The 288,358-nt window shown below is 38.5% G+C and overlaps 1 protein-coding gene and 2 long non-coding RNA genes across 4 annotated transcripts; all 3 read left to right on the forward strand.

The window, feature by feature from the left end:
- Positions 1-7,553: 7,553 nt before the first annotated feature.
- On the forward strand, positions 7,554-171,056 carry LOC131668998 (NADH dehydrogenase [ubiquinone] 1 alpha subcomplex subunit 8). The gene is made up of 3 exons (XM_058943531.1): positions 7,554-7,783; positions 75,624-75,799; positions 169,890-171,056. Exons 1-3 carry the CDS (start codon positions 7,655-7,657, stop codon positions 170,107-170,109), a joined length of 525 nt encoding a protein of 174 aa, XP_058799514.1. The 5' UTR covers positions 7,554-7,654; the 3' UTR covers positions 170,110-171,056.
- On the forward strand, positions 59,487-61,003 carry LOC131669009 (uncharacterized). Of its 2 annotated transcripts, none has more exons than XR_009302334.1 (3): positions 59,487-59,673; positions 59,770-60,030; positions 60,109-61,003. It is a non-coding gene; the product is annotated as an uncharacterized LOC131669009 (long non-coding RNA). The 2 variants fall into 2 exon arrangements; XR_009302333.1 differs by having other exon boundaries at positions 59,782-60,030.
- LOC131669010 (uncharacterized) lies at positions 109,329-110,597 on the forward strand. Its single transcript, XR_009302335.1, has 3 exons — positions 109,329-109,469; positions 110,131-110,245; positions 110,496-110,597. It is a non-coding gene; the product is annotated as an uncharacterized LOC131669010 (long non-coding RNA).
- Positions 171,057-288,358: the final 117,302 nt, after the last annotated feature.

The raw sequence follows: 288,358 nt of genomic DNA on the forward strand, positions 1-288,358 counted from the left end.
ACACATATTTTGAAGGCTTATGGGACAATAGTTGATTGTAATGCTCTCCTACCCACATTCTTTTATTTCAATGATGACTGGTATAAGTTCTTACCAAGAGTAGTAGAAGCAAAACCTCCCACCACTCTTAGGCCTTTTTCTGGATTAACCTGGAAGTACCAGAATATTCCCTCACTAGCCACCAGCGGAATATATACAGAAAAGGATCTACAAGATTTAATGAACAGAATCCTGTTCCCCTTGGAGCAACCTGCAGTAATAAATGATGTAACCCGAGAAATTCGTGGACACACTATAAAAGACAGTAACGGAATAATTGGAAGGTTAATGAACGAGAATGTAATGGAGCAGTTAATAGTCAATACCTGGAACAAAATGTGGATGAAATTTATGAACTTTGCTACTTACAGTGCCGGTATACTTGCAATTATACTAATTGTCCAAACTACAAAAAAATTAATAGAAGTCCTCATCAATGGAATAACTCTACATAGCATTTATGGATGGTCTTTTCATCTGATTGGGGCCATATGGAACAGTTTAACTACGTTTCTAATACATTTAGCACCAAAACCCACAGAAGCGAAAAGGGATGTAGAATCATCAGCAAATATTGCCACCGCTTCTGGACAGGAGTTATATCCGACTCTACATACAACAGAAAATGAAATAACACAACACAACCAGATTAATTCGATTCCAGCATCACAATCTCAAGCAGTTAAACCATCGTTTGGGTTCCTCCCATGTTAGGGCAAGATCTTCGAGATTAATAAAATAATGAAAATAATGATAAAACCTTGATTACTGCATGATACGACAAGATCCTTATAATTAGAATAAAAATTTCGATTGCTCTTCCTCGTTGCACTCCTCTAGCAATCGTTTAAGTGTGGGGGTGTGACGGCCAGCCGTAACTTAGTTTTTTTTTCCTCTATTAATTTAATTATTAAATATGACGAACGGAGTGGGAACCTTCCTGATTTCCCACGATGAAAACGCATTCGAAATATAAACTTTGATAGTGGCCCGAGCCTGCGTACTCAAGCTTACAATCAACGCTCTATCCTGCTTTGTCCCACACGCATGTGTTGACAGGGGCCTACGATCATCGCGTATACATCGTGAAGTGTTATCACGCTGATAATGGAAGGGGACCATAAAAATGCAATCTATCTTTTTTTCCCACCGATTTTTAAGAAAATATCTGTAATATTGAATAGATTTTCATCAATTTTGTAAGCTATTATAATGCGCATCTTTTTGTCACCGAATAACCAATAAATAGAACAGTAATGTATTTTATAATAAATCGTAAAAGGTTTGGATTTTTCTGAATGTTTATAATAATCACTATGTATCGTTATAATTAATTAAGTTTATTTCAATTATGTATAAGCAATTATAAACTGTAGCGTTACTCTTGCTCTTAAAAGTGGCACTCCGAGAGCCGTCTCTGGAGAAAAGGGCCCAAGTTAAAAAGGGACCGCCCTTTCTCTCTCTAAAAATTCACGCCCACAGACCATTAAAGAAATTCTGTATATGATTAGAAAATTTCCCACCAATACAAAATTTGGCCGTTATCGCTTCATGGGTCTGAGGAAAGGGATTTCCACCCAACCACCCACGGCTTATAAAAAGCTCTGTACAAGACTGGAAGAGTTAATTGGAAGTAGAGTGAGCACCAGGAAGTCCCTAACAAGAAGTGTTTACCAGTGAGTGAGTCCCGGAGGAAGCATCAAAGAAGAAAAGTGAGCCAAAATTCAATTAAGAAGTCACCCAAGTATATTCAGAGTATATAGAGAGAGAAAGAGGCCAAAGAGCAGAGAGAACGCAACTTTAATAATAAGTGATTTGATAAAATAAAAGTAAGTAAAATCTTATATCTGGCTATCCTTTTCTTTCTTTAAGTAATCCGCCTTTCTTTTGGAAATTCATTAAGCGTGAGTCTGGTGAATTTCCATTAAAGTCCCTTAAGAACACATTAAGCGTGAGTCTGGTGTGTTCGTAATAACATTTGGTTATTACATTCCGCGCTAACAAACAGTTTTCTCAACGCAACAATATTGCTCGTCCCGGCTTATGTGTTACACGATAGCCAAATCAGAGCAACCCTGAGTTTACGCTTACTCCAAGCGTACCTGAAAGTGACCCCGACGTCACATAGAAAAACATGCTATTTTGATAGAAAATATGATTTTTTAATTTTTCTCGACAAATTTTTCAGTGCTTTTTTCGAAAAAAGTCGCTATATTTTTTTTCTTGAAGTCCAATCATCATTTTGACTTTAGAATCTTGTAGAGAGACCCCAAAAACATAAAGTAAGTCATTTTTAGACATATTCTTGATGTTTTAGTACTTTAAAAATAAACGCGAAGTAACGTTAAGATTTTTGGCTTTTTCGGCGTTAATGGGTTAAGAGCTTTTTGTTACCCAAAAATCCATTCACAACTTTTTTGAAACTTACTCAGGCTTCTTTTCCTTTTACACTCATCATCTTTTCGAAATCTGTTGTTTTCATCAAATCACGAATCTGAGACCCTACAAATAACCTTCTTTCATCTTTTCATCACTCAGGTTAAGATATTTTTCAATGAGATACTTGAAACAAGCATTATTTTTATTAAGAGCTTTCATAAATTTCTTCAACAGTCCCAATTCGATATATAGCGACGGTAGTAGTAATTTTTTGGATCAACCAATGGATTTTTAAATATATAGGATCGGCTTTTTTAATGGAAGAACGAGTTTGCCAATCCTTTTCAACATAGTGCTGCTCCCTTTTTCTGCTATCCCATAAACATATGAAACATGGGTGCTTTGTAAACCCTGACTATTGTCCAAGAAGCATACCAGCCATTTTCAAATCTCCATATACATCCGATTTGTGATTTTCATATTGAAAAGCTTGGAGAATAATATCTGCATTTTTATATTACTCTTTCAAGTGAGTAAAATGAGCAATAAGCAAAGGAGCATATTTATTAAAGTTATGTAACAAAACTCATTTCAAACTCCTTTTAGAGGAGTCTATAAACAACCTCTAATCAGCAGGATCATATGTCAGTCCACATTTTTGCATTAAACCATGAAATAAATATAAATAAATATAAATAAATATACAATAAACATAATTCTCACATTGGCAAAAAAAACGGAGTAAATGACTTTTCTCGATGTCTGTACCAAGAAAATGTAGTTTCAGGTGCAAGAATATTTCTTTCTTTTAGCCGTGAACTCAGTAGTTCAGATTTGTCTTTAGGCAAGCCTAAGTCTCGGACTAACAATAAGTCATTTAGTGCAGCTTGATCAAAACGAATTGGTAGAGATTTAGAATCTTTACAATCATAAGAATCACAATCTGCAGACTCTTGGAGATCTTTTTTCTCACCACCTATATTAGTATCAGCATTTTTCTTTCAACTTGGAGGGGGTTAGGAGGGATATCGTCAGGTCTCTACATCATAGGTTTCGTGACATTTGATATATTTGGAGATGAGAAGTTTTAGAATTGAAGCCAGTAGTTTTAGTTAAACAAAAATAGCAGTCATCGTGACTAAAAGGCTCCCGCCATAACATTGATGTTTTGAAAGACATGGATGTAACTGTGACTGTGGTATTATTCCAACGTCTTAAAGTTTCAACACAGGATTTACAAACTTTGTGTGGAACCCAAGGTTTTTCTGGACTTGAAATCGATATATTGAAATATCTCATAAAACTGTTTAACACTTTCATTGATGTCAATTTTTTTGCTTCGAAAACATAAAACGACTGCGGTTGTAACAAAAATTATTTAGGTCATTTGAACACCTATGAACGTCTATTATAAGTAAGTATAAAGAAAACGAAAATGTAAAAACGGCTGATAGAATATACACAATTTAAGGTAGTTATGAGAACGTCTGATAAAGACTCCAAAAAAGAACTCACCAAGAGCAGAGTCGTGAAAACGACTTGAAAACTGGTCATCGATAAATCCTGCCATGAAAGGTAGCTGTGAAAACGGCTAATTCGAAAGTCTAAAGAAGAACTCACCAAGAGCAGAGTCGTGAAAACGACTGATGAAAACTTCTCATCGAAAAATCCTCTCTGGAAAGATAGCCGTGAAAATGGTATTTGGAAACCGTTTTGAAAAAACTCTCCGTGAATAACGTCACAAAAATAAAAGCGGCTTACCAGATAATTTTATCGCGTTTACGAAGTTATGATACTAACCCAATAAGTATCGCAGGTTATAGGACTTGAGCATTAAGAAAATTAAAGTTCAATGGTCTGGGGTTATAGCGACGTATGTTAAAGGGATCGAGGGTTAAAGCAATTAGGGTATAAGGGTTTGGGGTTATAGCGTTGTAAGTTACAGGGCTCTAAGTTTAAGGTAATAGGAATTTAAGGGTCTACGGTTATAGCGTCGCAGGTTAAAGAGTTCGAGGGTTAAGGAAATAGGGATTTAAGTGTCTGAGGCTATGGCGTCGTAGTTTACAGTGCTCGGGGATTATGGAAGTTAGAATATAAAGACGTGAGGTTATAGCCTTGCATATGCCGTATGTGCGCATCCGGGAAAATAGCAGTATCGGGGCTGCTAAAATACTTGATTCGAATCAACGATATCTTGATGAAAAAAAGAGATCTCAAATCTTCAATATAGGTTTTAAAGGATGTATACCTTTCATATGGTTTCCCCCGTTTTCAGAAAAAAAAAATTGTTCAGAGTTGTTATGGAACCTCAAATATATCAAAAAATTGCTTTTTTTGCCCTTTTAGGTTAGGATATCTAAAAAACCTGGACACATTCTGACTCCAGATTTGAATTTTACGCAAAAAACTACTTCGGAAATAACCTTCAGTTGACCAACAAGAATCCCAACCCCTCATTTTGCAGATCTATGTTATTATTAATCAATGAAGTAGAGAAGCGAGGGAGAGGGCTTCGTCAATGGTAATTATATATGATGTTTTTTTCTTAAATGAAATATTTTATTGTTAAAAAATAAATTTTATTCTACACGACATTTATTAAAAGAATACTTATAGAAATCCTTCAATAATTTTATTGCTTTCTTTCCAATCTATGCAGCAACAATTTATATAAAACTTTTTCATAAGTTTGACGTTTTGATGTGCGCACGTATTTACCGTTATGGTTAGGACACACAGTAACTGATTTCATATTTTCAAAAGGTGAATAGCCTCAATCATTCAAGTCAAAAACTTTGAGGCCATATCTTTCTGACCACTCTTTTTTCAGATCTCCGGAAACGAACATTTTTGTGGCATTTTCAAGCGTGTCTGTGGTGATGAATTTATGCTCTTCATACGTGAAATCACCAGAGTCCCATTCTAATCTATGGTAATAGATTTCCATCCAAAGATTATAACGCTTACATTTTTCTGTTAGTCTTCGCCATGGAAACGGAGGTTTGAATAATCGTACGAGTGGTCCTTCGTCGCATTTAAGTGGAAGTATCGTTAGCTCCTCAAAGGCATACGTTTTGCCAGGCATCCATTACGTATTCCATTTTGGCTATTACTGAGCTGCTTGAGGGAAAAGTCATCTCTTTAATACAACGATCTGCACTCCCCAAATAAGTTTCTTCACAACCTCACTTATTGGATTATATAGAATAATGCGATAATGTAAAATGAGACAATACACTGAAGTTCCTTCAGGAATATTTTCTCTTGTTTTTAATTCGAAACACATATCCATTGTAGTGTTCTTCAATATCTCCTTTTGTTTAGAGCAATCAATAACAATGAGTGGTACTTGATTCATGAAGGTAGATTTTTTTAGCATCGGTTCAGAGTCTTTGCAATAGTATGCCTTTTGGAAATTGGCATACATGTCGTACAACATTGCAAACTGATGCTTATTATTATGTCAATATTAAGCTTACCATACGGATAACACTGAGAGTTAAGGAAAAGTTTCACGTTATTAATGTTGCAATGATCGAATACGCTAGCATTAACTGTTGGAATATTTTTTCGTTTAGTTTGAAAAGCTATGATAAAAACGTGGTTTTTTCAATTGATTTGCAGTTTTGACTGTGCATATATGACTTGTGTTCATAGATAGCACTGGAGAACTCATATAATTACCAATTACGAAAACTCATCGAAATGTTTCTTTCCCTTTTCAAAAAATCAAGGAGTATTCGATGCAGTAACATACAGCATAAGCCATTCGATGCTGATGATTGTTTCTAGTTCACTACTGTAGCCACTACTGTTTAAATTGTAAACGATTTCCATCAGGTACTTTTCAGGTGTAATCTAATTGTTCTCACTTCATTTCGAAAGTTTATTAAATTTCCGTCTTGATCAACGATGCGTGATTGAAAATTATCTATATACTTTACGGTAACGGGGAGATAAATCACATTTGAAGAAACTTCGATAACTTTATATCCAGGTGGTACCGCAGGAAAAAATCAATGAATATTGTGAACCTTACTTTCATTTATATATGCACCTGAGGTAATATTATACTCGACTCTTAGAGCATTTACTTTGAGAATTTTTGCTGAAATATCTGAGTGGTGAGAGTTGTTTTTTTTTCTAGTTTTCGTAGTGCAAATCCCAGTACTCGACCAATGGAATTTTGTGTAAATCTTGTATCACAATCAGAAATTAAGTCAATATATACAACTTTGAGTTTAGTACAAAAGGCTACGCGCCGTTCGTCAGAGCCGAGGCAGAAAAGTATTGATACGGAATTGACTTTAGAGCAAATATTAACTAGGTACGAATTTCTGGAATTAACTTGCGCGTGCGACCTAATTTTGACCTGTAGGCAACCGGAGGCAGAGAGAGAGAGTTTAGAACTATTTTCTCGGCAGTTCGCACAATAGTTAGCTTTCTTCCGTGTGGCTGGCGGTACTGACTTGTGGCGCCCCCTAGCACTGGGTCAAACTGTTGAGGAGCGACCGCTATAAGTTTACCGACACTCATGAAGTTAGCTAACAGTTCAATCCAAGTATACAGGTATTATCTATTCAAAATTTCCGTTTGAAGTTGTTAGTACAATACAATATATTTTAGTTTTTAATTGATTTTGTAAATTAAATGAGGAATAGTTTAATTTTCAGGTCAAAAATAGATAGTGCTGTACAATAATATTACTTTTTATTTAATAGATATTTATTTATTATAAAATTGTAATCGTTTGTAGATTTAAAAATGTAACATGCTGTGCGATCCAGCCTTCATTGTTACGCATGCGCCGTATGTATGTAATCAAAAACATGAAATATTGACACCGTGATTATTAATAATTGTTTTTAGGAAAATTATTCAACATTGTTTATAAATATTGATTAATGAAAGAGCCAGGAGAATGTTTGATGTCTCTAGTAATGGTAATCCTTGGTATTAATTTTTTAATTTTTTTATGAAAAAGGTGTAACTAGGCTAATAAATTTGATACGATGTTTCAACTGAACAAATTAAAATCTATCAAATATATTTTATTTTAATTTTTCATAAATTTTACAGGTTTAAATGAGGCATGTGTCTCTGAATCTGTGTATAGCGCATTATTCAGTTACTCATACTGATTCCTTGTATCACGTATAGTAAATACAAAAAAATTATAGATTTCAACACTTTCTGCTATTATTAGGACAGAAACATCAATTCAACTGTATTTAATATGGTACTCACAGAAGATATTAAACTACCTGAAAATCATGAATTGGATGTTCAAGAAATAAATTTAACATTTCCTGTGCTACAAGCAGCTGCATTTCATTTAGGCAAATTTTGTGAAGACAAAAATAATGTAACGTATTATTCATAAGATTATATTTTCTTACATAATGAATGTTATGGCATTAAATCAGAGTATGAATTAAGATTTTTTTGCCATTGCAATCCAAATTACCAAATTTTTTTTAAATTTCTTTATAAAAATTCATTAACAATTAATTATTGTAATACAATATTAGGAAAAGTTATTTAGTATTAAAGTTTTCTTTAAAACTTGAGGATAGCTTATGTATGAATATATATAACAAATAGGCAAACCTCAGAGCACTGTTTATTTCTATATGAATTAATTTCATTTACTTAATACATGAAATATACTTCATACATAAATTTTGTAAGTTATTTATACAGTCATACAGTCAGTAAATAAATTTTAGATTCAAAGTCATGATACTTTTAATATAAAAATGTCATCTTTGTTACAATATTATATGTTTATTTTCATAAAAATAAATAAAAATGAAAGTAAACGTATAATATGATAAAGGTAACATTTTATGTTGAAAATATTAAGACTTTGAAACTTAAATTTATTTACTGATCTTACGATGACTGTTTAAAGTACTTAACAAATTTATTTATTAAGTATATTTATTTGTTGGCTTGTAACTGAGCTTGATAGATCCTATAAAAAACATATATATGATTTGAGTTATATCGTGTTAATACCTGCGATGAAATCAGAATTGAACTTAAAACAATGTTGGATAAAAATTTGTTCACTGTAGAAATCATTGTAAGTCAATAATTTATAGTTTACATGTAATAGCACAGGTATCTATCCTTTACATTAAAACACAGGGACAATAATATAATTCTTTATTATCACAGCACACACACGCACACACACACACACACACCACGCATATAGCAGTGAGCAAGAATAAATATCATAGAATAAATATCATAGCTGTTTCTATGATATTTATTTAGGAACCTAAACTTTGTAAATTCTAATCATTTATGTTCATTTAATATTTACCATTGATCAATTATAGAAGTTGTCCACCCTGAAAAATAATGTAAAGAATGAGGGGAAATTATTGTATTGAATGAAACCTCCAAATTGATAAATTATGATAGATTTTATGAATTTTATTGTCTAGAAAAACTGTGAACCTAATTTAATGTTCTTCAAACTAATTTACTTAAAAGAATTCTGAAATTTATTTGAAATAAGTGTCTTGAAGTATAACTTTAAATACTCCCAATAAAATTTTCAATTTTCATAGGCTACAGTGTAATACGATATCCTCTAAATAATATGTTTATAATTTATGCAAACCAGGTTAAATTATAATTTTCTTTATATTTTACCTTTAAAACTGCATGATTTGTGTTTATATAATCCATCTTCCACGTAAAGCATAAAGAATCTTTGTAGTTTCTTTAGCTAATTGGAAAAATATGAAACAATTATTTTGAAGACCATACTTACTTAACTTGAAATATATATATAGTTATATATATATATATATACTATAACTTATAGTTGCATATTGCAGTTAATATTTAAAATTATTCATAGCTGGTTGAATAATAAAATTTATTAGTTTTGTAGAATAAAAATTAAAAGATAATCTTTACAGAAATTTTTTATGAATATGTAGAATTCCATCTACTGACTATATTAAGTCCCTGTTGAAAAAATTCACCTGGTGTTTTGACCCATTTACAACACCTGGTTATATAAGGTGTTCTTTTCAGTTAATTTTACCGATGTTTACAACGGGTGCTTGAGAAAGCAGTTATTAATCACTAGAACCCTCGCACTCGTTATGTGATATCCATAAGGTCGAAGAGTTAGTCTTAGTAAGTTGCTTGGGGCTATTATGCCTCGCTTCCTATCGGTCCCTGTCTGTTTCTAACAAGTATTTACCACGAGTGATCAAAACAGGTACTTGCCACTATTATTCAGAACAGGAATTTTTACGGGTGACCGATACGGGTACTTACAGGGGTGTTCAAAACGTGTATATGGGTTATTTTTGGTTATTTCGATTGACTTATAACCCTTAAGTTACGGATTTTTTTTTAATTTGGCACAATTCTTGTACACATGAAAGTGAGATTTTTCCCAAATTTTGATGACAATACATTTATTATATCAAAAGTTATTAACAATTAAAGAAAAATGATAAAAAATTTTCAAACGGCTACATTTTAAAAACTAATAAAGATACCGAAGTCGGATTTTTTCCAAAATACTTATAATACCTTAAACTTTTGAAATAATTACAACAATAAACAATAAAAATTTGTTTTCGAAAGTTATTAACTTTTTTTTAAACAATTGCTAATATCTCAAAAAGTATATTTTGTTTTTGAAAAATTCTTGCTCCTGCGTGTTTTTGAAGATTTTTGCTATCGAAATCAGTCATAAAATTCAAGGGCTCGACATATTGGAAGGCGTAGCCCTAATTAGAAGAAAACGCCTCAGCGTAAGACCGTGAAGACGTCCCACTGTCGTTGTGATGTACACCGAGGCATCTTCTTTTGATTAGGGCTACGCTTTCTGATATGTTGGGCCCTTGAATTTTACGATTGATTTCGATAGCAAAAATCCTTAGGAACACGCAGGAGTAAGAATTAAAAAAATATACGAGTATATATACTTTTTGAGATATTAGCAATTGTTTAAACAAAAAGTTAATAACTTTCGAACAAAAATTTTTATTGTTTATTGTTGTAACTATTTCGAAAGTTCAAGGTATTATAAGTATTTTGGAAAAAATCTGACTTCGATATCTTTATTAGTTTTTAAAATATAGCCGTTTGAAAATTTTTTATCGTTTTTCTTTAATTGTTATTAACTTTTGATATAATTAATGTATCGTCATCAAAATTTGGGAAAAATCTCACTTTCATATGTACAAGAATTGTCCCAAATTAAAAAAAATCCGTAAACTAAGGGTTATAAGTTAATCGAAATAGCCAAGAATAACCCATATACTACGGATGATCAGAACCGGTATTTTTATAGGTGATGAAAATGGGTATTTATTACGTGGTATCAGAATGGGTTGTTACAACTGTTTGGAACAAGTATATTTACGAGTGTTCAAAATGAGATTTTATATGAATTGATTTCAAGGGATGTTCAATACAAGTAATTATTTAATGATTTTTAAAGATAGAAATGGAAAATTGAATTTTGGAAGGGGCATCACTTTATAATTACAAAATAATTCATATAACAATATAATTTTACAAACAAGTATAAACATATAAATCGGAATTAAAATTAACAGAAATATTATAAAAGAGTGAGCGTATTAGCTCACTCGCGGAGACGCGACAATGAAGTGTAACTTAAGCGAAGAGAACGTGAGCGAATTCGCTCAGTGCCCTCGATGTAAACAGAAGAAATCACAATTGCACGAGCTGGTGCAGAGGAAAATTAAATGCTCTGGAGAACGACTCACCAGGTTCCATTGTACTTCGCTCGCAGGTGCCAGTCCGAAGGCGGTGGAAGCGTAGTCCAACTGGCAGAGGCGCTTGAGGGATGACAATACCGGCACCGCTGTTCAGCTTCGAGGATTAATTGAGGAGGATTCTGCCAGAACTTCTTGGCTGCCTTTGCCTTGACGGAGATGACGATCTGCCGGATTCGTATCCTGGTATTTTTTTGGCGTACTGCTCCTTCAGAGAGTATGCTGAGTAGATCGGCTTCACAAATTTTCTCCAGCCTTTCTCTACCCTCTCTTCGAATTCTCTCTCTCTCTCTCTCTCTCTCTCTCTCTCTCTCTCTCTCTCTCTCTCGCTCTCTCTCTCTCTCGCTCTCTCTCTCTCGCTCTCTCTCTCTCTCTCTCTCTCTATCTCTCTCTCTCTCTCTCTCTCTCTGGCTCCTCTTCGGACTTTTTCTCTGGCTTTTCTCCTGATTCTCGCGAATTCTGGAACAAACCAAGCGTGAATGCCATGTTGCCATAACCACGCTTAGTCGCTGCGTCCGTGCGAGGAGAGTGCCACACACAGGGCCAGTGATTGTCGCTGTTCGCCCTGTCACATATGTTTCAGGACAAATTTGTCCCTAAGAACTAAGTCCTATGCATATTTGTATGTTTTAGGACAGATTTATCCCTAGGAATTAGAGATCCTAGTCCTCTCATTCTGATAGTTTTCGATCAGTAGAATGAATTAATTTATGGACAGATTGATTTCATATAAATTATTATTTTTATTCTTCAATTGAACAATGAATATAGGAAGAACACTTCGTTACGTATTTGGCTAAGCTACTAATTTTCAAAAACTGAACGGACGCGTCGGAGGAATCGAACCCGCGTTCTCTGGGTCTATAGGCTAGTGCTGTACCATTGGAGCCACTGCGACGCGTACCTTGTATAGTTCTTAGTATGTATATATACTAGCTCTTGCTGGTTCTGATTTAGCATCGTTTGGTAGCACGCGGTGATAGGGAGCGCGTTTTAACTCTTTTTCGTTCTGATTCAGCATGGGTTGGTAGCACACCATCTGATCTGATGGTGGAGAGCGCGTGCTAGCTGTCATTCTCATTCTGATTCAGGTATATTAGCTATGCATCTGAGAGCTCAGATAGTATAGCATGAAGATACTTATAGTGCGTAGTATACCGGGTCCTATAAAGCTAGTGTGCAGTTATAGTAGATAGCTTGAAGATAGAAAGGAGACGTTATACTCTCTCTCTCTCTCTCTCTCTCTCTCTCTCTCTCTCTCTCTCTCTCTCTCTCTCTCTCTCTCTCTCTCACTCTCTCTCTCTCTCTCTCTCTCTCTCTCTCACAGAGGGCTTACAGTTTTCTGGGCGTAAAAAAAAATTTAAAGCCAATGTTTTTAAGGCGCCACTGTTAGCTGAGAACTGGAGTCTGCTAGCTCAGTATCTGGACTCCACCCATCTTGAGATACCAAAGCCGTTATGAGAGTTCATGTATAACTTTATTTTATATAAAGTCCATACCTTACCACTATTCTAAAGTAGAGGGCATCGCGCCGAAATCGCTGCCAACAGCGCTTATTTACATAATTCCAACGCATTACGTATAATATTATCTTTCATACTAGCATTTCGAGTAAGCCTCTTCACGCTTCTCCTGATTCCTAGATTTAAACATTTTTCTCATGAAAAAATTCATGACAGTTCATGAAAAAATACCACTTGACTTTTATTTTGTAATCGCTATAATGATTATTTGAATTAATAAAATCAAATTAATTTTTGTATTGTTTCGTAGCTCCATCTGACACGTATATTATTTTTCGCACAGTATTTTTCTATTTTTTATTTAAATATTCTACAGTTTTTCTTAAAAAGAAGAGAAGCACTTTTTTCATGTTTTGAACATTCCGAAATAATTACTGTTATCCTGTTTAATTTCGCTATTCATCATTTTATAATTTGAAAACGGATGGACAGTTATTTGATCGTTGTAATAATAGATTCCATATTTTTCCGAAAAGTTAAGATTTGCCATCACTTCATTATCTTTTGAATTTGATTTGCGACTTTTTACAAATACATTCTGGCTGGTTTCAACATAGTCGTATATTCCAAATGAACCCATAAACAGTACTTCTAATAGTTATACTAAGCAATTTTTTTTATTTACAATCTTATTTACAATCTGTTTGTCGACAATAAGTAAATGATGTAAAACAATACTATTTTTTTATTACAAAAACTACGTTACATAAAGATACTTCACCATTGATTCGTACCAATATCGTTATTTTACAGAACTAAATTTTATAACTGTAAATGGTGACTTATATTTCTTAAATTTCGATATTCCTGGTGTTATGTGATTTAAATTCTTCGCTAAATAATTAGAATGTTCTGTAAGTCGTATAGTGTATCTTTTACAAGCAATTTTTAATTCTTCTTTAACCTTTAGAGTGTGGGAAAAGCACTATAGTGGCTCAAAATAATTTCTCGAGTTAGTCTGTAAAATAGATTAATTCTGGGGTTTTTTAGCATATTGATTACGAATTTTATGTCATAAGTCAAAAATAACGAAACAATCATAAACCAACCCAATCCTAAAATAAGGGTAAACTATTCTTTTATTCGCGAAAATAAACTTTCTATAGTACGGGAGTGTGAATATAGTTTTCTGAGGTATTTTTCAACGCTGAATCGAATTCCAAGGTCAAAATTACGAAAAAACCATAAATCACCCCCAAAATAAGGGTACGCTACCTTTTTAGTTGCAAAAATAAACTTTATATAGTAAGGCATTGTGAATATGAGAGTTGCTATTTATATTTTGAGCCTAATAATGAAAAGACAGTAATTTATTATTGAAAATGGCTTTACTGTTTTTCGAAGTATTCTCCATGATGATCAATACACTTTTGCATGCGCTCAAACCAATTTTCGTAAGACTTTTTCCACTCCGATGAAGGTACCTCCAAAACATGATTTTTGAATGCATCAATGGCTTCTTCAGGCGCCGAAAAATGTTTCCAAATCAGGGCTGTACGGCAGATAATCTATTAATTTGACGTTTTGGCCAGTCAAATAGATGGTTGTTTTAATAACAGCCGATATATGAGAGCTTGCATTGTCATGGTGGAGAATGATCCTTCATTGCCGGTTGTTCTTTCATATTTTACCAAGCACTACTGGCAAACAAATGATTGTGTATCATTCAGAATTCATTGTTCTACGTTGCTCTAACTGTACGACTGCCACATGTCTAGTTATTCCGAAGAAACAAGCGATCATTTGGTTCGAGGTGCTCCGCGCACTTTTGTCTGATTAAGCTCGTCTTTTTAACGGTCCTATCTATGAGTCCCGCTAACTCGTCAATCTACTTACATCAGTTAGTATATTAAATGGCGCCACCTTACATATTACCATATATGATTGTATTAGTGACCATATAAGAAGCGTAACGTCACTCTACTTATAGATATAGATATAATAATTTTTATTTTTCAATTAAAATGCGTTAATTAAGAGTAATTTCAATATAACAAAGCATTTTCTATATCGATTTTAGGGCACAGATTAAGATTATAATCATTTCAATTACTTTTAACTACTAAATATTAAATTTTAATGTGCAAATTTAATTTGTTTATTATGTTGTAAATGTTAATTATTATAATAAAGCGGATACTCTAAACTAAAAATGACTATCTATAAGAAATATGAGTAAGAATTCGTTTCATTGATAACAACTTAGTTATTACTGTTATCAATAAATAAACAATTAATAATTTATTTAAACAAATAATTGTATATGAATCGAAAGCGTTAATATTGTACATAACAACGACATCTTTATAATTTATTAATTTTAATTAACTGATTTATTATTTGCATTATAAGATTTTGCAAAAATACGAAAACTGATTATAATTCAAATGTTATTAACTAATTTAAGTAGTTCTTTTTTGGAATTACTTCCACATGTAATAAACTATTGATATATGTAAAATTTTATCATTATTTTATTGTAAATATTGCGCTATTATGTTAACCCATTTACGCCGAAAAAGCCAAAAATCTTAACTTTACTTTGCGTTTATTTTTGAAGTACTTAAACATCAAGAATATGTATAAAAATGACTTACTTTATGTTTTTGGGGGTTATTGGTCAGATAAACCTTAAATTCGGGTTCATTGAATGCATTTTTTGGATTTTAGCTTGACCTAACCTTGACTTTGAGCCGACCAGGTCAAACACACCCCAGATTCGAATTCAGCTCAAAAACCTATAAAAACCTGGACCAAGATTAATGGGATAATCTTGATTTGACCTTGATCTAACTTTGACCTCTGAGCTAATCGGGTCAAATGAATCGTGGATTCGGATTCAGCGACTCCAAAAACTTATATGTAATGGTATTACCTTTTGCACTTTTGTTCACATATGACCTTTTTTCGTGGGGCTGTCATATTTGTATTGTTGGTACTGTTGTTATAAAATCGTTAAAGTGGTGAACTGCATTCGATGATATCTCCGCGAAAAAAAAGATTTGTTAAATTTGGAAAATGCGTTGGAAAGGGCAGAAGCGGTACTTTGAGATCGTTTAATTCGTTTTTAGAAAAAAAAAATGTTTTGCGGTGTAATAGAGCTTCTAAAACAGCGAAAATACGCGTTTTTCGCACTTTTAAGTTAGAATATCTTAAAAACGTGACGTGATAGAGCATTTCTGATGCCTGATTCGTGTTCAGCGCATCAAAAACCTTCGGAATATGTTGCTCATGTTCGTGTGATATAAATCATGTTGACCTGTGTAATTGAAACAATCCGGGTGACCGACAGGAGTAGGGACCAGCGACGAAGTCAATGTTCAATTTTACTTTTATTTATTTGATTACAAATGCAATCCGCGTCACTCCAAAGACTTCATACAAACTCAAGAAGGGAGTGGATGTGGTTTGTTCCTTCTCCGGAATGGTTGTCGCTCTTGTATTCGTTCGGCGGGCCAAGCCGGAGGCCGGTCCTTCTAATGGCAACTCGACGTTAGCTCACCAGAGAATCGAATGACGGACTAACTCTCGCGCTACCCGCGCTCGAACCTTTATACCCTCAGAAGCGACTCCAAAATGGCCGAGTACCGCTATGTCACGTGACCAAGGATGGGATTTCATCGCCAAAAGTCGAAGTAAGATGATCGATGCACTCTTGTCTTGATAAGCCACGTCGAAAGTCGTAACAAATCATCGCACGAAAATGTTCACGAGTTAATTCCATTTATAACAGCGATTTAAAAATTTTGTTTTAGTGATTTTGTTCTAGGTAACACGAGTTATACTTAAATAACAAAATAATCTGATGAAGGTTATGATTAAAAAGGTCAAACTTTTAATTGGAAACATCAGATGGCGCCTGCAAACATTTGGTATGCCAAGGCTCAAAATATAAATAGCATCCCTCGTATATGTGGCAATGTGAAATTCAAAAAATATAAAATGGCGAATCCAATATAACGAAGTAAAAATTCATTCATATCGATGAAAGAACTATGCTTTTTTAAAAAAGTTGACTATACTTTGTAACAGGCTGCCGCCTAGCCGCAAATCCCGGGTGATTGTAATCCTCAATACAGCCAGACGGTGCACTGTTAGCTGTATGCTTCTAGCACACTTACTCACCTCGATCCGGTGTACGCATGCGCCGTGTCCACTCAGTGATCTAACTTGGGTGCGCGATCTCTCCGCGACGTGGCGCTGGCGCGCTAGCCTACTAGCGCTCCGTCGGACACTGTAAGCACCTCGGTCGACGAACAGCTCCTACTATGCTTTCGCGCGATCCGTGCTAGATTACCGGCGCATTCGAATCGAATGTCAACAATAACACCGACACCGGACAAAGGGAAGACTAAATAATAAGGTCGTTTCTCGTTGGTCTCTAACCACTTTATTTAGTCAACACTAAACCAATATGAGGGAGGGATTTGCCGAGAGACTTACGCACGCTGTTTCGACACAATGATTCGAATGGGGAGAGAGAGAGAGTAAATCTCGCGGACGTCGCGGACTATTCGCACGCACGCTATCAATAAATTCGCCGCGCACGCTGCGCAGGATCGCACGCAAAACGCTATTAGGAAGTGCTGTGCACCTACCGCTAAATCGACGGGGATACGGTGGCCAATCGTATCCGATTATACTAAGCATAGGGGAACTGCCTCTGCGACTGCTTCTCCGCTGCTGTTGTTGCGATGCTGTGGGTGCTGTCGTTAAGCTCGCTGCTGCTGAAGCTGCTAAGGTAGAGCTCGCTGCTGCCGAGGCCGCACACGTTAAGCAGTGTGCGCACTTGACACTCCACTCCGAACTCCGTCATCACTGTTGGTGCACACGTTCCGCAGTGTGCACTCCCGCCTCGCCACTCACTTATTATCTATGCCAACTCCCTGGATCTCACTCGGAAGGAAAAGTCACGACGTTACTCTCAACACAATTATCTGCGATGCAGGCATACCGAAGGACACGGTCATACTGGCTCGCTAGCTCTCCCCTCCCGATCATTGCCCCTAACGCGCCCTCTCTCTCCCTCTAACCCAAACCGATCGCGGCTATTACGCTCAGCCACGCTTAGTAGTTCACGCGAGTCCAAACGATTTTCGGCAATCGTTGCAACTTGAAACTGAGTACAGCAATTCACTTTTGAGATCAGTAATTGCAAATACTCTCCTTTGGGATTACTCAGAATTAACGATGTGAACGTAGAGAGCGTGTAGTTTCTTTTTCTTTGTATTTTTGAATTGTTATATTTTTATGCTTTTTAGTTTTTTCATATTTTTATTTTTTATTTTTTTGTTTCTTTTTTATTTTTTATTTTTTTGTTTCTTTTTTATTTTTTGTATATATTTTTTTCATTTTAAAAATTGTTTATTTATTTTTTGTGCAGTTTTCTTTTATTAGTATTCTTTATTTCTTCAACCAGTTATTTCTATTATCATTTTTGTACTTATACTCACAATATGAAAATATTGAGCTTGCAAAGGTATTTTATACTACTTATGGTAAATTACGTTTAGTATGATATATTTCAAAGCAAGGAATTACATATTATGCTATTGAACATAGATTGCATTTATACGCAGATCTTCTTCTGATCTTATTCATATTGCATAATTTATAATTACGGGCTAATACTGACATTTTTTCTCGGAAAATGACGTCCTTGCAGTCTATCTATTAAACATTGGCGCGTAGAAAGTTGTTGAGAATTTATGTCTAAAAAGGACTTCACTACTTTCAAACGAAAATCTGAAAAGGGTATTTTTTCTTGTTTTTATTTAATATAGAACATGAGCATTAGTTAGCATCAAGTCAATAAGATGAAAGGATAATTTTTATAACATTTCATGGATTTTCTGACAGATTTAATTAGGGATAGTTACCTATTGATATTATCGATAGCTCCCATGTTTTTGTTGTATTCATGGTTGTAAAGTGGTTTTATGATATCTTCATTTGTTCGGAAATCTTTTTTACCAATTGCACAATACTCAACTTCATGGACTGCCATTATCATAAAAACCTCTTTTTTGTTCATCCATTTATGAGCTACTTTAATTTCACCTTTAAGTGAAATTATAGTAGATGATATTTATAGTACTTTATTTTCACCTTATCAAGTTTATTCTTCAGTTCTAGCATAGCTTTACAGAGTTTTCTTTAAAGTACCACACATTCCAGTATCACGATCATGCAAGCATTCAGCGAGAACCGGAGATGAGTATCAGTTATCTATATGCACAACATGACCCTTATACAAATAAGGTTTCATAAAATACGCAATATCTCCTGAAACTCCTAAGAAATACTTTTCATAATCTGTGTCAGTACCTGTGTATATAATGAATGCAACAATAAATCCGCTTTCGCAATCAACTAACTCGAAAAGTTTTATGCCAAAACGATTACGCTTCAATGGTAAGTACTGCTTGAATTTGAGTCTTCCTTTCTATAGTCATAAACTCTCATCTATACAGAGATTTTTCCCAAGAGATATAGTGTTGGTGAACTTACTTTGTAAATTATTGATTACAGGTTTGATTTTTTCTAAAGGATCAGTAGTTATTTCTTCATTATTATGAAAGTGAAGAGATCGCAATATCTGAATATATCTATCTCTGGTCATAACATGGTTGAATATCGGAGTTGATAATCGAAAATCAGTTAACCAATAATGTTTTATATTGCCTTTTTGGACATGTCCTATATTTATGGAGAGTCCTATAAATTTTTGAAGTTCACTTTAAGTAATGGGCTCCCAAAATTTCATCTTTACATATTCTCGGAAAGAGTTTTGTTCTCGATAGTGATTCGTTTCAGTTACTATAATATTTACAAAAGATTGAACAAAAAATGACTCAAAATAATCACTCGGGTTATTACTATTGACAAAAAAAATTTCGAGAAAAGATAGTTGGCCGGAAAAGTTTTTTATAGAGGAAAAAAAATAATTATCATAAATTAATAGATCACCAGATGGTTCTATGGATTTTTCGTCTTCACTATGTTCGATTACAGTATGAGATGCATTAGTTATGTCGTCGTCTACATTTTCGTCAGATTCAGATTCGTCACTACTCCAAACTGGATTTCGGGTTCTCATTTTTACAAAACTCCCTTTGAATCATTAATCAAAACACAATCTTTTGGTAGAAAATGAACAAAATTAGGAGAAACTTATTTCAACGTTAGGATATTGATTCTAAAAAAGTGCGATACTCTTGTACAATGTATGAAACTTGACTTGATGAACTTGATGATGAGAGCGTGGTTTTCTATCAGTTAGTTTCGTTATAATCTCTCCTCCCCCCGTTTCTGTTTGCAACCTACGCTGGCAATCATTGTTAAGCATGGGCTATAATTAATATGCTCATGCCCGGCATTGGTTTTCTTTCGAAATTTGGCCAGCAACGGTAGAAAGGACGGAGGACGACGACGGCGGTGTGAATATTGCTGAGAACGCAGGAAAGGAGGAGGGAGAGAGAGATAGAGAGAGAGAAAGAGAGGGAGAGCAACCGCGGAGATGTTTAGAGAAGTTAGTGTCGCTGATCGACATCAAAGCGTGCCATGAATGAGATGTAAGGGGCGTGGCGTAAACAGGGAACTCAGACAGTAAAGCGTGGTTTCTCTCAGAAGTCATTGGCGAAAGGAAAAGTAAGGGCTAACGCAAGGCCCTTGCTGATCAACAGCAACCAACGACGACCAGCAACACTGTCCCTATTGAGGCTCAGTAACAGCTACCTGAGTGTCGGGCACCCGTGGCTTCTGAAGTTCCAATGGACAGCAAGTGTTCAGATCAGTCCATTTGCTCTGTTTCTCTCAATCTCGTGCGAATGTCACCGGCAGGCCGCGTCGTGAATAGGAGTGTTCGGCATTTATTTGCCTGAGTACCTTTCAGAACCGGACAATTCCTTCTCTCTAGCCCCTTTTTTCGTTTACCCTGGAGGAGTTCCGGCGTTCATCGGCCAAATCTTCGCACCCCAACGCGGACGCGATTAAGATAAGATAAAGTTTGTAATGGCGGCCCGTTGCCACGGTTAATACCTTTGTATATTGTTTTTGTAATAAAGTGAGTTCAGCGAACCCGTGACTTGTCTTTGTGAAGCCTTCACACCTCTTTTCATGTGCCGGATGCGATTGTAGAGTAGCCCGCTTTGTGTTTGCTGAAATAATTTGCCTTCCGAACTTTCCTTTGTAAATAAATTGTTCGCAGATTCCTGAGGCAAACCATTCTAATTAGAGAATCGCGTGACAAAGCAGTAACAAAAGCTCATAAACCACTTTTATGTAACTTCTTTATTAGTAGATAAACTGAAAATGCAGAAAGCCACTGGATCAGAGGGGTACATAATAACTCAGTGATTCTGTGTGCTAGATCAATAGTGTGGGATCCCGCGTGCGAGATCATAGTGTAGTGTCTATACTGATGTCCACTGGAAGAAGAATGGGGATTTAAGGCGCGAAATCCCATCGAATGAGTCTTCAAGATATAAAAATTTTTATTCTTGTTATTTTTTCCAATTATATTTTAACGTTATATCATAATTATTAATTTATATACAAATAATTTTATAAATCGACGGCTCCATTTTTTGAAGTAACAGAATTTTTGCTGCTTGATATCACTGCGACGATATCAGCACAATGTTTGGCGTATCCCGGGTACGTGCAGCTGCGTGGAGATTTGATTTTCCAATGTTCATGACGCCATCACAAACAATTTTCCTGATAATGAATTTGTATATTATCTGTGATCTCTATTGGAGATGAGTCAGGTAATGCAGATGAATCAGCAGCGAAGAGAACTTTGCGGCAATTAACAATGGGCCGCTGACCACAATCTTCTCCCTCCCCCTCATGTACAATACTCTAAGCATGTAGGCTCGGTTGGGACAGGACTGTCGTCGAAGGATTTTGAAGATTCCAACTTGCAAATATAAATCAAATTAATCAAATTGTTTTACATATATATTTTCATACGTGTGTTACTTATACGGACGTCTTGAACTTCCCAAATTCATTGAACATGAAGCTGTTGTTGCTGCTGTTCATTGGTAGTGACCATCTGTATTTCAAATTTGCATCGGTTTAATAAATAAATGAGTTGATAAACGGTATTTAATTTTTTACGTAACAAAATAAATATGTAGAATGTAATGTGCGTATAATGTTAACTTCGAATAAATTTATATTTTTAGTTCGTACATCGAAATTTAAAAACTTATAAAATAATGAAGTAGATTGAGAGAGAACTACGCATTAAGCGATAAAAAGACAATAAGAGAGTGAGAAAGAGAGAAAGAGAGCGTACATGAAAGGTGAAATAAACTTAAAGTCAAGAAAGTGAGAGAGAGAAAAATTAAATGAAATAAAAAACGAAAATTTGTAGGAAAAATATTGATTGAAAATATAGAGCGACAGGAAGGGATGCAAACAATACAGACAAAAATCGTGAACAAAGACCTAAAAGTTTATGGCGTGATAATAAAAGAGATAGAGAGAGAGAGAGATAGACAGATAGAGATAATAGTAATTAATAACGCGAAAATTAAAATAGTCTTAATATATATTTAAAAATGAATAAAAAGGAACCATAACAACTACTTATAATGGTGGTGGAGGCAATATGTTGTTCTCTTTGATAAATATTAATGCCACGGTAGCTTCTGTCGCTGGTGTAAATGGAGACATGGAAATTTATGCAGTCATGGCCTTATCTCGTCCTGGGTTCTTCAATAATTTGGTGATGATGTTGCTTGCTGATAGAAATAACTATATACTGTGTCACCATTGATTTTGTTTGCAACATTTGCCGTTATACTGCACAATGCAGTAACCTGAGATTCACACTTCATGATATGTAAGTAGATATCTTTTCGATGATTGGTTAAAATATTTTGATGGAAGAGACTATATTCATTTGACTGTATTCATTCAAATAATATAAACTGATAAATGGGGGACTGCGCTTTGTTAAAGATTATTTAATCGATCCCGCTTTTTTTTTAGCAGTTGACATTTGGCTGCACCAGTGGTATCGTTTTTCTTAGTTAAGGTTTAAATGTATTAACTTAGTAGATTTAGATAAAAACTTTTCCTTAAGAAATCATTCCTTTGTTAGAAACTTAGAGCTCATGTTAAATAAACTATATATGAATTATATGTATATATATTTTTTCATTAAACTGGTCCTAATCAGAGTCATATGCTTGCTATAAAAACAGATCTTTTAAAAACTAAAAGAAAACATACAAACTATGTATTTTCATAAAAATCTGTCGTTATCAGGATAAATTTAAAACGTATGTTAAACAATCTATAATTTAATTAAAAAATGTCTTTTATTAAGTTTTAACAGATTTACCGTGCTGTTACCTTTTTTTAAAGGGGAAAGGCAAGAGAGGCACTTTTTCTTTGTATGCAATCCGTGAGAAGGCGAAGAAACAGTCAAACAAACAGTCGATAATTTAAATTAAACACAAGTATTATTAGACATATTTATAGACAGATGTGCGCGTTTAATCTAACAACACAAACAAGCTATCTTACAGACTAAATAATGAACGACGCCAAGGTAGCCGGCGAGTGAACACCTTCCTACCCGAACTTAACCAAAATAACGCGTTATTTTCTGGCAATTTTCTGCGAGTGTCGACGGAGGTCTAGGCAGAAAGCGCTCCGGACGATAAAAGCCATCTCGGAGGAGCACATGAAACCTCGGAGTTAGTTGACCAGGTACCACGGTTGTTGGCTCTAGTCTCTTCTTTCTTGCCTCTCTTTGACGGTGGCTGATGTCGAAGATGAGACGCAGGTTGTATCGTGGGCACTCTCGAGATGGCACGGATAAACCAAGCAGCAAATGAAGGCCAGCGTAAGATGAACAACGTGCTTAGTCAAGCAAGGTAGAATGTTGAATGTGATATCATGCTGCCAGTGACCGCGCTCTCACCAAGCTTTCTCTACTTACTTTATTTATTAGGCGGAGTGCGACAAAAAACGCTACTTGGTTGCGCGATGCATGTCTACTTAAATCTGCATAGTGCATACATACTCACACTTTCTCTCTCTCTTTGTTTTTACATTTCAACCTCCCTTGTCCGCTTTCGGCGATGTTCGATAGCTGAAAAAGAGGTACAGTATTAGACGCATTCATATAATGCGCCCAATTCGGATCACTGTCCCTTTCCAAGAGTAGAGGGGTGAGGGAGAAGGGCAAGCGAGAAACAGGCTAGTGTCTGCTCTCATGACAAACTCGGTCCATATTAGGGCCACGCAGCGTATGAACCTACTAAAATTTACCTTTTTTTTATGAATTCTTACGGATATCAAACTAAGCCATTAGAACTCATTAGTGCTACTATTTATTATAACGCATACAAACAATTTATTTGCCTTAAAAGTAAATATTATTTGATTGTTCTATTTCTCTTTCCCATTCTTTGTATAAATTCAGATAATGTTAGCTACCGATATACTACCTATTGAATTTAAAAGTTATTATTTTTCAAGTAATTGAGACCTATTTCTTTCATAAGACTTAAAACTTATCATCTATTACAATTTATCAGCTTCAAGGTGACAAGGTTCAAGGTTACTTAGTTTTACAAGTCAATAACAGTTATATAGGGTGAAGAAAAAGTATAGAAACCCCGGAAAATACGGAAAACCGCATGAGGTTAGTCATGAAACAAAGGTCATGCCATATGTAACTTTCAACGAGGAACCCAACGGTGACCTCTGATTCGACCTTGAAACTCATTTTCAAGGTTAGTTCAAGGTCAACCTCATTTTTTCATATGGGAACCCCTATTTTTTATACTGGAATCAAAAAGAGCGATAAATTTTACGGGTGGAAACGATTCAAAGATAGCGTAACCCCTAATCCTCTTTAAAACCATGTATTTTCAAAATCATCACACCTTAACGTCTGGATAGCTGAAACAATCTGATTTCACAAAAGTTACAGCGTTTATTAGAAATACAAAATTATTTTGAAGGCATTTGAAAGAAGTGAAAATTTAAAAATAAATTAGAAGTGCTTTTACAAATAATAATTAAAAAATTGTTATCATTTAAATTTAAAAATCTTATTTGTTCTTGACTTTTACTAATTGGAAGTTGAAACTATATTTTGTTGTTTTCATAGTAAATAGGCTCTAGAAAAAAAATACTTGACCAATAAAAAAAAAACAAATTCGAAAAATTCGTCAAATATTTCATAGTTTTTTTTTGTTACAATAACAATATTATATTTTTGTTTTTTTTTTTCAAACTTTTAAAATGTTTCGTTTATCCGAAAGAGAACGAACTCTCTTCTAATGATTTGGGGTTGGGGTGACTAGCAAAGGTCGTATACTAATGTTGTTAATCTCTTTAATAGAACGTTTCGAAACGGTGATGGCGAAACTCCTTTGTCTAAATCCACAGTTTTAAAAACCTTAAGACGTTTTCAAGAAACGAGGTCTAATAAAAATCGTTCTCTTACTGGAAGACCACGAACAGTAACAAATGAAGAAAAATCTTTAGATGTTTTACTGTCTTTTGTGGAAAATTCACATGAATTATCTCGATCAGAAGCTTTACAATAGGAAATCGATCAAAAATCTGTTCTTAAAATATTAAAGGTTGTAACGGAGAATCTCGGCTAGGCCGATTTCGTCTGTTTGGTTCTCGCAAATGTTCGTGTGCCGCGCCAAGCTGAGAATGTGTGCGTATAGTACACACACTCATGCTTGGTTTTTGTTTACGAGGTGCTGAACATGGGTTGAGCTGACGACTGGTGCGATGGAGATGGCGCAGAAGAAAGGAGAGAAAGAGAGAGAGAGAGCGCGCCTTCGAATCGCGGATAATCGCGGAAAATTCGGGAGAGTCTGCTAGGCAGTAAGCAGAGGAAGTCGCGCGCGCGGATCAAACCGACGGTCACGGTTTTCCGAAGTTGGCCCCGCGATCTCGTCGACGTTTGTTCGTTTTCGGAGACACGCCCAGTGCACGAACGAATATTAGGGCGTGAGGCTGGGTCGCGCTCAGCCGTATCCCGAAGGATACCCGGCACCGGTGCGTGTGGGTAACCAGCGAGGAGCGCGGGTGCGCGCGCGAATAGTTTTCGACGTTACTGCAGTAACGAGCAAGAGGACGAGTAAGAAGACAAACAGCTACGACAACAAACACAAACAACAAACAGCGAGACGGTCAGCGAGAAGCCCACCAGTGACGTTACACTGCAGAGCACCCTAGCCGTTGGAGAGGCTGGAGGTCGAGGTCGGTGTCGTGTTTTCCTATTGTTTCTCTCTCTCTTGCATGTTTGGGCGCCAGCTTATGGGTGGTAGCACGGCAGACCTGCTGGCTACCCGTTGATAGTTTAACGACGGAAAGTGTTTGTCGGGCATTTGTTGTAATATTTAGTTTTAACAAGGGAATCGGCAGGTTGACCAGCCACCGTTTCACTTTCGCGTTCGCGTTTGTTATTGTGCCGCTCGTAGTGTATAAGCGCGAGATCGCTGTCTGGTAACCTATTGTTGACGATTAAAGGATTAGTGTGTTAATCCGGTGTTGTGTTTCTTCGCCGCTGTATTACTCCTTATCCCGATTTCGAATTTGTGCGTTTAACGTGTTTATGCTCGACGCGTTATTCAGTCGTGGGAACGTCTTTTGCTTCCCGAATCCCCGAATAAATAATTTGTGCGGACGGCCGCGAGCAACCCAGACGGGAACGGTCGCTAATTCTCCGTTACAAGGTAAACAAGATTCATCCTTATAAAAAGAAACTTGTGCGGCAATTGAATAAGGATAATCCTGATCATCGGGTAGAAATTTTTGAGACAAAGATGCAAATGATTACTGAAAATTCAATATTTTTACAAAATATAGTTTTTTCAGACGAAGCGACATTTCAATTAAATGGCGAAGTCAATCATCATAACTTTAGATATTGGTGCAACACAAATCCTCATTGGATGAGAGAAAGTCACACTCAATATCCTGAAAAATTAAACGTGTGGGCAGGAATAGTAGGCGATACAATAATAGGTCCCTTTTTTATCGAAGGAAATTTGAACGCTGTAAGTTATAAATAACTTTTGCGAAATAAAATTGTTCCAGCTATCCAGGTCTCAGAAGGTGATGATTTTTAAAATACATGGTTTCGGCAAGATGGTGCTCCAGCTCATTATTACGGTGTAAATGTCAGACGATACCTCAATAAAACATTTTTTGATAGATTGATAGATAGAAGAGGTACAGTAGAGAAGGCTCCAAGATCTTCAGATTTAAGCCCTTTGGACTATTTTTTGTGGGGGTATTTAAAAGTTCTGGTATACAGAGAAGTAAGCCACAAAATCTTGAAGAATTAAGACGTAGAATAGTTCAAGAGATTAATGCCATTCCACGGCAGATGATCCAAAATGCAACTCAAGCATTCTACAATAGGATTGGTTACTGTCAAGAAGCGAATGGAGAACAATTTGAACATCTGTTGTAAATTCCTTTACGTGAAAGGCAAGGGGAACTCACTATTAAAAAGCACCCCGAAGTGAGAGTCAAGGAGAACTCACTATTAAAAATCACCACTATTAAACCATTCCAGACGTCAGGTCCCAATATCGATCCCTATGCCACTTCAGCGGTGACCTGTCTCGTTACTTGTCCTTCGATCGTCTCGTACGTTATCCGTCTGTTTTTCGGGTAATTTTGCACAACCCGAAACAGGTATGTTGGGATCTTGAAGTTGCTTTTCAGCGCCTCTAAGATATCCCCTCACCTGGCCGAGTTAAAAGTATTTTTAATGTCGAGCGTCGTCAGCAATACTATAGATCACGCCGCGTGGCAGTGTCTGTCTAGTTCCAGGAAAGAGTCGACCACCTTTTAGATCGCTTCAATCATCGATCGACCCCTTCTGAAACCGAACTGTAAGTCTGAGAAACCCCCTCCGATCTGTATCGCGTCCATCAGTCTCGGTCTCAGTAGTTGTTCAAAGAGTTTACCAGTCGTGTTAAGTAAACTCAACGGTTGGTAGGCCGAAGGCGTGCCAGGATCGCTCCTACCTTTTGGGGTAAAGACGAGCCTTGCCACTTTCCACCGGTCGCTGAACGTTCCTGTCGTAAAGCACGTGTTGTACAGGTCGAGGAGTATCTCCGGCTGTAGACGAGCTGGGAGCCAGAGGATCTCAGCCGGTACTCCGTCTGGTCCAGGCGCCTTGCCCGTCTTCATCGCGTTCGTTGCTCTAGTGAGCTTCTCATCGGCAAAGGCGGGGAGCACCAGTGCGCCCATGTCGTCTGTCACGTTCGTTCTAATCGGATGCGTCGGAAACAATCCGTCAACAATCCGCCTGCTATTTCGGCATCTTTAAGTTCCGGTGGGACTTGGGCCCCTAGTTTGCCGGTCACGATCTCGTACCCGGTTCCCCGGGGATCCTCGTTTACCTCCTTTCAGAGCTCCCTCCAGCATCGCGTTTTCTAAGCAAAAAGTGACATTGTTGCGAGCTTGCAAAGAAGATACAAGTGCTTTTCTTGAAAATGCGGAGGCTAAAATAAACGAGTTGATAGAGAAAAAAAAACAAAACGAAATGCCGCGTAGATTGATTATTTCGTGCAACAGGTAGGAATTCATATTTATTCAAAAAATATTTTACGTTTGGCGAATGCGTTTTTGGGCTCCGAATAATAATATCTTACTCGTTTATTTTGCTACTTCGTCGCGGGAAAAAAATATAACTGACGTTTTCTTCGAATCTTTTTTTCAGCTATTTACAAATCGCGTATTCTATAAATACATTCATCACGTATTAATCTTTCAGATTCGCAATAAATTTGTGATAGATATGTGCATTTTTTTCGTATTCTAACGCTTGAAAACATACGACTGTATTATATTTTTTAAGAAGTCTTTAGAATTCTCTACAAACAATTGGACATCATGGAACCTTTCATCGGTTATTAACAATAAAGCTACATTATTGTCGATATCACAGGCTAGTATTAATTGTAAATCGAAGAATCTAGCTAGCGAATCGGGTACTAAAGAATTTACACAAAAATCATCAATTGCAGAACCAAGTATTTTACGAATATTTATTTAATCAAACTATGAATAAAAAAATGCAGGATGATGTTACTATTGATGATAATAATATATTTATTTATAGAACATTCGCAAACGTTTTTTTTTATAATAAAATTGAGAGAAAGTAGAGGGAAAAATGCTGACATTAGTCTATTGACCACTAATCGTCAATATATCATACCTGCTCAAGACGCTCTCTAGTCAGAAATAAGTTTTTTAGAAAAAAATTGTGATGTTTCGAATTGAAAGACGGAATTTTGGTGGACTACCTGAGTCCGATAAGAGAGTCGTTAATTTAAGAAAGAATCTTGAAAATAAAAAGAAACTTTTCAATCGTTCGGCTACTAATAACGGCAGCCGTTCCATCAATTCATTCGAATCATCCTAGTACACATAATCTGTGTTCGTATTATTTCTTGCTACTTTAAATTAGGTCGATAAAGATTTTCCTATTTTCACAAACTTTTCTGAAAATAAAACTACGTTACTATTATAGGGATGAAATTAAAGCCATTGTTATGAGGACGTACAGGTAGAGTTGATAATATTTTTATTTATATATGCTAGATACTGCAAATGTTTTTCTTATAATTCTTCAAATCAATTGAATTATATACAGTGTTATCAGGTTACTTTGGGATGAGTAACTACATTAATTCTTCCGTTTTGGATAGCTTACACAATCGATTGTGATTTGATTTCTATCAAATTGCACCTTAGAATTACCAATTGAAAAAGTATTATCTTTTTTTTTGTGCACAGCGTACATCATGTCCAAATAACTAGATTTTTCTTTTCTTAACGCTTCCATATAGGTATCGCTTCAGGATTCGTCGCTCTGTTCAGAAAAACTGTTATTAAACGCTGTAGTATTATGCGTAACAATTCAATCAGTATTTTTGTCGCTAGACTGCTCAAACTTTTCATGAGGTTGTGACAGAGTTACATCGAGTTCGCTGGCCCTGAGCGCGGCACTCACCCTGAGCGTGGAGATCAGTCATCCAAGGTGATTGACGTAACAAGTCCATACACGAGACAGTGAACTTATCAGCGTATTGAAGGGCTGGAGAATGCGGTGTTCTTTTTTATGGTAGTGAAGATCGGGATCGGTTCATCAAGTATGACCAAAACGTCGCTCCAAAAATCGGGTCTTGCCTTTGCCGTCCGAAAACCAGTGGTGGTGCTACCTCGGCATTCATTACCAGCAGGAATTAATTTTCGGCCGTGCTCTCTCTTCTCCTGTGAGCTGCGGGTATCCGGTGCTCGCTCATCTACGACCGTCTTTTCCTTTTTGTTTAATATTATCATACATCGATATTCAGCAAATTCGCTTGTGGCTTCCATTATTGTTGCGATAGAGTTTGAGCGAGTGCGCTCACTGACGCTTTTATATATAGCCATTGTAATGCGGTATATTACAAGGCTTTGCCTGAGAGTGTTGCATTATTTGCAATACCTCAGGAAAGCCATCCCCGTAACCAGTCGAATAATTATAACCTACGTGCGCCCTAATCCGGACACTAATTTCTTTTCATATCCGCCTACCCATATCCGAGAAAACGACGTAATAATTTGAAGAACGCGATCCGAGGGATGATTGAAAAACGGAGTGCACGACGAAAAAGAAACGCACGCACACATACACTTCCGACCACGTGTTGCCGCCTGGAAAGAAAAATACCAAAACTTGACTGGGAAGTGTATTGGAAATGCATGATAGCGGTATATGCAGATCCGTTACACTCTCAGACACTGACACAAGCACTCTGGAGCGACCACAAAATCGTCGATGAAGCGGTAGCCAGCAATCAGCTGTGTCAGGCTGTTGCGCACCATCAGCGACATCACTCTTGCATCACACGACCAAAGAGGAGCGCTCCAGGAGGTGCTTCGGAAACCGGTAACAGAGCACGAGGTTGACACGCGGGAGTGAAGGTGGTCATCTTGAAGAGCGATACAGACTAAACAAGAGCAAGCGAGATAGACTAAACAAGAGCGAGCAAGATAGACTAAGTGAGAGCGAGCGAGACAGACCATATAAAGCGAGCGAACTAGAATAAATACTAGACAGATTCAAATACAAATACGATGATGAGGGCGCTACCAAAATAACACTGACATACAATTATTTTATCATTACAAATAATTTAGCAATGCAATTTACACATGGAACATATTAAAATATAAAATTAGAAATACTTGAAGGCGGCCGCTATACATAATCCCTTAAATATATTAATAAGCGACAATCTGACGAATTAAATTGATAAATTGATGGATGAAATTCGAAACTCTAACGAAACTCGCTGGTGACGTTTCGACCAATAAGCGAATTAGAATAAAATTTGATTTCCGTCCGCATGGAAAAATAAATAGGAGTAGGGCAGGATCTTTTTCATCAATCAATGCTGGCCGACTTAGTGAGAGGGTAAATAGCGACGAAAGTAGGAGATAAAATGAGGGCACTGTACTTTCTAATTTATATATTGACCTATGATAAAATATTCGGTGGGCGTTACCGATATCCGAATTAGCATATTGGCCAATAATAGGATTTCTTCTCGGAAAGAGGAGAGGAAAAATGATCTTTGACCGCGAAAAGCCGTTTCTCGTCCATTTATGCTGCTGGATAGTCGAGAAGACAGTTCCGAAGCCGATCCCCCTTGGACTTGTCGTGTGTGTGACCTTCATTTTGGAAATCAACCGCAGTTAATTCCAAGTAGTGAAAGTGCCGCTTGTCATTGCGTCGGGGTTCAGAAGTTGTTTTAAATTTGAAAGCATTGGAACAACTTTGCTGTCTTTGCGCAGTCGCACGGCGGGCAAACCTACTGATGATTTCGGTTTTAGACTCGACTTCCCAATGATCATCTTAGGCTGGAGCGGTGATCTGGCGCTCTTCTAAAATAATCGAGAAACCGAGTCTAACGAGCATTTGTGGTTGTGATTTCGCTGGTGAGGCTTACGTCCCCCGAAATCCCCTTTCACACCATAAGATACGTGTTTCGTTTAGCGTAATAAAGTTGGGATCGCATTTTGTAACTTGAATCACGACTTATTTCTTTCAAAATACCCTTAGCCATTTCGGATAATTTTACTTGTGGAAGTTAGCGTTGGGTTTCTTGATCGAAGCTGAACCCACGTAAAAAAAATTAGCAGAGATTGGCACTTAGCGTACGGTGACCAAGATCTCTTATAAAGTTTTTTCAAAAACTTTGGCTTCTTGTCTGGTTGGTGTTGCTGCTGACCCTATTTCTCGCTCACTAACAGCTTAACATCGCCTTTTAAAATTTTGAACAGATCTACGATAGGTTCGAATGTTTAATTCAAAACTTTATCAGCTTGTTTTCGACCATGCTTCAATAAAGTATACTTTTGTCTGATTAAATCTTATGCTTTTATGAGTTGGGAAAGTAAGCATTTTTCATGTTGATGATTGTCCATGTAGACACTTCAACGATAGACAATAGAGTGTGTACTTCGCTGATTTACTATGCGATATTTATAACAAAATGATCGAGACACTTTTTATATCTACCAGTGTTAATAGGTTTATCCTTATCAATTACCAAAAAATTGTGTTTATCATCATTGCAACACGAAACGATTTACCAAAATCTGTATCACATTATCGCGAATCAGCTATAATCAATCTCGATAATTCAATGAAGAAGCACGTAATAAAATTATATACGAAGTATAAAAGAGTAATAATAATAGTTATTATTTTTTAAACGTAAAGTTAATTCGTAATAAAGAAAAATAACAAGTAATAACAGTTAAAAATTATTAATTTCAAAGTGGAAGTTTAATATAGTTATTATTTCTTTTTTAATCATTTACAATTTGTCAATGAGAAAAGAAATTATAACAAATAATTAATTATATTAATAGTTATAAATAGTTGTTATAGTCTCAATTACTATACTTATAAACTGTTTACTTTTTTCAATTTTCACTTGTGGTTTAGTTTACTTTTTGTTGGTACTTTACTTTGCTGTATACATTATCTTATTTACAATTTTGTCTTATCAATGGCTCGAAGAAGATAAGTTATATCAACTCTATGCCCCTTACGATAATAAGACATCCGATATATATTTCATTATTCATAGGCCAATTCCATCTCAGATCATGCAGAGCTCCCCACACACCTGTCACCAAGCTACTCCAAAGTATTTTTTTATTGTTCTAGGTCAAAAATAAGAGGACCCGTATTTTTCTTTTTTCTCTCAGATGCATAGTTCCGTCAATAATGCAATCGGAAAATGCACTGCTGAAAAGGGAAAATTGAGAAAATTTTTCCAATTAAATTTGGTTTCCTCAATATTTTTTTTATTTTTCGATACAATTAAATAATTTTTATGTCATCTATAGTAGAAACGAAGTTCTTCAAGTCTAATTTATCAAAAATATGAATGTATGCATTTTTCGGGAGAAAATGCATGTTTTCGAAAAAGTGCATCTTGGAGAAAAAATTGTGTATCTCAAAAAGGCCATAATTTTTTGCGCTCAAATTTTTTTTATATATTCTTAGTACCAATACCTTCAAATCCATTCGATCAAAATTTGCTGTTTTTTCGTTATATCGCTTAAAAAAATTTAAAAAAAAAGTTTTACATTTTCAAGTCAAACGCGATAAATACATTCAGGAATTCATGTTAGCGACTATGTAGGTTAATAACTGAACTACAATAACATGTAACTCAAAGAAAAAGCTCACTTTTATTCAATCATGTCTGCAAGAAATGTAAAATTACACGATCGTTTTTTTCTGTTTGAGTTGATTACTTTTACAACTCTCTTCACTTTTTTAGATACAACTTTCACTTTCTTGCCCTTGTTTACATTTTCGTTTTTCTTCTTATGAGTACTTTTCTTTTTTTTTTCATCTTTTTTCACTTCAATCCATGGATGCGCAGCCGTTCGAGCTATAAAACATTCGCTCCTCCCTTCCGAGACAACAGATTTCCACATGTGGCAACGTTGAATACCCTGATATTTCTGGCATTTGTGTCTTTGCTCCATTTGACTACTACGAAAATTGTTTATCTCTGCAGTTTCCATCAAAATCAGCTCTATAGAAGTTGTGTATTTTGATACATTTTCAACAAAACTTTTAGCAGTTTGAATAGCATCAGATTCAGTACTGCGTAAATTATGCACTGTTGCATAATGCTTTACCAAACCACCTATACCATCTACAGCACCCTTACCATGACCAGTAGCAGAGAATATCCATTTTTTACTCATACTTGCATTTAAAAATTCATTTAACTGGAATCTATTTTTGAAATGACTTGCAGCGCCATCAGATACTAAAGTTATAGAATCAATCGAATTTCCATACGTTTCTTGTGTGTATCTAGTTATATGTTCAAGAATTATTTGTATTGCTGCCAATGCATGAGAATAATCATGTTTTAAGTCTTCACTAATTACAGTATAACTCTTTGTAATTCCGCCTATGTAGCAAACAGCAGTGAAAATTGAAATCTGTTTATTCACCCAATGATTCCCTTGAACTGGATTATTCAAAATTACAGACCAATTCTCAGCAAAATCTATATGCATCAGCAAATGTTGATAATTTGACGTCACCCTTTCTTTCTCAGCTTTGATTTCCATTCGCTGTACCTCTTTGATACGTAAATGAGAAGTTATTGTGATTGTATGATTGGCTAACTCTTCCATGAATGTGGTCATAGATACTGAACGAGTTTCTAAATTGCCGTTATTCCACACAGCGAAAGTTATATTTTTTTCAATGTTTAATTCATCAAGCCCCTGTAATTCAAAATTCACACCCTTAACACCAGGACATGAATCACATTCTTTAAAATAACAAAACTCTGTGGTTGATGAACATATAACAGAAGATAGGACTTTAGAGCGCAAAGTTGAAAGCTCGACACTACTTTGACCGATGAAATTTTTCAAAGCGATTAGGAGAAGTTCAAAATTAGCACAATATATACATAAGCACACATCATTCAATGGATTTATCAAAACATACTTCGGACGCATGGAATAAAATTTCGATTTACTGATTTTTATTCCAGGATTCTCTTTTTTCAATAGAACATAAACTTCTTTCATGCTTCGTGTCAAGAAGCGCTTTACTTTTTTTACTTTTTCACCATTTTCCATCACCGTGATAACATCTGATTTATTTGGACTTTGTCTTGAACAATTAAAGTCGTCATTTAAAAAATATTCCATAACTATGTCTTTCGTTTTTGTATCTATTGGATGCCCGTTGTATTTGTCTGGCTCACAATAAATTCCTAGAAATAGATTATAAAATAAAGCTCTCACGTGAATGAAACAGAATTAATTATTGAATGACTAAAAAGTTATGCACTGTATAGCGATTTATTAATTGTTACCTCGGTTCGAAGCAAGCTTTCTTGTTTTATCTATCATGTAGACAGTTACTTGTGGAAACATCGTTATAATTTGAAACTTTGATAATACAGGTACTATAATTGTTAGAAGTCTTATCTTTTCAGAGATAGACGAACAGTGATCAAAAGCTTTTGAAAAATTATCTTGTAATTCAGCAGAAAAATTATTTGATTCATTTGTTGACTCTTCAACTTGCACATCGTATATTTTTTGTAATTTTTGACATGTGGCTTCAGAAAAAGATGAGACAAGTTCCCTCTTTTTTTTTAAAACATATCTTGCAACATTTGTATTTTTGAGATTACGTTTGCTACGTAAAGGTGATACTGGATATTCTAACTGACAGATTATTTCATTGTTGAATTCGTCAACACAGACTGAGGTATCTGGTACAAAATCATTATCTGGGCTTTCAACTTGCATTTCTTCGGGTTCATCTATTTCTTGTTTATTGTAGTTATCCAATTCTGTTATTTTGTAGTCATTGACTATAAGTTTATAACAATTGCTACACACACGATCAGTTGCATCAATATTAGTATTTTTGAACTTTATTTGCAAATAGTCAGCATAATCACCAATTTTTTGAAAAATCACATTTCGACACTGATATACACTCTTTTTGTGAACATTGAAATAATCTGGGCACTTCACTCTCTTTACAGAATAAATAGCTGACATGCTGACAAGGAGACAGTCAAGCATACACTAACGCTGAATTCTAAATAAAAGCGGTGAAATTTTACATATTTCACGGTCTCTATTCGGTTATATATTCGATCGTCTGTGTTTATGAACTACGTACGTAAACACAGATGACCGAATGAAACAATGTTTTATTGATAAAGTACATACTTATACAGAAATATTTGCTTCTCAATTCACTTAAATAGTCGCTAACATGAATTCCTGAATGTATTTATCGCGTTTGACTTGAAAATGTAAAACTTTTTTTTTAAATTTTTTTAAGCGATATAACGAAAAAACAGCAAATTTTGATCGAATGGATTTGAAGGTATTGGTACTAAGAATATATAAAAAAAATTTGAGCGCAAAAAATTATGGCCTTTTTGAGATACACAATTTTTTCTCCAAGATGCACTTTTTCGAAAACATGCATTTTCTCCCGAAAAATGCATACATTCATATTTTTGATAAATTAGACTTGAAGAACTTCGTTTCTACTATAGATGACATAAAAATTATTTAATTGTATCGAAAAATAAAAAAAATATTGAGGAAACCAAATTTAATTGGAAAAATTTTCTCAATTTTCCCTTTTCAGCAGTGCATTTTCCGATTGCATTATTGACGGAACTATGCATCTGAGAGAAAAAAGAAAAATACGGGTCCTCTTATTTTTGACCTAGAACAATAAAAAAATACTTTGGAGTAGCTTGGTGACAGGTGTGTGGGGAGCTCTGCATGATCTGAGATGGAATTGGCCCATAGTAGTTGAAGAAAAGTCAAGTATTTGAAAAGTTAAAGTTTTTTTATAGTGCTGGATTTATAAATAAACTTATTTCTATATTTACATACAAATTTCACGAACATGAAAATATAGTACATAACAAGAAGAAAAGTTTTTATCTGCTACGTAAGTATTTATGTCACTTATCATGTATAATTTTATTCAAATATTTTGATTTGTAAACATGTGAAATATAACTGTTAAAAACGTATGATCGAATTCTATCTATAGACTAGGTTTTCTTTTGTCTTTTGTAAAATTATTCAACTGCAAAAAAGAGTATTTATATCTTGATTTTGTTTTAGATTAAAACATGAAGATCATAGAAGCACGTAATAACTTTTATGCATCGGGTAGCATATAAAAAAATTGAAATCGACGCATGTATTTTGATATTTTCGGTGTTTTCAGATCTCCAAATTATTATTAAATAATTCCAAATTATCTTAAAATTTCAAAATCTCATGATATATCTCGGCATCACCACAATTAAATACAATTTAACTAAATTTCAGGACTTCGATACTTACATATGTGTTTATCTTTGTTTAAAGTTTCTATGTGGAGCTATATAAGTAAAGGCAGTATAAAAACATTATATCCCTATGTGAATAGTCTTGGAGGAATAATTAATTTTCACTCCATCGGGTACTTCTGTGTGTTAGAAGCGCAATATTTTCCACCAATTAAACTCTCATCAGAGAAAAATTACGTTTCGGGCTTAATCGAATTTTAAGATTGAACTCAGTTTCTAAATCGACGCACATAATAACAAATTTATAGTAGGTGAACAAACTATCTACTTGTCTGTCGGTAGTTACGAAATAAAAGACAACGATAACTTTATTCACAAGGCTTTGAAACATACTGAAATCATTATGTATCTGAAGCCAAATAACATGTTGCGCAGTACAATCAAAAGTTCTCATTCTATTGATTTTCGCTCCTACAATTCCATTGGTCGCCTATTGAGCTTTACATGGTAAAAGATTTTTAATGACGATATTTAAGGGTAAACTTTAGGTGAGATTTTCACCCCTTTAATCAGTATTAGTAGCTAAAAGACACGTATTTAATATTTTTCGATAATCTGATAATCAAGATAATCGGAGAAGGACACCTCTCTGCCTCCCCTTGTAAGAGTCATGTGTGATGTATAGTATCTTGCATTTTCTTTTGTTACTTTCAAAAAAATCATTGCAGACGCTCTAGATATTCAGTAATCCTTCGTAATTTTGTTCTTTTTGATGGAAATCTTGATGAAAAACCATTTCTTCGGTGTATGCTCCTACATATTCTGGTAAATAGTCCAAATACGAATTCGGAAAATGTAGTTTCATACTCATCAAGCATTTAATTTTTTCAAAATTTACAACATTCTAGACACTATAGTTTATACTTTGAATCACGACTGCTCCCTAGAAATTTCTCGATGATCTCTTTAAAACTTACCCAAGTTTCCTTCCCAACAGGTATCATAACTTGGATAAAGTAAGGATCTTCCAGAAACTTTCTTATGCCTGGCTCAAAAAAAAATACCTTCCTTTATTTTCGCATTGCTTATACGATGAATTTTCTTTCTTTCCTTCTCCTCATTTTCCTTTGGTATCCAAAGCTTTTACACTTCATTAAACCTAGTTTACTGTAAAGCGTTGTTAGTAAAATGCCCTTTCTATCTACAAGATTTTCATAGGCTATGTTATGTTGGTTAACTTTCCATTCCAATCTTTTAGACCAGTTTTTTCTTATTTAATGATCATTTCTTGCACGGCTATCCCAAAGGCAAAAAAACAGTGGTATTCTGTGTATTTTCTATTTCCCGATTGTAAATATAATATCAAATTTGTCATCTTGAAGTCACCACAAATAATTCAATTATGAATACTATAGCTTAACTCTATGAGAAAAAATCAGAAATTATCATAAGATTTTTTAAGTAACGTTGAATGTCCTACAGTAAGAATAGCGTATTGATTGCCGTTATCTAAAAATTGCTTTAAGATCCCTGCCTGTGTTAGAGTTTAGGAGCTCCAAGTCCCCCAAGGTGCCTTAGAGGGCTACCGCCATCTAGTGGTAACAGCCGGCACGTCGAGTTATCGACGCGTGCTTACGCATGGTAACTGGTCGGCGTTATCGCCGATACAGTAGTACCCACAAGAGATTGAAACACAAGTTCTAAAACCCAAGTTCCCTGTACTCTGCAAATTTATAACGCCATGAGGGATCGGGCCAAACTCCAAACGCCGAGAACGCAATATTCTACGAGTTTATAACGTCAAAAGGGATCGGGCCTGCAACCCATGTTTTATGATATTAAATCCTAGAAGAATGTTACTTCTTACACAATGACGGAGATTACTTAGTTTCTCAACCTCACCTCACGAAGGTTATATCAAGGTCAATTTAGGAACCTTTTAATTGACTTTCAAATCTCTTTTAAAATTAAACATTAAAAAATTTTGATAACAATTAATCGGTATTGGATAAATTGCGATGATAAGACCTAGTTAAAAAACAATTCATTGGAATAGATTACAATTATTAAATTAAATTTAATGTGTTGAATAGTCCAAACATAGTACGATATAAAGTATATTTACATTTATTACTTAATGCGCTATTGAGTAGAATATATTCTATAAAAAGTATTGCAAAAAATTAAAAAATATTAGATTTGTCATAAATATTCCTTACTGTATTAAAATTTATCAATCAATGTTACATAACATTCAATTAATTGTTATTGAAGTTAACGTACTAAGCATTTATGAAAATAAATTTATAATGATTAGATTGAATGAGATTAAAAATTACATTGTATTAAAAAATATTGAAAAATATTAGAAAATATTCCATTAAATGTGATTAAATATTATGTTCGATTAGAAAATATTTAAAAGTATTAAAGGTACTTTGGGGGATTTAGGCTGGAGAATTCTTATACACTGTGCTTTGTCTCCTGTATGTAGTCTTCATGTTCCAACTAATCCCCTAGATGAAATGGGTTTAAAATTTAACCGGTGATAGATCCGTTAAACTAATAGGAAACGAAATAACGTAATGCGGCGAATAAAATTAATATCGTTTATAACTAGAAAATTACAGTCTTTGATGGGCCGAAAGATTAACGTACGCGAACAAGATTTACAATGATTAACAATAATACGGGAAGAGAGAGTCTCGAAACGTCGAAACACTGTGCAAAAACTAATTGGCGGTACTCTTAAAGTATCAGCTGAGGCTTAACTGAAACTTTGAACTCTCGCGCGCCCCCTCTCTCTCTTAGACGTTCGCTCTAGCATCGCGAATGCTACCGAATCGTGAACGGATCGACTGATCGAATCGGCTACCGTTGCAGTTTATTTACATTCCGTCATTTTTATATTCTAATAAATTTTTTTGTTTTAAATTTTTTCAAATATTATTTTGGTATAAGTGATACTATAACGGACGATCATCACTCGTTAGATTAATTGACTCTGCTACGTAACTCACAAATTACTCGGGATTGCAACATACCATCGTACCAATGACCTTGCATGCCATTTCAGTACTTGATTAACAAAGAAAGTTATAATCTCTTGGCAGTCGCTTACGCTTTTTTCTTGATCTGCACGTGTAATCATGCACGATGTTGCTCAGGCTATATAACGTCACCCTTGAGTACCGTCCATCGCACTAGGTACTCAACCATATTTTTTGTTTCAGATTCTTAAATCTTTGGATCAAAAATAAATTGTGGAATGAATTTAACGGTATTTCGTAGTTGAATAGCTGTAGATTACAGGTAAATTACGGAGTTTACATTGATTAATTGATCCTGTAACTTTGAAAAACAAAGTCAAATTTTTCGTCTTTCTTCTTAAATCAAGGTTCCGTACTAAAAAAGAAAATGATGTAGAGTGAAGCCTCTATTGATTCTGATTGGTCAGTTTGATCTCTAACATAAAAATATGGCGCTAGATTTTAAATCTTTAATTGTAAACAAAAATAATATGTTATTGTCTTATTTGAATCATTATATTAGACACATACGTGAAGCCGTTATTGATTTGTTATTCATTTGAGATTTACGGGGTGAAGATTTTTTATGATAATTTAATTATTTGCGATAAAGGATAGAGATTGGAGATCAACAACAAAAGTGCCGTATGCATGTAGCGCCACTTCTATAAATGTTTAGCTGAGAAAAAAGTAACGTATGCATGTAGTGCCACTTCTTGTCATTGGCCTAGATGGCCAGTCTGACAGTCAGCATTGGGTATTTGCCATTCGATTGAAGTTGAAAAACGTGTGTATTGGTTCATGTACTGAGCTGCTCCTCGCTGCCTTCCTAATAATATATTGTCTTTAAAACCTCGGTAAGTACTTTAATTTTGTAACATAATGTAGAGATAATGTAATATAAAGATAAAGTCAACACGTCTGTGGTCCATGAGTGTTCTGTCGAAACCACCATTTCATGTTGCATCATTTTTGTGCAAAATCCTTCATTTATGTAGCATCATTTTTATTGTTGAGCAATTCTACTTCTGCTGTTGCAGTAATTTTATTTCTTTATATTTGTAGTCAAAATTAATTTTTTTTAAGTAATATGTTAAAATAATAGTGAAAATAACGTAATTATCAAGATGTAGTTGAACACGTGAGTGTTCTGTGATTGATCTATCAAAGTCGATGTCTTATTTTTTCTTTTTTTTTATCGTTTGACGTTTGATGATAATTATACTACTGGTATCGCAATATTTTGAATATATATATTTTTTTGTGTATTGCATACTTAAGCGGTGATTGTTAAAGGTGATTACACATTTGACACATATTTTTTTTACCAAATTGTTTTTACAGGTGTTACTTTAGGCTTTCAAAAATGGTTAATATACCAAACCAAATGATTGATGACCAAGTGAAATTTACTGGCCTAGACAAGGAAGCTGATTACACTACAAATGAAGAAGTTGGTTACTTGATGAAGGCTGAGTCAGTCGATTATGTATTTTTTTAGGTAAATTTGAATATTACCAATTTATAACTTTTTAAATATTATATTCTTACAGGAAGTATATTGGACATCTATGCGAAGCGTTTGGCGTTAAGAAAGTTGGAAATAACGACAAAGAGCTTTTCAAAGCTATAATCAGTAATGGTACAAAAAATTTCGACTTGATCTGGGACAAAAATGTAGTGCAAAAGCTCCGAAAGTATCTCATACCAGGAAAAGTACGCAGTGCCATAATTTTTGTGACTTCATTAAATATTTTATTTTTATTTGTATCTTTTTTCAGGTACTGTCTCTGGATGGAGCACAAGGACAGGTCGTTCAACAGAGGAAGTTTTAGAGAGAGTTTGATGAGTAGATAAGCAATGTATGTTCAGGGACACAAAGGAGCCGACAAAGGATGCCGCCAATGTATAAGGATACGTGTATGTTCTGGGACATAAAGGAGCCGCCCGATGAAGGTGTGAAGGTAGTGACACCTTTTAATTAATGGTCAGACCCCATGGTGAGTGCCTAAAAGGGATTTGATGTACCTTTGACACCTTCCGCGTGCCAGTGGGCCCCATGCTGAGTGTTAAGGGGCATTTGATGTTGGTTTGACACCTCGCGCGCGCCGCCAATGTATAAGGATACGTGTATGTTCTGGGACAGAAAGGAGTCGCCCGATGAAGGTGTGAAGGTAGTGACACCTTTTAATCGCGATAAGGTGAGACCCCATGCCGAGTGTTGCATTTGATGTTCGTTCGACACCTCCCGCGTGCCAGTGGGCCCTTCGAGGGGGCCAGTCCCCCCCCCTCGATAGTAGGACGCTTCACCCACCCACCCACCCACCCACCAACCCACCCACAGAGGTTGTTAAGGTAGGATGCTGTAGAAGTCGGTAGGGTGTTTGGTAAACTATATGCTTATGCTGGCTGAGTGAAGGACCCTCGGAGAGGGGGTAGCGTCTCTAGCTTGCTAGACGCGTACGCCGTATAGTGAGGATGCTGTTTTCACTCTCTCTCTCTCTCTCTCTCTCGCTCTATCCCTCTCTCTCGCTCTTCTTCAATAGTAGGGCGCTTCACCCACCCGCCCACCCACCCACAGAGGTTGTTAAGGTAGGATGCTGTAGAAGTCGGTAGGGTGTTTGGTAAACTATATGCTTATGCTGGCTGAGTGAAGGACCCTCGGAGAGGGGGTAGCGTCTCTAGCTTGCTAGGCGCGTACGCCGTATAGTGAGGATGCTGTTTTCTCTCTCTCTCTCTCTCTCTCTCTCTCTCTCTCTCTCTCTCTCTCTCTCTTATCCCTCTCTCTCACTCTCCTTCGATAGTAGGGCGCTATGGGGCCCCTTCGACAGAGTGAGACCCCATGCTGAGTGTCTAAAAGGCATTTGATGTACCTTTGACTTCACCCACTCTCCCACCCACCTACAGAGGTTGTTAAGGTAGGTTGCTGTAGAAGTCGTTACTAAGAGTCTAAAGCATAACCGATGTTCCTTTTCGTCTAAAGCGAAATCAATGTTCTTCTTCCTTTAAAGATTTTTATCAATTTGACTAGAGTTTCTTTTGGAGAGTAGGAATCATCCTGATTTTTCCGAAAATCTTTTCCGGAGTCAATCGTTCGGTAGTGCTCAAGAAGTATACATCGACGAAGCATTTAATATTTTTAGTAACTATTCTTTGCTTTTTATAAAAAATTAAAATGGATAGTGTACAAATAATAAGTACAATAAATGCCATGATTATTTTCATGGTTAATGTAAGTATTTTTATCTATATATTCTATTAATTATTTAAGACAGTTTTTATAATAAATTTTTTATTTTTTCAGACTCCTCCAATCCTGCTAGCTAGTTTACCAACTAGCATATTTTATTGCTTAATTATTGCCATTTTAAGAGTGGTAAGTATTTTTTATATAATATTAAATATATTTATTTTTAATCTTTTTATTTTTGCTTTTCAGCTAAATATAATCGTGACGGAGCCGTCGCATAGGCGACATATTCAACAGATATTAACAGTAGTCATAAAGGTATGTATAATTATAATTAAATAAGTATTTTTAAATAAGTATATATATATATATATATATATTGTTTTCTTAGTTACAGAGCGATGTTCAGAGAATAGAAAGGGCTGCAGTCGAGAGAGCTGTGGCTGAAAGAGCTGCGGCCGAAAGAGCTGCAGCCGAAAAAGCTGCAGCCGAAAAAGCTGCAGCCGAAAAAGGTGCAACTGAAAGGGCCGCAAGCGAGAGGGCCGCTGAGCTCGAAAGGGCCGCGGCTGAAAGAACAGCAAAGGCTGCAAAATATGCAGCTGAAAGGGCTGAAAGGGCTGCTAAAGCTGCGGCTGAGAAGACGGCGAGGGCTGCACAGTCTGCAGCCGAAAAGGCTGCGAGGGCTGCGAATGAAACGACAGCCGTAAAAGCAGCCAAGAAAAGATGTCTAAACGCTGTTCCGTTAGCAGCGTTTACATCTCTTCCGCCAAAGAAGAAATTTCTTAAGGTAAGATTATTTATTATAGATAAATACATTTTTTTATTTAATAACTAAATTTTTTTTAAAATAAATATTATTTTTTAGATGAATGTTGCTACTGATGCTGTGGATCGAAATGAACCATCGAGATGCCCCATGAGTAGCATCGAAAATGCCCTTCCACCGGCAGTCATCGCTACCAGCAGTAGCAGCAGCAGCAGCAGCAGCAGCAGCAGCAACAGTATAATTTTACCTACCACGAGCAAGCAGAAAGTGGTGCCAAAGGTAAAATGTATTAAAATAATCGAGGACCCTAGTGTATTTTCCTGTTTTAGCAGGAAACCAACACGACCTACCAAACCATGTGGTAGGAAAAATAATTGAAAATTAAAAAATTTTTGTAATCTAATTAAATTTAATGTAATGTAATAAAATTAAATAAATTGATTTAAATTAAAAAAAAAATATCTCTCTCTCTCTCTCTCTCTCTCCCTTCCTCTCTCACTCTCCTTCAACGGTAAACATGCTGACTAGATGCATGTCCTAGGAGAGGGGGTAGCATCTCTAGCTGCTTGCTAGCAGCGTACCCCGTATAGCCCTTGAAGAGGGGGTAGCGTCTCTAGCTGCTTGCTAGGAGCGTGCTCCGTATAGCCCTTGAAGAGGGGGATAGCGTCTCTAGCTTGCTAGACGCATACGCTGTATAGTGTAGATGCTGCTCTCTCTCTCTCTCTCGCTCTCCTTTAATAGTAGGGTATTTGGGCCCTTGGAGAGAGGGTAGCATATAGCTTGGTAAGCTATATGCTGCTCTCTCTTTCTCTAAGCAAGCGCTATAGTATTTTCATTAGATTTCGGGAACTTTTCAACCTCGATTATTATTTTATTCGAATATTAATTAATAAAACTTATAGAATTTTCGTTTAATTATTAATTTATTGTTCATTCAACTATACATTGAATATAATACAGTCTGTCTATAATCTTTATTTTCAGTAGTTGACATCGCTATATTGAAATATTGAATTGAATTTTTATAGGTAATATTGTCCACTTCATCAATACCTTCCATTTCAGATTGCTTCAGTCTAGCTTTCATCCATGAAAACAATCTTTGTGCATTTGTAACGGCACATACAAAGTTAGCTGGTTTATTATAATGATATGTACATATTGTTTCTAATGGGTAAGGTAATGCGCTCATTGGCGGACATCTCATCTCGCTTTCAAGTTCTAAAATTTTTCTAAAAAAGGAAAAAAATTTTTAATTAATAATGATTTTAATTTCTAACAAAAAAATAAATAAATAAAAATACTTACTTTTCAGGTAAAATTTTTTGTAACCATTGTTTCTTTGTTAATCCTTTTACATAAATATTTCTAGAATTATTTAAATGATTGTTTAGTACACGTGCTAAATTTTTATATGGAATAAGACCGGATCTCCATAATAAACCATGATGACACGTTTCTAAGAAATGATTCACTTTTCGATACTTGATAGGAAGTTGAAACCAATGATATGGCGGTTCGAAGAAAAACACAGTTGGAACAGTATCTATATCTAATGGTAGATATGCTAGTTCTTTACAAATAAAAGTCTCGTTTAATCTTTGAAAGCCTTGAAAATCTATTACGAAATCCATTTGAAAAGATGCTGAAGTTAATGTGAACTCTACTAGTTCCTAAAACCGTTATGAGAGTAGAGGCACGTGTTTGTTCTATATAAAGCCTATACCTTACTATTCGAAAGTAGAGGGCGCCATAGTCAGCATACCTCACCAATCGAAAGTATAGGGCGTCATAGACACTATATAGTATGGTTATAGGTAGTTTTTATTAAATTCCAACAATATATATAATTTATTTTCTTTTTTATTGAAAAGCATCGTATACATTGATTACATAATGTCTTGTTAATTTCAAACTAATTTTTTAACATCACCACTAATCGGGTTATATTGTACAATACGATCGTGTAATATTAAGCAGTAGGCTGCAGTATCTTCAGGAAAATCAGTCCGAGTTTCAAATTCTAGGCGAACATCGACTGGCGCGCTTTTTAATGTTTCATTTTGTTTGGAGCAGTCTATAACTATTAGCGGCACTTTATTAATGAAATCTTTTTTATTGAGTAACGGCTCGTTTTCTTTACCATAATAAGCGTTTTGAAAATTAGTATACATATCGTAGAGAACAGCATACTGATTTTGATTGATATTCAAATTGAGATTTCCATACGGATAGCATTGTGAATTGAGGAATAGCTTCACATTACTAATATTACAATGATCAAAATTACTAGAATTAGCACTCGCCGAACTTTTACGTTTAGTTTGAAAAGCTAAAATAACAAAGCGAGGCTTTTCCAATTGATTGGAAGTCTTAACACTCCAAACATGCTTTGATGTACGTGGTAATTTTGGATACTCATACATTTCCCAAGTACGATAACTCATTGTAATTGCACGATCTCGTCCGATCTGATTGAGTAATTTGATTTTTTCTTTGTCTGCAACCATCACATATGGCATCAGCCATTCAACCTTAGTTAAAGTAATTTTTGTTTTTTCTGAAGCAGCAGGATTCCCAATTGGAGCAGACAAAATAGCATTCAAATCATCTCTTGATCTTGTGAGAATAAGTTCATGCTTGACATTGACTACAATTTTCCGATAATCTTCAGCAAAGCCCATCAACATACTGAGAGGTATAGTCACATCAAAAAAACCTTGAGCGTTACATATTAAAACTTCATTGTTATCACCATTCCATCCGGCATTTTCAGCGATAGAGCTCTGACATGGATTGAGTGAAAGCCAATTTTTCATGAGAGTTGTTAAGCCTACATTTTTCACTTTATCAATTTCAATAGCATTTATTTCATATCGTATTTCCTCGAACAAATGACAGAGGGCGTTGTTGACTAATAAAGTGTTCTCCACTGACGTAGTACCGTCCGGCTTGGTTAACCTACCACAAATATGAATCATACTGCGCGATGGAAGCAGAGATAAATCTTGATGTTGAATTGCTATATGAATTTCATCGCTATTATTGAAATATGATAATGAATAAGGCTGATGCGCATGAACTTCATAATGAGCTATAGACTCATCGAAAGTGACAGCTGAATGAATGTCTAGAATTCCCTCCATATTGTTGTTGTTGTTGTTGTTTTATACAACACACTAATATGCACAATATTTTCTTCCACGATTTTCGACGACTTCTAGTCTCAAGCTTTTCAGGAATTGAATGTTCTGAGGTGTGAGCGGTCTGATAGCTCGCTGTTGACTGGTTGCTGTTCGACATTTTTGTCTTTTAATATAGCCTCGGCCGCTCTTTATATTATAAATGATACCCATTACTAAGATATGGTCTTTATATGCACTCGCACTGTGATGACTTCTCCTCGAAAGTTAACTAGGTTTCCGTCTTGATCAACTATACGAATTTGAAAATGATCAATGCTCCTCACAGCGACTGGAAGGTAAATGACGTGAGAGGGAACTTCTATAATCTTATATCCAGGTGGGACTGCTGGGAAAAATTCATGTATAGTATGTACTTTGCGATCGTTTATGTAAGAGCCTGTAGTAATATTACACTCTACACGTAAAGCATTGACTTTGAGTATAGTGACGGGTAAGTCAGAACTATGTGTTTCGTTTTCAACGAGCGTGCGTTTAGTGAAGCCTAAAATTGATCCAATAGAATCTTCTGGTTCAAAATGTATTTTTTGACTGCACCGAATGACACTACGTAAAGTATTATTATTTGGTTTTAGGCTAAACGATATACCTTTAGGTGCTAATTCGTCTATGAGAAAGCTTTCAATATCTTCTATTTCGTAGATACCAGTCGGTAAAGTGATAGCTTCTTGACCTTCAATGTAAAATTTATTACAACCAACGTCAATGTTTGGTATTGAATTAAACTAGATTAAGAACGTATTTTTTGTTTGCTATCAATTCGATCGGTGGAAAATAATATGATTCGAGTACGGATGATGTTCCCGAGAGACTCAATGTTAGTGTATTTTCCATGACAGATTCATATCAAATGACAGTCATTCTTTGAATGAGTATTTTATATACTAGTCGTCTTTTCTATAGTTTGTTTAAAAGAAATTTGAGACAAAGATGGCCGCAATTATATGTATTAAAATCTTGATATCTAATATAATTATACATGATTCTATTAACTTTGAGATAAAGCAATAGATCTATAGGCGGCTGTAGATTACCAAAACTATCAAAATACATAACCTCATCGCCTTTCTTTTTATATGCTACCCAATGAGTACCTGGCCCCCGTTTATTATCCAAATTTACAATAGCTGTCTCTTGATATCGAGGCCCATCGGTCGGTAGAGCATCACGCATAAAAACACCTCGAAAATTTGCAATTTTTAGTATTTTATCATATTTTCTTATATCATGATCTGTCAGTGCTCGATTAGGTAAAGTTATTTCGAGCTTTTTTTTTTAAACCTTTTCCACTTGAATATGGTTTCAGATGAAGACCATAACCTTTACGATGTGGTTTCAAATAAAGTCCTTTACCAATAGCAATAGCTTCCATAGTTTTATTGTGTCTATGAGCCTCTTTCAATTCATTTTGAGCGGCCTTAGCACTGTTAACGGCTTTTACTATTGAAGCAGCTCCTCCAGCTAAAGCTCCAGTGGCACTCAAAGCGGCAAATAATGGAATTAAAAAAGGAAGAGCTCCACCCACTTTACTAGGAATTGGTAGAATACGAGGAATATTTATTTTTCTTCTTCCTCCAGCCTTCTTCACAGCTTCTTTAGCGCCTTTTATAGCCGAACAAATGACAAAGAGTGATTTATTACTAGGTACAACACTTCTCGAGGCAGCGTTAATAATTTTTTTCAATGCAATTGATAGATTTTTACTTTTTACATGTGTCTTTCGTCGCTGTCGTCGTTGTTGGTGATTTTTTAATCCCTTACCTCGTTTCTTTCCTCGTTTTAAAATTTTAACACCCATACCAAGTTTACTTTTAACTTTCATTATGTTGGCTACAGCAAATGCAGCAACTTTCTCACCAAAACTACTATCTTTCGCTTGCACTCTATCCCAGGCTTGTTTAGCTAGAATTTTGTCGGCTTCGTTTCTCGCCTCAATGTTCTATCGATTTTGAGAATAAGCAATATCGTGATCTTTACAAGCAGCGTCTAGCGGATTTTTTCCAGGATCACCACAAGCAAGTCGTTTTTTCAATTTAGTTCCCGGTCCGCAATACTGATAACCAGGCAAATGAGCTTCGAATGGTAAGTTATTAATGATCTTATTCACTAAGCCAGCACCACCAGTCTTTCTTTTGTAACAAATGATCATACCTCATCAGAAGACAAAGTCTTAATGAAACTAAAAATATATAAACAGTCTTTTTATAGTTAGTAGTCTCATTCGTCCTTCGATCGGTGATTAGAAAACAATATGGACTTCAAAGAGCAACCACTTAAGTTGCAAGTCATAAATTTTGATAATGTGGTTGAGACGGAAAAACGAGAAAAAAGACATGGTGACCTACTGCCTGACAGTATACGAGCAGTTTTCTGTGGTCCTAGTAACTGCGGGAAAACTAACTGTTTGCTAACACTAATCACACATCCTAATGGACTTAGATTTGAAAACATTTATGTTTATTCAAAGTCTCTCAATCAACCAAAGTATAAGTTTTTAAAAGATTTATTGGAACCGATTGATGGTATACAGTATTATGCATTCAGCGAGCATGAGGCAGTTGTTTCACCGGATAAAGCTAATCCAAATTCCATCATGATTTTTGACGATATAGCCACTGAAAAGCAGGACAATCTGAGAGCATTCTTCTGTATGGGAAGACATAAAAAGGTAGATAGTTTCTATCTCTGTCAATCATACGCTCACATACCGAAGCATCTCATTCGAGATAATGTGAATTTACTAGTTTTGTTTCGACAAGATGACGTGAATATTAAACATATTTATAACGATCATGTTAACTCAGATATGACTTTTGAGAAGTTTAAAGCAATTTGTTCAAAATGTTGGAGAGACGATAATCATGGATTTATAGTTATTGATAGATATAGACCAATCAATCATGGACGGTATAGAAAAGGATTCGATTCTTTTGCTATAAATAAAACGGAGTGAACGAATGAAGATTATTTAACTTTAGAAATTGCAAGCGTCAACATGGCTAATTTTGAAAAAGAAAAGAAGATGCTCGAGCAATTATCTGAGGCTCGTGATGCCATCAAACGTAAGTATCAACTAATAAAACGTGACAAAGCTGATTTAGAAAATACATTGAATGAAACTTTTAAACCTATGGTTGATCCATTGAAGAAATTTGTGGAGGTAGCTATTGATAAAACTAACGATAATACTGATCAGGAAACGAACAAGGAGAAGAAAATTACGTTCGATAAAGTTTTCAAGTCAAAAACAACAGCTGACACTCCCTATAAATCTCGATATTTCAATAGTACTGTTAATGACTTAAATTCAACATTACATCCGCTTGATTCTACATTTGAATCCGCTATGTCTATTACTGATGATGGTGATGAAGACGAATTTAGTAAGACTAGTGAATCAACACTTGATAGAACCGCAATAAATTTAGACAATGTTAGTTCAAAACAACAAAAACAGCTATTGGATGACTCGATTGTAGGAAACTATATTCGACTATTGCATGAACCGCAACAGAAAAGTAATTTAGACAAGACATTTGGCGTTCGCTTGCATGAAAATACATATGTCATAGGCAATTCTCCAATTTCTTTCCAAAACGATAATGTGACTGTGAACGATAAAGCATTCAGCAAGACGCCTGGATTAATGGAACTTCTCTTTCTTAAAGAACCTAATTCTAAATTAATCAGTTCATCAGATATTGAAAATTATATAAAAATTCTTGAAATCACTAACGCTCATCGTAAGAGATATGAAACAAATGGAGAATATCGCAATAAGTATGTAAATAAATTCAAAAAGTATATTGGTCCAAATTTATCTTTAAGTGGTAGTGCTAAGAAGCGAAAATTGACTATTGATGGAAGAGGTCTTTTTCCTAACTATAAAATAGCAAGAAAAGGAACATTATTTGATTATGTATATTGGGATGATCCAAACGAGCTCGTTGATCGATTGAGATTGCTTATCGCCGAACAAACCGCTGGTAATCCTAGTCATATTAATGAAATTCATTCAATCATTGAAGAATTACGTGAAGCTGGCTGTATATATTAAGACAATTGTAAATATTCCTCAGTAATAAAATGAGTGTTGATGTGTTTGGACGTACATTGAAAAAAAAGGAGGGTAATCAAGGTCCTCCTGGTATAGGGTATAATATCACTAAAGACGGACAATACGATGCAAATGACAAAAGAATTTGTTATATAGCCGATCCTCAGGAGAGTAACGATGCTGTAAACTTACGAACGTTACAAAAAACTATTATAGCTAACGTTACTACGCTGACGAGTATGATAAATGATCTCTCAAAATCATTGGATACAATAAGATTAGAATTAGTAAAGCATCAAGTAATTATTGCTAAGTTAGAAAAAGATAATATTAGTAATCATAAAGAGAAAGAGAAAGAGAAAGTGATAGAAAAAACGATTGGACCGTTAGACATTTTTACAAATATTGGACCGTTTGAAATTTAAAAAAAAAAACTTTAAAATGAAACATCAAAGAGTGGTGGATGAGTTACACAAACCAGCACGTCGAAACTATCCTCGTCGAAAAGTCGATATACGCGGAATAGATGAGACGTGGCAAGCTGATCTTGTTGAGATGCAAAACTATTCTACAGAGAATAAAGGTTTTCGCTATCTGTTAACTATTATAGATACGTTCTCTAAATATGCTTGGGGAGTTCCAGTAAAACAGAAAACTGCTACAGATGTCACTAACGCAATGGAGTCTGTATTAAAAAAGGGACGCATTCCTAAAAATCTCCAAGTGGATAGAGGCAAAGAGTTCTACAATACAAATTTTCAAAGTTTAATGGAAAAATATAAAATAAACCTTTATTCTACTTATAGCAATCTTAAAGCATCAATTTGTGAACGTTTCAATCGAACACTAAAAAATATTATGTGGAAAAAATTCAGTTTAATAGGAAATTATAAGTGGATTGACTTTCTCCCCAGTTTAATAGAATCTTATAATAATCAAAAACACCGTACAATAAATATGAAGCCTAAAGACGTGACTAAAGAAAATGAAATGCAGGTCTTGACACGATTCTCTTACGATCAAAGTCTTTTCAAAAAACCGAAATTCCAGGTAGGAGATAAAGTGCGAGTAAGCAAGTCTAAACACGTTTTTGAAAAAGGATATACGCCTAATTGGTCTACAGAAATTTTTACTATTCATCGTATTTCGAGAACTAAACCTGTAACATATGACCTACTAGATTATCAAGAAAATCCCATTGTTGGAGGTTTTTATGAGCAAGAACTACAGAAAGCTATGTATCCTGATATTTATCTTGTAGAATAAATTCTCAGAAGACGGGGTAATGAAGTCTATGTAAAATGGCTTGGCTTTGATAATACTCACAATTCTTGGATAAATAAGGAGACTATACAACAATGAATTACAAATATAAATTTATATGTATCTAGCTTGTATTTAAATAAATAATTGTTTTCATTTATAAATATTACATTGTTTTTTTTTTATTTTAAGGATAAGTGCCCCAACCTTCGCTCTTACCTGTGAGGTACTTCCATTTTTTATATTCGACACTAGTGAGTCCATTAAGACAAGTCGAAACCTGCTTTAATAGAAACACTAATGACTCATTTACCTCTCCAGAAAATAAATTTATATAATACAATTTTTAATGAGAACTAATAAGATATACAAATACATTTACTTAATATTAAATTGAAATCGATCACATCCATAATATTGAATAAATAATGCATATTTTTGTACTCTATCAGAAAGATAAATAAAAAGATCCAAATGATGAATTATCGCTCTTGACATTCGATCCGGTAGAACAATTTCGAACTCACAATCGAGTTCAAGAATAATTCGAGATTCATCTTGTCTCATGAATGTTATTAGATAATTCTCATCTTCATGCAATTCATAATGACTTTTTTCAGGAAGTATATCGAAAAGCTTCATTCCAATGTTATTCAACATTTCAAAATTCATCTTGCTGTAGGTAAAGAAATCTAGAATGTTACGTATTCTTCTTCTAATACTACTTCTACTACTACTTCTACTACTACTGCTCTCACTGCTGTTTGTACTGTTACTGCTGCTGCTGCTGCTACTGCTGCTGCTGCTGCTGCTGCTGCTGCTACTGCTGCTGCTGCTGCTGCTGCTACTACTGCTGCTACTACTGCTACTACTGCTACTACTCGATTCTTGAGGCAGAATGAAGTTCTTCGAGGCTCACAGCTCTTTTAAAACCTTTCCCCACTACTTTGGCTTTCGAGCCGCCACAACCGCCTCCCTCTACTTTAAATTAGATTTCCATTTTATTTAACATATATATAGTGTGATGATTTTCTAATATAGGACCAAGCATTCTATTCATCATCAATATCCGTTTCTTGAGTAATACTCGTGATATAACTTTATTCAATTCAGCAATACGTCTTTGGAAACGTTCGTGATCTCGTGCTATTTGCTCCCAAATACCTTTTCTAGAGTCTTTTTCTTCGTATGGAAGATGATGTATTTTAACATTCTTCGCAAACCATACATGCTTAGAAGAGGAGTGAGATCTCCTGTTGTCTCTTATAGCTGGCATGGCTAAGCTTCTACTATTACTACTACTTCTTCTTCTTACCAATGCTTCGAACAGAATGGTATTCCTATTAACATCTTATCGATATTTTAGAATATAACCCCACTACTTCGCTTTTCGAGCCGCCGAAATCCCCCCCCCCCCTCTTTCTTATTTTTTTATTAGGGAATGGTGAGAGCCCCAACCATCGCTCTCACCTGTGAGGTGCTTCCACTACTAACATTGCTTATGAGACCTTTACACTAAGTCGAAACTCAGCAGAAAGAACGCATAAGGAATTACTTCAACCTCTCCAAAAAAAGGATTTGAAGGAATAATTAAATTTGGATTAAAGAGATAATTAAAATTTTAAATATAAATTTATTTACTATTTATACATTTACATATTATGCTAGATTAATTTTTAAATTCAAAATTCGAGCCTTCTCGATGGTAAATAAACAACTCCTTTCTTTCCACGGTCTCGAATAATTTTTTCAGCATATCTTCATCTTTTTCTAATGCTAAGCTTACTCGCTTAGGTAAAAATACTTCAAATTCATCGTCTACTGTTATCACTACACTAAATCCATAACGAGTATTAAGCCATCTTAATCTCGTTATCATGTAGGTACAGTTATTCTCTAATTGTGTCATTTTTTTTCTTGGTAAAAATGATGATTTGGCTATTCTATTAATTGATGAAAAGTCCATTATACAATAACAAAAAATCAATCAATAATTAATACTACTAGGATATATAGTTAGAGAGCTACTAGTATACAAGAAACTTACTTTTAAGAGAAAATCTAGAAGTCTTATAGGAGAACTAGGAAGAGAGACTACTGCTGTTGCTTCAACCTACTGCTGAATAACTGCGACGGACTGAGGTGTGTTCTCCGTTTTGTACCATGCGTCCCCTCTCGGAGAACTCGAGCCGCCGTAATTTCCCTCTCTTTTCGCCTTATCCCCACTTGAGTAATTTCTCATATGATTCCATTGCCCATACTCCTCAGACTTCAGTCGCCATGTTTGCCGTTGTCCCCCACTCTACCGTTGTCCCCACTCTCTCACTATTCTATCCTTAGTCTTTTCCTAACTGAGCCTTCTTCCTCCCCACTATTACTACTCTGTTCTGAGCGACTTCTGTCGGAGGTTGGAAGAAGCTTACAACTTTCTTTCATACTACTCTGTTCTGAGAGACTTCTGTCCGAAGTTAGAGGAAGCTTACAACTTTCTTGAGGATTTTCTTCCATTTCTATGATCTTTCTTTTCCTGCGTTCTTCCGCACTCTTGATTTTAAGCTTTGACGTTTCAATAGTTTTGTAATGACCCCATGGAAGTGTATCAGGATTTTTATCGAATATACATCGTTTATCATCATATGGACTTAGTGCTACTTTCTGCACTCTTTCTGTTCTTACTTGATGTAATACACTTCCTATATTACATTGCTCACGCCTAATAATTTCTAAATCCAATAAACAGTTTCGAAAATCTTCATGATCTATTGTTTTTATGACAGTATGTGTTTTTACGCCTTTTGCTTTCTTTATTGCTTGATGGTTTTCTATTAGTATACTATACATTTTACTTCGAAGTCCAATGAATTCTCTCATAATATTACCATTGCATTCATCTTTCATAATACCGAGAACCTTTTTATTAACTAACGGCATATTAAACTGATTATTTTCTGAGTAATCTGATGTATCAAGTTTATTGATATCTTCTTTCATTATTTCATATATATCAACATCTTTAAATTCATATACGAGGCTATCTGTATCAGTATAAAGTAATTTTGCTTTATGAGGTAGTCTTTCTTTTATGTAGCCTTTAACAATTTTTGTACACTTTAACATAGCATCCCATATTAATCCAGGAGTAGTATAATAGTGTGCCGGGTCGAGTTGATACGCGTCCATACACGTTTTACGAAAATTTTCAAAAATATCGGCCAAGAGTAATACGTCAGTTTTTAAATATAAATCAGAATACTGTCCTAAATCAATGATGTCAAATGCATTCCACACTTTTTGAGCATGCTCATAGTCAGCTTCAGAGATGTTGCTATCTATCAATTGACTATGAAAATCTTCGATAGGTGGTAATTGAGTCTGTTTTAATCTTTCAAAACTGTTAACATACTCATATGGAAAAACGCCTTTTCTCTTCAATAATTCTATTTGTGTTTTTGTATATTTATCTATCTTGAATTCATGCTCTACGATATTTAGTTTGGTTAAGTATAAAGACAGTTTTTCGAGAGATGATGGCATAAAACGAAACGAATCAATAAATCGAAAATTTATAGTACTACCGTCCACATGTTTTGTGAAAGCTATATATCTTTCCTTGTTTTCAGCTAAAACAGTCACATTTCCCTCAAGATCAGAGCAAGTAGCTATTTCTTTTATTATAAAATGAGAATCATATCCAGTAAGGTTATGGAAGACAACTGGTATAAAATAAGGATTCTTATAATTTAAATTACAGGATGCGTGAGCAGCACCTCTAAATCGACCCGTCAAATGACAATGATCTCTGACTCTTGTTTCATCAGGTTGAAAATATTTTCTACAAATATGACACATTTGCTCATCTTGAAATCCATTTGATTACGCCATGAAAGATTCATTTCTATTGCATTCTTATATATTTGATTCATTTCATCTAACAAAATCTGAAATTGTTTGATAATCCATTGTGCGGGTGATTGTTCTTCATTCAGTTTTTTTCTATACATCTTAAAGACTGATTTGGAATCATCATAACTACATTTTATATAAAGCCCCACACTAAAGGCTTCATGGTCTTGGAAGGATCGTCCGTTATTTACTGGTTTCAATAAGCACTCTAAATCAGCATAGATAATAAACGGAACCATTTCTTTTCGATCATAATGATTAAATTACAGAAGAGGAAAATTAGGTAGATTAACTCTATATTTATTTAATTTTGAACAATCAGTCTCATGAATATTCAATTTTTCTTTATTATTAAAATAGTGGAGACAGCGTTCACAGAGATAAATTTGTGCAGTATGTTTCGTTACTTGACTTCTAACAAGAGCAGATAAGTTTTTAATCCATACATAGTGGAATTTTAATTTGAAATTATCACTGTTATTTGATCTATTAGATTTTTCTGTTTCATTCTCATCAATATAATCGCTTTGTAGTAACAAAAGATTTACATGCTTATCTTGTTTTAAAGTTGATATATAATATGGTGAGACTTCGAATTTCAAACCGTATTTTTTTAGTATGTATAGATTTATTGAAATACTATTTAATTTTTCAAATTTAGGAATATTCTTTACCTCAACAGGAAAGTTTATATCATCGAATTTCAATTCATTCGCAAAGGGCATATAATTTTGAACTCTTTCGCTATGAAATCTAGCTGGATGAAGACAGGCAAGCACAGCCCATTTAAAACATTCATTATCTGTATTTTGAACGTTGATAATTGCTTTTTTATCTGCTATTTGTTTTGGTAGTTGAATATATGAGCCAGGTTTGAAAGGATTAAATTTATTTATATTAACAGTAATACCGATGATAGTTTTTAATGTCCAACCGGACTCTTTTTCTTGAAATTCTTCTAAATTTTTAAGTATAACATCTTCAATATTTTCTGTAAACCATAATTTAAGATCTGTCGTTTTATAAATAGAAACATTTTCGGTGTTGAAATACTTTACTTGAATGTCCTCTACATTATCTTTTATTACGGTAAATTGGGCTGACATTTCTATATTTATTTTTAGAGCATTATGAATTGAAAGATATTTTGGTATTTGTAGTTGTAATAATTTATTTGCTGCTTTTAAGAATGACTTTATATCTCTATGTTCTTGATTGGCTATGAATGCAGTAATGATACGTTTTTCAAATGCTGAATTTATTTCACGCCAAATAACTCCATCCCCTTCAATTTGGTTTGGAATGACTCGTAATGAATTAACCTTTCCTCCGACTTTTATGGAATTATTTAAATTAATTTCGATTGAATTTAAATGAGTAGCGCATGTTTGACATCTCTGTCGTATTGCTCTACTTAAGTTAGGCCGTAACATATATTCTTCAAGAGAATGAAAAGCGGTAATTATTATATTTTTCCATCTAATAAAATCATCCTTATTAGCGTCTGAGTTGTAATAGGCTTTCCATAAATCGCGTACTGTATTTTCAAAATAAGCAATAGAAGCCATTGTAATGAAAATGCACGTAGGTCAACTAGTAATACTACTACTACTACTAGTACTACTACTACTACTACTACTACTACTACTACTACTGCTTGTCACTGCTAAGAAAGCTAGTGAAGCGGGCTGTCTTGAAAGACCGCGCTCTTTTCCCATCGAGCACGGCTTTTAAGCACTATGATGGCGCTGAAAGCAGCGGTTTCGGCGCTGTAGGTTGAAGAGGGAGTAGTCAGACAAAAGGTAGGAGGTGGGTGGGTGAGTGGTGGCTGCGCCTAGCAAGCTAGAGGCGCTACCCCCTCTCCGAGGGCCCACACTCAGCTAGTATAAGCTTACTAAGCGCCCTACTATCGAAGGAGAGCGAGAGAGAGAGAGAGAGAGAGAGAACGGCATCCACACTATACGACGTACGCGTCTAGCAAGCTAGAGACGCTACCCCCTCTCCGAGGGCCCACACTCAGCCAGCATAAGCGCCCTACTATCGAAGGAGAGTGAGAGAGAGGGATAGAGAGAGAGAGAGAGAGAACAGCATCCTCACTATACGGCGTACGCGCCTAGCAAGCTAGAGACGCTACCCCCTCTCCGAGGGTCCTTCACTCAGCCAGCATAAGCATATAGTTTACCAAACACCCTACCGACTTCTACAGCATCCTACCTTAACAACCTCTGTGGGTGGGTGAAGCGTCCTACTATCGAGGGGGGGGGGGGGGGGGGGACTGGCCCCCTCGAAGGGCCCACTGGCACGCGGGAGATGTCAAACGAACATCAAATGCAACACTCGGCATGGGATCTCACCTTATCGCGATTAAAAGGTGTCACTACCTTCACACCTTCATCGGGCGGCTCCTTTCTGTCCCAGAACATACACGTATCCTTATACATTGGCGGTGCGCGCGAGGTGTCAAACCAACATCAAATGCCCCTTAACACTCAGCATGGGGCCCACTGGCACGCGGAAGGTGTCAAAGGTACATCAAATCCCTTTTAGGCACTCACCATGGGGTCTGACCATTAATTAAAAGGTGTCACTACCTTCACACCTTCATCGGACGGCTCCTTTGTGTCCCAGAACATACACGTATCCTTATACATTGGCGGCATCCTTTGTCGGCTCCTTTGTGTCCCAGAACATACATTGCTTATCTACTTTGATGTGCTGAATTATGAACTCATATAATCCAGAAAAAGACAAAAGTAAAATTTTATCATGATCTAAAAACTGAGAAAAAATCCGAAGCATTAGTGAATACAATTGAATTCCTTAAGCTCGCTAATGCTGAAGAAGAGATATATGAGTAGTATTTGTAGTTTTGACATTTATTCTTTTTCTATTCTTTGTATCATGGTATCAAAATAAAATTGTTTTTGTCTTTTTACAGTAATTAAAGCACATATAAAAACTGTTCCTGCTGCTGCTTTTAATAAATCTGGAACGATGAATTTCGACTCAGGTCCTGTAACAGAAGGTGTTCATAAAATTGATCTGCAAATTTCTTCGTTCGTAGATACTGATGCTAACAACTTTACAAAGGGCATTTGTTTTTTTCATTAGATGCCATTTGAGTAACATAGGTATGCTTCAACTTATACATAAATATGTATATTGTATTACTATTAACTTCATGCTTATACTAATTATCTATACCTAAATGGCATAATTATGTTCAGGATTATTTACAGGATTGCATCTAAAAATGATTTCATATTTGAAAGTGATCGTGCATAATACTATTGATCAAATTATTTTCAATTACATTTTAGACATGATCTTATGCATAATTCTATGCATAATCGACACAATATTTTACGTCTAAAAATCTCCTTCTACATAATGAAAATCTTGAAATATTATTGATAATGTATACTGAGATATAACAGCCTTCTTAAAATTTTCAATTTTATACATAGTCCTAGATATAATTTTTCAACGTGGGTAATTGTTATATATATTAGTTGATTATTTTGTTCAATTTAACGTAAGAAATAAATTTACTTTTGTATTTTTAGGTTCGAAAGTAGTTATTGTTTGTCAACATGTCTCTTTTATCCAAAAGTTTGGACATAGAGGATCCTTTGACAATAAAAGTGGTTATGAAGGAAAACAAACCTTTGTTGAAACGCACTGCTACAGAGCAGGAAAATGAAGATCCAACAAAGAAAAAGAAATCTCACGATGACGGAGCAACCGGACAGTTGGTTGGAGGAAACACTACACAAGCATGGAAACCGCTGTGTAAAAAATACTTTACGAACATATTTGCCCTTCATAGTTTATTTCAATCATTTTTTATTTTTTAAATAATGTATCCACTTTCATATTTCTCTTATTTGAAAAACGCTTCTCACTTAAATTGTTTTGCTACAATTTTCTTAATGAATGCTATTTTTTCGAAATTGTTAAATGAAAGCCTGTTATTTATTGAAGTTTAAGTTTAAGGTTAAAGCTGATAGGTAAAAGTTTTAGACTTTTTCAAAGGTAGTGAACGAATAGATTATAAACTAATTTAATTAGTTTATGTAGTAGTATATAATGATTATGTTACGTTAATTATATATAGATTCAATAATTTAATGTAAAACTAAACCAGATAGCCTTCGAGTAATTTATATGAAAATATGACTGATATATTTAAAAGATATATTGTCTATTTATTTGAGTATTTATTATGTGCTTAAATATTTGAAAGTAACATTTGATATTATATTTAAAAAAAACAATATAGTATTTTTCTACGTGAGACTCATTATGTGTACATAATATTACTTTGCAGTATTCATAAATATTTCTATATTGATTGTGGAAATATTTTTTATTTAACGTCGTTGTGATCTCCCGTAAGGGATTCTAATTAACGGATGTTCGCATTTGATGTTAAGGTACATTTGAAATATATTATTTAAAACTGCGCGGATATGTACAAATAGCGGTCTTCAGATCTTACTTAAATTAAAATATCACATAATGTGATTATTGATTTATGGTTTAAAATAATATATAGCCTTTAAAAAATACCTTATGAAAAAATAATAAAGTGCTTTCGTCATCTTCATTGTAATATTGTCAACATAAATTATTCATCATGTCTTATCCTCTTATTCCCATCTCAAATTTTGTTGCATACTCAATTTTTTTTAAATGGAACAAACATAATAAAATAATAGGAGAGGTTAGATTTTACTTGAGGGGAGTGTGGACGTGTCTTGGATGTGAGCGCGAGTTTTGGTGAGAAAGTCAAAGAGGAAAAGTGTTTGAGGAGAGAAATAGAGGTGAAAAGAGCGTGGAGGTGGAGGAGGAGTGGAGAAGAGAGAGAGAGAGGCCTGGAGAAGAGCAGGAAAAAGCAGAGAGAAAGGAATAAAGAAAAAAAGTAAAAGTTGAGGTTAAGAGAGAAAATTAGAAAGCGGGAAAAGCAGGCAGAGAGGAGGGGCGGTAAGAAGTAAAGGCAGAGACAGAAAAGGTAAGACAAGGAATAGAGGTGGGATCACGGGTAGTTATAGAGAGTCGAATTAAGGCGTACGGGATAGGATGGAAAGATTTGTGACAACAGAAAAATTAAGAGATAAAGGTGGAAGTGACTTCCACGTATGCGTTAGATATTGCAAAGAAAGTATTGCAAGATATTATGTAAAATAATTTATCATTTAGGGGAAAAGTTATGATTCTAGATGGGGACTTCAAACAATTATTGCCAATTAAAGTGAGAGGAACAAGAAATATAACATTGAATCTTTCTATAAAATATAGCCTATTATGGAAACATTTCACTAAATATATATTAACGACTAATATAAGAGTGCTACCAAATGAAATGGAATTTTCTAATTTTTTGTTGAATTTTGGAAATTGTTCACTAAATGATAAAGATGATTACATACATGTTCCTGATCATTGTATATTCCTAGAATTCGAGACAAAAAATTTGATGAAATGAGTGATTATGCAATTTTATCTGCTCGAAATGAAGACGTAGATAACATTAATAGACAAATAACGAATTTATTAAATAACAGATCAATGTTTATTTACTGCTGTTGATTCTGTCATAAACAATAATAATGGTGAATTCGATGTTGTTGTTATGCCTGAACATTTAAATGCTTCCAACCGACTATGTTTACCCCCTTAAGTTACATTTAAGAAAAATTGTATCGTAATGAAGGCCTATGAAATGGTACAAGGTTGCAAGTAATAGATTTATCAAATCATTTATTAAAATGCAAAATTTTAACAGGTAATAAAAAGGGACAAGTAGTTTTCTTGGACCGAATTACTTTATACTATGAAAACGAATATCCATTTGCTTTTAAAAGAAGACAGTTTCCAGTTAAATTAGCATTTACTATGACTATTAATAAAGTTTAAGGGTAAATTTTAAACCAGTTGTAGACTGATTTACGAAAAGATGTTTTTAGTCATGGGCAATTGTATGTAGCCTTCTCTCGTGTTAGATCATGGAATTCTATAAAAATCTATTTTGGATAGCAAATGCATTCAAATAGAATACAAAATTATGTTTACAAAGAATTATTTAAAGATTGATTGCGTTAGTAAAAATAAATATTTTCAATTATTTTGTTTATATGGCGTTAATATGGCGTTAATCATTTGTAATTTATTCTATGATTTCATGAATACTTGACTTCTAGTATTATATAATTAACTTGTATTCATTTCTTATACTTTTTGGAACAAAGAATTTTAAACTGTCATTAGAAATTTAGAACCTTTTTTCGGTGAAATGTAATGCAAGTTCAAGCCGCTGACGAAAATCGAATACTTGAAACTTATGCATGTAAATGTGAGTGGTAATTGAAGAAATCATTCAAAAATATATCTACAGTGTAGTAGGAGTACTATAAAATTTTTATTTAACATTATCATATCGCTTTCAAAATAGAATATCAATTTTTTTTCCATAAGAAAAAAACATAACATTACATTCAATCATTGAATTGAACACAAGGAATAAGTAAAGTAAGCACATACACATACACACACACAGACATGCACATACAGTGTGAATCATTTTAATCTATGGACCTGAATATCTTCCAAACTACAGTATCTACAAAAAATGGTTCAGAAAAAATTTAACCAGAACTTCATGTAATTGTACCATTAGTTTGACCTTGAGGTCAATTTCGTAAGTTATTTTAAGGTTACAATAGTTGTTTTAAATATAATACGCTACTTTTTATGCAAATTTCGAAAGAGCGCAAAATTTTACATAAACCTTCTTATAAAAAAATTGTTTTTGCGACCTTGGAATGATTAAAAAAGAGGATCAAATGCCAGAAAAAGGATTTTATGTAGTTTTCTCGAAATTACGTGGTTTTTTAAATAACAAAAATGTGTATAATACTAGAAAAAAGTCAATGAATTGTAAAAATGCAAATCACTTTGATTAGCTTAACCTTCAGGTCAATTTTAAAGGTTGTCTGAAGGTCATATTAAGATCACAAGTACTTTCATGTTACTTTGAGTGTTATCCAAAAACAGCGACGTGAACGTAGAACGTTCTATTACCTTTGTGGTGCTTATTTAACATGAGTCACCTTACCTCTCACCGACACTTTATTTTAAATGAATTTTCGACGGAGTAATTGTTCAAAATAAAAAAGGAAAAGTTCAAATATTTTATCCTCCCCCCCTTTATCCTCATTAAATTTAACTTAATTATAACTTTATAAATTCCAAGGCGTGTAAAACCTTCTACTTTAAATCAATCAAGTCAAATTCATTGCGATAAAATCTACAATGTTAAGGTCAACAACATAAACTACAATTAAAAATTCGTTAAGTCTAACCATGAAACTCGTAAACGTAATTCCACCATCTGAAAATCAATTAGTTCTATGAATTTTTGTTCGATTATTTAGTGTTTACTAAAAGTTCGTTCATCCTACTTTACTTGATATTATAATTTTTACAGATAATTTTTTCATCATCATTATCACCAGGGTGATAAAAATTGATGTAAATTTGTTGTCAATAACTTTTTTTTAAATACATATTATTTAAATATACGTACTGGATATTTCACATTTATTATCAAAAGAGATTTAATGAAAATCTTGAAATTACAGCATAAAAAATATTAATTTGAATACGTAAGTATTTATTCTTAAAATGTTTCAAATATATCTCCATAAACATGTTGCATGTTATAAATGTTAATGAAGTTTATTATCATTTGCAATGGTAGTCGATTTAATTAATCGAACCGTTCGCGATTCTGCTTCTCGCGCGTTAGTTCTAACAGCTAAGAGAGAGAGAGAGGGGGCGCGCGATCTTTTGAATAAGCAGTTACGCCTCAGCTGTGAACGTGAATTTACCGCCGATTTGTATTGCACTTTGTTTTCACCAAATAATTAGTTTTTTGGAACAATTTCGTGTGTGAGTGCAACGGTATTTTCGAGATAACCAGTAGCAGCGCAGAAGCAGCAGCTTTGTAGCTAATTTGAGGCAGATCGAGGCAGCGCAGCTGATAATAGAGAGGCAGCGGCAATTGAAATTTTTGCAACAACAATTACGGCTGATCACCGTGATTGCACCGCATGGTAGGTGCACCTTCCGTCATATTAAGCGAAACAAAATACATTCGGTATTTTGTCTATTCGTGATAGCGTTATATTTTTTGTATTCGCGTCGAGAGTTAGTTCGCGGTAGAATTCAAATCTACTCTCTCTCTCTTTCTCACCGAACATATATAAATTATAAAATCCTATTTTCGTGCGTCAGTTTTTCGGCCCAACGAAGACTGTACTGATTTTTTATTAATTAAAGTCTGTTAAATTTATTCGCCGTTTTCGTCATTTGATTTTCCTGGTAGCTTAAGTATTTGAAACAGGCTTAGGTTTTAATCCAATTACATCTAGGGGATTAAGAAGATTAGGAGTAAAGTCGCTCATACTTAAAACTCATTAAGTGTAACAAGACACGTGACTTAAGGTAAGTTCAACTCCGATCGATAGAAGACAACTAGGATAAATCATCTGACGTTAAGGCGAATACACGTATTATTATACGTGTTTAACGGAGCGGCGGTTTGCTCTGTATCGTGGGAGTTTGTTCTTAAATAAGTTTCCCATTTTCAGATTTATCTCCCCCGTTACATGGCGCCCAACTGGTATTAAGACCCGTTTCGTGCGAATAGGATTGTGCGTCGAAGGTAATCGACGCACGAGAGAGAGAGAGAGAGAGAGAGAGAGAGAGAGAGAGAGAGAGAGAGAGAGACGATTGCGCGAGCGCTTAGGAAGGTTTGAGCGGGTGGTAGCGCGAGGTCGTGAGCGGTACGCCCTCTGCCGGGGAAAAAACGAAACCACTTCGAACCTTTTGATTAAAATTGTTAAGTTGATTGTAAAAAGGGCCGAAAGCGATAATTATAAGTAGGTCGAAGTGATTTCAGGTCGTTCGGAGTAATCAGGTGTTAACCTATTTTAGACATAGTTTGGTGGATAAAGGGGAGTTGGAAGCACCTGATCGACGATAAAAACAGAGAGCGCGACCCAAGCGCGCAGTCTAAAAATATTAGCCAGGCAGAGCAAGCAAACAGCAGGCTCCGGCCTTAGGTAGGATATATTTATAATATTTATAGATAGTTTGCGGAGATTGCGCGCGCTCATAATCTCGCGAGTTTGTGCCTTATAAAAAGGAGGCATTAAGGGTAGTTACACTAAATAGTGTATACCCCGCTCATACCTTGGGTGATAGGAAGCGTAGTGGTCGATTAGGCCGATAATTTCAAACCTCGACCGCATCCTACACCCGTGCGGAGGCAAGATGGCTCTGTTGTCAGCTCAGATCGACAATTGGGCATTAGAGCTGACCTCTGCACAGCGCGAACGCTACTTGGCGGATTTAGAGCTGCGCAAGGATGGAAGTGTCATCCAGCAGGCGGCTAAGGCTTGGGAGATGGTTGCTAGGAGAGTACACCGTCACAGATTTCAAGGAGACCACACGCAGCAAAGAGGTGGTGGGGCGTAGGAGGCGCACCCGACAAGCGTGGCTCGACACAGTCTGTGACGAGTTGGAAAACCACAGCGCAGATGAAAACAGCGACCATCCCCTCAGAATCATCAATAGGGGGGGAATATCCTTGACAGATATATCGAGGACATTCGTCAGCCCAGATGAGAGTTCTGAAAGTGAAGCCAGCCGCCAGGAAGAGGACGAACTCATCCGCAAGGCCCTCCACACTCAAGAGCAGAAGGGGGAGAGGAGACGGAGCAATCCGGATCTCAGGTCGCAGGAATCCTGCACCCGGAAGGAACCTCAGGAAGAATTATCCTTGAGTGAATACTTCCGGGAAATAGAGTACCTGAAGGAGGGAGTCGACCGTAACCGCAAGCTGGTAGGTCGAATCCTAGAAACCCTTCAGACTCTGCTAGGAATATAGGTGTGTGCGGAGCGCGAGGCACAGGACATGCGCCTACGAATACGAGAGCTGGAAGACGCAATGCATGAGATGGCCAATGCTAGCCGTTCTTCTCAGCGCGACTCGGTTCAACGGCTCTCCGGACGTAATGTGGACTTTCAGGACACATTCACCTGTCACTACGATTCTGGGATTCCGGGAAGCACACCGGCTCCTCCAAGACCACTATCCAGAAGAAGGGACGTCACTCCACCGGAAGCCCTCCGAAGAAGAGAAGGTGAAGAGGATCCGGAAGAATATGGGAGACCCGCACCTGTTCGACAGAGGAGTCGAAGCGGATCGTCTGGCACCGGTCCTCAACAATCCTCAGGGCTCTCCACAACCTAAGATGTTGGAAAAATTGTCCGCGGATAGAAATTGAGGTTTGCGGGCAGTAGGGTACAGAGCGTAGATACGTTTCTGTCAAGGTTGAAAGATCTGCGCGTGGGCGCAGGGCTAACTGATGACGAAGTGCTTTGTTCCATATCAGAGATCCTCGAAGGTAACGCGAGGACCTGGTACGATAACAACAAGTACCAGTGGCTTAGTTATGCAGAGTTCGTCGCTGACGCCCGGGATTGGTTCGGCACTAGTACGCAACAGCAACAAAGGTCGTTGCAGGAAGCCCAGAACCGGTTCCAGGGTGAGAACGAACTAGTGCGAGACTACGTATCTAACCTGGTGGCTCTCGTCAATAGACTGGAACCACCAATGCCCTTCGAGAGGTTATTAGTCCTACTCCATGCAAACCTCCTTCCAAACATCCAAATTCAGCTGCGTCGAAGCGAGATGAAATCGATATGCGAATTCAACAGGAGGGCGACCGAGGTACAGAACACCTTATCTTACGGTCGTCGTCCACGTGTGTTCGCCGACCCCAACTCGACGATCTTTCCTCAGCACGCCTACCAGTCGAGCAAAAGAAGGGCTGGTAATAAATCCCAAACCGCTGCGATGGCCAGCGAAGGGAAGGCGCGTGCGAAGAAGGAGGGAGATCCGCAGCGCGGACAGGGCGTGGAGAACCCTGCCAGGAGGCCTACCGAACAAGCATCGGTATCGGCTACGCAAGCTTCCACTTCTGATAAGAAGATGGAAGAGCGTCTGGAGGGCATCGAGTGGATGTTGCGCAAGTTGGCCAATGAGAAGCAAGGTAGCCCTCCAGAACAGCGTAAGAGCCGATGGCGTGGGGGAAGGAAAAATTCTCCTTCTCCCAGGTCACCTGGCGAGCGGCGAGAAGGACAGAGGTGGAAGATCGCATTCACCAATCCTTTCCAGTGTTCCGCTTGTGGCAAACTGGGATTTAGTCGTAAATTCTGCTCAGATTGCAACAAGGGAATCGGCAAGGAGAGCGAAGAGAAGAGGTCATCTTCGCGCCTCCAGTACATTCGACCTCTCGCTACGGGTCGCCGATGGGAACCAGCAAGTTGTCGGCGACCTAGGGATTCAAACAGGTCCTGGAAGGGCATCAAGAGAACCCGAGGCCTAGCGGTATATTGGAGCAGAAGGTGATCGAACCTGATGCCAGTCCTCGGCAGAATTGAGGAGTGGTCATTCTGGAGGGACCAGATGGCCACATACAAATTATGGAGGAGGGGGAAGACTCCAGGGAGAGCCTCTCCACACAAAAAGCTCCTCTGCCGATAGGATCCACGAGTAGAAGCAAGCCCTCCGTCGTCGCAGCAGCGGAAGGGAAAAAGCCGCTGAAAAGCACGACGATGGGAGGCAAAGATGTGACTCGTGGATATGACCCTGAGGATGAGACCAGGTGGTGGTTGCGGGTAGACATAGGTGACTTTAAAATTAGAGCACACTATTTAAGTACCTCATCCACGGTCATGGGTCAATTAGGACTGAGATTGGCATCGGAGATCGGACTCGGATTGAATGTGACCAGAGCGGGCGATGCAAGGCTCGCTGATGGGCGACTATGCCCTATAATTGGTCACGTGATGTTCCCCTTTAAAGTAGCAGGAATCACGAAGGAAATCAGAGTCGCCATTACGCCATTGCTCACAGACGACTGCTACGTAGGCGCGAACTTTATAAGAGAGTTCCGCGCAGTTTTGGATCCCGACGAGGATGCGTTATGGCTTAAGGACGCCCAAGTGAAAGTACTAATGGAAGTGGCTGGAATTGATGATACGGCATTTCTCGCACCGGTAGGACGATGTGGGAGGCCACGGAGACACAACTGGAGGAAATAGAAGACCTCGTTAGAAGATTGATTCCTGCCGGAGGTCAGGTTTTAGGCTGTGCCGTGGTGGTTGAACACGAAATAGACGTTGAAAATGCTCGACCCATCAAATAGAAATACTACCCAGTCTCCGATAGAGTGCGAGAGGAAATGTACGCGCTGGTCAAAGGTATGCTGGAAAAAGATGTAATTGAACCAGCGACCAGCGGATGGTCAAGTCCAATAGTAATGGTAAAGAAGGCTGATGGAAAATATAGGTTTTGCGTGAATTACCAAAAGGTAAATGCGATTATCAAACCTGATGCCTACCCTTTACCATATATGAACGACATCCTAAGACGGATAAGGGATGCAAAGTTCATATCTACTCTGGACTTGAGCAGTGCGTACCATCAAATTCCCCTAAAGGAAGAATCGTGTCCGATATCAGCGTTTACAGTACCTGGATTAGGGCACTTTCAATTCAAGAGAATGCCCTTCATGGGTTCCTGCACCTGAGACGCTTCATGAGCCGCTAGGGTGCAGAAGAACTACTCGGGGAGTGGGCAGAGATGGCTCAGCGTCAGAGGACCTACGGAGAGGCCCTGCTGCGGGTAGACAAAGGACAAGAGTTCCCCGCAGCGCTCCCGGCGCCGGCTCAGGAGAAGAGAGCCCTGGGAGTTACTGACGCTGGACCAATACTCACGGTCCATGTGGACGGGCGTATAGCTCCAGATACCACAATCGTGGTCAGGTTCCAAGATGGTCGTGCGACCGCCACGGTGGGAGGCGTTACTATAACCGCCTCCCAAGGAGCCAACGTCCAGCAGTCCCCTCCTACTGCTGAGCAGCCTACACAATATCGGGAGGCTGCTCAATCTCGATCGCAGTTGAGGGGCTGCTACATTTGTGGGGAGCCTGGGGTGACCAACTCCCAGCGGTGCCCGAAGAAGGCTACACACTGACGCTACCCGAAACATCAAGCGCCAGGTGTAGCCAAACGATGATGTAGGCCCTGGAGGGCAATAAACTTAGTCAAAATAAAGAAGGGAGTTTGTTATTTGGTCCCTTTCCTTCTTTATTTTTTTTCAGGTTCCTGATGGCAAAGAATCGCGGGTATTCGTCCTGCCCGGGTAGTCAGGACTTGGAGGGGGCTGCAACGGTAGTCGATTTAATTAATCGAACCGTTCGTAATTCTGCTTCTCGCGCGTTAGTTCTAACAGCTAAGAGAGAGAGGGGGGGCTCGCGATCTTTTGAATAAGTAGTTACGCCTCAGCTGTGAACGTGAATTTACCGCCGATTTGTATTGCACTTAGTTTTCGCCGAATAATTAGTTTTTTGGGACAATTTCGTGCGTGAGTGCAACGGTATTTTCGAGATAACCAGTAACAGTGCAGAAGCAGCAGCTTTGTAGCTAATTTGAGGCAGATCAAGGCAGCGCAGCTGATAATAGAGGGGCAGCGGTAATTGAAATTTTTGCAACAACAACTACGGCTGATCACCGTAATTGCACCGCATGTTAGGTGCACCTTCCGTAATATTAAGCGAAACAAAATACATTCAGCATTTTGTCTATTCGTGATAACGTTATATTTTTTGTATTCGCGTCGTGCGTTAGTTCGCGGTAGAATTCAAATATACTCTCTCTCTCTTTCTTTCTCACCGAACATAATTAAATTGTAAAATCCTATTTTCGTGCGTCAGTTTTTCGGCCCAACGAAGACTGTACTGATTTTTTATTAATTAAAGTCTGTTAAATTTATTCGCCGTTTTCGTCATTTGATTTTCCTGGTAGCTTAAGTATTTGAAACAGGCTTAGGTTTTAATCCAATTACATCTAGGGGATTAAGAAGATTAGGAGTAAAGTCGCTCACACTTAAAACTCATTAAGTGTAACAAGACACGTGACTTAAGGTGAGTTCAACTCCGATGGATAGAAGACATTTAGGATAAATCATCTGACGTTAATGCGAATACACGTATTATCATACGTTTTTAACGGAGCGGCGGTTTGCTCTGCATCGTGTGAGATTGTTCTTAAATAAATTTCCCATTTTCAGATTTATCTCCCCCGTTACACATTAGAAAATTGTTAAAAGTTTATTGAATTTTTTTACACATTGAATATAATTTGAAAATTCTCGTGTGAATTATATCACAGAGTAGATATAACTTGAAAATTCTTATATGCAGTTTGCTAATAATTAACAATTGCAAAAAACTAAACGATTGCGTTTGATTCAAGTTTTATAACTATTGTTATAATAAAATTTTGTTCCTTGTTTTTATTATTGTTACTTTTCTAGAATGACTGTGTATAGTTCTAATCAGATTGTTGATATATTAGTTTTACGGTATTATAGCCGGAAGTATCATAGCAATTACGATGCAGCAGAAAGATTTTATACTTATCCTTTGCTTGAAAAGGGACATCCAATTAATATGACAGTACGTAGTTTATTCCAAAGAGCTCACAATGGATATTTTATTCGTCAACATCAACGTCATAAATATGATGAAAAAAATGAGCGAACTGTAACTATTTTAGCCAAAGTCCATTATAATTCTTATGATAGTACTTGCCAGATTGAAAAGAAATTAGGTATACTACAAAGACTGATTATTAGAATTTTAAGAGCTCTAAATTATCAGTTTTATATTTTACTTTCATCTTTCACCTTTCCGAGGTCGGAAAAAATATTTGTCCATAAGACAAGTTGATGTAAAATTTTCCGCTTTTTCGAAATTCTTAGTCAAAAATAGTATGTCCTTTTTAAAAGATAACTATCGATATCTTGAAATAACCTTCAAAAATTGACCTTCACGTCAAAACAAATAATACAATTAATGACCCTTTCTGTTCTGGTTAATTTTTATCTGACTTATTTTTTTTTGTAGATACTGTAGTTTGAAATATATTCAGGTCTATAGATTACAATGACTCATCCGTATATTGAAAAATATAAAGACTAACCTGTTAATAGGGTATTGATGTATTAGTATGATGGTGGAAAATTAAATTCGTTTGTTTCAATATTTTTCTGCATTCAATAATTTTACAAATATTGAGTCGTGCATATATTTAGGCAATATAATGTATTAATTATTTTATAACAATATTATACTTCGAATTGTTTTGAATTATTATTTCAGATTCTAAAATGAATAATTGAAAATCTATCTGAAAAGTAGCGAAAACTGTGAGAATTACAGTAATTTTGAATTTGAAATGCGTTTTTTTCATAGGCCAATGACTTTTACCTAATTTCAAATACCAGATTTAGATTTCTTGTTCCAAATGCTACAAGAAAATACATTATAAAAACTCAAAGCATACTTCGACAAGAAGTAAATTTAATGAAAAGACATTTTTTGCTAAAATTCACGACTTTGACTTTCATTTTAGTATTCTGACGATTAGATAATCATAACTGTAGTATTTTTTTTTAAGTGCACTTATTTATCTTTTCAATGTTGTTTGGATCATTCTCTATCTTTTTCTGTTCGAAAGATCTGTGATTTTGATAAAAAAATCAACAAATAGTATACTTGTTGCTTGCTATGCAACTATGCACTGACTATGCGACGGCTAAATTAATTCTTTTGCGTATCAATCCGATATCTCCTTTCGAATAAACATGGTTGTCTATGGTAAGTAGCAGCGCATCGAGTTTTTAACTGATTTCGTATGCTGAAGATCAATGACGTATTTAATAAGATGTGTCCACGCTAGGGATTCCTTTGGTACCATTTTTTTTCAATAAAGCTTCTATTCGTTACCATTCTTGATCTTGCAGGACTGATAGTCCCGCCATCTCTGCCACTAGCTTTACCACCCAGTAGTCTGATCCGGCAGGTAAGATGACTCGATTGCTCTTCTTTTACGTGAATGTGTGCCAATCGGCCCGCTTTTCGTTCCGTTATCGGCTGTTCACGGCATTTGTACTTCTCCTGAATGAAGCGCAAATAAAATATTGGCCAAGCAACACGTTGTACTTCAGGGCGCGATCGCAGCCGTACGCCTGTATGTTTCGTACTACTGTATCAATTTCGATTGACAACCGCAGTAGCCTTACAATATGCTAGCCTAGAATCCTTGCACATTTGCTAACGCTTCCTAAATTTTATACCTAAACTCGTGTGATACAGCGACTCAATTGATATAAAGTTTGGCGCTGAAATCGACAATGATTCTTGACTACCGTACACCGATCTTCGCATGCCACCGTCCCACACCTTGCATTCTTGGAATTCACGGAAATATTAGCACAAACTGACTCGTTTCCTAACTGTAATTGAGAGGATTGCAACTTAATCCCTATTCACTTATTGCTGGTTAGAGAGTTTGTTGCGGCTTTGGACGTATCACGGTCTCTTGCCAACATAGAAACAGACGGTAATAAACCACTCGCAAATTCCAAGCTGCTCGATAGATCCCTTGAACTTGTGGGTGTCGTTACTCGGTGATCCATCGCATCTCTTAGCTGAGCGCCCTTCTGATTACTCGTAACAAGCTGGTATCCTTAGTCACATGCACCCCAACTCAATGCCGGTACCACCTCTCGATGCCACTCTTGAATTTTGTTCTTCCCGTCGCAAGGTCGGCCTTGCTATTTCTTCACTTTGAGTCTCGGTTAGGGCCAGCTCTATTTTTCGTTACTTCTAATATTTCCAATTTGATCCACGTATCGCACCAAACCCCATCAACGCTCTCGCTTTTAGTCGACAATGTCAAAGTTTTATCATCACGTCCAGGATTTCTTTCCGCTGCAGTGTTTGCCTTTGCTGGCTCTAAGAGGAGTTCAGTTATGGGATATGCTGATCCTGGCAACCCCGTTTTCTGTCACCACGCAAATCAGCTCATAATTTAAGCACGTTTTGAACATGCAGTTCGGCGCATTCCAGTTTCGTTACTGTACGTTACCATTGAACTGCTGGCAATCATTCGCACAGTGATCCAGCTGCTGAGAACGGTAACACATGCCGACGTTATTAATCGTTATTAACTGCATGCATTCAGCTGGGACAACAGCCTTCCAGTATCGATATTATTTTCCTTGACAGTTTTCGCTATTCTGGTTACCATCTGTTTGTGCATTGTTATTCGCGTACTATTGTTGGTTATTTATCGCTGACATCTACCACGATAACCGATGTCACAGCGAGCGCATTTGTCACAACGCGCTGGACTGGGGAGGCAGCGCGTTTAACGATGGTACCGAAACGTTCATTACGCTTATAACTGATTCCTCTTCGAATTCCGATAAATCGTAACTGCCGATTTCTTTCAATCGCTGTCGACATCTAACCCCAATGTGCGTCTTTACATAACAACGTGTTCTTCAATATAGGATACGTTTGTAAATGTAATTGTTTGTCTTTTTTTACTTTATTCCCTAGTACGCGGCGTTCTGGATGAGTATGTTCTCCAAGTAGTGATAGAGGTCATTTATAGTCTTGGTGTTGACGACGTTCAAAATTTATCCTCATAATACCGCAGATTACGCACTATTTTGACATCAAAGCGATTCCGGTTCGAAAGATGCAAGCCGAGCATCAGCAGCTTCAATTATTTCGTTACTGATGATTGCGGGCATATTCAGTAAATAAAGCACTGGAACGTCATGATGTAGTTGACGATCGACTGTCTTTGATCTGGGTGCGTCGGCGCAGTTCATCGTACAAATCTTTATAATAGGCGGGAGAATGTTGCCGGAAATTGTCTTCAATGTCCGTGAAGTCCCACTCTCCATCATTGTTGATAAGCCATACCTCCACACGGTCGGTGAACACCAATATCTTGAATACTTCTCTTGGAAATTATAGAAGTGCACGTACTTCTGTAACTTTTCAAGAAATTACCGAGCGACAGACCCTGCTGCTCTTAAGAACTTCCCCATAGCCCAAAACACCTCAACTGCATTCACTGGCTTTCCATTCAGCCGATTTCAAGTAGCTATAGCTAGTTGTTCGGTGGCTCGGTTCGAAAGCATCTGACAATGAGTTCAATGAATTGAACTTGTTGTCTTACTCCTCAGATTCCCAACCCAGTTTCACATATGCCTTCGTCGTGTACATAGTGTTTTCCTCAACGTCGCTCGATCCAGTCAGATGATAGTACACGTAATCATTGAGTGATAACCTACAGAGGGAAAATCATGAATAAAGCGATCATTTATGTCACAGATTGATCATATTTTACTAGCTGCAGCGTAATCATCTCTTCTAAGCCTGAAGTGAGTCAGAGACACTTTCGTTAGTTCCAAAATGACGGACATTTTAAGAAATTGATTTAATAAAGCATATAAGTTAATTGAAAGTCATTTATTTTGTTTCCTTTTTCAAATATAAAAATATTTCTATTACCAGTCATTAGAGTTTAGATCGAATAGATCGCTATACAACACTTTCAAACAATTCTACCTTTCGTGAAGTTAACTTCTTAGACGATTGTATATTTTCAACATTTTTATAATGCTTTCTGATTTAATTTGGAAAAAAATTGAATGTAAGAATATGCTTGATATCTTCGTAAGTTTATTCTACTTGAACCAGATTTAGTCTTATGACTGGAAGCTACAAATAAATTATAGGAATACACTAACTTACTGTAAAATATTCAAAGTACAGTGATTTTTATTTTACGATTGAAGCAATAGAAAAAAGTTAGAAAAGAAATATGAAAGCAAATCATTTTTTTTGCAGTTAATTGTAAATAGTATATGTTCTGACCTGCTTTCGAGGTTAACATTTTTTTTCGTGTTATCTATAAGATATACAACGAATATCCAAGTTTTTATGTTAATACATTTTCAAGTTTATAGAATAGAATAAAATTCAGTTTGAGTAATATTATATAAATGCATAATTTTATTATAACATTTATGACGTTGTATTGATCATGAATATATTAACTAATCTCGTCTTTTTTTTAGGAATTTATGTTGTGTAAAACTGAGGAAGATGATCCACGCCAATGTCTTACTGAGGGAAAACAAGTTACAGCATGTGCTCTTGAGTTTTTCAAAAAAATAAAAACCAAGTGCTATGAAGAGTTCAAACAATATTATAACTGTATTGATAAATCCAGTGGAAATAATTCATTCTCACCGTAAGTAGTATTACTTTTATGCTGATAAATTTTTTACGTATATAAAAGCAATCACTAAGGTAACTTTCTGTTCATGTCCAAATCAAGATATAAAAGAAAAGCTTTTTAACGACTATAAATAAAACTTCCCGTTTAAAATTACACCTAAATTTTTTCTTCTTTAAGAAAATAGAAAAAATTATCAGTAATGACGCTTTTTCGGCTAATATATTTTTTCTTAACACGAAATAAGTAATGCACAGCTGAATTTTAAAGAAACTGAGATTTTGCAAAGCGACAAACTGTCTCGCATTAAGAACTTTTTTTTACAATTTTAACCTAGAGACAGGATTATTTTGCTAGTAATATATTGCGTTCTTCTAATTTATTAATCGTGGGACCGGATTTAGTACATTGATACTATTGAAGAGAGTTACATGATTATATAGATAAATATCATATCTGTTGCAAATGCGCACTAAATCATTATAAAAGTTAGAGCTTTTAATATATTTAATGAGTAAACGAATGAGTAACTATTCTGAAGCTTGCTAAGTTTGTGATGAGTTTTATTGAAAATCCTCAAGGTATTTTTATAAGCAATAAGTTCAGAGTTAGGCAATACTTTATTGATATAGTTTTCATACAGAAAGATGACGCGTTTTTCCATGAATAATAGCTTAGATTCCGATAATAGAATGTTAGTAGGAGTTACTGTGTCTGTAAGTAAACTAGAAAGGCCACAGATCAGGGGGCTTCAGATCAGGGGCGTGCTCAGATCAGTGATTTCAAGTGCATGAGCTATCAGATCAGCACTCTTAGAACACGCGCGAGAGCCCTCGTCCCTCCCCCCAATTCGCCCAATCTAAAATGCGTTTTAATTAATTAATTTTTTTATTTAATCTAATTGAATTGAAATTATTTATATAATATAATTTATTTATGTATGTGTATGTATGATAAAATTTATTTATATATATAATATAATGCAAATTTAGCTGAACCAATTTAAAAAAAAATGAACAGATACTACGGGGAATCGAACTTGTGTCCTATGAATTCACAGATCGGAGTTCTACCAACTGAACCACGGCTGATCTTGTCTCTTGATAGTTCTTACTGTCTATATTAGCTACACAGGCAAAGCGTTTTAATCTAAGACTTGATCTAAAATCACATATTATCGATAATTAAATTAAATAAACGGTGGGGGAGGTATTACTTAGTATATATTATAACGGGGTTGCTTACCGTTTAATTATTTTTATTAAGCCGATCGCGTAAACGTACTCGCAATCACCTATGTCAAATAAGAAAGTCGGAGAGCAAGAGGGAATAGGTGTCAGTCAACCAACTATCTACGGGAGTGAAGAGAACGCTCTGAAAGTACTTGTTAATATCGTGTACGAACACTCTTTATTATCTTTCAATGCTACATTAGAGTCGGCCCGCGTGTTTATGTTTACATCGGCGCTCGATCGACAACAACATGCAGTGTCGGGACGCTCGCTGCTCTTTGTCCGTAGAGCTATTACATGCACGCTTCGAGCGCGGAAAATCAATTATTACGCATGCAATCGCGATCGCGAGATTAAGGTAGCCAGCTTACCTTTATTCGGCAGACGCACGAAGATGACGGTGACAAGTCGCACTGCATGAAAGCGGTCTGTTTGTTTATTCGTGTCGCCGGTCGCGAACTCGCGCGCACGTGGTTTCGCCCTCGATGGCGAAACCTCACACACACTTTCGAAGTCACGGGACACAACGCTTTTCTGCTAGCTCCGGTCTGCACTCCTGGTAGCTGCACGGCACCTCGGTAACAGCGGTCGCTCAAAATCAGCTCTGGTACGGTCGCTCTGCTTGCGGAATTCAATTCTCGCGACTCGTGTGGCGGTAGCTAGTGTCGTATTCACGGGCGAGCGTAATGATGGTTAAACCCTCACTGGTTCATTTTCAATCGCGCGCGTTCCGTCTGCTCTCGTGCCGAATTCCTTCGTTACATTTCTCGTCTCCCCGGTAGGTGCTGCCCCCGCAGGCAGCAATTAAGTTAGATTATTAGCGCTAATTTGACGTTTACCGTCACAATATATTGTATTTTAATTGAAATTTTTTTTATTGATAAAAAATAAATCTTATTCTACAAGTATTAAAGTTATTTATTAACAATTCAACTGTTTATTAAAATTTTTTTATAATTAAATAATTAAAAAATTAAACTACTAATTACAAACTAATACTATATTCAATCTTCTTCGTTGAACAGCATCACCGTTGTCTCGTTGAACTCTTATAAAATTTTCTTTATCTTGATGAAAACGAGCAGCGGCGATGTACTCCCGTTGCTTCTTTTCTGTGGGCTGCAATCGCTGACGTTGTTAAATAGCCGCCTTACTATACCTGCTAGAAAAAGACATTGAAATTAATTACAATCAATAAACAAAATAAAAGAATTATTTATTATTACATATCTATTAAAAGATGTTCCCGCTTTATGCAGTATCTTGTTCGACTACCGGCACACGTGGGTAATTCGGCCCAATGCGGTCGGTTATTGGGGTCAGGAGGTGGAGCTTCATTTTCATACATGCGATGTGGTGATGTGTTCAGATGTGACAGGGTCGATACACAATACTTGAGACGTTACCAGATCAATATTTATGATGCGCCTCGGTGCGTGTACCTCGCATACAATTTCAATGTTAGATCTGTAAAAGTAGAAAAGTATAAAAATGCTTGATATATGTAAAAGTAAAAAAGTATAAAAATGCTTGATATATGTAAAAGTAAAAAAGTATAAAAATGCTTGATATATGTAAAAGTTAAATTGATAATGAATACTTATACGAGGTGTGATCAAAAAGTAAGGTGAATTTTTATTTTTCTCAAAAAATATTTATTTATTCATCAATTTTTTTTTATCTCCTTCAAAGTAATCCTCCTCGGATATAATGCACTTGTGCCAACGCTTTTTCCAATCCTCAAAGCATTTCAAAAAATCATTTTTTGTGATCTTGTTTAGTTCACCCTTCGATGCCGTCTTTATCTCTTCAATCGTGGCAAAACGCCGTCCTTTCATGGGCCTCTTCAGTTTTGGGAACAAGAAGAAGTCACAGGGGGCCAGATCTGGGGAATACGATGCCTGTGGCATCGTTACTGTGTTGGTTTTAGCCAAAAATTCGCGCACAAGCAACGATGTGTGAGCAGGGGCGTTATCATGGTGCAAAAGCCAATTTTTATTTTTCCACAAATTCGGACGTTTCTGGTGGATTGCTTCGCGCAAATTGCGCATAACTTGCAGGTAATATTCCTTATTTACTGTTCTACCATGTGGCAAGAACTCATGATGCACCACGTCCCTGCAGTCAAAGAAAACTGTAAGCAAAACCTTTATATTTGATCGAACTTGGCGTGCTTTTTTTGGTCTTGGTGATCCAGAATGCCTCCACTGGGACGATTGAGTCTTAGTCTCGACGTCATAACCGTATACCCATGTTTCGTCACCTGTTATAACCCTGTTGAGTAAATCTGGATCATCGTTGATGTCATTCAGTAGCTCTTGGGCGATGCTCATGCGACGTTTCTTTTGGTCGAAATTGAGCAATTTCGGAACAAACTTCGCTGACACACGTCTCATGTCTAAAACACTCGTCAAAATTGATTGGCACGAACCAAATGAGATGCCAATATCATCAGCAATTTCTCTAATGGTAATTCGACGATTTCCCAACACTATTTTCTTCACTTCTTCAACATTCTCATCAGTTGTTGATGTGCTGGGGCGTCCAGAACGAGGTTCGTCGTCGGTGTCTTCTCGGCCTTCTTGGAAGAGTTTATACCACTTGTAAACATTTTTTTGGCTTAAAGTAGACTCACCGTATGCCACTTTCAGCATTTCAAGTGTTTTGGAACATTTGATTCCATTTTTCACACAAAATTTAATGCAAACTCTTTGATCCATGTTTTTAGACAGCAGCAAATCGTGGAGCACGCAAAACACTTCTAACCTTGATGCCTCTCACAAACAAACCAAACATACTACAAAGCTGAAATTTGGAACGTATGTTCTAGACGAGTGTACCGACATAACCAAATAAAAAAGTCGAAGATCGAACGGACGTAGCCCGCTAAATTTCAAAATTCACCTTACTTTTTGATCACACCTCGTATATTTCGTGATAATTCCATATGTGTCGATTCAGTTGATGATAGAAGCGATGCTAGAAGCGGACGGTTGTAAATAAAAAAAATATGTGTCGTTATTTCCATATAATATTTTCTAGAAATCGAAAGAAAATCATATATTGCTTTTTCGTTCCTTTCGAAATCGAATAAAACCTTTCAATTTCTTTTTTCAGTCTCAGCGCGACCGTCCCCACATTACTCACTTTTGTTTTGAATAGCGTATATCCGGTACTATATTCTATCATAGTCATTAACCGTTTTTTCCATTTATTTCTTACTCTTTCTCCTGCATTATGTTTTTACTACGAATTTTACAATGTTCTAGTTTATTAAATAATAATTTTTTTGAATCAAGCGTTTTTTCTTTAATTTACTTATCTCTCCCTTGCACAATTATTTACCAAAAATTTTGTATTGTTTTATTAAATAATAATAGTTATTAAGTAATAATTGAAATATTAAAAACAATAATTATTTATGCAACGGTGATCGAATGTAAATATCGATACGTTTGCGATTTTGCGGCACTCGAGGTGCGAAAGCGAACAATTGGGAGAGAGAGGGCGCGCGCGAGGGTTTTGAATAGGAAAAGCGCGCGTTTAGTTTGATCTGATCCGTCAACTAGTGAGGCTGTGTCTTTCGAAAAAAATGATTATGTAGTGAGTGAGCTAAAATAGTGGTGCTAACGACTAGTGCAATACCAGTGTCATATATTTGTTATAACCATAGTGGGCAGCTGGATTGATGCTGCAGCAGCAACATCAACGATGCTATCCGTCAGCAGCAGCATCTGCAAAGGTAACTGCAGCAGTAAGACCAGCATAGGTCAGGAGTGACAAGCAGCTCAAATCGGCACACACGGTTACGGTTGATCACCGTCATCGCAACCCAGGGTAGGTGCACCTATCAACATCCGCGACATTCGTATTAACAAGTACCGCGTGATAATTTAATGCATGAGCCATAACCTTTTAGATAGTCGCGCCAAGCGTTAGTCTGCGTGAAAGTTTATACTTTCTCTCTCTCTCTCTCTCTCTTTCTCTCTCTCTCTCTCTCTCTCTCTCTCTTTCCGGATTATATTGTAAACCTATATACGAGCGAAAGTCTTTCGGCCAGCATAAATACTGTATAGTTTAATCCAATTTAAAGTATTTAGATTATGTTTTTTCGCTCCCTGTTCAATGACATTCCAGAATTTGAACCGATTTGGTCTAGAGGATTGTGAGAGGAAAATATCGGTCTCTACATAAAATACGGAAGACACAAATCACTAGTCGGGTGACTTAAGGTGAGTTCAACTTAAGGAATTACTAGAAGTTGGAGTGAAGTGATAAACCTAAAGGCAAACACACGCATTTTTATATGTACTTAACATAGTGGCTGTTAGCTCTGCTTTTTGCACTATTAGGTTCTCGGTTTGTACTATTTACCCCCCTCTCCCTGCTACATTTTATGCCTTAAAGTTCTGCGAAAGAGAAGAGACTAAGGCATTCGACATACTGTTGTCATTATTATTGTGACATGTCGCGGCATGATATCCGCCTGCCATAGAGTCCGCAAATTATAACGCGATCATGCCGACATACTGAACCGCACAACAGAGAGAGAAAGAGAAAGAAAGAGAGACATTCAAACAATAAGAGAAAAGGCAAAAGAGTTGACCAACTAAGTATCCGTTCTTCTCCGAAGAAGCTATAGATCTGTAGAGTTGAAGTTACTTAGCTGGAAATGAGATCAAGTTAAAGGTGACGCACTATGGACTATTTTTTTTTTTTGAGTGTGAAAAAATCAAATATCTCGGCTCAGAATGAAGCCAAAAATATGAGGCAGGAAGCAAATGAAACCGAGACTGATGTACAATTCGAGAAAAATACTATAGATAGTTCTATTATATGACCTTCAAATGACTTTTGAAACTTGATGCAACCAAATATTTACGAATTTTTTCTACTTTTACTAGTCTTAACCGTTTAAATATTAATTTCAAAGTACAGTATTTTATACAATTCGCTACTATAAATCCAAATACTATAAATCTGGAATCAAAAATTGTCTAACATTTTTCTAACGCCGAAAAAACGCTTACAATTATATGCAAAAATAATTATGTGCACAATTGTCAGCTTGTCTTTCATCATTTTTATTTAATTAAATATGTATTTTCTCCTTTGTTTATCTCTCTCTTACACTGTGAATTTTTTAATATTTTATTTTACATAATTTAATAAAACATTACAAAATTCGTAATGCAAGAGAGAAGTAAATAAATGAAAAAATATGGCGGTCTAATAAAAAAATTATTATTCAATGAAATAAAATTTATAAAAGGCAAACTGACAATTGTGCAGATACTTATTTTTGCATGTAAACTCTTATGCACAATAATATGCGTGAAAATTAATGTATGGATACACTGTGCTATACTATACTGTGCACAATAGCGCCATATAGTTATGTGCACAATCGTCGACTTGCCTTGTGAAATTCGTAGTAAAAAAGTAGTTTAAGAGAAACAATGAGAAAAGAATGAAAAAGACCAAATAATCAAATAAATGAATAAACTTATCAACTTGACTATGAAGGTGTTAACGGCATTTTAATTGTTTCTGCATGTATTGATGCCTCTTCCTCTTTATTCGATTCTTTTTCCGGTATTACTAGCGCATCGATAATCTCCTGCTCCAGAGCATTGAACTCATCATCCATCGGGAAGTCTTCTCCCAAAGCTTCAATAACTCGGTTGAGGAAATCCTGCCACAACCCAGCTTCCAGCGAAAAAAACTCATTCTTCACATCTCTGCACTATATATTATTATACTTTCACGTGAAAAACTCAATCCTTAATTATATAAAATAACACAAAATATGTATTTATTAAATATAAATATAAGAACTCATCAAAATGAAATGAATCTTATATTCGTATAGTTCTAACTCTCATAAAAGTATACTGAAGTATATCCTTATACCCTTCCATTTAAAAACCGATTAATTAAATCTCTAACAGTATAAAGTCATTTAAATATTTAATTTTTAACGGGGTAGATTAGCTAGTAGAATAAGAATTTATTAAAGTACAAAGTCCCACGATGCAGAGCTAACCGCTGCTATGTGAAACACGTATGAGTATACGTGTATTCGCTTTTACATTTGATACTTTCGTTTGAGTATCTTCTTTCCAACAGAGTTGAACTCACCTTAACTCACCTGACTTGTTACACTCGATCTATTTCAGGTGTGAGTGACCTAATGCTTATTCCACCTAATCCCCTAGATAAAATCGGTTTAAAATTAAATCCGTAATAGATCCGTTAAACTAATAGCAAACGAAAATGACGTAATGTGACGAATAAAATTAATAACGCTTAATTCATGTGTAGTAAAACTCAATGACTGTCCGATATGTAATTACAAGATGTCCAAGTAATTATAAGACGTATTCATGCCCATTTTGTATAATTTTTTTAAAACATTTTCTATTTAAACTGTGCATATGTTCTTTTTCTTATCAATCACTCAATTGATTTTCTTAAAAAGGATTATATATTTCAAATTGTTCATACTAACATTTTCATCTCATGATTAAAATCATGTCGACTGTTTAATAAATCATGTTTAATAAATCAGTATTTATTTTGTTTTTATTTTAACCCATTAAAGCCCACGCTAAGACTGGTTGAGATAGCGACAAACAAACTGTGCTATCTTTTGCATAAGTGAAAAATAAAATATACGTATTTTTTTTTATGTTATTTTCAATTGTTTATAACAAATTATTTAAACAAATTACAAAAAAATTCATAATTATCAAAATCTAAATGCGGGAATCGATTCTGGGGATAAAATTGAGATGAAAACCTATATAACACTTTTTTGTCAGAGTTCAATTTGATATCTTTATGTAGAAATAAACTATTGACAAGTAAGTGTTTTCATTCTCACACATGGTATCTGGAATCATATCAGTATTTTTTACTGATAAATTTTGATCACGTTTGAGTGGCGGGCTAACGGTTGAAAACATTTATACATTGGATCTATTCTTTGAAATAATAATTTCGGAAAACTTTTAGTTTTTATTTTGTTCTAAATTGGTAACGTTACTGATAATGCCGAGACGGAGAATTAGCGATCTACCAAATTTAGTTGAAGATTCTGATAGTGATGAAGGTCAACATATTGATATAGCATTCATTCCTAATGAATATGAAAGTTCAGATGGAGATTCGGACGGTGATCCAAATGAAGATACATTATCAAATGAATTACCATCAGGTTCTTACGAACATTTTAAAAGTACATACACAAGTACTCAGAAATTGTTGGAACCGAATCATAAGTACAGTTGGAAAAATGATGCTTTGAATGATATTTCTCCGCATGTCGAGAGCAACTTCAATATTTCACCTATTTCATCATTGCAATCCAAAAATGCTTTTGAGTTGTTTGAGGTTTTCTTTTCGAAATCAATGAAAAACCATATCATTGAAGCCACTTCTGAAAATCATTTTGATTTATGTATGGATGATCTAGAAAAATTTATTACAATCATAATGATTACTATCTTCAATTCTAGAAAAAGTATTCGTGATTACTGGTCAAAAAAGCGAATACTTCAGTGTCCAGTAATTGCGGAACTTATGTCTAGAAATAATTTCGTTGCCATAAAAAAGAACATACGATTCTATAAACTTCAAGAAACTGATCAAAATGATAAAGTCTGGAAGGTTAGAACTCTGTATGATATGTTTCGTGAGAATTGTATGCAATTTGGTTTCTTTGACTATAATTTATCAATAGATGAGATAATGGTAAAATACTTTGGTAGGTTTGGTATCAAGCAATGTATAAGGAATAAACCCATTAGATTTGGAATAAAAGAATGGGCAGTCTGTTCTTCTGATGGGTATATATATGATCTTGATATTTACACTGGTAAATCAGGAATCGATGAATGAAATCCTTTAGTTGCCGTTGGTTTAGGGTCTAGAGTGGTGATAAAGTTACTTTCGAATTTATTAGAAAAAACACAGAGAGAAGAACTGAAAAAGTATCATATTTATTTTGACAACTTTTTCACAAACCCAGATCTTATGATTCATTTGAAAAAAAATGGTTTATCGGCGACAGGAACTGTTCGGCATAATCGTGTGAAAGTGAAAGTCGAAATGCCAAAAAAAGCTAAAAGAGGATACACTATTTCAATGCATGAAGTGAATTCAAAATTGAATTATATTACAGTTATGGACTCAAAGCCAGTATCGATTCTCTCTTCGAAATATGGAAATGAACCAAAAGTTGAAATGCAGAGATGGCAGGAATCATCGAAAAAATCTATTCTTTTTCCTCATTGTTTCTCTATGTATAATGAACACATGGGTGGCGTCGATCTACATGATCAACACTGTAATGCTTTGATGCCTACAATTCGAAGTAAGAAATGGACATGGTGCCTTGTATTACGGCTCATCCAAGCATCCTTAGCAAACGCTACAGTGATTTACAATAAGTTACATCCAGACGAAAGAAAAGGTTCCAAAGATATTGTTCAAGAAGTTTGTGAATATTATATTGACAAGTTATCTTCCAAACGTCCCCCCAAACGACAGAAACAGAGTGAAACTTCATCCCAAGAACACGTGATGAAACATGGGAGTCTTAGGAAATGTGGAATTTCAACATGTCGGACAAGAACGGAATGGTATTGTGAGAAATGTTCTATGCCTGTCTGCAAAAGTCATAAAGAAGGACATGGCAATGAACAATAATTCAATCCCACCGATTATATTTACAATAATTCATGCCAATATTGATGGATAAATACAATAATTAGCTTCATTTTATACGATTTTTTGAAACACTCTCAGGAGGCCGAATGTTTCTTCCTTCATTACAATAACTAATTGGCCTCTGACAGAAAAGTGTTATATAGGTTTTCGTCTAAACTTTACCCCCAGAATCGATTTCCGCATTCAGATTTTGAAAATTATAAATTTTTTTATAATTTGTTTAAATAGTTTGTTATAAACAATTGCAAATGACATAAGAAAAAATATATATATTTTATTTTTCACTTATGCAAAGGATAGCACAGTTTATTTTTTGCTATTCCAGATAGATTTTGCTTGGGACTTGATATGGTCACTTTTTCTCCCCAACATGCAATTGTTTATTCCTACGTTACACTAACAAATTGAATTCTGACAAAAAAGTGTTATATAGGTTTTCGTCTTGATTTCACCTCCAGAATCGATTCCCGCATTTAGATTTTGATAATTATGAATTTTTTTGTAATTTGTTTAAATAATTTGTTATAAACAATTGAAAATAACATAAAAAAAAATACGTATATTTTATTTTTCACTTATGCAAAAGATAGCACAGTTTGTTTGTCGCTATCTCAACCAGTCTTAGCGTGGGCTTTAATGGGTTAAAGTATATAAACTCTGATACATAAAATGATAGTGAAATTATAAATGATAACTAATTGTATGTTTGACGAGGAAGCATTCATTTGGTAATAGTAAGTACGTTTTTGTAGGCATATGATGGATTTGAGCGACACTTACAATTAGTATGATTACTGCATAAAGAAAAAGTTTGGTTTGATAGTTTCTTGAGTGCAGGACAAACCAAATCTACAACGTTGAATATAGTTCTTTAAAAATAATATAAGAATATTATATATAGATGACCCTTTATAATTATATGTGTGAGAAAGAATAAACTTACTTTACATTGCTCAGCAAAGACCTTAACCAATTTTCTTTTTCGAGGCCTTTAACAAAAATAATAGCTCCAAAGAAAGTTTTTCTCATTATTTTCCAAAGTTCGACGTAAGGTAAATCGCCACATTCCCATGGAATGTCATAAAAGTTCTTCAGCAGTCAACGATTTTCCAATTGATTTTTTTTCAATAACCAGCTCTATGCATAAAGTGATTTGAATAGGAATTTGAAGGAGTTGCATCGTCTTCTATAGAAACGTTGTCATCCTCCTTTAACACAAATTCGTTCATGAAAGTCTTGAACCCTGGTACGTCTACGACAAACTCCATCTTGACTGAATAATATTGAAGACTTGAAATAGCGCCTTTTATATACGACTTAATCCCCCTCTCCCGCATAATTTTTACTAATCTAATTCGCTGATTCCCACCATAGTTTTTGTAACCAACCAGATTGGTCTAATGTTGAATAAAATCAATTTGCTAGATTTGATCAGTTGCTCGCTTGTATTAGAGCGAACTGTAGTGAAATGTTATTTATATGTCGTTACAATTCCACATCATGGCTCAGTATTTTAAGGATACTGCTTTAATACTTTTGCGCGCATATTGCTTTACCAAAGCTGTTAATGCTACCCTTGAAGATATCGGAAGGTGATTGAAATTGGGTTCGTTGGCGTTGCATAAAACTAAGAAACTTGCTCAAATGTTAATCTTAACACAGTAGCTATCAGACAGAAATCGTAAGCAGCTATGTGTACAATTAGAAGTGTTTTGCATCTACTCAATATTTATAAAATTAAACTTGTAGCGCAGTACATTACTACATATTTTAATGCTGGAATATTGCGTGAAGAAGCTGGGACCTCGTAATAATCATCATCATCATCATCATCGTCGTCATCGGTACACGAACCTCTAAGTACGGTTGGTACTAATGTGGAAACATCCAATGCTTCACGTACACCGATAAATGTAGCAGAAGATGCAATAGTTCGTTGGACTGACATTAACAGTGTTTTCAAAGATAGAATCAAGACTGGTTTCATTACCAATCTGAAACATTTAGATTTAAATATGTTTTCGAGACATGCCAAACGACTGTTTCATGTTTAAATCGATGAAACCTTAAAGCGACATAATTCTATAAAAGTAAATGTTATATTAGATGCTGAGTATGCAGTTACAAAGAATAACGAGGAAACAATCGATATAAAGCATTTCAATACAAAGATGATACCAATATACATAACTACGAATATAAACGAATGGTATATTAAGAATGTACTCGAGCCTATCAGCACCAATATGGAAGAATTACAAGAGCAAGATTCAGGTTGATCTCTTCGCGTTATACTAAATTTGACTATCAATATTAGTAAATACAATCCTGTAAGAGCTGGTTCTTATATTAAATTGCCAGAACCTTTTAGAAAAAGGAGGGCCTGTCTAAATACGTAGAACTATGATGATGAGTGTTTCAAATGGGCTATCCTCTCAGTATTACATCCGGTTGCAATGAATCCAAATCGTGTCAGCGCATATTCTATGCATCAGCACAAGTATAATTTTAGGAATATTATATTTTCCGTAGATCTGAGTAAAGTCGATAAATTTGAAAAAGAAAATGATGTTTAAATAAATGTGTATTTTCGAAATTTGAAAAATGGCACTTACAAAGTTTTACCTCGGCATTTGATCGCTCAGAAGAAGAAAAAGAATGTGAACTTTTTTCTAGTGAATTATTACGTTGATGTATATGCTGACAAGAATGAAAGTCAAATACAACCACCTTTTATGGCCGACAATTGTCATCTAGGAGATGTAAGTCATATATTTGTGATCATTGTCTGTACTATTTCTGAACTGAAGAAAGATAGAAAATATACGATATTGGTTGTAAAAATGTGAATATATGTAAAATTATGCTTCCTGGTGAAAAAAACAAATTTTTACAATTTGACAATTTGAAAAATGAGTGTCTTGTGCCGTACGTTGTGTATGCCGATTTAAAGAGTCTCTTGAAACCGGTGTCTAATGATGAACGTGTCTATCAACATCACAAACCATATAGTGTTAGTTTTTTCGTAATGTGTAACTGTGACGAGAGCAAGCGTTGCGCCTAATGCATGGTCTTTGTTTCAGCCGACAGAGATTGCCGACTGTGGCCGAGCCGGCCCGAAGCTATTACGCTGACGACAGAGTATATAGGTGTTAGAAAGAGAGTTAGGGGCGTGCGTGCCCCACGCAAGATTAGGCAGGCGCACGTCGCGAACCAATTAGCGCATTGGTCGCGCGCCGCCTAATAAGTAGGGGGAAGCTGTCGATCGCTAAAGAAAAAACGAGCGACACAGACGGTAGTGAGTCGAGCAGTCAGTCAGAAGGTTTCCAATCGATCAGCTATTAAGACGGTTTAGACGGTCAGCGGTGCAGAGTCGAAAGTGCAGTTGAGAACAAAGGGTCAGCCGAACGCACACGCCGCCAAGGAGCCGAGGAGGACCGAGAGAAAGAGGACGAGTGCTTTGTTCCAGCATCTGCTCGGGACGCTACCCGGAGAAGCCGGCAGGAGTTGCCCAGCGACGGCCAGCAACATCGTCCGCAGGGCGCAGCCAGGCCTCTCGTTCCTGCATTTAAGGTCAAGGCTCGCAATCTAATTTCTTTCTCTCCCTCTCTCTATTTCTGTCTCTCTCTCTCTCTCTCTCTCTCTCTCTTCAGCGATATAGCACAGTGCATAATTGTAAAGGTCAGGTAGGTAGCAAGGCGTACACCCGCCGGCTACCTGCCCTAATTACGGTTGGCGTCAGATAGAAAATCGTCAGATTGAAAATCGTCCAGGCGATCCCTCGCCGGGCGGCTTTCTCTTTTAATTTAAATAGGCTAAGTTGGTTCGTCGTCATGGCGGTCATCTGAACGCGTGCTATATATCGTTTTGATTTGTAAGCGCAATAAGAACACCGTTGTGTTCGTTAGTGTTAAGACGTATTCGCAACACCGTTGTGTTCATTAGGTTAAAATTTGAACAGCTGGTTATAAGTAGAATAATGCGGTTTGTTCTTTTTGCGGTTGTTCACGTATGGTTTTGAAGTTGAAGTGTAATTTTGACTTTGATTTGATTAGAATTAGATTTGATTTGAATGCGAATTTTTGTTGTGTATATAATTCACTAATCATTTTCATTTCTTTACCTTTTCCCCCCTTCCCGCCTCGATTGCTATGAGCGAGTGCGCCTCACTTGCCCACCTTAAATAATAGCTAATGAACGAGCTTTCGTTACATGGCATCCCTTGTGGGCCTAGCAATTGAGGTAACGAGATCGGGAATGGTAAATTAATAAATGGTTAATCAGGAATTTTAGAGAACCTCTATCTCTGTGTTTACTTTTCTATGAGTGTTTTGTCTTGAATTACCAGTGACCTTTTCTCAGTGGGTGAGTCGAGTGGCCGCGATTGCGTCATATGGTTGTTTTGACATCGGACCCAAACTTGAACAGTGGAATTGGGCATATGGCGAGTTTTCTTTGTGAGGCTTATGCAAGGCGATCGCTCGCCGACTAAGAGCCTGCAAGAAAATTTGAAAATAAATTCGAAAATAAATCGAACGGCATAACACGCGATAAACACACGTTCCCTCGATATTTTGAATTTTGGTTTCCCACGGAAAATGTCGCTAGCTTGTAGAGACAGGATTATAATGCGTAGAATATTACGCAACGCGCACGCGAAAAGTCTTAAACGCGAAATTGACTCAACAGAACCGGCCGTACTGCTCGAGTTGATCAGCTATTGCGGACTTATTCTGCGCGGAGACTTGGAAGAGCTGCGAGACCGATACTTGCGCTTTTTATTAAGAAAAAAGCGACCAGATTTGCAGCCACCGGTATATCCGATCGATTTTGCGCTTGGTCGGATCCCGGAGTTGCTGAATGACGAATCGCGTAATGCAGCAGCGGACAGCGCGCGACGCGCAAATTTCGGGGACGAGTCCGCAACAGCTGCTGCGCCCTTGGCGGCTGAATTGCCGCGCGAGCAAGAGCAAGCAACGCAGGTAACAAGCGTCGCCACTCCGCGCAGGCAAACCCAGTCGCCGGGCAGAGGCACAGGTGCGGCTGTCAACAGAGATTTGCTACCTTCGGCAGTCCAGCCACCGTCGGCAGCTCGGTTGCCATCGGATGGCGCGTGCGCGAGCAGGAACATCGAAACCAGGGCGAAAGCAGTACCTGTGCACTAAGCCAAATCTGGCGGCTCTTGGGTCAGTACTGCGCTGGATTTATAAGCGCGAAGTGAGACAGGGTATCACGAATGGCGCGAATGCAGTTTTTAGGGTAGAGAGTGAGGCAGTGCATAGTCGAGCAACTCAGGCCGAGTAGCAGGCTCCCTTACCTCCTCAGGCCAAGCCGCTCAGCGATCGCGCGGCGCTAAACGTGCCAGCGGTTGCGACTGAGCCACCGGCTCACACGAGTGCGCGAAATAATTTAGCAGGTAGTGCGTCCATCTACGCCGATTCAGATAGATCGGTGAGTACGAAGTACAACGCGCCTAGAGTAAGTTCTTGGGTAGAAGACTGGGAGCGCGGAGTACAGACAACTACGGCAAATGAAACGCGGGTGCCAGCCTCGTTAGGCAAAGGTAGCGTAGCTAGTGTGGAGCGGTCTAAGAGTAGACAAGCTAAAAAGATAGAAACTTTCGGGGTTAGCGATACAAGCACGTGCCCGTCGGATACTGATAGTTGTGATACGGGGACAGAAAGATCGTTTAGAAAAAAGGTAGAGAAGCCAAGCAGAGGGAGCGGCCCTCCGCGAATAAAGTATATCAATGGTATACCTGCGGACGGGGTAAGCGCACTCAACGCATGGTCTCTTCGCTTTACGGGTAAAGACGGTATGATCGCGTTAAGTTTTCTATCAGGCTTAAGCGATTGTCAGCACTATTTCGGGATTCCTGACTAAGAGTTGTTTATCGCGATAGGCACTACGTTTCGCGATAAAGCGTGCTCGTGGTATGAGGTTAATCGCGGTATGTGGAAAACGCTTTAAAAGAAGTTTTTCTAGCGAATTCTGCCGGCGATTAAATAGAGAGCAACTTTACAGCGAGTTGCGTCAACGAACACAGAGTGAAAACGAGAAGATATCGGATTACGTCGCGGCTTTCCAGACGATTTTGCGTCGTTTTGACCCACCGGTACCGGTAAAACGCCAGCTAGCGATGATCATAGTGCGTCTACACCCAAGATATAAGCGATATCTTGTAACCAAGATCTTCTCTGATCTAAATAGTTTTAAAGAGGCAGGTTTAGCGCTCAAAGATCGTATGGCCGGTTGGAAAAGGTGGCAAAAGCCGCGAACGACCGATGTGACGTTAATTGCCGAATCGGTGTATACAGACACGAAAAAGTCTACCGGTAAAAAGAAATCGGTCGAAACCATAGATAGTTTAAACGACGCGATCGATGAAGTCCTAACAATTGAACCTTCTAAAAAGAAAGCGCAGCAGCAGAGGAAGAAGCTAGGAAAGAAGGGCAAAAAGCAAAATGGTGAAATTGCCGTGGCTACGTCTAATAAGCAACAGCCACAGGGGACGAAACAGCTTGCGAACGGAGCCGCGCTTACTCGTCAGAGCGCGCAGGCTTCGTGGGCCTCGGCTGCAGGTGTAGCCCCTAGCTTGGTTCCGCAGCAGCGCAATCAAGGAGGTAACAATTCAAATAGGCCATTTACGGGGGCCTGTTTTAATTGCAACGCGTTATGTCATAGGAAAGCTCAATGCCCAGTAGCTCAGGCTAATCCGCGGGTAGTTTGCTATAAATGCCGACAACCAGGGCATTATGCCAACAAATGCCCGATGCAAACTTCGGAGCCGACGCTTTACTGTCAGGTTTGTGGGACAATCGGTTACGTGTACAGAGATTGCCCTACTTGCGACCAGGTGAAGCAGGGAAACCTCAGTGCGGGAGCCGTCGACCGCTCGACGACTCCTGCCTAAGATGCATCGAGCGGGCCATTGAGGTTGAGACAGTACTTCGCGCAAGGAGTGAAGGCACCGAGGAAGAAAGGTATAGAGTTGAGGCAAAAAGGGAAGGCGAAAACAAGCCAGAAATTGCCAGTTCTGCGCCTCCTCTCTTAGACGAGGTAATAGAGAAAAATTTGAAAGTCAACGCTAAAGTCAAGCGTGCAGTATTTGTAGAATATGAGGATCCGGAAAAAGGTAGTAGGGAAATTGTTGAGTATAAAAACGTGTTTAAAGGCGAGTTTAGTCGTTCGACATTGAAAGAGTTTCGGGCGCAGAGTGATGAGGGCGTGAGTTTCCCTAGTAGGATCAGCAACGAATCCGAAGAGGCAAATAAATGCGACTCGTTACAGTAGGACGCGGAAAGTCTTCAAAAGGGTCGACACACTAATACGCGGGAAATTTTGCCCGATAAGAATGTGCATGATGCGATCGGGTTTAACAAATTCTGCGCGATCGTTAACTCGCCCGAGAAGTGCCCAGCGAGGCAAAGGGAGTTGCCATCGTTGCGCACGAACACGAGTGAGGCAGGTTCGAGTATTTCGTCCACGGTTGGGCAGGTTTCGGAAAAGGCCGTTGCTTTAGGAAATCAGGGCGAACCTTGTGGTAGAATTTGTTGGTGAGAAAGCGAGTTCAGGCGCTGCGCTCCCGTCGGAGCGGGCTGCGACAAGAGTCATGGTCACGCGCGATAGAAGTGAGTTCGTTGATAATAGGGTTTTGTTGTTTGGACGTTCGGTCGTCGGTGCCAACACACCTTCCGTTTTGTTGAGGGGAGGGTCTGAGTGGAACTCAGAAATCCCAAAGAAAACGGCAGATGAATCGGAGGCAGCATTAGTCGCAGTTGTAGAGAACAGGTTCTTTATCAAGGTCGACATAGGCGGGCAAGTCTATACAGCGCTGCTAGATTCAGGTGCTCAGGTATCGGTAGTAGGACCGAATCTCGGTTTACGGTTTGGGGATCGTTTAAAGCCGCCTACGATATTCGTACAGGGCATCTCGGGTGAGAAGCCGCGAACGTGGGGTGACTTAAAGCTGAGTTTTGAAATTGGTGGCAGGACGGATTGGTTAATTGCGACGGTAGTATCTACGCTTAAGCACGAATTGATTTTAGGAGCCGACTTTTGGATAGCGTGGAATATAAATATTAGCTACGGTAATCGCGCTTGGTGAGCAGATGACCAAGGCGATTGGTATCCGTTAGCAGATCAGAGTAGTAATGAGATAGTCGTTTTTGCGGAATGCGCAGATTTAAGTAAGTATGAGGAGGCTCAGCGAGAGACAAACGTGGCGTTAGTTCGCCGGATTGTCCCTGAGCCTGGTGAATCTCCGGCGGTTAGAAGAGTTATCGAGCACGTCATCGATGTAGGTGATGCGCGCCCGATAAAGACTCCGATGCGTTGAATGTCGCCTCCAATATTAGCGTTCACGCAAGAAGAAACTATGCGGCTGTGGAAAGCAAAAATAATTAGGCCATCGAATAGTCAATTTAGTAACGCGCCAGTAATCGTACGTAAACAGGACGGTGGTTATAGATTTTGCCTCGATTTTAGACCAGTAAATAGAGTCACGAAAGTAGATGCGTATCCGATGCCTAGCATGGATGCTATCTTGGATAGGTTGCGCGGAGCAGTCTACCTGTCGAAGATAGATCTGCGAACGGCGTTTTGGCAAATTCCGTTATCGGAAAATAGCAAACAATATACGGCGTTCGCGGTCCTTGGTCTTGGTTTATGGGAGTTCGAGCGAATGCCGTTTGGTTTGATAATCGCGCCGGCTACTTTCACGCGTCTTATGGATGCACTTTTCGGTCCAGAATACGAGCCGCATGTTTTCTGGTATCTCGACGATTTGCTGGTAGTTAGCGCGGATTTCGATAGCCACGTGATTTGGTTAGAGAAGGTTCTGAAGCGTTTAGTATGTGTCGGTCTAGAAATTAACTTAGAAAAGTCTGATTTCTTCTGTACCGAGGTAACTTATTTATAGGTTTGATAGCGAGGGTTTGCGTCCGGATGAGGACAAAGTAAAGCCAATAGTAGATTCTCATTAACCGAGTAACGTAGCTCAATTGTGCCGTTTCCTAGGTATGGTAGGATGGTATGCGCGTTTTATCGAACACGAGAGTGAGATTCCCCCTTGAAGGTCCCGTTGACCAAGCTTATTCGAAAGGACCAGTCATGGGAATGGAAGGAAGAACAGCAAGTTGCATTTGAGAGGTCAAAGCGCGCATTAACAGAGGTGCCGATACTCGCGCGCCCTGATTTTATGCGCCCCTTTTACTTGCACTGCTATGGTTCTTCCTTCGTGGTTAGCGCGTGTTTGGTCAAGGTATTCAACGACGGCGAGCGTCTCATATGCTACGCCAGTCGGATGCTAAACGCGCACGAGCGAAATTACACGGTGAGCGAAATCAAGTTTTTGGCAGTACTTTTTGCGGTAAAAAAGTTTATGCCTTATATAGAAGGCTCACACTTTGTCATCGTTACGGATCATAGTGCGATCACTAGAATCCTAAATAAACGATACCTTACAGGTCGATTGGAAAGATGGGTACTAGAATTTCAGCAGCTAGATTGCGAAACAGTACATAGAAAGGGAGCGCTTCACCATGTGCCGGACGCACTTTCGCGAGAATTTGAGGACGAACTCGAGGTTTGCGCATTTGAATAGATACAGGATGCTTGGTATCTACAACGCGTGAAAAACGTTCTTCAAAGACCGAAGAAATTCGAGAATTGGAGAGTAGAGAATAACATTCTCTATCGGTTCATGCACGATCACTTGCTCGATCCGATAACTAATCCCGACGAATGCTGGCGCATGGTGGTGGCACTGGCGTACCGGGATAGGATGTTGAGAGACGCTCATTACGAACCATTCTTCGGACATTTTGGCCGTCAAAAGACTTACGATCGAATTGCTCGTGAGTATTACTGGCCAGGAGTGTGGTATGATGTGAGGACGTTCGTAGATGAGTGTTCTCAATGTCAGAAGTACAAGGTAGTCCACCAGGCGCCTCAAGACCTAATGGGTAAACACGTTGTAGAAAGACTATGGGCCGTGGTAGCGACTGACGTGGTAGAGCTGCCCCGTAGCAAAAATAGGCGAGGGATTGCTGGACTCTCGAGCCTCCTCGGCTGGCGACCTCACCGGTAGAGCGGCGAACAGGGGCCGAAGCACGAGGGCTTCGATTGGTAAAGGGAGCAGGAGTCCCTCGTTGCAGGGTGCCACCAATGATATATTGAAGGTGGTGCTGAGCTCGAGCGATTCCGAGAAAGAGACGATACCAACTCGCGAGCTACCTCGAGTAGCTCCGACGTCGCACGTCCATGCTCCTCTCCCATACAAGCCGCTCGCGCATCAGAGGTCGGACCCCGCGTACCAGTTTGTTCGCAGGGGTGGGCCCGCACGATTCCCTCCAGCCGATTATTTGGAGGACGAGCGGAAAAAGGAGGCTGAGGCTCGGCAAAATGCGGGAATGAGGAAGCGCTCCATGCGTTTCAACCTCTCCGCATGCAACTTTGAGAGGCCGTCATCCAGTCAGTCGTCGACAGCATCCCGGGCAGTGGAGGGAGCTATTGTTGAGACAAGCTCTCTCCAGCCACCGGTTACTTCGGCGGCTGATGGATGAAGGACCTCGAGAATTGGTACGAGCACTGCTGCCGGAAAGACGAAAGAGGACCCGGTAGCATCGGTGGGACCAGCCCTTAGTCCGGTACGATCCCTTACGTCTTCTCAGGCAGCAAGCTCAACCTCCCCCTCAGCACCTCCTTGTTGGGTAGATGAGACATGGGTTTAACTTGGTCCGAGGTAGTTTCCTGCAGGGTCTGGCCCCGGTCCTCTGGGACCCGCAATTGGACGTGCCCTTGTTCCGCTGCTTTAATTGCAGAACGAGGTCACATCCTAGGTCGGCCTGCAGGGAACCGCTTAATCCGCGTCCGGTATGCCGGGCGGACCAGGCGCGCAGGATGTTCGTGGAGGAAGGAAGAGCTCGGGAGCGCTCCAGTGATCTTGTAGGACTCCAGGCTTCGCGGTAAGAAACCGTGAAGCCAGAGTCAAGGGTCCCTGAGGCGAGGCCAGAGACAGCCAGCCCCGAGTCTTCCGTCGGGGAGACAAAGGCGAAGAAACCCCGACACCGATGTGCGGTAAGAAGCAAAGGGAGAGGCTCGCGCGTAGAACACTTGCAGCAGAGGGAAACCAACCTGGAGCCAGTACGACCAGCACCGTGTGAGTAGAGGTCGCGGCGCGGTCGGAACAGGCGCCGGTATCCGCGAGTCTGCCGGTGGATCGTGACGCTAGAGTAACTGTACCCAAGGCGGCTGAGGTTGCGGGCAGTAGGCTATCCGGATTGAGCTCACCTCTTCTTACAGTGGAAGGGCTCCGAATGCTCAGGCTCAGTTTTTGGAGTCGCTTGGGCGACAACAATATTGGTAAGTTCATTTTGTCCAGTTTAAGTTTTGGTTAAGTCGCGATCTTTGGGGCATCGAGGATTGGTCGATTCTCCGCGATGACGGACTTGGTACTTTAATTTGACATTTTGGGTAAAACAATAAATTTTTGCCATTGGCCTAATTTGGTTGTTACCAACCTAGACTTATGTTTAATTAAGCTATGTTTAAGTTGTTTATTTAGGTATGAGCATTTAACGTTGGTTGCCAGTTGCTAGTCGAGAGAAAGAGATTGTAAGAGTGAAGATAAAGCCGTTCGTAGGTGTGAACTTTGGCCTGGAAGGGGGTGTGACAAGAGCAAGCGTTGCGCTTGTTCTCGTCGGAATTTTTCCAGGTTCCCCTCTCTCTCGGCAAGGCACGGTGACCAGCGTTAGGCGCATTTAAGAATGCGTCTAATGCATGGTCTCTGTTTCAGCTGACGGATATTGCCGTGCGGGGCCGAGCAGGCCCGAAGAGGCTACGCTGGCGACAGAGAGTATAGAGATGTTAGAGAGAGAGAGAAATGGTCGGGGGCGTGCGTGCCCTACGCAATATTAGGCAGGTGCGCGTTTAGAACCAATTAGCGTATTGGTCGTGCGCCGCCCAATAAGTAGGTCAAGTGGGGAGAGAAAAGAACGACGGAAGAAGCTGTAGATCGCAAGGAAAAACGAGCGACACAGACGGTAGTAAGTCGAGGGAAGACTCAGAAGGTTTTCCCAGTCGATCGAAGTAAGACGGTGGACGGCCAGCGGTAACAAAAGTTCAGCCGAGGACAGAGGGCCGAGAAGAAACCGAGAGAAGACAACTCGATGCAACTGCTCGGGACGCTATCCAGGAAGCCGGCAGGAGTTGCCCAGCGATGACCTACTACACCGTGCGCAGGGCGCAGCCAGGACTCCTATGTAATAGTTGTTAAGGACGTCGTTGTGTTTATTAGGTTAAGAGTACGTGTAATACGGCTTATCATTACGCGGTTTGTTAATGTGCGATAATTGCGAAATTTAAGTGTAGTGTGACCTTGAATTGATGGAAATTATATTTGTTTAAATGCGAATGTGTTATGTGTATAAATTATTTAACCATTTCATTGATTTGCCTCTTCCCCCTTCCCGCCTCAATCGCTATGAGCGAGTGCGCCTCACTTGCCCACCGTTAAATAATAGTTGACGAATGAGCTTTCGTTACAAGTATTTGAAAACTTTAGGAAGGAATGTCGAATAGCGTATAGTTTGGATCCTGCTCACTATTATATGAGTATTATACTATAGTATTATACTATAGTACTGTTATATTCCTATAATAGTGAAAATATGAACTTTATCACTTCTTACTATTATACTCATGCAATACCCGGATTATGTATTCCGTCATAGTATGCAATACCCAGTGCAGCAACAGGTATGCCGTCATTAATATTCCGTTTATGGGTACTGATTATAATTCAAAAAAATATGACAAATACCTTATGTATTACGACATAAATAGTTTCGATGGGTGAAGTATTACTGAACCTCTTCCACAAGGCGATTTTGAATAGTGCGACATTGACTTAAATTTCTTTTTAGATGTTCCGATAATTCATCCTTTGGATAGATACTTGAAGTTGATTTAGATTATCTGATGAAAATTCATGACGCACTTAAATATCTACCATTCTATCCGGAGCTCAAGTCCGTTCCAGAATTCAAAGAGAAAACTCATGATAATTCTGGACGATAAAGAGTGTTACGTGATCCACTGTAAAGCATTGAAGCAAATTATAATGCATGGTTCACGTCTCAAGAAAGTCCGTCGGGCTTTGAAATTTTTATCAGACTGTGTGGTTGAAGAAATATATTGATTTGAAGAGCGATATGCGTAAACAAGCGAAAAATGAGTTTGAAAAAATGATATTTAAACTATTCAACAAGCCGTGTATGGGATGATTATGGAAAATAAAAAGAAACACATCGAAGCGAAATTGTTGAGCAAGTTAGAGAAGCGATATGGTGCTAAAGCTCTCATATAGCCGAGACAAATTTCTATAGTAGAGATATTTTTAACGATGAGATAGCGGTGATTCAACTCTTGCGGACGGAAATAAAGGTGAGAAAACCCATATCACCGGTCTTGCTATCCTAGACTTGTCGAAAACTCTCGTGTATCGATTCCACTATGACTAGTGCTGTGGATGAACATTACAAATTGTTATATACTAATACGGATAGTCTGGTGTATGAGATCACTAATACCTAATTATATAACGTCACACGTAGAGATATTCATGAATTCGATACCTCAGACTTTGACAAACAAAATTAGTTCAATATTCCAAGAGCCAATATGAAAGTGGTTGGACTGATGAAAGATATGAAAAATGGTTCATGTTGGAGTTTGTCGGACTCAGAAGTATCATGTACAGCGTTAAAGTTCAGAATAGAAATCCAATAAAAAAGGCGGAAGGTCTAAAGAATTCCGCATTGAAAGCTCCGATCGTATTTAAAGACTATGTCAAGTGTCTTCGTGAGAATGCGAATTAAAGCCGAGATCAAAAGATCATCAGATCTCGCCATCATCAGTTATACGACGGGTAGACAAAGATCGCGTCAATGCACATGATGACAAACGGTTTTTGTTTGACGGTACTATCGGTACGCTTCCTTGGGGTCACTACGATATTCCATTAGTGAAAAGGGAGGGAATAGAAGCATTGGGAATAGTCTCAGTCGAGTCCCCAGCCGCCGCCGCCATAGCTCCAACATTGGTCACCGCTAACGAGCCGCTGCTTAACTTGGAGAATGCAGTATGAAGTGAGAGAAACGACGCATCAATCGCAACCACTTCCTATGGAGCTCATTCTAGTCGAGAAGTCGTCGACAACAGGAGCAGCAGCAGCAATAGTCTTCTGATTATATTCTAGGTCAAATTACATCATGGAAAAGAAAGTTATCAGAAGCTGGATTTGTCGCTAAAATTTCAAAGTTTAGTGGTTGAAAGAAAAAAATTATTTTACCTTCGAGGTATAAATACATAATATTCTACTATGCATTTTTTCTTTTCTACAAGTTGAGTCGTAATTACTAATTTGTATTTTTTTCATTTATCTTAACTAAATCTTACTTAACTAAATATTATTGTACGTGGCGAATTTAAGCCCACCAAAAAAGTTAGTGAATTGACGAAATGATATAAATATATGATGACCAGTGTAAAGTCAGTTGCAAAACGATTTGGTGACAAAATCATTGTTGAGTTTGTCGACGAATTTCAATTGTTTATGCCATTTAAGCTGTCGAATGCAATTATACAAAATAAAAAATTGATGTACGGAAAACGCCAATAAACTTAAATTATTTATAAATAATCAGAGCCTGTATTGGCTCGAACGGTAGGTCAACGGACTGGCATCTGGAAGATCCGGGTTCGATTTCCAGTTCCTACTAATTAATACAAGCACCACTGAAAAAAGTTTCATGTGCATTGTTCTCAAACACATTGCAAGCCTCCGTCGCTGATTAGCACTAATAGACCATAAATAGTTAAACAAAATAAAAAAAAAATAAAAATTTATAAATTATCAAAGAGGAAACTGTATAGAATTTAGTAGTGCGTAGACGCATTATACGAGGTCTGTCCGGAAAGTATCGTTCCTACGTTTATATCTTCGTGCCATAGTGTTCGAGCGACCTCTACCGGACAGACTGACTGGTTACTTACTGACACCTTCCGGACGTACAGTTCATGCGCAGCGTGTCTTTGTTTACAGTGCCTTTTTCGCGTTCGTCGGATTCTGATATTGTCAAAAATGACTGAAAAACAAGATCAACGAATTTGCATCAAATTTTACTTTCAACTCGGAAAAACGAGTTCGGAAACTATTGAAATGATGCAAAAGGCCTTCGCAAGCGAGTGTATGAGCAATACACGAATAAAAGAGTGGTATAAACGGTTCAAGGATGGTCGCACTTCTGTCGATAGTGAGTCTCGTTCCGGCCGACCTTTGACGACAAAAACCGCAGATAATATTGAGCGGGTGCGACTTGCAATCGAACAAGATCGTTGTATGACTGTGCGAGAACTAGAAGAAGACCTTGGGATACCAAAAACTATCATTTCAGAAATTATAACCGAAAATTTAGGAATGAAACGCGTGTGTGCGAAATTCATCCCAAAATTGCTCACAGCAGAGCAGAAGAACATTCGCTTAGAAATCGCTCTGGACAATCTGGAAATGGTCAATAATGATGATAATGTGCTTAGAAAAGTTATTACAGGTGATGAATCATGGGTTTATGGTTATGATCCTGAAACAAAACAACAATCTTCACAGTGGAAGCATTCTGAATCGCCAAGACCAAAAAATTCACGTCAAAGTCGGAGCAATGTTAAGTCAATGTTGATTGTTTTTTTCGATTGTGAAAGTGTTGTACATCACGAATATGCACCAACAGGTCAGACAATCAATAAAGAATACTACGTTCAAATTTTAAAACGTTTGCGTGATGCAGTAAGAAGAAAACGGTTCCACTTTGGGGAAAGTGGTGACTGGCTTCTCCATCACGATAATGCGCCAGCGCATTCATCCAATTTCGTGCAGCAGTTTTTGAGCAAACACAATATCTCGTTGTTTCGACAACCTCCATACAGTTCCGACATAGCCCCTTGTGACTTTTGGCTGTTTCGAAAACTAAAAAAACCACTCAAAGGACACGGATTCGATGACAAAACAACGGTTGAAAACAATGCGACGAGTGTACTTAAGGCTATCCCTGAAAGTGAGTTCCAGGACTGTTTTGAAAATAGGAAACATCGATGGAACCGTGTTATTCAATCAAGTGGAAATTACTTTGAAGGATGCCAGCCACCAGATGATAAAGAATAACGCTAGCACGAAAATATAAAGGTAGGCCCGATACTTTCCGGTCAAACCTCGTAATTATTAAATAAATACTCCAATTATATTTTTACATCAAACGTTTATTTTTTATCTTTTGTTTCTTTCTACAGTTCACTTTTATTTATACAATTATTATACGAATTATAGAATCCTAACCATTTCACAAACGTTGTTGTGTTGGTACACTCGCTACAATCATATATTCTCAATTTTAACTATATAGCACGTGTTATTTGTCTGGCAGAGATGTTAGAGGTTTAGAAGTGTTTGGTATGCCCGGCGATTTTCTTCTATCAAAGAGAATGGAACAAAGAGTTTGCGTTAAATTTTGTGTGAAACATGGAATCCAGTGCTCTAAAGCTCTTGAAATGTTGACAGTTGCATAAAGTAAGTCTACTCTGAGTAAGAAAAATATGTGTAAGTGGTATACTCGTATGCTGTTCCAAAAAGGCCGAGAGAATGTCGAAGACGAACCTCGCCCTGGACGTCTCAGCACATCAACAACAAATGAAAACGTTGAAGTAGTGAAAGAAATAGTGTTAAAAAATCGTCAAATCACCATTAGAGAAGTTGCAGAAGATGTTCGCATATCGGTTGGCTTATGCCATGATATTCTTTGGGATGTTTTAGGCACAAGACGTGTGTCAGTGAAATTCGTTCCAAAATTACTTAATTTTGATCAAAAGAACCGTCCCATGACCATCGCTCAAGTGATGTTAAATGAAGCCAATCCTCCATATTCACCGGATGGCTCCTAGTGACTTTTTACTTTTCTTAAAACTTAAGAAACCCTTGAAAAGACATCGATTTTCAATGATTGAGGAGATGAAAACTATATCACTGAAAAAACTCAAAGCTATACCTCAAAATGATTATCAAAAGTGCTTCGATGATTGGAAAAAGCGCTGGCATAAATATCTAACGGGGATTATTTTGAAGGGGACAATATAAATATTTGTAACGATCTTACACGTTACTAATTCTTTAAAGGTGGGCAAGTGAGCCGCACTTGCTCATAGCAATTGGGGAGGGGAAAGGAAGGGTCAAGAAATGAGATACAGTCATGTTTAAGAAACCAAACTAAATACTTTAATTAAACTAAGTGTACACGAAACCTTAATTCTAACTAACATACGCTAATCCGCACTCACAATAATCAACGCTTATATAAAAGGACGCGTAACCAATTAGCGTTTGAGTCGCGCGCCGCCTAAACCTGCGTGGGATACGCGCGCCCCCCTCCCTCTTTCTCTATTTCTAATACCTTCTATGGTTCTTCTCTTACAGTGTCGGGCCAGCTCGGTCTTCCTCAGCGATCTCCGTCGGCTGCAAACAAAAGCCATGCATTAGGCGTATTCTAAATGCGCCCAACGCTGATCACCGTGCCTTGCCGACAGAGGGGAAATGGGCATAAATAGTACTATATATATTGGTCATATATTAACCAATATATATAGTACATTACGATACAAATGCAATAACGTACCGTATTTTTTTATACGATGTGTGGAGAGTGCGATTTTCAACGCACGTTTTCTGTCGAGCGTGCGGGAAAGACGCACTTTGCGCACGGAGTGTCGAAAAATATTTTTTGAAAAAACCTTAAAGTCACCTTACTTTTTCAACACCACTCGTATATCGTGATGTTTCGCTTTTTGTAGTTTCTGCTCGTAGAAACCACCAAGTATGGACTGATCGTGATAATCTTGCAAGCGATAAATAGTTGGATTTGATGAAACTACGAGAGTGGTCCGATAAGTACTTAGCCTACAAAAGAAAAACCGAAAATTTTGGAAAAGTGGCTTTTTATTTTTCAACATAGTCTCCTTTTAGTTCAATACACTTGGCCCAGCGATGCTCCAACTTCTTTAACCCGTCTGAAAAATACGTTTCCTCGAGGTCTGAAAAGTAGGCTTCCGTGACAGCGATTATCTCCTCATTCGACTCAAATTTCTGCCCGGCGAGTGACTTTTTCAAGTTTGGAAACAAAAAGAAGTCGCACGGGGCTAAATCTGGAGAATACGGTGGATGGGGCAGCAGTTCGTAGCCTAATTCGACCAATTTGGCCATGGCGACGGCGGAGGTGTGAGCCTGTGAGTTGTCATGGTGGAAGAGCACTTTTTTCTTTGCCAAATGGGGCTGTTTTTTCTGCAATTCGACGTCGAATCGGCACAATAATTCGGCATAGTACAGCCCTGTGACCGTTTTGTTCCTCTCCAGGTAGTCGATGTAGATCACACCTTGTGAATCCCAGAAAACGGTAGCCATCACCTTTCCGGCCGATGGGGCAGTCTTCGCCTTCTTCGGAGCACTTTCGCCAGGTAAAGTCCACTGTTTCTACTGTTCCTTGGTCTTTGGTGTATACCAGTGGATCCATGTTTCGTCGACTGTCACGAAAAGACGCAGAAACTTTTTCGGATTGCGCTTAAACAGTGTCAGACATTGCTCTGAAGTTGTCTCACGGTTGCGCTAGTTGTCCGGAGTGAGCAAATGCGGCACCCATCGCGCCGACAGCTTTCTCATGCCCAAAATTTCATGCAGGGCATGATCCACGCGGTCTTTTGAGATGCCTACGATCCTAGCTATCTCGCGCACCTTCAATCGTCGATCTGCCAATACGAGATCGTGAATTTTTGTCACGTTATCCTCCGTGGTAGCCGTTTTCGGAGCACCTGGACGTCGCTCTTCAAAAATCGACGTGCGACCACGTTCAAACTCGTTAAACCAATTTTTGACGGTCGCCATCGAAGGAGAAGAGTCACCGTATACAACATCCAAGCGCTTTTTGATTTCACTGCGCGATTTCCCTTCCAAAAACAAGAATCGAATCACCGACCGATACTGCTCTTTTTCCATTTTTCAAAAATCAACGGACTCACTTGCTTGCACACGCTCTCAAAAATAAACTACAACTCCGATCCGGCTGAAATCTTGACAGTAACCATCGAGAAGGTTGTACTACGTGATAGAATATTTCTTTTGCGAGAGTGGCGCCATCGGGCGGTGAGGCTAAGTACTTACGGACCACCCTCGTACATCAAAGCCAACAATCCGTATATGGGCAGAGACTATAATGAGGACGAGAAGACAAAGTATTTGATGTATTATGACGTAAACAATCTTTACAGCTGGGTGATGACGCAATTTTTACCCCATGCAAACTTTCATTGGATTGAGCATCCGGAGACTTTCGACTTTTACATGGCAAACGATAGTCCTATCGGTTACATCCTGGAAGTTGATTTGGAATATCCCGAGAAACTACACGATACGCACAAGGATCTTTCTCTATGTCCAAAACATTGAGCTCCCCCTGGATCCATACAGCAGAAACTTCTTCCTACTCTCTATCATAAGGAACGCTATGTCATCCACTATCGAGCGTTCATGCAAGCTCTTACCAATGGACTCAACTTGTGTATAGTATATCAAGTCATCAGCTTCAAGCATATTCCGTAGCTCAAGACTTACATTGATCTCAATACAGAAAAGAGGAAGCAATCTCGGAACGAGTTAGAGAAACTCTTCTGTAAGTTAATAATCAATGCAGCATCCCCTTTTAAAAAAATGATGTGTCAGCAAACTATTCGTGATCTGATTGGCTGAGCGAAAGTCACGTGGTATATTGATACAGTGTAGCGTATAGTGTCGTAGCAGATATTTATATTAAAAAAAACTACTATTGAGTAAGGTAATAATAAATTCTATTATATATATATTCTACTATAAATGTTGTCTAATAATTAAATATATAATTTCGTAAGTATATAATTTCGTAGACTATAAAAGTGATTTATTATTATTAAGGCGTTATTATGATTTTAAATTATTGTAAAATATCACTGGCAGATGTCGCCATATTCTTAGTAGTTTGGCATGAGTGGGCAGAGGGCAGAGGGGATCGAACTGTCAGGAAGTCATTTCGCTCCATCACTCACTTCCAACTTCTGACTCCAGACAGCGAACAGTCGACCAAAAAAACGTGTCAAGTGTAATCACTATCAATCGTTGGATTGCGTGAATAGTAAAAGATATTTCAACAACAAATGGAAAGGTATTGTAGTCTAATTACATATAGATCATATATTTTTATTAATGAATGTCTATAATAAATAGTTATTGGGAATTGTGAAAATATAAGGTTAGGGTAGGTTATCACACCTTGATCATAGAATTTTATGAAACAATTTGTCATTTTATTTATTTGCCAATGATTTCTAGATGGAAGACTCACAAAACACTCAAGCAGCAGCAGAGAATGCAGCAAATGGAGCTCTCCAAAATAATCAAGCCAACAACAACATGGAACAGGAAATCAATTATCGATTATCAAAGGATATTGTCTTTGATAATTTAGTTGATAAAGATAAAACCACGTAAGTTTTGTCTCGCACCTATTTCTATTATTTCTATTACTATTTCTATTGTATAATTTTAATTTGATTTTGTTACAGTGAAATTACTGCCTATGTTGAACAATTGAATGCTCCTAGGGAAGTTGGTAAAATGAAAAAGTTGAAACTGTTCAAGTTCGTGTTAAGCAACGGTGTAAAAAAATTTCTACCTGTATCTGGAATGAACCATTGATTTCTCAATACGAACATGAAATTAAAGCTAACAGGGTATGTAAAATTATTGCACTACTTTTTTTATTTGAAAATTTAAAAAATTTCTGGTTATAGTATTTTAATTCTATCCGTTGAAATTGAAAACTTTGTTATTATTTTAACATAAAGTTTTGAATAACGCATAAAAATATAGAAATATATATATTTTTTGTACTTTAACAGGTACTGCACATAACTGGGTGTGTATCAAAGGCTGTAACAGCAAATTATTATAAATCAAATGAAGGATTTGTTCCATATGAACTTACTATTATCGACAGTTCCACTGTCGAGTACTTGGGTATACATAAACTTACTGTTGGTGCTGGTCCAAACAACCCAATCAATATTACATTTGATACGATCAAGGATTACAAGACTGGTATTGTTGGTAAGCATTAATTTTTCGCTATTATAACTTATATATAACATGTTATTATAAAAACATTAAATTTAAAAAAATTTTCAGTCATTACTGGATACATCAAGCAAACATTTAGAGTGATCAAAAATCGCTGGAATAATATGAGTTATGGCAGTGGTGCAATTTGTGATGCTAAAACCAAAGTTAATGTAAATATTATTAACTTCACAGAAGCTCCAATGTTTACTATTGGAGCTAACGTTACAGTTACTGGAGAGTTAAGTGTAGATGGTATTGTAATTTTTTTTTTTATGTACTACAAAAGACTTAAAATTTTAAGTATCTTTTTCATTTCATTATACATGTATGTTTCTTATTGTTCCAGGTGCTCTGACCATCATTACCTGCAACAACATTGACAGCATCATTTTAAATAAAGAGGTAAAGTCAATGACTTTGGAGGAATTAGAAGATGTAGTGCAGTTTCCAAAACGTCAACTTCCATAATCTAACTATAAGGATTTTTAGCCTATTATCTATTTAACTTCATTATTTGTTTCGTTACTGTTCTTTTTGATAAAATATAAGTACTATAATAAGATATAGGGTAGAATAGGATGAGATTAAAATGACAAATTAAAAATGAAAATTTAATAATAATTTTATAAGATAACTCTGTAAAACTATATTAAAATTTTAATTTTAATATCAAATCAAAATTAGTAGACTTGAAACATGCTCCACTTACGCATTATTTTTAATGCCAATTTTGTGATATCAATTATTACAAGGTATTTTCATAGCAGTTTCTTATAGATATAAGAAGTAGAGCTTTAATATTGAATAATTAAAAGAAAACATGCTGTGATTACAAAATACAAGCTATACCTTAGTAAGTTGATATACTATTAGTAGTTGTAAAAACAAGTATAAAGATTTGATATTACTTGCGAAAATATGTGTTAACGGCAATAGACGTTTTTGTATAAAAAATACAATAGAATCTACCATGATTTCGTACAGAAACTTTTTCTCCTTTGTAGTTTTGAAAATTATAAAAGTTAACAAAAATGCCTACAAATACTTAAATAACTGTACTTAGTAAATCTATAACAATTTGATAATTATTGTAATTCTACTGTGATCATAGTTATTGTAATGTTCCTTGGTAGCAGGTTCTTATAGATATTATTCTAACGAAACCTTTATAAAATAGAGGTATAATTTGTAAACGAGTATTAACTATGACTGCATAATAAATAAGCACAAGCTACCTTAGTCTGATTTTATATAGTTGTAGGAACAAAAAAGTATTAATGTTTTATGGTAATATAACATGTTTTTGATGATTACAATAAAAGACTAATCTAAATATTATCAAATATTAGTTTACAGATATTTAATGTATTGTTTGTTAAAGAAAAAGTATTATACAGATTCGTAGAATCTAAAAGTTTATTACTAAACCTGCTTTATAGCTGAGTACGAATCTTTAAATTGTTTTATACATTAATATACAGTGATTACGAATGTTTAATGATTAATATTTGATTGCTAATAATTATTAATTCAAGTGTGACAGTTAATTTTACAACAAATATAATACTAAAAATGTTTGTAAATCTAAATTTAAACACATTTTTATACGACTGTATTAAAACAGAAAACGATATAGTTTTTAAAAAATTCTCTAATAACAAGTCAGAATGTTCCATATAATATATTCCTGGTACTGTTATAATTATATGTATTATTGGTGAAAAGATTTGTAGAACTATTATGTGATGGATAAGCAAATAGATATTGATTTTAATTTTTTTTAATTGAAAAATAATTGTGGTTTTAATATTATTAATAATAGAAACAAGTCTTTTTGCGAATCTTATAGATAAAACATTGTATTTAATCTTATTTAACATTGTATTGCTAATTTATATTTTAATAAATAATAAATACCTTTCCCTGCCCAATATTTATTTATGAAATAAAGTTTGATTTCAATTCTTACATTCTTACAGTACGAGTCTTTAAATTTTTTTATATAATAATATAGAGTAATTATATAGTTAACAATAAGCACGATTGAACATACTTTTTACCATGTACGAATGTTTATAATGATTAATATTTCATTGCTAATAATTATTAATTCAAGTGTGACAGCTTCATTTTATAATAAATAAATATAATACTAAAATAGTCATTTCATGGACAATGATTTCTCGAATGTTTCCGAAACAATTACAGTTGAAAATAATCGCGCGGAATCTATTTTATCGATTGAATTGATTTGTTCTGCGAATGCGCATTACAACTGTCCTCCTACATCTACATGTTTAATACCACGTTTTTTTGTCAAAAAGTCTTACAAAGCGAATCAAGTACACTGAATAATTTTACGTACTTTTGCTTCTTTACTTAATATATAACAATCTTTATCTATCAAGAGCAGTGTAAAGAATTAGACCAAGACGAGCTGATTATTGAAAAGCATAAACTCGACTTTTATACTGTAAGTATTATGAAGTATGCAAATATCAATTGAAAATATATTTATAACCTCAAATCTAATTTATAAAGAAATTAATCATTGTGATAAATGCATTACTATCGGTTAAAAAATGATAGAGCCACGTCGTACTAATTTTGCCATATCTCGGGTTCTAATCAATATTTTTGTCCCAGCTAAAAAGCAGTAGATTCTGCACGATATCGATAAACTTGAAATATGCCAAAAGCAAATTAATTTGATCAGTTATTAATCGATCATGGGTATTTTTGAGGTTTTTTGTTCAAGTCAATGTTATTCGTATACAATATCAACAAGATGTATACGCTATTTCCATATATATATAAGTAAATCAAGAACTACACTTTTTCTTTGTTGTAATTAAATTTATAAAGCGCGACACACCTTCTTTTATAGCTAAAACCTTAGCCTTCGATGTTCTTCAAGTCCCATTATTACGCGAATTTTTTTGCTCAAGTTATTCACTAAAAACGAGGTGGCTCTATCATTTTTTAACCGATAGTAGAAAGTTAAATAAAGTTGTTATTAACGTAATAGTAACGTCCGTTGTATTATATTGATTTTAGATTATTCAAAAGTATGATATAAACAATAGTTACGAAAACGATATGATTTAATACAAATTTTATGATTTTTATTTTAGATACTACAGTGTCTCAACGAGTAGTTGTAGTACGAGTAGTACGAGAGTACATGTAGCACATGTAACTGTAGAGGAATTCTTATTGTATCTTTCTTTATCTTCAAGTCTGAACAAGGTACTCTTTTTAAATTTACGTTTTCAATATAATTTTGATTCAAGCTTTATTACAAACGTTTTATGGAAGTTTCATAGCCGAATCTTAACATCAATTTGTTATATTTCTTTCAAATATGTATATATATATATATCAGTTTATGATAGCTATTATATTATACAAGTTTTATTTTGTTATTCTATACCACAATTGAATATTTTTAATTATATTTACAAATACTTATGCTAAGTAACCAATATTTTTTTTTCAGGTTTAACGAGCATCAGTAGCTTTTTTGATTTCTGTTAGACTGCTGTTCATTAAAAGTTTATGTGATTAATTTTAAGTAATTTTTTTATATTGAACAAATGACATTTATAGCTGCAAATAGTAAAACTTTTGTAGTATATTTAATAAAAAACTGAACAGTTTATTTGACAAATCATTATTTAACGTTGCTATTTTTACCATATCCTCATATTTGGCTATTTAAATCATCTTTTATTTTCAAATTGAATTTATTGGATTATTAATTGAAAATTGATCATAACTGAGAATTGAACCATTAATGAAATTTTAACAAACTGAAATAAGAGAAACAAAATTGAAAAAGAAATTTTACAGAAAAACCAACTAATAACAACAACTCACTAATAATCAAAAATCAAACCAATACTATACCAAATATCAATACTATACCAAATACAACAATAAAATAACAACAAAGTAACAATAATAAAAAAAACCTACTAAACTACAACTACAATATATTATAATTCTTTGAAACACTTTTATGAATTTTAACTGACAATAGAATTTACAATTTTGACTTACAATGGGTAGAAAAAAAATTGTTCGAATCCCAGAGGAAGAACAAGAATATCAAATTCAAAGACGCTTAAAAAATGCACAATACCAGAGAAATAAACGTCAAATTGCACGTGAATCTGTATATGATATCCGTCGAAATACTCCATTACAGCAAGATTATTTAGGGAAAATGGATGTTCTATGTTCACATTGCAATGCGAAACACTTTGACGGTGAAAAAGTTAGTAACAAAGGTGTATCTTTTAATGATTGCTGTTTCCATGGGGCAGTAGCTTTGAACGAAACACGAGATTTTCCTCAAGAACTCACATCTTTATTTGATGCAACTCATCCGAAATCTAACAATTTTTTTGAAAACATTCGTAATTACAATAATTCACTATCATTCGCCTCTTTCAATGCTAATTTAGTTAATTTCCAATCTTGCCGTCGAGGACCATATTGTTTCAAAATTCATGGACAAATTTATTATCAAATTGACACAGCTTTGTATCCTTGTGAAAATGAAAACCCGGCATATGGACAACTGTTTTTTGTTGATCAAAATGAAGCTCTTGATGTCAGAATGTCTCGAAATCCTCATTTTGATTATGAAACAATTTCAATCTTGGACAAGATAATACGAGAGAATAATGTTTTTGCAGAGTCTTATGCAATGATGAAACAAGAAATAAACGATCAGCGATTGCTAATGAATGATGAGAATGAACTTGAATTACAGTTATTATTTTCTTTAAAACCAGGAACTGACGGGCGCAGATTTAATTTTCAACGAACAAATGAGGTAGCTGCTATTTTTTCAACCACTGCCGATGGTGAAATTCCAGAATCTTATGTTACTATTAGGAACAAAAGCACAAAAATTTTACAATGTGTAAGTACTATGGATCCAAACGTGGAACCATGGATATATCCACTGTTTTATCCTTACGGATCACCAGGTTAGCACAGAAATTTAGAACGTATCAAGATGAATGACAATGACCCAACTCGACGAATAACGCGATTAGCATATACAAAATATAAAATTGCTGTAAGGCTTAATGAATTTAATGCTATTTTAATGGGTCGTCGATTATTTCAGCAGTGGGTAGTAGACTCTTATGTTAAAATCGAAAAAGATAGGATTCAATGGTGCAAAGATCATCAAAAAGAAATAAAAGCAGACACGTACCAAGGATTACATGATTATTTACAAAATTCTGCTAATGATATTGATGGGCAAGTAGGAAAAACTATTATATTACCATCAACTTTTTTAGGTTCACCCCGACATATGCAACAAAGTTATCAAGATGCAATGGCTTTAGTTGCTAAAACTGGTAAACCAGACATTTTTCTCACCATGACTTGTAATCCTCAATGGAGAGAGATGCAAGAAAATCTTTTACCAGGCCAAGAGGCTTGTGATCGACCCGATATTGTAGCTCGCGTATTTCATTTAAAAAAAAATCGTCTACTTGACTTAGTTATAAAAAAAAACTTTTTTGGAGAGGTAGCATCTTACGTGTATGTTATAGAATTTCAAAAACGTGGTTTACCGCACATGCATTTACTAATAACATTAAAAAGCGGTTATAAAATAACCACACCTGAAATGGTTAATAAATTTATATCAGCTGAACTTCCAAATAAAGATATTGATCCTATATTATATGACATAGTTGTGAGAAATATGACACACGGACCTTGCGGTGATTGGTGTATGGTAAATAATAAATGTTCAAAAAAATTTCCCAAACAATTCCAAAGTGAAACTATTATGGATGAAATTGGCTATCCTCATTATCAAAGATCAAATAATGGTGTTACTTATGAATTACATAATGGTCATGTAGTAGATAATCGATGGGTAGTACCATACTGTTGTGAATTATTAGAAATGTTAGATTGTCACATAAATGTAGAAATTGTATCAAGTGTCCGAGCGGTGAAATATTTATATAAATATATTTATAAAGGCCACGATGCAGCAACTGTAACTATTGGAAATGAAAATGTATCTACAAATTATATTAATCATGATGAAGTTAATAATTTTATAGAAACTCAATATGTGGGACCTGTTGAAGCATGTTATCGAATTTTTAGTAAGCCACTACAAGATAAAAGTCATACTATTGACCGGTTACCAGTTCATATCTACCACATCATCAATATGTAGTAATTTCAAATAATGCAGACAACATTGCAGAAAATCTTCATCAAGCGAGTAGTAAGTTACTTGATTATTTCAAATTAAATATTGAAAATAACACTGCACGGCAGTATTTATATCATGACATTCCATCCTTTTTTACTTATAAGAAAGAAAAGATTAATGGTATTATGGTGACGAAATGGGCAACACGTAAAAAGTCTTTTGATTGCATCGGACGAATGTTTTCTGTAAGTCCTACACAGCTTGAACTATTTCACTTAAAATTGTTATTATTGCATGTAAGGGGAGCTACGAGCTTTGATTCATTAAAAACAGTTAATGGTATACTTCAACTTTCGTTTACAGCAGCTTGCCTAGAATTAGGATTAATAGAAGATGACCAAGAATGGACTAAAGCAATGCAGGAAGCAACAATATGGATGATGCCACGTAGACTTCGACAATTGTTTGTTCGTATTTTAATACACTGCCAACCAATACATCCTGAAGAATTATAGGATAAATTCAAAGATCCATTATCAGAAGATTTTTCGCGAACGCATGATCCTATTATAAGTTTTCAATTAGCATACGCTGAAATTAATAATTTGTTGAATTATGAAGGTAAGAGTTTAGCTGATTATCCTACTATGGATCAAACAGTAGTTAGTCATCTATTATTGGAAAACAATAATGAATCATTACAAACAAACTTTGCAGAAATTGGAGAACGACAATATCAGTTATTGAATGAACAACAAAAAGAAATTGTCGACGTTGTTTTGAACTTAGCAAATGATACAAATAATCATGACAACAATTGTGTGTACATCGATGGTCCAGGAGGATCAGGAAAAACTTTCATTTACACAACTATTTACAATTTACTATGCTCCAAAAATATCAAAGTATCTTCAATGGCATTCACTGGAATTGCCGCAGTATTACTTCCACAAGGAAAAACAGTACATAAAACATTCGGGCTTCCTGTTCCTATGTACAGTGACTCATCGTCAAGTATAACAGCGCAATCTAAGGATGGTATCCTATTAAAAGAAATAAAAGTTTTTATTTGGGACGAAGCGCCTATGGCTCCCAGATACGCATTAGAAATAGTGAATAGAACATTACAAAAATTTATGAACAATGATTTACCATTCGGTGGTAAAGTTATCGTGTTAGGTGGTGATTTTAGGCAACTTTTACCGATTAAAACCAATGGAACGCGAACTGAAACCTTAAACCTTTCTATAAAATACAGTGAATTATGGAGGCATTTCATTAAATATAATCTTACTACTAATATGAGAGTATTACCTAATGAAGTTGATTTCGCAAAATTTTTATTATTAGTTGGCAATGAAACTCTGAATGACCAACAGGATAATTTAGCTTTGCCCGAGCATTGTATCTTGAACCAGAATGATGACGTTGTCCGGAGTGTATTTGAAAGGCTAATCGTAGAAAAGAAATTTGATATAACGAGTAAATCTGCTATATTATCTGCTCGAAATGTGGATGTTGACGAATTAAATAAATTAGTCACTGATTTACTAGATATATCGACAGAACATATATATACTGCAATTGACAGTACGGATAATTGTGATAATGGTGGATTCCAAGAAATAGTCTTACCAGAATATTTAAATACGTTACATCCTTCCAGTTTACCTCCATATGAATTACGATTAAGAAAAAATTGCATTGTCATGCTCATTAGAAATATAAGTATACACGAAGGTTTATGCAATGGTACACGTTTACGAGTATTAGATTTTTCGAATCATTTATTAAAATGTGAAGTTGTAAGGGGGGACAAATCAAATAGTATAGTATTTTTAAATCGTATTTCATTCACTTGCGAAAATGAATACCCATTTACATTTAGGAGACGTCAATTTCCAGTCAAATTAGCATTTGCTATGACAATCAATAAAGCTCAAGGTCAAACATTTGATAATATTGCTATTGATCTTCGAAGAGATGTTTTCAATCATGGACAATTATATGTTGCAATGTCTAGAGTACGGTCATGGGAAACACTTAAAATCTACCTAGGGAATCAGCAACGAAATAGTTTTACAGTTAAAAATTATGTTTACAAAGAACTTTATACCTAGAAGACTTTATCTTACGTACGTGCAATAATTAATCGCGTATTTAAATAATTATAGTTTGTTTATTTTTTAAGGAAAAGTCATATTTAACTTACGGCGCGCGTAGCGCGCTAATGACTTCTAGTATGGTAAAACAATGGAGTGTGAGAGGAAAAGGGTTGACATCAAACTCGTCAGCAAGTGGAAGGGACGTTATGGTGCTGAGGCTCATATCGCTGTACCTAACTTCCAAATTATTTTATAAATAATATAGAACCAATAATTACATCAGAATTACGCTTTTAACTATTAAGCTTTTAACAAAATCAAGCATAGTATATGGGCAAATCCACGGAATTCTTAACTTTAGATATCAAGAAAATTTGAAAAAAAAATGTAATCGCACACTCTTGTTATTTTGCACATATGTTTATCTACCATCGAGGAGTAATATTTCACGTTTGTGCAACATTTTTACCGAGGGCCGTCAAGGTCAGAAGGTCAAATATAAGTAATTCGAACAAAAATTAAATTTTATTAAATTAAATCATTCTTTTATTAAATTAAATAATCTCTCATTGATAAATAACGTTCATTTGTCGAGAATTTGTAAACAGAAAATGATGAGAATATCCTACAACTATTTCGCGAACATAAAGTCGTCAACATAAACGCTTATTAAATGTGTACGAGAAAAAGAAGTATTTTTGATGATACAGGCACTCAAAAAATAAAAGTGGACTTTTACAACAATTACATACACGTATTCCTAAATTCGCGTTCATTTGCTTGTAATTTGAACTACAAGTATTCAATTTATACTACTTTTCTGCATATCCAATTTTTGTTTTCTTTGAGAATGTATAACTTTGACTTTATCGTCGTTTTATTAATATATATCCATTTTATTTGATAGCAACGGTATAATAACAGGGGTTCTTGCGGCCCTTGTATTTTATGATCATAATTAATGGATTAATGGAATCACAGGCAACAGAAATCATATTAAAATATTTTTAAAGATGTGCTATACGATATTATGGAATTTTTTATGGTTACACGAATTTTCTTATCTACTTAAAACTCATCTTGTCACGCGTATGTCATGCGCACATATTCGTGTCACGGCTTGATCTCTTCGTTTTGGTATCAGGAATAAGTAATACGTTCAAATACTTGGTTATATTGAAGGCCGCGATCATAAAAGAACAAAGTATTGATAAAACATCTATTTCACATAAAGTTATTTCACGTCATTGGCATGATATAGGATTGTTATGTAGATTCGCACATCGACATGACTCATGCCACGATTTTCCATTATAGACCGGATCCATTTCAGATCGGGCAGGCCTACGGCAATGATATCTCCGATTGACTCGGCTGTGGAGTATGTTATTCTACTTCAAAAATAAGCCGACACATATTTTTTTTTTTTTCGATTAGACCTCTACATCATTTTTTACGAGCATTTTAAAAAAGTGGTTAAAAAATAAATTTTCTAAAAATCAAATATTAAAATTTAAAAAAATGCTCTATATTTTCTAATTTTTTTACTTAATATGTTATTTATAGCTTATTTTACTGTATTTCTTATACTCTTTCGAATGCGCCATGCAGAATAAAAAAATATTGAAAATTGGCGGGAAAAACTCAATTTTTCGAAAAAATTTCAAACTCAATTTTCTCAAAAAAGCCATCGTTTTTTTTTTTTTTTTCAAATTTTTATGATAGATTAAGCATTACAAGACCTTTAAATTGGTATAGGAGTGATCGCGTACTTTTACGTTTTAGTGATAAAATATCGATTTTTCGTTTTTTTTTTTGCCCAAAACATTGATAATTATAGTTTTAACACGTGAAACGTGTTTATATATATATATATATATATATATATATATATATATATATATATATAACACATCCATATATACATATACAAGAATTGTACGTTTGATAGTAGTCTTGCGATTTTGATAGAATTACATTCCTTCTTCTATAAATAGCTTATAAATATATACACGTGCTCGCATTGCTGATAGCACATAGTTCAGTTTCTATCAGTCGTAAATTGTGTACACACAGAGAAGCATGCATGCTTTCTAGGTGTATATTATATATTAAAGCAAGTGTACGTTATAACAAAAATCACTTTAGATCATAACTGAGTGTTTTATTTCTGTGTTTATAATTATGACTCCACATAGTACATATTCAGATAAGAGAGTTAAGTGCTGTGACTTTTTAAAAAGGCATAAATCATGTGTATATAAAACTAAAAACAAGCGATTTAAAAGCCTTGGTGACTTAGCTAATAAATTGAAATTGAAGTTTGGCAGAAAAAAATTTGAACCGTTTGATAATGTGTGTATAACTTGTTACAATCTTTTATGTTCAAAATATGAAAGTAGCAAAACAGATGATCCTTTTTCAAGCGATGAGCAAGATGATACTGGTAAGATACCCACACAATTAATAATTTATCTTTGTAAAGTAATACATTTTCGTTTTAAAAATATTATATTATGAATAGAGTTTTCAAAAACATATATTTATTAAAATCATATTTTGCTCATAGATACGGAGACACAAACTGAAACAGAAGGTGAAGATCTAGGAGCAACAAATGAATTCGAATGAATTGTTTTTTTTTTTAATTTTGTTGTTATGATTTTTTTGAACATTCACAATGTATTTCATATCTACATAATACACATAAAACATATATGTAAATAAGTTTTACATGTCAAAACTATAATTATCAATGTTTTGAGCAAAAAAAAAACGAAAAATCGATATTTTATCACTAAAACGTAAAAGTACGCGATCACTCCTATACCAATTTAAAGGTCTTGTAATGCTTAATCTATCATAAAAATTTGAAAAAAAAACGATGGCTTTATTGAGAAAATTGAGTTTGAAATTTTTTCGAAAAATTGAGTTTTTCCCGCCAATTTTCAATATTTTTTTATTCTGCATGGCGCATTCGAAAGAGTATAAGAAATACAGTAAAATAAGCTATAAATAACATATTAAGTAAAAAAATTAGAAAATATAGAGCATTTTTTTAAATTTTAATATTTGATTTTTAGAAAATTTATTTTTTAACCACTTTTTTAAAATGCTCGTAAAAAATGATGTAGAGGTCTAATCGCAAAAATAAAATACGTGTCGGCTTATTTTTGAAGTAGAATAACATACTCCACAGCCGAGTCAATCGGAGATATCATTGCCGTAGGCCTGCCCGATCTGAAGTGGATCCGGTCTATAGTCAGTTATCTATCTAAAGTTTAATCAATATGATCCTTGAAGGGCCGCGAGTAGGGCATGCGAAAGATTGAAAAAAATTTAGGTTATTTCATTGAAAAATTTCCAGTTTTCAAGGTTTTAACGGTCTATTTTTTTTAAATAAAAAAGACTTGGGCACTCAATTTTTTGTATAAATGTTAATAATAGGATGCTCTATCGAAATGGCATATAAGTATTTGCTTACAATGTCACATAGCTACAATAATTGCAGTGTTGGCTGTTTCACAAAAGTTAAAAGTTCCGTCCGTGGATTTGCCCATATACTGATATGACTCCCATGTTAAAAAGAATACGAGTAGGTCAGTATCTGCATCAAAAGTTATTAACAAAAATATTAATAAAAATCGTTGCCGCGGCGCAAATCCTACGCACTAAATTAACGTTCTATTTCTTTCTAATCAATATCAAGACTTTGAAATAGATACGTGCAATCTTTAACCCTTTGTTGCACGGTGGTAACATGAGTTACCACCAACTTAACTTTAGCTTTTCGCTATCTAATCAATTGTTAATCTATTAATGTCTAGTTTTTTTTGGTTCGTATACTAAATCATTAGTAAGAGAACATAATAAAATGGTTTATTCGTCATAATTGTTTATTATAATTGTTATATAAACAAACAATGTAACGGGGGGGAATGTTGCAAAAATGGGAAATTTATTTATAAGCAAACTCCCACGATGCAGAGCAAACCGCCGCTCCGTTAATCACGTATGTAAGTACGTGTATTCGCTTTAACGTCAGATGATTTCTCTTTGTTGTCTTCTATCAAACGGAGTTGAACTCACCTTAAGTCACATGTATCGTGACACTCGATGAGTTTGAAGTGTGAGCGACTTTACTCCTTCTCCGCTTAATCCCCTAGGCGTAATAGGATTAACACCTAAGCCTATTTCAATTTCTTAAACTATTAGGAAAATCATATGACGGAATCGGCGAATAAGTTAACAAAGTTTATTCATAAAAAATCTATACAGTCTTTGTCGGGCCGAAAGACTGACGCACGCGAATAGGATTTACAATTAAATAATTTTCCGGTGAGAAAGAGAGAGAGAGAAGATTCGAATATTGGCGCGATCTAACGCTCGGCGCCAATACAAAATTATCAACGCTAACGCGGCTGAGCAAAATAATAAATATATTTTGACACGCGATAATAAAGGGAGGTGCACCTACCCTGCGGTGCAATTACGGTGATCAGCCGTAATTGTTGATGTCAGCAAAATATCAACTGCCTCCGGTCCTAGGTTATCAGCTGTGCTGCCTCGTACCACCTATCAGCTGCAAATCTGCTGCTACCAAAACGCTGCAATCTGTAGGTCTCGTTGTTGCACTCACGCGCGTAATTATTATGGACCAGTAATTATTAGTCGGCGAGAAAAAACAGTGCAAATAACTTCGGCGATATCTACTTGTCACAACAGCTGAGACGTAACTGCTAATTTGAAAGATCGCGCGCCCCCTCTCTCTCTCAATACTTAGAACTAACGCGCGAAATTCAGAATCGCGAACGGTGCGATTAATTGAATCGACTACCGTTGCAGCCCCCTCCAAGTCCTGACTACCCGGGCAGGACGAATACCCGCGATTCGCCGCCATCAGGAACCTGAAAATAATAAAGAAGGAAAGGAAACAAAATAAACACTCCCTTCTTTATTTCGGCTAATTTATTTGCCCTCCAGGGCCTACATCATTGTTTGGCTACACCTGGCGCGCGATGTTTCGGGTAGCGCCAGTGTGTAGCATTCTTCGGGCACCGCTGGGAGTTGGTCACCCCAGGCTCTCCACAGATGTAGCAGCCCCTCAGCTGCGACCGAGATTGAGCAGCCTCCCGACCTTGTGATGGCTGCTCAGCAGCCAGAGGGGACTGCTGGGCACTGACTCCCTGTGAGGCGGTGATGGTCACGCCTCCCACCGTGGCGGTCGCACGTCCATCCTTCGACCTGACCACGATGGTGGTATCAGGAGCCATGCGCCCGTCCACATGGACCGTGAGCGTCGGTCCAGCATCAGTAGCTCCCGGGGCTCTCTTCTCTTGAGCCGGCGCCAGGAGCGCTGCGGAGGACTCTTGTCCGTTATCCACCCGCAGCAGGGCCTCTCCATAGGCCCTCTGACGCTGAGCCATCCCTGCCCACTCCCCGAGCAACTCTTCTGCGCCCTGGCGACTCAAAAAGCGTCTCAGGTGCTCCTGCACCTGAGACTGGAGTTCTTGAGCGAACCGCCAGGCACTCCCCACCTCGTTGATCCCCAGACGCACGTGTCTGAAGTCGAGGAGGAGAGTAGGCTGCTCAGGGATCCGGGGATGATTGCAGACCCAGTGCGAGGCCCCACAGGTTTCCCTGGGTCCTGGGCATTGGCTCGCACTGTCCGACGTAAGGGTTACGCCGGACTTGAGGGTCTGCACCCCCTGGTCCATTGTAGACTTGGGACTTTCGACACTGTCCTGGTCCTCGGTCTATGTCGAAGCGTCCCGAGAAGCCTTCTTCGGGGCGACCCACGACGAATCCCGGAGAACCTCTGCCACCGAGGCATTACGCCGATCCCTTCGGGTGGTCCCTTCCAACTGGACCCTGGCGAAGCTCCGCAGATCTTCAATTAGCCGCGTCGCATCAGAGCCCAGTTGCAGATCTAACAGCATCTGCGTGACCACCTCGAAGGTCTCCTCTTCGACGACGATTCTCCGGCCCATCTGAAACATCCAAAAAACAACAAATTTCGGATGAATCTCCCTGCGCGAAGAAACAATCCTAATAATAGCCGCATCCCACCGAGTTATACGCTCCCTCGCGATTCTTTGTGGGAACGTCCTGGCCCTCGTCGGTTACCGCTCGGTTTTATCGGCCCAACCGTCCTTTGTACGACGGGCACGGTCCTTCGAGGCCTACCTCTCCCTCTATTCACCTTCACGGGAGAGTTGTTGCCCCTCGCTGGACCAGTGACCGTCTCTGGAACCTTTCGAGGTCGACCTCGACCTCTCTTAGTTGGGGCAGATACCGGTAACTCCGACGTCTCGGTGGGAACTTTATCTACGACCGTGGGGGCTGCTAACTGGACCCGCTCGCTATCTGATAAATCCCCTCCCGGATTTTCGCGCGCATTCGCGGAATCGTTCGCATCCTTCGACGGCAGTTCTTCTGGCGGCTCGCGAGGTTCGATGACCTCCTCGCTTTCCTCATCCTCACCCGGACCGTAATATGGTTTAAGGTCTTTGGCATGGAAGAGCTCAGACAGGATCTCCAGCTGATTGCCTAGCCTGTACGTGTTGGAACCACAAACCTCTTCAATCACGTACGGACCGGCATATTTCGGCGCTAATTTAGCTGAAATACCTTGAGCAGCTGAAGATAGAATCCTGTTCCTCTTCCAAACCCAATCTCCGACCTTAAACTCGGGTTGCCGTCTCTTCCAGTCATAATAAGCCGCCTGACGCGCAGCTTCCTCCTTTGACTTGGAGTTAGCTCTCTCCCACAAATTAGGAAGCTTCTCCATATGTTCGGCCCAATCTTCCACAGCCTGACCCTCCGAACATTCAAGGGCCTGCTGATCTTGGGTTCTTCTGAACGTCAAAGGAGGTACCGGCTGACATCCAAACATGAGCATCGCAGGACTATATCCGGTGGCGCTATGAGTTGCCGAGTTCAACGCGAAGTTGAACTCTGACAGGTGTTCATCCCAGCTCTTATGATCACGGCTTACGTAAGACGTGATCATGGTCTTGAGTGTCCTGTTTACTCGCTCTGTGGGATTCGCTTGGGGATGATACACGGGAGTCAAAGCGCGCTGGATGCCGTTCATCTGCAGGTATGAATCGACCTCCTGATTCTTAAATTCGGTTCCATTATCCGACAAGAATACCTCTGGCACCAAACCTAGTGACGATCCTCTCGTGTAATTCCCTTGCGATTGTCTTCCCATTGGCCTTGCGTATCGCAACACACTCTACCCAGCGAGTAAACAAGTCTATAAAGACTAAGATATACTCAAAACCTCGAGAGCTTTTGGGAAATGGACCAGTGATATCACCGGCCACCACCTGCCAGGGTCGTGATACTTGTCTACGACCCATCAGCCCGCAAGGTGCTCTTTGTCCCACCTTGCATTGCTGACATACCGGGCAACTCTTTACGTACTCCCTGACCTGATCATACATTTTAGGCAAGTAGTACAAGCGCCTAGCCCTGGAGAACGTACGCTCTCGTCCTTGATGTCCTGCAGTAGGAGCATCATGGACTTCCTGGAGCACCTGGTACCTTTTCTCCCTAGGCACCGCAAGCTTCCACGCTTCATCGTTGTCGATGGACCCTTCACCATCCTCATCAGGCTGATAATGATACAGTCTCCCTCCCACCACCTTCCAAGTAGGATGAGAGTGTGGGTCCTGGCATACTTCCTGGTATTGTTGCAAATACCAGGCGTCAGTGGTCTCCGGCCGACTATTTATAGCACTCACTTCAATCCCCTCCTCCTCATAGGCCCTAGATAAAGCGTCTGCCACCACATTGAGATCCCCTCTTCGATATTCGATATCGAAGACATTGCCTTGTAATGCTAGCGCCCATCGCGCTAATCTTCCTGTGGGGTTTCTCATATTGTGGAGCCATTTCAGGCAACTATGATCAGTGATGACCTTGAAGTGATACCCTTCAATATACGGCCGGAACTTTCCAATGGCCCATACCACTGCCAAGCACTCTTTCTCGGAGACCGTATAATTTCTCTCAGCACTGTTGAGTGATCGGCTGGCGTATTCTATTACACGCTCCTCTCCATCGACATCCTGTGCGAGAACTGCCCCGATCCCACTGTCACTAGCATCAGTTTGCAGTACAAACTGACCGTTCGGATCGGGTGATTGCAGTATTGGGGCGGAAGTCATCGCCTCCTGCAATCTCGTGAAAGCTCGCTCTTGCTCCTCCTCCCAAGAGAAACGTACATTCTTCTTTGTCAGGCGGTTTATAGGTTCAGCGATCATGGCAAAGTCGGGTATAAAACGTCTATACCACGAGGTCATTCCCATGAATCGCTTCACCTGTTTGACAGTCCGGGGTGTTGGATACTCTAATATCGGGCGTATTTTCTCGGGATCTGGTCTTACTACGTCCTGGTTCACAAGAACTCCCAAGTACCTGACTTCCGTCTTACAGAAGTGACTTTTATCTTTGTTGATGGTTAGGCCCGCACCTAGAATTCTTTTTAATACCCTTTCTAGGTGCCGCTTATGCTCCTCAAAGGACGACGAAACCACAATTACGTCGTCAAGGTAAGCAAAAGCGAATGGATCCATATCCGGGCCTATCACCTTGTCCATCAACCTTTGGAAGGTCGCTCCTGCGTATGACAGTCCGAAGGGCATTCTCTTAAATTGAAAGTGCCCTAATCCAGGAACTGTAAACGCTGATATTGGACGCGATTCTTCCTTTAAGGGAATTTGATGGTACGCACTGCTCAAGTCCAAAGTAGATATGAACTTTGCATCCCTTATCCGTCTTAGGATGTCGTTCATATATGGTAAAGGATAGGCATCAGGTTTGGTAATTGCATTTACCTTTTGATAATTCACGCAAAACCTATATTTTCCATCAGCCTTCCTTACCATTACTATCGGACTTGACCATCCGCTGGTCGCTGGTTCGATAACATCTTTTTCCAGCATATCTTTGACCAGCGTGTGCATTTCCTCTCGCACTCTATCTGAGACTGGGTAGTACTTCTGTTTGATGGGTCGAGGATTTCCAACATCTATTTCATGCTCAACCCCCACGGCAAAACCTAAAGTCTGACCTCCGTTAGGAATCAATCTTCCGACGAGGTCTTCAATTTCTTCAAGCTGTGACTCCGTGGCTTCCCATAGTCCTACCGGTGCGAGAAATGCCGTACCATCAATTCCAGCCACTTCCATTGGTACTTTCACTTGGGCGTCCTTAAGCCATAATTCATCCTCATCGGGATCCAAAACTGCGCGGAACTCTCTTATAAAGTTCGCGCCTACATAGCAGTCATCTGTGAGCAGCAGCGTAATGGCGACTCTGATTGCCTTCGTGATTCCCCCTACTTTAAAAGGGAACATCACGTGACCAATTATAGGGCACGGGCGTCCATCAGCAAGCCTTGCATCGCCCGCCTTGGTCACATTCAACCTGTGTCCCATCTCCGATGCTAATCTCAGTCCTAATTGACCCATGACCGTGGATGAGGCGCCGGTATCATAAAGTGCTCTAATTTTAAAGTCACCTATGTCTACCCGCAACCACCACCTGGTCTCATCCTCTGGGTCATATCCACGATTTGCATCTTTGCCTCCCTTCGTCGTGTTTTTCAGCAGTTTTTTCCCTTCCGCTGCTGCGACGACGATAGACTTGCTTTTACTCGTGGATTTCTTCGGCAGAGGAGCTTTTTGTGTGGACAGGCCTTCCCTGGAATCTTCCCCCTCCTCCACAACCTGTATATGGCCATCTGGTCCTTCCAGAATGACCACTGCTCTATTCTGCCGAGGGCTGGCATCGGGTTCGATCGCCTTCTGCTCTAACGTACTGCTAGGTCCTGGACTCTCTTGATGCCCTTCCAGGACTTGTTTGGATCCCTGGGTCGCCGACAATTTGCTGTTTCCCATCGGCGACCCGCGGCGAGAGGTCGAATCTAGTGGAGGCGCGAAGATGACCTTTTCTCTTCGCTCTCCTTGCCGTTTCCCTTGTTGCAATCTGGGCAGAATTTGCGCCTGAATCCCAGCTTGCCACAAGCGGAACACTGGAGAGGCTTGGTGAAGTCGATCTTCCGCCTCTGCCCATCTCGCCGCTCGCCAGGAGACCTGGGAGAAGGGGAATTTTTCCTTCCCCCACGCCATCGGCTCTTACGCTGTTCTGGAGGGCTGCCTTGCTTGTCAGTGGCCAGCTTGCGTAACATCCGCTCGATGCCCTCCAGACGTTCTTCCATCTTCTTATCAGAAGTGGGAGCTTGCGTAGCCGATACCGACGCTTGTTCGGTAGGCCTCCTGGCAGGGTTCTCCACTCCCTGTCCGCGCTGCGGATCTCCCTCCTTCTTCGCACGCTCTTTCCCTTCGCTGGCCATTGCAGCGGTTTGGGATTTACTACCAGCCGTTCTTTTGCTCGGCTGGTAGGCGTGCTGAGGGAAGATCGTCGAATTGGGGTCAGCGAATACACGTGGACGACGACCGTAAGATAAGGTGTTCTGTACTTCGGTCGCCCTCCTGTTGAATTCGCGTATCGACTTCATCTCGCTCCGACGCAGCTGAATTTGGATGTTTGGAAGGAGGTTTGCATGGAGTAAGTCTAATAACCTCTCCAAGGGCATGGGTGGTTCTAGTCTATTGACAAGAGCCACCAGGTTGGACACGTAGTCTCGCACTAGTTCGTCCTCGCCCTGGAACCGGTTCTGAGCTTCCTGCAATAGCCTTTGTTGCTGTTGCGTACTTGTGCCGAACCAGTCCCGGGCGTCCGCGACGAACTCTGTATAACTGAGCCACTGGTACTTGTTGTTATCGTACCAGGTCCTCGCGTTACCTTCGAGGATCTCTGATACGGAACAAAGTACTTCGTCATCAGTTAGCCCTGCACCTACGCGCAGATCTTCCAACCTTGACAGAAACGTATCTACGCTCTGTGCCCTACTGCCCGCAAACCTCAATTTCCATCCGCGAACAATTTTCCCAACATCTCGGGTTGTGGAGAGCCCTGAGAATATTTGATGTCCGGTGCCAGCTGATCCGCTTCGACTCCTCTGTCGAACAGGTTCGGATCTCCCATAATCTTCCGGATCCTCTTCCTGTCCTCTTCTTTGGAGGACTTCCGGTGGGGTGACTTCCCTCCTTCTGGGTTGTGGTCTTGGAGGAGCCGGTGTGCTTCCCGGGATCCCAGAGTCGTAGTGACAGGTGTATGTGTCCTGAAAGTCCACATTACGTGCGGAACGTGGTTGAACCGAGTCGCGCAGAGAAGAACGACTTGCATTGGCCATATCATGCATTGTCTCTTCCAGCTCTCGTATTCGCAGACGCATATCCTGCGCCTCGCGCTCCGCACACACCTGTATTCCCTGCAGAGTCTGTAGGGTTTCCAGGATTCGACCTACCAGTTTGTGGTTACGGTCGACTCCTTCCTTCAGGTACTCTATTTCTCGGAAGGCTTCTCTCAAGGACAATTCTTTCTGAGGCTCCTTCTGGGTGCAGGTTTCCTGCGACCTGAGATCCGGATTGCTCCGCCTCCTTTCCCCCTCCTTCTGTTCTTGCGTGTGGAGGGCCTTTTGGACGAGTTCATCCTCTTCATGGCGGCTGGCTTCACCTTCAGAGTCCTCATCTGGGCAGGTGAATGTTCTTGACATATCAGTCAATGATATTCCCTCCCTATTGATGATTCTGAGGGGATGGTCGCTGTTATCATCCGCGTTGGAGTTTTCCAACTCGTCACAGACTGTGTCGAGCCACGCTTGTCGGGATCGCCTCCTGCGTCCCGCCACTTCTTTGCTGTGCGTGGTCTCTTGAAAATCTGTGGCGGTGTACTCACCCAGCAACCATCTCCCAAGCCTAGCCGCCTGTTGGATGACACTTCCATCCTTGCGCAGTTCTAATTCCGCTAAATAGCGTTCGCGCTGTGCGGAGGTCAGCTCGAATGCCCAATTGTCAATTTGAGCTGACAACAGAGCCATCTTGCCTCCGCACGGGTGTAGGATGCGGTTGAGGTTTAAAATTTTCGGCCTAATCGACCACTACCGCTTCCTATCATCCAAGGTATGAGCGGGGTATACACTATTTAGTGTAACTACCCTTATTGCCTCCTTTTATAAGGCTCAAATTCGCGCGATTATGAGCGCGTGCAGTTCCGCAAACTTTCTATAAATATTATAAAAATATCCTACCTAAGGTCGGAGCCTGCTGTTTGCTTGCTCCGCCTGGCTAATAGTTGAACTGCACGCTTGGGTCACGCTCTCTGCCTTTATCGTCGATCATGTGCTACCAACCCCCCTTTATCCACCAAACTGTGGCTGAAATGGGTTAACACCTGATTATCCCGTACGACCTGAAATCACTTCGACCTATCAATAATTATCACTTTCGGCCCTTATTACAATATTCTTAACAATTTTTAGCTAAAGGTTCGAAGTGGTTTCGTTTTTTCCCCAGCAGAGGGCGTACCGCTCACGATCTCGCTCTACCACCCGCTCAAACCTCCCTAAGCGCTCGCGCAATCGTCTCTCTCTCTCGTGCGTCGATTACCTTCGACGCACAATCCTATTCGCACGACACGGGTCTTAATACCAGTTGGGCGCCATGTAACGGGGGGGAATCTTGCAAAAATGGGAAATTTATTTATAAGCAAACTCCCACGATGCAGAGCAAACCGCCGCTCCGTTAGTCACGTATGTAAGTACGTGTATTCGCTTTAACGTCAGATGATTTCTCTTTGTTGTCTTCTATCAAACGGAGTTGAACTCACCTTAAGTCACATGTATCGTGACACTCGATGAGTTTGAAGTGTGAGCGACTTTACTCCTTCTCCGCTTAATCCCCTAGGCGTAATAGGATTAACACCTAAGCCTATTTCAATTTCTTAAACTATTAGGAAAATCATATGACGGAATCGGCGAATAAGTTAACAAAGTTTATTCATAATAAATCTATACAGTCTTTGTCGGGCCGAAAGACTGACGCACGCGAATAGGATTTACAATTAAATAATTTTCCGGTGAGAAAGAGAGAGAGAGAAGATTCGAATATTGGCGCGATCTAACGCTCGGCGCCAATACAAAATTATCAACGCTAACGCGGCTGAGCAAAATAATAAATATATTTTGACACGCGATAATAAAGGGAGGTGCACCTACCCTGCGGTGCAATTACGGTGATCAACCGTAATTGTTGATGTCAGCAAAATATCAACTGCCTCCGGTCCTAGGTTATCAGCTGTGCTGCCTCGTACCACCTATCAGCTGCAAATCTGCTGCTACCAAAACGCTGCAATCTGTAGGTCTCGTTGTTGCACTCACGCGCGTAATTATTATGGACCAGTAATTATTAGTCGGCGAGAAAAAACAGTGCAAATAACTTCGGCGATATCTACTTGTCACAACAGCTGAGACGTAACTGCTAATTTGAAAGATCGCGCGCCCCCTCTCTCTCTCAATACTTAGAACTAACGCGCGAAATTCAGAATCGCGAACGGTGCGATTAATTGAATCGACTACCGTTGCAACAAACATAAAAAAAATGCCATTTTTTTGAAAAATCTAACTAGTTTAACAAATTGAAATTTTCGGGGTCGCTGATTACAAATCTGAAATCCGGTTTTTTTGAAAGTTCCAATTCAAAATGGCGTATTCAAGATGACGGTTCCGAACTTTTAAAAAATTAGATGTAACAGCAACGCAACCGCGAAAACACTTCAGTAATGATTTTTAAGCTTGTACATTTATATTTTTCGAAATTTCAGAACCGCCATCTTGAATTCGCCATCATGAATTGATAATTTCAAAAATCCGACTTCAGATTTGTGATCAGCAACCCCAAAAACTCCCGAGTAAGAGTTTTAAAGTAAAATTACTGAATAGAAAAATATGTGCAACAAAGGGTTAAGTCGTAATAAATAATGTGTAATTGATAAAATTTAAGTATTTGAAATTTCATAATACGAGGTGTGTTCAAAAAGTAAGGTGACTTTGTATTTTTAAGAAAAAATATTTATTTATTTATCAATATTTATGTTGTCCTCTTCAAAGTAATCCCCCTCAAATACAATACACTTATGCCAACGGTTTTTCCAATCCTCTAAGCACTTCTCATAAGCACTTTTCGGTATAGCCTTGAGCTCTTCCAGCGATGCAGTCTTTATCTCTTCAATCGTTGCAAATCTCCGTCCTTTCATAGATCTCTTTAGTTTTGGGGACAAGAAAAAGACACATGAGGCCAAATCCAGTGAATATGGTGGCTGAGGCACGATTGTGGTGTTGTTTTTGGCCAAAAAATCTCTCACAAGCAAAGATGAGTGAGCAGGGGCATTATCGTGATGCAAAAGCCATGAATTGTTTTCCCACAATTCTGGGCGTTTTCTTCGTATTGCTCCTCGCAAACGGCGCATAACTTCAAGATAATACTGTTTATTGACCGTACGTCCATATGATAAGAACTCCTGATGCACCACGCCATGGTAATCGAAGAAAACAGTGAGCAAAACTTTGACATTTGATCGAACTTGGCGTGCTTTTTGCGGTCTTGGCTCATCTGAGCTCTTCCATTGGGACGATTGGACTTTGGAATCGATATCATAACCATATACCCATGATTCGTCACCAGTTATGACCCTTTTGAATAAATCTGGGTCGTCGTTGACGTCATTCAACAGTTCTTGAGCAATGCTCATGCGACGGTTCTTTTGGTCAAAATTTAGCAATTTTGGAATAAACTTCGCTGACACACGTCTCATGCCCAAAAAGTTAGAAAAAATTTCATGGCACGAGCCAAGAGATATACCAACATCCTCAGCATCTTCTCTGATAGTGATTCGACGATTTTCCAGAACAATTTTCTTCACTGCTTGAACGTTTTCATCAGTTGTTTACGTGCTTGGGCGTCCAGAGCGAGGCTCATCATTGGCATCTTCCCGGCCATCTTGGAAGAGTTTGTACCACTGGTAAACATTTTTTTTACTCAGAACAGTTTCACCGTATGCCACCGTCAACATTTCAAGTGTTTCGGAGCACTTTATTTTATTTTTTACACAAAATTTGATGCAAATCCTTTGATCCATATTTTTCGATAGCAAGAAATTGCCGAGCACGCAAAACACTTATAACCTTTACGCCTCTCACAACCAAACAAAAAATGCTATACACTTGAAACTTGGTACAGATGTTCGGGAAGAGTGTACCAACATAACAAAATAAAAAAATCGATAATCGGAAGTACGTTGCCCGTGAAATTTGAAAAGTCACCTTACTTTTTGAACACACCTCGTACACTTTCGTTTAGTATATTTCGTAAGTTTTGAGGTTATAATTTTTTCCAGATAAACAAAAGTACATATCGAAAATACGGCTAAGCTTATTAGAAAGTAGATCATTCAAGGTATAATTAAAAATTTTTTCGCTTCAAAATATCAATAATTCTCTTAATACGATCGAGTTAATCAGAAGAAACGCTTTTTCAATGCGCGGGAGCCGTAGTTGAGAAACTTGAAAGTAGGCAACTCCCTTAAAGATAGAGTGACCGTTCACTTTCAATGCAAGATAGAAGAGAGTGATGGAGAAGGAGAAACGGAATTGGCGTCTCGATGTCGAGAAAAGGGGAGTTGGCTAAAAAAGCGACGTGCGGCTGCCCAGAGCTTCATTAGGTCTAGCCTTAACTCTAGCACTGAGAACAAATTCCAGCAACAGCAGTATCATCAGCTTAGCAGCAGCAGAAAACATCAGAAGCATAGCAAAGAACTTCCGAGATAGAAATTCAAGAGGTGAATACTAAGCCTGGTTAAAGTAAAGTTGACGTCGACTACGAGAATGCTTCCAGAGTAATCAGCAGAGCTCTAATAAATATTTTTTTTTCTCCTTATAGAATGGATTTAGTATCTCTGAATAAAATTGCTATCGGTCTATTTCTCCTTAAGAAGAACTTTAGCGACTTGCAAGATAGTACTCTCTACCTCGTAACCATGATGAAACAGGTCACTACTCACTTTGGAACTAGGATTGTGGTCGAGTTCAAGGGGAAATTCCAAGTATTTCTTCCAAACCGTATCTCCAAAGCACTGGTGGAGAATAATAAACTCTATGAAGAATTGCTCGATAAGATGCAGCACTTTAAGCTCTTCGTTGATTACGTTGGAGGAAATAAATTTCAATTCTCTGTCCAGTAGATTAAAAACTTGTAATGGAGAAGCAATAATAAATAGAGTGCTCCACAAATGAGGGCGAGGTTAAGGCTCTCATTATCTTAAAAAGAAAAAAAAAAAGAAATTGCACGTATACTATTTGGTACTAACTCTCCATGCCGCTTCTCACACTTCTCTTGTTCCACCGTCAAAGTTGACGACTGGCAGTCTCAGCGACTGTTCCTCGAAATCCATGTGAATCGTTCGATATCTCGATTACTACTAAACTTTATTTATAATTATAAGCGTTTATATACCGCACAGCTCAGTCATACAGCGACTGTCGAACAATGATGATAAAGCCGTAGAGCTCAGTCATACAGCGATTGTCGAACAGTGATGATCAAATATCGCAGACGTTAAGAACGTGGTATTGTCATCAAATTCATCAACTCACTTCCATTTGAGCTTCCATTTGTTAGGTTATCAGTATTATGATCCAGGAACGCGGCTGAAGGAACTACTGGTACGCGATAATCCGGGTATCAATGCTCTTTACGCAGCATGTAAGGAATACGATATTGCATACTCATGAAATTGAGAAAATATTGCAGCGAGAGTCGAAGCAGATAGAATTTTAGCTAATAAGGCTATGAATGAAGTACTGGCAAAGGACAGCAATTTTGGTGAAAAAGCAGCAGCTTACGCTGTGACAAACGTTATGAAAATTAAAAATAGATTAGGAATGGGTCTTAAGAGAAAACCTGACTCTACTATAAAGAGTAAGAAAGGAGTTGGAAAAAAAAATACATGAATAGCCGTTTCTAAAAAGAAAAAAATGGCGCTGAATTGAAAAGGAAGAAATAAAATATTACACTGAAAACAATTATGAACGCCGCTTCGAAAGCAGCAGGAATATCGACTCATAGATCGAACACGGTTATTCGTTCGGCTTTAAAAGCTGCAAAATAAGCTGTGAAGATGGCTGGTGGTAGAAGTCAAGTCAGCATGCCTCGAATATTGCCAGTTTCAGCGAAAATTAGTGGTACAATACCATTCCTCATTCCACTATTTTCTGGTTTGAGTGCAACTGGTGCTCTTGTTAGAAGTGCTGCTGGTATAGCAAAGGTCGTTAATGATGCCAAGACAGCTCAAAAACAATTGACGGAATCTCAACGACATAATCATACAATGGAAGCAATCTCTATTGGTAAAGGTTTATACTTGAAACCCTAGAAAAAGGAATTTGGTGTATATCTGAAACCATGGTTGGGAAGAGGTTTAAAAAAAAAGTTTGAGGAAATGAGACTGCCTAATCGAGCAATGAGCGACTACAACTTGATAAAATATGCTAAACTGATGAAGATTTCCAATTTTTATAGTGTATACATGAGAAATGATCTGCCTGCTGGAGGTCCACACTACAGAGAATCAGCCATCATTAATTTAGCCATCATTAATTTAGCCATCATTAATTTAGCCATCATTAATGATAAAAGTGTACCTGGTACGCATTCGGTGGTCTATCGCAAGACGAGCAAGAACGTTATCTACTTTGATAGTTTTTGTGATCTACAGCTGGATTTATTGCTTTATCTGAACGGCGATAAAGTTAAATACAATCACGAGAGATATCAAGATTATAACTGCGGTCATCTTTGTTTACAGTTTTTATCAAATAAACTCAGCGAATGGAGAGCTGTATGAGGAGCTGTATGATGAGCTGTATATGTCGATAGCGGATTATTCTGTTGAGAACTATCATGAAGAGCTCACTGACTTTAAGTCTTTCAGGTACATCATCGATACTCGAGGCATACTGCTTTCTCGCAATAGAACTATCACCGAACAAGGAATAAATCTTAGGCTTGGTAGAACTGCTAACGTTCCATTTCATACCAAATATCGAATCCCCCAACAATACGTTTTACGCTGGAGACGAGGAATTTATTTTACCTAAAGGAAGCTACGAAATCCAGGAGATTCAGGACTTCCTTCAAAATACATTAGCTCAGCAAGGTATAAAAATTACTCTCGAACCTAACAAGAACAGTCTTCGTAGTGTTGAAACGGTACTATCTATGAGCTATTTTCTTATTTCACTGAATTATTGCAACTCATCAATCTGTTTACATCAATTAACATAAAGCGGCGCCACCTTATATATTATATGATTGTCTTAGTACCAGAGTCAAATTTAATGACCATATAAGGAGCGTAACATCACCTATTTATAGATATAAATTGCAACGGTAGTCGATTCGATTAATCGATCCGTTCGCGATTCATATAATCGCGATGTTAGTTCGAACGACTTACGAGTATAGAGAGAGAAGGCGCGCGAAAGTTTGAAAATAGTCAGTCAAGCCTCAGCTGCTTTTGCGAGAGTACCGCAAATTTAGTTTTTGCACCGTGTTTCACCGTTATTTGAAAATCGAAAGTTTCCTGGATTTTCGGTGTGCGCGAGTGATAGCAAGCAGCATCACAGCAGCAGAATTTAAAGCAGCAGCAACAAAAGTAGCAGATATTTGTGAGCGAGGCAGAGCAGCTGATTTGGATCCGGGGAGCACCTTTTAATTTTCTTCAACAATTACGGCTGATCACCGTAATTGCACCGCAGGGTAAGTTGCGCGACAAAATACGAGCGAGAGTATTTTGTCTATCGCGAGCGTTATTTTTTATATTCGCGCCGAGCGTTAGATTTCGTGGCAAATTTCTAATTCTCTCTCTCTCTCACCAAATTATTATCAATAATTATAAATCATATTCGCGTGCGTTAGTCTTTCGGCCTGTAAAAAACTAGTTTTTTATTAATTAAACATTATTAATTTTATTCGCCGTTTACATCATTTCGTTTCCTAATAGCTTAACAGATCTATATAGGATTAAGTTTTAATCCTATTTCACCTAGGGGATTAGTCGGATTAAGCATTAGGTTACTCACACCTAAGATAGATCGGGTGTCACAAGTCAAGTGACTTAAGATGAGTTCAAGTCGGTTGGAAAAAAGACACTGAAACGAAAGTATTAAACGTAAATGCGAATACACGTATAACTATACGTAATTAATGGAGCGGCGGTTAGCTCTGCATCGAGGGAGTTTGTGCTTCAATAAATTTTCCAGTTTGTTAGATAACCACCCCGTTACAAGATATAATAGTTTTTGTTATTTTATTGAAATTTGTTAATTAAGAGTAATTTCGATGAAACAAAGCATTTTTTTATATACATTTTAGGGCATAGATTTAGATTATAATAATTTTAATTGCGTTTAACTTACTTAATTATATTGAATTTTAATATGTAAAGTAAATTTGTTTATTACATTGTAAATATGAATTATCAAAATAATGCGGATACTCTAAATTCATGATGATTATCTAAGTAACATGAGTAAGAAGTTGTTTTATTAATAACAACTTAGTTATGACTGTTATCAATAAATAAACAATTAATAATTTATTTAAACATATAATTGTATATAGATCGAAAGCGTTAATTTTGAATAATAAAGACAACTTTATAATTTATTGATCTTAATTAACTAATCTAGTATTTGCATTATAAGATTTTACAAAAAACCGTTATAAATACGAAAATTGATTATAATTCAAATGTTATTAACTAATTTAACTATTTCTTTTTAGAAATTACTTCTACTAGTGATAAACTATTAATCTACATAAAATTTTATCATTGTTTTATTGTAAATAATGCGCTATTACTTTAATTAACTTTATTAGTTTATAACTTTTGACGATACTTTTTGCGGTAATTGTAAATTATACTAAAACGATCTATATTTGCTTCTGTAAAGTTTACATGTTTTTAAATTTCATTACTACAATTTATTCTTTTGTAAATTTGAAAAAATAATTCCACACAATTGCGTAAACAACTCGAAGAGTGCTGTCCTGCGGAAATAGGTGGGAAAATCTGTGTATAAATACGCTGATTTTTGCACAGGCTAGCATTGACTCCTAGCCTTACAAAGTGAGCGCATGAGATGAATAAACTTGGCTAATACCTAGGTTCTTTTTCTCAAGTGGTTACCTGAGCAAATCCTTTCTTTCCTATTGTAATTTGTGCTCGACTCATAGAACACTTCGCGCTATGAGAAACTTGGGCTGAATTACATCCTTTTATAAGAAAGACTTAAACTTCGCTTATGGGACACTTCGCACCATAAAAAACTAGGGTAAAGTCTATCTTTCCTTGATATCTCACTCATATAATTATACGAGGTCTGTCCGGAAAGTATCGGGCCTACGTTCATATCTTCGCGCCATAGTGTTCGAGCGACCTCTACCGAATAGAAACGTCAACAGTAAAGCCTCACGAATCTATTGGTTACTTACTGATACCTACCGGACGTATAGTTCATGCGCAGGGTGTCTTTGTTTACAGTGCCTTTTTCGCGTTCGTCGGATTCTGATATTGTCAAAAATGACTGAAAAACAAGATCAACGAATTTGCATTAAATTTTGCTTGTAACTCGGAAAAACGAGTTCGGAAACTATTGAAATGATGGAAAAGGCCTTCGGAAGCAAGTGTATGAGCAAAACACGAATAAAAAAGTGGTATAAACGGTTCAAGGATGATGACACTTCTGTCGATAGTGATTCTCGTTCCGGCCGACCTTCGACGACAAAAACTGCAGATAATATTGAGCAGGTACGACTTGCAATCGAACAAAATCGTCGTATGACTGTGCTAGAACTAGAAGAAGACCTTGGAATACCAAAAACTATCATTTTAGAAATTTTAACCGAAAATTTAGGAATGAAACGCGTATGTGCGAAATTCATCCCAAAATTACTCACAGCAGAGCAGAACATTCGCTTAGAAATCGCTCTGGACAATCTGGAAATGGTCAATAATTGCTTAGAAAAGTTATTACAGGTGATGAATCATAGGTTTATGGTTATGACCTGAAAAAAAACAACAATCTTCACAGTGGAAGCATTCTGAATCGCTAAGACCAAAAAAAGCACGTCAAAGTCGGAGCAATGTTAAGTCAATGTTGATTGTTTTTTTCGATTGTGAAGGTGTTGTACATCACGAATATGCACCAACAGATCAGACAATCAATAAAGAATACTACGTTCAAATTTTAAAACGTTTGCGTGATGCAGTAAGAAGAAAACGGCCGCACTTTTGGGAAAGTGGTGACTGGCTTCTCCATCACGATAATGCGCCAGCGCATTCATCCAATCTTGTGCAGCAGTTTTTGAGCAAACACAATATCGCGTTGCTTCGACAACCTCCATACAGTTCCGAAATAGCCCCTTGTGACTTTCGGCTGTTTCGAAAACTAAAAAAACCACTCAAAGGACACCGATTCGATGACAAAACAACGGTTGAAAACAATGCGACGAGTGTACTTAAGGCTATCCCTAAAAGTGAGTTCCAGGACTGTTTTGAAAAGTGGAGACATCGATGGAACCGTGTTATTCAATCAAGTGGGAATTACTTTGAAGGATGCCACCCACCAGATGATCAAGAATAACGCTAGCACGAAAATATAAAGGTAGGCCCGATACTTTCCGGACATACCTCATATATAGCTCGTTCCATATGGATTCAACCAGCAAATAAAATCGATGTTCACAATCTTTTTGAAACTTTGGAATATTAATCTACATTGAATTTTATTAGATACGTGTTTTTTCTTTTGTGCGAATACCCGTTTTGAAGCCCTGTAGTGCTATGACAAAGCTGATAGGGTATAAGCGTTATTTTAAATGCAGAAATAACCACTGTATTTTAAATGGTCGCCATTTTCACCCAAGTCATCGTACACGAACCGTTTTTTTTTTAAATGTGAGGAATTTGAACAGCTTTCATTTTCTGCATTCAGATTTTGATTATTTTGAAAAAATTTTTTTTTTTATTGACAAAATCAAAATAACTACTTTTTTTTTTGAAGATCGAATTTCTCGAAAAACGCATTTTCGATTTTTTTGAATTTTGGATGTTTTTGAGGACGTCATAAACTATCTTTCTGCCAAGCGGCAATACTCGTATCCCATTTTTCCCCGTTCCCGAGATATAGCTTTGCAAAGAAAATGACTACTTTCACGTGTTTCAACCCTATTGTGGGCTATGTGCAAAATCTATATTATACTTTCTAACAGACGCAATTATCTTGGAGTTTACTAAATAAATGTTTAATAGGTATGCTTGAAAGTGTTGTTAACATTAACCGGAATTTAATCAGCTTGACTACTTTATTTTTTACAAAGAGTTGCGTTATATTATTTTGAAATACGGGGATAAATCGGCGAATAAGGCTCTATTTTGAAAATTGATTTCCTCAAATATTCTTTTTTTTTTTTTTTTAATTTAACTCCAAGTTTCATTACAATCTGTCTATATTGAGACAATAAGTAAATGTTTGTTACAGTTTGACATATTAGAACGTAGTTTCAGCATGATACTCCAGTGGGTATTATTCTGTATTTTTTGATGTTGTACAAGTAGTGATCCGGTTTAATTATTTTGTTATTTGTGCTTCATTTATATCTTCATTAGTTTATGCTTCTTGAGTCTGGTATTAGTTAATGATGTCTTGAGTAGTTTACTTACAAGTTCATTAGGATGATTTTGCAGTCTCGTGTTGTATTGTGTGTAGAACGTTTTGATTTCCTCTTTCACTGTTGGGATCTGTAGATCATTCCGAATAATGTCGTTCGGTACGAACCATGGGGCCCGTGTGATATTCCGAAGAACTTTCGACTGGAATCTCTCCGGGATTTCAATATTTGAATTTGAAGCTGCACCCCATAGCTGTATTCCTTATGTCCATATTGGTTTTATTATTGCTTTGTACAGTAGTATTTTGTTTTCTATTGATAGCTCTGATCTTCCTCCTATGAGCCAGTACATTTTTCTCCATTTCAGTCCAAATTGTTTCCGTTTCATAAATATATGCTCCTTCCATGTGAGTCTCTGGTCTAGGTGTATTCCAAGGTACTTTACGTGGTTGCTTTGCGGTATGTATTTTTCGTTTAGTTGAATAGGTGGGCACGTGTCTTTTTTAAGTGTGAAAGTTATGTGTATTGATTTACTTTCATTTACTTTGATTCTCCATGCATTTATCCAATTTTGCAGGTGATTATTTATGTATTTTTGTAGTACTTCGGATGCTTTTATTACTTCTTTATGTGTTGTTATAATGGCTGTATCGTCAGCGTATGTTGCTGTCATGATGTTTGGAGACGTTGGCAGATCAGCGGTGAAAAGCAGATATAGTGTTGGTCCCAGCATACTACCCTGTGGTACTCCTGCGTTTATTAATTGTTGTTTAGATGTTTTTTTGTTTATTGTGACTTGAAATGTTCTATTTTGTAAATATGATTGAAATATTTCATAGTGTCTTTTTGGAAAGCATCTTTTTAATTTATACAGGAGTCCTCTGTGCCATACTTTATCAAATGCCTGTGCTGCATCAAGGAATAGTCCGGTGCAGTATTGTTTTTTTTCGATTGCTTTCCTTGCAGTAGCTACTATTCTATTTACCTGTTCTATTGTAGAATGTTTGCATCTGAAGCCAAATTGGTGATCTGGGATGAGTTTTTTGTCTATTATTATCTGGTTGATTCTGGCTAATATAATTTTTTCGAAGATTTTTGAGATTGTTGGTAGAAGACAGTTCGGCCTCTTTACCGGGTTTTGGGATTAATATAATCTGTGCTATTTTCCACTGTGTTGGGAAATAGCACAGGCGAATACATGCATTGAAGACAATTGTTAAGAATCTTACCGCTATTATTGGCAGCTTCTTAATCATTATTCCTGAAATATTATCATAACCCGGAGATTTTTTGTTATTTATATTTTTAATTAGTAGCAATACTTCCCCTACTTTAACTGCCTCAATGGATGCATTGTCTTGTACGTCGTGGTCTTCCAGTAATATTGTTTCTTCCTGTTTTGTAATGATTCTTTGATGTGGTTTAAATACTGAGTAAAGGTGGTTAGCAAACGTGTCTATTTTTTCTTTATTGGATCTAGCCCATCTGCCATTGGGTTTTCTGATGGGTGGGATAAATGTAGTTGGTCTTTTGAGTCTCTTGGTAACTTTCCACAATGAGTAGTCCGTTGTTTCTGTTGAATTCAGTTCTTTAAGTTTTTTTTCAGTTTGTGCATTTTTTTCTTTATATAAAATTATTTTTAATTCTTTGACTGCTTTATTAAGTTTAGCTTTATCTTGACTTGATCTGGTTTTTTGATATCTTTTTCTTAAAGTTCTTTTTTCCTGGATTTTCTTTGCTACTATTTTAGAGGTGAATATTTGTACTTTCTTATTGTTTATATTAACAGAGCATTTATCTATGGCTTCTGTTAGCAGTTGATTTAGTGTTTTAATGCTATTTTCTATATCATCTTCTGTTTTAAGTAGTATGTTACATTTTAGTTGTTCTTGAATGTATAAATCGTATTTTTTCCAGTCTGTTTTTTTATAGCTGTTTACTGTTTGGTCAACTTGTGATTGTAGTGTGATAATCACTGGTGAATGATCTGATGTTAGGTCCAAGCTTGATGATACTTTAAAGCTATTCTTATTGATTCCTTTTACAATTGCGAAATCTATCAAGTCAGGTAGTTTATTTATATCTGTTGGCCAGTAAGTCGGTTCTCCTGTGGAAATTGGTATATAGTTATTTTTCCTTAAGATTTCGTACAGTATTCTACCTCGTGGAGTTGCAGTTGATGATCTTGATCCCCACCATGGGTGTTTCGCATTATAATCGCCCCCTGCTATAAAGCGATTTCCTAATGAGTGGAAGAAGTACGTCCAGTTTTCTTTTGTTATTGCTTTATTTGGTGGGCAGTAAACAGCTGATATAGTTATTGGACCTTTGTTATCGTTGATGGTTACGCTAGTTGCTTGTATATTTATTTCGCTAATGTGTTCGTTAACGTAATGGTTTATTTTTGTTTTGATGATGATCGCAGTACCTTCGTGTGCTTTATCGTGTGGGTGGTTTGTTTTGTGCACTATATATTTTGGAATGTGTAGATAATTTTTGCTAGTGAAGTGAGTTTCTGAAATCAACATAATATCAATGTTTTCGTACGTTAAAAATGCTCGTAATTCCTTTTTTTTTTTATGCCTTTGCATAAGACCGTTTGCGTTCCAGATTACAATTTTTAAATTTTCCATTATGCCATTTTGTTAACTAGAATTATTAGTAGGTTTAACATTGAGTCCATTCTTTGCATTAGCTGTTCCATCATATGTTCAAGTTTGTTATTGGTTTGGTCTTGTGAGTGATTATTTGAGTCTGTCTGTATAGCTGATTGTTTTGGTATGTTTGTCTCTCGTTTTGTTTTGAAACTATTTGAGCATATGATATGTTTTGTCTGATTTTATTGATGTCTGGATTTAAATTTGAATTTGGCTGCATTTGAATATTGTTTTGATTTAGTACTTTTTCCCGAAGTCTAGGATATAATTTCTGCTGAAACTGTTTACGTGTAGGACATCCTTTATAGCTTGCTGTGTGATTTCCTTGGCAATTTGCACATACTATTTCTTTTATATTTTCTTTGATTGGACAATCTTTAGTTGAGTGTTGTTTAGCACATTTCACACATACTGCGCTCTTAAAACAGTAATTTTTTGTGTGTCCGAACTCTTGACAGTTATGACATTGCGGTATTTCTCTCTTAACGTTCGGTGGTTCGAATTTGATTACTGTATTAAGTAGCCTGTTTATTTTATAAATTTCTTGGCTTTTGTAATCGTGTTCTATTTCCACCGAGAATATTGGTAAAGGTATTTTTGAGATACGATGTCAAATATTGCTGATGTTCAGTACTTTATGTCCGTGTTCCTCTATAGCATCTTTCAAATCTTTTATATCTACTGAAGGGTGTATACTTCTTAAAATTACTCTAAACCCTTTTTCTTTTTTACGTTGATATGTGTAGAACTGTGTGTGTTTTTGCTTCAAAGCGCTAACGATCGGCAAGTATTTTTCGGATATTAACGGTTGGATTTTGATTTTATTTTGCCCCGTTATCTTTAGAGTATAGCTGTCTTTCGCTATTTCGTTTAACAGTTTTTCTAACGGACGAATATCCTCTACATTATATACGAAGATCGGGGGTGATTTTACTTTAGTTGTGTTTATATCTTTACTTACTTCATTGTCGTCTTCACTTTCGTTTTCGTTATTTTTCTGTAGAAGTTCGTACTTGTTTTTTGTATTACTTAGCCAATAGTCCGGTATTTTTGATTGTCGTTCCCTGTCGTGAGTTTGTTTGTCTGGGCTGATTCTTTTTCTTTTGACGCTGACTATTTTCCAATTTTTTATGTTTTTATCAGGAGTAATCGTAGTATCCTCCGACTGGCTGGCCATTTCTGCCGTTTACATTACTCAGCTTCTTAATTTCAAACAATTTTTATAATATTCACTGACACTGCACTTAGATTGGCTAATACTTCCGCTTTTCGGCTAGAGAGCTGTATTTGCACGTGCGTACACTACAGTGGTCAATCGCTGAATGACCTCAAATATATCGCGCTTAATTTCCTTGAATTTTGGATATGTTGTCTTATGAGCTATATGTCCACCGAACGGCACAATGCCATTTTGCCCCATTTGCGAGAAACAGTCTTGCAAAGTAAATGGCGATTTTTATGCGATTTAGCCGTGTATATGTACGTTAGGTACAAACGTTAATATGCTTAAAACCAACCACTCTCACCTCGGAATTGTCTAAACCTTAAAATATTATACCTAAGATTATTTAAATTAGTGCCGACGCGTCGCTTCTCAAGTGCTGTGACAAAGGGCCAATAAAAATAAATCCGGGTCCGAGTACGTTCGAGGGATTAAGACTCCCTAATGACTTGCAGTTTCCGAGCTCTAGTCCGTCCGCGCTGCCTATCGTTTACGACCGTCGTTATTTATGGCTATAAATATACCAACGATTCCTCGGAGCGCAGTACCACCGATGCATTTTACACAAGGTTACAGGCCCTCAAACTAAATTTGGCAACTAGGAGACGAACTAGGGTGAGCGTGGGAATAAACAAGTATTTTTGAATAGCCAGTATGATTTCTTATACTTCTTCATTTTTCTGTTAGCTCTCGAGCAAGCAAGACATTATTTCTGATGACTGGTGCATAGCAACGTTTCTATTATAAGTGTTTGGATTTTGCATGATCGACGCAAATTCGTCTGTGTGATTTTGTCAATGTAGAATAAAGTTATAAATATTCTTTTGTAACATCAATTTTGCAGTGATAACAAGTAAGTGATAGTTTTTATTTCACAATTTGAATATTGATTGATGTTTGATGATATATTACGAATAATACGCGGGAGTTGAACAATACATTTATTTTTGATTATTATATATTCCGAGTAAAATTCATATTTTTAGTACGCCAAAATGAAATGATTTTCTTCTTAATGATTTTATTAACCGTGTGCTTATATTTTCAGTTTATTTCAAAATTATGGGATAAAAATAATATATACTAAAAATTAATACGATTATAAATAATTTAATTTTGAAATTTCTCACTTTTCATATTTTCAGATTCGATTGAACGATATGGAAAAGGGGACGTTTGGTTTACGAAGAGAAAGAAAGTGTCCAGATTTCGGCGGTGCCCTGTGACGGTAAACGTCAAATTAGCGCTGATAATATAACTTAATTGTTGCCTGTGAGGGCAGCACCTGCCGGGGGGACGAAATTCATAACGAAGGAATTCGGCACGCGAGCAGACGGAACGCGCGCGATTGAAACCGAACTAGTGAAGCTTCGACTATCGTTGAGTCCGCCCGCTTTCGCTATCTCTATCGCCAATCTACGAGCCATCAACATCAACACGCTAGAGCAGCAACAGCCCGTCGTCCGTGATCGTAGCCGCCCAGGTGCCATCCAGCTACTAGTTCGAGGCCAGGACGAGAGTGTGTGTGAGGTTTCGCCATCGAGGGCGAAACCATATCCGTGCGCGCGTGTTCGCGACCGGCGACAAACAATTAAAAACTGTTCCGCGCTGTGCGGTTTGTCTGTGCTTCCTTCGATCGCCTGCAATAACAAGGTAAGCTGGCCAGCTTAATTTCGCGATCGCGGTTGCATGATTAATTATTAATTTCCGACATTCGAAGCGTGCATGCGGCGACTCTAATAGCAAAGAGCAGCGAGCGTCCCGGCAAAGCGTGTTGTCGATGAGCGAGCGTCAATGTAAACAAACGCGCGGGACGACTTTGTGTAATATTTGAATGATAATAAAAGGCTCCGTCCGTGTTATTAACAAGTATTTTTAACTCGCTCTTTTCATATAGCTTCCACTCACTTTTCCCAGATTAGAGGACTTACTGGTTGACTGACGCACGTTTCCACATGCTCTCCGATTTATGTATTGAGCATAAATAATTACGCGCGTCCTTTTAGTATAATTGCGCGAATAAGATAATTAAACGGTTTTACCCCGTTACATGGCGCCCAACGTTAAAGAACCTACGGTGTTTTTGATTGTTCAAAACACCGGTTCTCAATAGTGACCTCGCGCCCAGTCAACCAGCGACTTAGGTGGCAATCAAGTGTTGTTGTGCACACTTGATACCGAAGGCCACGTTAGTAAACAGAACCTGTTAGCTAGCTTGCGAAGGCCCGCCGCGGCGAAAAATTGTAATCAATAGCTGTGAACGCGTGCGAGTGCGACCGAAAGATTCTTAAACGTAAACACCAACGAATTTTGAAAGTTGCCGCAAATAATATTATTATACCCGTTGGCCCGGGGAAAACTAACACCGGCAATTTTCAAACAAAATTAATTCAATTGAGTAATTTTATTTGACATCGTATTGTCTTAACGTAAATGTGTTTTTTTTTAATATTATTAACTACGGGTATTGGTGATTACGCGCAACGCTCGTTACAATATTTTAGATACTAACTCACACAGCCGTACTAACAAACAGTTAGTGCGTCTGATAGGCAGGATCATTATATTGCGTATTAACGAGCGAAGAATCTTTCGGCAAACAAATCGTAAAACGCCTTTGATCAAGCCCAGTGTTGGCTAATAAAATTTTTTTTATTTTCATTCGGCGTACGAAGTGTAATACAACACTCGCACTCGCGTAACATACCTGTATTTTTACAAAGAAATTAAACGCAAGTAAACAAACAGACAATCATGGACCGCGATAGAAGAAAATCAATCAGACAGAGATAGAAAATTGGGTATGGACGCTCCAGGAGGAGGAAATCGAAGAATACCTCGAGCAACTGGAGCTCAAAACAAGCGGGACCAAGCTCTCGAGAGCTGCACGACTGCACAACTGGCTACTCGGCGACTATTCCGCAGCAGATTTCGCGGAAGTCGACAACCAACACAGCAGTCCAGCCAAAAGAGCCGCCCTACGCTCGGAGCTAATCGTATCCCTATGCCAGGAACACACAGCATCCGAGCAGGAGGGAGAACACCCGCTAGCCCAACTATTGCAAAGTGCGGACGTAATATCGCGAGTTCAGAAAACCGCGATAAACATCGCGAATGCCCTGGACAGCGGAGAGAACACGAATAGTAATAAGAGTATTTCTATAACGGCTGACGATGGCAGCCAATTCAAACTCCCGCCGGCATTCGCGGTGATGATTCAAGACCTCATTTTCCGGTCCAGAGAAAATGAGAAGAAATTGAAAGTACAAGACTCACGGAATTCGAATACGTCTAACCTAACCCAAATAGTAGAACAAATCGTCAGAACCAACATCAAGGTGCAGGAACAAATGGACAACCTGTCAACCAGGATGAACGCACTGGAAAATGCCGTACACAGAGATATGCGGCAAGACGATTCAAACAGTTCCAACGAGGAGCCACAACCGGAAAACACGCGTAGGAGCGCAGGACACATTCACATGCCACTACGACGCCAGGCTACCCCAGAGAACTCCACCCGGACCCGGACAGAGGCCCACGGGGGCCGCCGGCAGGACCCCCCGCCGGACGCCCCCTTTCGGAGAGGGTGGACAGCATCAACTCGGTGGAGTTAATGCTGAAGTGGACAACCATCCGCCGAGCATGTGGTCATCCCAACAGACGTCAAACCCGTGGTCGACAACAAGGGACGTCGGCCGCATCGTCCGGGGATGGAAACTCAGGTTCTCCGGAGAAGGCAACGCGAGCATTGACACCTTCTTATCAAGGTTGGACAACTCGAGGAGCAGCGCTGGACTCACAGAAGACGAGATGCTCATGGCTGTATCCGAGCTACTCGTCGGTCCTGCCCTCGTCTGGTACGAAGCAATGCGAAATGAATGGTTCTCCTACGCGGATTTCGAGGCAGACGCCAGAGCATGGTTTGGGACCAGCAGGCAACAGCAGCAGCGTCTAACCAAAGAAGTTCAAGGCCGATACCAGGGCCCAGACGAACCCGCGAACGTATACATCGCGAACATGATGGGCCTAATGAGTCGGCTGAACCCCAAAATGACGCACGAGAGCCAGCTGGACCTGCTACATGCCAACCTCCTCCCGGAAATCCAGAGCCAAATACGGAGATCAGAAGTGGACTCCGTACGGACCCTGAACGACCTGGCCACGACGGCCCAGAATAACTTGCATCAGCGAAGGATGGAGCGGACGATACCAGACCCTCAGTCGACTTTATATCCTGAGTTGGCGTATCACCCCCGCACCGACGCGAGCAAGGGTCGTAAGGGGAATGTGGCATCTATGTCTGGTGACAAACCGGAAGTCAGTGATAGATTGGACCGCATGGAGAAGGTACTCGAGAAGGTGACGCACCAGGTCGTCTACACGCCGACGCCCTCGGGGGCGACACCTAATCCGAGTCTGGAATCCGTCGATGGCGAGAAAAAGGTCCTGCCCATCGACATGTTTAACCAAATACTGTTGTCCATCAAGGAAATGTCGGCGGAAATGAAGAATAATCGCGCCGACAAAAGTCTCACTTCCGAGGACCGAGCCAAAAGGCCAGAGACTTCCCGCAGACGAGGAAGAGAGTTCTCAGGACCGATCAAATGTGCCAAGGGTGGCCTACTGGGTTACTACAGGAAGTTCTGTCCCCAATGCAATAAGGGAAACGAGCAAAGGAGTGGATAGGTGAGGTTGATCCCACTCCTTCATCCAGTAACCCAAACCCCGTCAAAGAGATCTCGCAGCCTCCGCCAACACGGCCCAAGCCGCTAGTAGCGAGCGTGTTGAGCGACGAGAGCGAGAACTCCCTTAGTGACACCAAAGATAAGCGTGGCGGTAGAGTGCACATGGAGAAGAAGGGTTATGACGCTAGTAAAGCCAGAGACCCTAGACCAGCCGAGGCGGTGACGTATGGATCGCACACGCCCTCGGGGGCACGGGCAAAGGCGGATAAATCGTCGAAGAATAACCCCATGGAAACTCCGCTCGTCCGAACCAAAGGGGCTCGGACGACAATTAACGTCACTCGACCACGCGACAGCACAATGGCTAGCGCTATGATGAATAAGGAGCAAAGCTGTGGAGCCGTCGAAACTGTTTCCCGATATTCCCCGGAACAGGAGACGCGTTGGTGGTTACCGGTGAAAATAGGGGACTTCCAAATACGGGCCCTCTATGATCCGGGAGCTTCAACCACAGCCATGGGTAGTAATGCTCTACAAATAGCGTTGTGCTAGGCGTCAGATTGGACACCACCCACGCGGGTACGGCAGGATTACCAGACGGTCGTAAGTTAACGATCGTTGGTCACGCCCTGCTACCATTCACCGTGGGAGGATTGACGATGCCGACGAGAGTAGCCATCCTCCCTACCCTCGTCGAAGAATGTATTTTAGGAGTGAACTTCATCAGGTTGTTCAGAGCGGTACTTGACCCCGACGATAACACGTTGCTATTCAAGGGATCACAGGCCAAAATGGAGCTAGAAGTAGCTAGCTTGGAGGCTGGTCCGAGATTAGCTACAATCGGACTAGCCGAGGTTACGGCTACACAACAGGCCATGCTGCAGAAGACCATCGACGAGGCCCTACCTCGAGCCCCGACGGGCTTGGGATGTGCGGCAGGCATCGAGCACGAGATTCGGGTCGGTGATACGAAGCCAATCAAACAGCGTTACTATCCGGTATCGCACAAGGTCGAGCAGGAAATGCATAGGCTGGTAAGGGAAATGTTAACCCAAGTGGTAATCGAACCAGCGGACAGTGGCTGGTCGAGCCCAGTGGTTATGATACGCAAGAAGGACGGTTCGTACAGATTTTGCATTGACTTCAGAAAGGTCAACAAAGTCACCGAGCCGAATACGTATCCCTTACCGTTTATGCAAGATATATTAAGACGTTTGCGAAACGCACGCTATATATCGACGCTCGACCTCAGCAGCGCGTATCACCAGATCCCACTCAAGACCGAATCTCGGCCAATTACGGCCTTTACCGTACCCGGACTGGGACATTACCAGTTCGTGCGGATGCCGTTCGGTCTCTCGTACGCCGGCGCCACCTTTCAGCGGTTGATCGATAGCGTGATCGGCCCCGAACTAGGCGATTTCGCTTTCGCCTATTTGGACGATATCATAGTGGTATCGTCCAGTTTCGAGGATAACCTACGTCATTTAAAAACCGTATTGGACAGGTTGTGCAAAGCTGGCCTCTCGATTAATCGAGAGAAAAGCGTCTTCTGCAAGTCTGAAGCCAAATACCTGGGCCTGTTGATCAACCGCGAGGGGATCAGGCCAGACCCTGAAAAGGTGCGCTCTATCATGGAGTACCCACGAGCAGGAAACGTGCGACAGCTGTGCACCTTCCTGGGGGTTGCTTCATGGTACCGCAGATTCTTGACCGACTTCGCCACACACGCTCAACCGTTAACGAGGTTAACAGGAGAAAAGAGCGAATATGTGTGGGGAGAGGAACAGGAACAAGCCTTTGCCAAAATTAAGGCACTCATGATGTCCGCACCATGCCTGGGATTACCGAAACCCAATGGGCAGTACGTGCTGGAGACAGATGCTAGTGCTACAGGAATCGGTGCCGTCCTGATACAAAAGGCAGGAGACGGAGACCGAATCATAGAGTACGCTAGCAGAGTCCTTAATCCGGCTGAGCAAAACTACTCAGCTACGGAGCGGGAGTGCTTGGCGGTCGTGTGGGCCATCCAAAAATTCCGCCCATACATAAATGCATACCTGTTCAAGGTATGATAACTGACCACAATAGCCTGAAATGGCTATACAACCTGAAGAACCCAATTGGACGTCTCGCCCGATGGGCCTTACAACTTCAAGGCCATACTTTCGAGATCGAATACCGAAAGGGGGCAGACAATGTGTTGCCCGACGCCTTATCACGCGCTTTTGAGCCCACGAAGGTAGAGGTTGGCGCAATGGACCAGCCGAAGTCAAGGGGCAGCGCCTGGTACACGGATCAATTCCGGCGCGTCGAGAGCCACCCAGAGAGATACCCGAATTGGAAGGTTGTCGGTCGGGTGATGTATCACCGAAAGCCGAACTACGACCACCAAGAAGAAGACGGATACGGCGACGAATGGAAACTCGTCGTGCCCCCGGAGGAACGCAAAGCGGTGTTGTTCGAGAATCATGACATAGAGACGGCAGGACACTTGGGACGCGAGAAGACCCTCGCCCGCGTCGCTCAATCCTATTACTGGCCGGGAATGTACACGGATGTTAAGGGATACGTCCAAAAGTGCCAGGTCTGCCAGCAGTGCAAGGTCGAGCAGCGACCGCCGCGCGGGCTCATGAAGGACCGAACATGGTCTATGCCTTGGCAAGTGGTCGCGGGCGACATCGCCGGACCCTTTCCGAAGAGCCCTCGAGGGCACGAATACGTCCTAGTATTCATCGACGTATTCACACGACAGGTCGAATGTATACCCATACGTAGTGCTAACGGCAAGGCGATAGTGAAGGAACTTCGGGAACGGATAATCCTACGTTTCGGCACACCAAAGATCTTCTTGTCCGACAATGGCACCGAGTTCCGCAATCAGTTGGTAGACGGGTACCTAAGAGATCAGGGGGTAAAACGGACCTTCACCCCAACCTATACCCTACAGGCTAACCCTACGGAAAGGGTTAACCGCACCTTGAAGACGATGATAACGTCGTATCTGCAGGGGAATCATAGGGAATGGGACCGAGCGCTACCCGAACTCATGTTCGCGTTGAATACGGCCGTCCATAGTTCCACCGGGGTTAGTCCGGCCATGCTCAATTACGGCAGACAACCGGGAGCCCCGAATACTCTCCGGAAACGGATGGACGAGCTCGCCGCGCAAGAGGAGAGTTTGCTTCGAATCGGGCAATGGAACGAGCACATGCAGAATAGCCGTTCCGCCATTCAGCAAGCTCACGAGAGCGCCTCAGATGAGTCCCTGAGACAGTCCAAGTACTACAACGCCAAGCACATGGACCACAGGTTTAAAGAAGGTGATTGGGTGTGGAAAAGGAATCGCGTACTGTCCTGCGCGGCGCAGGGCATTTCCGCGAAACTAGCACCCAAGTTCATAGGCCCCTTTATCGTCACAAAGGTACTCGGCGCCAACTCATATCGCCTCGCCAACCAACAGGAGAAGGTCACAGAGCTAATACACGCTAAGGACCTCAAACCCTATTATGGGCGAAAGGACGATACACCGGAAGATGGATCCCGAACACGAGATGACGACGAGACCCCTACCACCGAGAGAACCGAGGCGATGAGCGTCCCGCCCAATGCGAGCGATACATTGACACACGGGAACGGGTGTGCCGACACTACAGACAATACACTCCGAAATGACGACGCGACAACTCCGAGCTGACCTCGCCGTACTCGTCGTGATCCCCCAGCCGAGTCCCACTAAATACCTCTCCTGCTAACGCAACGAAGCGCCCACGAGGAAGACCTCGTAAGTGCGCGCGAACCACACACACTACACAACACCGACAGATTACTCGAGCCCCTCCTCCCATCATCGGGAAGAGGAAGAGGGGCAGACCACCGAAAACGACAACCGTGAATGCATGAGACACGGCGAACGAAGGACCTGGGAGACCGACGCCAAGGACCCCACCTTCGACTCCTGCAGCCGAACAGGCGCCCACCTTCGATATCCAAAATTATTTGGGATACTAACTTGCCGGATTATTACAGGATGCAGATCACGCTCGAACAATTCGAGCAAGCGGCAGCCGCCCTCATCGGGTTGGACTTAGGTCCCGCCGTCGAGGGGGTGGTGCATGCCGCCCTACACCTTCTCGGTGCGAAGAAGGAGGAGGAGGAGCAAGCACGGGTACGAGCTCACGTGAGCTCGTCATCCGTGCTCATAGAGGAGCTCCCGACGGAAGACGCTACCGCGATGCCGTCGACGAATCCCGGCATCGCACGTAGTGATACGACATCGTTGCCCGGGCCCCCAGCGGGATCCATCCCTCTGAAGGCCCCAACATCGACCATTGGCACCCAGACGGAGGAGGGTGCCGCCGACGCGACCTGGCGCCCCAGGTTCACCAGCCAGACACCCCCGTCTGGCGAGCGGACCTGGGAGGACATAGTTGAGGGGTTGAGGGAAGTCGAGCAAGGCTGGGCGACCCTCAACGCCCTCCAACGGGCTGTGTACGCCGAGTACGACGCGTACACAGCCGCGGGGCACCACCCAGACGATTTGGATCATTGGGATAAGGTGGTGTCCCGCCGTCGCCAGTTCGCGTCGGCAATCAGAGAGGTGCAGCAGCGCCACCGCCAGGCCATCGAGGGCCCGGCGAGTGGCAATTCCGCGAACCTCCCCCAGTCTCCGATCGCCGGAGCCAGAACAGCGGCTCCGGAGGTCAGGTCGGGGGTCACATCGCGCCAGGGCCCGCAAACGTGCAGGGTAAATTTGGTGGTGAATGTGGACGGGAGCCAGGGTGGTCAAGCAACGGGGCCCATCCACATCAATGTAGTATTAGGCCCCGCGGGTGAGGACCCCACGGTTGAAAGACCGTTGTGGTCCGCCCCGAACCGTAGAAACGGGTTGCCTCTGACCCCCAGAGAACGAAGCCTCCCACGGGGCACCCTTTCCCGCGCTCAGTGGGAAGGGTGCAACGTATGCCACTACCCCGGGGTGACCCGCACGGACCGTTGCCCCCGCGTGCGACAACACGCCGACTTGGTCCAAGAGAGGCTGGGGTGGGAGGCGCGCGGCCGTCCTCCACTGGATGACCGGGGCGAGGAGCTACCCGGGAGGCCAGCCAGGTGATCTTCCCCTGCCCCCGTGGGCAGGGACACCGTCATGTTACCCGGCAAATAAATAGTGAATTGACATCACATGGACTATAACCCTTTATTATCCTTTCTCTTCTCCTTCTCGGAAGGTGCAGCGCTAATGGAATTATCGTCGAGGACCCTGTAGGCCCAACTTTCGCTATCTCTATCGCCAATCTACGAGCCATCAACATCAACACGCTAGAGCAGCAACAGCCAGTCGTCCGTGATCGTAGCCGCCCAGGCGCCATCCAGCTACTAGTTCGAGGCCAGGACGAGTGTGTGTGTGAGGTTTCGCCATCGAGGGCAAAACCATATCCGTGCGCGCGTGTTTGCGACCGGCGACAAACAATTAAAAACTGTTCCGCGCTGTGCGGTTTGTCTGTGCTTCCTTCGATCGCCTGCAATAACAAGGTAAGCTGGCCAGCTTAATTTCGCGATCGCGGTTGTATGATTAATTATTAATTTCCGACATTCGAAGCGTGCATGCGGCGACTCTAATAACAAAGAGCAGCGAGCGTCCCGGCAAAGCGTGTTGTCGATGAGCGAGCGTCAATGTAAACAAACGCGCGGGCCGACTTTGTGTAGTATTTGAATGATAATAAAAGGCTCCGTCCGTGTTATTAACAAGTATTTTTAACTCGCTCTTTTCATATAGCTTCCACTCACTTTTCCCAGATTAGAGGACTTACTGGTTGACTGACGCACGTTTCCACATGCTCTCCGATTTATGTATTGAGCATAAATAATTACGTGCGTCCTTTTAGTATAATTGCGGGAATAAGATAATTAAAAAAAGCCGTCTATGAAGAAAGTAAGCGTCCGTTCAAATTGCTCGGTGATTTAGTAAACGGTTTACTAATGTCTGAAGAGTATAAAGACAAGGATATTACTGAAGATAGTTATGTATGTAATGGTTACTATGAAAGACTCAAGATCGTATCTGAAAAAAATGTGCAAGAAGTGCAAGATTCAACACGAACAGACGCTTCCACCCAAGCGCAAGGATCTCAAGGTTCACTGCCTGCAGATTCTCAAGCATCAGTTGCTAGCATTCAGTTGTATGAAGAAGTGAATGACATTCTTGTTACGAACGAATTCGCTCTATCGCCATTCAAACGTCTTTCGAGCGTCGACCTGTCAGCATTATCGAACTACGTCAATCGTAAACGTAAGCAACTTTTCAACACCTTTTATGACGAAGTCGATTGTAAAATTATGAAACTATATGATGTTACAAGAGATAAAGTAACGTTTAGCGAATGTAAAGTATGTAATGAGTGGAATGAGAATTTCAGTTTCGCTTTAGAAAACGAGGGTCTAACTTATAAAGAAAAAGTACGTTTGTTAACTTTAGTACCGTCTAGTTTTTCAAAAAGTTATATTATATCGCACATAAATAGAACTACTGATCACATGATTAGAACTTCGCGAAAACTTGTAGAAAGTAAAGGTATATATACGGTAAACCAGATCCGTATTCTGGAAATTCTTTAGACGCTGAAACTTTCAAGCTAGTAGAAAAATATTATCTAGACGACGATTTTAATCGTTTACGACAAAGTCCTAACAAAAACGATGTAGTAAATGTTAAGATCAACGGAGTTGTCGAAAAGAAAGTTAAACGTTTTCTTATTCGCATTTTATGATCTATTAAAAGAACAGCGTCCGGAAATGTCCATTTCAATATCTAAGTTTTATGATTTACGACCGAAATGGGTTAGGCCTCAACCTTTAAATAATGCATGCTTATACGTTTATTGTGCAAATTTTGACCTTATGGCAACTGCATTAAAAAATGCTTTGAAAAAAAGCTCTGAATTTTCGATTCTTAAGCAAGAGTTCTTATCAATGATTGTTTGCTCTGAAATGAATCAAATCTATGTTTTTCGCGAATGTCAAGATTTTAATAATAAAATTATAACAGAGGCAAGTTTTCAATTGGAAGACGATGTAATTTATGATGACATTACTTTTGCATTATGATAAAAAAATGATCTTGTGAAAAAAAAGTGTACTTTAGGCGTATTTTTTAAAGAACTAAATAGTTGCATTAATCTCATTAGCAAACGCGGCCGGATAAAGCAACTCCAGCAAAATGAAATCAAATTAGAAGAACAAGATTGTCTTGCAAATATCAATCGTTTAATTTTACATGGGGATTTCGCAGAGAATTGGGCTGTAATTTAGAAAGATGCAATCCAGGGGTATCACTGGACTATTACACAAATTTTTATTTTCACATCTGTTTGTTACACTGGAAAAAATACTGTACGTTTCGGCATTATCAGTGATAATAGGAAACATGATACGGCTTTTGCGTTAGCAGCGATGAAAATGGTAAGGAGTGAATATGTTGACTTAATTGAGGGCAACGAAAAGGGCATTACAATAATTTCAGACAGTGCAGCTGCGCATTTTAAAAATCGGTTTCAGTTTCGTGAATTAGGAAGTGATGTCGATACAGGCAAGTGGATTTTTTCTGCGACGGGGCATGGAAAGAGAGCATGTGACGGCATAGGGAGTTTATTAAAACATTGTGCTACAACGCATAACTTGTCATCATCGCCGACCGAATGTATAAAAAATGCTAATGATTTTATAACATATGTAATTAAATATACAAGTAAAATATGAATAAAGCTTTTTAAAACTGAAGAACTTCAGAAATTCCGAGCTGATAAGGTTGCGGTGTAAAAAAAGTTAAATCAATTCATGGCATTCGCGATAGTCATATTTGGCGAGTAATCCGCAAGTCAGCTAATGAAGGTAATACCAATGTTGAACGATCTATGAGAAAAACCAACAAGCATGAGTGGCTTAAAGTTGTATGCTAAACAATAATGAGTGCGCCTGGCGGTCTGTTATTATTATAATATTATTCACTTTTCCATTATTACCCGTCATTTAAGTAAAAATTCCCAAATAATTGTGAAAGAACAATTTTAAATAATATAATGTATTTTATGTAACTATTACTTGTCAATTTTATTTCTAAATACATTTCTTATTGATTTACCATCGATCATTAATTTATATGCGATGAAATTTTAATATACAACAATACAATATGCTTTTACACAGCGCAAAAAACATTGAATGACATAAAAATTAGCAGACCGTTTCTCACGAACGGGGCAAAATGGCATTGTGCTGTTCGGTAGACATATAGCTCATAAGACCATGAACAACATATCCAAAATTCACGGAAATTAAGCGTGATGTATTTGAGAAAATCAATTTTCAAAATAGAGCCTTGTTCGCCGATTTATCCCCATATTTCAAAATAATATAACGCAACTCTTTGTAAAAATAAAGTCGTCAAGCTGATTAAATTCCGGTTAATGTTGACAACACTTTCAAGCATACCTATTAAACATTTATTTAGTAAACTCCAAGATGATTGCGTCTGTTAGAAAGTATAATATAGATTTTGCACATAGCCCACAATAGGGCTGAAACACGTGAAAGTAGTCATTTTCTTTGCAAGGCTATATCTCGGGAACGGGGAAAAATGGCATACGAGTATTGCCGCTTGGCAGAAAAATAGCTTATGACGTCCTGAAAAACATCTAAAATTCAAAAAAATCATAAATGTGTTTTTTGAGAAATTCGATCTTCAAAAAAAAAGTATTTTTTTTTATTTTTTCAATTAAAAAAAAAATTTTTTTTCAAAATAATCAAAATCTGAATGCAGAAAATGAAAGCTGTTCAAATCCCTCACATTTAAAAGAAAAACGGTTCGTGTACGATGACTTGGGTGAAAATAACGACCATTTAAAATACAGTGGTTATTTTTGCATTTAGAATAACGCTTATACCTTATCAGCTTTGTCATAGCACTACAGGGCTTCAAAACGGGTATTCGTACAAAAGAAAAAACACGTATCTAATGAAATTCAATGTAGATTAATATCCCAAAGTTTCAAAAAGATCGCAGACATCGATTTTTTTTGCTGGTTGAATTCGTATGGAATGGGCCATATATTATTTATTATTTTATTTCAAAGTTAATATTTAGAAGCATTTTGAAAATCGAAACAAATTCTTACTCATTAACGCGAGAGACCACAAGAGTACGAAAAATAATATAAATAAAAAGTGATACGAACATCATAGTATTATCAATTGCAGTCATACAGTTGATTTTCAAAAAGAAGATTTGATTGGATAACTGTTGGGCTTGGATATCGAAAATTACCACCCAATATTTCTCATCACTCAAACGTCCCTATTCGGATATTGAAGATCATCTTCTGGAGTATATATAAACGAACACAAAGGACGTAACACTCACGAATTTTTTCCAACTATTCCACCAGGATATAAAATTGTTGAAGTACCTTCTCATGTAATTTATTATCGAGTAACTTGCAAGTCCATTGGTCGTTTACAAATACTTATTATTGATCAAGACGACAACTTGGTAAACTTTCGAGGAGAAATCATCACCGTACGAGCTTACATCAAGGCAACAACATAATGGGCTTGGTGTTCGACAGGGAAGTTGGGTGTGAATATATAGTAGCCCACCATATCAACGAAATATCAGTCGATAGCGAACTGTCGCAATGCTAACACGCCGAAACATACAATTTCTGAGGAGTCTTGGCCTAAAGGTTGTAAGCAGTCGTCGTGGAAGATAACCTGTATATTACTTTGCTGTATTCAATGAAATGAAAGAAATTCTAAGCATTCAATCAGAATACCTTGTAAAATTTGTTAGTGGATCGTCCTTGCCGTTTACCGTTTCGAACGAGCTTGCGTGGGTGACCGCTGTACTGGTTCCTCCTAATCAAACTGTACTACTACAAGATAGGCTGAGCACACCTATTGACCTCGAAAGTATCTTTCGTTGTAAAATTTTTGGGCTGATAATCCTTTCTGTTTACCTTTTTTTTCTTCGAAAAAATAAGAAATCTTTTGGAAGGAGATGTATGTAGTACACTTGGTGAGATGGAAAGTATCTTTCCTTGAAAATTGTATTGCGGATCCTTCTTGCTATTCACAAAAAGCATTCTCCTTTGCTGAAAGAAGGATTTTCGTTGTCAAAGCTGTAAGGAGTTTCCCTGTATACATTTTCCTGTCGAAACTGGTTCGTCAGTAGTTCTACAACTCAGTATCTGCTACTCTTTTAGTTCGTGTTATGTTGTGTTAAATATATTTTGTAAAAAAAGAAAAATGGAGTTCATCACTCATTTCTGAGCATTCTTCAAGTCTGTAACTATATTTACGATTTAAGTTCAATAATTAAATATATATTAAAATAATTTTTAATAAAAAATATTTAGTTTGCAGCTCGATGCATACCAGTGGAGATCCTATACGAGTTACTGATCAGCATACTGGTGGTGATTAGTATTTTTTCTTTTATTTCTTTTATTAAGTTCATTGATTTTAAGTCATTTCTATTTTTTTTCCAGTTGCTACAGATTATTAAGCCGGAAATCAAGAGGTTCATATCTTACGAGTAATAATGTTAAGTATTATTCAACAGGTAAATTAGTTTTATATTTGAAATATATTTTAATTGTTAATAATTTATTTTGTTTCTTTTAATGGCATCAGGATCTCATGAATTTAAAAAGCCAAGCTCAAGTAATAGCTAACAATGTAGAATACCGTATATCCGATGCTGTGTGCTCTAGGATGGATCTAGAGCGTCGCGCACGAATAATACGCGAGCGTCAGACTAAAGGTCGAGTTGAAAAGAAGAAGAAAGATGTGGAGGAGCAGCAAAAATTAAAAACATTCATTGAGACCACCAAGCGCCAAAAGCTCAAAAGAAGACAAGCAACGGCTGTACAACGCCACTACCATTTACGAGCGCTACCACCATCCACGGCGTAATATGTACAGCAGATTTTATTTGTCGATCTGATGAAGTAATACTTCTAACGGTATGTATTTCATGGTATTTTTTACAATAACGAAAAGTTTAATTATTAAATTAAGACATTTATATTTGTGTGTGTATATATATATATATATATATATATATATATATATTGTAACGGTTGTGATTTATCCGAGAGAATAAATCGATATCCGTTAACAAAAATCAGTCACCGTCGCTTCCACGTTGCGAAGCTAACCGCCGCTTCGTCGAAGGAGGACTTACCTCCCGGCTGTTGTGCCGGCTGCTTCGTCGAACGCGGGCTCGGCGTACTGCTCACGTGGGGAAGTCGGTGGGTTCGGGTGGCTGGGCAGAGGAGGTACGTGCGCTTCTGCCCACGTCAATAAGCAAAGCGGCTGATCAATTACATACACCCTTTATTCACTTGACATTTGATACACGTTTCATGAAGAAAAAGGCCGAGAGCTTTTCCGAATGACACACTGCTCAGTCGCGCATTTACAAGGCGCGATGTCTTGCCGTGAGAGAGAGAGAGAGAGCTATACGAATTTACTCTCGCGCGCCTAATTTAACGTGATCTTTTCGCAGTTAATTACGTATCGGAGAAGTTACTCACTTCTCTTCGCTGTAATTCCACGGAAAATTTAGCTGCCGATTCTTCAGTTTCCGAGCTCACGTGATGGTTCTCGTTGCCCGGGAGGCGCTTCCTCCTCTTGGTCCTCTCGACACTCTTCAAATCCGGTGTCACCTGGGCGACGACACTCACTCTTGGCGTACTTGCTTCGGTATTGCTCTTCGATTCCACTTTTTTCCTTTATCGTCTAATGAGCAGTGATTTTCCTTTGTATACTTCCGCTCGGTAAGCCGGTTCACACGTGAGTGTCTCTCCTCACTACCCCCACCCTTCACCGTCCTCTCTCTCTACTCTCCGCTCGCGCACGGTTTTTCTGCGCAGCTGGCCCGCGCATGGCACGCGCTGGCCCTATATTCAGCGGATTTTTCCCTGTAACGAGCCGGCTCGTTACAACTCCTCCCCAGGCGGAAATACTTTCCATGTGCCGAACCAAACCGAAAAGGGGAAAATCACTTGATGAAAGTAAGGAGTGGATGGGTGGAGGGATAAATGAAGGACAAATGCTGGTTTCATTCACGTTTTTATTTTTACGTCACTCTCTATATTGCCGATGGTCCCGTATCCTTGGGCACCGGCTAGATCTCGTGACGCCTGGGTACCCACACACTGCGCATCCCTCGACCGCCGATCGTGACTCGCCGCCTCTTACCCCGCGTGGGTCCCGTTCGTTAGGGTTGGGCTGGCGAGCCGGGTCGTAGTTTCTCCTGGACCGCTTGACTTTGAAGTCTCGGGGCGGTACGGAACCGCACTGCCCAGAGGGGCCAATACCGCCGTTGTTGTTCACAGCCACGTTTATTGTGCTGTGGGCTCCCGACGACGTTGCCTCGACCGAGACGTTGGTTGCGGAGGACGACTGGGAGAGTCTTTCTCCCCGGTATCTGGGCGCGAGCGGTGGAGGCTGTCTCGCGCCCTCTTCTGCCTCTGGCGGCTCGGCTGTAGGGAAGTGTGAGTCGACCGTCGAATGGTATGGGGGCACTCGTGACTCGCGCGCGTGGCGGACGGCTCCCACGTAGGCCTGCCAACGCGCACACTTCTCCAGCCACTCTTCTGCGAATCTCTCGGTTCCGGGGCCTCGGATGAAATCCCCGAACCGGGCGAGTACACCGAGGGTGACCAGGCGCACGAAATTCCATGCGCTGCCGACTTCGCTCAGCGCGAATGCCAGGGAGCGCTCTTTCGCCTCGGCCGGATATTCTTGCGGCCACTCCAGGCACGTTGTTGGCCAGTCATCCCTGTTGTAGGGGCGGGCCAACAACGGGTATCGTCGTGATGGCCAGGGCGTTTCCGCTAAGGTGCGCGCGGATCTGGATGGAGCGGATTCCGTGAGTTCGGCTGGTGCGGTCTCTTCTCCTCTTCCGCGGGACCCAAAACCGACTGGGGTCAGTCATGGTGGCGGCGTTGATTGTCATCGCCTCCACGGTGTTGGTGGCCACCTCGATCCTCTAGGGTACGCTGGTCCTGTCAGTGTTGACGGCCGGATTTCGGGTTCGGGCGCCGGCGGCTCCTCCGACCTGCACGCCCACGTTACATCTTCTGGGCAACCCCGTGTTAGTTCTGATGTCCCGGAACTGGGACGAGGGGCGGTCCCGGTTGGTGATGGGCCGCCCAGAGCCCATGGGTAAGAAGTGCCCAAACAATTCGTCCCCCGTTGTCCTCATTGAAGGGGGAGGGCCTCCGAAGGACGCGGTTGTCCTCACCGACCAGTCTGCCGGCGCCTCTTCTACCTCGGTCAGGGTAGCCGGGACGTAACGGAGCTCGCTTTTGAGCGGGCGTAACAGACGGCCGTCCCTCTGGGCACGCTGGACCTCCACGAGGAATTTCGCCCCCGCGTGCCCAAGGCAGTCCCTGATGGTTCTCCCTATCTTTTGGTCCATCAGGGTGTCTGCCAGCTCTTGAACGGCCGCGCTGAGCTCCTGCTCCCGGTTCTTTTGACCGTGGGCTTCCGCGGCTTCGGCGAGGCGTCGCCCCAGGGCGATGGCCGCGACGTCGAGCAGCTCCTTGACGTCTTCGGGGATGTCGAACATGGCAATTATCCCCATGAAATACTGTACGGTGTCCTTGATGATCTGTTCCATACTGTAACATGGTGAAATGATGGTGATGAAGGGTGAGGAGGGGAATGGAATGATATGAAATGCTCGCTCGCAGAATAGTTATGATTTTCGGGGTCGTCCCCTTGCGCGCGTCGCAGCATTCGCGTCGAGGTCGACTCGCTTCGCAACGCGACCTATCTCTCGACGCACCGTCGTTACCGATTTCTTTGGCCGGCCTCTCCCTCGGGCGCTAGGTTTGGCGGTTGCTCCTGGCAGCGTTATTTTGCGAGGTCGCCCTCGCTCGCGTCGTGGGGGTGAGGCCTCTCTGTCCGCGCGTGTCGGATCGTGTTCTCCGCCATCGGGCAGGCCCGCGCCTGCGACCGTCGCATCTTCGCCTTCGTTGCCGTCGCTCGGCCGCTCGCACGCCTGGGTCGGGTCGCTCTTCGCCACGTTTTCCATCGGTGGTTCTTCTTCTTCCTCCTGGTTGTCTTTGGAGCCTTGGTGGAAAGGCTTGAGGTCTTCCGCGTGTACCTCCCCTTCCAACTCCTCTTGATGGTTTGCTAAGCGGAAGGTGTTCGTTCCTAACTTCTCGGAGACGACGTATGGTCCCGCATATGGCGGGGCCAGCTTCGCCATGATTCCCTTAGCGGCCGATGACAGCACTCGATTGACTCGCCATACCCAATCTCCTACTTCGAACGGGGTTTTTCGACGCTTCGTGTCATACGATCTGACCTGTCGGGCCTGCTCTCGTTGCGAGTTCTCGGCTGCTGTCTCTAGCAACCCGGGCAGCAGGCCCATGTGGTCAGCCCATTCACGACGAGCCTGATCCTCGAGCCGCCGCTGGCTCAACTGCTCCTGTTCTCGCCGAAGGGTGGCGGGCGGTAAAGGTTGCCGCCCATAGTTGAGCATGGCAGGGCTCACCTTGGTTGTGCTGTGTATCGCGGTGTTAAGAGCGAACATCAGTTCACTTATCTTATCGTCCCAGTTCTTATGGTCGTCTTCGATGAATGACCTTATCATCGTTTTCAGGGTCCTGTTATATCTTTCGGTCGGGTTGGCTCGTGGGCAATACACGGGCGTTAAATCGTGTTGAATCCCTTGTTCGCGCAGATACTCATCGACTAACTTATTCTTGAACTCGGTGCCATTGTCCGAGAGGAATATCTCTGGCGCTCCGAAGTGAGCCAAGATCCTCTCGTGAAATTCTCGCACGATTGTCTTGGCAATAGCTTTCCGAATAGGGATACACTCGACCCACCTTTGAATAGATCGACGAAGACTAAGATATACTCATAGCCCTTCGCACTGCGGGGAAAAGGTCCGGTGATATCTCCGGCGACGATTTGCCACGGCTTGCTAACTTGTCGCCTCCCCATCAGCCCATACGGTGAGCGTTGTTCGACCTTACACTGCTGACATATCACGCAGTTACGCACATGACGCGATGTGTCATCGATTAGCGTAGGCCAGTAGTACAACCTCCTTACTCTGGCGATCGTTTTATCACGCCCGAGATGGCCGGCTGTGGGGGCGTCGTGACATTCCTCTAACACTTTCCTTCGATGTTCCTTGGGTACCACTATCTTCCAGTCATCAGCGTCGTCGATCAGTTCTCCAAGGGATCCGCCTGGGCGGTAAGTGTAGACATTACCGCCCACGACCTTCCATGTCGGATACGCTTCCGGCTTATCCAGTATTTCTCGCTTCTTAGCCAGCAGCCATTCATCCTTTACCTCTTCGGACCATGACACCGCGCTAATCATCGTTTCTTCCTCCTCCTCTGGTTCATACATTCGCGACAGACAGTCGGGCACGTGGTGCAGGGCCCCTTTCCGATGTTCCACGTCGAAAACATACCCCTGCAACTTCAGGGCCCATCTTGCTAGGCGGCTCGTGGGATTCTTCATATTCCGCAGCCATTTCAAGCAAATATGGTCAGTTATCACTTTGAAATGATAGCCTTCCACATACTGCCGGAATTTCTCAATGGCCCATACCACCCCGAGACATTCCCGTTCGGACACCGAGAAATTACGTTCGGCTCGGGTGAGGGTGCGACTAGCAAACTCAATCACCCGCTCTTGCCCGTCGACGATCTGGGTCAGGACGGCGCCGATGCCCGTATCACTGGCGTCGGTGTGTAACACGAATTCTCCGTTCGGATCTGGGGGCTGCAATATCGGGGCGGACACCATGAGGTTCTTTAATTCGGAGAAGGCTCTTTCCTGATCTGGGCCCCATTCATATGGTGTTGACTTGCGCAACAACTTATTCAATGGCTCCGCTACTGTCGCGAAATCATCGATGAAGCGTCGGTACCACGAGGCCATGCCCATGAAACTACGCAGCTTCTTGACATTCCTGGGTGCTGGGAACTCCAATATAGGGCGCGTTTTCTCCGGGTCAGGTCTGACACCGTCCCGGTTCACTAACACGCCCAAATACCGTACTTCCGCCTTGCAAAAGGCACTTTTTTCCAAGTTCACGGAAATCCCAGCGCTCCTTAAGGCCTCTAATACTCGTTTGAGGTGTTCTTTGTGTTCCTCAAACGTAGCCGACACTACGATGATATCATCGAGGTACGCAAAGGCAAAGGTGGCCATCTCCGGACCTATTACTGAGTCGATGGCCCATCCCTGGCACCGTGAAGGCCGTCAATGGTCGACTCTCCTCTCTCAAGTTGATCTGGTGGTAGGCCGAGTTGAGGTCCAACGTCGAGATAAACCTTGCGTTTCTCAATCGCCGCAGTATGTCTTGCATAAAGGGGATCGGATAGGCATCGGACTCTGTTACTGCGTTCACTTGACGCATATCTACGCAAAATCGCCACGAACCGTCCGACTTCTTGACCATCACTACAGGGCTGGACCATCCACTCTTGGACGGTTCGATCACCCCCGCGATCAACATTTCCTTCACCAGTCGGTGCATTTCTTGTTCTACCTTTGGTGATACTGGGTAATACCTTTGCTTGATTGGTTTAGTATCCCCGACGTTAATCACATATTCTGCGCCGGTGATACAACCCAGAACTTTTCTGTCCGGCATTATTTTCGAGACCATTTCTCTAATTTCCTCGCGCTGGGCATCCGTTGCTTCCGCGATGCCCACCGCGGCTGTGCGAATCTGGCCCTCCAAACTTGCTAATGTTAATGGGACTCTGACTTCTTCATCCTTCATGAATAGCACGTCCTCCTCTGGATCCACCATTATCTTAAATGCCTTGATGAAGTTGACACCGACATAGCATTCGTCCTTCAGATCTGGGATTATAGCCACTCTGATGTCCCTTGTTACTCCACCCACGGTCCAGGGCATGTGAACATGACCTAATACTGCCACGGTTGAGCCATCCGGCAGGCGGCAAATACCTGCGTTGCGCGCCTGTAGCTCTAACCCCAGTTGAGCAGCAATCATGATCCCTAACGTGCCCATTGTTGTACAAGATGCACCTGAATCGTACAAAGCTCTGATTCGGTAATCTGCAATATTAATGGGCACGTACCACCTCGTCTCATCTTCGGGTGCATAAGCTCTTCCTTGCTGACTGCCTTTGTGCTTCCCGTCGGTCGATCCTATGGCTGCGGAAGTCTGCCCTTCGTCGTCGTCTGGACTAGTGTTGGCCAACACCTCGCTGGTCAACGCCTCTGTGTCGTCCGACGATCTTCGGCTGCACTTCCCCGCCATGTCCTGAGGATCTTCCTGCATCGCACGTCGGGTCCTGGGGGAGGAAGTAGCTCCTTCGATCCCGCTTGACGGGTTGGTATCTTGACTCTCGGTCGCATGTTCCTCTATTCGTAATGGCTGGATCTCATTATCACCATTGCCTCTCACTCTTGATACTTTCTCTGTAGGCTCCCTTTCATCTGTGGCGGAGCTAGTCGATATCGGGGGCGACTCGCGCGGAATCTCGTCGCGCTGCCGCCCAGAGCGAGGGATCTCTTTACTACTCGAAGCAACTATGACCCCGTCTAGTTGCTTCCTTTGTCGTTTCCCGATGACGTTGCTCCTTTGCAGTCGGGGCAATATCGGACGCTGAAGCCCAGTTTCCCACATTTGGAACAAGCGAGGGGCTTCGTATAATCTACGTCGCGCCTGGGCGTTCTCGGCCTCTGCCTTTGGCCGTTTCCGCCGTCCGCCCCATTGGGCTTCTCGCCAGGTGAGGGCTTAGGTAGCTTGCGGTCTATCATGTCCGCGATCATCGTCTCCAGACGTTGCATTGCCGTCGGTGAAGGCTGCTTCTCGTTCAGCGCCGCGATTTCGATCTCTGCGTCATCTTCCTCGACTTCATCATCGTCGGCTGCTATCGCCGATACCTTAGGCTTGCGAACACTCGCCGCCGTCCCAGCTTGTGCGGGTTGATATGCCCACTCTGGGAATAGCGCCGCCTTCGGCTCTAGCAATATTCTCCTTTGTCGTGCTTGGGCAATGTCATTTTGTGCCTCCGTTGCCAGCCGACACAGCTCTCTTACCGACGTCGCGTCTCTTCGCTTGACGTTCGTCTTTATTTCAGGAAGCAGGTTCGAGTACATCAGCTCCAGCACTTCTATACTAGGCATCGGAGGCTGTATCTTGTTTACCATGGCCTGTAGCTTGGTCAGGTAAACCTTCACCGGCTCCTGTTCGCCTTGGTATCTGGCTTGAGCCTCCCTCTTCAGCCTCTGTTGTTGCTGGATGCTCGTGCCGAACCATTCTCTCGCATCCTGTACGAACTCCTGGTAACCGATCCAATCCTTGTAGTTGTTGATGTACCATGTATGGGCTACTCCAGTTAACATGTCTGGTAGCCCCAACAACATCTCTTCCTCGGATAGCCCAGACGCTATTCTTTGTGCCTCTAGCTTCTCCAAGAATAAGTCGACGCTTTGCTCTTCTCCGCCGGAGAACTTCACGCGCCAGCCTCTGACGATCTTGCCGATATCTCTGGTGGTCGACAGCCCTGATGGGTAATTCTGCGTTGAATAACTTGTTGGTCTTGAGTAGGCGCCTACAGAAGAATTCGCTTTGAAATTCTGCTGTCTGCCCCCTCCTAAGGGCTGTGCGGGGGGGTCGTCTGCAGACCACCAGGCCCCTACGGGCGGCTGTGGCCTTTTTGGCGTGCTGCCTGGTACCACCGTGTCGTAGTGGAACGTCAGTGTGTCTTGAAAATTCACTGATTTGCTTGGCTGTTTTTCTTCTTTGGTTTCTGTTGTGCACGTGTTGCTCTCTTGTAATTCGTACATCTCATTTTCTAGTACTCCTATGCGGTGTAGTGCTTTGGATAGACGAGAGGTTTCTGTTGCCTGTGTTGCGCAAATTGTTTGTGCCATTTGCGCAATTGACAGGACGTACTCTCTTTCTCTCGTCATTGCCCTTTCGATCTTCGTGAGGCGTTTTATCCATTCCGTCATTACCTTGGCTATCGCTGGTGGCACTGTTATTGGGTTGCCCTTTGCATCCTTTAACGTGGGCATCTCCTCCTCTATGTCTTTCATAGAGTCTTGGTGGATCGTTTTACCATCATCCTTAGAGTTCTTCTCTGCTTCCTTTGATAGGGTCTTGCCGACTGTCAAGTTCATTTTTGTCTTGATTTCATCGTCCGTCAGCAGTCTGTATAGCGGATGGCTGTCCAGGTCCGCTGCATCTTCAAGAGTTTTGCATTCTTCGGATATAAATGACTGGCGCAGATCTGTTCTTCTAATTGGGTCTGTTGTCTTGTCAACTGCCCTTGTCTGGTCGAAATCTGCCTCGGAGTAATTGCTGAGTAGCCACTTCTGCAATCTGTTAGCTTGCGCGGCTCTGTCACCGTCGTTTCGCAGCTCTAGTTCGGATAGCGTCTCTTTTAGACGTTTGTCATCGAACTCGCTTACCCATGTTTGTATTTCGTCCTCCGTGGTGTCCAAGTCGAATAACAGCGTTTGATTTGTTGACTTAGCCATTGTTTACGCACGCTCGTTTTGTTTAAACAGTGGCTAGTCCCCAAGAGCGTGAGTACGAGTGTTTGTATTTTTTTTTTGAAAAATCTACTTAAAAAAAAAAACAAACGGTCTTATTGCCACCGGTTTTATTTTGATTTTATCTAGCCGTACGAAATTGTTGGCTCTATCCCGCGAGGTTGTTATGGCGCGCCCTTACTACGCAAAAACAGTAATCTTACCTATCAGCTTTGCTAACTGTTTGTTAGCAAAGCTGTGTTAATTTTTGTTGGGCGCGCCCTCTTCCCTATTGTTCGTCGCTTCTTAGCAGTCGGTTTAATTGAGGCGTTTTGGAGACGAAAGAAAGAAAACAAAATATAGAGATTTGCTATATGCAATCAAAACAAAATTTATAGAAAAAAAAAGATATTACTTTTTAATTCGTTTTCTTAATGTAGCCTGAAAAAAAAACGTAAGTAGCCCTGTACTTCTTAAAGTCAAATCTGTAAATGGGCACTTGTTGACTATTTGTGCGCGCGGCAGTATTTACGTTTCGCCTGTCGCGCGCGGCTTTTGTCTCACCGACTGCTGTTCGTCTCTGGCCTTGGCTATCACGTTGTTAGTATTACTCTCGGCCTTACAAGAGTTTTACAAAATTCAAAATGCCTAGGCCAGAGTATGCGCGACGAACAACGCTTCGCCTACCTCGCGGTGTTTACCACTCGCACTCACGTGTACACGTATCGGTCGCCGCGGCTCTCTCTCTCAGAATCAAAACACAGCTAGAAAACACGCGTGCCCTTGACGCTCTCGTAGGAGGCCTTGTACTCCTGTGCCCAGTCACTTTAAGTTGGGCGCCACTGTAACGGTTGTGATTTATCCGAGAGAATAAATCGATATCCGTTAACAAAAATCAGTCACCGTCGCTTCCACGTTGCGAAGCTAACCGCCGCTTCGTCGAAGGAGGACTTACCTCCCGGCTGTTGTGCCGGCTGCTTCGTCGAATGCGGGCTCGGCGTACTGCTCACGCGAGGAAGTCGGTGGGTTCGGATGGCTGGGCAGAGGAGGTACGTGCGCTTCTGCCCACGTCAATAAGCAAAGCGGCCGATCAATTACATACACCCTTTATTCACTTGACATTTGATACACGTTTCATGAAGAAAAAGGCCGAGAGCTTTTCCGAATGACACACTGCTCAGTCGCGCATTTACAAGGCGCGATGTCTTGCCGTGAGAGAGAGAGAGAGAGCTATACGAATTTACTCTCGCGCGCCTAATTTAACGTGATCTTTTCGCAGTTAATTACGTATCGGAGAAGTTACTCACTTCTCTTCGCTGTAATTCCACGGAAAATTTAGCTGCCGATTCTTCAGTTTCCGAGCTCACGTGATGGTTCTCGTTGCCCGGGAGGCGCTTCCTCCTCTTGGTCCTCTCGACACTCTTCAAATCCGGTGTCACCTGGGCGACGACACTCACTCTTGGCGTACTTGCTTCGGTATTGCTCTTCGATTCCACTTTTTTCCTTTATCGTCTAATGAGCAGTGATTTTCCTTTGTATACTTCCGCTCGGTAAGCCGGTTCACACGTGAGTGTCTCTCCTCACTACCCCCACCCTTCACCGTCCTCTCTCTCTACTCTCCGCTCGCGCACGGTTTTTCTGCACAGCTGGCCCGCGCATGGCACGCGCTGGCCCTATATTCAGCGGATTTTTCCCTGTAACGAGCCGGCTCGTTACAATATATATATATATATATATATATTGTAACGGGGGAGATTATCTGAAAAATTGAAAATTTATTTAAGAACAAATTCCCACGGTGCAGAGCAAACCGCCGCTCCGTTAAACACGTATAATAGTACTCGAATACCGTTGCAATATATATATATATATATATACATTTTTTTTCTCAGAACAACCAGAACGCATCCAACCAATTGCCGCTATTTATTGCAGAAACGAAGGGCCAACCGAGGATCAACAGAATAGAGGCGGTTAGAAGAACAATAAAAATTATAGATTTGCCTACAACACATATACCAATGAGACTAAGAAAAGTGTGCGGTACAATAAAAAGAATTTTTTTTAAATTATGAAATAAAAAATATATAATTGAAATATATTTAAAATATAATCTAAACATATAATAAAATCTGTCTAACATTACGGTTTATTAATATACCCTAGTCCAATCTTAATACTCTATTTGAATATCAGTAAGTCTAATAGATCAAATACATAGGTTTTATTTGGTATTGGTTCAATTGGTGGAAAATAATTTTTCCATGACGATTGTACAACAAATAACTTTCATTTTTAATTTTACGTGTTTTTAGTGAATGTAAGAAAGAAAGCTATATTTCTTTTTATTAAAAAGCATTGATTACATAATGTCTTATTAATTTTAAACTAATTTTTTGACATACCACTAATGGGGTTATATTGTTCTATTGGTAACTTAAAATTCACTGTTAGAATTATTATTCAGCATTACATTTATGAATAAAATTAATTATTATTACTAATTAGTAATTAATTAGTATTCAGACTTATTGATGAAGTTTAAAATTCGAGAAGTACAAACATAGTGAACTTGACTGAAAAAGTTAAATTATTTTTGATGAATTTTGAAAGAAAGATTTTCGGAAACTTACCATAGTTATAAAATATTTTTCATATGTAAATAGGGTAACAGGTTAAGTCCTTGCTAGATACATAGTTTTCAACATAACGTTAGGTTTGATAACCGGATTGTTTTGAGAGCTAATGTTAATACGAAGATCCTCGTACCGTAAACTGAATACGACAACATACGAGTATATGGATTATAAATAGACTCAGTGTCAGACACGTTCTTCATATAAATTCCAGAAAAATGGAGTGATTTAATCTATTAATCATTAATGCTATCCCACATAGTTGTCAAAGTTCAATACTGAAAATTTGTAAAGCTATATTGTCAACTATGAATATAGCTGCTTTTTACATGCTGATTTTTGATGGCACAATCAGATGAGCGAATTCGGTAAAATATATGATGACAATAGCGCTAACAGCTTGACTGAAGTTCTATTAGAGGACGCTAATATAAATATGCATTTCTATCATTCAAAATAATATGATCATGCATATAGATGAACTTTATGTTTTAACACATTCAGTTATACTTAAACATTTCTATTTGTTTGTGTGTGTGTGTGTGTGTGTGTTTGTGTGTGTGTGTGTGTGTGTGTGTGTGTGTGTGTGTGTGTGTGTGTGCATGTGTGATTTTTTATGTTGGTTTCTATTACTTCAAATGCCTAATTATTCGAACAACCGTTGTTCTAGGAAGGAACGCGCTCATCTACAAGTCTCCAGATCATGCGTAAAATGATTCTCGCACTTCATCATCTGACGCGAATAACTAGAGCAATAAGAGTAGAGTCATTAAATAGCAATAATTCAATTTCTTATTTAATATTTTTAATTATTGTTGAAGGAGTAATAATAATTTTTTTATATGTTACTAGTTTTTTCAATAATAACAAATTTATTATTTTATGAAATTTATTATTAACTTAATTATTTAAAATAAGCATTTCAATTATTTTAATATATTCTAAAAGAATGCCTTACCCCGATGAGCTTGTATCTGCCCAACTTGCAAATTATAACATAGAAATCAAATAAAAAAATACAACAAAATCGATAGAAATATAAGAACACGTTAATGGTTTACAAGGTTTTATAGGGTACTCTTGAATTAATCACACTTTACAAGCGTAATAACTTTACAGTATAGAATCATTGACAACATAAGTTTTATTTCTTATATTAAATATTTGTTATTTTTTTTTGTAGATGCCGAAAAACTCAAGCTGTATTTGATCAATGCATCTTATCCAACATGAACATTGAAAGACCAGCTTATGGTTACTTTTGTGAAGTCAAAATTCATGATACAACTAGGCCAAAACCAAAAGCCAATGTAGTAGATTATCCCGATGCTTCTGTACCATATTCAAAAGAAGAACCATTGTTACCTCCAAAGTATGGTTCTAGGCGACTCTGGGTTCAATAGATATTCAATAACTTTAAATATCTAAATGTATTTTTAGTTCAAATAAAATATAATGTAATTACTGATTATTGATAAAAAGTATTATTTCATTTAATGATAGAGGTACGCAATGATCTTTGAGGAAATGCTTGAATTTAAAATATTAAAAACACAGCTTTTTCTAATTGCAGTATAAATATTATACTAATGGATGTGCTGTTATTAATTGTATTTATAAATTATGGACATTACAATATCATGTATTACAGAGTAATATTATACAAGGTTTTATCTCGTAGATGTATAGATTCACCTGTGCACGATATGCATACATTTACAACTAAATTTTGTAAGATATAAAGTAAAATAGTTTGGAACATTAAAACTACCGTGGTACTTTTAATGTACTGATGGAAGTTTTAATTAAGATGGTACATGTAATATGTGTAAATCAAACAAATTCGTTTATTTGAATATTTATTTACATTATCAAAATCATACTAGTATAGATTTCGTAGTCGTGAAATATCCGGCAAGAGCTTTTCTATCATGACTAACGATTTCATGACTTAATTTTCATCCATGCATCTTAAAATTAGGGAGATACCAGATACTATCGTCATTGGAAATAAAAAATGAAAAAGTTATATATTTCTGTGATTCTAAGAAAATTTTCAAATTTCTTCTGCAATATAAGTACCTATATTATATTAATGCAACGATTGTGTAACAAAACGAAAAAAAAATGTAAAATGTAAAAATTACGATAATCGTGTAAAAAACAGCGCGACATTCCCTTAGCAATTAGTATTAGTTTGCTTAATAACGAGATTATTAGTAGTTTGACGATAAGACTGTTATTTTTTCTTTTTTTTTCTTAGCAACGACCGATTATAGAATGCAGAGGCGAGCAACGCCAAAAGATTTTTCGCTTGTAATATATTGTACTGTTCACGTCGATATAAATAAAGATTTACGTTCAACAAAATTTATTTTGTATTGATTTCGATGACAACATTTTGGTGCCAAAATCCGGGAATTGAAAACCATTATGACGTGAACACAACCAATCCAAAACCAATTCAACCACCACGCGATTGTGAAGGAATGGCCATCCCAAGACGAGTCGCCACATGAAATAATGCTTCGCAACGTGCCGTAGCCACTCCAGACCGAGGACGTCGGACCGTAGGTGACACTGTCGCCCTGGCTGTTCCAGCCAGAAGTCACTGAACTGCAGGTAACGCAATCGCTTCGATCATTCCAGTCTAAGGTCACCCTACCTCAAGCGATGTTGTTGCCTCGACCGTTCCAGAAAGAGATCATCAAGGTAACGACGCCTTTAGACCTTCTGACTTCGATGGAGAGCGCGAAGATACATTTCACAACGCTGACGATAATTAATATGGACGGAAAAATGGAAACTTCGTAATGCAGCTCGGCGAAGAAGGATTTGAAGACCAAAGTGAAGACGTTGATTTTGTAACAGTAAAATCAAATAACCGATTTCATAGTTCAATTAGAAAACCTTAAGACAGGGACAGGTTCAATCAAAATCATTCAAATATGCACCCTATAATCAAAGTTGCGAATGTATTGGGAAAGTCAATTTCTGTTCGCAATTCTTTATGGAGTATCAAAAACTCGACGGTCATCAGTAGGATGTCAACAGCAATATTATTACCTATATTTAGATCCACTTGATTAGTTTCGATTCAGAAAAGCTTTCAAAACATCTAACGCAACGGGTAATTACACGTAAAGCAAAAATGTATTATGACTTTTTGAGGTCTAGAAATACGATGAATATGTAGCAGTAAAATCTTGATTAATATCTTGCCAAAATGCGGCAGAAATAATGCAAACTTTGAAGATGCGCTTTGCCAATACTAAATTGATATTAGATAAGTTGACCTCAGAAATCTGCAGTTAACTAAATTTAAACGAAGACGATTCTAGTATAATTAAATTTACAATAAATGTGAAAAACACGGTCTTGGCAATCAAGTCAATGAATGATAGTCATAGCTACTTACATAATCCCGATTTAGCCGACGATTGATAAAATTATCTCGTTCTCTCTTAAGTACCTATGTATCTACATTATAATGCTACTGTAAGTAAAGATAAGACTAATATAGAGAAATTAGCTAAATTTATTTTCGAACAAGCAAGTATGGGAATCGCTGCGCAAGTGATCACTGTCAATTCTTTAGGTTCGCAAAATAAGCGCTCTCGAAGCGAAAGTCGTAATAATGTAAAAAATTTAATTTGCTGTTTTAATGTTTAATTTGCTAAGACAAATGACAAAGACATAAATCGTCAACCACCAAATAAAAAGCGCAAATCTGAGTCTTAAAAATCATATATTGTCAAGTATTCCCAATAATCAAACTTAATGAACGATGAAGACTCATAAGAACCTAGCGATTGTGTATCTATATCTGAGTGAAAGTCACATTCGCAAAGAATATCATAAAAAACAAGTGTGTGATTATTGTAGTAAAATCACCGTACGGTATTACATTTTAATTCAAGAAACGATACGTACTTTTCCACTAATGAAACTTAAAAAGAAATCCTAAAGAAACATGAAAGCTTTCAGCAATTCAAAACTCTAAACGTCGCTCAAAATATGATTTATGACTATCTTCTTATTCTTTATTAAAATGTGTTCCCGTAATAGTTACGGTCAATGAAAAGTCGTAATTAATTTAAGCTATCATGGATGACGTCGCTACTTTTTCAATTATTAATTTCTGTATGATGGAGCGCTCGTGGGCACTTCAGATTCAGACAGACATACTTTCATACATATGTGTGTGTGTGTATGTATATATAAGTAGGTAAACTAGAGAGATCTTAGCTCAGAAGGACATCAGCTCAGTGAGTTGATACTTCCTGAGCTGATGCCCGTGTATTTCCACTTCGACACTATCAATTCACCTTCTCCCCACCTCTTATTAAGCTGATATGCTCTTTGAGCTGATACTTGTGCGTTCTATGTTTCACACTTTCAGTTTATTGCCCTCCGTCCGAGCTTATATGCTCCCAGAGCTGATGCCCATGTGTTCTGTGTCCCACGCTTTCGGTTCATTGTGTATATGTATGTGTGTGTTAAATTCTTAAACTTAATGAAGTAAATTTTATCTATATAATAATTATTTACATTGTTAAATGACGTATTGAAACATGAAGCTATCTCGGAAGAAGGCTTTGTTATTAATCGATAAAAACAAACAGACAGGTCGGGGGATCCAACCCGCGTCCTCTGAATCCGCAGGTCAATGCTTTACCACTAGAGCCACTGTCACTAGTACTACGGACAATCATCAAACAATACTGTCGTCGTCAGAGTAACCCAGTGATGAGAATCCGATGACGCTACAAAGATTTTCATTTTTACGAAGTCTTATCACATCTATATCGTTTATACAGCTATGACCAAAATGCGATAGGAATATCGGCTATGAATCTTGATCATAGTTATATAAACGATATAGATACAACTTCATGAAAATAACATTTTTTGTAGCATCATCGGATTATCATCCCTGGAGTCACCGAAGAATTTCGCTTTTTTGGATGGTTTAATTAAAAAATAAAAAAATATTTTTTTTGTATAAATTGAAGAAAAATTTTTTAATTGATCAAAATATATATTATTCTACACGTTTTACAAAAATACATGTCATTCTATAAATTATCTACTTAAAAAAATCCGCTATAGAAATCCTTCAACGACTGCATCACTCTCTTCCCAATCCATGCAACAACCATCGATATAAAACTTTTTCAATGATTTTACGTTTTGATGTGCTCATGTCGTTATGTATTTGCCGTTGTGATTAGGGGACACGGTAACTGATTTTTATTTTTCGAAAGGTGAATAGCCCCAATCACTCAAATCGAAAACTTTGAGGCCATATCGTTCTAACCATATTGTTCTATCTTTTTTCAGATCTTGAGTGTATCTGTGATGATGAATTTACACTCTTCGTATTTAAAATCGCCAAAGTTCCATGTTAATCCATGATAGTAGAGTTCTAACCAGAGACTTTCTCGCTTATATTTCTCCGTTAGTCTTCGTGATAAGTGACAATTCGCGCAAGGCGAATTTGTCCCGTATGTAGGCCTGTCAACAGCCGAGCGGCCTTTGACTCGGGCGGCAGTCAGGCTTTCGGGCACCCCGGCTCGTTCACGCGTCAATAATGAAATCCCTATTAATCTTAATCCGGCGCCCAATACCGCGATCATAAGATATTCAATCGGACGTATATATATATATATATATATATATACGTTCGTTTATATAAAAAAAAGAATGTAATAGATTTTTTTAATATTACGGGGCAGCGTATGGATATACTTAAGCGCGTTTACAATAATTTATAATATTTATTTTAGTAAGTTTAACTACATAAATAACTTAACCAAAAATAGAGAGAGATATATATAGACGCGTAATCGTCGCCTCGCGTTGTCTATTATTTTTATTACATAAAAATACTTTGGTCGTTTTCACCAGTTGGTTATATATTCTTTGTTTCCCTCTCGTTTCTCACACTCCATCTCTCTCTAGTGCATACGTTTTAGTCGTTTACGTGTTTCTAATCGCTTCATATTACTTAGTCTAACACACTGAGTGCAGCATACATCAGCTTCTCCCACTTATTTCCGCCGAGCCACGCACACGAATACTACTGGCTATAGTGTTTTATCGCTATGTCCTTGGCCTTGGCGCGACACGAATGGGACTCTCGAAAGCGAAGTTCTAATCTGAAAATAAAATAAAATGGTACATCACGTAACACTTCGCCACGGAAATGACATATACTTCGAGATAATATGGTCCAGAACTCGGTAATTCATTTCTCATGAAGACTCCGCGAAACTTTGGTTATTCAAAATTTTTGCATACTTCATGAAGCCAGTGTTTGTGAGGGCTCTATCAGGTAGATTTATTTCTAACTTTTTTTAAAAATCTGATCCTAAATAAGGTTTGAGATAAAGTCTATAGCCTTTTTTTATAAGGTTTTAGATACAAGCTTTTTCCTAGAGTAATGGCGTCAATCGTTCCGTTGTGTCACTTGTTCTCTTCCCATTGCTGTTTTCTAGACTGTATCATTCACAGCTTTTACGATTCCTGCGGTGCCACCAGCTAGAGCACTAGTTACACTCAAGCTTGCAAAAAATTGTATGAAGAAGGGAAAAGCTCCACCCATCTTGCAAGTAAGATACCCGAATCCGAACTCACCGGTTTTGATAATTCTTGTATATGTTGAAGTACATTAAAAAAGCAAGAGATTGGTACTTTTTTATCGGCGAAAAACATATTTAATGGGTGAAATCAACCCTCAATATTCACCCTCAAAAATATTTTTTTCAAATAACTTTTCTTCTAGTCAATATTTTTTAGTAAAATAAAGTAGGTAATAATCCTTATAAAAAGTCAAACAAACTCTGATGTGTTTGACTTTTGGGGGTTGCAACCTCTATTTTTAATACACGAAAAATTGAAAAATTGACATCATTTTCTGCAGTAAAAACTTTTAAAATAGTGTAATTACAGGGTGATTCAGAAGGATTATAGTTCCCGAAAATGGGCTATAGAAAAAAATTTTCTGAATCGATTGCCGTTTTCAAAAAATTTTTATCGTCAATACTTTCCGAGAAAATTAATTTCAAAAATTAATAATTTCAACCAATCAGAACGCCGTTTCGGTCGACAACCAAATATCTCCTCTTTTGCTGTTTTCCCCTCCACTTGGCCATAGCAACCGAAGCGGTGATTGAGACGACGCGGTAACTAATATTGCCAAATATCATTGGTTGCTTAACAACGCATCGAAGAAAGAACGCCTTGTAAAGACGCTATTTTCTTAGAATAAACCGTCCAACAATGTCTTATAATTTATTTTTTTTATAACTTTCTAATAAACATATAAATTTAAAGTAATGTTTCTAATCAATAGAAAAGTAACTCTTTTAGTTATTTTTAGAAATACAAATTATGAGCATTTAAGTAAAAATTTAATACTAAGACTTTTTATTGAATGAGATTAATTGTTTCTCGCTCACTATTCGGTATTACTGACGGTGATATTACTATTCGTGAAACTTTTACAGACACTTTTATCCACACTCGGAAAAGCCTCTTACGTTAGCTACAGAGTAGAGGGGAAATACGCGCGGACAAACGTACGAAAGTACGCGACTTCGATGTTGATCTTGGCAATATTTTGCCACTTTTATTCGAATGAAACCTTTTTCATTCGAAAGGTCATGATAAGATGTGTCCGCCAACCTTTATCCGACGCTCGGAAAAGCCTTCGACATTAGCTACAGAGGAAAGGGTGAATGGCGCGCGGACAAGCGTACGAAAGAACGCGACGTCGATGTTGATTTAAGCAATGCTTTGCCATTTCTATCGGAATGAAACTGTTTTCATTCGAATGATCATTAAATTGAAAATTTATGCTAAATAGCGTTGAATATACTATGCTATTTAATTTAATCATATTGAAAAATATCATATTGAAATATATTCAATCATATTGAAAAATTATTTTTTCTTTTGTTGTTGGGAATATTCGAACAAATCGATGTCTTAGTAACTGTTAAATGTTTATAACCAAATTGCTGATAGCAAAGTGGTTAGTTGGCAATTGTATTTTCTTTAGTTATGGCGGAAAATAAGTATATTTTGGTTCTGTGGAAAGGTGACCGGAAAGAGTATAGTGTTGTGCAAAGCAAAAACGTGAGACAGAATGGGAATAGAATCGAAGTAAAATTTTGGAAGAAATGGTTTGAAGCGGAAATAATAGAAAGTAGTAGTGAGTAATTAAAGTTATTATTTTATTAAATAAAATTATGCTGAAACTGGAGCTTTATGCTTTTTGCGGCGCAGTATGTACAAGTTACTTGGTTTAATATGGTATCTTCTGCATCGAATAAAAAATAACAATTATATTATTATTTGGTGACATTATCCGTATAAAAATATTCACTCTGCCCTACGAATTAGCAGATGACCCGACAATTGCTTCGCTGTCGCGATTCACCCGAGAATACCGAATCGCAGCTCGCTCTAATGTACCGCTGCGACGGCTGCCCCGAGGAAAGCTTGTGACGAAAACGTCAAATACTGCGCGTGGCCGCAAGAACTGTCGGAATAATGGTGCGATCCGGCGACTGCTAGTGTTCGCGCGCGAGCGCGAGAGAGAGAGAGCGACCGAAGGGGCTCACCGTAGTTGAGGCTGTTAATACTGTTGTTGCTAAGCTGTTGCTGAGTTTTTGTTGCTGAGCTGCGGCACTCAGGTCTAGTTGCCCTCTCAGATATATCGCCCACGATACTTCGTCGTCGTCGTACACAAATCTTGTGTTGTTCGCTTGTTGCTGCGGGATGCGTCTGCTTGCCACTACCGCCGGATGGAGAAGAACATCTCCGCTCGCGGCGCGGACATGCGTAAAGTCGCCCCCAACGTGCGGACCCCGCTGTATGCATGTGTACCACACGTGCTTTTCTCTTTTTCTCTCACGTCTTGGCTCTACCCTCCTCGTCGCCGTTATCGTTCCCGTTAGTCCGTTGCCATATTGCCACGTCGCATCTCCTAAATGAAAACACAACGCATCAGCAAGAATTCTCCTTGCTCATGACCTTGTGGCGACGGACAGGCACGGTGGAGCGAGAAACTGGGCAAGCTCGTGAGCGAGCATTCCACGTTACATACTTTATAACTTAGATGTGTATGAGATCAAACCCGATCAGCGCTTTGATGATTTTACGTCTTTGCAATCTGTAAATTTTATTTGCTATTAGACTCGATGATCACAAAGCAAGTCGACGCCAGAGAGTGTGCGGTGACGGGATTTAAAGTCAATTATAAAAGATAATCAGCGAGCACTTTTCTGTTCCAACTTGAATTTTATTTCGGTAAACAAAAATTTCATTTCTCGTTTTCATTAAAATCGCGTGACAATTATATTAATCTTGGAGTTGAGTCTTTATCATCATATTCGGATTTCCGTGGCGCATTAATTCGCAAACATTGCTAATTTACAGACATTATCAAAACCCCGTATCGGAAAGGCGATTTGATGCTTATATGGCATGGAGATGTTGAGTCCTATGTTACCCAAGTTAATCGGGTTCGCTGCGTTTCTGGTGATGATGCGATGTTTATGATGTTGATAAGGGAAACGGTCTTCGTCCGATGTACGTCTTTTGACATAGCTTTCCAATAGTAATACCGTTTCAGATAGCATATTATTTTATAAATAACATGCTATCTCCGGGGTGTTCTAGTTGCAAATACCTTATCTCTATTAAATCTTTTTCTAATTCGTTTGGGACTATTATGCGCCAACAGTTGTTTTTATTCTCTTTTATAAGTGGTATGACATTGTACTCGTTGTATAACTGCAAACAGTTATTTCCATTTCCTTTACTTTCTATTATCTCTAGAATCTTTTGACGGGCAACATCATTTTTTTGCATTTTGCCGATGATTTTTATGATTAGTTTGCTGTAATTATGTAACGATGAAATAACGATTGTTTCCTTGCTGTGTTCATGTAATGTAATTTTACATCGGGGCTTCTACTAAAAAAATCAACTATTGTGTTGTCCTTTCTCCGGGAATGTACAATTATGTATGTAAATTGTTGAAGGCAAAGCGACTACCTGATCAAACGAGAATTGTGAAAAATCGTAGAATTCAAAAATTCCAATGATTTGTGATCGGTCACGATTTTAAAGTTGTGTCCGATCAAATACATACTAAATTTTGATATACTGTAAATGATTGCTAAAAGTTCCAGCTCTGTGGTCGTACACCTTGTTTTTGTATCTGTCAAACATCTGCTCACGAGGGAAACTATGCATTATCCCCGTTTTCGTCAATCTGAAAAAAGACTTCCAACTACACATTCGGCATGACATGACTCAAACAAACGGCGTTATAAAGTTTTGCTTTAAAACGTTAAATGCGTTGGTATGCTCCTTTGTACAAAACCAGCCACTATCATCCTTCAATAGATCACGAAAAGGGGTAATAAAGTCGTTATATCTTATCGCAAAACGTCTGTAGTAGTTGCATACGCCAAAAATATGTTGCAGCCGTTGTTTATTTCTTGGAATTAAAAAATTTACTATTACCTGAATACGATCCGGGTTAGCTTTGATCCCGTGAAATCATAAAACGAAACTGAGAAAAAGGATTTTGCTTAATAAGAATTGACATTTTTTTAAATAAATAGTAAATCTGCTTACCATTATTTTCGAGAAAATCACTGGCAGGACTAATATTTGATGTTTAAAAGTTTGCGTTCCGATCGCACAGTCTTCAACGTATGTGGCTCATTCTTTGTAAATATTTATATCCTTGGGTCTAACAATGTCTTTCTGGTCTTTATTAACATAACTCTATAACTCCGGATGTATTTCAAAGATATCGATTATTTTTACTTCTTTAAGTAGCGCCAAGGAAGAAGCGCGAAAACAATCGCTGCCCGCAGTATTAATTCCAAAAAGGACGCGAATTAATTAGTACATTCTACCTTTGAAAACGAACGCTGTAAGGGAACGTGATTGTTCGTCAAGCAGAATCTGCCTATAGCCCATTGTCATATCTACCTTCAAGAAAAATTTACATCTGTAAAAAAATTGCCTTTTGTCATCTACGATAGGTTGGGCCTCATGATCAGCTTCTAAGTATTTGTTCAGATTTCCAGTGTCAAGACGGATTCGCACTGTGCCATCGTCCTTAAGAACGATCCGGAGCGGATTGCAGTACGGACTTACTGCTGGTTCGATAATTTTAGCTTCCATCATTTTGTTTAGGCACGCCTCGACTTTGTCACGCAGAGCATACAACACAGGATACTTTTGCTTTAATGTAGGATTTTGATTTTTTTATCTCAGTTTGTGTGTAATTATTTACATATCCAGGTTTGTCGGAAAAGATACTCAAACTGTCTTAACATGGTGAAAAAAATCTGTTTTTATCTTTCGTCAATATTTGAGAAATTTTTCGTGACTGAATCAAGTTGTTTAAAAAGGCTGGTTCGCTCTTCACTTTTCCGCGTGCATGCATTTATTCCAACTTCATTTGTATTCATTATCCTGTCTATTCCATTTATATATTCATCAAGTTCAATTGCTTTATTTCCTTGGATAATTCACCACTATGCTCTTCATTATTTATATCATTTAGTTGCAAAGTTTCATCCTTTTCACTTCTTTCTTTTTCTGATATTTTTTCATTTTCGATGATTTCTCTATCGCAAATAATTTTGTATATGCGTGTTTTATCTTTTTCCTTTATTATGCATAGTCTCTCTGACACGCCCGGTTCAAACAAAGTCGACGAATTTGGTAATGTTTTATATTTTATGTGTATTGACATAAGCCAGCAATTTATGAGCAAGCCTATCGACGTGTAAATGTTATTTCTTAATATGATTTAACTTGTTAAGAATGCAATAACCAAAAAGATAAATTCATAAATGGATGAATTGGATTTTCAGTTGTGTTTGCTTTTTTATTGTAGTTTATTTCTTTCTTAAAGCCACTGAAACTTGTATGCCTGTTACTGGAAGCTCTAAACATTTTCTTATTTTACTAATTTCCTTATAAAATTCTTCAGAAATAACGCTGATTTGACTCCCTGTATCGATAAGCGACCATACCGATATTTCATTTACTTTGCACAATAAGTGCGGTGAAGGTAGTATTGTTTTTTTCGGCGTTCCATCACAGGGGTCCTTATCGTTCATTCCCATATGTATTTCGTAAACAACATCATTGTGAAATTGACGCGCTGACGGACCGCACCTCAACGCGCCTATTTTGCGTTTAAATTATTTTGTTGTGTTTGGACATTACTGGCTGTGTGATGATTTGTATAGTTATGTATTGGAAGCGATAAATGAGTGCTGGGTATTAGTGAAGATAATGGCTGTGCGTTAATTGAACTGATGGATCTTGCTAGCTTGTGTACGTTTGAGTCGGATAGTTATGGCTTAGGGGATCTGATTAAAAACGTTTTCATTCGACAAATTTCGATGATAAAAGTTTCGATTGTATGAACCACGTGGCCAACCACGTGTCCAAAGTGTGTTATAATTTTGTCTACCTCTATAATTTGAATTATAATGCTTTTTTAATGATAAACTGGCTAATTTGAATATTTTCTTGCTTATTGTATCCACGTCTATCTTGCCCGAATTCATAGTTTCTTATTCTTTCTCTAAACAAATTGTCTAAATTTATCACTGACTTTATTAGATCATTTGAATTATTGCAATCGATAAGAACTAAACTTCTTCTGACTGATATAGGGAGTTGTCTGATTATAGTTATATTCTTTTCTTATAACGTCCATACCGGCTTTAAGAAATTAGCTTGTTTCAATTGTCTATAGTAAAATGTTTGTAAATGTGTATCCTCTCTACTATTAAATCTTGTGCTCGGCAATTAATTTTTGAAATCGATTTGAATGTTTGTATTATAAAATTCGTCGTAAAAACTATTTGAAAAATGTTCGTATGAGTTGAAAGAAAAATATAAATCATACCAATGTCTATCCTTCCCGTGCAAAGCAATGGTGAAATGATAGAAAACGCTCTAAAGTGACTTTCCCCGTTACAAAGTGAATATTATTTCTTGTACACTAATAACTGAACGTGCTAGTTCGGGGGCGGAGTAAATATTTTTATGTATTAATGGCGCCGAAGAAAATGCAGTTGTTATTTCGAAAGTACCACTTCAGTACATTAATATTATTTGATTAAATCAATGTTAACATTATATTTTTTACATAGATAATAAGAAATATCTGGAGAGTCTCGAGGTATTTACAGATGGGACTACACAATCCAGTTACCAAGGTTCGTAAACATGTAGTTAAATTTATATAATTGAATAATTCGATTTTTGTGGTAAAGTAGGAAAAAGAAAAGGAAAGAAAGAAGAGATAGACAAGAAGAGCGAAGGAGAAGAACTGGAAGAAGAGATGAAAATAGAAGTAGACGGAGAAGGAATCAAAGAACAAAGAGAAGACATGGAAAGAGGAGAAAGCAAAGGAAATGGAGGGGAAGAAGGAGTAATGGGAGATGAAATAGAGAAAGGAAAATCTATGAAAAAGAGAAACAAGGTAAAAGACGAGGAAGAAGATAGTGAAGAAAAAAGAGAAGGAAGGGTAGGAATGAAAGGGAAAAAAGGAGGCAAAAATAGAAATGTAGACGTGAAAGAAAGAAAAAATATGAAAGGATCAGAATATTATGATGAAAATGGAGGTTTGAATCGTATTTTGAGACGAGAGTTTGCGAGTAGCGAACCAAAGGCTGGCAACGTATGTATGAATATACATATACGCATACACTAAAACAAAGACTTAAGCACATACGCATACACTTAAACGAAAACTCACCCAATCATAAACGATTATAGTCCTATTACACTGAAAATTACTATATTTCTATTACTATATTCAGATACGATTAACGCAAAGACTAGAAATTTACGTTTCGAAGGTGGAAATTGAAGAAATTAAGGCAAAGTTTATAAAAAATAGCCACCGTATGGTCAGCAAACTAATGATATCCTTGATAAAACGAGAATATTTGATCAAGATGACGCCAACTGGCAAAGGAGATAGTGAACCAATCCCAACGTCGATATTCGAAGGAGTTCTTGGTAAGCACTCATACCACTTATCATAATTTATTGTATTCAATTAAATGAAATCCGAAATGAAATTTGAAAATGTTATATTATTCTAGAGTTTGTCAATGGCGTAGTCGAAGAGGACCAGAAAATTTCAAGAAATACATACAGGATCCTGCTCACTAAATTTTGCAATAACTTGCGATATCGTTAGAATTAAAAAGATGTAAAAATTAAATTAGTAAATTTATGTTCTTGTTTTATTATAAGAAAAACTCTACAGCGTTTGGATAATTTATTAATGCTGTAATTAATCCTAGTAATATTTTCAAAACAGTCACCAACAAAATCAACCGAAAAGTTCTCAATAAAGTCCGCGGAAAACTCCACAAAAAAATTCTCTAAAAAGTCCTCGAATTAGTCCTCAAATAAATCTTAAAATAAGTCCTCAAAAAAGTCCTCAAAAAAGTCCTCCAAAAAAACCTCAAAATAGTCGTCAGAAAAGTCCTCAAATTAGTCCTCAAAAAAGTGCTCAAATTAGTCCTCAAAAAAGTCCTCAAAAAAAGTCCTCAAATTAGTCCTCAGAAAAGTCCTCAAAAAAGTTCTCGAAAAAGTCCTCAAATTAGTTCTCAAATTAGTCCTCAAAAAAGTCCTCAAAAAAGTCCTCAAAAAAGTCCTCAAAAAAGTCCTCTAATTAGTCCTCTAATTAGTCCTCGAAAAAGTCCTCAAAAAAGTCCTCAAATTAGCCCTCAAAAAAGTCCTCGAAAAAGTCCTCGAATGAGTTCTCGAATTAGAAAATTCGAAACATTCTATCATTATTTTATTCAATATCAATAAACGTGTTTATAATTTTAAATAAATTATTATAAGCTAATACAAACGAAAAAAATTGAATTTACCTTCGTCTATTTCATCTTTTAATCTCAAATTCATGAATTCATTTTCAGCAGTACATAGTTTTTATGAACCAAATGGTCTTTGTCTGTTTACTGCGTATAAAATTTACTCCAAGTCATTGCCCTAAACAATTACTGGTTCAATAATTAAATATTTTTACATTCATATTTATCTCACTTATTGTAGAAATCATCAAAATTGAATGGAAATAAGAAAGGACCCAACAAGGATATAATTGGAATGGTTTTCTATAAGGCTTTTCGTGACTATAAAGGTTGACTGAAAAGATCATAACTCGCGTTTTAGCTAATAGAAAAGTGAAGAAGAGAAAAGTAAAAGTAATTTAATTTTAATTTGTATTTATTCTTTGACTTACTTATAAATGGTTTGAAATATGGCCTAGGCTGTTCTTGCTCTAAGACCCTTAATGAAAAGTACAACTGACTCACTAACCGAACTAAACTGCAACTGCAACTGCACTACTAACCAAATTGAATTGAATTGTACTGCTTATTAATCCGAAAACTTAATTGATCTCTTTTATAAGTAAGGACTTAAAGCCCCTTCCTCGGCCCTTCAACGCCCAAAAAAACTGATCTGCCTGCATTATGAAAAAACTCGACTGTTATAGACAAGGGCAAGAAGCCCCTTCCTCAGGCCCTCACGCCCTAAACAAATTGTCTAATTGGAGGAAAAGAAATTACTCACTCTTTTTTTCTCCGTCCTCCTCACACTTTTCATCTTAAATATAAATTCGACTTTAAAAGAGAAAGAACAACTAATGCAAGTGTTCTTTTGTACCATAGAGTATTTCTCGACGACTGAGAATACCTCTGGAGCCTGTCTCGAGGACAGAAAAGACCTCCAGAGTACCTCTCGACGACTGAAAAAACCGCTGCAGTATTTCTTGAACCTTTCGACGACTGAAAATACCTCGTCACATTCGTCGAAGACGTCCTCCTGCATAACCAGACTATAGCAAGTTGAACTTCTTCATTACTATTTTTGGTTGCAAAACATAATTAAATGATGATCAATAAGTACTCGGAATTATATTGAAAGATGCAAGTTGCAATATTTTGAAAGACGCTTTTTTTAAATGCTAGAAGCATTGCCTCAAAGACATTTTCGATGATCATAAATCAAACTTATTGCTCAATGTTTTAAATATATATTTTCATTATTGCTAGATCTTTCGTTGTCGAGAAAGGCTTCATAGGTCTTTAAACCCCTGGGGAGGTTCGAAAAATACTCGGATACCGGAGGTATCCCCAGTTGTCGATACGGGCCCCAGAGGAATACTCAATCGTCTAAAGATTCGAGAAATAGTTCCAGAGGGCTTTTCAGTCCTCAAAAAATACTGCGGAGGTATTCTTAGTCGTCGAGAGATATTTCGGAGGTATTATCAGTCTTCGAAGAATACTTTTCGCTATCGAGAAAGGCTCCGTACGTATTAACAGCCGTCAGGAAATTTTAAAAATACCCCAAAGATTTTTTCAGACCTTGAGAAATAGTCCGGAGGCCTTTTGTGTCCTAGAGAGATACTCCGGAAATCTTTTCGTTGTCGAGGAAGGCTCCGAAGGTCTTAACAACCGTCTGAAAATTCGAAAAATACTCCGGACGTATCCCCAGTTGTCGAGTGATACTCCGAAGATTTTTTCAGTTATCGAAAGGGCTCCAGAGGTATTCTTAGTCATCAAGAGAAACTCCGAAGGGTCTTTCAGTCGTCTAGAAAGTTTGAACTTCACTATACTAACCAAACAGTAAAAAATTATTCTTTCAAACATGATGTAAATCTTAGATCGCTTAATTGAAAATTGTTCAGCTTTTATAACATCATTCATATAATTGTCGTTTAATTAATGACTGTTTAACAAACTATAATCGGTTGGAGTTTTAAGAACATTTTTGAGTCAATCTCTTTATTCGTTCGGTGGAAATATAAATTATTTTTCTCAGTCCCTGCCGAAAACCTAATCCACCTGCATTAGTTGTTCTTTTTCTTTTAAAGTCGAATAATAAAAAAAAGGACTTTTTTGAAGACTTTTTTGAGGACTGTTTTAAGGACTTTTCTGAGAACTTTTTCAAAGGCTAATTCGTAGACTTTTCTGAGAACTTTATTGAGGACTTTTTGGAGAAATTTTTTGAGGACTTTTTCCATGACTTTATGGAGGACTTTTTTTGAGGACTTTTTTGAGGACTTTTTTGAGGACTTTTCTGAGGACTTTTTTGAGGACTTTTTTGACAATTTGATTTCATTTGTTTATTTATAATTAATAAATACTAATAATTTTTTGTCATAATAATAAATTAGATATAATTTTGTAATTGTTCGCGGCATCTGCGCTCCATGTGCGTAGCACGAAAGTAGAGAGTAATAATTTATAACATTTTTTTTGGTTGTCGTAGAAGTGAAAGTTTATTTGGAGATGTTGCTTAATGTTTTTTTTGTTGCTTAATGTTTTTTTTTTTTGCGGATGGGGAAAACCCAGAATATGAACATGTGCGGCATTTCCAACGGTGCGCGCGCGATGCAAAAAAAAAGGGTATGGTCGTCCAGCAATTGTCGCGCAGATAAAAGTTTGGAGGGAAATTCGGCACTATAACCCTGGTATCTCTAATTGGCCCTACGAACAGGCCCAATGCTGGAGAAAATTCTCTGATCCTTCTTCAGGAAGGAGGAAGCAGTCAGTAGTTCTCGAGAACTCGATCCTTGCACCTCGCATTTCTCTCTCTCTCGGCACCTCGTTGCACTCTCTTTCAGTTACCTAGTTGCTCCTAGCTGAGGATATGCGTGATATCCTCTGAGGCTTCTCCGACCCTGGGCAGCTCAAACAGCAGCAACTCGGCCCTACTCTTAGGGGTAGTATAGTGCGGGCCGTGCCCGTGACCAAGACGTTGACGCTGTGCTTCTCTAGGAGACGACCTTCCTTCTCGTACAAGGTGCAATTAGAGTCGTGTGGTAAGCGAGTAGTTTTAACTGGAATAGCCATTCACAGGCAAAGCGAGCCTACCGAAATCTATTAATTGTAAATAAGTAGTATAACTCTTTGTACATTTGTCGATTGTATTTGCTCATATTTAGATGGCTTTTCCCTACTTATGACTGGGGTTTTTATGCCGGATAAATACGAGCCTAATTATACTTGATAAAAATATAATAAAATTAAATCCATATCCTTTATTTATTCAATATTCACGCACCATATCCGTATTAATTTTCAAAGAACTTGATATACATGAGACTTATAAATTCTTTCTTATAGGTGATTCGAATTTCTGTGTTGATTATATTTAACTTGGAATTTCTACTAAAGAATTGTCCAATTTGTTCAGTAATAATTGTTTTTATTTACACTACACTTATCGCGAACAAAGCTCGAAAAACAAAGTATATACAATTGCTTGAGTATGCTGATCTGAAATAATACGACACGTTTATAATCTCAAATTTGTTATTATATTACTTTGAAAATTATAATAACTAACTTAGAGATAGTTTTCCAATTGTCATCCTCCGTTTTCAATGCAGCACTGCAATCGGCGTACAAAATTCCGTCTTACTGCAACTAACATTTCAGGCGTTACGCTTTCAAACGCCATTATTATTTTGTTTTCCAGATCTTCTAAATTTTCTATCTCTGTTCCGTATATACAATCTTTAAAATAAACCCATAAAAAAAAAATCAAGTGGGCTTAAATCCGGTGATCATGGAGGCCAATGGATTTCTCCACCTTGGCCAATCCATCTGTTCGGAAACATATGGTTCAGCAGATTAATCATTTCATCAGCTCGATGAGCGGGAGCTCCATCATGCTGATACCATATGTTTTGCCGATCTTCATCAGGTAAATGGCGCAACAATCTCGGAAGCTGATTTTGCAGGAAGTCTATGTAATTATCAGCGCCCAAATAATTGGGCATTTGTACTGGACCAATCTGAATGTGAATATAATAAAAAAATTGTATTTTCAATATACTTGAGATACAGAGACTGATTTAAAAAAAATTGTATATACATCAAACGTAATAAGATTTAAGTTTAATTTTTATTATTCATTATTGTATTTATTTATCAGGCTGATTTACAAGTGCTACACAAAAGCCCAGTAAACACTCCAACAATAATAACACAAATAAACTTGAACATATCATGCAGCAGCTGATGCAAAGAATGAACACTATGCTCAATCCCTTAACCGTATTAGTAAACAAACTATCTAAATGAGTAGTTTAAAACTCGATATCTGTAACGCAAGTGGTCTAATGCAAAGGTACTTGGAATTAAAATCGTTCTTAAACTATGAAAATATAAACATCATGTTGATATCAGAAACACACTTTACAAGCAAGAACTATCTCAGTATACTAAACTACACCTTATATAAAACGAATCATCCACTCAATAAAGCATACGGAGGAACTGCAATAAGAATCAAAACAAAAATAATCCACTACGTTCATACACACACCAGCGAAATTTACCTTCAAGCAATCAATGTAATAATCGAGGATAAACAAAGTACTATACGAAATATTACAATTAAACAAATACATTCCAACATCCACTGGAGAACCAACATATTGGCCAACGGACATGTTCAGGAAACCAGATTTGATTGACTTCGCAATAGTTGAAGGTATGAATAAAACACATATGTAAGCTTCCTCATGCATTGACCTTACATTAGATAATTCACCGATAATAGTCACTCTAAACTCTACTGTGCACAAAACTGCAAACAACCTCACAATAACAGACTGGAAAAAATATAAAAGCTTCCTAGAGGAACGTATAAATGTAATGTACCTCTCAAATCAACTACTGTCATAGAAAACAATATACAAACATTAAACTCACTCCTAACTGTAGCTATTAACCAATGCTCCACTACTGTAATGAAGACAGAATATCAACAAATCATCTTTATAGTAGTAGTAGAACAAAAAATCAAAGAAAAACGACTACTGAGAAAAAGGTATTAGATTACAAGATTGAGCCAAGATAAAACGAATCGAGAATAGAGTAGTTAAAGAACTGAAGAAAGTATTGTTCGTACAAAAAAATGCAGAAATACAGAAGAAGCACTTTGTCCAATCGAAGCAACGGATTACTCACTATGAAAAGCGACAAAAAGATTAAATAGACCAACCTCATTTCTTCCACCCATACGTAAAAACTGTGGAAAATGGGCCAGATCGGACGAGGAAAAAATGGCAACTTTTGCAAATCATCTAAGCGAAGTGTTCAAACCACATGAGCGTATAATCACTGAACAAGAAAAAGAAATCTTACTAGAAGATCATAATGCACAGGATAACACTCCATCGAAACCAGTTAAACTAAATGAAGTACTCAAAATCATTAATAACATAAATAATAAAAAAGCCCTCGGTTATGATATCGTTACAGGAAAAATGATTAAAAAGCTTCCCACGATAGCAATTCGATATATAACAACAATATTTAATGCATGCTTCCGTCATTGCTATTTACCTTCTCAATGGGAAGTAGCAGAGATTATCTTAATACCTAGACCTGGTAAAGAAAATGAACTTGTGACCTCATACAGATCAATTAGTCTACTGCTTGTACTCTGAAAAGTCTATGAAAAAAACATACCAGCTAGAATAAATCAAATCGTAATAGATAGAAAACTTATCCCGGACCACCAATTCAGATTCAGAAGTTATCATTCTACGATCGAACAAGTGAAAAGAATAGTATCAACAGCAAGGAAATCCATAGAAAACAAACTGTACTATACAGGCATATTTCTTAACATAGGGGGATTTTTTCCCAAATGTTACAGTGATTTACTACAATCTTACCTGCAAGACAGAACATTTCAGGTAAAAATCAATAAAAAAGTATCAACATGGCAAATAATAAAAGCAGGTGTACAACAGGGCAGTGTCTTAGGATCAACGCTATACCTGCTAGACACATCGGACCCATCGGACCTACCAAAGTCTCCAAATATTCTGACAGTAACATATGCAGACGATACAGCAATATTAACAACACATCAAGAAACAGCAATAGCATGGGAAACACTATAAAATTACGTTAATAACTATCTCCAAAACTGGCTAAATGCGTGGAGAATAATAGTAAACGAGAGTAAATCAATTCACACCACATTTACTCTCCGTAAAAATACATGTCCACATATTTCGTTGAATGACAAATACATACGCAGAAAGACCATGTCAAATCCTTAGGTATACATCTGGATAGAAGGTTGATATGGAAAGAACATATATTCACAAAGAGGAAACAACTAGGATTGAAATGGAGGAAAATGTACTAGCTTATTGAGGAAAAATCGGAGCTAACAATTGAAAATAAACTTCTGCTATATAAAGCAGTATTCAAGTCAGTCTTGACTTACGCCATTCAACTATGGGGAGCCGCTTCAAACTCGAACATTAAAATCCTAGAAAGATTCCAATCGAAAGTCCTACACAGCATAACACACGCGCCGTGGTTCGTTCCAAACGAAATTATTCCAAATGATGTACAGATCGCAACAGTGAAAGAAGAAATTCAAACTTTATTCGCAAAATACTACACAAAACTAGGAAACCATTCAAACAAACGTATTAGCAAACTTCTTTCGGAATCGATTACCAATACAGAACTTAAGAAACGTAAAATAAAGAAGACACAATATAACTCAAGCTAAAAAGCAGTACCTTCGCATTACAAGATCAAGATAGAATACTTAGTGGAGTACTCTGCTGATAACATGTAAAATTGTCTATATCGTAAAATAATTTACTGATTGTCCTTTTTATTTAAGGTTGACAGATTGTAAATAAATTTTGTAAATAAATAAAAAATATATATTTTTGTGTAGAAATATATTTGTATGTACTTACAACTTCATTTTTCACGATTCCACACCAATAATTTAAGGAAAATCGATTCTGGTGTCTATTTACAATAGCTAATCTTGGATTTTCTACAGCATAATAATGGTTATTATGCATGTTGAACGTTCCGTCTCTCCCAAACGTCGATTCATCGGTAAATAAAAAATTTTCTAAAAAATGTTCACCGTTTTCGATTCTACGTAATAACCTTTGGCAAAATTCAACCCGCACATGGTAATCTGCTTCGTTCAGTTGTTGAACTTTGCGAAAGTGATACGCATAGAGGAAGTTGTCCTTAATGATCCGTTGTACCTAAGTCAAAAATATAGAATAGTGATTAGATATAAATTATCGACTATAAATTAGATTAATCTAACGACAAATAAGGGTTGTGTTCGTTGTCGCCTGTTTCCTCAAAAGAGAAATTGCTTTAAAGCCACCAAAGAACAATTTAGGAAATTAATAACACTTGTAAAAAACGTCGAGGAAGGCATTAAAAATCAAAGAATGGACGAAATGGGTCGCGTGAGATGAGACATGAACGTTCACGAAAAGTGTGAATCATAGTCACCGCACACACTGCTCGACTTCGAACCTTCGGCCGAAATCCGAAGACGCGCCATAAAAAATTAACTGCTGCTCTCGAGTCTGGGTATTATCACGTGGCCCGACAAGTAGGAAAATGAATCCACGACTGAGTAATTGATAAGTTACTTTAATTATGATAGTTAGTTTAGCTTGCGGTTAGAGGATAAGTCTGTAACGAACTCAGGATCGAGCGGCTTACGACAATTTCTTGTAATCGTTTGCTTGATAGGAATGGACGTACGAGTGCGATCGTCGATGTTGAGTGTGAAAGGACAAACGAGAACGAATGTCGCAAGGATGTACACCGGGGCGGCTTGTTCCGAACCTGCGATCGAGCCAGCGGTACTGTTCTCGGAGCTCAAACTCGACCCATGGACGTGCACGAGCGCGGGATGCATTACGTGTCCGTGAAGCTAGAATTTTCAGATTCGCGGATCTTGCTCCCCGAAGGCTGCAGACCCCATTTGGAGTTTTACTCTTGGTTGTGTGGGTCACTTCATCTTACTTGATGAATTTTACAGATAGGGCAATGTTGAGATTACTCCTAGGACCGGCAGGCTGGCGAGTGACAGCGAGCGAGGGAGTCGGAGGGCGAGAGAGCGGGAACACGATAAGCGTGCCAGAGTGCCAAAGCGCGTCTGCAAGGCCCAAAAGTAAATATGTGCACGCGGTGGGGCAGCGTTGACAGCGAGGCTGGCGAGAAAATTCGGCAACATGCGACGTGAAACTGAGATGCGAGTCACTTTACGTCCAGATTCTAACGAGGCGAGTTGTGCCTCTCTTTGGACTCGTGCGCGTTAACTGGATCCTAGTCGAGATCTTTAATTTGTAAAATAGCGGCTTTTTCCTCACACGGTGAGGTTTTTTACGCCGACTATTTAGTTCTAATTTAATTGTAACTTAGTTTATTAAAAAAAAAAGAAATATTAAATTCAGTGTACTCCTTTATTCAATCTCTCCCGCACAATTGCTCACCCCAACAAATTGGTGTCCCGGGTGAGGAACATCGTTTAAATTGTGTGAAGTCGAGATTGCTGCTATAGTGGTTTGTTGTGCGGTTTCTGGCGTTCGTGAAGATCATCTGTGTCTCTACGATGGTGATGAGAAAACGACGCGCGCCGGCCAACAAGCAGGGGCCACCTGCGAAGCAAGTCCAGCGATAGGTTGTCGCAGTTATGCCAGCAGCTGCACCTGCAACTCCTGTAGCAGCTCCGCCAAGGGAAGTCACCCGCACGAGGTCAGAACGCGGTGGTGCGCAAAGGGCACCAAGGCCCACCCGCCGTCAACGGAAGCGAACAACCGAGCCACCTGTAGTGTCACCGACAGAATCGACTCCATCTGATGAACGGCAACGACCGCAGCTGAATCCTTCGCTCGAGCCGGAGGTCAACGTCACTAGTACAGCGTCTTCAACAACAGCATCAACGAGTTACGTGGTCACCAGCGAGGCGAATCCTTAACTTCACGATCAAGGTAGCACAAGCGTTAGCGATTTTCAAGGCGTAAATTTACTTGAAAGAGCGGTATCATTGTTATCCGGTAGTTTAATCAGTACAGCCAATGTAATCCGCGAGAGCGCAGCAAATAATGATCTGGCGAGCGATCAATTAGATTATGATAACCGATTACCGGAGTTTTCCGGAAAGCCTCTGCAATGCATTCATTTTCATAGGACGTACGCCGAGTCCACGAGTAATTTTAGCGATAGTCGTAACATCGGGCGCTTAGAAAGAGCGCTGAAAGGACGAGCCTACGACCTCGTGAAGACACTTTTGGCAACAATCAAGGATCCGGAAGATGTCATAACCGAGTTAGAAAAACATTTCGGGAATAGGTTTATGATAGCTCAGGATTTCGTTCGTGACCTGTATGCGCTGCCGTGTCTGAAATCTGGCAAAGGCAAATTGGTTTCGTTCGCGACTCAGCTGAAATGCAGTATTGACGGGCTGAAGTTGCTGAAACTGAACGAATATTTGCATAGCATGGATTTGCTATTAAGCGTGGCTAGTAAGATCTCGGACGAATCGACATACTATCGATACATCGAAAATTCGAGCGACTTGCTGTCCGACGCATCGTCTCTGGAAAAGATCGCGAAATTTATGAGTAGGGAGTCGGATATGGCAGTGCGTGCTGGGATATTCGACATACAGATAGTGTCATCAAGGGGCAGCGACGGTTCAGCGTGAAGGCCGAGAGCTGCCGTGATATGTTGTAGTGGAGGGACAATGGGACGATGAAGAAAGACCACCTGCGGGGAACAGATGTCTGCATTGTCCCCACGGGAACCATGAATTGAGAAACTGCCGCGAGTTTAAAAACGAAAGTACTAGGCGCAAGTGGTTTTTGGTCAAGCAGTAGCGACTCTGCTTCAAGTGTCTGGGCGACAGGCACTCGCGAAGGGACTGCGACGCGAAGGAAACTTGCGAAACTTGCCGTAAACGCCATCACACTCTCTTGCATTCTTTCGGTAGCCACAACCGCCGGAATAATTCTGACCGCTAAACATCGACGGGCCAAAAAGGAAAGCGACGACGTGCGCATTGTTGGACTGTGGAGCAACGGCTACACTAATCGACAGGGGATTCGCGGATTATGTCGGTTTGACGGGGGAGCCCTTTAGGACAAGCATACGCGGCTTGTATGGTATGAGTGTGGTTCGTTGCGAGAGAGTTAGTTTTTAAGTCAGTGGGCCGTTTGGCCAAGAAAAGATCGCTCGTACGCTAATTGTACCAAAGCTAGATCTGTCTCTGCAATCGTTGTCGATAGAGCTCGTACAGAACGTTAAAAAGGAACACGATATCCCGTTATACCCGTACAAAGACGCTAAGTTGAGCATCTTGATAGGACCGGACATTTGGCCGTTGATTATGTGTGATGAATCGCGGCGGATTGGGGATAGCGTGCTCGTTGTTTCACACACGCGATTGGGCTGGTCGGTACACGGATACATCGAAAACAGGCAGAATTCGAACAGAGATTCGCAAATACTCGCGAAATGTTTTATCGCTATCGAGGAGGAGATGACGGAACAACAAAAGCTCGCGGAATTAGAAAAATTAGTTCATGACTATATAGAAATGGAAAATTTCGGAGTAGTTAAAACCGAATCGAGAGACAAAAACAACGAACGGGCTTTAGCGATTTTGGAGGCGACTTCGCGTAAATTTAGCGAGGGATGGCCGTACACCTTCCAGACGTTTTATGGATCTTTTCTCTATTCCACGATTTTTAAGTAATTCAAAGTTTGCGTATTTTGTTGCATAAGCGTTCTTTTTGTTTTTATATCTGTAATATTCTCGTAGTTTTAAATTGCTTGTTTTTTGTAATATTCATCGTCAAACGGTTCCTTGTATTTGTGAAATTAAATAAATCTAGAGTGTTATAAAAATTGAATCATGATTCGATTATTTTCACCCATCTCACCTGAACATAATTTATGTTACTTACCGTAGAGTAGGTTAGATTCAGCATGCCTGCCACGTTTCTAATGCTCCTAGTCGAATCTTCTTCTAAACACTCTAAAACATTTTCTTCATTTTCCACGTTGCGTACAACACGTGGAGCACCGACTACTTCTTGTCCAGCACCTCGATGAGCAAGGGGAATGAGGTTACCGTCCTCTCGACCACGATGTACCGCTCACAAAATGACATTTGCATCCGGACGTCTTCTTAAATCAGGCGGGTTCCTGCGGTCCAACGCAGCTGCGTACAAACGCGCGGCTTCGTTAGCATTGCGCCCGGCCTCGCCGTAAAAAATGATCATCTCCGTATACTCGGCTCCCGTATACGGTGAACCACGACCGACAGGCCTTCCTCGGCCACCCGCACGACCTCCAGCTCGACCTCCACCTCTACCGCCACGACCCCCACGATCACCCATAATTAATGCCAGAATGTTGTTTAGAAATTTCCACTTTTATTCGCACCGAACGCAACTTAAACAAAATTGGTTGCACACTATGATGAAACTTATTGTAAAGGATAGCGCCACCACATGTTTGTAAAAAAAAACCTTTGACAACAAAAACGCATCAAATTTATCAATAAACATGTTCTGATATTTAATTTTAAATACAAAAGTTTCTGTCAAATTTAAGATTTTAATTTATGAAGTTTGTTTTTTTTTGTACTTTGAATTTTTAAAAATAAAAAATTGTTGAATAATTGATTCAAAATATTTTTTATAAACAACAGCGAATGATAAAGAAAAAAAGTTTTATTCCGATAGAAATGGCAAAAAATTTCCAAAATCGACATCGAAGTCGCATACTTTCGTACGCTTGTCCGCGCGTATTTCCCCTCTCCTCTGTAGCTAATGTGAGAGGCTTTTCCGAGTGTCGGCAAAAGTTTCACGGATAGTAATGTCACCGTCAGTAATACCGAATGGTGAGCGAGATACAATTAATCTCACTCAATAAGCAATAATTGAAAATAAAAAGTCTCAGTATTAAATTTTTACTTAAATGCTCTTTATTTGTATTTCTAGTAATAACTAAAAGAATTACTTTTGATTTGATTAAAAAAATTACTGTAAATTTATGATTGTTATAAAGTTATTAACAAAAATAAATTATAAAACTTTCCCTCTCTCCTCTCTGGTTAATGTCAGAGGCTTTTCCGAGCGCCGGCAAAATTTTACAGCCTCTCTCCTCTGTGATCATTCGAATGAAATAGATTTCATTCGAATAACAGTGACAAAACATTGCCGAAAACGCCATCGAAGGTGGATACTCACGAGGACGCGGCTGCGCGGCTTTCTTCCTCTCCTCTCCGGTTAATGTCAAAGGCTTTTCCGAGCGTCAGAAAAAGATTCGTGAACACATCTTATCATGACCTTTTGAATGAAAAAGGTTTCATTCGAATTAAAGTGGCAAAATATTGCCAAGATCGACATCGAAGTCGCGTACTTTCGTACGCTTATTACGTAAAATTATTATAAAATTACGTAAAATTACTTTAAATGTATATGTTTGTTATAAAGTTATAAAAAAAATAAATTATAAGACATTATAAGACCGTTTATTCTAAGAAAATGATGTCTTTACAAGACGGTTCTTTCTTCGATGCGCTGCTCAGCAACCAATGATATTTTGCAATGTTAGTTACCGCGTCGTCTCAATCACCGCTTCGGTTGCTAGGGCCAAGTGGAGGGGAAAACAGCAAAAGAGGAGAAATTTGGTAGTCGACCGAAACGGCGCTCCGATAGGTCGTAATTATTAATTTTTGAAATTAATTTTCTAGGAAAGTATTGATGATAAAAATTTTTTGAAAACGGCAATCGATTCAGAAAATTTTGTTCTACAGCCCATTTTCGGGAACTATAATCCTTCTGAATCACCCTGTATATTTTCATTATTGCTAGATCTTTCGTTGTCGAGAATGGCTTCATAGGTCTTTAAATCCCTGGGGAGGTTCGAAAAATACTCCGGAGGTATCCCCAGTTGTCAATACGGGCCCCAGAGGTATACTCAATCGTCTAAAGATTCGAGAAATAGTTCCATAGGGCTTTTCAGCCCTCGAAAAATACTGCGGAGGTATTCTTAGTCGTCGAGAGATATTTCGGAGGTATTATCAGTCTTCGAAGAATACTTTTCGCTATCGAGAAAGGCTCCGTACGTATTAACAGCCGTCTGGAAATTTTAAAAATACCCCAAAGATTTTTTCAGACCTTGAGAAATAGTCCGGAGGCCTTTTTTGTCCTAGAGAGATACTCCGGAAATCTTTTCGTTGTCGAGGAAGGCTCCGAAGATCTTAACAACCGTCTGAAAATTCGAAAAATACTCCGGACGTATCCCCAGTTGTCGAGTGATACTCCGAAGATTTTTTCAGTTATCGAAAGGGCTCCAGAGGTATTCTTAGTCATCAAGAGAAACTCCGAAGGGTCTTTCAGTCGTCTAGAAAGTTTGAACTTCACTATACTAACCAAACAGTAAAAAATTATTCTTTCAAACATGATGTAAATCTTAGATCGCTTAATTGAAAATTGTTCAGCTTTTATAACATCATTCATATAATTGTCGTTTAATTAATGACTGTTTAACAAACTATAATCGGTTGGAGTTTTAAGAACATTTTTGAGTCAATCTCTTTATTCGTTCGGTGGAAATATAAATTATTTTTCTCAGTCCCTGCCGAAAACCTAATCCACCTGCATTAGTTGTTCTTTTTCTTTTAAAGTCGAATAATAAAAAAAAGGACTTTTTTGAAGACTTTTTTGAGGACTGTTTTAAGGACTTTTCTGAGAACTTTTTCAAAGGCTAATTCGTAGACTTTTCTGAGAACTTTATTGAGGACTTTTTGGAGAAATTTTTTGAGGACTTTTTCCATGACTTAAACTGTAAGGTAACTTAACTGTAAGGTCATAGGTTAAATAACGTATTCGTGGTCATCGTTTCTATTACGATAACGAGACAGATGATTGTGTATTATTCTGGAGGGACTTACTACATTTAAATCTAAGAGTTCATTGGATATAACTATTTTCATTTCATTCACTATATTTAAATCTAAGGGATCATTAGATGTAACTATTTTCTTTTCGTTCACTTTAATTCATTTAAAATATTAATATTAGAAGGATTACTAATATAAGGAAGACTTTAGACATTAATGTGAGAAAGAACCAAAGATTATTAATAAAATAGACTCGACGTTAGGGAGTATTGGAAATATGTAAAGGCGTCTCGCCTATTTTGCTCTGCGCATGTATGTGACTGCACGTCTCGCTCTCTCTTGGCGGCTAGCGGCGTTGCCGCTCAATTCGTTCTAGTCTCTTCCGTGACGCGGACGCCAAAGGCTTTCTCTCGAATAAAGCATTTCTTTTCTACAACTGTTTATTCACTTATTCTGCCTGCTTTACCCTTGCTTGCCAAAAATTGTAATACGCGATTTCTCCTAATGAAAGTCTTAACGCTCTGAAATTTCATGTAGGATAATTTTGTCGTGGTTTTATGCCAATTATTTGCTGAAGGGAATATTGCTCTGACTTGAAAGGAAATTTAATTACTTTTATATTATTCTTTATAAAAATATAAAAGTCGTTCTAGGACAGATAGCCTTATGAAAATGTACTACTTTGTATCATACTTGACTGGGGGACATCCAAAGAAGCAGTTTATCACAATAGCGACCTCAATGACCCAAAAGAAACGATTCAAAGAATCCAACATCACGCCCAGCATCTAGAACCCGAAAAAATACATGCAGCTACACATCAGATAAGACGTAGAGCTATATTGTGTATTCAGCAACAGGGGGGGCATTTCGAACAATGCTTGGATGGTGATGATGGTGGTAATGGTGATGATGATATGAACAACGATGGTGAAAATGATGGTATGGATGAAGATGATGACGACGTTGGCAACGATCCGGATTGGGAGATATGAATTTACGTGTTTTTTATATTTTTTTTTTCTACTAAGGTTTTACTAAAAACTAGTCAGCCTAATAGTAGACGAAATTCGAATAATTCGATAAAACGTTACACTCTGTGTAAATAAAGATGATTTGTTATATAAATATGTTTTTTCAATCATCTCCCTTAGCTGTTTTGGTTATTCTCAATACCCGCCTCAATTATTTAAATTTTCATACACCACTGAGTTCATCACAAACAGCTATGGATAAGTGGACTTATGAAAAATTTTTTCTAGAATTGAGGTAATTAGATAAATAATTAAAAAGAAGAGTGATAATTTACTAGTTCAACTTCTAAAACTGGAATCAAGACAAATAATTGTGGGTGAGGTGACAGAATGTCAACTGACGAAAGGTCAAATAAGCGTAGGGTGGTGAGACCGTTCTCGTTATTCTACCTTTCTTTCCGCTCTCGTCCTTCCTTTCCCATATTTCCCAAAACATCGACTACGTCTAACTCTTGATCATTGACACTTATACCACGGCTTACCTTTGGTTTGTTGCATTACCTGTTCCGCCCGTTGCTTTTGTCTTTTCAATATTATCTTCACGTCTTCTACGGCTAAACCAGGCCACACTGTGCTCCTTTGCCTTTCTACTAAAGTCCATATTTGACTCTGACTCTTCTATCAAGTAACACTGAGCACATCTGCCCTTCACACAAATCTCTATATGTCTAACAAACTTCTCAGACCGCCCTGAGGTTGACCGCTTTTTCTTCTGAGTCGTTGCTCTACCTTCCCATCTTTTTAAACTATCCTCGCTCCGCCCTATTTTTTGAGACTCCGCTTCGATTAACTCTTTCTCCAAGTCAGAATGGCCTCGTCCGCTCTCTTTTCCGAACCCAACTTCGTCTAACTCTATTTCAAACCTGCATTGGACACATCCGTCCTCTTTTTCCGAGAACCCGCTCCGTTTGACATAATTTCTAATTAGCAATACGGACCATTGCTCCGTCAGACCCATTCCTAAGACCCTACTACGACCGCCTTATCTTGTCTCCAAGTCGCCTGCTGTTATTGCTCGTCGTTAACTGTCAATCCAAGTTAACACTATGCTCGATTGGCCTTTTCCAGAGAAGAAATGGGATCGACCACCTTCTTATTCGAGCCCCACTTAGCCTGACCATTTTCCAAGGCCACCCTCTGCTCGTCTAGCCTACAACTAGCGCCCTCGCTTTTATGTGCCGTTATTCCCAGTCAGCACTGCGTTTGCCTAAGCGTTTTTCCGCACCCTCACTCCGACTGACCCCTTACTAAAGCAGCACTGGGCTCCTTCGCCAATTTTTTCGAGTCCGTACTGCTTGAATCTTTAGCTAGGCCTCCCAATGTTCGACTGGCTACAATGTATGCAACCGCTTCGTCTGCCGTTTATTCCATTCAGCACAACGCATCTGCACTCTTTTCTGCGGACTCGGACACGGACATAGATAGCCCTGTGCTCGTCTACCCTTCTGAACGCAACCCCCCGCTCGTCCGTCCATTTTCACCCAGCCCTCAGCTTGTCTGCCCTTTTAGATATGGCGCTCTACGCATCCGCCCTATTTCATACAGCCCTCCGCTCGTCCGCCCTATGACATAGCGCTCTGCTCGTCTGCCCTTGAGGATGCAGCTGTCTGCTCGTCCGTCCTATTTCACACAGCCCTCCGCTCCTGTGCCCTAATTCACCCAGCCCTCTGCCCGTCTGCCTTATTTCGACGTCTCCCCCTCGCCGTCCGTCTAACTTAGACGTAGCCCTCGGCTCACAAGCCCTTTTAGACGCAGCCCTCCGCGCGTTCGCCTTGTTTCACACAGCCCCCCACCCGTCCGTCTCATTTTACTCTGTCCTCCGCTCGTCTGCCCTATTTCATCAAGCCCACAGCTCGTTTGCCCTTTCCGACATAGCCCTCCGCTCGTCCGTTCAATTACGACTCGCCCCCCAGCACGTCTGTTACATTTCGACGTAGCCCCCAGCTCGTCCGTCACATTTCGGCGTTGCACATAGCTCGTCCGTCTCATTTCGCCTTGACTTCCGCTCGTCCGCCCTATTCCGCCCCCCCCCAGCTCGTCTGCCTTTATAATGTAGCCTTCTGCTCGTCTGCCTTTCATGACGCTTCCCTCTGCCCGTCCGTCTTATTTCGAATCTCCCTTTCACCGTCCGTCTAATTTCGACGTAGCCCTCTGCTCGTCCGTCTTATTTCGACGAATACCTCCCACCGTCTGTCTAATTTCGACGCAGCCCTCTGCTCGTCTGCCTTATATGACGCAGCCCTCCCTTGTCCGTCTTATTTTACACAGCTCTTCGCTTGTCAGTCTTGTTTTAACATAACCCTCTCATCGTCTGCCCTTTTGGATGCAACCCTCCGCGCGTTAGTCTTATTTCACCTTGACTCCCGCTTGTCCGCCCTATTCCGCTCAGCCCCCAGCTCGTCTGCCCTTTTCGACGTAGCCCTCTGCTCGTCTGCCTCTCATGACGCTGCCCTCTGCCCGTCCGTCTTATTTCGAAGTCTCCCTATCGCCGTCCGTCTAATTTCGACGAATCCCTACCACCGTCCATCTAATGTCGACGCAGCCCTTTGCTCGTCTGCCCTTCATGACGCAACCCTCCACTCGTCCGTTCTATTACGACCCGCCCTCAGCTGGTCCGTCACATCTCGACGTAGCCCCCAGCTCGTCCGTCACATTTCGACGTAGTGCCCAGCTTGTCCGTCTCATTTCACCTTAACTTCCGCTCGTCCACCCTATTCCGCCCAGCCCCCCAGCTCGTCTCCCCTTTTCGACGTAGCCCTCTGCTCGTCTGCCTCTCATGACGCTGCCCTCTGCCCGTCCGTCTTATTTGGACGTCTCCCTTTCACCGTCCGCCTAATTTCGACGAATCCCTACCACCGTCCGTCTTATTTCGACGGATCCCTCCCACCATCCATCTAATTTCGACGCAGCCGTCCGCTCGTCCCTCTTTTTATACTCTGCCCTTCGCTCGTCCGTCTTATTACACCTTGCCCTCCGCTCGTCTGTCTAATTTCGACGCAGCCCTCTGCTCGTCTGCCCTTTATGACGCAGCCGTCCGCCCGTCTTCCCCATTTTACACAGCCCTCCGCTCGTCTGTCCTGTTTTAACATAGCCCTCTGATCGTCTGCCCTTTTGGACGCAGCCCTCCCTCGTCCGTCTTATTTTACACAGCCCTCCGTTCATCAGTCTTGTTTTAACATAGCCCTCTTATCGTCTGCTCTTTTGGACGCAGCCCTCCACTCGTTGTCATATTGTGACCTAGGTCTCTGCTTGTCTGCCCTACATCACAGAGCCATCCGCTCGGCCGTCCTATTCTGACGTAGCCTTCTGCCCGTCTGCCCTTCTAGACGCAGCCCTTCGTTCGTCTACACTTTTTAACGTTGCCCTCGCTAATCTGCCTTTTTACAGATCCGCACTGGACTCATACCCCTTTATCGTAGCAACACTAGGCTCGTCCGCTCCTTTTTAGAGCAGCACTGGGCTCGTCCGCTCTCATCAGACCAGCGCTTGGCTCCTTTGACTTTTTCCAAACAGCACTGGGCTCGTCTGCTATCTTCCCAGTGCCGTTGCTTCGCTTGTCGTATTTTCAGTCATCACTGCGCTCGTCTGCCCTGCTTAATCAAGTCCCAGCTTCCTCCTGCCTATTTCTAAGGCCGTGCCGTGCTCGTCTTCTTTTCCTCCTCGAGCCTCTGCTATATGTGAACTTTTTCTCAGAGCAGCGTAGCGCACGTCTGCCCTCTTCGCCTAAACCTCGGCGTCATCAGAATTTTTACTTGAGCCTCGCTTCGTTCGCAGCTTTTCTGAGGCCGCACTGTTGTTTATTATGATCATGGAAAAGCAAAAATCTTATGACCGTCGATTTCGGCTCTAAAAAATTTTGAAAGTATCATGTTTTTCCCAAAAAAAGTTTTTTCCATTGTATTTTTTGTCGTTCACCCCGAATCTAAAGTCAAATTGCCAGTTTGACAGTTAGCAGTTGTCATGACAGATGTGATCACAATTGACTTCAAACTCGCGTCCAGGGAACGCGAAAACAGTAGGGTGACTTTTTCTGTTTCCGCGTATCAAATTTTGTCAAACTTTTAAGTTGTCGAAACAATTTAATATCAGATTCGTGTTCAGCGATGAAAAATACAATGGGAAACACATTTTCGAGATCGAAAAACAATCGTGGAGCGTACAATTGCCAGCGCGACCTTGCTGAAAGCGAAAAACTGAATTTCCTAGTTTTTGACTGTGAGCTCGAAAAAAAGTATCACACCGAACTTTGTAATCGCAAAAATCGGTATCCTTTTTCATTCTAGGCCCTTCAAGATACAACTTGCTGCTTTCAAAATTTTTTCAGAGCCTAAATCGACGGTGATAAGATTTTTGCTCATTTTAAATTCAAAATAAACCTCAATGAGCCGCCCCGTCGGCGTCCGCAATTCTCTTAGGTCGCACTGCGTTCGTCTGTCCTCATGCCCCCCAGCCTCATCCTCCGTTTCGTTTATTCTTTTCAAAATCCGCACCTTCGCCACATCCACTACTCTCTCCGAGCAGCCTGGCACCTTTGACTCATTACGGGTCTTCTTTCGTATGTTAGTTTTTTAAACGATGAAGTTGCCATGCGGAACAGCTGCAACGAGAGATTGATTTTAAAAGAAATTATGGAAATTTGTTTTTGGAATTTCTTTTCACCGAAAAGTGGCGACGACTTTTATAATTTTTAGTTTTTTATTATTTATAATTCTCAATTCAACTTAGAAAAATTGATGTACACACATTCATGCACTTTATGAAAAGCGTTTCGCTTCCCAGACTACGACTTAAAGTTCTAATGGGTTCTACAATAATCCTAACTATTTTGATAATTGTAGCTTGCTCGTTAGATTGATAATAATATCACTTATGTATTTTTATTTGTGCTAATAAAATTAATATCAAATTGATGCGTGGTTTCAGAAATGCGCAATGTATTGTAGATCTGATCTTCAGCATTGCGATATTTTCTTTGTAATTATTATGTGCTGGAAATAATTTCATAACTAATGATCATTACTGAAATTCAAATTTCACTTTCTTGATTCGAGGTGCCGAGTTGCTGCAAGCCATCGTAGCGACAGCATTTTTGTTTACGAGCCGCCTACTTGCCAAAACGCGTTTTTTCTCGGAGATTTAAAGCTCCTTTTATTATAGACCCTATTATAGTCTTACCTATAGTCTCAAATTCAGATGTGATACGATTCACACGCGTGAGAAATTTTAGGATGGATTTCCTGTGTGTGAGTAGTGTAAATCGTCTCGCACACGCGAATTGAGACTTTGTTCCAAGTGTGATGACACATCAGGGGTGAATTTCCCACATGGGAATTTTCAGCCGAGGGTTGTCGGTATTTATTTATTATTATTTTATTTCTTAATCTTAAATAAACGTATAACTAAGCTAATTGTAAACACACTGTACGCCTCTACCTATTGATCTCAATTTTCTCAAACGCAAAAAAAGCAATGATGTAGTAGCCGATCACAGCGATTTTCAGCATTAAATGAACATAATTCTTAAGTAAGAGAGCGAGTTTGAATTCGACGACCACGGATACTAAATAACCTATTTCGCAAAATAAACACAAAAGCTTTCACGTGCATCATTGTTATTAGTCAATCGGTATTGAACCGTTCTTATTATTGATACGCGTTCAATCAATGAATACGTATATAAGTATGTAGACATGGGAGCTCCGTGTTGCACGACTGGGTTGAGCACCGCTTGCAATCAGCGGCGGCGCGCGCCGCTGGCCCCCCCTCACTGCTCCGCGCTTGCCACCAAGCGCCCGTTCTTCTAAAGCTGTGCGCTGATTGGCAGATCTTTAAAGCTAATTATCTAATGTAACGGGGTGGATACCGTTTAATTATATTTTTATCCGCGCAACTTTATTAAAAGGCGAATGTAATCATCTATGCTTAATATACAATCCGGAGAGCATGGGGAGACGGGCGTCAGTCAACCAGTAAATCTACTAACCTACAAGAAATTGAGTGGAAGCAATATGAAATGAGCGAGTCGAAAGGACTTGTTAATATCACGAATGGAATCTTGTATTACCTATCAAATGCTACATAAGGTCGGCCCGCGTGTCTGTTTACATCGACGCTCGCATGACGACAACATGCAGTGTCGAAACGCTCGCTGCTCTTTATTGGAAGAGCTATTACATGCACGCTTGAGATGTCGGAAAAATCAATTGTTATTCGGGCTATTGCATTGCGACCGCGAATATAAGCTGGCCAGCTTACCTTAATATCACAGGCGTATGAAGCGGACGCTCGGGAATCGCACTGTGCGGAAACTGTTTGTGTTTATCTCGCGGATCACGAACTCGCGTACACGCGGTTTCGCCCTCGATGGCGAAACCTCACACACACTCTGTTGGCCTCGTGGAGGGCGACGCTTCTCCCTCGCCGCAGGTCTCTCTCCTTTTTGGCAGCTATCTGGCACCTTGGCAACAGCGGTCACTGCTAGCTGGCACTGATCTGGGCGTTCTTCTCTCAATATCTGGTTTAACGGCACACGAATCGACAATAGTGAAAAGAAAAGCGGGCGAACGTGATGATGGTCAGTGCTTCACTGGTTCAATTTCAATCGCGCGTTCCGTCTGCTCGCGCGCCGAATTCCTTCGTTGCATTTTTCGTCTCCCTGGTAGGTGCTGCCCTAGCAGGCAGCAATTAGGTTATATTATCAGCGCTAATTTGACGTTTACTGTCACACTAATTACCTAATTATTTAATCGAAAAACTAATAACACAATTCTAAATTAATTTTTCGAGACGAATCGAATGGAATTATTAGTTACATATGTTTTTGAATCACCGTGTATATAACAAAGAATGAAACATGAAAATCATGGAATTAAAGAAAAAATTGAATAAAAGAGGAATAAAAAAACTGTAATTGTAAATCTTCAAAGCTTGTTCCGTACGACCGAGTATAATTTAACTCTGGTTTGCTTGCAACGAAATCAAGATGCTTGTGTCAAAATTGAAACTCGTGCCGACGATAACGTATGTCTTAATTTTCATGGTGTGTTTCTATTTCATATTTCTCTCTTTGTCCCATGATTCATAGTCGATATACGATACAACTTGTATACGCATACAAAATCCGATAAAGCCTTCGCTCTCGAATCTACGACCGTACAATCAAGTGTCGCCGAGCCGACACTCGAAAAATTCTTCGGAGAAGAAAAATAAATTGCAACGAAATGTACGCGATTATGCCATCTTTTAATATTGTCTCTGCGCCTTTTTAGATTAAGTTTGGCTTGTAAAATGGCAGGTTTTTTCCTCTCAGACAGTGAGGTTTTTTATGCCGGACATTTATTTAAATTTTGTTTAAAATTAAACCGTTTCACGTTTTCTCTGCGATTATAACTTGTAACCTCCGTAGTATTAATCACCTAGACATAAGCTGAATGAGTGAGCGCAATCATAATTTATTGGCGAAAATTATTGTGAACCGAGCGATTAAAACTATACAGAATGATGCCAGCCGAGGCGAGTCGAATTATAACAAACATTGAGTAGAATTTGATCGAAAGTAGAACCGTACAATTGCGACATATCATGTTTAAACAAAAAATACGAAAGCTACTGCCACCTGCTCTGAAGCTTGCAACTCGAATCGCATGCACATCCATAGATCGGATGGGAGCTATGCATACCGCAATATATGAAACCTCGAATATTTATCGTGCAAAGGCACATCATTGCTGAATGTTTATCGTGCAAAGGCACATTCTCATTTAAGCATTTTTATCGTGTAACATTACACCATTATTTGAACGTTTGAAAAGCCGTGCAAAGACACACGATCGATTGATAGAGCGAGCAGTATGGTGCGCATAGCTACGAGTATAGTCCAAATGATAAGCTGAAAACGAAAACTGACGCCTTCCACCTCTAGATCTCTTTAAGGGGAAGAAAAGGATGGAGAAAAATAATGCTTTGGTTTCTCGGCTCGTTCGGCAGGCATCATTCAAGTATTAGTCAGAAAGCTATCAGCGAGGCAAGTTGTCTTTTCGTTATTAACTCGATTCAAACACACTTATAATTTCCGATCGTCTAAAGACATTATTTATTTTTACAATTGGTTTCATTTGTTTATTTATAATTAATAAATACTAATAATTTTTTGTCATAATAATAAATTAGATATAATTTTGTAATTGTTCGCGGCATCTGCGCTCCATGTGCGTAGCTCGAAAGTAGAGAGTAATAATTTATAACATTTTTTTTGGTTGTTGTAAAAGTGAAAGTTTATTTGGAGATGCGGTCCTTTGTTGCTTAATGTTTTTTTTTTGCGGATGGGGAAAACCCAGAATATGAACATGTGCGGCATTTCCAACGGTGCGCGCGCGATGCAAAAAAAAAAGGATATGGTCATCCAGCAATTGTCGCGCAGGTAATCGTTTAGAGGAAAATTCGGCACTATAACCCTGGCATCTCTAATTGGCCCCACGAACAGGCCCAATGCTGGAGAAAATTCTCTGATCCTTCTTCAGGAAGGAGGAAGCAGTCAGTAGTTCTCGAGAACTCGATCCTTGCACCTCGTATCTCTTTCTCTCTCGGCACCTCGTTGCACTCTCTTTCAGTTACCTAGTTGCTCTCTCAGTTAACTTGCTGCTTTAAGTTGTTTACGTCGTTGTGATAGTTTATTGTAATAGCCTTCACTGGTAACGTGTGTGCTGAATGTGAGTGCCAGTTCCTGGTCTTACATCACGTTCTGTGGACAACAGTTGCGTGCGAGCACAGTGTCGTGCCCTTTATCCTGTGACTTGGCGAACCCACGATCGCAACAAGGGCTACCGGCACCGTTGGCCTAGCTGAGGATATGCGTGATATCCTCTGAGGCATCTCCGATTCTGGGCAGTTTAAACAGCAGCAACTCGGCCCTACTCTTAGGAGTAGCATAGTGCGGGCCGTGCCCGTAACCAAGTAGTTGGCACTGTGCTGCTCTAGGAGACGACCTTCCTTTTCGCACAAGGTGCAATTAGCGTCGTGTGGTAAGCGAGTAGTTTTAACTTGAATGGCCATTCACAGGCAAAGCTAACCTGACGAAATCTATTAATTGTAAACAAATAGTATAACTCTTTGTACATTTGTCGATTGTATTTGCTCATATTTAGATGGCTTTTCCCTACTTATGACTGAGGTTTTTATGCTGGATAAATACGAGCCTAATTATACTTGATAAAAATATCATAAAATTAAATCCATATCCTTTATTTATTCAATATTCACGCACCATATCCGTATTAATTTTCAAAGAACTTGATATACATGAGACTTATAAATTCTTTCTTATAGGTGATTCGAATTTCTGTGTTGATTATATTTAACTTGGAATTTCTACTAAAGAATTGTCCAATTTGTTCAGTAATAATTGTTTTTATTTACACTACTCTTATCGCGAACAAAACTCGAAAAACAAAATATATATAAGTGCTTGAGTATGCTGATCTGAAATAATACGAAACGTTTATAATCTCAAATTTGTTATTATATTACTTTGAAAATTATAATAACTAACTTAGAGATAGTTTTCCAATTGTCGTCCTCCGTTTTCAATGCAGCACTGCAATCGGCGTACAAAATTCCGTCTTACTGCAACTAACATTTCAGGCGTTACGCTTTCAAACGCCATTGTTATTTTGTTTTCCAGATCTTCTAAATTTTCTATCTCTGTTCCGTATATACAATCTTTAAAATAAACCCATAAAAAAAAAATCAAGTGGGCTTAAATCCGGTGATCATGGAGGCCAATGGATTTCTCCACCTTGACCAATCCATCTGTTCGGAAACATATGGTTCAGCAGATTAATCATTTCATCAGCTCGATGAGCGGGAGCTCCATCATGCTGATACCATATGTTTTGCCGATCTTCATTAGGTAAATGGCGCAACAATCTCGGAAGCTGATTTTGCAGGAAGTCTATGTAATTATTATTAGCGCCCAAATAATTGGGCATTTGTACTGGACCAATCTGAATGTGAATATAATAAAAAAATTGTATTTTCAATATACTTGAGATACAGAGACTGATTTAAAAAAAATTGTATATACATCAAACGTAATAAGATTTAACTTTAATTATTATTATTCATTATTGTATTTATTTATCAGGCTGATTTACAAGTGCTACACAAAAGCCCAGTAAACTCTCCAACAATAATAACACAAATAAACTTGAACATACCATGCTGCAGCTGATGCAAAGAATGAAAACTATGCTCAATCCCTTAACCGTATTAGTAAACAAGCTATCAAAATGAGTAGTTTAAAACTCGATATCTGTAATGCAAGTGGTCTAATGCAAAGGTACTTGGAATTAAAATCATTCTTAAACTATGAAAATATTGTTACGTCTCGTACATCAACTACGAATAGCTAATGAATGAGACGTTCCAATATGTTGACTAGTGGTTGGATATGTCTCACTTATAATAAATGTATGTGGAAATGTATGTCTGATAATTGCACTACCTTGATAATCGTAGTTTTTAATTGTTGACAGTAATGCAGCAGGCTCTAACTGCTTGTTGAATTGTTTTGTGTAGGTTGTTGAATAATTACTTGCACGATATTACTTTGTAACAGTCGCGAGTTTATTAAGTAAAGTAATCACCAATTGTCGGACCGGTGTGTACGGAGTTGAGTCTTACAGGTACTTATTGACTGACTGACGGACTACTGATCAACTGCTTGAGTGTAATTTGTTTATTCCTTTTTATATCTTTTATAGCTCTTTTCAGGTCAGTATTGCGATATGGTGTGACATTTTGTTTTTGCTGAATATAAATTTTTGCGTTTGTTGACTTTATTTAGGAGTGTCATTTACCTTGTGTTTCGTCAGCATTTTGCTGACGTGCGAGTAGGTTAGCAGCTTTGAATTTCACGAATGTGCATTTGTTACAAGAAGGATGCGTCGTAAGACGTAACACCCCAGGGCCTAAGATATTGCAATGTTTGCAACAAAAAAAAAATACTTCTGAAATTCAAAGCTACTAGCGGTTTATACAGAAATTTTGCGATGTGTGCACTTTAATTAGTATATAATGAGCGTGGTTGCTCGACTTTGTACAGTTCAATTTTGACTTGTAATTTATAATGTTTGGATTTCCAAGGAAGCGTCATTTGATGGTCTGCGTAAGTATTTTACAAATTGATTGTGGTTCTTGTTACTTAGTTTCTATTTTTTTTTCTTATTCGTTGTTATTATTATCATTATATATTTTCCTTTGTCTAGTTTGCGGATTGGCAGCATTCCCGTGCGGTAAAGAAAGCCAGACGGGAGGGCTTGCCTTTACCAGTCGCGCCTAAGCCCGGGACCCGAAAATATGTGAGAATAGATGTAAGTGTTTTACAATGTATATTTGTATAGTGGTGTATTTATATATCTGATTAATTTGTTTCTTGTTTGCTTGTTAGTTTCAGAGATGGAAATTAGTGCGTACTCTGAGGCATTGCGATCGAGTGACGCAGACGGCCTTCTTTTTGGGTGAGTACGGTCCAGACGAAGATACTTGGAATCTTCGGGAATTATTTTTTTATGATTTGTTAGTGTATTGTAACGGTTTTGGTCGAGTATGTGTGGAGGTTTTTAGTGAGTTTTACAATGTAATCATAGGTCCAAGTGTAGACCATCGATATAATTGTAATTGTATATAAGTGTAATTATATTTGTAAACATAATTGTAATTTTGTAAAAATAAATCTTTTTTTCCTTTTGTTTTTTAGATAAGAAATTTGTTTTTAATTCAGATTCCTAAAGTGAATATCTCGCTTCCCTCCCCGCTTAAAATGTGGCCATGACGTAAAGCATTTGGGGTACTGAACAACACGACAATTGGACTTTTGTTGAAAATAGGTCATGTTTATATTTGATTATTGTTGATTCGAGAGGTAAGTTTTGTTGAGGAATAGGACAGTGGGTATCAGGGTAAATTTGTATCTTGACGTCTGTGTCGTTCAGGTTTGTGTTCATAGACCAGCCATAAACCATGTGCAGCGTATATCCTCTGATGATGGTGTCAATCGTCAATTTTATTATTTGCAGTAATATTAATATCATTATGATTACTGACGAGATTGATCCGCACGTGATTAGTTTGTTGAACATGTGATTCCACGTGCTTTTAGCCAATTTCGTAAGTGTATTTTTTGTAAAAATGTTCTTTGTTGTTCCTTCTCCTGATATCTCTTTAGCTATAATATTTAACAGAGATGCTTTTTCCATGGGGAACATTATTTGTTGTTGTAATTGGTCCAATTCTTATTGTGAGTATATGCCGCTAGTTGCTAATGAATCTATGGATTCAAATTTCCATTTTATGTTTGTGTTAGGTTTGAGTGTTTGTGGTGATATTGTTTCCATTGGTTTGGGCGTTAGTTTTATCCATTTGTTGTTTACTTTGTAGTATGTAGGTATTATGGAGTTGCAGTTCATTGGAGTACCTCTTCTTTTGAGGATATGTGTTTTTGGAGTAAGAAACCAGGTTTCATTGCCTGAAATTACTGGTAATTCGTTGTAGCATTCGCTAAGGTGCTGTGCCTTTACTACAGTCGAGGTGCATTTTATGACATGAACTGCTTCTCCTGCGATCCTGGCAATGTATCCAGGTTTCTTCATGATGTTATATGCGAATTAGTCAGGGGAGAGGGTTGCAAGGGATAGGGAGTTTTGTATTGTTTTCCTCTCTACTTCGCACCTAAGTCGTTTCGCACCTAAGACCTTTATCGAATTTGTATTTGTTGAAATTATTGTTTTCTTCCGCGATAAAGAGTTTTGGGTGTTCTGTTTTTATGAACTCTCTGTAGCTTTTCAATATTTTATCTTTAGCTGTTAAAGCAAAGGTCGTGTTGAGTTGATTGAAGGTGGCTAAAGCTCTTGTATAGCTATCTTTAATGCTGATTGTTAATTTTCTTTTAAGGGGCTGTATAGTTTTTTTCCTTGTTACGGAATTTTTCTTCAGGAACATATCTTGCAGGTTGACATAATGATACACTAGAGATTCCATGGTGAATGTTTGATCTATGTATAGTGGATTTTTTTCATTTATAAACTTGTTTTTATTTGTTATTTGTAATAGTCGTGTTTGTAGAGTTTGTATATATTTGAGTCTTCCAATGTATGCTCCACCCCATGCTATAATACCGTAGGTTGTTACGCTATGGAAAAGTGCATAGTAAATCATACGTAGATTATCTGTGCTGATTATCGTAGATAATTTGTGGAAAATATAAGTTAGATATTTTAGTCTATTGTATAGCATGTTTGTATGCAGGTCCCATCTCATATGGCTATCGAAATGCACTCCAAGGTACTTAGTGTTATCAACTTTTCGAATGGGTGCACCCTTTATATTTATATGAAGATATGTTGAGTTGCTATTGCAGTTATTTCCAAAAGCCATATATACTGTTTTGTCAATGTTTAGTGACAGTTTATTCAATGCTAGCCAAATGGATATTTTGTTTAAATAGAAGTTCATATTTCTTTCGACTTCATGCCATGTTTCGCCTTTCACAATAATTACCGTGTCATCAGCAAAAGCCGACACACTATCATTTGGTAGCAATTGTAACATATCATTTATATAAATTATGAAAAATAAAGGTCCCAATATTGTACCTTGTGGTACGCCAATGTTGACTTGTCGATATTGACTATATTCACCATTGATTCTAACTTTTTGTTTCCTATTACTTAGATAGCTTTTGATAAGTTCATACGCACTTCCTCTAATTCCATATCTGTAGAGTTTTTTGAGTAGAATTTTGTGGTCCACAGTGTCAAAAGCTTTCGGTAGATCCAAGAAAGTTGCTGCTATTGATTTACTTTTGTCTAGTTGATTGTATATTGAGTTAGTTAGGTAGTATAGGGCATTTTTGATGCTAAGACCTTTTCTAAAACCAAATTGTTTATTAGAAAATAAATTATGTTTGTTGAAAAAACTTGTAATCCTGATTTGTATTAATTTTTCAAACATTTTGGCGATATTTCATATTAAAGATATAGGTCTATAGTTTGTTGGTAGATACTTCTCTTTAGCTTTGTGGATAGGAATAATTTCAGCACTTTTTTATTCGTCAGGCCATATTTCGTTTTGTAAGCATAAATTAAAGATATAGGTCAACGGATCACTTATGTGGTTTATTATCATCTTTAGTACCTGAGTGTTGATGCCGTCAGATCCTCCATTTTTGTTGCCCATTTTTCTTATTGTTTGTTGAACTTCTATTCTATTTGTTAAATGTAGAAAAATACTGTTGTTGTTCATAGATGGTAGAGTAATGTTACTATTTATTGGTTGTCTAATATTATCACATATCTGTTTGCCTACTATACTGAAAAATGTATTCATTTGTTCTGCAATGTCGTTTGAGTTTGTAATCTTATTATTACCTATTAATAGATGATTTATGTTATTCTTTTTTTTGGTTTTCTTCCCAATTTTGTTGTTGATTATTTTCCATAGTTTTCGTGGATTGTGTTGATTTCTTTCGATTTGATTTTTTTCATATTTTTCTTTAGCTAGATCTATGGTCTTTTTTAAAGTTTCTACATAGTTTTTATATTTTTCTCTTTTTATTGCATTATTGGGATCTTTTTTCCAATTATTATAAAGTTTTTCTTTGTGTGCACATGATATCATTATTGCTGTAGTTATCCAATTACTCCTTGGGTTCATTTTATTCTTATTGTATTTATTGTTATTAGATGATGCCGTAATACATGTTTGAATTTTTTCTATTAATTTGTCCGTAGCTAGATTAGGGTCTTTTATAATTTGTATGTCAGTCCAAACAGTTCTTTTAGCTTTATTTTTTAGTTTAAAATAGTTTATTATTTTGAAATAGGTTTTTTGTGTACATTTATAATTATTCCTTAAACTCATCATTATTGGGTAGTGATCATTGAAGGGTACGTTGAGGACGTAAGTTTTATATTTGACTTTTCCTAGCCTAACATAGAAATTATCTATACATGTACCTTTGTTAATATCAATATTGGATGGTCTTGTTATGGTATGTAGTCCAGGGCAATATCCATTTTCTAGCAGTACTTGTAAAAAATCTTGATCTAGTATTTCTTCACTCAATATAACAAACTTAAAGTCTCCCATTAAAATATTGTTTTTATATTTTATGTTTATTTTCAATAATTCTTTGAGATTCAATAGGAATTCAGATTTAGATAAATCATGAAATCTGTAAATTGCAGACAGCACCAAATTTTTGCAAAAACTAAGAGTTGTTGGCCCATAATTCTGGTCTTTTTAGACGAATTGCTTCACGCAAACGACGCATAACGCTCAAATAATATTCCTTATTAACAGTTTGGCCGGGTGGAAGGAATTCATAGTGCACCACACCACGAAAATCGAAGAAAACTGTCATCATGACCTTGATTTTTGAACGACTTTGACGTGCTCTTTTCGATCTGGCCTCGCCTTTAGCACGATATTCGCTTGATTGGTCGGTTGTTTCAGGGTCGTAAGCATAAATCCAAGTCTCATCTCCCGTAATCATGCATTTGAGCTTGTCCTGATAGTCAGAAAGCATTGTTTCACACACATCAACGCGGCGACTTTTTTGCATGAAATTGAGCGTTTTCGGTACCAAACGAGATTTGACTTTTCGTAGGCCCAAATGGTCTTTCAAAATTGTTTTCACAGATCCTTCTGATATTCCGATCATATCAGTAAGGTCTCTAACAGTCAACCGACGATTTTCGAGCATTAATTCCTTCACTTTATTGACGTGTTGGTCATCTGTTGACGTCGATGGTCGTCCGGAGCGCTCCAAGTCATCAACACGTTCTCGACCCTCTTTGAAGTCTTTGTACCACTTATAAACATTTTTCTGCGACATGGTAGAATCACCAAAGGCCTTCCGCAACATCCTCAACGTTTCCGCAGCCGAAATTTCATTCCGCAAACAAAATTTGATGGCACTTCTTTGCTCAATTAAATCAGACATTGTAAAAATCGAAACATGCACTCTTGGTCGTTTGGTAAACACAAGCGTAAATATATTACTGATGATGACATTGACATGAAATTTGTCCCAGATGTCATTCGCAGTCCTACCAACTCAAGAAAAAAAGAACTAGCCCGAAATGTTAAGCCCGCGAAGTTTAAATTGAAAATTCACCTTACTTTTTGCCCACAGTAGTATATATTTGTTTAGATCATCAATATTATCTGTTTTATGTTCATTTTCAAATATAATATCATATAAGCTGTTATCCATATTGTAATATTGCAGAAAACTATTTAGTATTCCTGGTTTTATTACCTGTTGGACTTGGAGTAGATAATGATGATAACGATAAACTGTTATTTATTCTCGGACGGTTATATATCTTGCGGGTGTTTGTTTCAAAGTTTATTCTACCAAAATATCTTTGATGAGTTGGTTGAATTGGATGATCTGTCATTTCAATATACCTTTTTATTTTCATTTTTAAAACTTCACACATTTCGCTGTCGATTGCACTATGGTTTACGTTGTAGTTTTTACTATATTTTTCATTGTGGAAAATGCAGTTTGGACATTGGAGTATGCTGCTACTACACATTTTTGCTTGGTGCTTGCCAGCACATTTATAACACGTTGGTTCTTTTTTTGCTTTTTCACACTTTCCGCCGCCGTGGCCAAAACCTGAGCAGTTGTAACACGGATATGTGTTGATGACGTCAAAGACTCTGCAGTTTTGACATCCAATAAATAATTTGTTACTATTGTTTTTTATATGTTTATATAGAACAGATGGAACTTCTATTATTGCAGTTACTGTTTTATTTTTTTCATTTGTAAATACATGATTTACTTTGCATTTTTCTTCGTATTGACTAAAATTTCTTGCATTAATATCAGTTTCTAGATCTTTTACATTTGTTGTGAAAGCTTTAGAAATTCCTACTACTTTAACTATCGGTTTACGTATTTCTTCTTTTAGAACAGTAAGTGCCGGTAGTTTTTCTTGTAAAGTTTTTTCTAACACTGTGACATTTTCTTCAGTCATGCAGTTGATAATTATTGTGTCAGTATTTTTAACTTGTACACTTTTTGTTTGTATGTTTTTATCTTTAATTAAGTAATGTGCTACTTGATTTTCTAAGTTTATGTTATCATTACTCTTTTTCTTTATTATTAATCTTGGTATTCTTTTGGGTTTAGGTTTTGGTAGTGCACTTGTTTCAGCATATGTTTTTCTCATAATGTTAGTATTTGCATTTTTATTTTATTTTTCTTTAATTAGTAGTTCATTGAGCAATTCATTTTTTTCTTTTGTTTCTTTGTACAGTTCTTTCAATAGGTTATTTTCGGCTTTTCATGCACAAGCTCATTTAATATTTCCTGTTTTATTTGTTGTCTACTTACAAGTTTGAATTGTGTTATGAAAGCACTAGCTTGTTCACTTAAGTCCCCATATGGCAAGTTTGATGTTAGTGCAAAATTTGGATGCTCCTGGCATATTATGAATGAGTTGTTTATTAGTTTGATTGCATTTCCTGCATTGATTTTTGCTACTATTTCACTCGTATTATAGAAATTTCCACATACTAAACACACAACTGCTCCTACTTTTGTATTTGGATGACACTTGAAATGCTTATGTAGCGATGATGCGTCAAGCGGTTGCACTTCCGCACCGCTTGACGGCGACATCGCGACTGAAATGGAAATTATTAAACGTACTCAATGTAATATTCGATCTAAATTACATCAAGTAATAACAGAGAGAGAGAGGAAAAGACAGAACTAAGCCCTCATGATGATAAACGTTGTATGTTTGATAATAATTCGGACACACTTTCAAGGGGGCATTATAAAACTCTCGAAATTGCTGAAATGAAAGAAAGAGTTGAACAGCTACGAAGAAAGAGGTATAGAGAAGAAGACGAAGTGATAGAACAAAATAGTAATATGAAAAGATCTAGAATTGAAGAAAATAATTCTAGAGGGCAGCACTAGCGAAAGAATTCTACTCCTTCGACAGTTACTAGATGGCGCTGATGACTAGTAATGGAAAGGGAGAAACAATGGATACCCGAGTCTACAGAGTGGGAGAATGGTTTTAGATGAAGAATCATGAGAGAGGGGAGACTGAAAGAGAGGGAAGCGGCGACGGCGGCTTGAGCTTTAAGAGTGGGGATGCTACTTATAAAACTAAGAGCTCACTCTTGTTCGAAACAGTTGCTCAGGTCTCACTCAATCAACAGTCTTACCTCAACCTCTAATACATCTTCCACTAACTATTAAAACAAGTAAGATATTTAAATAATTTTAGTTTATTAATACCTTAGTAATAAATAAATAAATAATTAATTCTTTGATTTTTTATTTTACAGAATGGATTTCTCAGCAATAAATAAAATTTTCAAGACGACTTTCCTTCCTCGGAAGGTGATGTCCCAACTTACATCGAATACATTATATCAAGTTAGATCATTAACAACGAAATATGGATTTAGCGTTGTTATGACAATAAATGATGAATTTGATGTGTTCCTGCCCAAAAGGGTTAATATAGTACTCGAAAAAGATGAAGAAATGTTGAAAAACCTACATCAGACTAGTAAGAAGGAGGAGTTATTTATTTACCATATTGTCGGTTCAAACTTCGAATTTAAACATAATTGTATCTTCAACGAATAATAATTAAATGTATTATAATACTAATGTAAATAGCTGCACTATGAATAATAATAAAAAAAATATATTTAATTGAATAGTCTTTTTTTCCTTTATTTAACTATCCTCTTATTTCTTTTTGTGGAGAGGTAAAAAAAAAAGTTCATAATGTAGCCCTTTCCAATGAATTTTATCTCAATGTAAAGGTGACTCATTAGCGACGATTCGAAAGAAAGTACCTCACAGGTGAGAGCGAAGGTTGGGGCTCTCACTATTCCTATAATTAACCTTAAGTTCCAATAGAGGGCAGTCATTCGAGTTCTAATATAATTATAAGGAGGATGCATAGTTTGCTTTACCATTATTCAGTGAGAAGAAATAGCTATAGCAAGACTATTCTCTTGTGATTCATTATGGTGCCTATTAGAAGAAACAAGAAGAGCATTCGTGCTTCGAAATATGTATGGTTCTCGGATAATTTTCAAATTCGTCATCTTCCTATTGAAGACAAAGACTCGAGGAAAGAAGTGTGGGAGCAGCTTGCACGAGATCGAGAACGCCTCCAACGTCGTATTATGCAACTAAGTAGTATAATATCGCGAGCACTATTTAAAAAAACGTATAATAATGATGAATCATATTTTTGAACCTATACTAAAAAATCATTGTATAGTATATACACTTAACAAACTAAAAATCTAAGTGAAGGTGGAAGAAGCAGCAAGTGGAGGTGGAAGAAGTAGTAAGTGGAGGGAGGCGATTGTGGCGGCTAGAAAAAAAGTGTAGTCGTGGGGTAAAGGTATTAAGAGAGAGAGAAGAGCTCGGAAAAAGTCATTCTGTTAGAAGAATCATCACCAGTAGTATCCGCTTCCTTCTCCACTATTCTCAAGTCTTCGATAGCAAGATGGACTTAGAAATGTTAAATAAAATAGCTATGAAGCCCTTTGATCCACTACCGGAGAAAAATCATTATGAACTTGAAGAAAATCATTGTTATTTAGTAACAAACTTTAAGGAAGAAGATAACAATCGAATCATTCTCGAGCTCGATGCTGAATTCCAACTTATTTTACCAGATCGAATTTCAAGAGCCATCATGAAACATTATGATCTTTATATATTACTTTCAGATCATGTACAAAAATATTGTTTACAGATTTAATATCATAGCACTGGTAGATTTCAATTTATTATTTAATGTAACAACAATGTATTTTTATTTCAATAAAGTATGTGCAATAAATTTATTATAAATATATTGTGGAGAGGTAAATGAGTCACAGGTGTTTCTACTAAAGCAGGTTTCGACTTGTTCTAATGGACTCACAAGTGATGATGCTCAAATGGAAGTACCTCACAGGTGAGAGCGAAGGTTGGGGCTCTTATCATTAAAATAAAACAAAAATTATTTATTATTATTATGATATTTATTTGAATAAAAGTTACTTTAGATAAACGTCTTTATTCTTTCATATGTATAAAGTCTTATCTATCCATGAATTGTGCTAGTTTTTGAATCCCATCCATTTAACGTATACTTGATTACCACGTTTCCTTTAAACTTTTTCAATGACATAAACATCAGGATACATAGCTTTCTGTAGTTCTTGCTCGTAAAAACCTCCGACAATTGGATTGGCTTTATAATCTCTTAAATGATAAGTGATAGACTTTGTCTTCACAACTCGTTGAATAGTAAAAATCTCAGTAGACCAATTAGGAGTGTATCCTTTTTCGAAAACGTGTTTAGACTTGCTCACACGTACTTTATCGTCTACTTGGAATTTAGGGCTCTTAACGAAAAGACGTCGGTCGTAAGAGAAGCGTCTCAACACTTGCATTTCATTCTCTTTAGTTACGTCTTTAGGCTTCATATTTATGGTACGATGTTTTCGATTATTGTAAGATTTCAATAAATCAGCTAGAATGTTGATCCATTTGTAATTTCCTTGAAGACTGAATTTTTTCCACATGACATTTTTTGGCGTGCGATTGCAACGTTCACAAATAGTTGCCTTAAGATTGCTATAGGTTGAAATTAGATTTATTTTATACTTTGTCATTAGTCTTTGAAAATTTGAATTATAGAATTCTTTGCCACAGTCCACATGTAGATTTCTAGGAGTGCGTCCTTTTTTTAATATAGACTTCATTGCATAAGCAACATCTACACCAGTTTTTTGTTTCACAGGAACTGCCCAAGCGTACTTTGAAAATATATCAATGACAGTTAATAGATATCGAAAGCCTTTGCTCTCTCTCGAGTAGCTTTGCATCTCTACAAGATCAGCTTGCCATGTCTCATCAATTCCGCGTACATCAACTTTTCTACGGGGATAGTTTCGACGTGCTGGTTTATGTAACTCATCCACCACTCTTTGATGTTTCATTTTAATCTATTTTTTTAATTGTTTTAAAAAGTCAAACGGTCCAATAGTTCTTTCTTTCTTCTTCTTATTATTATTATTATTAATATTATCTTCTAACTAACTAATAACTACTCGATGCTTTACTAATTCTAATTTTATTGTATCCAATGATTTTGAGAGATCATTTATCATACTCGTAAGCGTAGTAACGTTAGCTTCACTAGTTTTTCGCAACGTTCGTAAGTTTACAGCATCGTTACTCTCCTGAGGATCGGCTATATAACAAATTCTTTTATCATTCGCGTCGTATTGTCCGTCTTTAGTGATATTATACCCTACCCCAGGAGGACCTCGATTACCCTCCTTTTTTTTATTCAATATACGTCCAAACACATCAACACTCATTTTATTACTGAGTAATATTTAGGATTCTATTAATATATATAGCTAGCTTCACGTAATTCTTCAATAATTGAATGAATTTCATTAACATGACTAGAATTACCGGCGGTTTGTTCGGCAATAAGCAATCTCAATCGATCAACGTGCTCGTTTGGATCATCCCAATATATATAATCAAATAATGTTCCTTTTCTAGCTATTTTATAGTTAGGAAAAAGACCTCTTCCATCAATAGTCGATTTTCGCTTCTTAGCGCTACTGCTCAAAGATAAAATTGGACAAATATACTTTTTGAATTTCTTTACATGCTTATTGCGATATTCTCCATTTGTTTCGTATCTCTTTCGATGAGCGTTAGTGATTTCAAGAATTTTTATACAATTTTCAATATTCAATGAACTGATTAATTTAGAATCAGGTTCTTTACGAAAGGGAAGTTCCATTAAACCAAGCGTCTTGTTGTATGCTTTATCATTCACAGTTACGTTATCGTTTTGGAAGGAAATTAGAGAATTGCCTATGACATATGTATTTTCATGCAAGCGAACACCAAATGTCTTCTCTAAATTACTTTTCTGCTGAGGTTCATGCAATAGTCGAACATAGTTTCCTACAATCGAATCATCCAATAGCTGTTGTCTCTGTTCTGTAGTTACATTTGAACTACTTTTGTTCAAATTTATAGCAGTTGTATCAAGTGATGATTCATTATGATCATCATCATCATCATCAATAGAAATAGCAGACTCAAATGTAGTATCAAGCTGTTGTAATGTAAAATTTAATTCATTAGCAGTACTATTGAAATATCTAGATTTGTAGGGAGTGTCAGTTGCTACTTCTGACTTGAAAACATTATCGAACGCGATTTTCTTTTTCTTTTTCATTGACTGTTCAGCAGTAGTAGCGTTACTTTTATCAGTAGTTGCCTCTACGAGTTTCTTCAATGGATCAACCATAGGCTTAAAAGTTTCATGCAATGTCTTTTCTAAATCAGCTTTACCGCCTTTCATTAGTTGATACTTGCGTCTTATGGCATCACGAGCCATGGATAATTGCTCGAGCACCTTCTTTTCTCTTTCAAAGTCAGCCATGTTTACGCTTCTAATTTCTAAAGTTAAATAATCTTCATCCACTCACTCATCTATATTTATAGCAAAAGAATCAAATCCCTTTCTATATCGTCCATGATTTATTGGTCTGTCTCTGTCGATAACCAAAAACCCATGATTATCGTCTCTCCAACATTTTAAACAAATTGCTTTAAGCTTCTCAAAAGACATATCTGAGTTGACATGATCATTGTAAATGTGTTTAATATTCACGTCATCTTGTCGAAAGAAAACAAGTAAATTCACATTATCTCGAATGAGATGCTTCGGAATGCGAGTGTACGATTGACAGAGAGAGAAACTATCTACTTTTTTATGTCTACCCATACAGAAGAATGCTCTTACGTTATCTTGCTTCTCAGTGGCTATATCGTCAAAAATCATGATAGAATTTGGTCGTGTTTTATCTGGTGAAACTACTGTCTCATGCTCGCTGAAAGTATGATACTCTATACCATTAATAGGCTCTAATAAATCTTTCAAAAATTTATATTTAGGCTGATTAAGGGATTTTGAGTAGACATATACGTTTTCAAATCTAAGACCATTAGGATGAGTGATTAATGTTAATAAACAATTAATTTTTCCACAATTACTAGGTTCGCAGAAAACGGCACGGATACTATTAGGCAATAGTTCGCCATGTCTTTTTTCTTGTTTTTCCGTCTCCACCACTCTATCGAAATTAATGACTTGAAGCTTAAGAGGCTGTTCTTTGAAATCCATGTTGTTTACTCATCATCGACACCTCAATGAATGAGTTTGTTAGGTATAAAAAGTCTGCTTATATATCTTTTATTTCATTAACTGCTTATTATGCTGCGCATTATGCTGTCTTTCGAAGAAGTATGATCACGTACTATAAAAGAAAGACTGGTGGTGATCTAATGAACAGGATTATAAATAACTTGCCTATTGAAGCTCACTTACCTAGATATCAGTATTGTGGTTCTGGTACAAAATTGAACAAACGATTGGCACGTGGAGATCCTGGTAAAAATCCACTAGACGTTGCTTGTAAAGAACGCGATATTGCTTATGCGCAAAATCTAGAGGATATTGCGACAAGAAATAAAGCTGACGAAATTCTAGCTAACAAAGCTTGGGAAAGAGTGCAAGCTAAAGATAGCAGTTTTGGTGAGAAAGCAGCTGCCTTCACTGTAGCTAACATTATGAAAGTTAAAAGTAAACTTGGTATGGGTGTTGATATGAAGACAGGTAGTAAGACGAGGTAGAGGAATTAAAAAACGCCAAGCACGAAAGAAATGTAGAAAAATCAAAAAGCCGTCAGTTACATTGAATAAAATTATTAAGACGGTCTCGAAAAGTAGTGTGCCTAACAATCGAGCTCTTGTAGTTATTCGTTCGGCTATAAAAGGAGCCAAAGAAGTTGTGAAAAAGGCTGGCGGTAGAAGTAAAATAAATATACCGCGTATTTTACCAATTCCCAGTAAAGTTGGTGGAGCGCTTCCTTTTTTAATTCCATTATTTGATGCTTTAAGCGCCACTGGAGCTCTAGCTGGAGGAGCTGCTTTAATAGCAAAAGCCGTTAACAGTGCTAAGGCCGCTCAAAATTAATTGACAGAAGCTCATAGACATAATAAAACTATGAAAGCTATTGCTATTGGTAAAGGACTTTATTTGAAACCATATTGTAAAGGTTATGGTCTTCATCTGAAACCATATTCAAGTGGAAAAGGTTTAAAAAAAAAGCTCGAAGTAACTTTACCTAATCGAGCACTGACAGATCATGATATAAGAAAATATGCTAAAATACTAAAAATTGCAAATTTTCGAGGTGTTTTCATGTGTAATGCTCTGCCAGTCGATGGACCGCGATATAAAGAGACAGCTTTTGTAAATTTAGATGATAAACGTGGACCAGGTACTCATTGGGTGACATACAAAAAGAAAGGTGATGAGGTTATGTATTTTGATAGTTTTAGTAATCTACAACTGCCTATAGATCTATTGCTTTATCTCAAAGTTAATAGAATCATGTATAATTATATTAGATATCAAGATTTTAATACATATAATTGCGGCCATCTTTGTCTCAAATTTCTTTTAAACAAACTATAGAAAAGACGACTAGTATATAAAATAGTCATTCTTTGAATGAGTATCTTTTGACATGAATCTGTCATGGAGAATATACTGACATTGAGTCTCTCGGGAACATCATCCGTACTCGAAACATATTATTTTCCACCGATCGAATTGATACCAAACAAAAAATACGTTCTTGGTCTAGTTGAGCTATTAACATTTAATTCAATACCAAACATTGACGTTGGTTATAATAAATTTTACATTGAAGGTCAAGAAGCTATCACTTTACCGACTGGTAGCTACGAAATAGAAGATATTGAAAGCTTTCTCAAAGAAGCATTAGCACCTAAAGGTATATCGTGCAGCCTGAAACCAAATAATAATACTTTACGTAGTGTCATTCAGTGCAGTCACAAAATACATTTTGAACCAGAAGATTCTATTGAATCAATTTTAGGCTTCACTAAACGCACGCTCGCTGAAAACGAAACACATAGTTCTGACTTACCCGTCACTATACTTAAAGTCAACGCTTTACGTGTAGAGTATAATATTACTACAGGCTCTTACATAAACGATCGCAAAGTACATACTATATATGAATTTTTCCCAGCAGTCCCACCTGGATATAAGATTATAGAAGTTCCCGCTCAAGTCATTTACCTTCAAGTCGCTGTGAGGAGCATTGATCATTTTCAAATTCGTATAGATGATCAAGACGGAAACCTAGTTAACTTTCGAGGAGAAGTCATCACAGTGCGAGTACATATAAAGACCATATCTTAGTAATGGCTATCATTTAAAATATAAATACCGGTAGAGGCTATATTAAGAGACAAAAATGTCAATCAACAACCAGTCAACAGCGAGCTATCAGACCGCTCACACCTCAGAACAGTCAATTCCTAAAAAGCTTGAGACTGAAAGTCGTCGAAAATCGTGGAAAAAAATATTGTGCATATTAGTGTGCTGTATAAAACAACAACAATATGGAGGGAATTTTAGACATTTATTCAGCTGTCGCTTTCGATGAGTCTATAGCTCATTATGAAGTTCATGCGCATCAGTCTTATTCATTATTATATTACAACAATAGTGATGAAATCCATATAGAAATTCAACATCAAGATTTATCTCTGCTTCCATCACGCAGTATGATTCATATTTGCGGTCGGTTGACCAAGCCGGACGGTACTACGCCAGTGGAGAACACTTTCTTAGTCAACAACGCCCTCTGTCATTTGCTTGAGGAAATACGATATGAAATAAATGCTATTGAAATTGATAAAGTGAAAAATGTAGGCTTAACGAGCCTCATGAAAAATTGGCTTTCACTCAATCCATGTCAAAGCTCTATCGCTGAAAATACCGGATGAAATGGTGATAACAATGAAATTTCAATATGTAACGCTCTAGGTTTTTTCTCGCTTTGTTATTTTAGCTTTTCAAACTAAACGTAAAAGTTCAGCGAATGTTAATTCTAGTAATTTTTATCATTGTAATATTAGTAATGTGAAGCTATTCCTCAATTCACAATGCTATACTTATGGAAATCTCAATTTAAATATCAATCAAAATCAGTTTGCTGTTTTCTAAGATATGTATACTAATTTTCAAAACGCTTACTATGGTAAAGTTACTCAATAAAAAGAATTTCTTTAATAAAGTGCCGTTAATAGTTATAGATTGCTCCAAACAAAATGAAACATTAAAAAGCGCTCCAGTCGATGTTCGCCTAGAATTTGAAACTCGAACCTATTTTCCTGAAGATACTGCAGCCTACTGCTGAATATTACACGATCGTATTGTACAATATAATCCAATTAGTGGTGATGTTAAAAAATTAGTTTGAAATTATCAAGACATTATATGATCAATGTACACAATGCTTTTCAATAAAAAAATAAAATTATATATATATACACTATATATATTGTTAGAATTTAATACAAACTACCTATAATCATAGAGAGAGAGAGAGAGAGAGAGAGTGAGAAAGAGAGAGAACAGCATCCACACTAAACGGCGTACGCACCTAGCAAGCTAGAGACGCTATCCCCTCTCCGAGGGCCTAAACTTAGCCAGCATAAGCTTACTATGCTCCCTACTATAGAAGGAGAATGAGAGAGACCATCATATAGCTTACTAAATATCCTACCAACTTCTACAACATCCTACCTTAATAACCTCCGTAGGTGGGTGTGGGTGGGTGGGTGGAGTAGGTGGATGGGTGGTTGGGGAAGGCACTCTGTCGGAGGGCCCACTGGCAGATCCAATCAGCGGTGATGTGAAGAAATTAGTTTAATATAGTTGACTCTCTAAATAAATTGGAATTAATGCAATTAAACATAAGCTAAATAAATTCAATGGTGTAACATACAGTACATCACGTTAAATTTTATGAATAAAAGCATTTAATTTTAAATATAATAATAATTTAATTTTAAATATATAATACCTAATCATAACAGCATATGTAACTCTCTCTCTCTCTCGCTCCATCTCTCTCTATCTCTCTACCACTAGTTCTCTCACTTTCTCACTTCTTTCTCTCCCTCTCTCTAATTAAAAAAAAATAAAGCATTTTTTTTATTTGAATTTATTTTATTCAAAATTTATATTAATCAGTACATCACGTTAAATTTCATGAATAAAAGCATTTAATTATAAATTGTAACGGGGGGGATAAGCTGCAAAAATGAGAAATTTATTTAAGAACAAACTCCCACGATGCAGAGCAAACCGCCGCTCCGTTAATACGTATGTTAATATGTGTATTCGCCTTAACGTCAGCTGACTTAACTTAGTTGTCTTCGATCAAGCAGAGTTGAACTCACCTTAAGTCACGTGCCTTGTGACACACGATAAGTTTTAAGTGTAAGCGACTTTACTCCTAATCCACTTGATCCCCTAGCTATAAAAGGATTAAAACCTAAGCTTTTTCTAATTGTTTAAACTACAAGGAAAAATCATATGACGAAATCGGCGAATAAGTTTAATAGATTTTATTAATAAAAATCTCTACAGTCTTTGTCGGGCCGAAAGACTGACGCACGCGAATAGGATTTACAATTAAATAACTTTCGGTGAGAAAGAGAAAGAGAGAAGATACGAAAATTGGCGCGATCTAACGCTCGCCGCGAATACAAAAAAATTAACGCTACACGGTTGGACAAAATATCAAATGTATTTTGTCACGCGATAATTAAGGGAGGTGCACCGTAGGTGCACCTCCCTTAATTACGGTGCAATTACGGTGATCAGCCGTAATTGTTGATGTTAGTAAATTATCAACTGCCTCTGGTCCTAGGTTATCAGCTGTGCTGCCTCGTACCGCCTATCAGCTGCAAATCTGCTGCTTCCGTGATGCTGCAATCAGTAGATCACTTGTGGCACTCACGCGCGTAATTATTCTGGATAGGGAACGATTAGTCGGCGAGAAAAAAAAACAGTGCAAATAAACTTCGGCGATATCTACTCGTAACAACAGCTGAGACGTAACTGCTAATTCAAAAGATCGCGCGCCCCCATTCTCTCTCAATACTTAGAACTAACGCGCGAAAATCAGAATCGCGAACGGTTCGATTAATTGAATCGACTACCGTTGCAGCCCCCTCCAAGTCCTGACTACCCGGGCAGGACGAATACCCGCGATTCGCTGCCATCAGGAACCTGAAAGTAATAATGAAGGAAAGGAAACAAAATAATAAACTCCCTTCTTTATTTCGGCTAATTTATTTGCCCTCCAGGGCCTACATCACCGTTTGGCTACACCTGGCGCGCGATGTTTCGGGTAGCGCCAGTGTGTAGCCTTCTTCGGGCACCGCTGGGAGTTGGTCACCCCAGGCTCCCCACAGATGTAGCAGCCCCTCAGCTACGACCGAGATTGAGCAGCCTCCCGATCTTGTGATGACTGCTCAGCAGCCAGAGGGAACTGCTGGGCACTGACCCCCTGTGAGGCGGTGATGGTCACGCCTCCCACCGTGGCGGTCGCACGTCCATCCTGCGACCTGACCACGATGGTGGTATCAGGAGCCATGTGCCCGTCCACATGGACCGTGAGCATCGGTCCAGCGTCAGTAGCTCCCGGGGCTCTCTTCTCTTGAGCCGGTGCCGGGAGCGCTGCGGAGGACTCTCGTCCGTTATCCACCCGCAGCAGGGCCTCTCCGTAGGCCCTCTGACGCTGAGCCATCCCTGCCCACTCCCCGAGCAGCTCTTCTGCGCCCTGGCGGCTCAAAAAGCGTCTCAGGTGCTCCTGCACCTGAGACTGGAGTTCTTGAGCGAACCGCCAGACACTCTCCACCTCGTTGATCCCCAGACGCACGTGTCTGAAGTCGAGGAGGAGAGTAGGCTGCTCAGGGATCCGGGGATGATTGTAGACCCAGTGCGAGGCCCCACAGGTTTCCCTGGGTCCTGGGCATTGGCTCGCACTGTCCGACGTAAGGGATACGCCGGACTTGAGGGTCTGCACCCCCTGGTCCACTGTGGACTTGGGACGTTCAACACTGTCCTGGTCCTCGGTCTGCGTCGAAGCGTCCCGAGAAGCCTTCTTCGGGGCGACCCACGATGAATCCCGGAGAACCTCTGCCACCGAGGCATTGCGTCTCTCCCTTCGGGTGGTCCCTTCCAACTGGACCCTGGCGAAGCTCCGCAGATCTTCAATTAGCTGCGTCGCATCAGGGCCCAGTTGCAGATCTAACAGCATCTGCGTGACCACCTCGAAGGCCTCCTCTTCGACGACGATTCTTCCGTCCATCTGAAACATCCAAAAACAACAAATTTCGGATAAATCTCCCTGCGCGAAGAAAAAATCCTAATAATAGCCGCATCCCACCGAGTTATACACTCCCTCGCGATTCTTTGTGGGAACGTCCTGGCCCTCGTCGGTTACCGCTCGGTTTTATCGGCCCAACCGTCCTTTGTACGACGGGCACGGTCTTTCGAGATCTACCTCTCCCTCTATTCTCCTTCACGGGAGAGTTTTTGCCCCTCGCAGGACCGGTGACCGTCTCTGGAACCTTTCGAGGTCGACCTCGACCTCTCTTAGTTGGGGCAGATACCGGTAAATCCGACGTCTCAGTGGGAACTTTATCTACGGCCGTGGGGGCTGCTAATTGGATCCGCTCGCTATCCAATAAATCCCCTCCCGGATTTTCGTGCGCACTCGCGGAATCGTTCGCTTCCTCCGACGGCAGTTCATCTGGCGGCTCGCGAGGTTCGATGACCTCCTCGCTTTCCCCATCCTTACCCGGACCGTAATATGGTTTAAGGTCCTTGGCATGGAAGAGCTCAGACAGGATCTCCAGCTGATTGCTTAGCCTGTACGTGTTGGAACCACAAACCTCTTCAATCACGTACGGGCCGGCATATTTCGGCGCTAATTTAGCTGAAATACCTCGAGCAGCTGAAGATAGAATCCTGTTCCTCTTCCAAACCCAATCTCCGACCTTAAACTCGGGTTGCCGTCTCTTCCGGTCATAATAAGCCGCCTGACGCGCAGCTTCCTCCTTTGACTTGGAGTTAGCTCTCTCCCACAAATTAGGAAGCTTCTCCATATGTTCGGCCCAATCTTCTACAGCCTGACCCTCCGAACATTCAAGGGCCTGCTGATCTTGGGTTCTTCTGAACGTCAAAGGAGGTACCGGCTGACGCCCAAATATGAGCATCGCAGGACTATATCCGGTGGCACTATGAGTTGCCGAGTTCAACGCGAAGTTGAACTCTGACAGGTGTTCATCCCAGCTCTTATGATCACGGCTTACGTAAGACACCACCTGCCAGGGTCGTGATACTTGTCTACGACCCATCAGCCCGCAAGGTGCTCTTTGTTCCACCTTGCACTGCTGACATACCGGGCAACTCTTTACGTACTCCCTGACCTGATCATACATTTTAGGCCAGTAGTACAAGCGCCTAGCCCTGGAGAACGTACGCTCTCGTCCTTGATGTCCTGCAGTAGGAGCATCATGGACTTCCTGGAGCACCTGGTACCTTTTCTCCCTAGGCACCACAAGCTTCCACGCTTCATCGTTGTCGATGGACCTTTCACCATCCTCATCAGGCTGATAATGATACAGTCTCCCTCCCACCACCTTCCAAGTGGGATGAGAGTGTGGGTCCTGGCATACTTCCTGGTATTGTTGCAAATACCAGGCGTCAGTGGTCTCCGGCCGACTATTTATAGCACTCACTTCAATCCCCTCCTCCTCATAGGCCCTAGATAAAGCGTCTGGCACCACATTGAGATCCCCTCTTCGATATTCGATATCGAAGACATTGCCTTGCAATGCTAGCGCCCATCGCGCTAATCTTCCCGTGGGATTTCTCATATTGTGGAGCCATTTCAGGCAACTATGATCAGTGATGACCTTGAAGTGATGCCCTTCAATATACGGCCGGAACTTTCCAATGGCCCATACCACTGCCAAGCACTCTTTCTCGGAGACCGTATAATTTCTCTCAGCATTGTTGAGTGATCGACTGGCGTATTCTATTACACGCTCCTCTCCATCGACATCCTGTGCGAGAACTGCCCCGATCCCACTGTCACTAGCATCAGTTTGCAGTACAAACTGACCGTTCGGATCGGGTGATTGCAGTATTGGGGCGGAAGTCATCGCCTCCTGCAATCTCGTGAAAGCTCGCTCTTGCTCCTCCTCCCAAGAGAAACGTACATTCTTCTTTGTCAGGCGGTTTATAGGTTCAGCGATCATGGCAAAGTCGGGTATAAAACGTCTATACCACGAGGTCATTCTCATGAACCGCTTCACCTGTTTGACAGTCCGGGGTGTTGGATATTCTAATATCGGGCGTATTTTCTCGGGATCTGGTCTTACTCCGTCCTGGTTCACAAGAACTCCCAAGTACCTGACTTCCGTCTTACAGAAGTGACTTTTATCTTTGTTGATGGTTAGGCCCGCACCTAGAATTCTTTTTAATACCTTTTCTAGGTGCCGCTTATGCTCCTCAAAGGACGACGAAACCATAATTACGTCGTCGAGGTAAGCAAAAGCGAATGGATCCATATCCGGGCCTATCACCTTGTCCATCAACCTCTGGAAGGTCGCTCCTGCGTATGACAGTCCGAAGGGCATTCTCTTAAATTGAAAGTGCCCCAATTCAGGAACTGTAAACGCTGATATTGGACGCGATTCTTCCTTTAAGGGAATTTGATGGTACGCACTGCTCAAGTCGAAAGTAGATATGAACTTTGCATCTCTTATCCGTCTTAGGATGTCGTTCATATATGGTAAAGGGTAGGCATCAGGTTTGATAATCGCATTTACCTTTTGGTAATTCACGCAAAACCTATATTTTCCATCTGCCTTCTTTACCATTACTACTGGACTTGACCATCCGCTGGTCGCTGGTTCGATAACATCCTTTTCCAGCATATCTTTGACCAGCGTGTGCATTTCCTCTATCTGAGACTGGGTAGTACTTCTGTTTGATGGGTCGAGCATTTCCAACATCTATTTCATGCTCAACCCCCACGGCACAACCTAAAGCCTGACCCCCGTCAGGAATCAACCTTCTGATGAGGTCTTCAATTTCTTCAAGCTGTGACTCCGTGGCTTCCCATAGTCCTACCGGTGCGAGAAATGCCGTACCATCAATTCCAGCCACTTCTATTGGTACTTTCACTTGGGCGTCCTTAAGCCATAATTCATCCTCATCGGGATCCAAAATTGCGCGGAACTCTCTTATAAAGTTCGCGCCTACATAGCAGTCATCTGTGAGCAGCAGCGTAATGGCGACTCTGATTGTCTTCGTGATTCCCCCTACATTAAAAGGGAACATTACGTGACCAATTATAGGGCACGGGCGTTCATCAGCAAGCCTTGCATCGCCCGCCCTGGTCACATTCAACCCGAGTCCCATCTCCGATGCCAATCTCAGCCCTAATTGACCCATGACCGTGGATGAGGCGCCGGTATCATAGAGTGTTCTAATTTTAAAGTCACCTATGTCTACCCACAACCACCACCGGGTCTCATCCTCTGGGTCATATCCGCGAGTCCCATCTTCGCCTCCTTTCATCGTGCTTTTCAGCGGCTTTTTTCCTTTCGCTGCCGCGACGACGGTGGGCTGGCTTCTACTCGGGGATCCCTTCGGCAGAGGAGCTTTTTGTGTGGAGGGGCTCTCCCTGGAGTCTTCCCCCTCCTCCACAACCTGTATGTGGCCATCTGGTCCTTTCAGGATAACCACTCCCCTATTCTGCCGAGGGCTGACATTGGGTTCAATTGCCTTCCGCTCTAACATACTGCTATGTCCTGGGCTCTCTTGATGCCCTCCCAGGACTTGTTTGGATCCCTGGGTCGCCGACAACTTGCTGTTTCCCATCGGCGACCCGCAGCGAGAGGTCGAATTTACTGGAGGCGCGAAGATGACCTCTTATCTTCGCTCTCCTTGCCGTTTCCCTTGTTGCAATCTGGGCAAAACTTGCGACTAAAACCCAGTTTACCACAAGCGGAACACTGGAGAGGCTTAGTAAAGTCTATCTTCCGCCTCTGCCCTTCTCGCCGCTCGCCAGGAGACCTGGAAGAAGGAGAAGTTTTCCTTCTTCCACGTCATCGGCTCTTATGCTGTTCTGGAGGGCTGCCTTGCTTGTCAGTGGCCAACTTGCGCAATATCCGCTCGATGCCCTCCAGACGTTTTTCCATCTTCTTATCAGAAGTGAAAGCTTGCGTAGCCGATACCGATGCTTGTTCGGTAGGCCTCCTGACGGGGTTCTCCACGCCCAGTCCGCGCTGCGGATCTCCCTCCTTCTTCGCACGCGCCTTCCCTTCGTTTGCCATTGCAGCGGTTTGGGATTTACTACCAGCCGTTCTTTTGCTCGGCTGGTAGGCATGCTGAGGGAAGATCGTCGAGCTGGGGTCAGCGAATACACGTGGACGGCGACCATAAGATAAGGTGTTCTGTACCTCGGTCGCCCTCCTGTTGAATTCGCGTATCTACGTCATCTCGCTCCGACGCAGCTGGATTTGCATGCTTGGAAGGAGGTTTGCATGGAGTAGGTCTAATAACCTCTCCAAGGGCATGGGCGGTTCTAGTCTATTGACAAGAGCCATCAGGTTGGACACGTAGTCTCGTACTAGTTCGTCCTCACCCTGGAACAGGTTCTGGGCTTCCTGCAACAGCCTTTGTTGCTGTTGCGTACTTGTGCCAAACCAATCCCGGGCGTCCGCGACGAACTCGTCATAACTGATCCACTGGTACTTGTTGTTATCGTACCAAGTCCTCGCGTTACCTTCGAGGATCTCTGATACGGAACAAAGCACTTCGTCGTCAGTTAGTCCTGCACCTACGCGCAGATCCTCCAACCTCGACAGAAACGTATCTACGCTCTGTGCCCTACTGCCCGCAAACCTCAATTTCCATCCGCGGACAATTTTCCCAACATCTCAGGTTGTAGAGAGCCCTGTGAATATCTGATGTCCGGTGCCAGATGATCCGCTTCGACTCCTCTGTCGAACGGGTGCGGATCTCCCATAAACTTCCGGATCCTCTTCACCTCCTCTTCGTTGGAGGACTTCCGGTGTGGTGACGTCCCTTCTCCTAGGTATTGGTCTTGGAGGAGCCGGTGTACTCCCCGGAATTCCCGAGTCGTAGTGACAGGTGAATGTGTCCTGAAAGTCCACATTACTTCCGGAGCGCGGTTGAACCGAGTCACGCTGAGAAGCACGGTTAGCACTGGCCATATCATGCATTGCGTCTTCCAGCTCTCGAATTCGTATGCGCATGTCCTGCGCGTCACGCTCCGCACACACCTGTAATCCCTGCAGAGTCTGAAGGGTTTCTAGGATTCGACCTACCAACTTTTGGTTATGGTCTACTCCCTCCTTCAGATACTCTATTTCCCAGAAGGCTTCACTCAAGGATAATTCTTCCTGAGGTTCCTTCCGAGTGCAGGATTCCTGCGACCTGGGATCCGGATTGCTCTGTCTCCTCTCCCCCTCCTTCTGCTCTTGCGTGCGGAGGGCCTTCAGGATGAGTTCATTCTCTTCTTGGCGGCTGGCTTCACCCTCAGAATCCTCATCCGGGCAGGTGAATGTCCTTGACATATCAGTCAATGATATTCCCTCTCTATTGATGATCCTGAGGGGATGGTCGCTGTTATCATCCGCGTTGGAGTTTTCCAACTCGTCACAGACTGTATCGAGCCACGCTTGTCGGGCTCGCCTCCTGCGCCCTGCCACCTCTTTGCTGTGCGTGGTCTCTTGAAAATCTGTGGCGGTGTACTCACCCAGCAACCATCTCCCAAGCCTAGCCGCCTGTTGGATGACACTTCCATCCTTGCGCAGCTCAAAATCCGCTAAATAGTGTTCGTGCTGTGCGGAGATCAGCTCTAATGCCCAATTGTGCCCAATTGTCGATTTGAGCTGACAACAGAGCCATCTTGCCTCCGCACGGGTGTAGGATGCGGTTGAGGTTTAAAATTTCGGCCTAATCGACCACTACCGCTTCCTATCACCCAAGGTATGAGCGGGGTGTACACTATTTAGTGTTACTACTTTTAATGTTTCCTTTTATAAGGCCTTTTAAAAGGAGATTATGAGCGCGTGCAGTCTCCGCAAACTTTCTATGAATATTATAAAAATATCCTACCTAAGGTCGGAGCCTGCTGTTTGCTTGCTCCGCCTGGCTAATATTTGGACTGCACGCTTGGGTCGCGCTCTCTGCTTTATCGTTGATCAGGTGCTACCAACCCCCCTTTATCCACCAAACTGTGGCTGAAATAGGTTAACACCTGATTATCCCGTACTATTTGAAATCACTTCGACCTACCAATAATTATCGCTTTCGGCCCTTTTTACAATAATCTTAACAATTTTTAACAAAAGGTTCGAAGTGGTTTCGTTTTTTCCCCAGCAGAGGGCGTACCGCTCACGATCTCGCTCTACCACCCGCTCAAACCTTCCTAAGCGCTCGCGCAATCATCTCTCTCTCTCTCGTGCGTCGATTACCTTCGACGCACAATCCTATTCGCACGACACGGGTCTTAATATCAGTTGGGCGCCATGTAACGGGGGGGATAAGCTGCAAAAATGAGAAATTTATTTAAGAACAAACTCCCACGATGCAGAGCAAACCGCCGCTCCGTTAACACGTATGTTAATACGTGTATTCGCCTTAACGTCAGCTGACTTAACTTAGTTGTCTTCGATCAAGCAGAGTTGAACTCACCTTAAGTCACGTGCCTTGTGACACACGATGAGTTTTAAGTGTAAGCGACTTTACTCCTAATCCACTTGATCCCCTAGCTATAAAAGGATTAAAACCTAAGCTTTTTCTAATTGTTTAAACTACTAGGAAAAATCATATGACGAAATCGGCGAATAAGTTTAATAGATTTTATTAATAAAAATCTCTACAGTCTTTGTCGGGCCGAAAGACTGACGCACGCGAATAGGATTTACAATTAAATAACTTTCGGTGAGAAAGAGAGAGAGAGAAGATACGAAAATTGGCGCGATCTAACGCTCGACGCAAATACAAAAAAATTAACGCTACACGGTTGGACAAAATATCAAATGTATTTTGTCACGCGATAATTAAGGGAGGTGCACCTACCCTGCGGTGCAATTACGGTGATTAGCCGTAATTGTTGATGTTAGTAAATTATCAACTGCCTCTGGTCCTAGGTTATCAGCTGTGCTGCCTCGTACCGCCTATCAGTTGCAAATCTGCTGCTTCCGTGATGCTGCAATCAGTAGATCACTTGTGGCACTCACGCGCATAATTATTCTGGATAGGGAACGATTAGTCGGCGAGAAAAAAAAACAGTGCAAATAAACTTCGGCGATATCTACTCGTAACAACAGCTGAGACGTAACTGCTAATTCAAAAGATCGCGCGCCCCCTCTCTCTCTCAATACTTAGAACTAACGCGCGAAAATCAGAATCGCGAACGGTTCGATTAATTGAATCGACTACCGTTGCAAAATATAATAATAATTTAATTTAAAATATATAATACCTAATCATAATAGCATATGTAACTCTCTCTCTCTCTCCCTCCCTTTCTCTATCTCTCTACCACTAGTTCTTTCACTCTCTCACTTCTTTCTCTCTCTCTCTCTAATTAAAAAAATAAAGCATTTTATTTATTTTAATTTATTTTATTCAAAATTTATAATAATTATTACAAAAAACAATATTATTATATTTTATTTTGTCCTCTTTCTTCTTCTGCGTTCCTAATACCTTGAGGGGGCGAGTCGGCTTTCTCGTTGTCGGTTCAGCCGGAATTATGATTATTCTACGCCGAATAGCCCCACTATCTTGATTTGTGGCTTCTTCGGCACAGTTCTCTGTAAAATATTAAAAATATTAATTAATTTTGTTTAAAATAAACGCATAAAATATATAAATTTTATAATAAATATAAGTGTTTTCTTACCTTAGTAGACAAATCAATTGCCTCATCATGTTATAAAATGTCAAGCGAAGGCATCGATGATGTTGTAGACGCAGATGTGGTAAACGCAGACGTAGATGACGCAGACGTAGACGATGCTGATGTAGACGACGATGACAACATCTCCAATCCTGAAGATGATGTAGATAAGAGCGACGCTGATGACGATGATTTTGCTGGAACTAATCTTTTTTTTATTTTGTCCGCTAATTCATTCTGCACCGTCTTGGCCAGCTCAGCTTTTCTCTTGCTCTCTAATCGTGAGAATTCTTGTTTTTTTCTAATTATTTCTGCGCGCTTCTGGCGACATAGCTGCGCCCTCACTCGCTATTCTATGGTCTTCTCAATTTGATAGGCCAATTGTTGCGCGACCAGTCTTTCAGTCTATGATTCTTTGATCCATTGAAAAATGAAAAACCTGTATAAGTTGAAACGGGGATATCACCGTTTAATTATATTTTATTCGCGCAATTAAACCAAACGGGCGAAAGTATGTCAATCTATGCTCAAAATGCAGTCCGGAGAGCATGTGAAGACGGGCGTCAGTCAACCAGTAATCCTAATTAACCTATAATAAATTGAGTGGAAGCTGTGAGGTGTAAGCGAGTCGAAAAACACTTGTTAGTAATATGAACTAAACCTTTTATTATTCCTCAAATACTATATAAGTTCGGCCCGCGCGTTTGTTTACATCGACGCTCGCTCATCGACAACACGTAATGTCGGGACACTCGCCGCTCTTTGTTATTAGAGCCACTACATGCACGCTTCGGATATGGTAATTTATTCGTTAACCATGCAACCGCAATCGCGAGATTAAGCTGGCCAGCTTACCTTATTATTGCAGGCGTACGGAGGTGACACGATAAATCGTCGCACTGCGCGAAACTGTTTTTGTTTGTCTTTGCCGGTCGCGAAAGCGCGCACACACGGTTTCGCCCTCGATGGCGAAACCACACACACTCTGCCGGTCTCCTGGAGGTCTGCGCTTCCTCGCTGGCTCAGGTCTCTCCCCTGGGCTGCTGAAGGGCACCTTGATGACGGCGGTCACAGCTAACCGGTACTTATCTGCACGTCCTTCTTTTGATACGTTGGCGTTAACGGCACGTAGATCGTCGATAGCAAAACGAAAGCGGGCGGACTCAATGGTAGTTAACGCTTCACTAGCTCGGTTTCAATCGCGCGCGCTCCCTCTGCTCGCGCGCCGAATTCCTTCGTTAGGTATTTCGTCCCCCTGGCAGGTGCTGCCCTCACAGGCAGCAATTAAGTTAGAATATCAGCGCTAATTTGACGTTTACCGTCACAAAGTACATGTATAGAATTAAATAATAATATTAATATACATACTTCACGAACAACCGCAATAATCTGGGTCAGTTAGGCAACGTATTGTGCGTTGCCTGCACACCTAAGCAACTGAAAATAAATAAATGAATAAATATTTAAATATTAAATATTAAATAATATAAAAAAAGACCTTACTGCGTTTAAAATAACAATAAGCAGCCGATACAGCAGCTCACGCGGGATAGCATTAGTATTCTGTAAATTATAATTAAAAATTATTAAAATTATATATATAATGTAACGGGGAAGGTTATCTGAAAAATGGGAAATTGATATAAGAACAAATTCCCACGATGCAGAGCAAACCGCCTCTCCGTTAAACACGTATGATAGTACGTGTATTCGCCTTAACGTCAGATGATTTATCCTAGTTGTCTTCTGTTAAACGGAGTTGAACTCACCTTAAGTCACGTGTCTTGTGACACTCGTTGAGTTTTAAGTGTAAGCGACTTTACTCCTAATCTTCTTAATCCCCTAGATGTAATTGGATTAAAACCTATGCCTTTTTCAATTACTTAATCTACTAGGAAAATTAAATTACGAAAACGGCGAATAAATTTCACAGACTTTAATTAATAAAAATTACTACATTCTTTGTAGGGCCGAAAGACTAACGCACGCGAATAGGATTTTACAATTAGTTATATTCGGTGAGAAAGAGAGAGAGCGAAGATTCGAATTATACCGCGAACTAACGCTCGACGCGAATACAAAAAATAACGCTATCACGAATATACAAAATATCGAATGTATTTTGTATCGCTTTATATGATGGAAGGTGCACCTACCATGGGGTGCAATTACGGTGATCAGCCGTAATTGTTGTTGCAAAAACCTCAACTGCCGCTGCCCCTCGATTATCAGCTGCCTCGATCTACCTGAATATAACTTTGTTGCTGCTTCTGTACTGCTGCTATTATCTGTCACGGAAATGCCGTTGCACTCATGCACGTAATTGGCCCAAAGAAAACTTTACTTTTCGCGAAACAAAGTGCAAAACACATATCGGCGGTAAACTCTCGTGAACAGCTGAGGCGAAACTGCCTATTCAAAAGATCGTACGCCCTCTCTCTCTCTTAACTATTAGAACTAACGCGAGAGAAGCAGAATCGCGAGCGGTTTGATTAATTAAATCGACTACCGTTGCAATAATTATTTTTAATTTTTAAAATGATTACTTACGGTTTCTAGAAGCTGACAAACGTTAACGATACTTTTCATTTTCACTAACACAAATTTTTTTACGCAAATAAATAGAAAAACTAATTTCACAATGTGCTATGACTAACTCGATGTTTGCCTTGAGACTGACCGTCGAAAATCCTACCGAACTCTTGTAATAATAAGAGATAATATTTTTCTACAAGATGGAGTATAAGATAAAAAGGGTTGGTAGCAAAACATAGCTGCTCTCTTTTTCTCACTTCCAGAAAGTAGTGGAGAAGCTTGACCATCCTCAAACCAGCTGTGATCTACATTTGTGATAGACATAGTTAACTTAAGATAAGAGGGTAGGTAGTAAGCATAGCTGCATATGCGCTCCTCTACTCCTCCGCGCTATGGTCCACGCTGATCAGAACTAGAGAGAGGGAGAGAGAGAGCACGCATCCTCAAGTTAGAACTATAGACAGCATGCGCTCCCCCTCCTCCGCACGCTCAGGTCCAAAACCAAATGTATGCGTGTGTAGTTAATATACACAATATGCATCCTCTAAGGTACATGTGGCATTGGCTCTAGTGGTAGAGCGCTAGCCTGCCAACCCAGAGGACTCCGGTTCGATTCTCCGGTCTGTCCCTTCATTTTTTTTCAAAAATCATCGCTATTTTCTACTCGTTTCATTTTCAATAAAGCAAGTAAATTATCAATAATATATATTTATAACTTATAAAAAAAATATATTTAAATTTAATTAGACTGAAAGCACTAGGTATAGGGTCCCTAGTGACTAGGAGCCCTAATGACTAGGAGACCTAGAAACCTTCCTCAAAAAATTATAAACAATTCTTAACATTAATAATAATTAACATTGAAGGGTTAGGCCAGGGAATCAAAGGGTTAAACCAGGGACCCCCCACAAATATTGTTAATAATAATTGTTAACATTAATTATTATTGTTAATAATAATTGTTAAAATTAATAATTATCATTAACAATACCCCCCCCGCAGGTATGCTGGAACATACATTGCTATATTACTGTACTCGTCTATCTCATCGTTGTTTGTTTCAAACTCTATTAACCAGTATGGTTTTTGATAAATTCCCGACAGAAATGTTTTATTTGAAATTGGATCATAAATATTTACTACTTCATTAACTAAATAGATACTAAACCCTTGGTCAGCGAACTTGCGAAGTGAAAGTAGGTTTTCTGAAAGTGATTCTGCATAGATCACATTTTCTAGCTTTATTGATTCTATTTGACCTACTCCCTCCGTTCTCAAATTCGCTTCCTCATTTTCATTTGCGCATCTTATTATATTACATTAGTTCTCATCTAAGGTTTTAAAAATTAATTTAGAGTTAGTTAAGTGTTCGGTTGCGGCTAAGTCAACAATAAATTATTGGCTAAATAATCAGTGTTAGTTTCACTAGGTTCTACATTATTTAATGTGTCAGAGATCACACAGTTAGCCGAAAGGTACTAACCTGTTTTGTTGGTTTGTTGCTTGGGGTTGGATTGATTGTTGTTGTTGTTTTGGTTCTGGTATCCACCTCTTCCTCGTCCTCTTCATCTACCTCTTCTCCCTCCTCTATAGTTTTTATAGCCGCCTCTGTCTCTGCCAGAGTTCAACTGTTTGCTCACCTTGTATTCTCCTTCATATCCATCATCGTAGTCATTTTTGCGTTTATAGCCCCTATTACCGTGAACCCTGCCTCTATTATTATGTGAGTTACCATACCTCTCATCACTTCCTCGTCTCTGACTGCCTCGACCTTGGTAACCACTGTTGCCACCACTTCTGCCTTGAGTATTTCCCTTCGGACAGTCTTCGGTTTTATGTGTGGTAAATTACCCGCAGCTGTAGCATTTTTTTAAACCATCAGGTCCTTGGAACATGGGATCTCTGCTGTGTGGACAATTATAGCTGTTTTGCCCATTATCATGGCACACAAAGCAGCGTACGATTTTCCCATCTCTGTCGCGTTGCAGGTTCACCGCCATGGCTCCTGGACTTCCAGCTGCGTGTCTCGGAGGACCTCCTCTCTCGGCTTCCATCTGCATTATATACCATTTTAATTCCTCACACGTCATTCTCTTTCCCGTCGATTTCTTTGTCATGAAATTTGCGGTTCTTATCTCATCTAAGCCCGTCAAGATTGCATTATAAAACACGTCTCTTTTCTCGTCTTCACTAAGCTCCGGAGCCTTCGAAATATGACTATATTGTCTTACTAGATCCTCAAAGCGTTCCCATAGCGCGGACGCTGAGTCGTTAGTTATGTCGTATTTTAAGGTATATAGTTTTCTCTTAATTGATGCTGTTGATGAATTGTATTCACATCTCTTTATTTCCTCTATGTCTTTCAAGATTTCAACTGGGTCTTGCGAACTCGCTACTCTTCGTGGTAGCTTTGATCCAAGTGGTTTATTAAAATGTCTCTCACTTTAAATTTATCTTTTTCCCTCGTCTCTTCATCATTTGCGTGATTATTTTTAATTTTCTCGTCTATGATATAAAGTAAATCCTTGGATCTTAGCTCCGACGAAAAGTAGTCCATAAAATGTTCAAACTTCAATTTGTTTGTTAATTTGTAATCGCGTCTCGTGTTATTGTCTCTGTTAGATACTTCTACTCTAATTGACTCATTGAGTGGTCTCGAATTCCCTTCATTTATTTTGCTTACTCCTAGTTCAATCAACGCGTCTTTAATTGCTGAAACTACGTCATAAGTGTCACGTCGCGAACTGCTATACACGTCGCCAAAGGTCAGATCGAGATTCATTTCACTCTTATCAGATTTATTATCCGCATCTTTTTCATACTCATCATAACAGTAACTTTTATCGTGGCTTACCTCTCTTCTCTCGCGTTCTTTCCTTGTCTCATCCTTCAAGGCATAGATGCGGGCAGCATGCTTGTCCAGTCTCGTCTTTATTTCGCTTAATTTATTGTTCATACGGATATTCATGTTGAGGCAGCCTTTTTGAATCTGATTGGCAAACTCAACTTTAATGGAGGCCAAAGCTTGGGCCAGCTCTGCCTTCATAGCGTCTATAGATGCTTTCACCCGTAACCCTTCGCTATGTATTGCCGCATCCATTCTCTCTTCATATTTCTTGGCCTCATCTCTTATTTGTTGTTGATCGGGTGCTATAATATTCAAAGTTTTGGGTAATTTATTGAGTCTGTTCAAATTTATGTGGCATTTTATGTTTTGTTTTATTATTGGTTTTATACCTTCGCTTTTCTCATCAACAGCACTCGTCTCCTCGCCTCTTTTCTCATCGATCTTATCTCTCTTCTCTTCGAGGTCGCTTCTCCGCTCGTCATCAGGTTCCCTTCTCTTCTTTTCAAACTCATCACCGCTCTCGTCATCTCGTTTATCTCTCTTCTCATCCTCGTCTTTTCTCTCTTCACTTGCATCCTTTTCATTGGTGCGTTCGAACTCCGACTCGCTCAAAACACCCTCAAGATCAACAACAAGTTTTCTTCCTTGTTCCTCTTCTTGTTCGATCAGCCTCTCAAGGAGTTGGTGTTCCTCCAATGAAAGTTCTGATACGTCTGTATAAATCAAATTTTATTAGTGGAGTCTAGTATAATATTCTTTCATTTAGTTAACCGAACATCAAGTTATCAAAATAAAAGAATGAACAAATACTTGAAATCCGTACATCAGGTGTTTCAAGTAGATGCTCTTAATGTCGTGCAAATCTAGCGCACTGATACTACATTCACTCGGCATCAATTTTATTGTAAAGTGTGTTCCGCGCTGCGCAGCTTTTATTTATTAATTTAATATATGAACGGAACACATTGCCACGAAATTTTTATTTCTTTTATAATTAATGAAGCTTTATATAATGTTTTTATAAGTATGTTTTCGTAAGTGTATATCTCGTTTATTTACTTCAAAATCTGGGGTGATGAAATAGAACGTGTTGATGTCTGCTCTTATTGTAACATTTTTCACTCCCCTCTCTTTCCATCCAAAGTCTATAGCTGCTGTGTGGATCACCGCCAGCAGTGTGATCTCATCTATTAGAATCGAATGATTATTTTATAAATGCACGTCACTAAATTTTTATTTATTCTCGTCTTTGCGTTTTGATTTATTTATTGAATTATTTTAATTCTATGCACGCGTCTCATTTTGATTTGAAGTAAATAGTTTAGAGATCGTGTGTTAACACGCGCACATTATTAGCGACGTCTCGCTTGTGCGTTTTCTTTCTTTCACACTTCGTACACTCACTCATTTTCTTTCTCTCTCTATCTCTTTCTCAACACACGCGCACTCTCTCTCTCTCTTTCGTGTGTGCTCGGCTGTCTTCGTGCGCAGCCATGTTTGCGCGCGCTCAGCCCGCGTGTTCGTGCCTGTCGTGCCGGCCTGCGTTTTAATTCTCGGAGCTCGCGTCTTTGTTTCCCGCGTCTTTGCTCTTCTTCGTAATTCCGCTTTCGCGTCTCTTCGCGTCTCACTACTTTAATGCGCGTTTTCATTCCTTCACCTACCCTTTCTTTGTTCGCGCCTTTCGTATTGCAGGGCCAGTGAAGTAGCCATCGTCGTTTAATGTTGCCCCGCTTCACGTCTTCGAACCTCCTCTTCTCGTTGTTGCTTTTCTTTGCCTCGTCGCTTTCTTCTTTTTTCTTTCTTCTCGTCTCACACACTTTTACCAGATCAACTCACTTCACTCACAGTTTTGTCACTCGCGATAAAGTACGCCGAGATTTAGCGCAGCGGAAGCGTGCTGGCGCCCGTAACCTGTTGGGATGTAGGTGTACGGGGTGGCAAATAAAAAGACTTTTGGCTAAGGTTAATTTGGTTTTATTTTAAGGTAACTAATGTTCGTGAGAGCATGTGCTCTTCTCGAAGGCTGGTTCAGTAGAAGTAGCTGCGACGATCGGTCGCGTGCTCTCAGTGTCCCCACTCTCACCTTCTCTAACTCGTCTAGCTTTGACAGAGAGAAAGAGGGCGCGAGCGTTGATGTTCGCATATATTCAACATATACATAGAACGCGTATTTGATAAGAGCAAAATTAAATAATAATATATGACTGAAAATGTAATCTTCAAATAGCAAAATCTTCCCATTTGTATCATAATAGTTCTATTTTTTGGATATGTGTAAGGAATACAATATATGTTTAAAACTTTGATCGCTGCGTGTGACTTTGTTTATTTTATTTAGAAATTCAACTAATAGTAAGTGTTATCCACATATGTTTGAAATTACCTACATTTTCAAAACAAAATAGACATCTCGTACAGTACTCGGAATGCTCTCTTTAAGATGGCTTGAAAATCAGAACTTCCTGAAACAACACGATCAGCTATCCTTGCATTACAAAAAAGTGGATTTTCGTACCGAAAAATTGCCGAAAGACTTAAAATTTCCTATAATGGTGTTAAATATACAGTAGACCGGTACAAGCAAGGATATGGTATAAAATATCGTAAGCACGTAGGTCGGCCTCGTAAAACAACTTTACAACAAGATCAGCATATTATTCTAAGGTGTAAACGAAATAGTTTCAAAACTGTGCGAGATACTACTGTGGGCAAAAAGTAAGGTGAATTTTCAATTTAAACTTCGCGGGCTTAACATTTCGGGCTAGTTCTTTTTTTCTTGAGTTGGTAGGACTGCGAATGACATCTGTGACAAATTTCATGTCAATGTCATCATCAGTAATATATTTACGCTTGTGTTTACCAAACGACCAAGAGTGCATGTTTCGATTTTTACAATGTCTGATTTAATTGAGCAAAGAAGTGCCATCAAATTTTGTTTGCGGAATGAAATTTCGGCTGCGGAAACGTTGAGGATGTTGCGGAAGGCCTTTGGTGATTCTACCATGTCGCAGAAAAATGTTTATAAGTGGTACAAAGACTTCAAAGAGGGTCGAGAACGTGTTGATGACTTGGAGCGCTCCGGACGACCATCGACGTCAACAGATGACCAACACGTCAATAAAGTGAAGGAATTAGTGCTCGAAAATCGTCGGTTGACTGTTAGAGACCTTACTGATATGATCGGAATATCAGAAGGATCTGTGAAAACAATTTTGAAAGACCATTTGGGCCTACGAAAAGTCAAATCTCGTTTGGTACCGAAAACGCTCAATTTCTTGCAAAAAAGTCGCCGCGTTGATGTGTGTGAAACAATGCTTTCTGACTATCAGGACAAGCTCAAATGCATGATTACGGGAGATGAGACTTGGATTTATGCTTACGACCCTGAAACAACCGACCAATCAAGCGAATATCGTGCTAAAGGCGAGGCCAGATCGAAAAGAGCACGTCAAAGTCGTTCAAAAATCAAGGTCATGATGACAGTTTTCTTCGATTTTCGTGGTGTGGTGCACTATGAATTCCTTCCACCCGGCCAAACTGTTAATAAGGAATATTATTTGAGCGTTATGCGTCGTTTGCGTGAAGCAATTCGTCTAAAAAGACCAGAATTATGGGCCAACAACTCTTGGTTTTTGCATCACGATAATGCACCATCTCATACTGCACTCGTTCTTCGTGACCATTTCGCCAAAAATTCGACGCATATCGTTCCGCAACCACCGTATTCGCCTGATTTGGCTCCGTGTGACTTCTGGCTATTCCCAAAACTCAAGAGACCACTCCGGGGAACGCGTTTCGAGTCGATTGAGGAGATAAGAGCTGAATCGAAGAAGGCGCTGATGGCTATACCGAAAAGGGACTATTTGGCATGTTTCGAGGATTGGAAAAAACGTTGGCATAAGTGTATTTTATCGGGAGGGGATTACTTCGAAGGGGATGACATTGATGTAGAAGAATAAATAAAGATTTTTCATTTTACAAACAAATTCACCTTACTTTTTGCCCACAGTAGTATATGTAGTGAGATTATTGAAGCTGATAATATACAAACTGTGTCAGCTATTACAATTAATCATTGTCTTCGTGATTCTGGGTTGAATAGGCGGGTGGCTACTAAAAAAGGAGGAAAATTACTCCTACTTGAGGAAAGTTAATAAGAAAAAAAAGATTGGTCTTGGCAAAAAAATATAAGAATTGGACACCGGAAGATTGGAAGTCAAAATTTTAATTATTTTCTTCGAAGCGCCGTGTTTATGTACGAAGACAAGTTCAAGAAAAAATACGTGAAAATTGTATAATTCCAACTAATTGTATAATTCTGTAATGGTTTGAAGCTGTTTCTTTGGGATGACAGTTGGTGACCTTGTTAAAATAGATGGCATAATGGATAAAAGTGAATATCATAAAATTTTACAATACCATGCGATTCCTTCGGATAATCGTCTTATTGGCAAATTTTTTAAGGCAACAAGACAATGACCCGAAGCATAGATGGAAATTTTGTATGAATTATTTAATGTCAAAAGAAAAACAAAAAAGCCTTCAGATCATGGAGTGGCCTTCCCAGAGTCCTGGCTGTAATCCTATCGAGTATTTATGGGATCATTTGGATAGAAGCATTAGGAGCAAAAGATTACGGAATAAAAATGAGCTATAGCAATCATTAAAAGAAGAATGGAGCCATATTCAAGACGATGTGTTGCAAAAATAAATTGATAGATTGTCGCGCATTTTCAAAGCTATAATAAGAGTTCATGACGGATACTTTGATGAAACTAAGATTTAAAATAAAGTGACTAGCGACTGAATGAGTTAAGACAGAAAAATGAAGAGTTTATGTTGCAGCGTTATGAGTGTCTATAATAGTTTGAGTGATCCAATTTACGTAAGTTTCGGTTATATTTTTTGTATAAAACTGATTCGATCGAAGTATTCTTATAAATATTTATGATTAGCTAATTTCTGTTAGAATATGATGATGAAAACTTCAAATATACTTGTTCATTTCATTCTATTCACAATTGATACTTATACTATTTGTATATAATTATCCTTTACGTTTTTTCATGATTTAAACAGAGCTGGATAGAATAGTACAAAAATAAAAGTTCTTTTCATGAATTTTATATTTTATTATTGGATTCTTCTTTTAAAATGGAACATTCTCTGAGAATCATTTTTTTGTACGGTGGATAATTACGGAAATAAACTTTAATTTAGAAAATTGGTTATTCTTCATAAAAATACCTATAACTTGATAAAAAATGGACTTAAAAGAACGTTTCTTAGCTCAATTTGAAGCTTTTGCATCCTACTTTGTGATAGAAGTGGCTTTTTAAAGATGCAATATATTCCTAATATACAAGAAGTTGAAGTGGAATAAAAATTTTTCGAAATTTCGACTTTGTTCAACATGCGCAGAACTGAGTGGATCGTACAAAAAATCTGTAACCATAACTTTTAAAGTACTCAGCAAGAGCTTAAAAATAAACTAAGGTAAAGTCTTCTACGATGTTGAGTTCCTGAGATATCGAACTTTTAAGATTTCCCTTTTCTTTTCTAGGTGAGCTCAAATTTTCGGACGGTAGTGTATATATTGTGAATTTTTAATAATAAGAACATATCTAGTCATTATATTAAGATGATTCTCTTTTAAATTCAATTTCACTTTTTTGTACTTACTTATCTTGTTCTCTTTCGCATTGTTTTGACACCTCGGTTTTATCAGATTATACGGTTACCTCTTCACGCATTCTTATGTCCGTAAACATACCACGCGCGCTTTAACTGTCTTTAATTTTTTTGTTATTATTTTATAGTAGGTGTGTGTATGTGTGTGAGAGAGAGTATATATATATATATTATACGAGGTGTATTCAAAAAGTAAGGTGACTTTATATTTTTAAGAAAAAATATTTATATATTTATCAATATTTATGTTGTCCCCTTCAAAGTAATCCCCCTCAGATACAATACACTTATACCAACGGTTTTTCCAATCCTCAAAGCACTTCTCATAAGCACTTTTCGGTATAGCCTTGAGCTCTTCCAGCGATGCAGTCTTTATTTCTTCAATCGTTGCAAATCTCCGTCCTTTCATAGGTTTCTTTAGTTTTGGGAACAAGAAAAAGTCACATGGGGCCAAATCCGGTGAATATGGTGGCTGAGGCATGATTGTGGTATTGTTTTTAGCCAAAAAATCTCTCACAAGCAAAGATAAGTGAGCAGGGGCATTATCGTGATGCAAAAGCCATGAATTGTTTTTCCACAATTCTGGGCGTTTTCTTCGTATTGCTTCTCGCAAACGGCGCATAACTTCAAGATAATACTGTTTATTGACCGCACGTCCATATGGTAAGAACTCCTGATGCACCACGCCATGGTAATCGAAGAAAACAGTGAGCAAAACTTTGACATTTGATCGAACTTGGCGTGCTTTTTTCGGTCTTGGCTCATCTGGGCTCTTCCATTGGGACGATTGGACTTTGGTTTCGATATCATAGCCATATCATACCCATGATTTGTCACCAGTTATGACCCTTTTGAATAAATCTGGGTCGTCGTTGACGTCATTCAACAGTTTTTGAGCGATGCTCATGCGACGGTTCTTTTGGTCAAAATTTAGCAATTTCGGAACAAACTTCGCTGACACACGTCTCATGCCCAAAACGTTAGAAAAAATTTCATGGCACGAGCCAAGCGATATACCAACATCCCCAGCAACTTCTCTGATAGTGATTCGACGGTTTTCCAGAACAATTTTCTTCACTGCTTGAACGTTTTCATCAGTTGTGGACGTGCTTGGGCGTCCAGAGCGAGGCTCGTCATTGGCATCTTCCCGGCCATTTTGGAAGAGTTTGTACCACTTGTAAACATTTTTTTTACTCAGAACAGTTTCACCGTATGCCACCGTCAACATTTCAAGTGTTTCGGAGCACTTTATTTTATTTTTTACACAAAATGTGATGCAAATCCTTTGATCCATATTTTTCAATAGCAAGAAATCGTCGAGCACGCAAAACACTTATAACCTTTACGCCTCTCACAACCAAACAAAAAATGCTATACACTTGAAACTTGGTACAGATGTTCGGGAAGAGTGTACCAACATAACAAAATAAAAAAATCGATAATCGAAAGTACGTTGCCCGTGAAATTTGAAAAGTCACCTTACTTTTTGAACACACCTCGTATATATATATATATATATAGATTCTAATTAAAATTTAATTTCTCTCTCTGATGTACTTACAATTTGTTATTTTGTTTTCTATCGTATTCTTATCACACCACTTTGCACCTCGGTTTCATCGTTATCAGCATAAAGCACGGTTACTTCGTGCACTCTTATTCTTTCTAATACGAGGTCTGTTTGGAAAGTATCGGGCCTACGTTTATAACTTCGCGCCAGAGTGTTCGAGCGGCCTCTACCGGACAGAAACGTCAACAGTAAAGCCTCACGAATCTATTGGTTACTTACTGACACCTGCCGGACGTATAGTTCATGCGCAGCGTGTCTTTGTTTACAGTGCCTTTTTCGCGTTCGTCGGATTTTGATATTGTTAAAAATGACTGAAAAACAAGATCAACGAATTTGCATCAAATTTTGCTTTCAATTCGGAACATCGAGTTCGGAAACTATTGAAATGATGCAAAAGGCCTTGGGAAGCGAGTGTATGAGCAAAACATGAATAAAAGAGTAGTATAAACGGTTAAAGGATGGTCGCACTTCTGTCGATAGCGATTCTCGTTCTGGCCGACCTTCGACGAAAAAAACCGCAGATAATATTGAGCGGGTGCGACTTGCAATCGAACAAGATCGTCGTATGACTGTGCGAGAACGAGAAGAAGATCTTGGGATACCAAAAACTACCATTTCAGAAATTTTAACCGAAAATTTAGAAATGAAACGCGTGTGTGCGAAATTCATCCCAAAATTGCTCACAGCAGAACAGAAGAACATTCGCTTAGAAATCGCTCTGGACAATATGGATATGGTCAATAATGATGATAATGTGCTTAGAAAAGTTATTATAGGTGATGAATCATGGGTTTATGGTTATGATCCTGAAACAAAACAACAATCTTTACAGTGGAAGCTTTCTGAATCGTCAAGACCAAAAAAAGCACGTCAAAGTCGGAGCAATGTTAAGTCAATGCTGATTGTTTTTTTCGATTGTGAAGGTGTTGTACATCATGAATATGCAGCAACAGGTCAGACAATCAATAAAGAATACTACGTTCAAATTTTAAAACATTTGCGTGATGCAGTAAGAAGAAAACGGCCGCACTTTTGGGAAAGTAGTGACTGGCTTCTCCATCACGATAATGCGCCAGCGCATTCATCCAATCTTGTGCAGCAGTTTTTGAGCAAACACAATATCGCATTGCTTCAACAACCTCCATACATTCCCGACATAGCCTCTTGAGACTTTAGGCTGTTTCCAAAACTAAAGAAACCACTTAAAGGACACCGATTCGATGATGAAACAACGGCTGAAAACAATGCGACGAGTGTACTTAAGGTTATCTCTAAAAGTGAGTTCCAGGACTGTTTTGAAAAGTGGAAACATCGATGGAACCGTATTATTCAATCAAGTAGAGATTACTTTCAAGGATGCCACCCACCAAATGATAAAGAATAACGCTAGCACGAAAATATAAAGGTAGGCTTGATACTTTCCGGACAGACCTCGTATAGAGAATTTAATACGAAGAATAGTTATGTTCTTATTATAAAATTTATATTTAATAAATTTATTTATTAATACTATTATAACAGGCATCTGTCGCCACTCCGGTCATTGCTGGTATCTCCATGCTCCCAATGATCTTCGACGGTGCATGTGTAAATTTCATTAATATATATACTAGTGGAGCTCCGCTCCCCTGCTCGCTACGCTCGCCAACCTCCCGAAATGTAATAAATTTTATAAACAAAAATTGTACAGAATACTTGTCATCGAGTACACTATTTCGATACGATAAGTATTGTATATGCAATACTCATTAAATATATATCTAGCAATACAAAATATAGAAAACTTATGTTCTCTGTACGCTTGGTACTGTTACGTCTCACGTTACGGCCGCGAATTGACAAGAATTACTCAAACGCGACTGTCTCTATTCGGTCAACACGTAAGCGCTTTACCACGGGTGCGAGACTCAAACGAAAGCAGGCCGGCTACGTATCTAAAGTACCGAGTGAAAAGGTCATAATTAAATAATTTATCTGCAGTTTAACTGGTCCAGAAACTCGTACCTCAGAACCCAGAAATGTAACGTAGATAAGATATAACTCTCAAATAAGTTATTATAGAAATAGATTTAAAATATTTATTGTTTAAATTACAGAAGTCTTACAGAGTCGAATACAGAGTGTGTACTACAATTGTTTTGCGTCCTCTTTTACAGTACAAAATACATAAAAACTAATCAATAAAGGGTTAATCCCAGAAGGGGTAAGTGCGTCACTGAGATTAAAGTCAGCTATTAAATGACTATTATTTTTAATTACGGGAACTCCCCTTTCATAAATAATTCAAATTTTACCGCTATAAAATAATATGACTTGTCCTCGACGTAACACGCCCGCTCCTGAACTAGCGACGCAGGGCGCTCGCAAGTTACACCTGCCTGTTTGAAACTTCGGACATCAAAATATTATACTTATACTTATACTTTGCACACAACGAAGTTACAATAAACACTACGTACTAAACACAAAGTAATTTTACACATATATATATATTTTTAAAAGAGAAACACTTCGAAGCACTACTTAACATAAAGTCTCTAATTTTCAAAAGGCAAGAAACCACCACTCCACACTACATTTAATCTTTTTAAAAATATTTCTTCTCCTATGGTGCCAGGTTTACATATACGGCACTTTTCTCCAGATTGAAGGGCATTCTGGTAAGCAGTTGACTAGCACTCCCAACAGATGAGGAAAATATTTTTTGGTCCGTGGCTTAAGTATTTCAAAATGCATAGCTTACAAAAACGCAACACAGGTAGAGGTCGAGAGCATTGCACACAGTTATCAAAGGTTAATAGATCCGTAAAACCTCTACCACAATAAGGCAAATGTACAAATTCGGCGTATATTCTTCAGCGTTCTATCCTTTCTCCATGAAAATATGCTACTAGATAGTCTATCCATACTTGCATATCTTCTCTTGTCCATTAATCAGGTGGTCGAGGAACATACTCTACATACTGTAACTGATCATTTTCATACCTTAATTGCCACCTTTTCATGATGATTCGAAGCTGGTTGTTGGTTATATCTGGTCCGGGTACTATCGGTAGGATTAGGTGGTATCCGATGGAATACGAGCGTAATTCTCCGATGCCTTTCGGTAGTCCTCGCAGCTCTCATAACAAATCTGCCCTAAGACTTGGGCTTGATTTGTAAGGTTATCCGATCTGGATGGTCGCCCCAGTTTCACTGCTTCACTGTTTAACCACAAGATGATTCCTCGTCGATACATTTCCGGTAAAACCACGTTGTTGTATGGTTCCGGACTGTTGAACAAGTTTGAGGAATCACTTATCACTCTTTCTTCGGTGATCACAAATCCGTGATTTTCTTCATAAACCTCTTCCAACTTTTGCAAGACCTTACTCACGAACATGTTATACTATCACTTGTAGAGGCACAGACACAAAACTAGTTGACACGATGCTGTCTTACAGGCAACTAAGTCCCCTTTATTTTACTCTACCTTTCGAACCAGGAGCTTAATCGCTAATCTAGCTATAAAACTTTAATTTTATTTCTTTCCTAACTGCTAGATACTACTTAATTTATTCGAACACCAGGTATCGAATTTAGTTTATTCTGTGTCAACTGTTTTTGGAGGAGTCTTGCCGGGAAATTGCACTATAAATTCACTCTAATAATAATTTATTTATTTATTTCTATTTTTATATAAAAATAGTCCCCCTAAAAAAAAATTTATTCACTAAGATTTAGCCAATAGTTATTAATTTCTGAATATAACTGATCTACTTGCCTACTCCACGCCTGAATTAATTCACTACCACCTTGATGGAACCGGCACCTTTCGTCATCATTTTCTAATGACTTCCGATGTTCTGCAAAGAGGCACTCCAAAATTTGCACCAACACGTCCTTACAATGTTTTCTTAAATGTAACGCCGTGCAGTAACGACAATCACGTACTGCTAATAACGGTACTTAACACACTGCACAATATCCAAACGTAATTCGGTTATCTGTATTAAGACTACCACAATATATCTTAAACAGATGCTGAATGAAGATATCAGTACTTTCACTGACGGTTTGAAACAGAAAATGAAGCAAATTTTGGCTCCTAAATAAATTATCTTTTGGTACTGTAGAATATTCAGGATATTGAAATATCTCATTATTGATTCTCAATGTCAAACGTCAACCTCCGGTTTGTTGTTGTGCCACTGTGAGTCCTGGTATTACTAGACCTAGCAGTGAGTATCTCAACTTTGTTACACTATCCTTGCATATTTCTTGAAATTCCAATGAATTATTATACAGGGTGTCCAAAAAATTCCGGGACACCCCAGTAAGTCCTGAGATATAACTATGTCCGAGGAGATTAAGGTCATTCCTGTAGTAACTTTGAACGAGGAATCCAGTGGTGACCTTGGTTTTGACCTTGAGCTTGACCTTCAAGGTCATTTCAAGGTCAACTTTGTTTTTCAAACGGGAACCCCTATTTTTGCAATCACCGACGCGCGCACCGCCGCCTCCCAAGCTTCCAACAACGCACCATCCCACGCTGCTGACACAGCCGTCGTGTCAACGGTAGTCGGGATTTCGCCCGCTACATAGTCCTCTGCTTTTACCGGGGGCGCCGATTCGTGGCGCTCGCTAAATAGAAATACGCGAAATGCCCTATCCTGCACGGTTGTTGTTGTCCCTCCATCGCTAGGCCCTGGGCCGACATCCATATTAGCAGGTCCTTTAAACGTGTCTCTCGCACGCGTTCCCATAGTTCCTTTATCTCCGGCGTTTTCATAACTCGTTGCCTAAAGGTTTCCGGTCGCGCGCGCGACTCACCTGGTTTCGGCCGTTTCGGCGACCTTGCTAGAGGCATCGTCTTACGCGCCTAGTCCAGCGTAAACAAACAGACCCGCTGAGAATCTGTTTCGCGACTCGCAACGGTTATCCGCGTGCGCGCTAAATCTCTAAACAGCGGTGACTTTGGTGCGAACACGCAACACAAAACCTTAATCGCCGCTCGCCAGTTCGCTTAGCCCAAACAAACTTAAATTCAAGCAGCCAGAAGTGATGATACAACTCTCACGCTTTAATCACACAATACACACATCCACAATACATACAAATCATGCACATTGGCCAAAACACCAGGCTCGCTTCATTGGCCCGAACTCTAGGCAAGATTTCAAATTACCGGCGCTAATCGCGCAATGTAAACAAAGCGACTCTCGCTGTTGCCCTTCTTGGAACGTTCGGACTCTGGCGTAACTCGAGCCTAGCGTGTTGACAACATAACGACAAAGAAATGTCACTTTCAACATATAATCCTAGACTATCTCAGCGTCTCACCGGTACTTACCCCCAGCTCAGCGAACTCGCCGAAAATGCGCAAGTAAACCAAAGTACCGCACCGCCTCTTACACAAAAAAAACGCGACTTCGACCAACCGCACTCGCGATCACCTTCACCTCCCGTCGAACAAAGCGATGCAGAAGATTCTTCCGCCGAAGGAACACAAGGGATGCCTTAAAGACACCGCCAAATGCACCACTGCTATGCCCCCTGCGTTTTATTAAAGGGTCCTACTTCGGTGAAGGAAGCCGGCGCTGACTTCCACGGGCACGAATCTACCGCGACGACGGGGAAAGGTGAATGGAAAAAATCGGAATAAATACAAAGAGGCGATCCCTTTATTTACGCCATCGGGAAATTACATTTACGGATTCTTACAAATTACAATGGTGAGCGCATTCGCTCAATCTACAGAACGCGACAGCAGGCAGCGAATAGGAGCGTAGTCGCTCAACTATCATACGCGACGAGTCCAATATTTAGGAGCGGATTCGCTCGACTATCAAACACGACAATTCAATTCGCGGCGTTGTACCGGGCGAGAGCTGGTACGCGAGAGAGAGATCCGCGGAATAGAGCAGAATCGAACCCACCAGGTAGCTCCTCCCGGGATCGGCTGCTCGATCGTCTGATGGTGATCGCCGGGGAGGCTGCTCAAACAGCAGCCGGAGATTTGCCACACAAAGACTCTCTCTCGTCCTGGGTCTTCTCTCTCTTGGCGCGTTGTCTAGATTCTCTCGCGCCGTGATCTGATTAGCGTACGGTTACTCTTCAACTGACCTCAATTTCCCTCGCTCACCTAATTCTCGCGGTGCGAGCCGCGCTTTCCGCGTTCACGCTCTTTCTTCTTCCTCTCTCGCTCTCCCTTACGCTCTTCGCGCTCACGCTCCTTCTTGCGCCGTCTTCTCCGCCGGGCGCGCTCTCCCCACTCCAGGCCCTGCAATGACACGAGTGCGTGAATGCTATGTCAACCATAGTCACGCTCGGCCGCTACATCCGTGCGAGGAGAGTGCCGCGCACAGGGCTAGCGAACATCGCTATCAGCCCTGTCACAATGTATTCAACAAAACACATCGTTGCTAATTGTTCTCTTTCCACCATAGTGTCTGTTACTTCATATAACTGTAACTGAGCTAAATAGCCTGCAATCTTGTATGATTTTAATAAATTTCTGGCTTTTTTTCCAAATTTATGAGTTGATTGGTTATTTCTTTGGGCCATACATATTAATTTTTATTTTATACAAATTAGATTTTCTAATACTTCGATTTTTTCTAAATAATTCATGATAACAAATCTAATTTTAATACCAATTTTTTTTAATTTATTCGTCCCTATCTGAACAAACCTGTTTGTTCCTTGGAGGAGTCGATCGAATAAAAGCTCTTGTAATACGGGATAGAATCTAGTATCTGTTTTCTACCTGCTGTGTGTTGGGTTTAAAGGTACACTCGATTACTTTCGCTTTTAATGCTGGTTCGTCCGGGGATCTTGGAGCAGATGGAGAATTTGGAGGGGCGTTTATATAACTCTTGTTGGCCACTGATCCCCGCTCAATTTTATTTTGATTTTCATCTTGTTCCCGTTCTTTACTAGGAGTCCTAGCTAAATGGATAAGTAAATTTGTAAGTGAATTCCACACTGCACCTATTATTTTGATAGACCATCTGAAAAGCGAATAGAGTGCGTATCCATGAATGATTGTATCGATTATAAATTTAATTACGCGAAAAAGCATAATTACGGAAATAACGCCTACGCTTACCGAACTAAAACTCATAAATCTTGCCCATAATTTTGACCATGTGGATTCGGCTAATTTCTCTAGCGCTTTTTCATCGAGCATATGATAAAATGATAATTCTGCTCCGGGTCGTCCATTCAAAGATACACTTTTTGCTACTTTATTCAAAATCGCGGCTTGTTCGTTTGGAAAAATGATCTAGCTTTTTAATTTTTCAATATCTGACAAACTATAAATTCCGCTGTTAGATATGTCAATGGGTGCCAGATATTTCCATGTTTGTTTTGTCTGAGGCTTTGAAACTCCTGGTCCATCGCTAAAACAGGTCGGTCGTGGTAACATCTTAAACCATCCACTTCCCACCTTAAACATTACTGGTACTGTCTCATCACAGGCTGTTTCTGTACCGAAAAATTTCAATATGTGCGTGTGAGGTGTCATAAACATAGGCCTACCGTCGCGCTTTACAGGTAGTTCTAGATAGCACTCTGAAGAGTTTCTTGTCCGTACGTCTACTGGTAAACACTCAATTATGTGAATGACCTCGCCTGCGAGTAGGCTCATGTAGCCTGGTCAGTTCATCAAATAATAGGCCAATAAATCCGGACTAATTGTTGCGATATTTAGTGCATTCACTATGACTTTCTTTTCTAACTGGCACTGTTCAAATAACACGTCATAATATAACTTTTGTAAGCTTTTTCTTACGTGTTTTTCAAAGAAAAGTATCTTTACATTAAAATATGCAAATAAGTCGATGTTTTTAATGTTTTTATCTTTTATTGCCGGAAAGGTATGTTTATTTTCATCGTCTAGGAGAAAAATTCTCGGATGTTCTGTTCTGGTTAAGACAGACCCGCATTTAGGTAATGTTCCTAGATCTTTAAATGCGAAGGACACTCCTTGTGTATCTAACACGTATAATGGTAGCCTTTCGCTACCCTGTTCCATGACTTTATTTACGTATCCGGTGTAAAGTTCTGTGAACTTATTTTCTTGGCACTCGTGCATGAGAATTGGGTCCCAGAAAGCGTAACCGAGAACGTTATCTATGTATTCATCGTCACTGAATTTACAAACCGTACCTGTTGATAATGTGATTTTATTATTATTTAGCGACACTGTTTCCCAGTGTTCTCACAACGAAATTTTAACATATCCTGTCAGAAAAACGTCTTAAAACTCGCCATATGGGTCATTATGGTAGCCTGCGTTACTGCATCCACCCGTGCTACCAGCTGATCCTGCGAAAGTTGTAGCGTGTACTACTGAATTATTCACTAGTCAGGATTGAAAAAGGCGATCTCCTATAGATATTGATCTATGTACGTGCATTCTTTCGCATTCATCTCTTGATGTTTCGCGTAGGTATTTTATTCTTTGATAATTAGCTTTAAAGGTATGAGTCATGAGAGGCGGGAGACTATTTTGGCATCCCTGGCGTAGCCGCCATTGTTATTCTTTTGTTTTCCGCAGAGTAGAAAATAGTAGAGAAATTATACAATACATATTTTTGATGTATTTTATCCCGTAGAATACGATGGTGACATTAGTTTTACCAAAGCTGCCGTTGGTAGAGCGCCAAGGGCCAAAAACTACTACAAAACGGGGTTTTTAAAATTTTTGAAGGTGGCGCACCACTGGAACCGACTTCAAACCAATTTGAGGGGATTTCTTAGATAATTTTTAATATCTTCTGAAAATTTTGTGTGTGTATCTTAGTATGACTGAATTTTAGAGGAGTTTGAAGTTTAAAATATGTTTTTAGGTTAAGTCCCATAAGTGTTTAATCTTGGAAAAAATCACAGTGAAACTACATTTTCCAGGAATATGAATGCCGGAAACCTGATGTTGATATTGTTTTTAGATCCGAAGAAAAAAAATAAAATGTAAAAATATCCGTTTTTCGTATATATATACATAGGGAGGCTCTAGGAAAGTCTAGTTGGCGGCAATCTTTTTCGATGTAGTATGCTATTGAAAACTTAGTTTCAAAATTCATTTCGGGTGTCTTTTTCACTATCTTAATGGAGGATACCCTTTTGTTTACTTAGCCTCAAGTTTTCATTTTTTAGTATTTCTTTCTCAGAGTTTTTTCTACGTCACCATTATAAAGAAATCTGATTTCAGATTTCTTTATAATCACTTTCATACTCATAATAATGTTTCATAATAAAATACAACTTGTAACGGTCCTTCCTATCTATGAGCTAGTTTATAATATCACTGAATCACTGCAACCAGTCTAACGCATCTATCTGTTTATTCAAATCAATACATTAAGCGGCGCTACCTCACTGTTTACTCGATTGTATTCATATAAGAGTCAAATTAAAATAAATAGCGTGACGTCACAAAGTAATAGATATAGATATAGTGATTTTTGTTATTAAGAAAAATTTGTTAGTTAGAGATAATTTTAATATAACAAAGTATTTATTATATAGATTTTAGTACGTAGATTCAGAATATAATAACACAAATTGCATTTAATTATTAAATAATAATGAATTTCAATATGCAAAGTTGATTTATTTATTACGCTAATAATATGAATTATTAGAAAAATGTAAATAATCCATATGCAAAATGAATAAGTATAGAACATGAGTAAGATTGGTTTCATTAATAACAGCTGAATAATAACTGTTATTAGTAAATAAACAATTAATAATTTATTTAAACAATATGCTGTATATAAAACGAAAGTATTAATTTTATACTTAATAATGATAACTTTAATATTTAGGAATCTTAGATAATTAATCTAATAATTGCATTATAAGATTAGAAAAAACTGTTACAAATATAAAAAATTAGTTATAATTCAAATGTTATTAATTAATTTAAATATTTATTTTTAGAAAATACTTCCGAAATTAATCAACTATAAAGTTATATAAAAATTTAATAATTTTCTATTGTAAATATTGTAATATCACGTTAATTAACTTTACTAGTTAATAACTTTTGACGACTCTATTTGCGATAATTGTATATTGTATAAAATCAACAAATAACAAATTCTGTATTTTACATGTGTTAAAAGCTTACGATTGATGGTTATTTACTTGTAAATTAAGAAAACTCATTTCTCAAAATTCGCGAATGTCTCTCGAATATTCGATGACATCTCTCCTGCAAAAATAAGCGGGAAAATCTGTGTATAAATACGCCCACTTTTGCACAGGCTAGCATTCACTTCTAGCCTTGCAAGGTGAGCGCATGAGTCTGAATAAACTTGGCTAATACCTAAATTCTTTCTGTCATTGTGATTAACTGAGCAAGACTGTTCCTTCCTTATAATTCGAGCTCGACTTATAGAACATCTCGCGCTATAAGAAACTTGGGCCGAATTATATCCTATCCAAGAAAGACTTTAGCTCTGCTTATGGGACAATTTGCACCATAAGAAACTAGGGCATTGTCTGACTTTCCCTGAAACATTGTACTTATTTATATAGATTTGATTTATTTATTATTATTAGAGTACATTTGATCTATTTATTTATTTTATAGACAAGTAGAGTAAAATTATTTGAAATAAATTCTTATTCATTAGCTAGATACGAGAGTTCGAATTATTATTATTGATAAGTGATACGAACATCACAAAGTTATAATTTGGAATATTGTCAATGGTCACTAATTGGATTTTTCATGGAAAATAGTACATAGTCTTAAATAATTTTAAAATTCGAATAATATTTTTGTACGAAATATTTTGTAAGAATGAAATGTTATAAAAAATGTAATTTGGAAAGTGATTTTTTTTTAATAACAATTAATTGTATCTCGACAAATTGCTATAGTAATAATTCATTATATCTTGTGTCTGTATACTAACTTTGTTTATAAAGACCATACACATTTTATTCATTTTCAGTGCAAACCATACAACAATGAGTGATTCTAGCATATGGGATCCTATTCACGGAAAACCAGTGGCAATAGAAGACATCAAAGAATATGAACAATTGGAAAATTTGAAAGTGAAAATTAGCAATTATAGAAGTTACGAATCTAATAGAATAGAATATTATTTGAATATTGTAAATTTAAATTGTTCGAATGAAATTCCGCTTGATGATAATGATAACAGACTTGAACTAATAGGTTTAATTGATAATATTATAATTTGTATCCTTCTATACCATTTCAAGGTAGAACTGTAAGGATTACGGTTGAGCTCCGCTGCATGGGAACGCCTCGGCGGTTGCTGCTGCTACTGCTCAGCTTCCTAGGTTGCGCCTAGGCTGCCGAGGCTGCGGCTGCTGCTGCTGCTACTGCTCAGCTTCCGCGACCACAATTCGTGCTGCACCCAAGGTCTGCTATGAGCCTTGTGCTCCAAGGATCTCGCCTCGATGCGGGTGTAAGATCGATCGCACAATAAAGAAGATAATGCGTGGAAAGATGACTTTATTTACAGGAACTTATTTACAAGCTCCGGTCGCTACAGCTGTGGACACTGAGCGACCGGAGGCAGAAATTAAACGGCGATCACGCGAGAGAGCAACAATTGCAGGGACGACTGCTATAGTGTGCTCCGCGTGGCTTGCGTGCCGTCACGTAGCTCGTAACTCTTATTTTTATACGTAACGTGAGTATTTAAATAATTTAGAAAATTAAGAAGTGGATTTTAATTTTATTTCTCACGCCCAAAGATATTTTGTTACTGATATTTATTGTTATTTAAAAGATAATAACTATCAATATAATGGTGTTAATAAATTTGAAAAATGGATAGGCGTTACAGATAATTACCGAATTGATATTAAAAAATTTTTTAAATATTGCGAACGAAAGTATTATTTACCAGGAAATTCCGGATTCAATTCATTTCATAAATGGTATGATTATTAAACTATGCTAGCAAATTTTATGTCTCAAATATTCCATATGGAAATATTGAAATGTAAATGAATATACATTCCTAATAAAGTGGAGAGGAAGGCGCTTTACATCACCTTTCATTTCTTTATATCATGTTGTTTATACTCGTATACATAATATGCGATGGTACATATCTACGTCATCAAAAGAGTAGCAATAATGGTTATCAGCGTAAATCGTATTCTAGCCAGAAAAAGCACTAAAAGGTAAACGATCTCAACTCACTACACAAAAATCAAATTCGTTTCGCTTGGTAACCAAACTCAGGTGGGTTGTTGAATCCGTTCATGGAATTATAGGACAGAAGTTTAAATTGTTACATCATCAATTCTATAATGCTTCATTACCAAAAGCCGGGCTTTATTGTAAAATTGGTTGCTTCTTAAACAATCGATTTGGAAAAAGATTGAATTCTGACGTAGGCTTGTTGGACGAAATCACACAGAGAATAAATTTCACCAAGAATGTAGAAAATACTTTAGCAGATGAAGTTCGGGATAAAAATTGGAATCAAAAGAAATTGCCAATTCACAAATTGTCTTCAAATGACTCATTAGACTTTCCTGAAATTACGAAAAGAGATATGAAAGTACTTTTCACAGGATCATATCAGTTGTCATAATCTGTTTCTTATCTAGCCGAAATGATTCAAGACGATAATACTCTTATGCTAAGTTACGCCAAAGGAGAGCCCAACATAGTACGATCTGAAATACGTTCTAGGCATATCAACAGCAAAACATACAAGTGTTATGTACACTACTGTTCGGATACTGTTGGCATCAGTGGTATCAAACGATATTGCTGTAGTTTTGCCAATGGGAACCGTACCGTAGGATGTTGTTCACATGTAGCAGCTGTTATATTTTACTTCAGACACGCTCGATATTTGTCAAGTATAATTAATCCAGCAACAGTATTAACTGAGTTATTCGATTATGAAGAAGTTGAACCAGTTATCGAAGACAATAGCGAAGAAGAAGATTGAATTTTCTATTTATAATATACAGTTGCACCATGACCATTCCTATATTTTCATGAAAAATTGATATCAATTCGAAACCTCATTACCGACACATCTCAATCGCTGCAAGCTCGTAATCCCTGAGTTATTTCATTCTTTGTCAGTAATTATTTTTATTGAAAAAAAACTATGTAACAGTTATGGGCAAATAATATAATTTTATATCAATTAGTAAGTTTTGCTGAGATTATGGTTTCGAGACACGACTAATAATTTATATTGTAACGGGGTGGTTATCTAGCAAAAATGAGAAATTGATTTAAGCACAAACTCCCACGATGCAGAGCTAACCGCCGCTCCATTAAACACGTATAGTTATACGTGGATTCGCCTTTACGTCTGATGATTTCGTTTCAGTGTCTTCTTTCCAATCGAGTTGAATTCACCTTAAGTCACTTGACTTGTGACACTTGATCTATCTTAGGTGTGACTGACTTTATGCCTAATCCGCCTAATCCCCTAGATGAAATCGGATTAAAACCTAATCCTTTATAGATCGATTAAGCTAATAGGAAACGAAATGACGTAAACAGTGAATAAAATTAACAAAATTTAATCAATAAAAAATACAGTCTTTTATGGTCCGAAAGACTAACGCACGCGATAGGATTCACAATTATAAATTATAATTCATTGAGAGAGAGAGAGAGAGAATTCAAAAATTGCCGCAAAAACTAACGCTAGGCGCGAATACAAAAAATTTAAGATCGCGATTGACAATACCTTCGAAAGTATTTTGTCACGCAACAATAAAGGGAGGTGCACCTACCTTGCGGTGCAATTATGGTGATAAGCCGTAATTGTTGTTGAAAAAAATCAACGGTCGATGCTCCTCTAATTGATCAGCTGCACTGTCTCGTTCTCCAATCTGTTGCTTTTTGCTGCTGCTATACTGCTGCTGCTTGCTGCCGCTATAATGCTGTTGCACTCACGCACGTAAAAAATAGTTCCAGAAAACTTTAATTGAAACGGCGAAACATAGTGCAAAACAAATTGGCGGTATTCTCGCGAAAACAGCTGAGGCTTAACTGCCAATTTCCAAACTCTCGAGCACCCTTTCTCTCTCTTAATAGTTCGAACTAATGCGCGAGTAAAAGTATCGCGAACGGATCGATTAATTGAATCGACTACCGTTGCAATATGTAGCAATAAAATTATATATATGATCATATTCTGGTAATAAGATTCAACAATCCATTTCAATACTCATAATCATCACTTAAGATTATTTATTGTAGATCAATAATATATAAAAAAATATCGATAATTGATTAATGAATATTTTTTTTCACTTTTACCTAATTTTTAATTATAGATATGTAAATGCTGACGATACGATGCATCGTATTCTAGGAAGAATATATGAAAAATATACGTGTAGCACGAGGTAAGAGTATTTTTGAGAAGCAATGAGGGAATCGACGAGGAGAAGATTGATTTTTTCGTGGTTCTACAGCAGTGCAGTTTTGCGTCATTGGATTCTTTAGATGGTCGTAATATATCTATAAATGGAGATACGCATGTTTTCAATGTATTTTATTCCATATAATGTAATGGTGTCGTCATTTTTACCGAAGCTGACTTTTGTGAAGCGCTAACAGCGAAAAGCCGTTGATAAACGACTGAAAACATGATTTATACCCGGTTTTCGTCAGTTAGCTGTCCACGAAACTCAATAACGGTAAAACAAATATCACCATCGTATTGTACGGGAAAAATCACCAAAGAATATATCTAAGGACCGATAAAGTCTTTGATAATTAGCTTTAAAGGTATGAATCATGAGAGGCGGGAGACCATTTTGGCATGCCTGGCGTAGCTGCCATTGTTATTCTTTTGTTTGCCGCAGAGTAGAAAATAGTAGAGAAATTATACAATATATATTTTTGATGTATTTTTTCCCGTAGAATACGATGGTGTCATTAGTTTTACCTCTGTTGTCGTTGGAAGAGCGCCAAGGTCCCAAAACCACTACAAAACGGAGTTTTTTGCATTTTGAAGGTGGCGCACCACTGGAACCGACTTCAAACCAATTTAACGAGATTTCTTAGATAATTTTTAATACCTTCTGAAAATTTTGTGCCTGTACCTTTATATGGCTGAATTTTAGAGGAGTTTGAAGTTTAAAATTTTTTTTTTTTGGTTAGGTCCCATAAGTCCGTAATCTTGAAAAAAATCATAGTGAAACTACATTTTCCAGGAATATGACTGCCGGAAACCCGGTGTCGATATCATTTTTAGATCAGAAGAAAAAAAAATAAAATGTGAAAAAACCCGTTTTTTGTATATATATATATACATAGGGAGGCTCTAGGAAGCTGAAAACTTAGTTTCAAGATTTATTTTGGGTGTCTTTTTCACTATCCTAATGGAGGATAACCTTTACTAAAGATTTCCGAGAAAATAATTTTTGAATGAAATAACAACAAACTATGGTATGGTTTAAATTGAACTTACATGATGAGTTCTCTCTTAAAATCAGATATTATAATATTTCAAAATATTATTATTTTAATGATAACAAATATTGGATTAAAATAATGTGAAAATGTTTACTCGAAGTTGATAATAAGCATATTTTGAATATTATATGTCTCAACAGTGTATATATTTTTTTTAATTTAAAAATAATGAAAAATGACCATAACGAAGAAGCGAACCATAAAGAAGAAAGCAAAAGTAAAAAGAGTGATTTCATTCGAAAATTTACAAACAAATATATAGATACAAGATATTACGAATAATTACAATGGCAATTTATCATGAGTCTGAAGTTTGTAACGTTTTTCAATAACAAAAAAATTAAAAAAATAAAAATGACTAATTAATCATTTTTATTAGTTCAAAAGGTTATTATAGTGATATATATGTCACGTCGATACTAAGAGACGGACCATGATAACTAATCAAGTATCACGAGAACATACGTAATGGGTTATGGTAACTAATCGGGTATCGGTAATTTAATTTCCTATAATAATAATTGTCAACCTTCCCGGGAAGATTTTAAATCTATCTAGCGAGATAGATTAGGCTAAGCACGTTCTCCATAATATTTCCGCGAATATTACTCACCGCATATTAATTTTGCAAAAAACATAGGAAGAGGGACATCAGCCTATGGTATAAAAAAGCTGGGTCAGGATCCGCGATTATTCAGATTCTCACTCACTCACTCAGTAAGAGAGTAGTACCTCAGTAATTCTGCAGTTTAGCACTGTTATTGTATTATTTCTAAGTTTCGCTACCCGGCTACTCAGAACCGGAATTATACTCTGCTAAGCATTATAAACTTATCTTTTCAACAATAAATCTTAATCAAGTGCAAACACTTGAGACTGTTTCATAAAATTTCTTCTGAAGCCCAGTTCTAACAAGGTAAAAAACTAAGTTATCTACCTAAACACACCACATATAATAAAGGCGCTATCCCTTTAACCAATCTCTGCTTACCTCCTGACTAAGATCCAACTTTTACCAACGCGACAGTATTTTAAACATTATTACGTCTAGCCATAACACCTCCTCGTCTAGGCATAACATATATCAAAGTAATACATCGCAATTACAAAATTTACCCTTAAAACTATCCTTACGTTATTTATACATGGCAGACTATAGGGACATGGGATTATTAACTGTATGTACTTTGTAACGGGGGAGGTTATCTGAAAAATGGGAAATTTATTTAAGAACAAACTCCCACGATGCAGAGTAAACTGCCGCTCCGTTAAATACGTATGATAGTACGTGTATTCGCCTTAACGTCAGATGATTTATCCTAGTTGTCTTCTATCAAACGGAGTTGAACTCACCTTAAGTCACGTGTCTTGTGACACTCGATGAGTTTTAAGTGTGAGCGACTTTACTCCTAATCTTCTTAATCCCCTAGATGTAATAAGATTAAAACCTAAGCCTTTTTCAATTACTTAAGCTACTAGGAAAATTAAATGACGAAAACGGCAAATAAATCTAACAGACTTTAATTAATAAAAATCACTACAGTCTTTGTAGGACCGAAAGACTAACGCACGCGAATAGGATTTTACAATTAACTATGTTCGGTGAGAAAGAGAGAGAGAGAAGATTCGAATTTTACCGCGAACTAACGCTCGACGCGAATACAAAAAAAAACGCTAACACGATTAGACAAAACACCGAATGTATTTTGTATCGCATATAATGACGGAAGGTGCACCTACCATGCGGTGTAATTACGGTGATCAGCCGTAATTGTTGATGCAAAATATCAACTGCCGCTGCCCTTCGATTAATCAGCTGCGCTCCCTCGATCTGCCTTTAACTGCTGCAATCTGCTGCTTCTGCACCGCTGCTTGCTGCTGCAATACTGTCGTTGCACACACGCACGTAATTGTCCCAAGAAAACTTTATTTTGGCGAAACTAAGTGCAAAAACAAATCGGTGGTAAACTCGCGTGAGCAGCTGAGGCGTAACTGCTCATTCAAAAGATCGCGCGCCCCCTCTGTCTCTTAATTATTAGAACTAACGCGCGAGAAGCAGAATCGCGAACGGATCGATTAATTAAATCGACTACCGTTTCAACTTATTATTAACAAAAAAATATGCCGTAGACAGAATCCTGTCTTGTACATGTTGATTATATCTACTTGCATACCAAGTTTCGTTTGTCTCGCTCCTTAATAATCGCACCTGCATCCTTTAGAAATTCCCGCTCTTAGCTAAATTCCATTTTATTTATTTCAACATTTCCCAGCAACACAATTGTTTTAATAAAAGGTAATTTTCTTAATAGATACCCTGTCGGAAGAAATATTAAATACTAACTAATATAAATTGAAATAATAACTTAAAATTAGATGAAAATTAATAAAATCTAAAATATACAAATAAAATCAAATAAAATCCGATAATTGTAAATATCAATCAAATCATTTTCGATATTTCTTGTATGATTTGGAACAATTAATTTTGAAGTTATTTGTTTTTATTGGATTTTATTTGTAAGAATTTTAGTTTTTTATATATAAGTATATGTTATTTACGAAATTTTAAATAAATAAGAAAATATTGTGAATCCGTATTTAGTATTATTTAATTTAATTATTAATTTTTTATTTTTATTAATATTCGAATAATTTATAATTTAGTATAGAATATTTTAAATTCGTATATAATATGTAACGGGGGTGATTAACTGCCGCAATTAGGGCTTGTATAAGAACAATCTCACACGATACAGAGTTAACCGCCGCTCCGTAAATCACGTATGAGCATACGTGTATTCGCCCTTGCGATTGATACTTTCGCTCCCACGTCTCATTTTCAATACAGTTGAACGCACCTTTAGTCACCTGAATTATGACACTTGTATTATCTTTGGTGTATGAAGGTTAATGTTTAATTAATCTCCCATTATTCCTTAGACAAAATCTGTTCAAAAGTTTTCAGGAAACGGATTTGTTAAATCAAAGGGAAACGAGAGAACGTATAGAATAGAAATCCATTTAATAGGATTACTAGCTACAGTCTTTTAATGGGCCGAAAGACTTTCGTACGCGTATAAGATTAACACTTATCCGAGGAGAGAGAGAGAGAGAGTGAGAGAGAGAGAGAGAGAGAGAGAGAGAGAGATAGAGAGAGAGAGAGAGAGAGAGAGAGAATACAAAAATTCTACCGCGATCTACAACGCTAGGCGACGCGAATGGGGTAACGGTCGCTTACAGATATACGAGAGGTATTAACTCGTCCCTTGGAAATAAGGTGGTGCACCAACACTGCGGCGCAGTTACGGTGATCATCCGTAACCAATTCTCGGCAAAAATAACTGTAGCTCCTGGGAGATTCTGCTGCTGCTCTACCTTGATCACGGAAGTGGTTGCTACTGGTGCACTTTCGAAAATCTGGCGGTACACTGGCGAACAGCTGAGGCTATACTAAAATTTAAACTCGAGTGTTGCCGAATCGCGAACGTATCGATTGTTCGAATCGACTACCGTTGCAAATATTATTTATTTTAATTAAAAATTTTTTATTTTTATTTGAATATATTTTTACCACGAATATAGTAATCTTTATTATTTCAAAAGTATTTAGTTAATCTAACAATATATATTGTAAATAATAAGTAATGATAGTGACTTTTCAAATGCAGTTTCATTTATTAGAAAATTATACAGATACAAAAATATATTTTAGTTTTACATATTTGAAAACAGTAACTTAAAATAAAATTAATAAATAAAGTATTTAAATAAGTAAAAAGTAGTTTTCGTTGTTTGATTTAATACTTTTTTTTCGTACAAACCTACTCTATAACAAAATTATAGTTTGTAACTACTATACTACTATACTTAACAGAGCACATTTTGTTTTAATCTTTGAAATGGAATTAAACAAGAATATTATAAACATATGAACAATATAAAAATGGCATCTAATAAAAAAAAATCTAATCATTTGAAATTGCGTTGATTATAATTATCTAAAAATAAAGCTCTTGAAAATTTAAAGATCAAGTAATTCTTCTTCATCAGAATTATCAAAATCTAATTCTAGGTACACCTCTAGGTCGAAAATTCTTTTCTTCGCTCCATTTATCGAATGGCGAGCGTAATCTTTTACCGATATTAATTCTGTTGAGTATAATGGCTTAACATACTGATAGTGGTCCAAATAATTAATAAAATGTTTTTTTATTGCCCTCTTCTTTTATGGTGTCAAAACTTTCAATTTCTCCTGGATGGTCTTCTTGTTTTGCTTAACACAACGATGAGCTAAATCCTTGTAGCCCCATGTAGCGTACATTATAGTAATGAACAATTTAATTGGCTTTAAACTTTCATAAGCAGCCTTGACAGCAGATTTCCTGGCTTTCATGTTACTGAGAATGCAAATAATTTTTGGATTACCTTTAATTTTTTGGATCACTTCTTGTGCATGTTATTCTGCTGTATCAGACTCTGTGAAAAAAGATGTAGATTAGACTTTAAACATTTTAACATGGAATAATATTACTGTGATAAGAATAGATTTGCATATTAAATTTAAGAACAATATAATAAAGTTTGTAAGTCATACCTGCTAACATCTTGTGTTCTAGAAGCTTGTTCATTATGTAGTTTTAAGTGTAATCTATCTATTACTTTATCTGCAAGCAGCCGACTTCTTCTTTCTTCCTGTAATTTTTTTTAAGCTTTCAATTTCATTACATTCGGAATGATTGTTTAGCAAAGCATGGTCGGGCCCATCCTCATTTAGCAAATCTTAAATTGAAATGTTCTCTTGATCTGCCAAATCATATGATAAATTTTGATGAGGCGTACTTAATGCCTGTAAAAAACAGTAATATAATTATTCAAAATAATTTGTTTAAAATGCAATTGTTAAAACAAATTATGAACAAATAAATTTCATGAACTGAACTTTGTTTTTTAGTAAATCTGTGTTATTTTAGGACGAAATTGTCTTTTACACTTTTTTCATAAAATGCATATTTCAAAAGTAATAAATTTTTCAAGGTCGGTAATTCAACGTTTTTTTGGCTGTTAATAACTTTTGATCTAATCAATATTTTTCGCGACAAAAGAAACTTGGCAGGAATATAGACCTTATCTCTATCTAGTAGGAAAACTACCTGTTATTAAAAAAAATTGTGTAGCTGAGGAATGTTGAAATAAATAACTTGGAATTTAGCTAGGAGCAGGTATTTCTAAGAACTGCTGGGGTGGTTCTTAGGGAGCGGGACAAACGAAACTTGATATGCAAGTAGATATATTCAATATGTACAAGGAATGATTCTGTCTATCGCATATTTTTTTGTTAATAAGTACATACCATTTTATTTCATGTCCCTATAGTCTGCCATGTGTAAATAACCTAAGATTAGTTTTAAGGGTAAATCTTGTAATTGCGATGTATTACCTTCATATATATCACTATAATAACCTTTTGAACCAATAAAAATAATTAATTAGTCATTTTTATGTTTTTTATTTTTTCTTTATTGAATAACGTTACAAACTCCAGATCCATAATTTATCAAGATTCACAATTAATTTTTATTTTCTAAAATTTCTTTCCAAACTACATTTTTTATAAAATTTTGTTATTCCGAAATATTTCGTACAAAAATATTTTCGAATTTTTACACCTTTTCAAGGCTACGTACAATTACCCATGAGAAAATAATGGTTTGTTAATGTAAATACCGATGGCATCGAAATTTTGTCCCTGAGCTTTATTTACTTTATTTATGGTCATACAAAAAGCCGAAACTAATGGAAATGGTATTTTATATAAAATAAACGGTAAAACTGTATTTTCACCAGTATTTAATGTAATTTTAGGAATAAATACTGCTTCACCGATATTTTTACCGGTTATAATTTACGCTTTTACATTATATTTGTACAGTTCTTAAATTTTGAGTCTGTTACGATGACATAAGCCTTTATGAATATTCAAATTTCGAGTTAGCATTATAACGGCATTTGGCTATTCGAAATGAGATGAAAGACATCAAGCGTAATTCGCTTCGATGGATGTCGAATGGTCGTTTTCGTTCGTCGCGGACTGTCATGATACGGAACGAGAGATCGAGAAAAAGGTTGCACGAGAGCGAGGTAGCCAAGGCTCACATTCGTGAGTTGGAAAGGATGAACGTGGTCAGTAAGGAAGTAACGTTTCGTCTCGGTGTTATCGGCTGAACACGTCAGTGAGGCTCAACAGCCGAGAACACCTGTCTCATACGCTCGGAATGGTCGGGCCGCTATGCGGGCTTATATATTCAAAGAGCGAGATTGCTGCCGCTTGCGGATGGCCGCTATCATCTAGTGAGAAAAAGGGTGGACCACGATATCGCCACAAGTATTTACTTTCAAACGTAACTTATGAGGTGGAAGACCTTCTCTAACATTGTTTAAAACTTCAATGGGAAAATTTAGATGTATATCATCAGTTTGATCAACTTCGTTATGTGTAGCGTAGTCGATACTATAATAAATTTTCTCTTTATCTCTTAGATAATTTAAAATTTTATTATTTAGCATTCTGGTATCATCGTTATGTGCAGCCAAAATAACTCATTTAGACCATTTTGAATATTCAATATTTTTATATACCTTTGAACAAACATCATTGGTTTTCATGTATTTTGGAATTTCAAAATTGATTATACTACCTTCGCTTATTTGGAACAAAAAGTGATTGAAAAGTGTATGCCTGGATAACGTACATTTTATTTAAAAGATGTGACCATCACGGAGAAAATTAAATGGTATTCTCTACTATTATATTTCTAAAGGAATGTTTAATAACGGGCAAAATTTGTCTAAAATTATCATTTAATAATACTAATTTTCCACCAGAAGGAACATTACATAAATCTCGCAATGTATTATTAACAATTTGCAAAGGTATTTTTTTAGGAATCATTGATGCTTCGTCCTATACGATTCAGTCTATCTTAATTTTTTCTTATCACTTTCAAATTTTCATATATTCTGTTTCAGTCTCAATTAGATCCAAAAGTAACCAAAATGTTCTATAGCCAGTCAAATCCTTAGGCAACAGAATAGATGCAGTTCCCGTCCAAGCCATGAATAATATTTTACATTTTTTGGAAATATATTTATAGATGATAGTTTTGTATAAGTGCGTTTTACCCGATCCACCAGGTCTATCAATGAAAAAAATTTTGTTAATGTCGTTAATTATAGCATCAGAAATTCTTTTTTGATCTGAATTTAGTTCAGCATACATTTTTTTAAAGAGGTCCTTACATTTCAATAAAAATTCTTCATTTTCAAGAATTATACATTCAGATGGTTCTGGGAAGCCAAAATCTTTGCACAAAAAATTTTTTTCGTCAACAACGAATTTATTTATATTAAGGCATTATTTTCTCCACAATCTTCACAAAAATAGGCCTTATACCTTTCCCAAATTAATTTAGCTTGTAAATTTTTATTTACAATAACAATATAATTCACGAAATAATCGCATAACTATTAAAGTATCATAATAGAACAGGCTTTATCGGATATTTTGAATATCATCATATCATTATTAACAAGATCCATGGCTATACCAGTATCTCTGTACGTTTCATATACCTTTCCCGTATATGTTCGCAGATCTTTGAATGAAGCCACTCCTTTCACTCTATTTAATATTAACTTAAGGTGATAACGTTCGCGGTCTTTCGGGTGGACTATTACTAATCTACCTATTGTAGGATAACGTTGTTTTTGCACTCTTTTAACATAAATTTCATTTTTATTACAATCATAATATTTTAAATTATAATATTACAATATTACAATAATTTTAAAATATTACAATATCTGATTTTACGGGAGAACTTAAGTGAAGTATTAAATTTACTTCAACGGTATTCAATGTACGAGGTGTGATCAAAAAGTAAGGTGAATTTTGAAATTTAGCAGGCTACGTCCGTTCGATCTTCGACTTTTTTATTTGGTTATGTCGGTACACTCGTCTAGAACATACGTTCCAAATTTCAGCTTTGTAGTATGTTTGGTTTGTTTGTGAGAGGCATCAAGGTTAGAAGTGTTTTGCGTGCTCCACGATTTGCTGCTGTCTAAAAACATGGATCAAAGAGTTTGCATTAAATTTTGTGTTAAAAATGGAATCAAATGTTCCAAAACACTTGAAATGCTGAAAGTGGCATACGGTGAGTCTACTTTAAGCCAAAAAAATGTTTACAAGTGGTATAAACTCTTCCAAGAAGGCCGAGAAGACACCGACGACGAACCTCGTTCTGGACGCCCCAGCACATCAACAACTGATGAGAATGTTGAAGAAGTGAAGAAAATAGTGTTGGGAAATCATCGAATTACCATTAGAGAAATTGCTGATGATATTGGCATCTCATTTGGTTCGAGCCAATCAATTATGACGAGTGTTTTAGACATAAGACATGTGTCAGCGAAGTTTGTTCCGAAATTGCTCAATTTCGACCAAAAGTAACGTCGCATGAGCATCGCCGAAGAGCTACTGAATGACGTCAACGATGATCCAGATTTACTCAACAGGGTTATAACAGGTGACGAAACATGGATATACGGTTCTGACGTCGAGACTAAGACTCAATCGTTCCACTGGAGGCATTCTGGATCACCAAGACCAAAAAAAGCACGCCAAGTTCGATCAAATGTAAAGGTTTTGCTTACAGTTTTCTTTGACTGCAGGGGCGTGGTGCATCATGAGTTCTTGCCACAGGGTAGAACAGTTAATAAGGAATATTACCTGCAAGTTATGCGCAATTTGCGCGAAGCAATCCGCCAGAAACGTCCGAATTTGTGGAAAAATAAAAATTGGCTTTTGCACCATGATAACGTCCCTGCTCACACATCGTTGCTTGTGCGCGAATTTTTGGTTAAAACCAACACAGTAACGATGCCACAGGCACCGTATTCCCCAGATCTGGCCCCCTGTGACTTCTTCTTTTTCCTAAAACTGAAGAGGCCCATGAAAGGACGGCGTTTTGTCATGATTGAGGAGATAAAGACGGCATCGAAGGATGAACTAAACAAGATCACAAAAAATGATTTTTTGAAATGCTTTGAGGATTGGAAAAAGCGTTGGCACAAGTGCATTATATCCGAGGGGGATTACTTTGAAGGAGATAAAATAAAAATTCATGGATAAATAAATATTTTTTAAGAAATAAATTTGAAGCCAGACAATCCATACAATAATTTTCTAACAACATTGAATATTCTGAAAAATAAAAACTTTTTGTAATACGCCTATCAACCAATAATCAGTATACTTTTACTTAAGATTCACTTTTACTACTCATTGTAGAAGAATTAACAAAACGCAATATAAATCCGAAAGAAATTTTAGAAGCAGGGAATCGTACTGACAAAGTAGTACAATTTGAAAATAAATTTGCACCAGTAATTGAGTCAACCGCGGAAATAACGGAAGATGAGTCAAGAGAATATTCCGAATCTTTGACAAACTCGACAATTGACAATGATAACGAAGACGACATAAATATGTAACGGGGGCAGCGCCTTATTCGGCACTGACGTCACTAATTTATTAAGGGGAGAGTAAGAGAGGCACTTTCGCTCTTTAACAATCGGGGAACGAGAGGATAGGTCGAACGAATAAATAATTTTCTTTACTTGGAACATACAACTTAAATCTATTCAGACAAACAAATACAAAATCGGTGACAATAAAGTTTACATCACGCGCACATATACAGAACAACTTAAACTCACGCGGGAGGACGAATGGCCCGGCGACTAAATCGCCTTGGCCATTTGCCTCCTTACAGAGGAAAGAATACGTCGCAACCTCTCTACCGCATTACGATGAGTGTAGCCGGCAAGTGATAGCCTGGCTACGTATCGTTCCTACGCGGCCGCGCATCACCATGAGAGAGAGAAATACCGGGAGAGAGAGATAACCTGACCTTTGTCCTTGGCGATGAGCCGGCAACGGGAAGTTGACCTGGCCGCTGGCTGGACGTCTTCCTCGGCGTAGCCCGTGGTGAACCCACTGGAAGTCATGCCGTGCATGACGGCGAGGGTGACACTGAATGCCCTGCTGCAGGTGTTGCCGCCACACGTTGCCTCGGCTCGCCCTGGTCTGGTCACTGCTGCACGTGTACTTCTTCTTCTCTCATTGCGCTGCTACTTCCAACTTCTCTCCTCAACTTTCTTCCGGGAACTGCCTCACGCGACTTGACGCATGGTCAGCATTCGCGCTCTCGCCGGGCTCTCCCACCAAGCCTACTCATTAGGCGGCGTGCGACAAAAGCGCTAATTGGTCGCGCGTCACACGCCGGCCTAAACCTGCATAGTGCGTGCATAGACGCGCACTCTAGCATGCTCGCTAACTTTCTCTCTCTCTCTCTCTCTCTCTACCTCATAGTCGCTGCGCTCTTGCTTCTTCGGGCGCTCTCAATCTTGCTCGGCAATCTTCGGCGGCTGAAAAAACATAAAGGCCAGTGGTTAGGCGCAATAAATATATGCGCCGAACGCTGACCACGTCGCCATGCCGAGCGATAAGAGGGAGAGAGAGAAGGAGGGCAGACGAGGAGCAAGCGTACTGCTTGCTCTCGTCACAAATAAAACAAGAAACGAAATTCCTGTTATGAATCATAAAAACATTAAATTTTTAATACCAAAATTGAATGAAAAAAGTGATCGAGTAAAAAGTGGAAACGAGAAAAGTAGCAATTCGGAATACTTTACACCAAAGTCATCATGCAGATCATTTGCCAACACAAGACCGATTTATCATTCAACTTATAACGAGTTTGACATCAAATCGTTATGTCTCTCTCTTTATATGGCGATAATATTAAGAATATCATTTATATATAAATGTTATATTACTTGAATTATATTTCTCCTTAGCAGCAGTAGACGACGACTACGGAGAAGGTAAGAGAGAGCGGCGGCAGGGAGAGACCACGTGCGCGTGTAGGCATAGCGATATGTATGACAAGTCGCGCGCCGCGTGACGAAGGGCCGGCAATTAGCTGATAGCTCGCGAGCCGTACAGAGGCCATCGGTCGTGCGTGCGCTTGTATTGTCTTTCTTTGTGAATCACCTCGTTGCAAGAGAGTGATTTTGACTATGACAAGTTAGTGAGGTGCAACTGTGCGTGCAATACCTCCTCCTCCTTCGCGACAAGTGACCGTACGATTAGGCGAATTCCGCAATCGTGCCGAAGCGTAATTGAGAGGCTTCGATTAATGTAAGTGCCCACCGTTCCTTGGATCTCTCTCTCGCTTTGCCTATCTCTCCGCTCTCTCTGAACCGCCTTGTACACTGACTCGTACATAAACCATATATATTTTTGTATACTGCTAAAACTGCATGGCTTTTCTTTTGAACTACCCTTTTCTTCCTATCGCTTCCCTCAACTTTCGCGATTTAAGCTGCGTAACCCACGACGTTCTCCGCGGGCCAGTTGGCGATTTGATCTACCGGGCCGGTCTTGCGTAGCAGAACGCGGTACCGTGATCAAGTAATGGCTGTGCCAGCCATTACTTGATCTCGGTTTAATTAATATATTGTAGCGGTCTAAATCCCCGTTACAAACGCCACAAGAAGTAACCCGTACAGTACAAAATTCTACAATTAGCCCTATGAGAAATGTAGGTTTGAAAGATATCGTAGATTTCATTCCGCTACATGATTTTCTAGATGATTCTCTTCGTATTCACATTCATGCTAAATATTATTAATTTTAAATAAAAATTTATAAGAACTTTGAAGCCCCGAGTGGTGGGAAAACTGTTTCATTCCGTATTTCTACGTTTCGTTGATCAAGAAGCAGAGCGTATTATACACGGCGTAGCCGGGGAGTTAGCTATAGGTATTAGGTACTTTTATTTATTTCAAATCAAATATTTTGTCATCGTTCTGAAGATAATTTTATTCTATATTAAATAAATTTTATATACGTGTTGAAACTAATGAAGTGTGTACAGGATTACACTGGCTATGATGATTATTATAGCAACGTAATATTAAATAAGTGCAGCTAAGGTTATATTCGATTATCATGTTTTAACGTATATATTTTAATATAAGATTAGTCTAAAAAAAGCCTTTCTCATTATTATTGTAAAACATTATTGAGCTTATGCAGTTTTAGTTTTGAAATCGCCTAGATAAGTTCACCTTTTGATGAGAATGCATACGTCACTTGCGCCGCCTTTCCATAGCCTTCAGACAAACCTTCGACCATTTTATTATCACTGAATTGCATGTCAGGAAGGTAAAACTATGTAAGATTATTATATGTGTAGAGCAATTATATGCGTAACAATAACTTTGTTGCTAAAACAGTTTATGATTTTTACAGAACAATTAGCCGAATTTGTCAAAAAATGCTGCACACGTATGCGATATTACTATACAACAAGAAGCACACCTGTAAGTTGGGTGAATTGAATCTGTACTTAATTTAATCTGGAACCCGAGAATTTGGAACCATTGCCGGTCCGATCGTTCTCATTAAACCTACTGACATTTATCATCGATGTCTTGTGTTCGGTTTGGTCAGTAATTCTTTCTTTTCTCTTTTTAGCGCGATAGTAACACTATAATTAAACTCATTTATAATTAGGCTAAATTCTATATAGGTACCCTTTGCTTTCATAGGACTTTTATATTTTACGCTTAGCATCTCGAGTGTCGCGGTAACGTCATCTCACATAGCCCAACTTGGAAGCTGGTCTCGAGAAACAGAGAATTTTAGAAATATAAAATAATGTACACTCGTAAATGATAAACTTGATTTTTCATATTTATTTATTTATTACGTGTGACGTCGTGGCAACGACACATCTCAGGTGCACCTGAAGCTTGGCGCAGTCTCAGGGTTCCGTTGTCACTAGAAGTGTGATTTCTCGCCTAGACTAGTGGAATCACTAATCGAAAATTATTTTGACCGAGGGGCAATAGTGCCATTAAACCTATACTTCGGTCCTTGGATTCCAATCAATTGTAATCCGAGAGCGAGAAGTACCCTGGGTCCTATCAATAGTAGTACCCGATTTTTCTATCAAAATCGTACCTAGAGCCTATCAATAGTAGTCTCTAGATACGAAAAAGGGAAGAATTTTTTGTCACAAGTTGTTTCTAAGATAGAGGAGAGATAGATGAATTAGACAATTTTTTGTTTGTTTGCTTACATTTATATTGAAAAGTTCGCGTTTTCTGGAGACGCGCGCTCTGTTCCGTACTGACTGTTTGGCTGTTTGGCTGCTTGACTTTTGGCAGCTTTTCTTGATCTGTGTGGCTGCTTAGCTGCTTGATTTCTTGACTGTTTTTCTTGGTCAGCTCCTTGCTGGTAACACGAGAAAATATCTGCTCTTTGGATTTGTACCGCCCTTTTTATACTCGGGAGGAGTCCCTCTTTCAGCCATTCGGTTTCGGGAGGAGTGGAGCAGGTAATGGCGCGTTAATTGGCTTGCTTGTCTCTTTCGATTTTCCCTCGATTGGTTTTCGGGCTCTGATTGGAGCGGGGGGCGTGGGGAAATCGCTGGGATACAGGTCTTGGTTCGCGAGATGGCTCTTCGTGTACCGTTTGCAGCCAAGATTCGTTCAAAAAGTAAATAATCATTTAATAATTAATTTCGGAGTAAACTTAATCGTCCGTCCATAACTTACATACTACTTAATACTAAGAACAATACATACTACTTAATACTAACAACAATAGAATTAAATCTGCCGTAAAGTACAGTTAATTATTAATTGCGTTGTAAAAAAAATAGTAAAAATTAGGCAACGCTTGTTATTTCGCATGATACGTGTTACAAATTTATGAACTGTCTATTACTACGAGGTCTGTCCGGAAAGTATCGGGCCTACCTTTATATTTTCGTGCTAGCGTTATTCTTTATCATCTGGTGGGTGGCATCCTTGAAAGTAATCCCTACTTGATTGAATAATACGGTTCCATCGATATTTCCATTTTTCAAAACAGTCCTGGAACTGACTTTTAGGGATAGCCTTAAGTACACTCGTCGCATTGTTTTCAACCGTTGTTTTTTGATCGAATCGGTGTCCTTTGAGTGGTTTTTTTAGTTTCGGAAACAGTCACAAGGGGCTATGTCGGAATGGAGGTTGACGAAGCAATATGATATTGTATTTGCTCAAAAACTGCTGCACAAGATTGAATGAATGCGCTGGCGCATTATCGTGATGGAGAAGCCAGTCACCACTTTCCCAAAAGTGCGGCCGTTTCCTTCTTACTGCATCATGCAAACGTTTCAAAATTTGAACGTAGTATTCTTTATTGATTGTCTAACCTGTTGGTGTATATTCGTTATGTACAACACCTTCGCAATCGAAAAAACCAATCAACATTGACTTAACATTGCTCCGACTTTGACGTGCTTTTTTTGGTCTTGGCGATTCAGAATGCTTCCACTGTGAAGATTGTTGTTTTGTTTCAGGATCATAACCATAAACCCATGATTCATCACCTATAATAACTTTTCTAAGCACATTATCATCATTATTGACCATATCCATATTGTCCAGAGCGATTTCTAAGCGAATGTTCTTCTGTTCTGCTGTGAGCAATTTTGGGATGAATTTCGCACACATGCGTTTCATTCCTAAATTTTCGGTTAAAATTTCTGAAATGATAGTTTTTGGTATCCCAAGATCTTCTTCTCGTTCTCGCACAGTCATACGACGATCTTGTTCGATTGCAAGTCGCATCCGCGCAATATTATCTGCGGTTTTTGTCGTCGAAGGTCGACCGGAACGAGAATCGCTATCGACAGAAGTGCGACCATCTTTGAACCGTTTATACCACTCTTTTATTCGTGTTTTGCTCATACACTCGCTTTCAAAGGCCTTTCGCATCATTCCAATAGTTTCTGAATTTGTTTTTCCGAGTTGAAAACAAAATTTGATGCAAATTCGTTGATCTTGTTTTTAAGTCATTTTTAACAATATCAAAATCCGACGAACGTGAAAAAGGCACTGTAAAGAAAGACACGCTGCGCATGAACTATACGTCCGGCAGGTGTCAGTAAGTAACCAATAGATTCGTGAGGCATTACTGTTGACGTTTCTGTCCGGTAGAGGCCGCTCGAACACTCTGGCGCGAAGTTATAAACGTAGGCCCGATACTTTCCGGACAGACCTCGTATTTCAAAAATTTAGATTATTTGCTAATAATATAGCTTGATTGATTCAAAGTTTTATTGTGGAACGAAATTTTTTTATAACTTAACAGACCGCTTGCTAGCTAAATTTTTTAAATTTTTTAACATGAAGGTTCACCAATTAACAAAGAACTTATTAATATGAACATATAATTTTTTCATCATTTTTTGTAATTTCTGTTTAAACTAAGCTCCGGAGCGAAAACTCGATAAGGGGTTTTGAGAGGCGAAAATTATTTGCGTAATATTGCTGAAGTTAAAATATTCAAATTAGAAAAAATTATATTATCAATTCCAATGCTTAATTTCTAGCTCGAAAGGGAAAAATTCTTTAGTCATGATGTGAACAGAATGCAATCACAGTTTTGTAGCCCTCTCGTCTTATCGACATGTTGGCGCCCTCCGATCACGTGTTCGGAGGCTGCGTGCACTTTGTATGCAAGCGCGAGGTCGCGATAGGTGGAAGAACGCACTAAAAAAAAGAACGCATGCTTACATCAATGTGGAGTACAGATTTTATAGCCGTTTGGAGACTGTCAAGGAAAATTTTCCTGCGATGCTCGAGTCGATTCCCACCGCTAATGGGCAGCGGTTCTCACTCCGTCCTCGGTTATAATACTAAGGAAAAAAAAATTAATTATTACACCAGACCCCCCCCCCCCACTAAAGCAGTTACTGAAGGAGTGTAACGAGGAAAAGTAATCGAAAAAAACAATAATGTTAAATCTCATATAATAGGAAAAGCTTAAATCTACAGATCAATAAGAATATCAAATCAATGCTTAGACAAAAAATAACCGGTAGTGGGTTGAGGTTGAGTAGTTATATGGTCTCTTTATTTGGTTTCATCCTTGATGGTGGAAACTGGCAAACATTTTTGGTTAGGTTGTGGAGCATTAGGTAGCAATTCTTGGTTGGTTTCAGCGTTCTTTCCAGGCGGTGATTTGGTCGTAAGAAAAGTAGTAAGGCTGTTCCATATCGCTCCGAACAAACGGAATGACCAACCGTAAATAGGTACCGAAAGTCATAAACTTAGACCAAATTCGATTCCAGGCATTATTGACTAAACGCTTCATAGCATTTTCGTTCAATAATTTTCCAATAGTTCCTTCACTAGTATCACTAAGTGTGATACTATAGTGTATTATTATTGCTATAGTGTATAATATCACTAAGTGTGATACCTTGACCTCCAATAGTATCACTAGTAGAATGGCCACGAATTTCTCTGGTGAAATCATTTATCACTGCTGGTTGTTCCAATGGATACATGATCCGGTTTAATAAATTTTCTAAATCTGCTTCAGTATAAATACCGCTAGTAGCCAACGTGGGGATGTCTTGATATCTCCACGTTATTTCAAAGAAGGGTTTGAGAATTTCAGGTGTTTTTGCATCCATTGGGCGAGGCAAGAATTTAAACCAATTTTCATTAAAATAAAAGAATGTTGGTAGTAAAATATTACAATCAACCTGAGTTCCATGACTCATTAAAATGTGTGTCTTCGGAGTCATGAATTTTGTTTCATTATTATGGCTGACTTTTAACTCAGCATAGCATTCTTCACTCTGAACTACTTTACCATCAGTAGCAATACATTTAATAACGTGTACCATTGTCCCAGTCACCACGGTCATATATCTTGGACCTTTCACTAAATTGTATGCAAATTAATCTGAAGATTGTGCTGTTATTGCTAAGGCATTTTTAAGAAATTCGTGTTCTTGGTGGCATCGTTGCATAACTACATCTATATATAAGTTTTGCATTTGAGTTTTAATTAACGTTTATCGAATACAAATTGTAACGGATTTAGACCGATACAATATATTAATTAAATCGAGATTGAGTAGTAGCTGGCACAAATGCAGCTCTTTGCGACACTGCGCTCTGCTACGCAAAACCGACCCGGTTTTCAGTAGATCAGATCGCCAACTGGCCCGCGGAGAGCGTCGTGGGTCACGCAGCTTAAATAGCGAAAGTTAAGGGAAGTGATAGAAAGGAAAGGTAGTACGAAAGAAAAGCCATGTAGTTTTAATAGTATACGAATATATAAATTTTATGTACGAGTCAGTGTACAGGGTGGTTCAGAGAGAGCCGCGAGATAGGCAAAGCTAGAGAGAGATCTAAGGAACGTCGGTACTTACATTAATCGAAGGCCCTCAAATAAGATTCGGCAAGATTGCAGAATTCGCTTAACTCTGCTGTCATTTGTCGCGAAGGAGGAGAGGTATTGCACGCCCACTTGTACCTCACTAACTCGTCACAGTCAAAAGTCTCTCTGTTGCCACGAAGCGATTCACAAAGGAAAGCTAATATAAACGCACGCACGAATGCCTCTGCACGGCTCGCGAGCTATCGGCTAATTGCCGGCCCTTCGTCATGCCGCGCGCGGCGCACGGTTAGTTATACGAGGGTGGTCCGATAAGTACTTAGCCTCACCGCCCGATGGCACCACTCTCGCAAAAGAAATATTCTATCACGTAGTACAACCTTCTCGATGGTTACTCTCAAGATTACAGCCGGGTCGGAGTTGTAGTTTATTTTTGAGAGTGTGTGAAAGCAACTGTGTCCGTTGATTTTTGAAAAATGGAAAAAGAGCAGTATCGGTTGGTGTTTCGATTCTTGTTTTTGGAAGGGAAATCTGGCAGCGAAATCAAAAAGCGCTTGGATGCTGTGTACGGTGACTCTTCTCCTTCGGTGGCGACCGTCAAAAATTGGTTTAACGAGTTTCAACGTGGTCGCACGTCGATTTTTGAAGAGCCACATCCAGGTATTCCGAAAACGGCTACCACAGAGGATAACGTGACAAAAATTCACGATCTCGTATTGGCAGATCGACGATTGAAGGTGCGCGAGATAGCTAAGATCGTAGACATCTCGAAAGACCGCGTCGGTCATGTCCTGCATGAAATTTTGGGCATGAGAAAGCTGTCGGCGCGATGGGTACCGCGTTTGCTCACTCCGGACAACAAGCGCAACCGTGAGACAACTTCAGAGCAATGTCTGACGCTGTTTAAACGCAATCCGAAGGAGTTTCTGCGTCGTTTCGTGACAGTCGACGAAACATGGATCCACTGGTATACACCAGAGACCAAGGAACAGTCGAAACAGTGGACTTTACCCGGCGAAAGTGCTCCGAAGAAGGCGAAGACTGCCCCATCGGCCGGAAAGGTGATGGCCACCGTTTTCTGGGATTCACAAGGTGTGATCTACATCGACTACCTGGAGAGGAGTAAAACGGTCACTATGCCGAATTATTGGGCCGATTCGACGTCGAATTGCAGAAAAAACGGCCCCATTTGGCGAAGAAAAAAGTGCTTTTCCACCATGACAAAGCACCGTATTCTCCAGATTTAGCCCCGTGCGACTTCTTTTTGCTTCCAAACTTGAAAAAGTCACTCGCCGGGCAGAAATTTGAGTCGAATGAGGAGGTAATCGCTGCCACGGAAGCCTACTTTTCAGACCTCGAGGAAACGTATTTTTCAGAAGGGATAAAGAAGTTGTAGGATCGGTGGGCCAAGTGTATCGAACTAAAAGGAGACTATGTTGAAAAATAAAACGCCGCTTTTCCAAAATTTTCGTTTTTCTTTTGTAGGCTAAGTACTTATCGGACCACCCTCGTACATGTCGCTATGCTTACACGCGCACGCGGTCTCTCTCTGCCGGCGCTCTCTCTTACCTTCTCCGCAGTCGTCGTCTGCTGCTGCTAAGGAGAAATAATATGCTTTTCTTAAATCCGGTTGTCGAGAATTAATAATGTAACATTATAAATATATGATATTCTTAATATTATGATCATATACACTGCCGGCCAAAAGTTTGGAAACACTTCGTTCGGATTTCGAAATATGTATTTTTCCAGGAGTTTTGCCTCGAAAAAAGTATTTTTTGCTCATAATGACACAGAATCAAGCCTTTCCAGGTAACTTGAGGGTTAAGGTTTTAGATAAAAGTAGTATGAACTTAGAATTTTTGCCAGTCCGTTTGTTTTCATAATATTGACGATATGAGAGTTTATTATCGATGAGAAATTTATTGTGATGTTCTACTTTTGTTTCCTTTTTTGGCTTTAAACTTTTATCCATATTACTTTGGTTTGTCAGTATTGTTTTTTTATAAGTCTTGTATTTGATTTCCCTCATTTGAGTCAAAACTGTAAGCGTCTTTAAGTTGTCTCGAATATTTTTTTTTATTTAGGAATTTGTAAAAGTTTTGGCTTACATATTTATATTATACGGCTCAGTCATGGGAAAACGTAAAGAAATTCCACTTGAAAAAAGGGGAGCTGTATTGGCATTACATAATGAAGGTATCTCATATCGTGAAATTGCCAAAAAATTGAAAATTTCATTGAAAGGTGTGCATTCAACGATCAAAAGATTTGAAGACACGGGTAATCATCACGATCGTCCTCGAACCGGACGTCCAAAAGTAACTACTTCTCGCGAAGGTAAGCATATAGTGGTTACCAGTAAATGGAATAGACGGTTAACAGCTCCCGAAATATGCGCAGACATCAACAGAAGTCGTGAAAAACCGGTTTCACTAACAACTGTAAAAAGAAGATTAAACGCTGCCGGACTCAAAGGATGTGTTGCAGTGAAAAAACCATTACTACGTAAAGAGAATAAAAAGAAAAGACTACAATGGGCTAAAAGGCATCGAAACTGGACGATGGATCAATGGAAAAATGTGCTCTGGAGTGACGAATCCAAGTATGAAATATTTGGCTCTCGACGTAGAATTTATGTGAGAAGAAGTGCGTCCGAAAAAATGACACCTCAGTGTATAGTGCCTACTGTGAAGCATGGAGGTGGCTCAGTGATGGTGTGGGGATGTTTTTCTGGCCATGGAACCGGAGATTTAGTGAAAATTGATGGAATAATGAGAAAAGAGCAATATAAAAATATTCTCGTTCGTCATGCGATTCCCTCTGGATTAAGAGGACCCGGCCGTGGTTTTGTCTTCCAGCAAGACAACGACCCAAAACATACGTCGATCCTCTGCCGCAGTTATTTAGAGCAAAAAAAAGCTGATGGTGTCTTGGAAAATATGACATGGCCGCCGCAATCGCCAGACCTCAACCCGATTGAACTTCTGTGGGAAGATCTCGATCGAAAAATAAGAACATGTTGTCCAACATCCGCTAGAGACTTATGGGAGAAGCTAAGAGAGGCGTGGGCTTCTCTGGAACAGGAAACTTTGGACAAACTTATCGAAAGAATGCCACGGTTGGTGAGAGCAGTCATCAAAAGCAAGGGTGGATTTTTTGATGAAAAAAAAATCTGATATATTAATACCTTTTCTTTATAGACTTTTGTATTTTTCTTTTTATGTCTAGATACACTTTTTCTTGTTGTCTAGATATATTTTTTCTTGTTGTAAAATATACATTTTTTGTTGTTATACTATGTTTCAAACAAGTGAATCAATAAATTTCCTAATTAATTCATGAATACATATTTTTTCAACACTGTTTCCAAACTTTTGGCCGGCAGTGTATATATATATAGAGAGAGAGAGAGACATAACGAGTTGACGTCAAACTCGTTATAAAATTTAGAATTTATATATGCAAATATATCTAAGTTATTTCTGGCTATGCGCTTATTTCTGCTGAAACCACTTCCCCCATGAGTTTGGAAAACAAATAATACTGGGTGTTCTGTGGAAGTGATCGTAAAGCCACAAACCAGTCCTTTACGCTTTACCATCAAGGCGAAAATGATATCTTGAATGGTCAAATTACATTATTATTTTCATCAGTTATTTTGTTCACTTTATCATGATATATTACGTATTGATGGAATCTACAAATATCTCGAAGTATATTATCCCAGAAAGTATTTCCACCTTCGGTATCAATGCAGTTTTCCTCTGACAATACACACTTTACTCCTGATCGTAACTTAACTTGATTATTATTAAGATCGGCCGAAGCAATATATTCCTGTAAGGTAATTTTTTATAATCCTTGTACTACTACTCCAGTCTAACTACATACGCATCAGAATATGTTGCTCAGTTACATGTTCCTTGGCTGTTTAAACTTCCAGCGATAGTGACAGAGTGCGTAGTCGTTTGATTAATTCTTATATCTCTAAATAAATGAACTCCACCGAAATAGTAAGTTTCCGAATAAAACATATCTTTACATGGTTTTCCACTTATTTCTAGTAAATATTCATGTAGTCCCTTTTCTACTATAGAGTTGTGAGAATGCATACCGCAATAGTGAACGGTACGCTGCAATTGAACTTTACACTGTATAACATGTAATTCTTCATAATGATTTAATTGCATCAATTGTACTTCTATGGTCGTACTGTTTGCTTTATTGGTCAGCATTTCACAATTTTCAACATCCAACAGTGAAACAGTAGTGATGATGAGTGATCTAGATCCGCAGTCATAACCCACAATGGCCGCTGCAGGGCATAGTGTAGCAGAAAGTAGTAGGATTAAATGCATTATATTGCTTTCCTAGAATTAGAAAAGGCATTAATAACATATTTCTTCATTACTCCTTCCTTTTCTTGATTTTTCAAGCTGGCTCTAGGCTATTATGTGCGATGTCCTTAGTCTGTTGGCATGAACTACCTTTGATCCCTTACGGGTCTCTATCTTTATATTATGTTTTGGTAAGATTCCAACGACTTTAAAAGGACCAGAAAAGTGATCACCTAGTTTTGCGGGTTTTGGACCAGATTTCAAGAATACAAAATCACCGAGTTTGAAATTTCTAAGATTTATGTATCGATCATAATATTTTTTTGATCTCTCTAAATAAATAAATACAATGTATAAATGATTTTATGTCTTCAGAAATTTCCTCTAATAAATGATCATTTGTAATTTCATAATCAAACTGATCTTTAATTGGCTCTTCATTAAGGCACTCTTCTTCAGAAACAATACCGTTTTGAAATTTATCCATGCTGTAAGTTTCGAGCTTTTCTATCAACCAATCTTTATATTTAGCAACTTTACAGTCAATGAATTCACTTTCACTAATTGAAAACAATGCTGTCAGAATCTGTTTAAATAAATTTATATTGCCTACGTTACTCACAAAACCAATAGCTTTAAAATATAAATCTTTAACAATAGGCGACATGTTATCAAAACATTTCGAGCTACTACAAGCGTGCATTATATGTGCTATATCTAATCTTAACAAGGACGACTGTAAAACTGCGCTCAATCCTAATAACATTTGCAAATTAGTAAGAGTATATTCCTTATAACTCATTTATTAAATATTTATTAAATGCTGCGCATGTTCCGTACTGTAAATTTAAGGAGTTATTTGTTGTCACTTGCTTTGGCACGGGAACATCGCATGCTAACCACATTTTGAGCCATTTATCGATGAAAAGAGCATCATGACGAGCAGACAGTATCTATGCCAAAGGGCATATTTGGCCATTTATACGCATGACAATCACGTATAAAAAAATATATGAGTTCTCTAAACCTTCAAAAATTATTTTTTTCACAAATTGCCCTCAAGCATCAAGCGAAGTAAAAGTATAATTTGATTTGTAAGCTGTTCTCCATAACATCAGTTAATCATCTGTCCAATAAAATATATGAAACAAATTCATAGAAAAACTACGTAGATACCTGTTGTATGAAATAATAAATAAATATATGAAACAAATTCATAGAAAAACTACGTAGATACCTGTTGTATGAAATAATCGTCAATAACGATCACATAATATTATGCGGATCTTCAATATCAACAATGGCAGCCTTTTTTTCTTGAAGCATTTTGCTATACGTGCTTTTCTTAAATCCGGCGTTAATTAGAAGACCATCTATAAAATAACCAATAAAAGAAAGAATACTATAAATATAAAAAAAAGTGGAAGAAAACCTGCAATATGAGATGTCTTGTTCAAAACAACTGTTATTCAAAATAATTAAAAGTTTCACGATATTCAATGAAAACAATAGAGTATATCCTCTATCTAATGAAATTTGGTAACAAATAGCTGAACATCCAGATATAAATAACAAATTGGTTGCATCAACAATTTATAAAAAAGTATATGATGATTGCGAAAAAATAAATAGTATATTGAAAAAGTGTATTTTTCAAGGTTATGTAGGAAAAGCTTCGATCGAAATTGAAAAATGATGCGTAGCGTTAAAAAGTAGCCCTACAAAAACAGTAAAATAGATTTATTGAAAGAATTACATAAACTAATGTAACGGTCCAGTCTGATTTGTCTTTTATTTCCCTCTGCAAAGTAGCACCCCGTCATACACAAGACAATCAAAGAAAAGCGGTAATTGAGCGAAGGCGCTTTTCTCATATACAGGGTGTCCAAAAAGTTCCGGGACACCCCAGTAAGTCCTGAGATATAACTATTTCCGAGGAGATTAATGTCATTCCTGTAGTAACTTTGAACGAGGAATCCAGTGGTGACATTGGTTTTGACCTTGAGCATGACCTTCAAGGTCATTTCAAGGTCAACTTTTTTTTTTAAATGGGAACCCCTATTTTTGACAACGGCAATCGAAAGAGCGGGAAATTTTACGTCCAAAACGATATTTTAAAATTTTTTTTCATGGCATTGAGAAGGTCGATTTAAGGTCAAATGCTTGAAAAACTGCCTAAAAGCGTTTTTTTAATTTTTAAGATATCGAAAAATGACCTCTACAAAATTTGTTCAGAACAGAGTGGGCCACTCAATGCACCAAAAACCTTTGACCTTTAACCTCATTTTGAAGGTTATTTAAAGGTCGAAGTGTTTTTTACAATGGAAACCCCTCTTTTTGACCCCGGATTCGCACATAGCGCGAAATCAGAAAGAAACATTCAAAACGCAGTGAGTGGAAAAAACTTATCCGGCAAAAAAACTGTACCTCTGTCTCTGCTTGCTCCTCATTTAAAACAACTTGACTTTCGGTTTGGATAACCCGTTACTTTATTATTCAAACAACCAAAGGTGACCTTGAAATGACCTTAAAATGATCTTGAAGGTCATGCTCAAGGTCAAAAAAAATGTCACCACTGGATTCCTCGTTCAAAGTTACTACAGGAATGACATTAATCTCCTCGGAAATAGTTATATCTCAGGACTTACTGGGGTGTCCCGGAACTTTTTGGACACCCTGTATATGCAAATGTGTTAGGGCAACTCTGCGAAAACGTTACCATATAAGGAGCGTGACATCACGACCGTGGGAAATTTATTGTTTACAATAGAAAATCGACAATTATAAAGTTTTTCGAATAAACTAAAGTATTTTTTAGTGAATTTTGATGCGCTGATCCTGAATTTCATGTTGTTATAACTCTCAAGTCGGTATTTATTAGTCAAACTTAATTTACAAGTAGATAGTGTTAGTTATTTTGCAATAAATAATTATATTTTTAATTCGAGTATGCGATTACGTCGGCGACGTATTAAAACAGAGAAGCAAGAATTTGGCACTTTGATAACTAATTATTCACTAAGTTATCAATAAATAAAAAGATTATAATTTTTTTAAA

This window comes from Phymastichus coffea, unplaced genomic scaffold (assembly GCF_024137745.1).
Source record: "Phymastichus coffea isolate CEN01 unplaced genomic scaffold, Cenicafe_Pcof_1.1 PCOF00007, whole genome shotgun sequence".
In the NCBI taxonomy this organism is placed as follows: domain Eukaryota; kingdom Metazoa; phylum Arthropoda; class Insecta; order Hymenoptera; family Eulophidae; genus Phymastichus; species Phymastichus coffea.

What these genes read in the sequence shown, in the direction of transcription:
- LOC131668998 (XM_058943531.1), top strand. Translation starts at nt 7,655, where the DNA reads ATGGTACTCACAGAAGATATTAAACTACCTGAAAATCATGAATTGGAT. An exon ending in TTTGTGAAGACAAAAATAAT is followed by an intron (nt 7,784 to 75,623) that starts GTAACGTATTAT and finishes TCTTTTTTTTAG; the next exon opens with GAATTTATGTTGTGTAAAAC. An exon ending in GGAAATAATTCATTCTCACC is followed by an intron (nt 75,800 to 169,889) that starts GTAAGTAGTATT and finishes TTTTTTTTGTAG; the next exon opens with ATGCCGAAAAACTCAAGCTG.